At 36.6% G+C, this 288,358-nt stretch overlaps 2 long non-coding RNA genes across 3 annotated transcripts; both read right to left on the bottom strand.

Moving 5' to 3' along the window:
• Positions 1-5,475: 5,475 nt before the first annotated feature.
• On the bottom strand, positions 5,476-62,514 carry LOC140626925 (uncharacterized). The gene is made up of 3 exons (XR_012025888.1): positions 62,392-62,514; positions 60,496-60,566; positions 5,476-5,798 (listed from the first exon to the last, which is right to left on the bottom strand). It is a non-coding gene; the product is annotated as an uncharacterized lncRNA (long non-coding RNA).
• A 76,701-nt stretch (positions 62,515-139,215) lies between these two features.
• Positions 139,216-277,601, bottom strand: LOC140626975 (uncharacterized). Of its 2 annotated transcripts, none has more exons than XR_012025934.1 (7): positions 277,529-277,601; positions 257,818-257,860; positions 256,197-256,293; positions 232,482-232,658; positions 230,969-231,095; positions 167,002-167,122; positions 139,216-139,472 (listed from the first exon to the last, which is right to left on the bottom strand). It is a non-coding gene; the product is annotated as an uncharacterized lncRNA (long non-coding RNA). The 2 variants fall into 2 exon arrangements; XR_012025933.1 differs by having other exon boundaries at positions 277,469-277,560.
• Positions 277,602-288,358: the final 10,757 nt, after the last annotated feature.

Genomic DNA, 288,358 nt, shown 5'->3' with positions numbered 1-288,358 from the left:
TTCACTTGGCCTTGTGGAATTTCCTCCTACACAACACTTGACAGGTCCACTTTGCTGACTTTTCAAGCTCTTTATTTAAATCCAAATTCTCTAATACTCTGCCCCACAAATTCTGCTGACTTTGACCTCCCTGAGCTACTCTCTCTATGCCCTAAATTCAGCAAGATTGCCAGAGTCTGTTTGGCTACACCTCTTCGCCCTGCAGTCCAAACTACCCTTTGGGCAGAAAGCCATAGGAATAGAGCTCACCATGTTTGTTTCCCTTCTCTTAAGAATCAAAATCATGCAGTGGCTGTTCTATATATCAAACAGAAGAGCCATATGTTTTCTTCAATTTTCTGGATGTTAGTGCCATAAAGGTCAGTCTACAACAAATCCTTCAGGAGCAGTTTCTCCCTCAGTATTTGAGAGTTTTTATATAAAGCCCAGTTTTCCCCTTAAGTCTCTTCCACAATCAGTAATCTATATTATCCATATAGAATCAGTATTTCCTAATTCTAATCTTGTATGAACTTTCCCTCCTCCAAATAAATTAAAACAAAACCAATTTCCAACTTTCAGCCTTAACATAAATATTTTTTCTCTTGCTTTATGTTTAAGCTCACAAATTATGGCTTACATTAAATATCCAAGCAGTCTTTTAAATGGGAATAAGTCCTCCATAAAAAAACTAATAATTTGCTGACACATTGTGTTTCGGCGACAGGCAGACAGACAGGCAGACGCAAAAAAAAAAACTAATAATTTGCTCCAGTTCCATGAATAATCCACATTCTATGCTCCACCAATAATTCCTTTATTTTCTTAAACTAAAATGAAGGAATACAAATTTAATTTAATGCTCTGTTCAGTTTAGACACACTCTATTGAATTCCACATTTAATTTTCACAGAAGTAGTGCTAAAGCTTATGCTTTCATTAATTTACCAAACACCTTCTCACAATCCACGACATGGTACTGTCTGTACATTATTAAAGGGATAGTAGAGTGCCTGATTTCATCTGCAGTGAGCAAACAGAATGAGGCATACATTCTTTTTTTTTTTTAAACTAAGAAGAATATGCCTCATTTGACTACAAATATGTAACCTAACAGTCCATGGGAAGCATTCACCAGAAACTTCAATCCTTTTTAGTAGGAGAATGACAGTGAATCTCTATACCATACTACTTCACAAAAAGTGCATTTAAATGGAAATACTTTGTGAGACTCAATCATTATTGAAAGCCACTAGAGATTATCTTGTTGAAAATGATGAGATCATTTTTCATAGCTTGGTCTTTCTTGTTTCAAAATCTAAGTTTAAAACATATCCATTTGAGCCAACATGGTGACAAAAGACTATCACCAATGTCAGCTGACAACTTTAATATTTTCTTCCACACATCTAATGACACCCTTGAGAAAAAGAAGTCATTTGTGTTTCTATCTTAACCTTATAAGCATGTTTTTCTTACAAGCAACTGCATTTTTAAAGAATATAAATGCTACCTGAGATTTTTCAAAATAATTCTATGTGACTATCAATTCAACTTAGTTCTTAAAAGAAAATTGTTGCACAAATAGAAATAATGAAAACAATGCATCCAGTACTTCTTTGCATTGAACAATTTTATTGAGGATGAAAGGACACTCACCCTTTTGCTTCATTACTTGGCAAATCTATACCTAATAATCTGGGGCTACCGCAGATAGCAGCTCCAGGCTTTTCTCTCAGCACCTTCTTATACTCACAACCAATTCCTAGCTCTTCTGTAGTTGAGTTTAATCCATTTTGCTATACAGATGAACCACGTTATGTTCCCTTCTATCCAATGCATATCTACAGAAGGTGCTATACTGAAACTCAGAAGATCGTGTAAATAAACTATAATATAGATAAGGAAAATTTAAAACTGGATCCCAAATATTACTGTTCCCAGAGTCCCTTTACAGACAACTCCTCCCCTGGTAGGCTCACTATATAAAATCTGACGTGATGCCATGGTTTAAACCCCACAAGGTAAAAATTTCCTTCTAGCATGTCACTATTTCTCCCTTTCAGACTTACAGTTATTGTTCTCAGCTGCCTATTGGATTCATGAATGCAGACTCTCTAATCATATAAACTGTAAGTAGAGATATGAAATCAAGTTGGCACTTTACTCAATAACTTTTAGAATATTAATGAGTCATAGAACCAGAAACTAATATCCTCTGCCCAGTACACTGTCAACCTGAGTGTGATTCTGGGAAACCAAAATATAAACTGAAGATCACCTGATATCCACAAATCAGATCAAAAGAACTGAGACTTAAAAATCAAAAATTTTTAAGATTTTATTTATTTATTCACAAGAGACACACAGAAAGAGAGAGAGAGAAAGAGAGAGAGAGAGACAGAGACACAGGTAGAGGGAGAAGCAGGCTCCATGCAGGGAGCCCGACGTGGGACTCGATCCCGGGACTCCAGGATCACACCCTGGGCTAAAGGCGGCACTAAACTGCTGAGCCACCTGGGCTGTCCAAAATCAAATGTTTAAAGGCAACTTAAAGCATCCCTTCTCACAAAAGAATTATACTACACATCAAAATAAGACAATGCATAAAGATCAGAACATTCTTCCAAAAGTTTTGATATGCTGTGTTCCTATTTTCATTTATCTCACAATGTTTTTTTTATTTCTCTTTTGATTTCTTCTTTGACCCATTCATTGTTTTGGAACATGTTATGTAATATCCACATATTTGTGAATCTTCCAGGCTTCTTGTTATAAATTTCTACTTTCACACAATTATGGTCAGAAGGATAATTGATATGATTTCAATTTTAAATTTATTAAGATTTGCTCTGTGGCATAACATATGATCTATCTTGGAGAGCATTCCATATACAGAATGTGTATTCTGCTGCTGTTACATGGAATGTTTTGTATATGTCTGTTAGGTCTATCAGTTTGAATGCGTAGTTTAAATCCAATATTTCCTTATTGATTTTCTGTCTCAATGATCTATCTATTGTTGAAAGTGGACTATTGAAATCTCTTGCTATTGTTGTATTGCTGTCTATTTCTCCCTTTGGATCTGTTAATATTTACTTTATATATTTAGGTGTTCATATATGTTGGGTGCATAAATATTCATAAATGTTATAACCTCTTGATGAGTTAACCCCTTTATCATCACATAATAACCTTCTTGGTCTCTTGTTAAGTCTTTGGCTTAAAGTCTACTTTATCCAAGTATAAATAAAACGTATGGGATGCAGCAAAATAGTTCTAAAATGGAACTAGTAATATAAACACCTACATTAATAAACAAGAAAGATCTCATACCAAAAAAAAAAAAAAAACTAACTTTATACATCAAAGAACTAAAAAAGAAGAGAACTAAGCCCAAAGTTAGTAGAAGGAAAGGTGTAACAAAAGAAAGAAATGAAATAAATATCAGAAAAACAATAGAAAAGATTAATGAAACTAAGAGCTGGACTGGCAAGTGTTTACATATACTAAGAAAAAAAAAGGACTCAAAATCAGAAATGAAAGAAGAGACACTACAGTTGACACTTGCAGAAATACAAAAAAATCATGAGACTATAATGAATAATTAATAACAAATTTAACAACCTAGAATAAATGAGTAACTTCCTAGAATCATAACAAGCTACCAAGATGAATCATAGAGAAGCACAAAATCTGGAGAGACCAATAATGAGTAAGGAGATTGAAAATTAATCAAAAACCTCTCAAAAGAGTCCAGGACCAGACAGCTTCACTGGTTAATTCCACAAATATTTTAAAAAGAATAAATGCCAATCCTTCTCAAATGCTTCCAAAACAGCAGAAGAGGAGAAAACACTTCCAAACTCATTTTATGAAACTAGTATTACCCTAACCAAAGCCAGATGAGGACACCACAACAAAATTACAGGTCAATGTCGCTGATGAACATAGGGGCAAAAATCACCAACAGAATATTAAACCAAACCCAACAATATATTAGAACCATACATCCAATATTGGAATATATATGCCATGATAACATAGGATTTATTTCAGAAACTCAGGAGTAGTTCAACATCTGCAAATCAATTGATGAGATATACCACACATTAACAAAATGAAAAATAAAAATCTATGATCATCTCAACAGAAGGAGAAAAAGTATTTAACAAAATTTAACATCCTTTTACAAAAGAAAAGAAGAAAAAAGAGAACACTCTCCTCTCAGCACCAATGACTAGGTCTTATTTGCATGTGTCTGAATCTCCAACTTTCTTCATGCATCCTTCCACTATTTACCAGCCCCTTCTCCTCAATGCCAAATTCATTCTTTAAACAGATTATTGACTTCAAATTATTTTGGTCTCAAAACTAACTTTGGCTGTGAAAGCCACTGTGTTCCCTAATCTAATGTTGAGTATCTATCTCTACTTTGATATAAGATGTACTGATTACATAATTTAGCTTGCAGAAGGTAGCCTTAATTCCGTGTTCTTGAGCAGGGATCCCTTTTTCAGTAAATGTAACAGTTTATATACAGTCAAAAGATAGAAACAACTGTTCACAACTTCTCACCTTCCTATAACTACTATAGATACTTGATTTCTGCAAAGTAACCCTGCTAAAAATACATAAGAGGGCACCCAGGTGCCTTAGTCGGTTAAGCATCTGACTTCAGCGCACATCACGATCTTGGAGTCCTGCAACTGAGACCCAGGTCGGGCCTCCCTGCTCAGGAGGAGTCTGCTTATCTCTCTTCCCCTCCCCCTGCTTGTGCTCACTCATGCTTGCTCTCACTCTCTCTCTCTCAAATACATAAAATATAGATATATATTTTTAAATAGAGATTGTGCATATATCTCTTACTTGATTTGGGCACTAGACAATCACCCATTATATCAACATACAGTCCTACAAAGTCTTTAAGCATTATTTAGAACCAAACTAATCTTGAGTAGAAGAATTAGATTTAACAATTGGCAATACACTTACTCTCTGGTCATTTCTTTATAAAAGGAGATTAAAAAAAAATAGCCTACCAAAGTTGATTCAATTATTTATTTTAAAGCACCATTTATGGTGTTTGAAACAAAACTTTTAATACAGTGGAAAGAACTGAAAAGCTGCACAAAAAATCCAAATATCTGGACCAAGACTCTACCTTTAATTCCCGGTATGCCTTGAACACTATCTCCCCTCATGGCTGAAATGTTTTCTTAATATGAAAAATGTGAAACTTTTACCAGATGGCATCTAAGCTTATTCTAGTTATTGACACTATGTGAAATGTGCCTTAGAATAAAACCTCTTAAAGCCTTAAAATAAAAAAGGTAGGAATAAATACCAGTAATTTATAAGGAGAGAAAATTTGCCACTCCACTTCCTACATTTATTCATCTATCATTCACTATTTAACAAAATATATATTAGTAATCTATTAAATCTAGACAAATCTTTGAAATTTTTTTTTAATTTTTATTTATTTATGATAGTCACAGAGAGAGAGAGAGAGGCAGAGACACAGGCAGAGGGAGAAGCAGGCTCCATGCACCGGGAGCCCGACGTGGGATTCGATCCCGTGTCTCCAGGATCGCGCCCTGGGCCAAAGGCAGGCGCTAAACCGCTGCGCCACCCAGGGATCCCAAATCTAGACAAATCTTTGATATGGAGAATCCTTATAATGGTCAGTCTTCAATGCATGGACGTTTGTTGCACACCTTCATTTCTTAGTGAGGCTGCCCCACCACCATGGTTCAGTCTTTACAATGTCTTCTTTCCAGTTCTCATTCCCTTAGCTAATTGGTTCCTCAGTATTTCTATATTGTTAAGAGGTAATTGGGATAAAAGCAAAATAAAAATGGTATTTAAGATATTTGTTTTTAAGTGTTCTAATGAAGATATATGATATCAAGATCTATCTATCTATATATCTATCTATATATTCAATTACAACAAAGTGGACAAGGCTATTCATTCAAAAAGAGAGCTTTCAAATAGTGCTTTAACAACCATATGGAGCTAAGAACTATGTGGAACCATATGCATAACTATATGGAAAAAATAAACACATCTTGACCTTTACACCACATAATATACACACACACAAAAAAATCTTAAAATGAATCAAAGACCTAAAAGTAAAAGTTAAAACTAAAAAAAATAAGAAAACATGAGAAAAAAATTTTACAACGTTGGGCATAACCAAAGATATTTTAGATATGGCACAAAAAGTATAAACCGTTAAAAATATTAATAAACCAGATTTAATCAAAATTTAAAACTTCAGCTCTTTTTCATTCATTAAGAAAATTAAAAAAAAAAAGAAAAGAAAAGGTAAGCCACTGACAGGGAGAAAATATTCTATAAGTATCAAAGGATTTGTATCCAGAAAATACTTTAAAACTCTCACAAATCATTTAGGCAAACACCAAGTAAAAAGGAGCAAAACATTTCAATGGTTACTTTGCAAAATAAGATTGACCAAAGAATATTTTTAAAATGTTCTAAACTTTCAATCAGAGAATTTCAAATTAAACCATAGTGAGACATCACTACACACTCACTAGGAAGGCTAAAATTTATAAGACAAATAACAAATGCAAGGACGGAGAGCATCCAGAACTTTCCTACATTGTTAATGGCAATGTAAAACAGTAAAACTACTTTGGAAATATCTTACAAAGTTAAATATGCACTTTCCCTTCGACCAGGACATTCCAATCCTAGATACTTACCTAAAGGAAAGGAAAATCTATCTCCATGCAGAGTTGTACACAAATGTTCATAAAAGCTTTATCAATAGTTAAAATAAATGCCCATCAAAAGGCAAATGGATAAACAACCTGTAGTATATCCATACAATGGATATACTTAGCAATGAAAAGGAATAAACTACTGATATATACAACAGCATGAATGAATCCTTAAAATATTATGCTAAGTGAAAGAATTCATACACAAAGAATAATGACCACATGATTCCATTTAAATGGGCCTCCTAAAAAGGCAATATAATCACTTGTGATAGAGTACAAAATAGTGGTTGCTTAAGGCTAAGGACTGGGGGTGAATATTAACCAGTAAGGGATGTAAGTATAACTTTCAAGGTGATTAAAATGTTCTAGATCTTGGTTGAATTATTACATGATGTATACCTTTATCAAAACTCTTCAAAATCTATACTAAAAGTGAATGATGTTTATTTTATATACATTATACATGCAAAGGTTGGCATTTTATTTTTTGAGAGAGAGTATACAAGTGGGGGAGGGGACAGGGAGAGAGACAATCCTAAGCAGACTCTGCACCTACTGCAGGGCCCACTCCAGGTTCGATCTCACAACCCTGGTATCATGACTTGAACCAAAACCAAAAATCCAACACTTAACTGAGCCACCCAAGTGACATTTTAAAAACTAATTCATTTCAACAAAAGAAGAAACAATCTAATTTAAGTAAAAATTATTATGTGAAGGAGATATGTTAGAAAGAAAGCTAGCTAGCTTTCTTTTTCAAAACATGCTGATCTTTGCCTTGGAACTAAAACTTTTGACAATTTACTCACCATAGATTCAATATATCTTCAGAGAAATTCTGCCTAAAAATCTAAGACCTTGCTGTTTGAAATGACTGAAAAACCTCTGGAGACAAGTTTAAAAGTCATAAATATATCCCAACTATTCAATATAAAATGTATTTCATAATCTTAGAATAATTTTTAATCATAAGACAATTTATTAGATCAATTATTAAATTTTTGACACATTTACATGTAATGCCATGTAGCACCAATCAAAGGACTGGAATGAGAACCCTAATTTGGGATGCTGCTGAATCTTTCATAAAACAATTCTGAATACATTAACAAGTTTTATTTTATGTACTGTCAAAGGGCTTGTTTTCAGCACATTATACCGTATTCTACAATACAGTATATTCTATTATTTAAAAATGGTAATAATAATACATGAGCTATTTGCATATCATGAGGATGTATACCACAGATACAGTAAAATATTAAATACATTAAACTATTATATCAGTTTTCTATTGCTCTAAAACAAAAACCTAAAAATATACAGTATAAAAACAACCACCATTCTACATGTTAACAGTACTATAGGTCAACAATTTTTTTTAAAGATTTTATTTATTTCTTCATGAGCAGCACAGAGAGAGAGAGAGAGAGAGAGAGAGAGGGCCAGAGACACAGGCTCCATTCAGGGAGCCTGGTGTGGGACTCGATCCCAGGTCTCCAGGATCACACCCTGGACTGAAGGCGGCACCAAACCACTGAGCCACCCGGGCTGCCCTATAGGTCAGCAATTTAAATTAGGCTCAACTGTGCAGAGATTCTGCTGGTCACACCTAGGGTCATTCACACAATTGTAATCACATGGTAGTTCCAATGCAACTGAATGTTCTAAAATGGCTTCAAATACTTGTACAGCAGTTAGTGCTCAAGTTCAGTTGAGCCACTCTCCCATGGTTTTGAACACCTTCAAACAGGCTAGCCTATTGTCTGTGCTGACAGAGTTCCTTAAGAGTAAGAGCAGAAGCTAAAAGTTCTTTGCGATCTAAGCTTAGAACTCCTATAATATCCGCGTGCTCTAATCTATTGATTAGAGCAAGTTACAAGGGGTGGAGAACAGACTCCACCTCTTGATGAGAAGACAAAGTACTAGGCAAATGGGTATGTACAAAGAGAGATGGGAGGAATAAGTGGCCATTTTATATAATCTGCAGAAATATTAATAGTGTTAAAGATGAAAATTTTTCAAAGTGACTTTTAACCTAATTATGAGTAATACATCCTACCTTATTATTGTATACTGGTCACATGTTATAATGAAGAGCATTTAGTTTTCTAGCTGTTTCTCTCCTATAAGTATTAAAAGGTCATTCAGATTTCTGACCTAAATGTAATACCATCACAATTCAAAAACTTCCCTTCTTCAGCAAACTGTTTACAGTTACGAGATTTTTTTAGGTTCCACAAACATCAATTGAAATTTCAGACTTCAAAACAGGAAGGAGCAGCATAACACATTTCAGGTAGGGCAGAATCCAGGAGTAAAGAGGTCCAGAAGAGTGTTCACGGAAATCACAGATGGGAGATTTGAAAAGGCAACACAAAATTAAAGAATGGGGCTATGCTCTTTAATGTACCTGGCTCACATGGGAACAAAAGAGGTAGAGCACCACAAACATACACACACAGAGTAGAACCATATAGGCAGGGATTCATTTGTCTCTCTGTCATCTGGGTCGGGTTAGGAGGGAAGTTTGGGTTGTAAAGATTAGAAAACTATGCCCCCATTACCAAAGGAGCTTGTTTCAAAAAGCTATGAAAGGAAAAATATAATAACATGGTACAGATTCAACACAAAGTTACTCTAAGAAAACCGTAGAAAATAATAAAATTATTATAGTGGAAAAATACAAAAAGAAATAATGTGCTAGAGTAGATACAATCTGTGAAAATAAATTCTACCACCAAAAAAAAAAAAAAAAAGCAATTGCTACAAACAGCCTGCAAAATTTGCATGCTGGAACTCAGTATAAAGACCAATGAATAAAACAGAAGAAATTGAACTGACATGAAAAGACTTGAGGAAAACAAATTCACAGTAATAAAGATAATAACTAGAGTTTGCATAAAGAATAAATACTGCAGGAAGCATACAATGGTCATAAGTGAGAAAAATTGAGAAAATAAAAAAAATAATTGAAAGGAGGAGAAAATAGAGATAATATGTAAAATATGTAAAGCAGATTACATATTCATGCTTGGAATACTAAAAAAAAAAAAATCCCAAATGTATGGCACAGAAGTAAATTACAATTTATAATTTAAAAATAGTCCCATTAATTATAGTCAATGATACTGCATTGTATTTTTGAAAGTTGTTACAGTAGATCTTAAAATTTCTTATCACAGGAGAAAAATTTTATAACTATGTGTGGTGCAGGTGTTAACTACATTTTTGCAGTGATCATTTCAGAGTATATACATACATCAAAAGATTATGTTGCATACATGAAACTAATGTAATGTTATATGTCACTTATATGTCAAAAAGAAAAAAAAAATGCCCCATGAAAGAAAGACAACTTGAATCCAGCACTATTAAAAGGGACACATAGCAGAGGCAATTGACCTAAAACTTCCTACTTTAAGGCATAACCTACTTAAGTTTCTAGACATTGATATAGGAATAGAAAGATTCTTAACATTTTGAAACACTGATAGGCTGCCTAAAAGGTAGGTTTATGCTTAATGAGAAAAATCTAGAGGCATTCCCACAGAGGTCGGGAACAAGTCAATACCTACTACCACCACAGTTTTTTACCATAGTACTGAATGAACTAGTCAGTTTGGTTAGCTAAGAAAATAAAGGCATATAAAAAATTGATTAGAAGATGTAAAACTAGGGACCCATGGATGGCTCAATGGCTCAGCATCTGCCATTGGCCCAGGTTGTGATTCTGGGGTCATTGGATTGAGTCTCTCATTGGGCTCCCCATAGGGAGCCTACTTCTCTCTCTGCCTGTGTCCCTGTCTCTCTGTCTGTCTCTCATGAATAAATGAAACCTTAAAAAAAGAAGAAGAAGATGTAAAACTAACACTATTTACTAGGGATGTAATTCTACATCTTGAAAATCAAAACAATAAACTCAAAAATATTATGAGAGAATTTAATGAGAGAATTTAATAATAGAGTAGGGTAAGTGACAAATAAAACATAATAGCTTTAATTAATGAAATCAACCATGAATTTGAATATATACATATAGCTAGAGAGAAATATTTCACTTATAATGCAAAGGCTACAAGACAGTCAAGCTACAAATTTTAAAGAATTATGCAAGTATTATGCAAAGAAAATGTCAAAACTCTCTGAAGGGTATAAATGGTCTTAGATGAACAAAATCCAAGTTGTGAAAAATCTATTTTTTCTAAACAAATATTTTATTAGAAAATATTCTAAATCTATTCTAAAATTTCTTGAAAGTACCAGCTTAGAAAAAGAGTTGATTCTACATTTCCTGTGGGGAAAAAAAAAAAAAAGGAATAGCCAGAAAAAGAAGGCCAGAAAAGGAAAGTGCAATGATGGAAAATGATCCCTACCAAATTTCAAAATATACACAGCTTCTATAATTCACAGTGTAACTGTGATACAAACCAATGAAAATTGGTTCAAACAGACCAATGAAACTAGAGACAATGTGCAGAAATATAGAGGCAAATATGTATACACACTTGTATATAATAAAGATGGCACCTCAAATCATTGGAGCAATACTATTCAAAAAATAGTAGTCAGATAACCAAGATAAACTACATTAACAACAAACACTTAGGTGTAAAAAACAAACTATAAAAGTAATAAAAGGTCGAATTCCAAAAGGGTGTTGCCTGTGTTCTCCCCTGAGATTTTGATTGATTCTTTTCTCACATTTAGATCTTTCATTCATTTTGAGTTTAGCTTTGTATATGGTGTTAGAGAATGGTCTAGTTTCATTATTCTGCATGTGGCTGTCCAATTTTCCCAACACCATTTATTGAACAGACTGTCCTTTTTCCAGTGGATATTCTTTCCTGCTTTGTCAAATATTAGTTGACCATAGAGTTGAGGGCCCAGTAACTTCTTGCAAGATACATCTATGAAGTCAAGGGAAACAAAAGCAAAAATGAACTATTGGGACTTATTCAAAATAAAAAGCTTCTGCACAGCAAAAGAAACAGTCAGCAAAACTCAAAGACAACCTACAGAATGGGAGAAGATATTTGCAAATGACCTATCAGATAAAGGGCTAGTATCCAAAATCTATAAAGAACTTATTAAACTCAACACCAAAGAAACAAACAATCCAATCATGAAATGGGCAAAAGACGTGAACAGAAATCTCACAGAGGAAGACATAGACATGGCCAACAAGCACATGAGAAGATGCTCTGCATCACTTGCCATCAGGGAAATACAAATCAAAACCACAATGAGATACCACCTCACACCAGTGAGAATGGAGAAAATTAACAAGGTAGGAAACCACAAATGTTGGAGAGGATGCGGAGAAAGGGGAACCCTCTTGCACTGTTGGTGGGAATGTGAACTGGTGCAGCCACTCTGGAAAACTGTGTGGAGGTTCCTCAAAGAGTTAAAAATAGACCTGCCCTACGACCCAGCAATTGCACTGTTGGGGATTTACCCCAAAGATACAGATATAGTGAAACGCGGGGACATCTGCACCCCAATGTTTATAGCAGCAATGTCCACAATAGCCAAACTGCGGAAGGAACCTCAGTGTCCATGAAAGATGAATGGATAAAGAAGATGTGGTCTATACATATAATGGAATATTCCTCAGCCATCAGAAAGGACAAATACCCATTGGGGTACACCTGTACCCCAGTGTTCATAGCAGCAATGTCCACAATAGCCACACTGTGGAAGGAGCCTTGGTGTCCACTGAAAGATGAATGGATAAAGAAGATATGGTCTATACATATAATGGAATATTCCTCAGCCATCAGAAAGGACAAATACCCATTTGCTTCAACGTGCATGGAACTGGAGGGTATTATGCTGAGTGAAGTAAGGCAGTCAGAGAAAGACAATCATCATATGGTTTCACTCATACAGGGAATATAAGAAATAGTAAAAGGGATTATAAGGGAAAGGAGGGAAAATGAGTGGGAAAATTAGAAAGGGTGACAAAACATGAGTGACTCCTAATTCTGGGAAATAAACAAAGGGTAGTGGAAGGGGAGGTGGGCGGGGGATGGGGTAACCGGGTAATGGACACTGAGGAGGGCACTTGATGGGATGATAACTGGGTGTTATATGTTGGCAAATCGAATTTCAATAAAAAAGTAATAAAACGTAAAATGAGTGAATTTCTTTGCAAGTGAAAAGTGACTCTAACATAATTCTCTTTGTGTTTAATATGAAATGGACATAACTTATTGTCTCTGTACTAAATAATATTAGGACCAGGCAAAAATATCTTGGCTGCTTTCTTCAGGAAATTGCTACTAAAAGATAAGATTATAAACTTACTTATCAAGATTAACAGATGTTTACAAAGTCTCATTTCAAGGTCCTTTTAGTAGTCCCAACACAAAGCAATTTTATCATGTATTTTGCCCAATGTCAGCTAACTCCTGTCTTGTTAAGACTTGCCTTAAATTCATTCACCCAGACCCTAGAATTCCATAAAGACCCTTCCTTAATTTCTTCATTTTGATATATCACTTTAAGAACTTTTTGTGTTTTCCCTTACTGCATTAATTAATTAGCTTAACTGTACTTAACAGATTTTTTTCCTACTCTCTTGAGTAGTCAACATTCAAAATAATCATGCCTCAAAATCCAGAAGTCACAAAATAAGAGATTGATAAATTCCATAACAGTGAAAGAAAGCTTCCATATGGCAAAACACCATGAGAAAAATCAAAACACTAACCACAAACTAGGAAAGTATTTATGGCAAAAGGTGAAGTTCACTAACATACAAAGTAGGCTGCAAAGTGAGAAAAAGAAAAAAAAAATTCAAGAATAAAAAGAATGCATAAAGTACATAAACAGTTTACAGAGAGGATAATACATATACCTTTTTTAAAGATTTACTTATTTATTTATTCATTTATTTATTTATTTATTTATTTATTTATTTATTTATGAATGATAGACACACACAGAGAAAGAAAGAGAGAGAGAAGCAGAGACACAGGAGAAGGGAGAAGCAGGCTCCATGCCGGTAGCCCAACGTGGGACTGGATCCCGGGTCCCTAAGATCGTGCCCTGGGCCAAAGGCAGGTGCCAAACCACTGAGCCACCCAGGGATCCCCTACATATACCTTTTAATAAGCATGTAATAATACCTAGCTTCACTCATATTAAAAGATAAATAAGCAAAGAATTTCTTAAGAAATAACTTAGATAAAAGAAAACAGAAGCAGTGTGAGAATAAAAGTGGGCAGGAAATTGGACACCCAGATTCTACTCTACAATATTCTAGGTCTGGATAATAGACATTATTCTTGCATATTCATCTATATAGTTATTAATATAATAAAGTTTTTTAGCATTGCTAGAAATTTTTATTATGTATCAAGCACAAGATCTTTATCCTGACTAAGCTGGCAATCAGTTGAAGAACAGATACATTATGATGATTAACACTATGAAGCAGAACCCAAATACTATGCACTAGGTCTCCCAAAAGGAGTAATGCCAACAGTGATGTCATTACTGGACATGCCAGCATCAACTCTCTCAAAATAGCTTGGTCACTTTATGAAGGGGCGTTTTAAAGTTGTTGTTTAGCAGTGACATTTAATATGGTCCAATTGCTTTTATTTTTTTAATGTGACAAAAAAAAAAAAAAAGAATAAGGAACAAACACTATTCCTGCTGAATGCCATAACACTGAGTTGTACAAATTGTGATTGAGGAAATGAAAAGGTTTATACTTAAAAAAAAAAAAAACAAAAAAACCTTCAAATGGAATAAATTATTCATGAAGCCTTCAAAAAAAAAATGAGTAAGAAATCTCACTGGTGGAAATGATCTAAAGCTAACTTAAAGAAAAGAAAATTGACATGAGAAACAGTTGCTCTCCCACCACATCTATATACCCACCCCTGGCTTCTTACACTCTTACCAGCTCAGATGCATACAAGAATTTGGATTCATCCAAAGATTGAAAGCAATGTCAAGCCATATATGAAAGAGGTAAGGGCTAGTGAGGGTACTCTTTGGAATGCACATATATCAAGAGATTAAACTTTCTTTAAAGTTTGTAACCAGTTAGAAGAAATGGAAACATACTACACCTTGGAGAAAGGAAGATATCCAGTGTCCTACAGAATGTTTACCTCATTCTCCTAAGCAGTCTCATTTACAGAAAGACACTGGTCGTTTAGTTCCCTTTCCATACTCTCATGAGCCTGGGTTTCTTCATTCCCTTCCAGTCTCTTATGTCCATATTTCCTCCCTTAAACTTAAAGCTGATTCTTGCTACTTTCTTTTACTCCCACTTTTCTGATTATCTGTGTTTACCCAGTCCTCTGGACCTGGGATTTATTCATTGTCTTCCATTGTTCTTGGGAAAGGTCTACTCATCTTCCTTTGACTTCCTCTTCCATAAAGTCACCCTTTCTCTAATATGCCAAAGTACACTGTGCCTATTATTTACAGAGTATGTATGCTCCAGATTGTTTTATAATTAAATGCAAACACTTCTATTTCTCTCACTTATTGAGACTATGTCTTATTTATGCATCGTATCAGGATGATAGAAAATAATACAGATTTAGTGAGTAAATAAATAAACTATAGAACAATACAGTAGTCCCATACCCTTTACATATAGATACAAATAGGAACATACACACAATTTACATACATACAAATAGCAACATACTTTACATACATACAAATAGGAACATAATAGACAAATATACACTTTTAATAAAAAGCAAAACAAATGTATTTTGGGGGGAGGGGCAGAGAGAGAAAGGAGAGAATCTTAAGGAGGATTCACACCCAGTGTGGACCTCAACATGGGGCTTGATCTTAAAGCACTGAGATCATGAGCTGAGCCAAAATCAAGAGTCAGACACTTAACCAATTGAGCCACCCAGGCTCCCAAAACAGATGTGTTTTTAAAACGCATCAATCCTCTAAGGGACAGGGCTATCTATATAGAACTTGAAAATGGCAAGGGAGAAAAATGGCTAAAGTATTAATACAGAGTGGGCTTTTTTTTTTTTTTTTTTTTTTTTTTTTACAGAGTGGGCTTATATCATTTTATGCATTCATCCACTCATTCATTCAATAAATCTTTATGTGAACATGTATTATGAGTCAGGTAGTTTTAGTCTATTCAAAGGAATTATCTTTATAATTTAGATCAAACTGGTTCCCATTTGACAATGTCCAATAATTTTACCTAGCAGGATCAATCAACCAAACAATACTTCATTAATTTTTATATTAAAGAATCACTTGGAGAGATTTAAAGCCAGAGATGACATCAAGACCTAGTCAAGCAATACAGGCCTAATCTAATATTCAAACTCAAAAAGCAGCAAATTAAAGTGACATGTTTACACTATCTTTGGGATTCAAATAAAATAGCAATTTAAGTTCAGTATGCTCTACAATGAAAAAGAATTGAAAATCCTAGAATGTAGTAAATAAAGTTAATACATATAATAGTTCTATATACCCTCAAATTACTAAGCCTCAACTGCATGGAAAATAAATTTATTTCAAAATATTTCAAAGCATGAAGTTTTCTAAACACTGATGTTTCAGTGAGGAAACTAACCATGAAATCTATATTGGAAGCTTCATATTGGCATTTCATATAGAGCACAAAGAGTGAACCTATACTATAAATGCCACAAAATATTAACATGGCAGGTATTTTATTGCAGACAAAATCTATTTTCTAATCTCTAAATGTTCCAAATATTTGTAGGGGGATTCTTTAAAAATAGTTTTGCAGTGAGGCTATGATGATGGTGGAATAAGAGTACCCTAAGATCACCTCATGCCATGAATACAACCAGGTAACACTCATATCAACATAAATAACCCAGAGAATGACCCCAAAAGTAGCAGAACAAACCCCACAAATAAAAGTAGAGAAGTGGCCACCTCGAAGAGGGTAGGAAGGACAAAGACACCATGGGGAGCAGAGTGGATAATGTCCATGTATGACGAAGCTGTTGGAGGTAGGGTTATGGGGAGCCACTGGTATGGGCAGGGGAGACTGTGTAGAAGACAAATTACCATAACATTTGGCTTTGAAAGTGAGAGGGGCTAGATTTCATGAGCTCTTACAACTAGAGGGACTTAAAGTCTAGAATTCTTAAAATTATCAGGCTCAGTTTTAGCAGAGCCCTGCAGGCAACAGAAAGCTAAATCCATTAGAGATGGTACAACAAACAGTCCTCTAAGATATAGCCTAGATGCAATAGTTAAAACAATGCCTAGGGCATAGCAAATGTAGAGTAGTTTACTCATTTCAGAGCTTCTACCAAGAGGGGCAGGGATCTTGAAAGTCTTCTCCAGGAACAAAGGAGCTGGCAAGTATTATCTTCTCCACCTTCACTCACCAACATCACCAACACCAACACCACCCTCACCATCACCCCCTCATAAACATAAAGCCACCTGTGGGAACCAGCACAACACTGACACTTACTACGTAACTTGCTTACACCAGGTCATGGATCTACCCTTTCCAGTGACCTCTGCCTTAATCCCAGTGCTATGGGTATCCTCCCCCAGAAGACCTGTGCAAATCTGACCCACGCATTTTGTGGGGCCTTGGTCCTGGTACAGTAGCAGGCCCTGCGGAAGCCCCAGGCACACCTTTTTCAAACTGGATGCCTTACCCACATTCCACACTTTTGTAGTTCCACACAGACCTCCCCAGTCCTGGGGTCACAATGGCAGGTCTCAGTTCACAAGTAGATCCATGTGTACTTTGTTAAAACTACCCACCGAGCCCAACTGGAAATCAAACATTACCTACAACAGCCAAAAAGAGTCTCTGCAGATGACTGAAATGAAGGGAAAAGTAGCCAGGACATAATTGGGTGCACACAACACACATAGGACATACTCCTGAAGCACTAGGTTCTGTTGAAAAGAAGACACTGCCCTGCAAGGCACTACAGCACTTCTTCTTCATAAGGCAATTACTTTTAAGAGCAAGGGACATAGCTGACTTTCCTTATACAGAATTAGACAAAATGAAGAGACAGAGTACTTTATTTCAAATGAAAGAATAGGACAAAACCACAGAAAGATACATAAGCAAAATGGATGTAATTAAAATGCCCCATAGAGAATTTAATGTAATGATCATAAAAATTCTCACTGTATTTGAGAAAAGAGTGGAGAACATCAGTGAGACCATTAAGACAGAGATTTAAAAAAAAATCAAAGATGAAGAGCACAATAAATAAAATTAAAAATACACAGGTGCCTGGGTAGCTCAGTTGGTTAAGTGTTCAACTCTTGATTTCAGCTCAGGTCATGATTTCATAGGTCCGGAGATCAAGCCCCACATCCAGCTCCATGCTCAGCAGGGAGTCTGCTTGAGATTATTTCCTTCTGTCCCTCCCCCTACTCACATGTGAGAACATTCTCTCTTTAAAATATATAAATCTTTAAAAGAAAATTTAAAAATACATTTCATGTAATAAATAGCAGGCTAGAAGAAGCAGAGACATGAGTTAATGACCTGGAAGACAGTAATGAAAAGTAATCAAGAAGAGGAAAAGAGAAAAAAATTATGCAAAATGAGAATAAAAATAGGGAACTCAGCAATTCCTTCCAGTGTAATAACATTTGCATTATAGGGCTCTCAGAAGAAGGAAAGAGAAAAGGGGGCAGAATGTTTATTTGAAGAAATAATAGTGGACAATTTCCCCAACCTGGAGAAGGAAACAGATATCCATACCAGGAGGCACAGAGAACCCCAACAAAATCAAACCAAAGAGATCCATACCCAGACACATTGTAATTAAAATGGTAAAAAGCAGTTATAAAGAGAGAATTTTTTTTAAAACACCAGAGAAAATAGTTACATATAAGGGAAACCTCATAAGGCTATTGGCAGATTTTTTAGCAGACACTCTACAGGCCAAAAGGGAGTATAATGATATATTCAAATCGCAGAGGGAAAAATCTGCATTCAAGAATACTCTATCCAGCAAAGCTATCATTCAGAATAGAAGGAATATAAGGAATGTCTTAGTAAAACAAAAGCTAAAGGAGTTCATAATCACTAAATAAGCCCTACAGTAAATGTTAGAGGGGATTCTTTGAGTGGAAAAGATAACCACATGCAAGAGTAAGAAACATAGGAAATACAAAAGTAGTAAAAATAAATATATGTAAAAGCCAGTCAAGGGATTCATAAAATAAAAGGATGTAAAATATAACACCAGACACCTAAAGGGTCAGGGGGAGAGGAGTAATGAATGGATTTAAACTCAAGCAACCATCAAGTGCATGGAGATTGCTATATGCTGATGCTATTCACTAACCTAATGGAACAACGAACAAAAACATTCATATGCAAACAATGAAGAGAAAGAAATCTAACTATATCACTAAAGAAAGCCAGCAAACCATGAAGGAAAGAATCAGAGAAAACCTACAGAAACAACCAAAATATAACAAAAGGGCAATAAATACATATGAAGAGTTACCTTGAACGTAAATACACTAAATGCTCCAATCAAATGACAAAGGGTGACAAAATGGATTAAAAAAAAAAGCAAAACCCATCTATATGCTGCCTTCAAGAGACTCGTTTTAGACTTGAAGACATAAACAGATCAAAAGTGAAAGGATGGAGAAACATTTATCATGAAAATGTATGTGAAAAGACAGCTGAGATACCCATAATTATATTGGAAAAAAAAAACACTTTAAAACAAAAACTGTAACAAGAGACAAAGAAGAACACTGTATAATAATGGATAAATCCAACAAAAAGAGCTAACAATTGTAAATATTTATGCACCCAACATGGGAGCACTCAAATACATACAACAGTTAATTACAAACATAAGGTAACCAATTGATTGTCATACAATAATAGGAGGGGACTTTAACACCCCATTTAAGCAATGGGCAGAGCATCTAAACAGAAAATCAGTAAGAAAACAGTGACTTTGATTGACACACTGGACCAGATAGATTTAACAGACATATTCAGAACATTCCATCCTTAAACAGCATAATACACATTCTTTTCAAGTGCACATGAAACATTCCCTAGAATAGATCACATATTAGGCCACAAAACAAGTCTCAACAAATACAAAAAGATCAAAGTCATACTACACATCTTTTCTGAGAACACTATGAAACTGAAAACTAACCATAAGAAAAAAATCTGGAAAGAGCACAAATACATGAAGGTTAAATAACATGCTACAAAAACAATGAATGGGTCAACCAAGAAATCAAAGAATAAATCAAAAATAACATGAAGAAAAATGAAAATGAAAACACAATAGTCCAAAATCTTCAGGATTCAGCAAAAGCAGTTCTAAGAGGAAAGCTTAGAGCAATACAGGCCCACCTCAAGAAGCAAGAAAAACCTCAAACAACCTAACCTCATATCTGAAGGAGCTAGAAATCAAAACAAAACAAACAAACAAACAAACAAACAAAATAAGAAAGCCAGCAGGAGGAAGGAAATAATAAAGCTTAGACTGGAAATGAATGACATAGAAAAAAAAAAAAAGAACAGATCATTGAAACATGAGCTGGTTGTTCGAAAGATCGAAACTGATAAGCCTCTAGTCAAATTCATTAAAAGAAAAGAAAAAGAGGACTCAAAATCACACATGAAAGAGGAAAAGTAACAACCAACACCACAGAACACAAACAATTGCAACAGTATTTTTAATATCATGGAAAATTATATGCTAACAAGCTGGACACCCTAGAAGAAATGGATACATTTCTAGAAATATATATCCTAGGAAAAATGAACCAAAATGAAATAGATCATTTGAACAGACTGATAGCCAGAAATGAAATTGAATAATAATAATTAAAAAAAGAAACCTAGAAACCAGTCTAGGACTAACACAGCTTCACAGACAAATTCTACCAAATATTTACAGAAGAGTTTATACCAATTATTCTCAAACATTTCCAAAAAATACATAAGGAAATTTTCAAACGCATTCTATGACGCCAGTATTACCCTGATACTAAAATCAAATAAACACACCACAAAAAGTGAGAACTGGAGGTCAATATCTCTGATGAACATAGACATAAAAATCCTCAGCAAAATATGATCATACCAAATGCAATAATACATTTTAAAAAAATCATTCACCATGATCAAATCATATCTATTTTGGAGATCCAAGAGTGGTTCAAATTTTGCAAATCAATCAATGTGATGCATCATATCAATAAGAGAGAGGATCAAAACAGAATGACATATTTCAATAGATGCAGAAAAAGCATTTGACAAAGAACAATATCGATTCATGATAAAAACCCTCAACACAATAGGTTTAGAGGGAACAAACTTCAATATAATAAAAGCCTATGAAAAACCCCATACCTAACATCATCCTCAATAGGGAAAAACTGAGAGATTTTCCTCAAAGTTCAGGAACAAGACAAGGATGCCATCCACGTTCACCAATTTTATTTAACACAGTACTGGAAATTCTAGCTACAGCACTTAGACGACAAAAAGAAATAAAAGATATCCTAAATCTGCAAGGAAGAAGTAAAACTCCTACTCTTTGCAGATGACATGATACTACATATAGAAAACCTAAAAGACTCCCCCAAAAAACCACTAGAACTGATTCAATTCAGTAAAGTCACAGTATGCAAATCAATGTGCAGAAATCCATTGCATTTTTAGAAATCAATAATGAAGCAGCAGAAAGTGAAATTAAGAAAATAAGCCCATTTATAATTGCATCAAAAATAATAAAGTACCTAGGAATAAACTTAACCAAAGAGTTGAAAGACCTATACTCTGAAAACCAAAAAACACTAATGAAAGAAATAAAAGATGACACAAAGAAATGGAAAGACACTTCATGCTTATGGACTGGAAGGGCAAGTATTGTTAAAATGTCTATACTACCTACATGAATAGTTTGTCTTAATACAATGGCAATCAAAATACCAACAGCATTTTCCCCAGACTTATAACTATCCTAAAATTAGTTTGAAAGCATACAAGTTCCCAAATAGCCAAAGAAACCTCAAAAAAGAAAAGCAAAACTGAAAGCATCACAATTCTAGACTTCAAATTATATTACAAAACTGTAGTAATCAAAACAGTTGGCACAAAAACAGATACACAGAAATCCAAAAATAAGCCCATAATTATATTGTCATTAATCCTCAACAAAGGAACAAAAATATGCAATGGGGAAAAGACAACCTCTTCAAAAAATGGTGCTGTGAAAACTGGACAGCTACATGGAAAAGAATGAAATTGGATTACTTTCTTACACCACACACAAAAATAAACTCAAGGATGAAAGACCTAAATGTAAGACAGGAAACCATCAAAATCATAGAAGAGAGCACAGGAAGAAATTTCTTTGACATTGGTTGTAGCTACATCTTCTAGATATGTCTCTTAAGGCAGGGGAAACATGAGTAAAAATAAACTAGTGGGAATATATCAAAATAAAAAGATTCTGCACAGCAAAGGAAACCAACAACACTAAAAGGCAACCTAGTGAATGGGGAAGGATATTTTCAAATGACATAGCCAGCTAGGGGTTAGTATCAAAAATATATAAAGAACGCTTTCAACTCAAGATCCCCCAAAAAAATAATCCAATTAAAAATGGGCAGAAGACATCCAGATAGCAAACAGGCGCATGCAAAGATGCTCAATATCACTCATAATCAGGGAAATACATATCAAAACCACAGTGAGATACCACCTCACATCTGTCAGAATGAATGAAGTCAGCAACACAAGAAACAAGTGCTGGTGAGGATGTCGAGAAAGGGGAATTCTCTCGCACTGTTGGTGGGAAGATACACTGGGACAGCTGCTGTGGAAGACAGTATGGTGGTTCCTTAAAACTTTAAAAAAATAGAACTGCCCTATGTATCCAGTAATTGCACCACTAGGTATTTACCCCAAAAATACAAAAACACATTCAAAGAGATATATGCACCCCTATGTTTACAGTGGCATTATTTACAATAGTCAAACTATGGAAGCAACCCAAGTGTATATCCATAGATGAACGGATAAAGGTGTGTGTGTGTATATATATATATACACACACACACACACAATGGAATATTACTTAACCATGAAAAAGAATGAAATCTTGCCATTTGCAATGACATGGATGGAACTAGAGGATTATGCAAATCTTGCCATTTGTCAATGACATGGATGGAACTAGAGGATTATGCTAAATGAAATAAGTCAGTGAGAGAAAGACAAATACCATGATTTCACTCATATGTGGAATTTAAGAGAAAAAATGAACAGAGGGGGAAAACCAATAAACAGACTCTAATCGAAAACAAACTAATGGATACCAGAGGGAGATGACAGGGGCAGGGTGGTGGGGGGTTGAGGGGAGGGGGTTAAATAGGTGATGGGGATTAAGTTGTACACTTGTGATGAGCACTGGGTGATGTATATTAAACCACTATATTGTATACCTGAAAGTAATTTTACACTGCATGTTAACTAATTGGCATTTAAATTTAAAAAGTGTCCATCACTCATTTGTGTCTGGGGAAGAAGTTTTCATTGGGAAGCAATGGGTAGAAGACAGAGAAATCCTGCTTCAATGATGAAAACCAAAAGCTGCAAGGAAACACTTACAGTATCTTGTGTATTTTTTCTAATGCTACATTCCTTCCATCACATCTCTGCAAGTAGGTATCTGGATTCTCCCAGACATCTACAATGATTTTTTAAAACTGCACCTCCAAAAGTGTTCAAATTTTTGGAAAAGTTCTAATGTTAAAAAAAAAAAAGAAAAAAAAAAGGAAATTTTCCTTATACTTAGGCATTATATGACTGCATCTAGTTATCTCTAAGTTTATTCTCCATAGTTACAGAGAAACAATTTACTTCATCTTTTAAAAAATATACTAAGGAAACTATGATGGTTCTCAAATCTTTAGAACTCATAAAAGCAATTTTGAGTTTTTCACAATTTTCATCAGTCTTTTGGGAGCATGAAAGCTTCATGCAGAGCACCAGAAAAGTGTACAACAGTTTTATTAGAAAGTAGGTTGTACTCTATTCAGTAGAAAGATTTTGGATAATTTTATTATTCATGGAGCTGAGGCTTAGTAATTTAAACTGACAGTAGCTAAAATTATTATATGTACTTAAACCTATTCATCACAAAGTTTTAATTGTTTTTTTCATTTTAGAATAAGTACATTGAACATAAATTGATCCATTTTGAAGTGGATAAATAATAAAAGACTCCTACATGGTTCCTACAGGGGAAGTTGAATGAAGATGTGCAGAAGGTGATATACCGCTCATGTCTTGCCCAATGGGATGTATATTTCAGTTTTGAACTTAAAGCAGATAGGACAGGTAACTTACCCTATCAAAAGTGGTAGAAAAAAAAAAGTGGTAGAAAATAGCCATCTGCATGGCAAAAAACCCAGATGCAGAACACAAAGTAAATAACCTTAGGATCATATAAACCGAAAACAACACATTTTCAGAAAAATAAAAATAAGGGCTGAGAATATAGTGTGATAGAAAAAAGTTTAGGCTCTAGAGCACATGACCTGGTTTGAGTTGAGCATAGCTGTCTGACTTCAGACACATCACTTAACCACCTGAAGCCCATTTCCTCATTTGTAATTATTAAAAACTAATGACATCTATGTGGCAGCACTATTGTATCAAATGAGAAAATCTATGTAAAGCACATTTCACAATTTTTGAAATAATATCCACCAGAATAATTTACACATACTCTCATTTTATCATCATCACAATACTCAGTGTAATTATTTCCCCCAACTAAACTGTGAGCTTCTGAGAAGTAGGAACTGTACCCTATTTGCGAATATTTAAGAGTGCATATTAAGCAACTGCTGAAAAATAACCTGCAGCAGCTACAGATATAGGATATTAGAGTTTTATATAATAAGAAAAAATGATTTTAAAAAATCAAATAAGGAACAGTTCGGCAGTAAAAGTACTGGATCCACAAAACGAAACCACAAATTAATATGAATTGAATCACATTTAACTATGCTTGGTCTAAGGATTTTTTTTTTTTTTTGGTTCCTTAATGAGAAGTAACTAGAAGTTTATTAGAATATACATAAATATATATAAATATGCATATACATAAATATATTATTGTGATTTTGTTAGAATATATTATTGTTCAAAATATTTGCTGCCCATCTCTGTAGGTGTACTCCACCAGGGAAGGCCTCCCTATGGGAGGATTATTCATCTCCACGCTATTGAACTCAGGAAATGTGAGATACTTGCTGAAGAGATCTGTTTACTCCTAAGCCAAACTGTAAACCTTACAGCTCATGGTTTGCCTTTTTTTTTCCCATCTGCCTTCAGACCAGCAATTTCCAGAGAGAATCAGTCAGTTGTCTGGTGCTTGTGTGGAGATAACATGGAGCAGAGAAAAGGCCAACCTGCGTCAGACAGGAAGTCAAGAATTAAATCAACTTGGTATGTCAAGCAACTGAGATTCGAGGCTTGCCTATTTCCAGAGCATAACTTAGCCTAAAATGACTGAAAGACAAAACCTCGCTGAATACAGTTTATATATAGTTGTGTATAATTATATTTAATTCTATGAGAAAATGCCTATAGATTCCATTCCACATTGTAAATTCATGCATTTTATACTAATCCTTCAGTTATTTTCATGAAATATTTAAAAAAAGGATATTGCAAATAAATAAACACATCTGATTTTCACTAACCAGATTTTAGTATGTGCTGTGGGGCTGGGTAAGGGATATATTAATAGTTCTCTCACAGAATGTGCTTAAACAAATTTATTTATTTTTTCTGGATTACTAATCTTCAGTGTCAATGGCACATGATTACATTTATACCTTGGTCCTGAGATGACTAAAGGATGTTTATATAGAGACCCAATTGGACCCAAAAATCACGACGGAAATATAAATTTATATTCCTTTTAATTACATATATAAATACTACTGGAATCATGCAATGTAATAGTTTATAGTGTTTTATACATATTTTTTCAATTTCTTATAAGATCTCTCTTGGTCTTATTAGCCTCTATTCTCTTCAGAAAGGAAAGCTCTATAATGTTTTTTTGCAAGCAATGTGCAAGAGTAATACAATTTTGGACCAACATATAACTAATAATATACAAATATAGTAAATCAAATCAGTATTGTAAATTACATAGCTGAGAAGTGGAGAATTCCAGCTAAATATCTCATTATCTTCAAAATAAAAAATCAACATAATAAAGCATGTGTCACACAATTCTTTTGGTTTTATGTTTCTTTGGTGACACAGAATTTGATTTTTATACTACCTTTGAGATACTATGTAAGTATCATTCATCATTGTACTACAAGAATACAAACGTGCCAGCTACCAGAGTATGCTCTGAAATGACCAAAGCAAAATAAGGGGCACCTGGGTGGCTCAGTTGGTTAAGCCTCTGACTCTTGATTTCTACTCAGGTCATGATCTCAGGGTCATAAGATCCAGCCCTGTGATGGGGTTCCTCACTGGGCATGAAGCCTGCTTAAGATTATCTCTCTGTCTCTCCCTCTGCCCCTCCCCTACTCTCTAACAACAACAATAACAACAACAGCAACAACAACAAAAGGCAAAATAAACTACATAAAAGAAAATTTTCCATATTGTAATTACTAATCAATTAACATGAATACTTAGAGGCTTACATGATGTAGACTTTAAGAACAGTCTCTAAGGTAAGTTGTGTTATTTCCAAAATGTTGGCACTTGTCTATATGGAAAGCTCTAGTTTCAAGATCATCCTGTTTTGCCCAAAGACGTGTCATTTCAGGTCTATAAATACAACAAAGAAATTTGCTCCATTTCCCTTCTCAAAAGTCACTGAAGTAATAACATCAGCCAAGAATTGGCTGAAATACTCTGATGAGGAATCTGATAGTAAGATGAAATCATTCAGGGAATATCTGATATTTCACAATGATTCAATTTTACAACATTGGGTAAATCCAAATGAGCACAGGAAATCTCCTAGTATTACAAACTTTTCCCTGGGGCAGTTCTACAGTGTTGCATATCACCACTTCATTGCAGAACGAGAACTTGCAGAAACTATTGAATTCTAGTTAAATATACTTATGTGATTTTAACTGGCACTTCCCTAATTAAAAAGAGGGGAAAATCCTTATAAAATATGTTAACCACCAAAACAGACAAATATAATTTAAATAACATTTTTTATGTTTCAAAGAATTCAATAGGACCACAGAATAAATCTGGGGAAAAAAATCTTTATCCAAACTTAACAGAATTGTCAGATTTCTTGTAAAATCCACTTGATCCATCTGTCACACAGCAGAAATCACACTGACTTATCCAGTGATCCAAACCTTGATTACTAACAAATGCCAACACACCTTCCACAGTTCATTATCATCATTAAGGATAGTACATTTTTTAGACTACGTATAGCCAGAGCTATTATCTCTTTCCATTTTAGCTATTTTCCCTCCATCTTGGGCTATCACTTATATTTTCACATATTCCTCTCAGCTTTAGTATCAGGCACAACCAAGAATAGGATGATAATGATAACATTTTATTTCTTCCATATTCACCACCTTCTCTACATTGTGTTTCACTGTGGATGAAATTAAGGCAAGATTCATAATGAATTAGAAGGCATGGTGCATCAGAATCCCCTGGACAGGAAGGGACTTTTTCAAACTACCTACTCCTCCCTCAGAGTCTGATTCACTTCCCTGAGGGAGAATGCTTTCTTTCCTTTGCCCTATTTAGAAATCACTGCCACGAAGATTCATTTTTACTGATGGTCTTGTATCCTACTCTTATTTTGTGTTGGAAAAGGAAAAACTGAATGAGGACCACAGCTCAAACGAAAGCTCATGACTTCTGCAACCATTCTATTTCCCATGCAAAATCTGTTCTCCAGGCAACATTCTACCTCCAAAGGGAATTGGGTGCCCAGCCTGTTCAGTCAGAAGAACATGCAACTCTTTTTTTTTTTTAATTTTTATTTATTTATGATAGTCACACAGAGAGAGAGAGAGAGGCAGAGACACAGGCAGAGGGAGAAGCAGGCTCCATGCACCGGGAGCCTGACGTGGGACACGATCCCGGGTCTCCAGGATCACGCCCTGGGCCAAAGGCAGGCACCAAACCACTGCACCACCCAGGGATCCCCAGAACATGCAACTCTTAGTTGATGCATGATCTTAGATGCATGATCTTAGTGTTGTGAGTCTAAGCCCCACGTTGGGTGTAGAGATTACTTAAATAAATAAAATCTTAAAAAAAAATGTAGGAAAAGTATTCCTTTGAACAGGTTTTAAAATAGTTTATGGGTCAAAATAATTATTAGTCATATCACACTTGAATTGGCTCTCTTTTGTTGCTACAGATAAGTGTCTTAGCCCTGGATCCCAGATGCAACTGGTTTGAGAGCCACCTCATAATCATCATCCCTGTTAATAGCTGAATAGTTTCTTCCCCCAAAATTCATATATTGAAACCTAATCCCCAGTGTGATGATAGTGGGAGGTAAGAATCTGAGAAAATAATGAGATTGTAAGAGGGAAGCACTAGTAAATAGGACTGGAGACTTCATAAGAAGAGGTCAAAGAGCAAGCTCACCATGTGAGATAGGAAAAGAAGTTGACAGCCTGCAACCTGGTAGGGGGCTCTTACCAGAGCACAATCATGTTGGCATCCTGATCTCAGACTTTTACGGCTTCCAGAACTGTGAGAAGTAAGTCAGATATTCTTCATCCAAGATTTAGTTGGTTTAAGCCTTCCCCAGCCATCCAATCCTCAGGGGTCAACCGAAACTTTAGAATTTCTGGGGAAAGTATTTTTCCCTTATTTGCATGTAGTACATATTATTTTTTAATTTGCATATATAATCTAGAATTATAATTAGTAATGATAAATGATTGGGCCTAGAATGATGATTCTAGGCCCAACCTAGAATCATTCAAAACCAAGGAGAAGGGATCCCTGGGTGGCTCAGTAATTTGGCGCCTGCCTTCGGCCCAGGGCATGATCCTGGAGACCCAGGATCAAGTCCCATGTCAGGCTCCCTGCATGGAGCCTGCTTCTCCCTCTGCCTGTGTCTCTGCCTCTCTCTCTCTCTGTGTGTGTGTCTCTCATGAATAAATAAATAAAATCTTTAAAAAATAAAAATATAAAACCAAGGAGAACATCTGAACTAATCATTCATTTATACATAAATAGAAATCACAACTAATTTAATGATGGATGTGAAGAAAACAGAAGAAAATAAATGTAAAATTCATCCATTTAAACCATTTATACTGGCTATTATCAAAAAAAGTATTTCTTGTTGGAACTTTTCATGTCTACTTGATTTTGCTATGAACCTGAAACAAGGGTCATATTTCATTTTTGTATCCTAGCAGTATATAACACTTAGCAGGGAAAATGTTGAGTTCTTAATTATTTATTGACTCACTTATGGGTCATCAACCACAAATATAAGGATGTATTGATTTATTCAACAAAAATTAATAACTACATATCTGTGTTAGGCAGTGTTCTGGTTACAAGAATGTTTACACAATTTATAGCATATTTATTAATTTAATGGTATATACTTAATTGATCTGGAATCTTGATATCCATACACAAAAAAAAAGAAGAATCTAGACACAGATCATGTATCTTTCACAGTAATTAAAACAAAATGGATTACAGATCTCAACGTAAAATGTAAAATTATAAAACTCCTAGAATATACAACAAAACCCAGAAGACCTTGAGCATGGCAATGACTTTTAGACAACACCAAAAGCACAATCCACGAAAGAAATAACTGAACAAGCTGGACTTAATTAAAATTTAAAAATTCTGCCCTGTGAAAAACAGTGTTGATAGAGAAGACAAGACACAAACTGGGAGAAAATATTCACAGAACACACATCTGATAAAGGAATGCTATTGAAAATATACAAAGAACACTTATAACAATAAGAAAACAACCCAATTAGAAAATAGGCCAAAGACTTAATAGACACCTCCCAAAATAGACATAGAGATGACAAGCACATGAAATGATACTTCACCTCATATGTCATCAGTAAAATGCAAATTAAAACAAGAAGCTATTACTTCACACCTATCAGAATGACCCACATCCAGAACTCTACTACCACCAAATGCTAGCAAGGATATGGAGCAACAGGAACTCTCAGGCTTTGCTGGCTGGAATGCAAAGACAGTGCTGCCACCTTGGAAAATGGTTTGGCAGTTTCTTACAAAACTAAATATACACTTTTCAAGTGATCCAGCAATTGTGCTCCTTGATATTTACCCAAAAGATTCAAAAACTACGTTCATGCAAAAAAAAAAAAAATGTACACATATGTTTATAGCAGCTATTCATAACTGTCAAAACCTGTAAGTGACCAAGATATAGGTGAAGAGATAAAGGGGATAAATCAACAGTGCTACATCCAAATGATGGAATACTATTCAGCTTAAAACAAACAAACAAAAAAGCTATAAAGCCATGAAAAGACAGAGAAGAATTATAACATACTGAAAAGCCTACATACTGTATGATTCCAACCATGTGATGTTTGAAAATGGCAAAACTTATGGAGATTGTAAAATCTTAGCAGTTGCTAAGATTTGGTGGGAACATAGGTTTTCATTGGGCAGTGAAAATTCTGACACCATAATGATGGATACAAGTCATCATATACTTGTTCAAATCCACAGAATATACAAAACTAACAGTGAACCATAATGTCAACTATGGACTCTGGATGATTATACTGTGCCAAAGCAGGTTCATCCATTGTAACAAAGGTATACTTCAAGGAATGCTGATAATGGGGGAAAGATATGTATTGTGGGGGGGCAAGAGAAATCTCTATACTTTTCCCATAATTTTGGTGTGAACTGTAAATATATATGTAAATATATTTACATATATAATACATATTTATATATTTATATATTTATATTTACATATATATATTCTCCAAAAGTCCATATGAAGCTGACATCTACTTGTAGCAGCAGACCTGACCTTATCCTCAATCTTTGAACCATATGCTTTTTCTCAGCTACTCTCCATTCAAAGTCCATACCATCCAGAGGTCTTATTTCATAGCAGCATTTTACTCCCTTCTCTTTTGTGTAACTGAAAAGATACACTGAGGTGGCACGTTAGATGAAAGAAGGAAATATTAGGAAAAATTAAATGTGAAAGCAGTTAAATAAAGCAACGTAAACGCCCAGTTTGATGAAAATCGGGTGGGTGTCCGAATCCTACAATAAACTACTAGTTCACTTTGTATTCTAAATGTTCTTATAATACCTATAAAGCATTCCTTATAATGTAAAACACTATTTTAGGTAATAAATATGTGTGTGTATCTCATCCCACAGAAAACTGTATCTGTTTACCTATAGTATTAATTAGACATATTATAAAGCACTCCGCTTAAATGTACCACCAAAAAAGATAATATTTTGTGCCCTTCATTTTGGACTCCTGTGTTCTGAGATCATATAACAACTTTAATTATGCAAGTTCATTTCAAATTATTTGATAAAGGTATAGTGTTTCTGAGGTGTTGCAAGTGGCATCCAGATTTTAATGAAGTAGAAGCTGTGTCATGTTGACAAGTGAGTCATGGCTATAAAAAGTTCAGCTCAGATAAGGAAACCATAAATAAAATGGTGAGCAGAAATCATCTTTGCCTGTAATGAAAATCATTGAATTGCATCATGAGAAAAAGCTGAGTATTATAAAATAAAGATTTAAAGTAAAATCCAAAGCTCTCAAGAAGCAATATAAGGAAATTGGGGAATTAAAAGTTCCTATTAAAAGTAACTGCTTGGGAAATAAGTCAATCAGAGAAAGACAATTATCATATAACTTCACTCATATGTGGAATTTAAGAAACAAAACAGAGGAGCCGGGCAGCCCCCTGTTGGCGCAGCGGTTTAGTGCTGCCTGAGCCTGGGGTGTGATCCTGGAGACCCAGGATCAAGTCCCACATCGGGTTCCCTGCATGGAGCCTGCTTCTCCCTCTGCCTGTGTCTCTGCCTCTCTCTCTCTCTCTCTCTGTGTCTCTATGAATAAATAAATAAAAATCTTAAAAAAAAAAATCTTGACACAAAACAGAGGAGCCTAGGAGAAGGGAGGGGAAAAATAAAAGACGAAATCAGACAGTCAGACAAACCATAAGCTCTTAACCATAGGAAACAAACTGAGGGTCACTGGAGGGAAGGGGGTTGGGGAATGGAGTAGGCGGGTAATGGGCATGAAGGAGAGCATATGATCTAAAGAGCACTTGGTGTTATATAATGACTGATGAATCACTAAACTCTACCTCTGAAACTAATAATCCACTATATGTTAATTAATTGAATTTAAATAAAAATAAATTTAATTTAGAAAATAAAAGTACCTGTTTGGAAGCTTCCTACCAGGTTGGTAAATATGTGGAGATATGGGGAAGATGACATATCAGAGACTGTGGAAGCTCCTAGCTCTTTCCCCATACCTCACCCCGTGTGTCTCTTCCACTAGACTCTTTCTGGGGTACATCCTATTATAACAAACTGGTAACCTGGGAGAACATGATGTGAACGTAAAGGCAGAGACTCGGCAATGCCTCTAATATGCCAAGGAACCCCAAAGATTGCCAGAAGACTTCCAGAAGCCAGTGGAGCAGCTTCTCCTTGAACAGCTTCTCCTTGACAGCCTCAGAAGGAACCAACCCTACTCACATCCTCACATGTTGAGATGGCTTCCGGAAGCACAAGACAATGCACATCAGTCTATGGACCAAGCTGTCCAGTCTGTGATGTCTGTAACAGCAACCTGAGCAACGTAGCGCAATCAGTATAAAACAGTAAGTTTTCTATGGACCAGGAAGGAATGTCCAGTAGAAGCTACAACATGAACATTCATTCAGGATCCTCTTTTCATCCCAACATCTAACTGATGACACTACAACTGAATTCAGCCTATGAGCTCTGGGGTTTAGCCCCTTACCAAGGAAAGCAGTTCCAAGTGATGATGTTCCCCAAGCAGGTGCCCCCACTCCTAGAGGGACCCCAAAGTTGGGGCTCAGTGAGCCTTTGCCCTGAGAAGGTTTCTAGGGTCTCTCACTTCTCCTGCCTGAGCAATTTCCCAGAGGCTGCAAACATCCTGATTCCAAGATCTCATCACGAGACACTGACGTCCTGGGTTTGGGGTGTGGCCTGAGCACCTGCAATTGTAAAAGTTCTTCAGAGGACTCTTTGAGTGGCCCAGACTGAAAAAGAACTGTTATGATGCATCTCCACCAGGCAGCTCTGAGAGAGGGCACTGGGAGGGGGGACAGCAAAGGGACTCCCTGAGTATCTGTTGGGGAGAGGGTTGTGTAACTAAGCTGTGACCAGCATCAGAAATAACATGCTGTAAGTGAAGTGATCCCACTCTGAAATGGTTTCTGTGTGTGTGTGAGAGAGGCTTGCATGTGGGAGTGTGTGCAATAGTTTGGCTTGAATGTCTGTGTGTGTGTGTGTGTGTGTGTGTGTGTGTGTGTGTTATTGATGTCTGTTTATAATTTGAGGTAAGTTATCTTACTGAGAACCCACTATGGAGGCCTCTTCTTCACTGAGATAATAACTCAGTGGGGAAGCCAAACACTGAATAAATACTTTCAAGAATGGTTGTATTTTATGAAGAAATACAGGGAGTTATATGAGTGGTTGCCTTTCTTTCTTTCTTTCTTTCTTCCTTTCTTTCTTTCTTTCTTTCTTTCTTTCCTTTTTTGTATTTTTGGACTTCTCATTTTTTTTAAGAATACATTAATTAATGTGGGCTTCCTTGGAATTATTTTTCCAATACATGATAATACTTTCTAATATAAATATATAGGTCTTTCCTATTAAAAAATAATAGCTGCTTGGCAGTTTTGTATTTTTTTTTTTTTTAGGTATTTTGTTATCAACTTAAAAGCCCACATTTAAAAATAGAATATGCAAGGTATATGTATAGGGCAAAAAAAAAAAAAAACATTAGAACTACTCATTTTTCATGGTAACATCAGAGTAAACATATTGACACGACAAAAGATAATCAAATTATGAGGCCATCAGTTTTTTTAATAAGCTATTTTTATTATAAAAATAAAACAAAAACACGGTATAAAGATGACCTAGGACAAGACAGAACAAGTAAAAGAAAAAAATTCACTTATAAGGATTGAGATCCAGCTTTGCTTTTCCACATGAACTGCTATATCCCATACTAGTTACTGAAAGAACCATCTTCTCTCCACTGAATTGGAATGCCACCTTCACATACACGAACACGCAGGCCTATTCCAGGACCTTTTCTGTTTCACCGAGTCACTATCTTTTTTTTTTTTTTTTTAATTATTATTTATTTATGATAGTCACAGAGAGAGAGAGAGAGAGAGAGAGGCAGAGACACAGGCAGAGGGAGAAGCAGGCTCCATGCACCGGGAGCCCGACGTGGGATTCGATCCCGGGTCTCCAGGATCGCGCCCTGGGCCAAAGGCAGGCGCCAAACCGCTGCGCCACCCAGGGATCCCCCAAGTCACTATCTATACCAAAATTCTGTCCCAGAAACCAACATTTTCATAACCAGAATTTCCCAAAGAAAAGTGAACTACTTGACTTCACACACAAAACAATCCTAGCATGAAATTAGAGAGTGGCATTATAAAAGGCCCCATTACATCATATTAAAATATGTAAGGCAAAACAAAAGAGTCCTATTGTACTTTTGTATCACATTTTATAGTGTTAGAAATGCAGGATATGTGTCAATCTATTCCTATAAAGAGAAAAAAAGGCACACACCATAGCAAAATGAGAGAATCAACAACAGATTTAGTTAACGGGTAATAATGTCTGATCACTGCAAGATGCTCCTTATCAAGAATTCCACTATGACATTTAGGTAAAAAACCAGACAGCAAAATGGTAGAACAGCTCTGAATTCAAAATCAGGAAATCTAATTTCATGTTCTAGTTACTCAGCAAGTAATCTCTGTGAACCTCATCAATAAAATAAGAATGATTATGCCTCTCCAAAATTTTTTTTAATTTATTTATTCATGAGAGACAGAGAGGGAAAGAGAGAGAGGCAGAGACATAGGCAGAGGGTGAAGCAGGCTCCTCACCGGGAGCCCGATGTGGGACTCCTGGGATCACGCCCTAAATTGAAGGCAGATGCTCAACCACTGAGCCACCCAGATGTCTCTCCAAAGTTTTTGTAAACATGAGATTATACGTTGAACTTGCTCTCTAAAACCTAAAACAACCAATTCTGGTTTTTATTCAAAAGAAGTAACAACTCTAACTCAAAAGATACACATATCCTACGTTCACTGCTGCACTATTTACAGCAGCCAAGACACAGATACAACCTAAGTGTCCATCATGGATGATTAAGTAAAACATGGCATGCATACACAATGAATTATTCAGCCATAATCAAAGAAATCTTGCCATTTACAACAATATGGATGGACCTTAAGGGTGTTATACTTAGTCAAATAAGTCAGACAGAAAAAGACAAATTATGATCTCACATGTGGAATCTTTAAAAAAGCAAACGGCATGAACTCACAGAACAGAGAACAGACTGGTAGTTTCCAGGGGTAGGGGATGGGCAAATGGGTGAAGAAGGTCAAAAGCTACAAACTTTCAGTTATGAAATAAGTCATGAAGATATATGTACAGCATGATGATGACAGTTAATACCACCATATATGTAGAAGCTACTAAGATTAAATCTTAAAAGTTCTCAATACACACAAAAAATTGTAACCTATGTATGGTGACAGATGTTAGACTCACTGCAGTGATCATTGTCCAATATATCCAAATATTGAATGTTGTATACCTGAAACTAATATTGTATCAGTTATATCTCAATAAAGAAATTTTAAGGTAAGTCATAAAGCATAGTACTAACTATAACATCATCTCTATCCTTAGTTAAAAGAATATGGCTTTGGTCAAAATTATGTGGGTCACTTCTCAAAAATCCTGCTGTTCCCAGTAGATGCTGGCTAACTTCACAAGCTGAGAAGCTAGCTTGTAGATAAGCATCCTGCAATACATGAAGCCTCAAGCTGGCCCTCTTCTCTTCAGTCCTTCATTGTGAACAGCAAGTAAAGGGGGCCTGGGAACTAGCCTTACCCTTTTGTCTTGCTACCCTTTATCATTTTTTGTAACCCAGAAATCTTAATCCAGAAATCTCTGCATTGCCTTTCTCCCCCCACCCCCCGCCCACCCAACCACTTTTTAAAAAAATATCAGCCACCCACATGACTTTCATTAAACCAATTACAAGAAATGTTGAAAAGGAGTAAAAAAATTTGTGGAGTTTATTTTCATTATAACTTTTGAAAGCCTCTTTAGCCAGGCATATCACATCCAATCTTGCTACCTTTGTCATCTGGGTCATTTAAAAACAATTAATTCTCAATTCAATCATGAGCACTTAAACACATTCCTCAACTTCATTGTCTCCTGTACCTTGCTAGCCTGCATGTTGACAATCAACCTCCACAATACATATTATATAGGGTTTGAGACTTTATCAAAAACTAGTGTAATTTCTTTATCAAGAAAGGTTAAACTAGTTCATTTGCCTTATTTTAATCAGAATCAAGTATGTATGACAAGCTGAGGCAAATCATTGCTGCTCAGGGGGTTGATGAAATATATTTCTTCCCACCTCTAATTGTTTGTTTTTCAGTTCATTAGGAAACTCTCAGGAACACTGCATATACACTTGGTGTACTTTACTTGAAGCAGGGAATTAACACTTAACATTTCTTCAAGGTTGAGTAAAACAAATTTATACAGCAATCCCCCCCATCCCTCCCCCGCCACACTCCTTCTGCTCATGTTGCCTGACCAAAATGCATTTCGGTCTGCCAACCCGGGACACTCTGCCTGGAACATTTAACAAGAAAACTGTTTGAGAAGCTGAATTTAAGTCCCCCAGTCCCAACAAGAAGACAAGACTTCCAAGGAAAGTGACACCTAAATCTATTGTGTGATAAAGCACATCAACCTATTTTTATAAAAAACAGGCTATGGAAGAGGAGCGAATTCAATGATTGCTGCCTTGGAAACAGAGTTAGTCAAAGGGGGCAGTATTACCACTAAAAACAGTCAGAAATGGAGGTGTAATTTAGTTTCCTGTGTACTTGTGTTTTTTTGTTTTGGTTTTTTTTTTTTTTTTTTTTTTTTTTTTTTGTACTTTTTTTCTCATCTAGAAGCTAGGAGAAAAATACTCAATACTCACGTGGCTTCAGTTAGAAAACTGGTCATCATGAACTCTAGAAATAAGTATCATTCCAACTCTTACTGTAAGAAATAATCACTTGAGATAACGTAATATGATGTAATTATCTTTTGATATACAATTTGAGTCTGGTGTTAAAATGTATTGACTTATCCTTGTGAATTTTAAGTTTTTGTTGGCTTTGTTTTACCTTTAACACTGCAATGGACCTGGTTAAATTTATTTTAGTAAGCTCATACTTCTAGTACGTGGTAGCAGTTTGCTTATTCCAGAAAAGTAATAGAAACTATTGTCGAATAATACAATAACAATGGTTGATTTGATTGAGATAATCAAGAATTGAAAGAAGACCTGCCAAACGAATAGTATTATAGTCACAGCATTTAATTAAACAAACACGTAATTAAATACAACACAAACAAGACCATATCCAATGTGGTAGTGATCATCGGCATCCGTAGTAACCTGCAGGAAGACAGAAGAGGAGAAAGAAGGAAGAGAAATTTATCTATTTATGCCTTTTATATTTAAAAGATGATTAACATTTCATCCAGCCAGAAACAAAGAGTTGCAGAAGGGGAAGTGGGTGGGGGGATGGGGTACCTGGGTGACTGGTACTAAGTAAGGCACATGATGAGATGAGCACGGGGTGTTATACTGTATGTTGGCAAATTGAACTTATATAAAATATTTTTTAAGAAAGATTTCACCCTGCCAAAAGTAGGGGAGGGCATTCCAAACAGCATGACACTGTGCATGAGCAAGAATTAGATCCGTGTTTCTGAACCTAGGGCAGAGTGAGGCTTGAAAAAAGGTACAAATGGAGATGTCTACAAGGACCAGACATGTAAATCTCATCTGCCACATGATGGAGTTAAGACTCTATCCTGAAAGCTAAAGAAAACCACTGAAGGAAGTTCAAAATATTTTCTATTTAGTGAGGTATCTCTGGAAGATGGAAACAAGAAGTTTAAAGCTGATGACAGGAAAAGACTCAACCCTAAAATCATCAGAAAATGACTAATTTCAGAAAGGAATATAATAAAGTCAGAACTATTAATGTTTAAAACATGGTTGCTTACAGTATAAATGCTCAGCCACCATGAGCCCTTCAGTACTTGACAGAATTCACCTCCAAGTGTTCTCGTTAATTCTGATTATCACAATGTAAAAATTGTTGTAAACATAGAATTTAGTGACTAATTTTTCATCCTTTTTATAAATAACATAACTGAATTTTTTACATTCTGTAATTCATTTTTGTGTAAATACAAGGTGGCCATTACACAGATATTCTTTTTGAGAAAAAATATTTACTAAATGGTAAACCATTCCAGGTAAACCTGGAAACAAAATAGCCATTTTTGTTCCATTAAAACACTATAATGTAAGCCTTTAAACTATTATTCTTTTCTGATTTTATTTTTTAAGCGTAGGCTGAAGAAAATAAATTAATATGCATTTCCCTTTTTAATGAGATTTTAGTCATATATAGTGAAATTAAGAAATCTCAAGATCTTTAAGTATTTTTTCCTTTGGAATATTCCTTTGAAATATATTTGGAATTTTTTCAAAAAATTCCAGAGTCCTCATAAACCCTTTACCCAGCTTTCCCTCTCAAGTGTTTCTAATGAAAAGAAATCAATGAGAGCTTTTGCCACAGCTTTCTAGTAGCAGTATTTAAGATGCCAGTGTTTTCACAGCTGCAGAAATTAAAATGCCCAGAGGAAAGTCAGGTCAGCAAAGGCAAAACAAGACTAGAAATCTCTAATGAGAGAGATAACCTTATTTTCAAAGAAGTATTAGGTGCAGCATCAAATGTCCAGATATTACTACAACTTAGATCAACTATTTCTAGTAATGTGAGATCTGTAGTTTGTGATCCACATTTCTTTAATACATATTTGAGTCCCTATGTTTTTTTATGGCATAAAGTGAAAATTCATGAGTTGACTCCAATTTAGCATTATAGATCTCTAGGAGGTTTCTTACAAGCCTACAGAGATAAAATAGGGAGCTACGTGGGTTATATAAAGGAGAGGTCAAATAATGATGCTCCTGTACCTAGAAACATCACTAACTAGTAGTATACAGAGAGTTTCATTACATAAGATCTCAGACGACTGGGGGTTTTCACGTCCATTTGGTTCATATTCTGAACGGCTAATGAAAAACTGAATAATTACAAAAATTAATATAACTGCTTTGGATTTGCTCTAATCAGTAAAGAAACACTTAAGCATTATGAAAGTTCCTGTCACAGTTCTGATTTGTATTTTTCCTGCATTAATTAAAAGTTGGTTTTAATCCAAGTATCAAAGAGAAAGACAAGAAACAAACACTCTAGAAAATTAATAAGGTCATTTGAGGAATCCTGTGGTAAAACTTTCTTAAGACTTTTTTTTGAAGTTTTATTTCCTAATTATGTTCAAACACAAATAAATATGGCCGCACAACTTTTCATGCTTTTAAAAAGCATACATATGAGAACATCTAGTGTATGTGTTATCTTTTATCCCCAAGTTTCTTTCTTTTTTTTTTTTTTTTTTTTTTTAAAAAAGGCCTTAATGACAATTTTTATGTTAGGAAGTTGCATTCTAAGCAACCAGCAAAATCTGGACTTGGGAAAACAGGAGGAATGGCCTAGCTCCATAAAATGGAAAAAAGAGAAGACAGGACATGATGGGGAAGAACCATCATGGATACTTAAGGATACTTAAAGGATACTTAAAGGATAAAAGATACTTAAGAGAGAGAACTAATCACACTATATTAACTTTGTCTCCCAGTCCAAACAAATGAAGTCTAAAAAATGTATAATACAAATAAGAAAATGTGAACACTGACTAGGCATTAAGGCATTACCAAGGTGTGATAATGTCTCTATCATTTCAAGCTAAATGTTGAAATGTTTACAAATAAAATTATCTGATTTCTGGGATTTGTATAAAAATGATCTGGGAACACAGAGGATAGGAGTAGGTACTGATAAAATATTGGCTATGATTTAAAAATGCTTGAAGAAAAAAAAATGCTTGAAGACGCTAATGAAAACATGAAATTTATTAACCTATCTCCTCTAATTTTACAAATGCTTAAAATTTTCTATATTTCAAAATGTATTCTAATACCACTTCTGCGACTGACTAAACATAAAACCATGAGGAAAATCAGGTTAAGCTCTTTTGTTTTTTCATTGGTAAAATAATAGATGAAATCCAGCTTAATTCACATTCATTCAGTAGATGTAATGTTCATTACTACTCCAAATAATGGGATTTTTGGTTTCTCAAAGTTTATCACAATTGCTATCAAAAACAGAAACATCAAAAAGAAAAAAACAGACACATCATCGAACTAACTCTATAATATCACTTCAGGAAATACTGATTTACTGATTTATTTACTTATCCAATCAGTATTGTCAGTCAATATATCTGAAAGAAAGATACGAAGATAAAAAATAAAGATACCAAATTCCGACCTCACTAACAGTGTATAAAATAAACGTAATTGATGCAGTGAGGCAAAACTTAAAGTTAAAACTCAAACTGGACTTGTTTTTCTAGTACAAAAACAAGATTTTAGACACCCTTCTCCACAAAAGCATCACTCATGCTCATCATAAGCATCTCTTCTCCACTAAAAACAGGGAAGTTCTCATTCATGTTGGCCAAGTAAGACAAGGCTCCCTTTCACGAAGCCAGAAAAATGCCCTTCATCTTAGGGCAAGATGCAGTGGGGATTTTAGGGATAGAGAGATTCAACAATAAGGTCTCTGTTTCTTCATCCTTCCCTCTTCTCATTTAGAAAAAATGAAAACATGTCACCAAGGAAACTGACAGCACATATCACAGAGGAAATGCAGCTGAAGGAACAAGGCACGGTCCTCGCTTGATTCTTGGGTCATCACAACCATTGTCAGGGCTTCATCAACTTCTCTTCTTTTTGGTGATTAGAAATAGGCCAACAGTGGTGAGCATGCCCCAATCTGCACAGGATTAGGTCTGAGTCTCATCTCCCTGGATTGAACAAATCCTTCACTCAGCTCTTTCACAAAGAGCCACAAGCAAACAGGGCCCTGGTGTTTTCTGGTGCCCATTCAATTAAGATATACATGCACTATCATTTTCTAACCCCTAGTGAACACAGATAGAACAGTGTACACACTGTTGTCCCTTTTTTCTTCTCTCCTTCCCTTTCCCTATCCCCTTTTTCCCCTGACCCAATAACAAACCAAATATGAAGACTTTAAAATGTTTGTCTACGTAGTTTATGTCAGATCACTGCCTATATACAGTGATAGTCACTGACTTCTTAAGCCTTGTCGAAATGCAAAACATTCTGTTAGGAAGTCAAGAGACGTTACATCATCTTTCACAAAGCTGGTTTTCTTCTTCTATTTTAAGAAATGTTTCTTTACAATGTCATGCCTTGTGGGTGGAGATAGACAGATACAAGTGGGTGCCTTAGTGAAAGCAGTGTGTGACAAACTCACATTTCAAGAGAGATGTTAAAATGCAGACATCACAGACTTGGATTTACAGGTGCATCAATAGTTGAATCTTCTACAGACTGCTCATCTGCAATTTTTAAAGCATTATTTTCTTTCCTCTGGGTGCACTGAAGGCTCCTAGATTTATGGATATTTTAGTCTTAATCCTATACTCCAATACAGTTTGAAAATTTTGATAGTTTCCTTAAACCTTTCACTTGCCAGGGTAACAATGTCTATCTATTATATAGAAGAGAAATACAAAAGAATAAGCATATTGTGCCTGCTTATTTTGAGTTTAAATATTTTGGATGCATGCCACTGACCTAAATACCTAAATCTCTTCGGATCAACTTTCTTTAACCCCCAGACTCCATCAATTTTCCTTTTTTTTTTTTTTTTTTTTTTAATTCTATGCCTTGTATCCATCCCCATCAGTACCTCTTGTCTGGGCTCCTGATTAGTTAACACCTTGCTGCTTCATTAGTAATGCACATTTAATACTTTCTGAGCAGAACCATTCACTGATATGAGGAGCTGGACTCAGAAAAATGAAATGGGGTCCCTTTTGAGCACAGAGCCAGATATGGTTCACTAAATCTATCATCACAGAACCTTCGAAATACACAGTTTGTTCCTCTTTACTGGGGTGCTCACATATAAGGATAGGGCCACATGGCTGGCTCAGTCAATAGAGTATCCAGCTTTATCTCAGGGGTGTGAGTTTAAGCCCTCACATTGGGTGTAGAGCTTACTTAAAAATATTTGAAAAATTAAAAAAAAACATAGAATATCCTTTTAAAAAAAGAATATCAGAGGGAGAGCTTATTATACAATAGGTGACTGGGCCATAATTCTGGGATGGGGTCTGAGAATTTGCATTTCTTTCAAGTTCCCAGGTGAGGGTTAGGCTGCTTGGCAGAGCCACACTTTGAGAATTGCTCTAGATGAATTGTGTATTGTGTTTCTTTCTGTTGTTTCCATCTATCCTCATACTTATTTCTATTTTTTCCTATATCTGGAATAGTCCAACAAATTCCAGTCTAAAAATGTCCCATCCCACCAAAAATAGTGAATGATAATAATGCTCTATGAGATTTTATTTAATTTCAATGGCTTTTTTATGTATTGTTACTAACATGGTCCATAGTGGTAACACAAGAAGAAAAGAAGAAAGGAAGGAAGGAAGGAAGGAAGGAAGGAAGGAAGGAAGGAAGGAAGGAAGGAAGGCAGGCAAGCAGGCTAGCTGGCTGGCTTTATTTACATTACTTGTTATATATTTACAATTTTCCTATGGGTTCAATTTTAGAACTAAGAATTTTGGAGTTCACAGATGTTGAGCTGCCCAAGGCAAATCATCCAGAATGTGGAACTAGGATTTAACTTTAGGAGTCATGTCGGTGATGTCCCCTGCCATCCTTTCCTATTCCAAGTAGAATCTTCAGACCAACAGCACGGTTCTCCCCTGGGAGCTTGCTAGGACTAGAAATTCATGTCCTCCCTCAGACCTACTAAATCAGAATCTGCATTTTAACAAAATCCCCAGACAAATCATAAATTTCCCAGGTGAGAATTACAGTTTGAGAAACACCACCCCACACTACTATGCCTCCCTATAAACAAATAACTTCAGTGAACTTCTTCCTTCAACCACTTTGAGTACTAGTACTCAAATATCTGTATAATTCACTTTCCCACTCAGGCTGGAGTGTGAATTTGTAATTTAATTTTTTCCCAAGCCTACAAAACAATTGTAGGTCATGTTAGAATTTCATGTACATCTAGCTATTTGGAGATTAGAGATGGATGGATACTAATGTCTTCAAATAATTTTAATAATAAAACAAATTAGAGACAAATGTTATAGTATTTACAAAAGGTAAAATGATTGTTTTTTGCTTTTTTTATTGGAGGTACTTAATTCTTCCAAAGCCCCTCCTGAGGGATCCCGTACAAAGTTGCAACCTAATAACATCTATTTACCTGCATTAAATTGAACAATAGATACAGTATATAACTTTATTTTTGAGCACTTGACAAATTAAGTAAAATTGGATTAATCCTTATTTTTTTTTTTTTTAATTTTTTATTTATTTATGATAGTCACACAGAGAGAGAGAGAGAGAGAGAGGCAGAGACATAGGCAGAGGGAGAAGCAGGCTCCATGCACCGGGAGCCTGATGTGGGATTCGATCCCGGGTCTCCAGGATCGCGCCCTGGGCCAAAGGCAGGCGCCAAACCGCTGCGCCACCCAGGGATCCCGGATTAATCCTTATTTTCAAATAAAATCCTTCACAAAGATCAGCTCAGGCACCTTGTTATTTTAACAAATGTTATTTTTCAAGCTAAAATAAAGACTCAGGCCAAGCAAAACTATATCAATACTATGCCGGAAGCCTACAAACAGGCATGGAGATCTACAAAGTAAATTAAATTTTCTGTTACTATCTCAGACTCATGACCCTCTCCCTCAACCCTTCATCTAGAATTGCCACAAATGTTCTGTAACTGGGTCAGGGCATACTTGCTTGGGGGAAGAAAGACATATTAAAGAACATTCAATTATGTCTCAGACATAAGGAGCAAGTGAAGCAAATGTAATATCCTGTCATAAGATTCGAGCATAATTTTCCTCTGTGTCCCAGCTTTCATCCTCAATTGTCAACATGTGACTATCTTCCCTGACACTCACCATGAATGTTTTGACTAAATTGCTAGAACTTATTTTTATTCAGTATTTGTTTTGTTCCATACATACATCATTTGTCTTGTCTATAAAATTGGTCTTCCCATGAGATCCGATCAGCATTTTTTCTATGTATTAAAGTCTGAAAATCTGTTCCACAGTTCTAATATCTTTTCTATTCCTCAAGATTATAGTTTGATTTTCCTTAAATGCCAAACTAGTGCAGACAAACTGCCAAATTTACCGTATCGCATGAGGTCATAACAAGGTGGGCACTTGGAACTCAGCAGGTAAGCGCTAAATTGCCTATTCAGGACTTTGAACTTACTCAAGGTCAACAGGAAAAGTAAAGCACAGAAACTGGCAAGCTTAGCTTCATCATTCATGACTCTTCTGCTGAATCATTAGCTCCTTGCTGGCACATTCAGCAGCTTCTTATATCAAATGTCCCCAAACCACAGTCTCTTAATGCACACATACACCCTAGGCATTCAGTGAGCCAGTCAGTAGAAGAAAGCAAAAAAAAAAAAATTTTTTTTAATCAGATCAGAACATAATGCCTTAGTATAAAATAGCAAGACTGATTTCATAAGCCTAAGAAATAGGTCTCATAACGATATAGTTAAAAGATTACAGGTACAGATAAAGAAATGGATTTAAGTACAGATATATGTACATAGATTAAATACACTACACTGAATTATTTTGGCAAAAGAGCTTGCCTCTAATCATTTCCATGACATTTTTCTTAATAATTTTGGTCTTTGAGTCAATAACAAAATGTCATGGGTTTCTTTATTGGAACTACTAAAAGCTAATAGCAAGTAAGGCTACAGATAATCTATAAATATTTCCACATTGAGAAGAATAAAGGATAAGACAAGGCAGGTGAGTAGAGAAGCAATGTCTCACTGGAACAACATGGCCAGATTTCCAACTGGCAGTGCCACCCAGAGATAATTCATGATGCCATATAATGGTTATCCACCATGCTGTCAACCTTTCAAAGTTAGAAATAGGCCCAAAATGTAACTGACTTAAGTTCTTACAAATATTTTTAATTTTACTTTAAAATTTTTTTAACTTTTTATATTTTTGGACTATATCTGAGTTTACCTGATGAAGAAACCTCAAATTGCGACCTTTTTTTTTTTAAACACTTGTAAAGTTACCTCCTTCTAACGGACCATCCTTTTCTATGGATTTGATATACCTGTTCCCTGATTTACACTGCAACAAATTTACCCCTGTTCATTATATCTTTTAACATGTTTACTTCCAAATTTAGTTGTGATTCTCTTGGTATGTCCTTATTTGGAGAATCTTCCCTTTCCTTTTCTGGTCGTTTACCTTGAACTTCGGCGCTATTACAGCTTCACTGGGATGTGGTAGCAAATTAAAGGCAGCGTTCCAGAAGCACCACAGGTGGTATCTTGAGTTAAAAGCTCAGAATTGTAAAAACCAGAATATCACTTTTAAGTGATGACACGCCTGTTTGTTCATAGTCAAAACGATCAGAAAATAATTTCCAACATCAACAAAATCATTGATGGTCCAAGTAAAAGACTTCCATGGTTAAAACCACTGGAAACAGATTTTAGAATTAAGAGTACACATGGGAGAAGAAAGAGGTTCTTGTCAATTAAAGTGAATGTGGGGGTAGTTTCCCACTACACTATTAGAGAAAAAGAAGATTTACCTCATTTTTAACATTTCAGGAGGAATATTTTACAGGTCACTGAACACTTACAAAATGGGATCCATTTTTATTCTCAGAAATTTTAAATTAAAGAAGAAATGGCTTTCGGTTCATTCCTATGTTAATACTCATGGTTTACCAAAAGTTGCAATAACAGGTAGGAAGTTAACTGTCAGATTAACCTAGAATACAGTATAAACTATATGTATTTAATCTTCCAACAGCACAATTTTTAAGTCTAAAAAGCATCATTAAGGAAACAATTACTCCCATCATTCCTTACACCTAATTTTCACCACTAATTCTTAAGTGTGTGTGAGAGAACATGTGTGTGTGTGCATGCACACACACACACACACACATACTGTAAGAAGGGGCAAAAAGAAATGAAATACTTATAGGTATGCTTCCCTATAGTGAAATGAAAGTGACAAACTGTGTTCTGTATTAGCTCTGTAGCCATTCCTCATCTATGAAATGTAGATAATGATAATTCACAGATTTTTATGAGTAACAAGAGAAATTGTATACGCCCAGCACTTCCTAAATTAGATTGACTTCCTAGATATGCTCATGAGCATTAGGTTATTACCAGTGTTATGCACCCTTGGTCCTCAAGGCAGGCCAAGCAGAGGTGGATCACATCAAAATGCCATCTTAGGAATATTTCTATTTAGAGAGCCAAAAGGTGAATAAGACTATTTCATAATTCAGACATTATAGAAGCAGGATAAAATACTTTAAGTATGCTTCTCTGCCCAGCTATGTGATCTTGGATACATTATCAAAACATTTCTAAGCTTCTCCATCTGTCCAAAAAAAAAAAAAAAACTGGGGCAGCCCAGGTGGCTCAGCAGTTTAGCGCTGCCTTCAGCCCAGGGCCTGATCCTGGAGTCCCGGGATCGAGTCCCACATCGGGCTCCCTGCATGGGGCCTGCTTCTCCCTCTGCCTGTGCCTCTGCCTCTCTCTCTCTCTGTCTCTCATGAATAAATACATAAAATCTTTAAAAAAATGATTGTATCTTTCCTTACTGATGGATCCAAAATGATCAACTATTAATGAAACATGGCACATAATAAGCACTCAATAAATGGTAGTTATTATTAATAATACATATACATGTATCCACAGATATCTACTAATAGGCCTCTCCACAAAACATAATATTTGATCCTGATGGATAAATAACTTAATGGAAACACAGCAAAGCTGTCAAACTCTAAAACTAGTCAGACTTGCCTCATGTTTCAAGCACTAAATTATATTTGACATTTTGTTTAAAAATATCAGTAACTTAATGGAAGTCAAACCCCCACATTCACTTTAGAAAGATGTGATTTTGAAAGGAAATAAACCCTTCCCCATTATTATTTGGACAGTGGTAAATTTAAAACCATTTTTTGACAATTTTTTCATATAATCCAACATTTCTGCAAATGCATATAATTATAGATTATTTACTGATATCTAAAATGTAAAGAACACAATTCTACACCATTACAGAATTTCTATTAACACTGGAGAATGGATTTTAGAATAGGGATTTAAAAAGCTGGAAATTCAAGTTAGAATATACATGATCCTTAGCAGCTGGGAAGATGGTGGAATAGGAAGACCCTAAGCTCACCTCACCCACTGTTACAACTAGATAACACTCACATCAGCACAAATAACCCAGTAAATGACCCAAACCAGCAGAATAAAGTCTTTAGTCTACGACTAAAGGCAGGGAAGAGGCCACATCAAGCAAAGTAGGAAGAGCAAAGAATCAATCTGGGAGCAAAACATCCGTTGGCCCTCCCTGGCCTGGAAGAAGCCAAGGACAAAGAGAAGGGTGAAAAACAGATTTTCACACTGGGGATCCAGAGAGAGGGCAAATCTCTAATACTTTTTTTAGAAACTGAGAGGGGCCAAATTTCAGGAGTTCTTAATAGGAGCAGGATTTAAAGCAGGGAATTTTAAAAATTAGAGGGCTTAGCATAAGGAGAGCCCAGAAGGCATTAGGAAGCAGAGTCTCTGCTCTTAAAGAGACAGCACGATAAGTAACCACTGCAGACACTGCACAGAACTGATATTTTGAAAAATGCCAAAGCAGACAAGAGGGAGAATGATTTGCTCAACTCAGAGCTGGCTCAGAGAGACAAGGATCATGGGAAGACCACTCCAGGAACAAAGGAGCTATCAGTGACATTTCCCTCCCCAGCACTGTCCCCCTCCCCAGGATAAACAAATGCTACCTGGAGGAAGCAACACAACAGACCCTCCTTACCTAACTTGCTTGCACCCCTCCTAGTCACCTTCCTCCTCCCCCCAAAAGTCAGCACAAACCCTGTTACACCACACCACCTGACAGGCATTTTGCAGGACCTCAGTTCCATAACAGAGGGGGGCAGGTCTCATTTCACAAGCAGACCATCGCACACCTGGCTGCCCACAAAAGGCAAATATAGTCTCTGCAGACAATTGGACTGAAGCGAAAAGAGGCCAAAACTCAGCAGAGCACACACAACACATAGGACATGCTCCCTGAAGTGCCAAGCCCTAGGGAACAGGGGACAATACACTATAAGACCTCTCCTTCATAAAGCTTTGTCTTGTTAAGACGAAGAGAAGTAGCTGACTTTTCTAACACAGAGAAATACACACAAAGTTAGAATGAGAAAAAAGAGAAACATCTCCCAAATGAGATAACAGGACCAAACCACAAGATACCAAACTGAATGGATGTGAGTAATATGCCTAATAGAGAACTTAAAGTAATAATCATAAAGATACTCACTAGAGTTGAAAAAAACAGTGGAGGACATCAGTGAAATTCATAATACCAAGCTAAAATAACTAATCATATCAAGAATACAATAAATGAAATTAAAAATACACTTGATGGAATAAGTAGCTGACTAGATGAAACAGAGCAGTGAATTAATGAGCTGGAAGACAGAGTAATAAAAAGTAACCAAGCTGAATGAAAGAGGAAAGAAAATTATGCATATGGAGAACAGTCTTAGGGAACTCAGTGACTCCATCAAGTATAATAATATCTACAGTATAGGGATTTCAGAAAAAGAGAAATACTTAAAGAAGTAACAGTTGAAAACTTCCCTAATCTGGGGAAAGAAACAGATATCCAGATCCAAGAGGCACAGAGAGCCTGCCAAAAATTCAACCCAATCAAAGACACAGTTATTAAAATGGCAACAAGTAGTGATAAAGGAAAAAAAATTTAAAACAGCAAGAGAAAACAAGACTGTTACATATAAGGAACATCACATAAGGAAAGTTTGTGGGCCAGATGGGAGTGGCATGATATATTCAAAGTGATGAAAGGGAAAAACCTACAGCCAAGAATACTCTATCCAACAAGGGTATTGTTCAGGATAGGAGAGATGGAGTTCTCAAACAACTAAAGGAGTTCATGAACACTATACCAGCCCTTAAACAAATATTAAACAGGATTCTCTGAGTGGAAAAAAAAAAAAAAGACTGTAAGTGACAGAATAAAAGCAGAAAACAAAAAAGCAGGAAAAATAAACTTTTCTGTAATAAACAGTCAAGGGATTCATAAAATAAAAGGATGCAGGGACACCTGGGTGGCTCAGTGGTTGAGCATCTGCCTTTGGCTCAGGGAGTGATCCCAGTCCTGGGATCAAGTCCCACATTAGGCTCCCTGTGAGGAACCTGCTTCTCCCTCTGTCTGTGTCTCTGCCTCTCTCTGTGTGTCTCTCATGAATAAATAAATAAAATCTTTTAAAAAAATAAAATAAAATAGAGGATCCCTGGGTGGCTCAGCAGTTTAGCACCTGCCTTCAGCCCAGGGCATGATCCTGGAGTCCCAGGATCGAGTCCCACGTCAGACTCCCTGCATGGAGCCTGCTTCTCCCTCTGCCTGTGTCTCTGCCTCTCCCTCTGCCTGTGTCTCTGATTCTTTCTCACTCTGTGTCTCATGAATAAATAAATAAAATCTTTAAAAAAAAAAGTATTTAAGAATAAAGTAAAATAAAAATAAAGGGATGCAAGATATAATACCATATATCTAAAATGTGGGGGGAATCCCTGGGTGGCTCAGCAGTTTGGAGCCTGCCTTTGGCCCAGGGTGAGATCCTGGAGTCCCAGGATCGAGTCCCGCCTCGGGCTCCCGGCATGGAGCCTGCTTCTCCCTCTGCCTGTGTCTCTGCCTCTCTCTCTCTCTTTCTCTATGTCTATCATGAATAAATAAAAAAAAATTTAAAATCCTTTAAAAAAATAAAAATAAATAAATAAAATGTGGGAGAGAGAGGAGTAAAGAATGGATTTAAATTTAAGCAACCATAAACTTAATATATGCAGAAGATGTTATATACAAACCTAATAGTAACCATAGATCAAAAGTCACTGAGATATACGGAGAATAAAGAGAAAAGAAACAAGTAGATCACTAAAGAAAGCCAACAAACCATGAAAAACAGCAATAGAAGACATGGTCAGAGAATATCTATGGAAACAATGCCAAAACAAATAACAAAACAGCAATAAATATACACCTATCAGTAACTACTTTGAATATAAATGAACTAAAACTCCAAATGAAATAGAGTGGCAGAATGGATTAAAAAAAAAGAAGCAAAATCCACCTGTATACTCATTTCAGACCTAAAGGCACATGAAGATTGAAAGTGAGGGGGATGTCCAAAGAGAGCTGGTGTAGCAAAATAAAAGACAAAGTAGACTTTAAAACAGAACCTGTAACAGAAGACAATAAAGGATACGATATAATAATAAATGGGACATCCAACAAGAAGATGTAACAATTATAAATATTTTGTACCCAACACAGAGCACCCAAATATATAAAATAGTTAATAACAAACATAAGGAAAATAATTCATAGTAATACAATAACAGTAGGGGACTTTAATACAACAGTTATATCAAAGGACAGGTCATCCAGACAGAAAATCAACAAGGAAATAGTGCCTTTGAATGACACACTGGACCAGATGGCTCTAACAGACATGCTCAGAACATTTCACCCTAAAACAGACTACACATTCTTTTCAAATGCACATGAAACATTCTCCAGAATAGATCACATATTAGTCCACAAAACGTCTCAAGATATTAAAAAAGATGAAGTCATCCCAATGCATCTTTTTTTATCATAATGCTATGAACATAGAAATCAACCATAAGAAAAATCTAGAAAGAGCACAAATACATGGAGGTTAAATAACATGCTACTAAACTATTAGTGGGACAACCAAAAAATCCAAGAAGAAATCAAGAATTAGACAAAAACAAATAAAAATGAGAATGCAATGGCTCAAAATCTTTGGGATGCAGCAAAATCTGTTCAAAGAAGGGAGTTTATAGCAATACAGACTTACCTCAAGAAGAAAAATCTCAAATACCTAACCTAAAGGAGCCAAAAAACAAGGAAAACCTAAACCCAGCAAAGGGAAGGAAACAATAAAGATTCAAGCAAAAAAAAAATGATGTTATAGAAACAAACAGATCATTGGAACTAGAAGCTCGTTCTTTGAAAACATCAACAAAACTTATAAACTTCTAGAAAGACTCATTTTTTAAAAGTCCCAAATAAGCAAAATTATCAAAAAAACAGTAGAAACCCACACCACAGAAATACAATTTTAACAGAATGTTATGAAAACTTATATGCTGACAAATTGGACAACTTGGAAGAAATGGTTCAATCTTCAGAAACATAACACCTACCAAAACTGAACCAGGAAGAAACAGAAAATTGAAACAGACCAATCATCAGCAATGAAAATGATCAGTAATCAAAAAACTCCCAGAAAACAAAAGTCCAGGACCAGACAGCTTCCCAGGGGAATTCTACCAATTATCCAATGAAGTTAATACCTATTCTTCTTAAAATATTCCCCAAAAAAATACAAAAAGGAAAGACAACTTCTAACTGTGTTCTATGAAGCCAGTATCACCCTGCCATCAAAATCAGATAAAGAAAAAAAAAAAAAAAACAGATAAAGACACCACCAAAAAAGGTAACTACAGGCCAATATCTGTAATGAATATAGATGCAAAAATCCTCAAGAAAATATTGGCAAACTGAATGCAAGAATATATTTAAAAAATCATACACCAAGACCAAGTGGGATTTATTTATTTCCGGGGTACAAGGGTAGTTCAAGATTCTCAAAACACATCAATAAGAGAAAGGATAAAAACTGTATGATCATTTTAACAATGGTAGAAAAAGCATTTGACAAAGTACAACATCTATTCATAATAAAAACCCTCTGCAAAGTAGGCCTAGAGGAAATATATCTCCGCCTTATATGAAAAACCCACAGCCAACATCATAGTCAGTAGTGAAAAACTGAGAGCTTCTACCCTAAGCCCTAGAACAAGACAAGGATATTCATTCTTATCACTTTTATTCAACACAATCCTAGAAGTCCTAGTCATAGCAAGTAGACAACAAAGAAATAAAAGGCATACAAATTGATAAGGAAGAAGTAAAACTCCATTTGTAGATGACAGATTCTATATATAGAAAACCCTAAAGACTCTGCCAAAAAACTACTAGGACTGATCATTGAATTCAATAAAGTCACAGGATACAAAATCAATGTGCAGAAATCTGTTGTATTCTCATACACTACAATGAAGTAGCAGAAAGTGAAATTTAAAAAAATAATCTCATTTACAATTGTACCACAAACAATAAAATACCTAGAAATAAACTTAACCAAAGAGGTGAAAGACCTGTACTCTGAAACTATAGAACAATGATGAAAGAAATTTAAGACAATGTAAAGAAATAGAAAGACATTCCATGTACATGGCTTGGAAGAACTAATATGTATACATTACACAAAGCAATCTACAGCTTTAACCCAAACCCTATTAAAATATCAACAGCATTTTTCACAGAGTTATAACAACTGAAAATTTGTATGGAAACACAAAAGACCTTGAGATAGTAAAAGCAAAGTTGAAAAAAAATCTGGAGGTATCACAATTTCAGACTTCAAATTATATTACAAAGCATTAGTAATCAAAACGGTATGATATTGGCTCAAAAAGAGACACATAGATCAATAGAACAGAAAACCCAGAAATAAATACATAATTATATGGCCAATTAATCTTTGACAAAGGAGGAATGAATATCCAATGGAAAACTGATAGATAGAAATGGTGTTGGGAAAACTGGATCATTCTCTTACAGCATACACAAAAATAAGACTTAAAATGGATTAAAGCCCTAAATGTAAAACCTGAAACATAAAAATCCTAGAACAGAGCAGAGGCAGTAATCTCTCTGACATTAACTGTAGCAACAGTTTTCTAGATATGTCTCCTGAGGGGAGAGAAAAAAAAGCAAAAATAAACTACTGGGACTACCTCAAAATAAAAAGCATCTGCACAGTAAAGGAAACAATCAACAAAACTAAAAGATTCCCCAATCTACTGAATGAGAGAAGACATCTGCAAATGGCATAGCTGATGGGTTAGTACCCCCAATATATAATTAACAGCTCAATACTCAAAAAAAATAATCCAACAAAAAAATGGGAAGACATAAATAGACATTTTTCCAAAGAAGATATACAGATAACTAAGACACCTGAAAAAAATGCTCAACATCACCCATCATGAGGGAAATGACAATCCCTGAGATACCACCTCACACCTCAAGAAACAACAAGTGTTGACAAGGATGTGGAGAAAAAGGAACCCTCCTGCACTCTTGGTGGGAATGTAAACTGGTGCAGCCACTCTGAAAAACAGTATGGAGGTTCCACAAAAAATTAAAAACAGAACCACCCAATGACCCAAGAATTGCACTACTGGGTATCTACTCAAAGAAATAAACACACTAATTCGGAAGGAGTATATGCACCCCTATGTTTATAGTAGCGTTATTTACAGTAGCCTAATTATGGAAAACCCAACTGTCCACTAATAGATGAATGGATAAGGACATGGTATTTATATTTAGTGTAATATTACTCAACCATAAAAAGAATGAGATCTTTTCATTTGCAATGATAGCATTATACTGTCTAGCTCTAAGTGAAATAAGTCAGAGAAAGACAAATACCACATAATCCTGGGATGCCTGGGTGGCTCAGCAGTTGAGCATCTGCCTTTGGCTCAGGTCATGATCCCAAGGTCCTAGGATCGAGTCCTGCATCGGGCTCTCCACAGGGAACCTGTTTCTCCCTCTGCCTATGTCTCTGCCTTTCTCTGTGTCTCTCATGAATACATAAATAAAGCCTTTAAAAAAATACCACATAATCTCACTATATGAAGAAATTAAGAAACAAATAAGCAAAAGAAGGAAAAAAAAAGACAGACAAACCAAGAAACAGACTCTCAACTAGACAGCACAAACTGATGGCTACCAAAGAGGAGGAGGTGGATTGCAGGCTGGAGGAAACAGGAAATGGAGATTAAAGAGTTTACTTATCATGATAAAAGTAAAATGATATTTTAAAACCTGCTGTGAGCATTAACGTACAAACAAGCAACTGAAGTTTGCACTAAAAGGAAAAAAAGGAAAAACTTGGTTCAAATCCCTACTCTGATATTCAGATACGCAGAGACATTACCTGTGTGATTCCCAAGTGTCTATCTTCCAAACAAGCTGCAACAGTATCTCCCAACCTCCATGCTCTTCACATAATGCACCTTGACATTTATCCATTACGTGGTAAGGTAGGTATCTTTTCCCTTGAATCTGGGCAGGCCTTTGTGGGCATCTCAACCAACAGAGTATCACAAAGCGACAGCTGAAATTTCTGTGGTTTGATCATAAAATAGCCCACACCTCTATTTTGCTTTTTTCAACTCCTTCTTGGATCTCACCCTTCATGCCTTAAAGACACTGCAACTGGTGCACGTAGGTAGCACAAACCATGCACAGGAGTTCCAGCCAACACAGGAGCTTAGAGCCCAAAACAGCGACATCGACGACCACACACATGAATGAAAACATCTCCAAAAGATTACAGACCAGATATCTGAGTGTTCCCACTCTGGCCCCAGACATCACGTTCTCATACTGCCCTGACCAAATTCCTGACCCATTTAATCTGTGAGACTAATAAAATGGTGGTTGTAAATTGCTAAACTCTGGGGTGATTTGTTATGAGCAATATTAACTGGTATATTACCTGTGGACCAGTTATATATTCTCCCCAACCTTCACTTTCCTGAGTCTCTAAAGGCAGGAAAACAGTACCTCCAATTCAAGGCTAAGGTACAATATGTGACATAGGTAAAAATATTCACAGCTTTCTCCCTCCCCAGGCTGTTCAGGACTCTGTGGTGCTCTGAACCAGGGTATTTGTGGTAATGATTAAGATAGGGCACAAAAAATCGAATATGGAAAAAGACGAGAGAGAATAAAAATACCAAAAGATTCCTCAAAGAAGAAAAATATCCAGATATCTAAAGACAAATTTTAGGAAGTTTTGCTAAGAAACATATTTTAAGATACAATTTAAAGCAGCTTTGCTATGTAGCTTATTGCCATGTATCTTGAAGATATACTTCTCAGTATCTTTAAGGCAGCTTTGCGATATATACACATTATAGTCTTTTGGGGTTTTGGCTTTTTTAAAAAAAGATTTTATTTATTTATTCATGAGAGACACAGAAAGAGAGGCAGAGACACAGGCAGAGGGAGGAGAAGGAGGCTCCACGCAGGGAGCCCCATGTGGGACTCAATCCAGGGAATCCGGGATCACATCCTGAGCCGAAGGCTCAACCACTGAGCCACTCAGGTGTCCCTATAGTCTTTTGCATAAATATCTGTGTTTATACTGAATGACATTGTGCTGAATGGCCTGAAAGCAAGATCTAGAGGACTCAGCTTTACTTGGATTTCACTGAATTAAACACAGTGCTTGTTACATAGAAAATTAAGAATTTCATGGACAGCATCTCAAATAATAACTCAATACAGAATAACATTTAATTATTACTCTTAGGGTCTGATATACAAACCCTTATTATCATTTTCTTAGCCACATAATTTTACTTCATAGTATCCTGCTAGAAAAGAACAGTCTTATTTGAATTTCATTCAACTCTACTTTTTACATCAGAAAAATACATTGTTTAATCCTATGGAAACAAGATTTCTAAATATAGATTGTTTTGACAAATATTTACTAAATGCCTTTTTTTTTCTACTATGAACTTACATGGAACAAGAGTAATACAAAGAAGTATATGAATTTTTCCTCAAAAAGCCAATACTCTAGGTTGGAAATAAAAGGAATAAGCATATAAACTAGTAAATATGTAAATGTCAGATTACAATTTAAGTCTAGAAAAGTCTTCATAGATGTGAGGAAAATACAGATGAAATATATAATGCACTCAAAGAAATAATATCTAAATTCCTTTAGGAATATTTTTTCCTTAAGGTCAAAGTATTAAATGAGGCCTCAAAGGAGAAATAAGATTGAATATGCAGAAAGAAAGAAAAAAGGCATTCTGATCCAGGGCACAAAGCCAAAAAGCCATCTTCTGTGTTGGTTGGTTGTTGGCTGAAGCAGAAAAGTTATTTATGAAAGAACTCAGTAATAACAAATGTTTTAAAAAAAATAAATCTATAGTGAGTTTCTCCTATAGTTGACCCTGGAACAACACAGGTCTGAACTGCATAGTCCACTGATATACAAATGTTTTTCAGTAAATACAGTACAATACTGTAAATTTTTTCCTCTTATGATTTTCTTAACATTTTCTCTAGTTTCTTTTAAGACAGATTACATATAACATACAAAATATATGTTAATTGACAGGTTATATTATCAGTAGGGCCTAGTCAGCAGTAGACTATTAGTAATTAACTTCCTGGGGAGTCAAAAATTTTATGTGAATTTACAACTGCACAAGGGGAAGTAGAGTGGCACCCCAGCCCCTGCGGTGTTCAAGGGTCAACTGTAGTCATCAAGGAATCACCAACAACTTCAGAAGGAAACAGCAAGATGAAATCTTTTGTGATGCCTATTCTAAAAGCAGTGTGCAGGATGAATTGAAGGAAAACTCGAAGCAGGGTTATTCATTACCATCAAGTGTGTAATAATACAGACCAGAACTATCTAAAAATTGCATTTTGATATCACTAAGTATAATGCCTTGATTTGGAAATGATGAAACGTCAGACAAATCCCACAATTGCATGAGCTAAAATGGAGCAGTGAGACTAGAAACAAAATTTTTAGATTTTTATTCCACTCCTTCTTTGACACCATGTAATACTTCTTAATTTTACACTGTTAGTTCAATATCCCAGCAATTGATTATATCGCCTCAATTTTTATCTGAATGACCAATCTCACTGGAAGACAGAAGCCAGGGCTCATGACACTTCAAGAACAGATTTTACTATCTCTGAACTCCCATGTTCCACAGTTTCTCCATATAATAACATCACATCACTGCCATGAGATAATATTAAAAAAAAGTAATATGTTTACATGAACCTCATCACAGTGAAGGTTATACAAATCACAACTGGAAGTTTTGGTTATAATAAATTCAATATTAGGCTAGCGGGTCTATTTACTTACCACCCTTGACAGTTAAGGACAGATGTCAGGCAGATATCAAAGAGCATCTACAGGGGCACCTGGGTGGCTCAGTGATTGAGCATCTGCCTTTGGCTCAGGTCATGATCCCAGACTCTTGGGATCTAGTCCCACATCAGGCTCCCCACAGGGAGCCTGCTTCTCCCTCTACCTATGTCTCTGCCTCTCTCTATGTGTCTCATGATTAAATGAAGTCTTAAAAAAAAAAAAAAAAGAGCATCTACACAAGGCCACCTAATAACATTTTGTACATGTCTTACTCTCAGATATTCATTTCTGATTTGTTTCTGCAGTGGTCTCAAGAGACTAGAATAAGTGAAAAAGAACAGAAATGGACACTCGACTTACACTCTGATTGGAACTGTGGAAACTTACCCCCAGTTAACACTGCAGAGTCTTGAAGTTGCTCCCAATTCCATGATAAGCGCTGGGAGTGCGTTATAGAAAAAGCTTTACTGGAGGCGCCTGGGTGGCTTAGTCAGTTAAGCATTCAACTCTTGACTTTGGCTCAGATCATGATCTCAGGGTCATGAGACAAAGCCCCTCATGGGGCCCCACTCCACAGAGAGTCTGCTTGGGATTCTCTCTCTCCCTCTGTCCCTCTCCTCATGTGCATGCACCCTCTCTTCTCTCTCTAAAATAAAAAAGAAAATCTTTTTTTAAAAAAGAAAAAGAAAAAGCTTTCTGATAAAGTCTGGAGAAATTAATGGTTTTAGCATAAGAATAATTTCATATTATTAGGGTTAATTGTAGCTAAATGTTGTTGCTTTAAATCTTTCTCTATACATCTCATCTGTTAACTTCTTTGCTGCTAATGTTTAAACAATTTATAAAGACTTGAGTTTTTGTTATGCTGATAATATGATTATCTCCTTATGGAAAACATGAGGTTGTTCAATGATCATGACCAAAGCCAAAGTATCACTATCAATTGGCTATAGTATATCAAATGCATATCAATTATTTTGAATATTAACAATTTCTTGAAAATAAGTCTCGTAAGCTAAATTCAGCAAACTCCTTAGTTAACACTGTCTGTGTCACAACTGCTTGCTTTAAAAAATTGTTTAATCAAACTTTTCTCATAGTGGAATAATCAACACCATCTCCTTCAAAAACCATTTCACATTCTTCCTGGCCTATCCCCCAAATAAAGCTATTTTGAAATGCAAACAATTTGTAACCACTGCATTTATTTACACACACTCATTATTACATGCTATATATTATCTAATAATACTTAAAGGCAAATTACATTGTGTGATCTTGCATGCAAATACTATTTTAAAATATTATGGAATTACTTTTTTCTTCTAAGTATACCAGGTGCTGAATGTATCTTTGACTATATTCTCTTATGCTATTTTCTACTAAGTTATTTTACATTTTTACCATTTTGCCAAAGAGCAGCAATCCTCAAATCAGTCCATTGTAATAGATACCCAGATAGTAACATGTAAATATACATGACAAGTCAGAGGAAAGGTCTTTCTGAAGCTTTTTTAAACAACTAGAATAAAGGGGAAATGATTTCAGCAGTGAAAGAATCAGCAGGGACAGGAAAGTGCCAACTCTGATTAGAAGCCTTGAAAGCACTAACTGCAGCATCTCAAGGTAAAATAGGATTTTCAATAACTCACCCTGCATCACAGCACTTGTAAGTGGTGAGAGGTGATTGGAGGGGGAAATAGAATTTGACCTTTTCTTAGTGAAGTAAAAGAAGAAGTTCATCCATTGAACTGGAAGCTTTTAGTGGAGTTACTGGAAGACAAAGCTACATGCTTGAAAGGAACAGAAAGTGCAGAGCTTCGCAGTTTTATCAGAGAAGGTGCTTCAATCAGTTTACATTTGATTGAAACTCAAAGAATTCCTACAGAACCACTGAACAGTCACCTTTAAGATTTAAAATTCCTCATAAGTTTCTCTATTAAATTCAACATACATAGAACATTGCAAAATGCATTAAGACCTTCAGAAACATTACTGCATTCTATAGCATATCAAAGCATATTAAAAAGTATCTGTAAGAGGAAATAGAAAAATAGAGTTTGTAAGATGTTAAAATAACTGTCTTGTAGAGAGCTGTACACAAAATATAGACCCTTCTTCTTTCCATGTAGCATTGCAACTTATTTTCATTTCATTGAATATGTTTGGTGTTAGAAAGTCTCAGGTCTACCCTCCTACTGGATGAAAATGCAGTTTTTTTAAAAAAGGAATTTTAAGGAGTACCTGGTTGGCTCAGTGGTTGAGCATCTGCCTTCAGCTCCGGGAGTGATCCTGGAGTCCTGGGATCGGGTCCCACATGGGACTCCCTGCATGGAGCCTGCTTCTCCCTCTGCCTGTGTCTCTGCCTCTCTCTTTGTGTCTCTGTGAAGCTCTGCACTTTCTGTTGCTTTCAAACATGTATCTTTGTCTTCCAGTAACTCCACTAAATGCTTCCAGTTCAATGGATGAACTTCTTTTTTTACTTCACTAAGAAAAGTCAAATTCTATTTCCCCCTCCAATCACCTCTCACCACTTAAATTAAGGGCTGTAAATAAATAAATAAAATCCTTTAAAAAATCAATTTTAAATTAATGATGGTGTTGAAAAAGCAACATACTGCAGAAGTTAAATGAGGTTTTACTTCACATTTGTAACAAAATGTTTCATTCTTTAAAAATAAGTTTTACTTAAGGTTTTCTCTCCTTTATCATTTTAACCAGGGTAACTTCACAAAATCAAAGGAGAGAGTTGTAATGGTTAGTCAACCTACATTATGTCTCTTGGAAATAATTTTCAATAATTTAAAAGGAAAAAAAAAAACAGGACCAGTCTGCATCTAAAGAATCTTATTGAGTCATTATTGATTCCTTTTTACCCAGCATCTTGTGCCAAAACGCAGCAAATGTTAGTTTCATGAATGAATAATAAAAATGAAGAGGAGGATAACTGACTGAATCATAATAGTACTTACCACCAAAACCAGATATGTTCACCAGAAACCCATTAAGAATCTAAGAAAAATGTCACATTCCAATGAAAGCACTAAGAAATAGAAAGAAAAATTGTGTAAGTGAATAAAAAGGAGCGATTAGGAACTAAGTTAAAGCAACGACAGAGCATAGTAGTCAAAATAATAGCTATCCAAAAATGTCCATATCCTAGTCCCCAAAACCTATGAATAGGTTACCTTAAAGGCAAAAACAAATGATTAGAGATCTTGAGATGGGAAGAGTAGCCTGAATTATCCAGGTGTATCCAACGTAATCACCCTACTGGGATTCCTCTAAGAGCTAGGCGGGAGTTTCAGAATCAGAGGCAGAAATCTGAGCGATGTAATTGTTGGTACTGAAGCTAAAGGAAGGGGCCATGAGTTAAGTAATGTGGGCAGCCTCAAGAAACTAAAAAGGGCAAGGAAACAAATTCTCCCCTTCAGCCTCCAAAAGGAATGCAACCCTGCCAACACCTTGATTTTAGCCCAGTGAATTTCATTTCAGACCTCTAACTTCCAGAATTGTAAGGTTTCTGCATTCTTTCAAGCCACTACATTTGTGGTAGTTTGTTACAGCAGCAACAGAAAACTAATGTACTGGGCTAAACATTATTCCTTAATCTCTAAATCTGCTTTCAATTAAAAGGAGACATTTTCATTTAAAGGTAAGAAGAGTATGAGCCAAAGAACACACACACACAAAATATATGTGAAATTTTCTATTCTGTCCATAAAAAAAAATACTATTCAATGCAATCGGGTATATAATGCAGATTAACTGCATGTGGGAGGTGTGGCTCAGTTAAGGGAGAATCTATTCATCTGTGACTTTTAAGTCAAAGTTAATTAGGCTGAAAATGCCATCTTACCACCTGAAAGTTTCTTATCTCACTGTTCATACTATGGTTAACAAAGAATACTTCAGATTTTTTTTTTTAATTTAGAAATGACTACTTTCTTCCTTGTTAGATCCTAATCAGCAAGGGAATTCATAATTAAAAATAACTCTAAACCTTGCAAGATAAAAAGCCAACAGTCCTACGATTCATATAAATATGCAAATTTTCTTTATGATCCTTTTAAACGAACCTGCTTTCTCCATTGTGCAAGGATGATAAGTTTCCTATTGCACTAATAACCTTTCAATATTATTAACTATGTTTTCTTTTTAGGTCTAAAATAAGTACCTGGTTGCTGGTTAAGAAAAATCTCTTGAGAGGAGTGGCTGCTAAATTGTGTTTGTTTCTATAAACACAAAACACGTCATTAATCCAGTTTTATCCCAGAGAGGATAGTTGTTTTCTATGCATTATGGTGATTTTATTGTCTCTTATTAAGGAATAATGGCAAACTAAAGCAACTGCATTAACACAGTCTTGTAATAAAAAGTAACGTTTTTGCTTTTCTAATTAGTTACACTCATTTTATGAGAGAATGAAGCCGGATATGTTTGGTTATGTTTGAGCTACAAAGTCTGTTTAAAAAAAAGGGGGGGATGCCTTCCACTGGTTTTTAGGACAGGTGTGCTAAGCTGCTGTGCACAACTGTTCCCAAAGCAAGGCCAAATGTTAGCTGAAAAGAGCTTGTCTTACCTCAAGAGGTTTCCCAACAACTACATGCCAAAAAAAGAAAAAAAAAAAAGCCTCCCAACAAAAACTGTATATTGAAATAATTGCTCCCTTGTGTAATTAATTAGGTATGTAGCTGGCCACTTGCCTTGCTGTAGGACCAAATAGAGGCACAATTAGCTGCACTTGAGCAGTTACATACCTGTGGATTTGGAGTCACACGGGTAAAAACGGTGGGTGCTTTGAAAAATTAGCTCTCAGCACTTTGTATCTCACTTCAAACACAGCTACACGTATTTTAATAACTTACCTTTCCTTAATAAATGCAGCAGGTATGTCAATGAGATGCTTTCTCCTCCCCAACACCTGCTACTTTTCATAATCTTCACCATTCTGCATAAGTGACGAGATTTATTCTGCTTGCTGAGGATCTTTTTGCAAACAAAATGCGGGATAGATATTTGCATGGAAAAAGCTACTCTGCTCATTATAAATGTCAGCTTTCTTTTCTATAAGTTATATAACTTATGAAATTGGATTCTTATTTTTAATACAGTGAAGGATTTAATATAAATACTTATATTTAATACAGTGAAGGATTGATTCATTTTTTGCTTTACTCTAAAAGCAGAAAAAAAAAGCCATGCATTGATTTAATGGGAGATTTTTATTATCTTGATTACATTCACAGATATTAAATGCCAATGAACTGTTACACTGGAGCCAAAGTGAGGTTCATTTCAGAATCTGGCAAAAATCTAAGGGTTGCAGTTTTTATCTGACTGCAGCCCACATAAAAGCCAGTAGGTCTCTTCGGAATCACAAATCAATAAGTCTGGGTGTATGTGTGAAGCAAATCCTGGTTGCCTTTTCATAAGTGTATCATAAAGGTGGAGGGACAGAAAGCTCAACAATGGATTAGGAAAAATAGCCTTACAGGACTGACCTCAGAACTGGTTTTAGTCCTTCTTGACATATCACAAGCAGGTCCTATTATGTGTGAGCACAGCCCTATTTACTTACAAGTTCCTACAGAAAACATTCAATAGGTTCTGTTAGGACACAGACACAAGGCCTGCGATTCTCTTGTTGGCCAGGACACTTCCAGACACCAAGAACCAGGCCTAGTCCATGGTAAATACTTGTTAAATAATGAATGTGTACCTAATTCAATGTCCTGGAAATTCCGACTGTCAACTCTTTAAGACCATCAGAAAAACAGCTTTGCACAAAGCTATGATTATTATTAGACCTATTACATTAAGGGAGAGTATCTCTTTGATCAATTTGTGGTAACACCCAAAAGGGAAAGTCAGTTAACCATATTTATAGAATGTTATGGTCCAGCCTGAGTGATTTTAGGGTAAGTCTTGCAAAGCAAGGAACTGGCTAGAATTGGACTGAGTTTATGACAGAAACTCAGTTTGGATTGGTGGAAGCAGTGTAGCAATCATCTTGAAAAAAATCTTGATAAGCAAACTGTTATCTTAACATGCCAATCAAGGTTCTCCAGAGAAACAGAACCAGTATATAAAAAAGAGATTATAAGGAATTACTCAAGTATAGAAGCTGGCAAGTTCCAAGATCTGTAGGGTGAGTCCTAGCAAGTTAGAGATGCAGGGAAACTGATGGTTGAGTTCCAGTCTGAGGCAAAAAGGCTTGAGAATAAGGAAACACAATGGTGTAGCTCCAGTCCAAAGACCAGCAGGCTCAAGATCCAGAGTGGGGGAGTTTTCATTTAAGTCAAAAGGCAGGAAAAAAGCCAATGTCCTGGTTCAAAGGCCATCAGGCAGGAACAAATCTTACTCAGGGACAGGTCAGCTTTTTTGTTCTATTCAGGCCATGAACTGGGTAGATGAGACCCACCCTCATTATAGGAGACAATCTGTTTTATGGAGTTTGCCAAATAAAGTGTTAATTTTATCCAAAACACCATTATAGAAACACCCAGAATAATGTTTTACCAAATGTCAGGATACCCCTTGACCCAATCAGGTTGACACGTAAAATTAATAATCACCCTCAATAGAACATCCTGGGTGGCTCAGCGGTTTAGCACGGACTTCAGTCCAAGGCATGATCCTGGAGACCCAGGATGGGGTCCCACGTTAGGCTCTCTCCCTGGAGCCTGCTTCTCCCTCTTCCTGTGTCTCTGCCTCTCTCTCTCTCTGTGTCTCTCATGAATAAATAAATAAAATCTTTAAAAAAAATAAGAGGAAAGATCCTAAACCAAAGCAGTCTCATTTTCTATCTATAAAATTTCATGGTGATCTTATGGCTAGGAAATCTGACATGTGCCTATAAATGTGAAAATTATATTAAAAGGTTGGGATTAAAAATAAAAGGTTGGGATATTAAGATATCCTACAACAGTCTCATATATTGCATGCAGATATTGAGGAAGTACTTTGGAGTGTAAAATATCTGGATAACTATCTCAGTCCATCCCCAACTGTGAGAGAGTACAGGCTTACTTCCTTGCCGCATCAATCTTTGTAACAAAAATGCAGTGAAATTTTGTAATTCCCCATGTATATGATACAAATAGAACTCCTACTGAAGAAGTTCAGGTCCTGAAAGAGAACTTGTGTTTTGAGAAAATCAGCTGGGGTGATTACCAAATCTCTATTATTATAGATCAAGGCCTGGCAAACCACAGCCCCATGAGCCAAATCTTGACCCATTAACAGTTGATGGGAAAACAGCTACTATGATTCATTCACACACTCTCTCTGGTTACACACCATCTCTGGCATCACAACAGCCGCAAAACTGAATTACTGTAACAGAGACTTTATAGGCTGCAAAGCCTGCACCATTTACTATCTGGCCCTTTAGAGAAAACTTTGTTAATCTCTGATCTACATAGACAAACACATGTTTTGTTTTATTTAATATTTTTAACACATAAGTTTTATAAATGGACTTTCTCTGCAGAACAAAACTAAATATTAATTCTATTAAAAACCTGTCTTGGCTAATTATATCACAAAACTGCTTTTTTTATTTCTCATTTAATTCCCTTTTCAAATTTTATATGTGATTTGTTGTCAAAATTTAAAGCTCACTTGGCCTTCTCAATTTACTCAATAAGAAAACCACCACAACCCTATGTGTGAGGTAATGATTACAAAGAATTTAGTAGATGTAAAATAAATGATACTTGGCTCTAGTTTGTTTAAAAACGTGTGTGTGGCCCAGGCCGGGGGTGGGGGGTGGGGGGTGGGGGGGTGCAAAAATAAAATAATAAAATAAAATAAAATAAAATAAAATAGTGTGTGTGTGTGTGTGTGTGTGTGTGTGTATCTCCCAGTTTTCCTTCATATGCTGTACTTTGGACTCATTATGCTGTATATTCATTGAATTGTTAGAGGTATATATTTGCCCTCCAAACACTCAGTTATTGATGAAGTACTCCTAAATTTTTCTTATAATGGCAAAGCACCCGGGACAATCACTGAATATTTATCTGTGATGAATATTCATTTAATCCATTTCTTCACAAGGAGCTATACAACTGACAGGACAATAAATAAGTTTATTCGTGCCCATTTTAATTCTGGGTTTATTTGCTTTCTCCACTGCCATGACTTTAGACAAGGTAAATTCTGTTTGTAGCTTGACTTGGGAAGCATTAGTTTCATCTGTGTCCTACATTAGCTCCTTTAAATACAAAATACAACTCTGAGAACAGTGATTAATTAGTTCAAAGATTTGCCATCTGCTTCATTCAAGTCCTACAAGGTGAGAAATGACAAATTTGGACTAAGAGAAAATGAATGTTAATGAGGTTGTGTTTCCACCCTTTGAAACAAAAAGAAGAGAGTGGTGAGCCTGGAATGTGAGTCAGTGGTGTGCTGGCAAATGTTTAACAACTGCCTTTTGAAGTTTGAAGGGGACCTGATTTGTAGTGTTGGCCTATTTTTGAAGTGTAAATACTCCCACAGCTGATTTTAAGCTATCACCCTGATGTCACCAAATGCAGAGTTAGGAAGAGCTACACAGTAGAACACTTTATTATAGTTTCTGCTCCATACAGGTATAATACATGTACCTGAACTCAAGAACATTGAGAATGAAATGTAGTAAAACTAGGAGATGATGAAGAGTTAACATTAATTTGGATTTTAATACAATTTATTTAATTGTACACTTATTAGTTTTTAATAATGGTTATGTTTAATAATCACCTCACAAAATTCCTGAAAATTTACATCAATCATCTCCTACCAGCTGGTACAAGTCACCTTTCATGAGCTGGTACAAGCCAGCTCCAGTACACCACTGCTGTGAATCTGTATTTTGCATGAAGTATAACTGCTCTTATTTTTTTATGAAGAAGAACCTTTTTCATTATTAATAAAGCTTTAAAAAACTCCCTCACCTTCACCTACTCCCTGTCATTCACACAGACACCATACACACACACACACACACACACACACACACACAGTCTTATGGAATTTAACATCTCTTGAACAAGGAAGGGAGAAAAAAAGAGGAAAGAAAGAAAGAAGAAAGAAAGAAAGAAAGAAAGAAAGAAAGAAAGAAAGAAAGAAAGAAAGAAAGAAAGAAAGAAAGAAAGAAAGAATGAGAGAGGGAGGGAGGAAGGGAAGAAGAGAGGAAGGAAGGAAGGAAGGAAGGAAGGAAGGAAGGAAGGAAGGAAGGAAGGAAGGAAGGAAGATAGGAAAGAAAAGAAAAGAAAACCATATTTTTTTCCTCTGATTTTTGACTCTCTCCCTGCTTTGAGCTTTACCTGATTTCATCCACACACAATATTGGCCATTAATAATTTTCTTTCCCCATGCCAGCTTAATCTCTGGCAATTCTCTAAATAGGGTCTCAAAAGTTTGATTGATTAAAGGCTCTAAATGCTTTAACAAAAAGTTGCCTGTGTGACATACAGTTCTACAGGAACTTAGCATGGGTACACTACCATAAGCCTGAAATTAATTGAACTGGTAGAATTGGAAAGCTTTCCTACATTCAAAAAGAAGGACCATCTGTTGTCAAAATAATTGCAAATCAGACTAAAGGAAGATTTTTATCACAAAAATCTATTCCTATTGAAGTCCTTTCACAATGCTATTCCATCAAGTTTTTCTGTAAGTGTACTTAATCACATTCATAAAAATTTAAAAATGTTTCCATAAATGTGAAGTTTACTAATTAATAATGTTGGGGCAGAGTTATTTAAAATGTGCTTTATTACCTTTCTATGATATGATAGAATTTTTTTATTACTCTTTTCACAAACCTATTAAGAAATAACTTTTGAGACTTACAAGCAAAGCCAAGCAAAGAAGAGTGTGGGTATGAGAAACATGAGAAACAGAATCATATCTTTCACTACTGTACTTTTGTCAATAAAAAGCTTATTTACATTAATTCATTCAACAAATATTGAGATTCTTAAAATTGAGAATCAATTTTGTGGTAGAGATCATGGTAGGCCACAAAATTATAGCGAACAAAACTAGAACAATTCTCTTCATGATGCCATACCTTCAGTTTTTGCAGGTGTAAATAAAGGAGCTTGCAATAACAGCTAAGATTGCTTCCATTTCCAAAATATTACAGTCTATGAAGTAGAAACAAATCATATCAGGTGAACTCCTTTCACAGGGCTAACACATTAAAGAATAGATAATGACATTGATTATTTGGATTTTATTTATCTTTTTTTTTTAACATTGTATTTATTTATTCATGAGAGACACAGAGAGAAAGGCAGGGACATAGGCAGAGAGAGAAGCAGGCTCCCTGTGGGGAGCCCGATGCAGGACCCAATCCCAGGACCCCAGGATCACACCCTGAGTTGAAGGCAGGCTCACTTAGCCATGCAGGTGTCCCTGATTATTTGGATTTTAATACATTGTTTGATAAGGTATCTTCCAGGACGTGCTAAATTATTCTTTCCAGTCAATTGTCAAGTCTTTGTGGAAACACAAATGAAAATTTCTATTTCAAAGAAATACTAGTAGGGTTGATTAAAAAAAAAGAAGAAGAAGTGATATTCTTGGCTAGCATTTCAAAGTGCTTCTACATACATTGCATTTCATGCATATAATTTCAGTTATGTACTAGCTGATGGCCATGAAAATTGCAGATCACTATCATAGCAAGTAAGTGACAAAATTCAAATCATTTCACTAAAAATCACTACTTGTTTCCACCACACCATTCCACATTAATATGTCTACCCTTCAGCATCTTTATTATATATAAGAAGTGAATGAAGGAAGTCAAAAGGTATAATGCTGTCAGTTACAAAATAAATAAGTCATAGGGAAATAATATACAGCATAGTGACTGAAGTTAATAAAACAGAAAACAACTTGAAACTAATACACTGAAGGGACACTGGGTGGCTCAGCAGATGAGCGCCTGCCTTTGGCTCAGGGCTGATCCCGGAGTTCCAGGATTGAGTCCCATACCGGGCTCCCTGCATGGAGCCTGCTTCTCCCTCTGCCTATGTCTCTGCCTCTCTCTATATATGTCTCTCATGAATAAATAAATAAAATCTTTTTAAAAAAGACTAATACACTAAATAGCTTGTTAAAAATATTGTGGTTTTTGACAAGTTGGGGAAGATAGCAGAGTAGGAGGATCCTAAGCTCACCTCGTCCCACAGACACAATGAGGTAACACACACATGGGTATAAATATCTAGCAGAACAGATGCTCTACAGCTAAATGTAGAGAAAAGGGCACTTTGAAGAACATAGGAAGGGTAGAGACAAAGTTAGAAGCCAAATTGACCTGCAGTACTGTCCAGTGGAAGGAAAGATGAGGTAGGCATGGAAAGAAGGGAGGACCAGACCCTTACACCAAACACCCTAAATTTGGGGGCCCCCTCAGGAAGGCAAGTCCCCATAACACTTGGCTTTGAAGACTAGAGGGGCCAAACAATCAGTGGGGCTTAACACCTGTAAATTTAAAAATTAGCTCTGAGAGAGCTGAGAGAGTAGAGTCCCCATTCTTAAAGAAACACAACAGAGCCCCATTGAGAAACAGGATAGGAGCAGCAGTTTGAAAAACATGCGGTATACAGGGAGACTTACCAGCACCATTCCAAAATAACTCATGCCTCAGAGAGAGTGGAGGATAACAACAGACACCAATCCAACTATGGCCCCAGTAGTGGGTGGGGTTGGGTGAGACATGTGATCTAACTGCAGGCCCTGTCTACCAACAAAAGCTTCTCAGGGAAAAACACTTGAAAACTCCCCCTATGGTTTAGTGCTACTGTATCTGTGGAAAATGCCTGGTCTGACTCAACTCAAGCTCAAGGCAGCCCCAGACTAGCCCACTAATAACACAGGTGCTAAATAAACCCTACCCCAAAGAGGACCATTGCACAAGACTGAATTGGATGGAAACATGGCTCTGCAACAACAGTAGGGCACATGCAACACACACCAGAGACACCATAAAGTACCAGGTCCTGGTAAGCACAGAACATTGCACTAGAGGATCCTTTCATAAGTTCACTGCTTCCAAAAGTAGGCAACATGGCTGACTTTCCTAACAGAGAGAAACAGACAGACAAAAACCAGGAAATGAAGATTATGTCCCAAATCAATAAAAAGAAAATCACAGCAAGAGCTAAATCAAACAGAGATAAGTAATATGCCTGATAGAAAATTTGGTCATAAAGACAGTGGACTTGAAACAAGAGTGGAGGACCTCAGTGAGACTCTCAACAAAGAGACTGAAAACAAAAAAGCAATCAAGGAAAAAAACTCAATGACAAATTAAAACTGGAGTATGTGGAAGGAGTAGCCAAAGGAAGCAGAAGAACAGACCAGTGACCTGGAGGACAGAGCAAGGGAAAGCAATCAAGCCAAATGACAGAGAAAAGGAAATAATAAAAAGTGAAAATAGACTAAGAATTCAGCAACACCATCAAATGTAATGACATATGCAGTATAAAAAATCTCAGAAAAATGAGAGAGCGAGAAAAAGGGACATAAAATTATTTAAAAAAAATAAAAATAAAAACTGAAAACTTTCCAAATCTGGAGGACACAGATATCCAGATCCAGTAAGCATAGAGAATCCCCAAGGAGGTTGAATACCAAGACACCGAGTAATTAAAATGGTAAATGGTTGTGAAAAACATTTTATTTTTATTTTTTAAAGATTTTATTTATTTATTCATGAAAGATACAAACAGAGAGGGAGAGGCAGAGACACAGGCAGAGGGAGAAGCAGGCCCCTTGCAGGGCTCAATGTGGGCCTTGATCCCCAGATCCAGGATCACTCCCTGAACCAAAGGCAGACACACTCAAATGCTGAGTCACCCATGCATCCCATGTGATAAAATTTTTTAAATGCTGCAAGAGAAAACCATTACATACAAGGGAAACCCCATAAAGCTATCTGCAGATTTTTCAGCAGAAATTTCTCAGGCCAGAAAAGAGTGGCATAATATATTCAAAAGGCTGAAAAGAAAAATCCACCAAACAAGAATACTCTATCCAGGAAGGCTATCATTGATAATAGAAGGAGAGAGAAAGAATTCCCCAAGCAAAAGTTAAATAAATTCATCACCAGAAACCCAGCCCTACAAAAAAATATTAAAAGAGACTCTTTGAATGGAAAGGAAAAACTGTAAGTAGAAATAAGAAAAGTAGAAAACATAAAAATCAGTAAAATTAAATAAATGTATAAAATCAGTCAAGAGATGACCAAAATAAAAGGATATAAAGTATACCATATACCTAAAATGTGTGGGGAAAGGAATACAGAAAGGTTCACACCTAAGTAATCATCAACTTAATATAGACTGCTATCCATAAGATGTTTTATATTTAAACCTAATGGTAACCATAAATCAAAACCTAGCAAAAGATAGGCAAAAAAATAAAGGGAAAGGAATCCAAATATGTCACCAAAGAAAACCAGCAAACCATGAGAGAAAGCAAAGGTAAAAAAAAGGAACAGAGAACTACAAAAACAACGATAAATCAGCAACAAAATAGTTAATACTCTAAATGTAAATGGACTAAATGCTCCAATCAAAAGACACAGAGTGACAGAAGAAATAAAAAAGCAAGATTAAGCTATAGGCTGCCGGAAAGAGACTCATTTCAGACCTGAAGACATGTGCAGATTGAAAGTGAAGGGATGGAAGACCATTCATCATACAAACAGATGTCAAATGACAGCCAGAAAAATTAAAAAAAAAAAAAAAAAAAGAAATCCAGGATAGCAATACTTACATTGGGCAAAATAGACTTTAAAACAGACTGAAACAAGAGACAAAGAAGAGCATTATATAATCATAAAAAGAACAATCCAAAAAGATAAAAAATATTGACGACTGTTATATTTTTAATGTAAATTGTAGTTAATATACAATCTAAATTGGTTTCAGGAGTAGAATTCAGTGATTCCTCACTTACATACAACGCCCATTGCTCATCTTTCATATCCATCACTCATCTAGTCCATCCCCCACCCACCTTCCTCCATTAACCTTCAGTTTGTTCTCTATCATTGAGTCTCTTATAGTTTGTTTCCCTCTCTCCATTTTCCTCCTTCCCATATGTTCATCTATTTTCTTTCTTAAATTCCATATATATGAGTGAGATCATATGGTGTTTGTCTTTCTCTGACTTATCTGGTTTAACACAGTACACTCTACTTCCAACCGTGTCATTGCAAATTGCTAGATTTCATTCTTTTTGATGGCTGAGTAATATTCCATTGTGTGTATGCACTTACATATACATATATATCTCCCACATCTTCTTTATCCATTCATCAGTCAACGAATATTTGGGCCCTATCCATAGTTTGGCTATCATTGATAATCTTCCTATAAACATTGTGCACATACCCTTCCCATCTATATATGTTTTTTTATCCTTTGGGTAAATACCTGGTAGTACAACTACTGGAATCACAGCTGGGTACACAGTTGGGTACAAATTTGATACTGTTTTCCGGAGTGAGTGCACCAGTTTGCATTCCCACTGAGTACATGAGTGTTCCTTTTTCTCTGCATCCTCACCAATATATGTTGTTTCTTTTGTTGATTTTAGCCATTCTGACAGGTGTGAGGTGGTATCTCATGGTTTTGATTTATATTTCCCTGATGAGCAGTGTTGAGCATCTTTTCATGTGTCTGCTAGACATCTGGATGTCTTCTCTGGGAAAGTGTCAATTTCATAGGTTCTGCTCATTTCTTAACTGGATTATTTATTTTTGGGGTGTTGAGTTTGATAAGTTATTTACAGATTTCAGACACTAACCCCATCAGCTATGTTATTTGCAAATATCTTCTCCCATTCCATCAGTCGCCTTAAGTTTTGCTGATAGTTTTGCTGATAGTTTCCTTGCTATACAGAAGCTTTTTTATCTTGATGAAGTTGCAATATTTCATTTTTGCTTTTGTTTTCCTTGATTCTTTTTTTTTTTTTTTGTAAGGATGGTGGTGGAGGTTATGCCACATACAACCTTCCTTTTTTTTTTTTTTAAGATTTTATTTATTCATGAGACACACACAGAGAGAGAGGCAGAGACACAGGCAGAGGGAGAAGCAGGCTCCATGCAGGGAGCCCAACGTGGGACTCGATTCCAGGTCTCCAGGATCAGGGCCTGGGCTGAAGGCAGCGCTAAACCGCTGCGCCACCGGGGCTGCCCATTTTCCTTGATTCTGACATGTTTAGTAATAAGTTGCTGCGGCTGTGGTCAAAGAGGATGCCTGCTTTCTCTATGATTTTGATGGCTTCCTGCCTCACATTCAGGTCTTTCATACATTTTGAATTTATTTTTGTGCATGGTGTAATAAAGTGGCTGCTTCATCTGCACGTGGCTGTCCAATTCTCCCAGCACCATTTGTTGAAGATACTGGTTGTTCTTTTTTCCAATGAATAGTCTTTCTTGCTTTGTTGAAGATTAGTTGACCAGAGAGTTGTGGGTCCACTTCTAGGTTCTCTGTTCTGTTCCACTGATCTATGTGTGTTTTATGCCAGTACCATACTGTTCTGATGACAGCTTTGTAATATAGCTTGAAATCCGGAATTGTGTGCCTCTAGTTTTTTTTTTTTTTTTTTCTTTCTTTCTTTTTAAGGATTGATTTGGCTATTCGGGGTCTTTAGGGACTGCATTAAATCTTATTACTTCCAGTAGTATAGACATTTTAACAATGTTTGTTCTTCCAATCCATGAGCATGGACTGCTCTTCCATTTCTTTGTGTCCTCTTCAATTTCTTTCATAAGTATGCTATAGTTTTCAGAGTACTGATCTTTTACCTCTTTAGTTAGGTTTATTATTTCTAGGCATCTTATGGTTTTTGGTACAATTACAAATGGGATCAGTTCCTTGATTTTTCTGCTGCTTTATTGGTGGTGTATAGAAATGCAATAGATTTCTGCACATTGATTTTATATCCTGTAACTTTGCTGAATTCATGTGTTAGTTCTAGCAATTTCTTTTGCGGATTTTTAGGATTTTCTACATAGAATAGCATGTCCTCTGCAAATAGTAACCTTGACTTCTTCCTTACCAATTTGGATGCCTTTTCTTTTTATTATCTAATTGCTGAGGCTATATACTATGTTGAACAGTAATGGCGAGAGTGGACATCTTTTTCATATTCCTAACCGTATGGGAAAGGCTCTCGGTTTTTTCCCCATTGAGGATGGTATTAACTGTGGGTCCTTTCCTATATGGCCTTTTTAATGTTGAGGTATGTTCCATCTATCCCTACCTTTGTTGAGGGCTTTTATCGAAGGTGGATGCTATCTATTGTCAAATGCTTTTTCCGTATCTATTGATAGGATCATATGGTTCTTACCCTTTCTTTTATTAATGTGGTATATTGTTGATTGATTTGTGAATAGTAAACCACCCTTCCAGCCCAGGATAAATCCCATTTGATCATGGTGAATAATTCTTTTAATTTACTGTTGAATTTGATTTGCTAGTATTTTGAAATTTTTTGCATCCATGTTCATCAGGGATACTGGCCAATAATTCTCCTTTTTTGGTGGGGTCTTTATCTAATGTTGGTATCAAGGTAATGCTGGTTTTGTGAAATGAATTTGGAAGTTTTCCTTCCATTTCTATTTTATGGAACAGCTTAAGAAGACTAGGTATTAACTCCTCTTTAAATGTCTGGTATAATTCTCCTAGGAATCCATCTGGCCCAGACTTTTGTTTGTTGGGAGATTTTCAAGTACTGATTCAATTTCTTTGCTGTTTATGGGTCTGTTCAAATTTTCTATTTCTTCCCGTTTCAGTTTTGGTAGTTTTTAAGTTTTTAGGAATTTGTCCATTTTTCCAAATTGCTGAGTTTGTTGGCATATAATTTGTCATAATATTCTCTTATAATTGTTTGTATGCCTGTGGTGTTGGTTGTGATCTATCTGCTTTCATTCATGATTTTATTTACTTGGGTTCATTCTCTTTTCTTTTGGGAAGTCTGTCTATGGGTTTATCAATTTTATTAATTCTAAGAACCAACTCTTAGTTTTATTGATCTGTTATACTGGTTTTTTGTTGTTCTTGTTTCTGTATCATTTATTTCTATTCTAATCTATTATTTCCCTTATGCTGGCTTTAGGCTTTATTTGCTATTTCTTTTCTAACCCTTTTAAGTGTAAGGTTAGATTATATATTTGAGACTTCTGCTTCTTAAGGTAGGCCTGCTTTATAATATACTTCCCTCTTAGAACTACCTTTGCTGCATCCCAAAGGTTTTGGACTATCATATTTTTACTTTTATTTGCTTCCTTGTACTTTTTAAAATTATTTCTTCTTTAATTTCCTAGCTAACCCATTCATTCTTTAGGAGGTTGTTCTTTAACGTTCATGTATTTGTAGTCTTTCCAATTTTTTTTCTAGTGATTGACTTCAAGTCTCATAATGTTGTAGTCTGAAAATATGCATGGTATGATCTCAATCCTTTTGTACTTGTTGAGGGCTGATTTGTGACCCAGTATATGATTTATTCTGGAGAATGCTCAGTGTGTACTTGAAAAGAATATATATTCTGCTTTAAGATAAAATGTTCTGGGATCCCTGGGTGGCGCAGCGGTTTAGCGCCTGCCTTTGGCCCAGGGCGCAATCCTGGAGACCCGGGATCGAATCCCACGTCGGGCTCCCAGTGCATGGAGCCTGCTTCTCCCTCTGCCTGTGTCTCTGCCTCTCTCTCTCTCTCTCTCTCTGTGTGACTATCATAAATTAAAAAAAAAAAAAAAAAGATAAAATGTTCTGAACTGATCTATTAAGTCTACCAGGTTCAGTGTGTCATTCAAAGCCAGTGTTTCCTTGTTGATTATCTGCCTAGATGATCTGTCCATTGCTGTAAGTGGGGTGTTAAAGTCCCCTACTATTATTGTATTATTATCCATGAGTTTAAGTTTGTTATTAATTGATTTATATATATGAGTGCTCCCAAGGTGGAAGCATATTTAATATTGTTAGATCTTCCAGATGGATAGACCCTTTATTATTATATAATGCCCTTCTTCATCTATTATAGTCTTTGTTTTAAAAACTAATTTGTCTGATATGTAAGTATGGCTACTCCAGCTTCCTTTTGATGTCCAATAGCTTAAGAGATGGTTCTACATCCCCTCACTTTCAATCTGCAGGTGTCTTTAGGTCTGAAATGAGTCTCTTATAGGCAGCATATAGATGGATCTTTCTTTAAAGATTTTATTTATTTATTCATGAGAGACACAGAAAGACAGAGAGAGAGAGAGAGAGAGAGAGAGAGAGGGGGGGGGGCAGAGACACAGGCAGAGGGAGAAGCAGGCTCCATGCAGGGAGCCTGACATGAGACTTGATCCCAGGTCTCCAGGATCAGGCCCTGGGCACTAAACTGCTGAGCCACCTGGGCTGCCCCTAGATGGATCTTTTTTTATCCATTCTGATACCCTACATCTTTTGATTGGAACATTTAGTTCACTTATATTCAGAGTGATTATTGATAGATATGAATTTAGTTCCTTCTGCTACCCATAGAATGGTGTTTCTGGAGATGTTCTCTAGTCCTTTCTAGTCTTTGTTGCTTTTGGTCCTTTTTTCCCCTAAAGAGTCCCTCTTAATATTTCTTGCAGGGCTGGTTTAGTAGTCATGAATTCCTATACTTTTTGTTCATCTGGGAAAGTCTTTCTCTCCCCTTCTATTCTGAATGACAGCTTAACTGGATAAAGTATTAATGGATGCATATTTTTCCCATTCAGCACACTGAATATATCTTGCCACTTTCTTCTAGCCTCCCAGGCTTCTGTGGACCAATCTGCTATAGACCTGATCTATCTTCCTTTGTGATTTAAGGAATTTTTTTTTCCCTTGCTGCTTTCAGGATTCTTTCCTTGTCTGTGTATTTTGTGAATTTGTCTGATATGCTGATGATGGCCATGGCCAGCTTTTGTTGAATTTAAAGGAAGTTCTCCAAGTGATTCTTGGATTTTGATATTTATGTCCTTCCTTCACTAAATTGGGTAAGTTTTCAGCCATAATTTGCTCAAATAAATGTTCTTCCTCTTTTTCTTTCATCCTCTGGGACTCCTATGATATGAATGTTATTCAATTTTAATAAGTCTCTGAGTTCCTAAAGTCTGCCTTCATGACCCATTACCTTTGTTTCTCCCCTTTTGGCTTCATTATTTTCCATAATTTTATCTTCTATATCACTGATTCATTTCTCTCTCTTAATGGCATCCATTCAGGTTTCCATCTCCGTTATAGCATTTTTAATTTTGTCCTGACTAGATTTTAGTTCTTTAATCTCTCCAGTAAGGGATCCTCTAGTGTCTCCTATGCTTTTTTTTTTTTTAAGCCCAGCTAGCAGCCTTCTAATTGTTGTTCTAAACTCTAGTTTGGACATCTTACTTATATCTGTACTGATTAAGTCTCTGGCCATCATTTCTTTCTATTCTTTCTTTTGGGGTAAATTCTTCTGTCTTGTCATGGGGGGGCAGAAAGCAAAATAAAATTTGAATTAAATATTTTTTAAAAATCAAGTAAAAACAAGCTGGAACCTAGGTGTGTTTTGGTCTGCTTGTTACAAGAAACTTGGTAAAAAATGGAATAAAGAAAAAAAAAGGAAAAATTAAATATAATGTATACACACATATATGTAATGCTCATATATGTATACACATGTACATAATATATACACATATATATATAATAAAATATAAGAAATAAAAAACTCTTTCTGTATCCAAAAAAAAAAAAAAAAAAAAAGACATAAAAATAAAACAATCCAAAGGAATCTGGTCTTATTTTCTCTACAACTGAAGCTTTACAGCACTCTATGATTAGTAGACTGTATGGATAAGGAGCCTCCTGCTATGATTCTCAGATGGAATTGTCCTAGTGGAGATGCATCTGCAGGGCACAGTGGGGACATGGTTTGGTGTAGAGAGGCACGATTTCCACTTCATGGCACTGTTTAGGTCATTGAGTTTGATGAAGCTGGTGGAAGCAGAGACAAAATGGCTTTTTCCCACTCTCTTGTCTCCTAGCTGGAAATGTGTGCCAGCCCTTGTCAGGAACCCTCACAGTAGTGCAGACAATAACATCTCCTGTGTCCTGGTTTCCATCAGATCCCCACCTTCACCCTAGATGTGTCTGAGGTGTCTGCCTGCCAAATGGCACAGAACTCCTGTGCATTATCTCAGGGGCAGCTGTGTTTCAAAGCCTCACACTTGAGAGGCCTTCATGCTGATCCTCTGGGGGAGTGTCTTGCTGCACTGTGGGTGGTGCTGGCTGTCCAGGAAGATAGGCATGCCATCACATAGCAGTTCAGAGTTTATGATAAATTGCTACACACAACCACAATAGGGCTTGCTGCTCTCAGCCAAGGTCTTTGTTCTTATCCTGGTGAGCAGGAAGCTCAATGGCACCTGTAGGATCCTTTGCCCAGGGAGAGGCTGTATCATCTCCCCCAAATACACACCAAGCAGAGGAAGTTCTTCTTCCCGTGGGCACCAGGGATCCCTAGGCTGCATGCTCCCAGGATTCCACTATGCTTTCCCAACAGAACAGCACTCATCTCCCCAGGTGCAACCCTGGCAATTTCACAGACTTCCAAATCATGCTCTATGCTCCACTGTTTTTTTTTTTTCTTTTAAAAACAACAACAACAACAACAACAACAAAAAACATTCACACACACACAAAAAACCAACCTGGCAGCATTGTAACCTTCTCCTTTTTCTCTGTGAATGGTTTTGGAGAATAGCTTTCTTGTGCAGTCTCCCATTTTTGTTTTCACTCTTTTTTTCCTGCACTACTCTCTCTCTTCTCTCTTGCTACTCCCTCTCTGAATCAGGGCTCCCTCTCCTGAACAGCACCCATGGCTTTTCTCTCCCACCAATCACTTCTCTGCAGTTCCTACCTTCCCAGGGTCATTTTTCTGGTTTGTAGACATGTAGCTTTGTTCTCTAAGACTTCCACCAATTGATTTATTGGGTGCTCAAAATAATATTTATCTAGCTGTGTTCAAGAGAGAAAGCAGGCTTAGGGTTACCCTACTCCTTTGCCATCTTACCTCACTCAACAATTGCAAATATTTATGCATGCAACATGGGAGTACCCAAATACATAAAACAGCAAATAACAAACATAAAGGAAGTAATCAATAGCGCTACAATAATAGCAGGGGACTTTAACACCCCACTTGTATCAATGGATAGAATATTTTAATAGGGAACAGTGGCTTTGAATGACACGTTGGGACCATTTATATCTATCAGATATATTCAGAACATTCTAAAGCAGCAGGATACATATTCTTTTCAAGTACACATAAAGCATTCTCCAGAAGAGATCACCTATTAGGCCACAAGTCTTAACAAACAAACAAAACTGAAGTTATACTATGCATCTCTTCCAACCAAAACACTATGAAACTAGAAATTAAGAAGAAAAAAAAAAAGACACAAATACATGTTCTCTGGAAATAACACAAATACATGGAATTTAAATAAGATGCTACTAAACATGGGTCAACCATGAAATCAAAGAGAAAATCAAAAAATACATGAAGAAAAATGAAAATGAAAACACAAAGGTCCAAAATCTGGGATGCAATAAAAGCTGTTCTAAGAGGGAAGTTTACAGCAGTACAGGCCTACTTGAAGATTAAAAATCTCAAATAAGTAACTCAATCTTAAAAGTAAAGGAGCTACAAAAAAGAACAGAACCCCAAACTAGCAGAAAGAAGGAAATAAAAATTAGAGCAGAAATCAACAAAATAGTAACAAAACAAAACTAAAAATAGAACATACCAATGAAACCAAGAGCTGGTTCTTTGAAAATATCAACAAAACTGATTAATCTTTAGCCAGACTCATAAAAGAGAGAGAGAGAGAATTCAAACTCACAAATGAAAGAAGATAAATAAATGACCCCACAAAAATACAAAGGATTATCAAAGAATGTTATCAAAAAATACATGCCAACAAGATGGACAACCTAGAAAAAGTCAATCAATTCCTAGAAAAATATAACCTTCCAAAACTGAATCAGGAAGAAATAGAAAATTAGAATAGACCAATTGCCAGCAATAAAATTGAATCAGTAATCTAAAAACTCTGATAGGAATTGCATTAAACGTGTATATTGCCCTGGGTAACATTGACATTTTCACAATATTAATTCTGCCAATCCATGAGCATGGAATATTTTTCCATCTCTTTGTGTCTTCCTCAATTTCTTTCAGAAGTGTTCTATAGTTTTGAGGGTATAGATCCTTTACATCTTTGGTTAGGTTTATTCCTAGGTATCTTATGCTTTTGGGTGCAATTGTAAATGGGATTGACTCCTTAATTTCTCTTTCTTCAGTCTCATTGTTAGCGTATAGAAATGCCATTGATTTCTGGGCATTGATTTTGTATCCTGCCACGCTACCGAATTGCTGTATGAGTTCTAGCAATCTTGGGGTGGAGACTTTTGGGTTTTCTATGTAGAGTATCATGTCATCGGCGAAGAGGGAGAGTTTGACTTCTTCTTTGCCAATTTGAATGCCTTTAATGTCTTTTTGTTGTCTGATTGCTGAGGCTAGGACTTCCAGTACTATGTTGAATAGCAGTGGTGAGAGTGGACATCCCTGTCTTGTTCCTGATTTTAGGGGAAAGGCTCCTAGTGCTTCCCCATTGAGAATGATATTTGCTGTGGGCTTTTCATAGATGGCTTTTAAGATGTTGAGGAATGTTCCCTCTATTCCTACACTCTGAAGAGTTTTGATCAGGAATGGATGCTGTATTTTGTCAAATGCTATCAAAATACCATGGACTTTCTTCAGAGAGTTAGAACAAATTATTTTAAGATTTGTGTAGAATCAGAAAAGACCCCGAATAGCCAGGGGAATTTTAAAAAAGAAAACCATAGCTGGGGGCATCACAATGCCAGATTTCAGGTTGTACTACAAAGCTGTGGTCATCAAGACAGTGTGGTACTGGCACAAAAACAGACGCATAGATCAGTGGAACAGAATAGAGAACCCAGAAGTGTACCCTGAACTTTATGGTCAACTAATATTCGATAAAGGAGGAAAGACTATCCACTGGAAGAAAGACAGTCCCTTCAATAAATGGTGCTGGGAAAATTGGACATCCACATGCAGAAGAATAAAACTAGACCACTCTCTTTCACCATACACAAAGATAAACTCAAAATGGATGAAAGATCTAAATGTGAGACAAGATTCCATCAAAATCCTAGAGAAGAACACAGGCAACACCCTTTTTGAACTCGGCCAGAGTAACTTCTTGCAAGATACATCCACGAAGGCAAAAGAAACAAAAGCGAAAATGAACTATTGGGACTTCATCAAGATAAGAAGCTTTTGCACAGCAAAGGATACAGTCAACAAAACTCAAAGACAACCTACAGAATGGGAGAAGATATTTGCAAATGACATATCAGATAAAGGGCTAGTTTCCAAGATCTATAAATAACTTCTTAAACTCAACACCAAAGAAACAAACAATCCAATCATGAAATGGGCAAAAGACATGAACAGAAATCTCACAGAGGAAGACATAGACATGGCCAACATGCATATGAGAAAATGCTCTGCATCACTTGCCATCAGGGAAATACAAATCAAAACCACAATGAGATACCACCTCACACCGGTGAGAATGGGGCAAATTAACAAGGCAGGAAACAACAAATGTTGGAGGGGATGCGGAGAAAAGGGAACCCTCTTACACTGTTGGTGGGAATGTGAACTGGTGCAGCCACTCTGGAAAACTGTGTGGAGGTTCCTCAAAGAGTTAAAAATAGACCTGCCCTACGACCCAGCAATTGCACTATTGGGGATTTACCCCAAAGATACAGATGCAGTGAAACGCCGGGACACCTGCACCCCGATGTTTATAGCAGCAATGGCCACGATAGCCAAACTGTGGAAGGAGCCTCGGTGTCCAACGAAAGATGAATGGATAAAGAAGCTGTGGTTTATGTATACAATGGAATATTACTCAGCTATTAGAAATGACAAATACCCACCATTTGCTTCAACGTGGATGGAACTGGAGGGTATTATGCTGAGTGAAGTAAGTCAGTCGGAGAAGGACAAACATTATATGTTCTCATTCATTTGGGGAATATAAATAATAGTGAAAGGGAATATAAGGGAAGGGAGAAGAAATGTGTGGGAAATATCAGAAAGGGAGACAGAACGTAAAGACTGCTAACTCTGGGAAACGAACTAGGGGTGGTAGAAGGGGAGGAGGGCGGGGGGTGGGAGTGAATGGGTGATGGGCACTGGGGGTTATTCTGTATGTTAGTAAATTGAACACCAATAAAAAATTTTAAAAAAAATAAATTTAGGTGGAAAGAAAAAAAAAAAAAAACTCTTTAGAAACGAAGTCCAGGACTACACAGCTTCACAGGTGAATTCTACCAAAGATTTAAAGAAGAGTTAATACTGATTTTCTCAAACTATTCCAAGAAATAAAAGATGAAAAAAAAAAAAAAGCTTCCAAAATTCATTGTATGAGGCCAGCATTACCTTGACAACAAAACAAAACCAGATAAAGACACCACAAAGATAACTACAGGCCCATATCTCTGATGTACACAGATGTAAAAATCCCCAGCAAAAGTATTAGCAAACCAACCCAACAATACATTTAAAAAAAATCATTCACCACAATCAAGGGCAATTTATTCCTGGGGATGCAAGGATGGTTAAATATTCACAAATCAATGTGATATATCATATCAACAAGGAAAAAATAAAACCAAATAATCATTTCAGTAGATGTAGAAAAAGAACTTGACAAAAAAAAAAATACAACCATTTTGATATAAATCCTCAACAAAGTAGGTTTAGAGAGAACATACCTCAACATAATGAAGGCCATATATGAAAAGCCCACAGCTAACATATTCAATGGGGAAGAACTGAGAGCTTTTCCCTAATACCAGTAACAAGACAAGGACATTCACTCTCACCTCTTTTTTCAACATGATACTGGAAGTCCTAAACACAGTAAGCAGACAACAAAAAGATCAAGTATCCAAATCAGTAAGGAAGAAGAAAAACTGGGATGCCTGGGTGGCTCAGCAGTTAAGTGTCTGCCTTCAACTCAGGGTGTGATCCTGGAGTCCCAGGTCCCAGGATCAAGTCCCACATGGGGGTCCCTGTATGGACCCTGCTTCTCCCTCTGCCTGTGTCTCTGCCTCTTCTCTCTCTGTGTCTCTCATGAATAAATTTTTAAAATCTTTTTTTAAAAAAAGGAAGAAGAAAAACTTTCACTATTTGCAGATAACATGATATTCCATATAGAAAACCCTAAGGACTCCAGCAAAAGAACTACTGGAACTGATAATTCAACTCAGTAAAGTTGAAGGACACAAAATTGATATACAGAAATCCACTGCATTTCTACATACTAATAATAAAGTAGGAGAAAGAAACCAACAATCTCATTTACATTGCACCAAAAATAAAATGCCTAGAAATAAACAAGGAAGTCAAGTTCCTGTACTCTGAAAACTATAAAATATTAATGAAAGACAACACCAACAAATGATATCCATACTCTTGAGTAATAATTAATGTTGTTAAAATGTCCATACCACTCAAAGAAATCTACAGGTTGAATGCAATCCCTATCAAAATACAAACATTTTTGACAGAACTAGAATAATCTTAAAATTTGCATGAAACCAGAGAAAACCTCAATAGCCAAAGCAATCTTGAAAAAGAACAAATATGGAGGGATCACAATACCAGATATCAAGATATACTACAAAGCTGTAGTAACCAGAACAGTATGATACCGACACAAAAATAGACATGGATCAATGGAACAAAATAGGGTCCAGAAATAAACCCACCATTATACGATCAATTAATCTTTGATAAAGAAGGCGAGAATATACAATGAAAAAAAGACAATCTCTTCAACAAGTGGTGTTGGGAAACCTAGACAGCTACATGCAAAAGAATGAAACTGGGCAACTTCCTTTTACAACATACAAAAAATTAACTCAAAATGGATTAAAGACATATTTGTGAGATGTGAAACCATAAAAATCCTAGATAAGAGCATAAGCAGTAATTCCTCTGACACTAGTCATAGCAGTATATTTCTAGATATGTCTCTAGACGTAAGGAAAACAAAAACGAGAATAAACTATTGGGACTATATCAAAATAAAATGGTTCTGCACAATGAAGGAAAACAACCGATGAAACAAAAAGACAACCTATTGAATGAGAGAAGATATTCACAAATGAGGTAACAGAGAGTTAGTATCCAAAATACATAAAGAGGTCACCAAGATGGATCAGTCAGTTAAACATCTGACTTCAGCTCAGATCATGATATCAGGGTCCTGGGATCAAGCTCCACATCTGGCTCTCCATTCAGTAGGGAGTCTGCTTCTCCTTCTTCTCCTTCCCCTGCCCATGCTCTTATATAAATACATAAAATCCTTAAAAATCTAAATATATAAAAACTGTCTATAACTCAAACCAAAAAAAGTAATAATAATAATCTAATTAAAAATGGGCAGAAGACATGAACAGACATTATTTCAAAGACATCTAGGTGGCCAAAAGACACATGAAACGAAGTTCAACATCACTCATCATCAGGGAAATACAAATCAAAACCACAATGAGATATCACCTCACACCTGTCAAATAGCTAAAATCCAAAACATAAGAAACAAGTGTTGGTGAAGATGTGAAGAAAAAAGGAACCCTCTTGCACTGCTGATGGGAATGCACACTGGTGTAGGCACCATGGAAGACAGTTTGGAGGTTTCCCCCAAAATTAAAAATAAAATTACCAAGTAATCTAGGAATTGCACTACTGAGATATACCTAACAAATACAAAAACACTAATTGGAAGAGATATATGCACTCCTATGTTTATTGCAACATTATTTGCTACCACCAAACTGTGGAAACCACCCAAGTGTTCATCAATAGATGAATGGATAAAAAAGTGGCGTGTGTATTAAAAATATATATATGTGCACACGTACACACAATTGGTTATTAGTCATGAAAAAGAATGAAATCTTTCCATTTGCAACTACATGGATAAAGCTGAAAAGTATAATGCTAAGCAAAATAACTCAGAGAAAAACAAATATTATATGATTTCACAGATATGTGGAATTTAAGAAACAAAACAAATGAACTAAGGGGGAAAAAAGGCCAAGAAACAGACCCTTAGCCCTAAGGAACAAACTAATTGCTTGCCAGAGGTGAGGATGGGTGAAATAGGTAAAGGGGACTAAGAGTACACTTATCATGATGAGCACTGAATAATGTATAGAATTGGTCAATCATTATATTGTACATCTGAAATTAACACAATACTGTATCTTAACTTTACTAGAATTAAACTTTTTTAAAGTAAAAAAAAAATCCTGCTTTTTTTTTTTTGCAGATTAGAGTGATGGTTTTCAAGCATCTTTTTTAGAAAATAATTCCTATATTAAGAAATATTTTGTTGAATATGGTTACAGAAAAGTTTATAAGTCGCTCAGGAATTATAAATAAATCTATGTAATAACCATGCAGATCAAGAAAGAATGCCCTCATAAGCCTTCTTTGTGTACTCTCCCAATCATTACCCCTTTCCCTCCTCCCCAAAGGGACCTATATGGTGACTTCTAACACTTAACTACAGTTGGAGTTTTATATAAATTGAAGTATGTGGCATATCTTATTTTGCCAGGCTTCTTTCATTCAAAAGTTTATGTGTGATATTCATCCATATAGTTGCTTGTAGCTTTACTTTGTTCATTTTCACTGTGTGGTGAATCCCATTATATCAACTCATGACAATTTACTGATCTATTTTTGAAGGACACTCGGGTCATGTTCAGTTTAAGGCTGACATGAAAAATGAACTTATGTTTACTCTTACACCAATTTTTTGGATGTATATGTAGATGAATTTTTCTTGGATATACATCAAAGACAACATGCCAGACTTTAAAGTAATATAAAACAAGAAAGTATACTATCTGTGAGGGCTTTTGTTCCTTCTATTTACATACTAAATAGATTCCTTAATTCATGTGTTTCTAATAAACTAAAACCTACAAAATTATGTAATAATTTAAAGACATGATAGTTAGCCCAAGGAATCGGAATCCTTAAGCAATAATTGATGTTGAGATGGAAAAACACAAAAATTAAAAAAAAAATTTTAAAAAGGGAAAACACAAAAATATAACTGAATTTGAATTGGGTTCTAAGGGGTCACTGACATTATCTTAAAAGGTAGTCATTAAGGGTCAGATTTTAAAAAAAGAATAACCTGTAAGTTTCTTAAACCCTAAAATTTAAGTGATTTCAAGTTGTTTCATAATTTTTTCAGAACTGCCTCCTTAATTGTTATAATTCAAGTTAACTTTATTTTGACCATACCCCATTACTTCATATACACTTCAACTTTTGGTTTCTATATATACTAAGTTTTAAAAAGAAAAATTGCACTTTATTCTGTAGGCTTTTTTTTTTTTTTCAATCTAGGATGACCAGAATTATTCTTAATTCTATCTCTATAAGATCACTTTTCAAGTATTCTGATAGTACAATTGATAGTTAGAATAGCAAATTGAAGATTCTGGCAGATAAAACACCAGTATGCCTTAATCATTATAAATACCAACCACAGTTTTTGAAAGGAATTGCTACTTTTAACAAACTTTGCAAGAAATCCTCTCTTCAAGATTATACGAATTTTCAGTGAATCCCAATATTGCATTCACAATCCATAAGAGTAAATTAGTTCTAGTAATCTGGCACTTACATATTAGCCTTTTTCTTAGCTTGTGTCCGATGTGGACTTCCACTGATAAAGTAAATATGCAAGCATATACTTAGAGAAATCAAAAGACTAAGACTTTATTACAAGTATTTATAGTCATTATTCATTATCAGTAAACTAATGATTATTTAGAGATTCTGTAGCTCAGCTTGCAATTCATGTACTACATGGTTCTCATTATGTCACCTACTGTCTAGTTGTAGGAATTTTTTTTAAAAAATTAACACATTCCCTAGAATGTAATACAAGGAGAAAATAGAAGAAAAAGTCACACTTACGCAGGTGACAAAACATCTGATATTTTCAAAATCATGATAAAAGTCAGCAAGGGAGATGCTGAAAGGATAAGACCAGGTTTTTCAAGTGCTACTTGAGAGGAGTACTACCACTTAACTGCAAATACTCTGATTAAATTAAATGATTCATCTTTTAAGGCACGGTTCAAATCTGAATTCCCATATCCACATGATGAGAAAAGGCTTCATGTATCACCAATTACGGTGACCTTGCTCACCAGTGACGGAGAATTGAATATAATGCAGTCTTAGCAATAGCCTGCATTATAATATGGACAGGATTAAACATGACAGCATATTGATCATTTTCCAGATAGTTTAGGCCAGTCACAGAGTAATCAATCAGATTGTTGTACAATTGATGACACAGAGGTCAGACAGTCCATATAACTAGGTTCTTTTTCATCACACTGTAGTTCACCCAGGTAATTCAGTCGTTATGACAGCCAAAATTTGTGATTGATTAGGTGATTTTCAGTTCAGTTCTGAGACAGCCTGTATCAACTCCATTGTTTACCATTCAGTACATTACTTTTCCATTTGAGATGAAACTGTCTCAGAGTAATAATTTCTGAGGTCAAAGAGCTTTAATAGCTACTGAGTAGAGATGCTGGCTAAAGTATCATCAGTCTGACTTAACCCTAGGACTGCTTTAATCTACCTCCACACGTGCTTTAGTTTCAAAATAATTAAATAATAATAGTGGGACAGGAGAGCTCTAAGCGTGCAACTAATTTTTCCAATTAATTGTGCAATGGTCAGAAGGGGAATCAAATCTCTATGTTGACTGATAAAAATCAAAATTAAGTTAAATTCAAGTAATCCAGACCTTCAAAAAAATGTTCGATTGTAACATAGTCTAGAGGTCTCTAAGTTACGACAATTCCCTTAAGAAGATGCCACTTAAAAAGAATTTTAACAGATTCATGTTAGCAGAATAAAACACAGTGGGAGTTTATTCCTAGCAGAGCTAATTTCAAGAGCATAGGTATAAGGGCATGAAAGAGCATACTGTATCCAGGGAACAGCACATAGGTCAGCACGGTTGGAGCAATGCAGGAGACACAGCCAGAGAGCTACACACAGGTTCCAAAACTGAATTAAAAAGCTAAAAATGCATCATTAAGCTATGCTGGTGATGAATTTTAAGCAAGAAAGAAAGGTGCTCAGAAACACTTTTAAAATCACCCTAGGTATCATGCAGAGAGGACTGATTAAAGCAGAACATGTTGGCAAATAGAAGGACTTGCAGAAAAAGCAGCAGTCCGGTAAAGAGACAAGCCCTAAAGCTGGGCAATAACTGGGATGGTCAGGAAGTTCAGACAAGAGTTGTTTAAAAAGCTGAATAATGAGGGGCACCTGGGTGGCTCAGTGGTTGAGCGTCTGCCTTTGGCTCAGGTTGTGATCCTAGGTCCTGTGATTGAGTCCCACATCAGGCTCTGCTCAGGGAACTTTCTTCTCCCTCTGCCTATGTCTCCATCTCTCTCTCTCTCTCTCTAATGAATAAATAAATAAAATCTTTTCTAAAGCTGAATAATGAAACTTAATGACCAACTGAATATGGACAAGGTAAAGAAGGATTCTAGAATGATACTTCAATTCCTGCTTCTGAGGGAAATACATGTTTGGTCTGAGAGACGAGACACTTAAAATACCTGGGGTACTTCCACATGCAAGTTTCCAGTAGGCAGCTGAGATATAAAATCTTGGACATATGAATGAGCCAATTACAAGCATACACAAGTAGTTGAAGGCATACAGATGGATAAAGCCACCCCAGGAAAGTGTACTCAAAAAGAAAAATAACCAGATCCTGGAGAATACAGATAAGACCACAAGAATACCAAAATGGGGAAGTAAAAAGTGATACAGGTTTGTTTTATCAGATAAGCTTTGACACAGCTATAGTGGTAGGAGGTAATGAGTCATTTTGACAGCCCAGCATTTCTGATAATTTAGACAATTACCAGTTCTGCATAGCAGGAACAGCCCCAAGCAGCCAAGGGTGGGGAGAATTTCAAGTTGGTAGGTAATCAGCAGTGGCAATGCCAATCAGGAGGAAGGTATTACTGACACATGAAAATGTTCACTAGGCACTATGGAGGCCTTTGTTGAATTCAGTGGTGGGCAGAGCAAACATCCTGATAATACAAAAGGGGATACTTCTTTTGGATTGAACGGTATCTCCCAAAAAGATATGTTGAAGCTCTGACTTCCAGTATCTCAGAATGAGATCTTATTTGGAAACAGGATTATTGCAGATATAATTAAGATCACCAGATTAGGATTAGCTCTTATGGCCAGTGCCCTTAGCAGGAAATGGCCACCTGAAGACATGCCTGAAGAGAAGACAATGAGAATGACAGAGACCAGAGTGATCCAACTTAACCCAAGAACTGACAACCACCAGCAGAAGTTAGGAAGGAGAGCCAAGGAAGGTTTCTACCCGCAGTCTCAAAGGGAGAATGGCTCTGTGAGGATTGATTTCAAACATCTAGCTTCACAGAACCATGAGAAAATTCATTTGTTGTTTTAAGCCACCATATCTGTGGTACATTGTTACAGCCCTAGAAAGCTGATACAGCTCAAAGCTCAATCCTGAGGTAAGGGGGACAGTTCTGAACCAGGATACACTTGACCAGTCCTCACATAATCTTTTGGTCATTTGATATCTATGGTGTAAATTCAGCAATAGGCCTCAGTTCATAGAAACCTAATTGAGAAATCATTCATCCTTGCGTTTTTCATGACATGTCAATAAACAACTGAATTTATACTTCAAAAACATATATATTCTTCTTGTCATGTGCCTTACTTAAATGTTGTTATACATGCAAGGTTAACTAGATAATTAAAGTCATTTCCTGGAAGATGAAGGTCAGAAAAAATAATTAACCTGAATCATCTAGGTGATAAATTTTTCCAAAGATAAAAAGGAAAGAGTAGTGGTATTTTCTCTTGACCTGTTTATAAAAATGCTTCAACTTTCATGTGACTTCTAATGCACAGGCCCAGTCCCATTTGAAAAAAAAATAAAAGTTTTCACAACAGGAACATGCAAAAAAAGTCCTATTTTTTAAAGATCTCCATTAAGCTCTCAATGTCTTACTTTTAACATGTTGTTTCCATTATCACTATAGATCTCCTAGCAGAAAAGAATAATCCCATCTTTTTTTTAGCTAGTATTTCATATCTCAAAGTTCCTGGAATAACCTGTGTGTTTTATGTTTGCATTCTTTCAGGAAAGGAAAATATATATCGAGAAAGAAAAAAATATATCCAGCACCTGAGGCAAAATGTAAGGAGAGAACACTCCAACAAAATCTAACTTGCACAATAAATCTGTTCTGTTGGATCCTTGACAGGCATGTTTATGTTGACCTCTTTTTGTTTGGAGAGGAAAGGAACTGGTGTTGATCGAAGGTTATAGTAGAATACAAAATAAATTGGAACATAAAACAGCAACATGAAGCCCCCCCCCCCACCACCACCACCACACACACCTCCCCAGGGTAAGGACTCCATTTATTTTTGTTATTTCATTATGCTTAGAAATTCAGAACTGCAGTGATTTTCCCTCTATATTTTCTTACAAATGAGAAATGTTCCTTTCTTTTCAAGTTTCATGGAAGGTGGGGACGTTAATACAATAAATATTTCAATGCTTGATTATGGTTCTGTTTAAGGATGCAAAAATGTTTTATTCTGATTAATAAAAACCCTAAGAAATTGGTACTGTTGACTATAACCAATGGCGCTTTGTATCACACCTGTTTACCCCCATCAAAGTCTAAGTCTTCATTGGAAAGTCACAGGACTTCTAAGTTTATAGATATGTCCATGAGCAGATGCATATGCATCCTCTGTTGAGTGTTTAAGATGTTGGTTGTACTTAATACAAAACTTTCCATTACTGTCTTTTTAAGGAAACATATTGGAGTCCCAGATCTCTTTTAATCCTCTTAAAGTGATAAAAATGTAGCTATAAATAAACAGATCTGGACTTCACAAAGCACGTCTATAAAAATATAGAAAACCTAGCACAGCAGCAAGAAAAAAAGGAAAAGAGAAGAGGGATGGGAAATGAGAAGTAATGATTATTTTGCTTCTATAACAATTCTAATATTCTCTCAGGGAGGGACTCCCCACCATCACATGTTTATTTCAACATAAGGGTGGAACACACCGCATGGAATAAAATTGATTATGAGGAAGGTATCCTAAGCCTAAAATGTGGGTTTCATGAGTAAGTGGATATACTGGGGTGTCAGCCATGCAGAGAGCCAAGCCTGCACCACAGCTTCTCCAGCCTCAAAGCCATGCAGCTGGACGGCCAGGCACATAGACAATGAGTAATGAAATGGCCACTTGAGTGCCCTCTGTGCACCAAGCCCTATGCTGGGTGCTATAGTGATTCAGAACTCAGACAGACACAATAAAATGCAAATTATACATGCCCTATAAGAGACACAGATAAAAGCATTTGGGAGAAAAGAGTACTTCTTTGAGTTGGGGAGGTCAAGAAATGATCTAACTCAGAGTTTATCAGGGTGATCATGTTGCAATATACATATATACATCAAATTGCAATGGTATACATCTTAAATACAATGGTGTATGTCAATTAGATATCATAAAACTGAAGGAAAAAAATGCCCTGGGGAAGAGGTCACCTTTTAGGTGACTTTGATGGATATATAGGATTTTAAAATACATCAATGAGGACAAAGGAGTATTGTGGGCAGAGGCAATATGGAAAAGTGGCAATTATAAGACTAATTTATAATAAATGAGAAGATCAAATAAGATGCTTTCTATGAAATTATTTCCCAAAATTAAATTTTATTGTGATTAACAGCTGAAATGATAAAGTGGACTCCCTGAGTCCAAAGTGTTGATAATTCTAGTACATTCCCAGTACCTCAGAGCCCTGCTTAGTTAGGTGAAGCCCTATTTGAAGAAAACAAACTTTAGTTAAGAGATATAAATTGCTTCCCCGAACTTAAATACTGCTAGTTGCAGTAATTTTCATATTAACTTATAAAATTAATGCAATTCCAATAGGTATTTTTTTAATTGACAAAATGTAAAAAATAAATAAATAAATAATAAATAATAAATAAATAAATAGACGAAATGTTCTAAAATTTATCTGAAAAAGTAAAAGGGCAAGAATTGGGGCCTGAGTGGCTCAGATGGTTAAGCATCTGCCTTGGGCTCAGGTCATGATCTCTGGGTCCTGGGATGGAGCCCCATGTCAGGCTCCCTGCTCAGTAGGGAGTCTGCTTCTCTCTCTCTCTTGCCCTGTGCTTGCTTGCTCTTGCGCACTCATGCTCTCACTCTCACTTTCTGTCTCTCAAGTGAATAAATCTTTTTTTAAAAAGAGGAAGGATTTAAAATTTTTGAAAAAAAAGTTAACTGCTGTCCTACATATTAAAACATGTTATAATTCTCTAACAGTTAAACTTGTGGAGTCAATAATAATAAGGCTCTATAACAGGGACATTAAAAAACACTTAATTGAAGAGAATAAACAAAAATGGACAAATAGAATGAAGTAATCTGTACTTGGTGAATGTAACAAGTCAAATAATTTGGGGAAAAAAATTACTTAAAAGTTTTGTTACATCAATAGAGTTCCCACTAGATGTATCAACTTCAGAAAAGACATTTGTGGTTTGTAACTGATCTAAAGGAAAATCTATTAGAGGCTTAACTGAAACAACCAAATTCTGGCTGGAGAGCAGGAATAGCTCCCAATTCAGCTTCTGATCATAGGTCACCTCCAGACAGCTTGGAGCATCTTGGACGAGAATATGGGCATGTATTCTGCAAGCACAAGCCCAGTAATAACTCAAGATGATAGAGGGGGAAAAAAGTCCCAAATAAAAACAACAGACATAAAATTTTAAAGCAAAATATAGAGCTGCAGATATTGCTGACAACAACTATGGCAAACAAGATGCCAATAATATTTATTTGTCTAGGGATCATATGGCCAACTCTTAGATAAACCTGGCTACCCACAAGGACTATGCTGAGAAATAATGCGAATCACTCAAAAATATTTCACAGTGCTTTTATGTTCCCCAGTTTTTCCTTCACCCCTCCATCCCCAAACTGTGAGTTCCTCAGGGACAGGTACCTTGCTGATTTATTCTTGCATCTCCACCCAAGGAGACAACCTAATGCTTGGTTGGAAATTAATCAATACTTAATGAACATGTGAATTAAACTTTAAGTTTGAGACTCCCTAACTTTTAATATTCTCTCCAAATCTTTTATCGTTTTGTTATTTATTTTTTAAATATGAAAACTTTTTTTGGGGGATCCCTGGGTGGCGCAGCGGTTTAGCGCCTGCCTTTGGCCCAGGGCGCGATCCTGGAGACCCGGGATCGAATCCCACGTCGGGCTCCCGGTGCATGGAGCCTGCTTCTCCCTCTGCCTGTGTCTCTGACTCTCTCTCTCTCATTCTGTGTGACTATCATAAATAAATAAAAAATAAAATAAAATTAAAAAAAAAAAAGAAAACTTTTTTTGGTCTTACAGCTTCACACTTCCCATAGAATACACAGATGATGGCTTAGAGAACTGGTTGATGCAGAGGAATCGCCATGTTTTGTGACTTAAGCCAATAAAAAAGCAATATCCTGAAATAAAGTCTAGATCTTCATGTTACAGGGTTGCCAGGGGAAATATCATAAGCCTTATCAAGACAAATGTTAAACCAAGCTATGTTCTCTCTTATCTAACTACTTAAAAAGAAGAGAGATTATACACACACACACACACACACACGTAAAATTCATACACATTCATCCTCTAGGTTTTAGTGGTTAACAAATCTAAGCTAACTCAAATTACTTATATAAAAATTATACGAATTTTTGAAGTAAAAAAATCAAGCTCTATCTCCAATAAAAACAGAAGTCTTTAAGAACCAAGACACATAAATCAGTATTTTCATATTCTGCTCACATTAATGTTCCCAAAAGAGAAGGTTTTTTTTAACGTGAGTCTTTAGTGAAAAGAATACATTTCAAAAACACTGGTTTTCCTCTGAAGCAGCAGCAGAGAAAACTAGTAATATTTAGTAATTGCCATGGAAAGCTATAGCCTCACAGTGCAACTTGAGCAACCCCTGCTCTCTTTCCCTGTGATTCCAGAACTGTCTCTCCCTTTACTTGATTTATTCACTATCATATCAAAGGCCTATGATAATTCTTACTCCTCCAGAGCTCTGAGAGAACAGTAGAAACATTATACTTCAAAGAGCCCTGCTGCAGAACCACAGAGCCACCACAGAAGCAGTCAGATCTTTATTTTCCTTTTAGGGTGACTGATAAGAGAGCAAGATTATAATAATAGCTAACCATTCTGAAGTGCCTACCAGGAATAAGATACTGCTCTTACTCTCTCTATACACACAGAGTTTTTATATATATATAATATATATACACGCATATAGTTTATTTATACACAAACCTTATAAAATACACAAATACATCCATCTGCGTGTGTGTGTGTGTGTGTGTGTATCACTTAATCCTTAAAACAATCCTACAAGACTGTTGTCATTATTGTCTTCGTTTTATGGATAAAGACATTGAAGTACATGGAATTAAGATCACTGAGTTAAGTATTAGCCAAGACTGGGACATGGTTACTTTGATTCCAGACCTGACATTTTAACACAAAGCTCTAGTGCCTCACTGGGGCAAGCATTCAACCACCCAGCCTTTGAAACCAAAGCAAAAAGATTATTTTCCTCTGTCCTTCTGTATGTACATTCTGATCCAGGAATTGAGGCATTCCTATTCTTACTTGGTTAAATGGCTGAGGATTATCTCTCCCATCAAAATGATATTCCCCATGTGGTTGTACTGAATAAACTTATTAACAATAAATTTTCCTCAGGTAAATTTGAGCTTTCCCAAAATAGCAGATCTCCATGAAAGACCACCTTTAATTGGTTTAAGTCACAACAGGTACAACTAAGATATTTAAAGTGTCCCATTACAGTCCAAGAGATGAAGTCCTTTCGACCATAGCTTTATCTCTTCATCTGCTCTTGTTCAACCCCATTAGTAATTAGAGGATTTCCATATCAAGCTCAGGGCCTGGTCCAAACAGGATCATTCCTATGTTCTTTCCTTTCACAAAATGCAAAGTTGGCTCCTGTTTCAACAGCTAGGCTTATTGCATCTTCACCACAGCTCACCAGCCGATAAACCCTATAGATCTTTTCAAGAAGAGTAAAAAACAACAACACCCATAAAGCCTATAGGGAAAAAATGGTTTTAAGAAAAATACACAAGTACTTTTTAATATGAGATCAAAGTAGCCAACCTGCACTTGCTTCACATTTCATACCTTCTTTATGCTCATTTCCATTTGTTTAATTCCTGCTGTATGCCAGACATGCCAGTCCTGGGGAATATGAAGGAAACAAAATTCCTGAACCTCCTGAAATGTACATTCTATAGAAGCAGACAGAAAACAATCAAGTTTGTAAATATATAACCAAGCACATTTCAGATACTAGTAAATGTTAGGAAGGAGATAAACGGTGTGATGTGAAGGGAAATGAGAAGCAATGACGAACTAAGGTGGGACGGGATGGCAGAGAATAGATGGGGCCAGGCTTACACAGAAGATGTCTCTTAGTTGAGATCTGAAGGGTGAAAATGAGCCAGCCATTAGAGGGGCAGGCAAACAGTATTTCCAGGCATTTCCTCATTTATTTCTCCACGCGATCCAATGAAATAAACATATTTAGAGGAGAGGATACATTTCACAGTTAAGAACAGTTACCTACAAGACACCAAAAATGATTACCCAAAGGCACCCCTCAATCACTGCACCTATCAAAGATGAGGCAGGAACTATGACTCAGAACAACCAGGCCAGTGCTCTTTCTCATCAAGTCTCAATAATAAAACATCTACCTACAATAAGATTCATGTTATTTTTCCATGTGTGGTTTCCCAGGAGGTTTAAGAAAAAAATTGAATAACTCAAAAGCTTCTTTTACACCTTAGATAACTATATTCAAAGGATGAGTCATCTTATAAATGATTTGTGGGGATTTACCTTTGGACAACCAATAAAAAACAGCAAGCTAAAACTACAATTCTTGGTTTTAGAATGTCAATTTCTGCTAGCTTATTAACTTTATTTGCTTTGTATTAATGACTGTTGAACAGACTATGGTACAACAAGAAATAACATGCATTTTAAATACTTAAGTGTAGCTGTTATATATAATTTATGTGAAATGCACTATAAGTGCACTACTTAAATGTATAAATGTTATATTTATAAATATATTGTATTTCATAAATGGTTCAGTTTAAGTGATTTATAAAAAGAAAGTCAAAATAATAAATTCCTAGCATGCTAGGTAGGACCACTTTCAACCCATTGGTGAAATAAGTACCTGTTTTTGAGAACCCTCAAATTATATCTTCAAATACTTGAACAATCAGAACACAGATTTTCAAAATTTGTAAACTGCTATTTATCCTTCACCTACAGCGCCCCTCCTTACACACAAATATACAAAAGACACACATACCTACTAACTTCCTTCTTACAGTCTAAACTATCCTGCTACCCTCAAAAAGGGGTAAAGAAAAGAGAGGATTGGGTGGCCCATGACTCCTGTGTTGTCCCAAAAATGAGAAATGTCGAAAATAGCTAAAAGTGCTCAACACCTAACACAAAACTGATGAAAGTGGGTTTTTTGTGCTAGGTGAGAGGAAAAGGGAATATAGTAAGTACAGAGGCATTCTTGAGAACAAAGGGCCCTTAACATCCACCCAAGGAAGGCACTTGGGCCTGAAGAGAATCTCATTCAGCTTCTGTCTGCTATCTGAATTTAGAGTTTGGTCAGAATACACTAGGGGAGTTCTATTATTCTCTAAGTACTCCTGAGTCATTCTCTTCTCCATCCTCTTGATCCTAAGGATTTTAAAGTTCCACATTTTGGTAACTGCCATTTTAGTTAGTTCAAGTGAGTAAAAGCATACTGAAATAAGGTATGTGGAAGAATTTAAAGTATTTAATGGTAGCCTCTGTTTCAGTACGTTCTATGGTCAAAGAATGGCCTAAGTGGTAAATTTTAGAGGTTTAGCTCCTGCTCCCCCCAAGTTAATTAAAGGTTTTCTGCCAGGACATTCACTGTTCTGGGGAAATCCAACCACCTCTATAGAAGATCAACTTCCCAATACATGGGTAACACATACTTGGGTCTGAGGTTTGAGAAGAATCAGTGTGATACATGGAACATGCTTAAACTTGGGGAAACATTTTCCTTTGACCTTCAATTTCCTCATTTGTAAATGTTAAACTATACCCCAGTGTTGCTGGGTTATTTCTATGATGAAATGCCGTTACGTGTATAAAATGTTTAGCAAAGTTTTTGCAACAACATCAAGATTGGTCTTAAAAATAAATATTTCAGTTGCCAAAAAGTGACTCTCATTTTTTTCTTTTAGTTGGAGAGAAAAGAGTTAATGTGCCTGGTTTAAGATCAATGCAGTGTTTACCATCACAAGTCCCTGGGGAAGAGAGAAGAAAGCAGATGATCTGATCTCTTTATCAAGAGGATAACTGGACCTTGAAGCAAATACAGGAATGCTATTAGCTAGGAGGAAGGATCTTATCTACTGAATGTTCTTAACAGGATGTCCACAGTTATGATCTGCTTACAGAAAATAAACCTAGCATTGACAAATTCATGAGAAAGGACTTCCTGGATTAAGTCACATAAATTAGGATCCCAGATCTTTGTAGGGTTTTTTTTTTTTTTTTTTTCTCAAGACTACTGTCCCATCTTCTATCAGCCCATCCCTGAACTTCTGAAAATATGCTACATCATGGCAGAGTTAGGGTTAGGTAAAACTCAAAAAGACATGTTAATTAACTGGGTTTTAGTCCACATTTGACTCTAGCTTATGAACCGTAATACAGATCCATCCAACTCAGTTTGCAATTTTCAGTATTTACAGATATTTTGAACATTACTTGGTGCAGATGTTGAAAAGAAGATATGAAGTTGCCCAGCAATAATAACTTTGGAGTTTGGGTTGTTGTTTTTTTTTTTTTTTTTTTTAGAAATTTTCCGGGTTTTCCCCCCTTCTGTTTTTAGAGAATTTTCAATAGCTACAATTCAATGATCTAATTTATAAAAATTTTTTGGAAATTGTGTTTCTGGGACAAAAACATCCATGGATTTCCATGCATGAATTATGATTGTTTCCTAAAACCTGTGAAACTATGCAAAATTTACTTAACATTAGTCTCCATTTTCCAACTGAAACCAGAAAACAAAATTTCTGCCCCAATTTTCTAAATTCATGAGGATACTTTAGAGTCTCCTGATGACAGAGTATAATTATTTTTAACATGTCAGTAAGTACTCATACAAAACCAAAAATATGAGCCACAGAATGAATAACTGAAATTACTAAAAGCAGTACAGTGCTTTATACAGTTTTCTTACATATATTATTTAATTCTCCAAATACATCATAAGATAGGTATAATTATTTTTATTTTTCAGAAGAGTAAATCAGTCTCAGTGGGAAGAGCTGGCTAATCCCAAATCCCAAATTAAGGAATATGGAGGAGAAATCGAAAATAATATCAACTGAATAATCTTAGAAGATCCAAGAAGAGAGTTTTTGAATGGTCAAGAACTGTGAACGGTCTGAGATTTTATTGATTTACAAGCTAAAGAGTTAGCCTGCCATAGTTCCATAGTTTCTGGTAGGATATATGACTCCGGGGTCAAAGGACAGCTTATCACTGCAATAGCAGTAGCCAGAATGTCAGCATTTGCACAGTTTCCCCAAGTTCCAATCCCAACAGTGCAATAAAAAGGGGCTTAGGTGACTTTTGCATACATGGTGGGCTGTATTCGCAACACTGAGGTTAGTGAGCCATTCATAACAGGCAATGACAACACTTATCCTTTGCTCCAGGGAGAGACACTGTCTCCATCTCCCAAAGCTGCTGACTATACAAATATATGTTAAAAGATCATCCAGGACAAAGGCCATCAGTGCCTCTTAAAGGATGAAGAAATGTGAGAGACCCATGGAGAACTGTTCCCCAATAATACATTACTTGTTTCCCGGTCGCTTTCTACTTGCTGACAGTAATTAAATATAATGATAAGCAAACAGAGGTGGCAGCAAAAATGGCAGAGATCTTGAACCATTCTGCAGCTCCTTCAGGCCCCACATGCATGATAAAGAAACAACCTTTTTCCACACTGGGATTTATGCGGTATTTAAAATGGGATTAATAATGGTATGATAAAATGAAGAGTAATCTGAGAACTCTACTCTTGTGAGAATGTTCACAGAAATTGATAAGATACAGAGGATACAAGCTAAATTAAAATATCAGGTCTTAGATGCCATGACATTAGCATCTTTTTCATGCCCCCATTTGACATTCCTCTTTTAAACAGAGTATTAAAATAAGTTTTAAATGACAGAATTTTCCTGCTAAAAACAACTATGATTTCTCTTTACTAGGATGACTATTTCTAAAGCATCACACCGAGAGACTGTCTCCACTTGCTGTATTACTTCTCTATCAGAAGAAATTCTCATTCAGTTTGAATGAAACAACCTTGACTTAGCCATAATTAATCTCTATATTTGATATGTTCCTTTTACATTCTATGAGCAAGTAACAAAAGAGCTCTAATTGACTAAAATTATAAATGCAATGCTGATATAAAATATCCATTAACAGATATGTGGCCTATTTATAATTCTGCTAAAGCTGCCAACATTACCCTAATTCTTAGCATCAAATGACCAGATTAGTAGATGACTTTTTACAGCTGACACATTAAATGGCTATGATTAGAAGAACAAAATTTTTTAAACCCATCTCCTGGTTGGATTGTTTTACATACTCTGGCCCTAAGTTTAAATCCTTATAGATATGTTTTTAATAATTCCAGAAAACACACAATTTTAAAGCTCTGCTCACTAATTTAGATGTTTTTAAAATGTGAACAAAATCTAATAGCATAATGGTCTTTGACCTAAAGTGGAAGAGCTTTAGTAGGTGACCAGGAGAGCTTGACACCTGGTGCCTTACTTTTCTTAGCCTCAGATTTTTTCAAGTGCCATGATGTCCATAGTTTCATTAGAGGTTCCTTGAATTAGGATATTTGGTATCTGAAGGTCTTATTTAAGGCACCTTCTCTCTGCATACTTAGTCACCAGTAGGTCCATAAAACAATGAGGCATGTAAATTTTAAAAGTGATAAACTTTAAGGAAAAGGCAAGACAAAGCAGATATATGGCAGAGGCCTTTTTCTTTTAAAAGAAAAGAATTTCTTTCCATCAATTACCTGTGTAGACAAATCCAAGACCTCAGTACTTGGAAACCATGGAGAATAGTTTCCTCTGTGAAAGGAATAAATACACCCTCTAACCTCCCCACAGTATTAGTAGGGATGAATACACATGTAACTACAGTAAAGGAAAAACAGGTAACACAACCAGGGTCAACAGACAATACCATAAATTCTCAGCTGGAAACAACCATAGCTGCACAAATAAAGCAGTCGAGAAATGACCAAGCAGGCAGAGAAGTAGTTTCCGGGAGCCAACAGAGAACATGTGGTAGGATTTTTAATAGTGTGAAAACCGTGAGGCAAAAAAACATAAAAATACATAAAGATTCAGGATCAATGTGCGTATAAAGTCAATGTATCCTCAGCACAGATGTAACCTATGCACTCTCTTTCTCTTTATGTTTCTTCACTTAATGGTTTTTAGCTGAAGGTTATTTATAGACATTAGGAACATGATGTCTTATCTTGTACTTTTAACCGTTTCAAAATAAAAAATATTTTTTAGCATTATCTATGTGTCAGGCCCTCTTATAAACACTTCAAATATATTCCCTCATTCATGCCTCACAACAGTGCTAAGAAATAAGTATCACCATAATCACCCCCAACTTTATGGATAAAGAAATTAAGACAACGATATTCAGTAAATTTCCCCAAATCATACAATTAGTAGGTAGTGTTAAATGGGATTCAAACCCAACCAGGTTGGGTGCAATTCATCATCTAATCGCTGAAAGTGGTCTCCATTTAGAGAATGTTTACAAATAAGAACATATCACAGGACAATGACTCATGAAACTGATTACTGCAGAAAATTTATTTGCATGTGCACAGCCCAACATGCTATAGAGCTATAAATATTCATATGTACACCTGTATGTGAATTTATTTCACCCTTATCTTTCCAAATATAAAGAGGAAGTCAGAGAAAAAAATAAAAATAAAAAAAAAAATAAAGAGGAAGTCAGCTTAAGTGCAACAGATGGAATTCACTTGTGCCTCAAATTCAGGCATTGTAAGTACTTCGTAAAGAAGCAAAAGCTTCAAAAAATTCTTCTTCTAGTATGTAAATATCAAGTATTTTTCTTTACAAACTTTTTAATACACCAAAGACGTATTACTGTTCCCGAGACGCACACATTGGTACATATATATATCCTGCACCTGGCACATTGGAATAATGTCAACTGTGTTTACTTCAATAATTACCTTCAAACAAACACATGTAGTGATTTTATCTGAATGTCAGCTCCCACACGGCGCTTTCCTTGTGTAGCTAAGTCCTTGAGGAAATAAATTAATGGATCAAAACCTGGGAAAATTCTAATCCAGCCCTTGAAACATTAAGGAGATCTGGAATTTCTAAGATTTCCCCAGAGGTGTTACATTCTTCTTTTCAAATAACATTAATAAAAGGTGCTTAAATCATAAATCATGCAAGAAAACAGTCATTAGAAATGACAATGTATTACATACTCCATAAACCAGTAGGAGGTTATTACTAAAGTGGAATAAACCAATTTTTGTGAGCAGATCAAAAATAAAGATTTTTTAATCTGTAACTTTACAAAATGCAGATGTCTGGGCCCTCTCCTAGAGATTCCAATTTAATTACTCTTGGGTGTGGCTTAGGTGTCCTGGATGTTTTATAGCCCTTTAGATACTTCTCAAGTCTAGACCAGGTTGAGCCTTATTGCTCTTAAAAGAATACCTACTTGTGTGAACATTCAACCTTATACCCCATGGAAGTCATTAGCTACTGTACTGGATAGCCAGGGGTAATGCAGAAAGTTGGCTGAATAGTATTTATGGACCTTGGTCATGACTAATAAATGGGTGCTTAAGATTTTAAGGTTCTTTCCCACCTGGTTAGCTTTCAGTAAGAGTTTGGATGATGTAGGTTCCCTTGACTTTATCACAAAGAGAAGCATATGTAATCCAACCAAGTAACCATTAACTGATGATCATACCTCTCAGTTACCCCGACCCTTACCTCAGATGTTACAGGACGGAATCAAAAGCTTCAAGTGTGACAGGATCTGTGGTTACCCCCTGTGACCTCATTAATTACTTCACCTTTCATCACAGTGTATATGCTGTGTGGTCAATCTAGTCAAGGGGCAATTCCTCTAGAACTCAGGACACTTTGTGGCTCTATGCTTTTTGCCTAAACTGTTCCCTATGAACTGGTGATTTAAGTTTGCCAAGTAATTAAGAATGTATGTGTTTTTACTAATTAACATTTACCAGCACTTGTTATTATTGTAAACTTTATTTACATTAGGATAGATCCTAATATCCAAGTGCAGAGTAGAAGGGGTTGTATGACAGGGGACTCTGGCTGACACAGATCCCAGAAAACCATAATTACACCACCTGGATCATACAGCCTCCTCAGACCTGTGCCTAGAGAGAGGACTGGTGCTTTGGATATTACTCTTCTCTAATTTGGTGCCTAGGTGATAGACATGCCATCTACAGTCTAATGTCCAAAATGAGTCAAATAACCCTACCTAATAATAAGTAGGCTGGGAAATGAGAGACTTGGCATGTTAAACAATCTGAGCATCACCTCAGTGATTAGTTACTAATGCTTTTACAAGACTAGAGGAGGGGTTCTGCATGTGTTTCATGGTCTGTAATTAGAACCCTAGAGAGAAGTTAATTTTACTTAGGTCAATTAGTACTATAATTCACCACTAGCTCTCGATGTGCCATAATTCCAAACACAGAAACATATTATTTCAGGGAGGAGGGGCTGTAATAACATTTGGCTGCTTATGAAATTTATGGATTTGAATATTATGTGAAGAGGACCAAAGTTCCAGTTTAATCACTGCATAATCCAGAAGTTTCATATACTGCACCTCTAACCCCAGCTAACCGAGTTTATACCTAGGCATCTGGTAACAATGACACAGCCTGGCTGTATCATTATAACTCTCTTAATATCATTACCCAACCCATAAAGTATATGCGCTACTGTAACTGATTTTTATTTACCAGGACACTTATTCTCATTGATCTAATTATTTTATTGTCAGTCTCTGTTTTTAGGACCCGAAAATACATTCCATAGCTTTTCATTATTCACTCATTATTTTACCTGTTTGGGCTATTTTTTATAGAAGGAAATGTACTCTAAAAATAGTATTTTTCTTTCTGAAATATGTCTATAAAATTGGAAAATCTATGTTCAATGAATGCCTGGATATATAACTTGGTTCTAAACAGTTGAGATCAAATTTTTTCAAAGTAAAGGGTTTTGAAATTAATAGTTTTCAGTATTTTAAAATCACACTAGTTGCTCACAAACAGAAGGGTTATATGAAACAACATATCACAACCTTTCCTATATAGTTATTTAGATTAGCCATTGAGACTACAGATATTAAATATATTTTTTGATTTATTGGTATATATGAAATGCCAATGTAACAATTTGTAAAGTAGATTAGATCATTATTAACTGAAACATTTAATTGATTTTAAAGTAAAGTTATCTGTGGCCACTGGACATTATGAACTCAACACATTTTAAATAACTTGTTGCCATACTTTATGGAAAATTCATGGATTGATTAGCTTCCATACAAAACAGGTTTCTGATGAGGAAATTAAAAAGAAAAAAAATTTCTTTAATGCACAAAAGAAGCGTTAAAACATAGAAAGAAAAAAATCAGTTTTCCCAAATACCAATGTACTACTAAAAATGTCCAGTGTAATCTACTTAGCCTACTTATAGCTAGAATATACTTAAAAAAAAAAATTGGTATGTTTTCCCCCAAGAGTCTTAATACAAAAATATCCCTTTGAAGTTAATTACATCTACCAATAAGGTGGCCTTTCCCACAGTACTGAGGTCATAGACTGATTTTGTATAATCAGATGTGTGTCCTGTACGTAATCCAGTTGAGTGTCTGGATAATAAAAGGGACAGAAATTAAATATGCTCCATAAAGCCCCTAAAGATATCTTCTGCAACCTAAATAGAAGATCATTATTCAGTGAAATGTCATGCTCTGTTTGGACTCAAAAGGAAATAAAGGATCACCTCTGAAGAATTTTAATCCTCTGGCTTACTACATGATCTATATTCAACATGCCAGCATAAACCTTGAATTCTTCCATGATTAAACTCAAATTTAATTAAACTTTTTAATTTGAGCAGAAAAACAGCACCTTCTTTCAGGAGTAGCTCTTGATTTGCATGCTCCATCACATTGACATTATTCGCTATTCCATGGAAGGACACGTGTCCAGTTCCTTTCAACCTGTCCTAGTTGAAATCTGACTTTCCCCTGCATCTCTCCCTCTCCATTTCACTTCCCATATTTCTCAGGATCTCATTGCAATGATGGTACCCTTCTTCTCCTGGCCTCCCCACCCACAAATCTCCTAGGTCATGTAGGGTCTTCTAGCTTCACTATAAAGCGCTCTCTCTCTCTCTCTCTCTCTCTCTGTTTGTGTGTGTGTGTGTGTGTGTGTGTGTGTAAAGATGTTTTGAGTGAATCAGGCAGACACTGGAGACCTGGACAGAGGAATGAAATGATCAGACTTGTTCTAAAAAGATCACTCCAACTACTGTGATGAGAATAGACCAAAGGAAATGGAAGAGTAGCAGCAGGAAAAAGAGACTGTAAGTCTGGTGAGAGATGATGCTACCAGGGTAGTAACAGTAGAGGTGATGAAGAGAGGTCACACTCTAGATCTATTTTGAAATTAAAAAAAAAAAGAAAGAAGAAAGAAAGAAAGAAAGAAAGAAAGAAAGAAAGAAAGAAAGAAACGAAAAGAGAAAAGAAAAGAAAGAAAAGAAAAGAAAAGAAAAGAAAAGAAAAGAAAAGAAAAGAAAAGAAAAGAAAAGAAAAGAAAAGAAAAAAGAAAAGAAAGAAATTTAAGCCACCAGAGTCTTTTTTTTTTTTTTTTTCACCAGAGTCTTTTGACTAATTATATGAAGTGTATGGCCAGGCATATGAAGGATGAGAAGAAGACAAGAGCCAGGGATGACTCAAGCTTTCTGATATAAGCAACTGAAAATAAAAATGGAGTAGATATCACCAAAGTTTGAAAGGCTCAGATGGGAGATTTGTTCAGAGGCAAAATATGGACTTATTACACAAAATTGATAAGTAATTAAATGAAAGAAAATCAAACAATTCTTTTCTGACATGAAAAATAAAAGGGCTATCTTGCCAAACCCCAGAAATACTCCTTGAAGAAGTAGAGATGTGTTCAAAGAACATTCAAAAAAATATCAGAAATTCAGAATGTGCTCTTAAAAGGTCATTCATGTTTTGAGAAAACATTAAAAAAAAACCTGATAAACAACAAAATGGACAACATTCCAAATGGCAAAATTAGATCTAGAGGTCTTGTACTTTTCCCCAGTCACAGGTTCAGAACAGAATGTGAAATGAAAATATTACTATATTAGAAAATTTTTCAATTTGCTAGTGATTCAAAGTAATGAAAAGGCTAAATCTGGCCACCTGTCAGATCTTGCTTTTATTAGAGTATTCTGGTTTGGTAAATTGGAATTTGAGGCCGTTTATCTCCAATGCAATAATACCAGGTTATATGGAAAAATAATAAAAAGCAGTGTTTCTCCTTTACTGTGAGCAATTTACTTTTGGGGGCTGAATAACTTGCTTCACATGAATTATGCAGTTCCCATTGTCTTATTGGTATAATGGAAGAAGACAATCTCCACCACATGATTAAGTGATTCAGGGAACCAAAAGCAAAATCCTTTGGGATTTCAAGAAGGCCAGAGTAGGTTTTAGCCACATTGATTTCACACAGCCTAAAGTGCACGGCCATTTGATTATTGTAAAATATGCCTGAAAAAGAAAAACACGATGGAGTTTCAGGAGATACAATTTCTCACAAACTACAAGCTTGGGTGTGCAAAATTCTGTTGTTGTTTTTTTTCCCCATTATCCAACTTAATTTCTTCGTCAGCCCTCATTTCCCCTTTCTCTAGTCACATCGAGATAAATCTGTTCTATTACTTGAGGTTTAAAGGCAGCCACGCTTGAGATCTTCCTTCTCCTGCCTTTCCTGGGGGTGCTGTGGGGGCCAGCAGGGGTATATGTACTTCCTAGTTGTGTTCTGTCCTGGCATCGCTGAGACATGTGATCACTCCATCATGGTATGTTCAATTGCACTATCATGGCAGTACTCATATCCACATCTAGCATTTACATGTCTGCACTCACCCATGCAAGAATCCACAGAGGCTGGTCTGCCCACCACCTGGGCTCCAGCTTACGCAATCCATGTATCTATCTATGCCTGTGTCCATGGGCCTTACCTGTGAGCCTTCTTCAGACCACCAGCTCTCAGCATCAATTATATCCATGCCTCCCTGGGCACATGAAAACATATGTAAGTGTTCTTTGTCCTCCAATAGGGTGTTCCAGGGCTGGGCCCATCTGCCCACCTATTCCACACAGTCATTTCTACTCTACTCTCTCCACCTACAGGGGTACAAGTCTTTTTCTGCCACACAGCTTCCCAGGTAACCATGGCATGATGCAAGCTAATAATCTCTTTTCTCACTCCCCATGACCCAAAGAGGTCAGTCATCTTCTCCCAGGGATTTGAGGGTGAATGCAGAGCAACCTATACCAACATCTATTTATTTTATCTAATGGCTGAACTTTTCTCACGTTATCATCATTTTAAAGTACCTTCTCTAATCTCATGTTACCAATGTATTCTTCTTCCATTTCCTTTCTTACACATAGTTGTAGGCTTTACAAGTGAACAGCCAATGTCATAACATCAAGTTCTATAGTTTTTCCAAAGAACCATCTCTTCCTCTCAATTGGGACATGGCCTTAACCGAGGTAGCTCAAATGGCATATTATCACTGAACTTAGGAAAAAGAAAAAAAATATATATATATATAATAATTCATATATTCTCCTTCTGCAAAGATGTTTTCTCTTCACTCATTCAACAAACATTTATTCAACATACATGCCCACCAAGTGACAGAAAATATATTTGGTACTAGGAATGATAAAAACAAGTATAGCACCTGGTCTTCATGGATCTTACAAAATAACAAAAAATAACAAAAATATACAGTTATATAATGTGAATAATGCCATTAAAGTAGATGATCCTAATCCCATGTAGGACCTAGAAGATTACTGTAACCAATGTTATGAGAATTGAAGAATGAATAGGAGTTAACCTGGTAAAATGGTGAATCAAGTGATGAGGAGAACATTCTTGGCAGAGGAATCCTCAGTTAAGATAAGGATAGCTGCAATGCAAAGAACAGTAGAAAAGAGAGGCCAGATGGGGCTAGAGAGTCACCAGGGTCAGGCCACACAATGTCCTGCAGGAAGAGGAAGCAATGGAAATACTTTATTCAGGAGAGTGACATGATCTGATTTTCATTTAGGATATATATATAATATGTATATATATATACACACACACACACTGGTAAATAGGAAACACAATTCTTGCCAGACCCGTTTCTCCACCGTCAAAATAAATATAGTAATATGGGGGCTTGTTATAAGAAGTAAATAAAATAATGCATGTAAAAGTAATAATGCATAATGCTTGACAGAGTAAATACTCAGTAAGTGTTGCTATAATGATCAACAAAGAATTTTATAAAATTAAAATCCAGATTATCACAGTGCATTAACAAGGAAGATAATCAGCTTTGTAGCCGAATATGCATATTTATAATTACAGTTTTTGACTTATTGGCCATGAATTTAATTATCCCATCTGAAACATTTCTTCAGACAGAATCAGTAACAATTACACACATAGTATTTCTATAAAATGCATTAATGTATGCAAAAATGTAGAGCACAGGCCTGATATAGTCATTTTGAGCGAAGATTTTCTTTCCCTCTTTCTTTCCAAAACAATTAACTCTTCAGAAGCTATGTGGGTCATAGCTTCACAAAGCTGTATCCTAGATAATCTTTAATAAAATGCTGCTTGTTTACACTTACCAAGAGACTGCCTGAAAATATTAATTCCATTCCCAAAATATCTAACTTACTACAGGTTTAGTTGGAGAACAGGACTCAGTATAAAGAGGAAAAAGAAAAAGGAAAAATGAATGATCTCATTTATAGCCAGAAGACGATCATCCATCCCAAGCAGAATGAAATAAGGAAAAGGATTAGGAAAAGTACACAACTCTTTCCTCTATCCACTCCACGTTTGGTGATGAACAGAAAAGCAGACTCCTTAGAACAGTCTCTGATACATAGCTTTTCAACTTCCATTTCTCTAAAAAAAAAAAAAAAAAAAGTTTAGACTATAATTTATGGATGTCTTCAAAATGTTAACCACTTTCATTTTGCTAGTTTTATGACCAACATATGCCTCTTCCAGCAAAGAGAGTGAATACTCAAAATCTTCAACAACAAATCTACTTTTCTGAAAGAGACACTGTAATTGAACAAATGGGAATAAATTTAGTCATTTCCATGGCCTTTCCGGTCAGCCCTATCCTCTAATGTATAAATTAGAGCAGCAGATGCACTGGAAGTTTTCCACATTGGTTTGTTAAAAGGTGAGCTGCTTGATGCCAGCAATACTGTAAACCTAACAGAGGTGATTTGGCTTTCACAGGTCTGTGGGCCAACATTGAGCATAATTTAGAAGGAAAAGGCCATTCACCCAATCACTCAGCCATTTGCCCCTGAAATCTCAGAGGATGCTTAAATTTCACATTAGTTCTAGGAACGTGGATCAGTGCCAGCATTCACAGCTATAAAAAATTGGGGCCAGAGACAGTAGAGATTATCTAATCCATGTTACTCATTTTAGTAAAAACACAGATTTACCCAAGGACTTATGCCTAGTTTGGGAAAAATTTAAGACTAAAACCAAGATAAACTTCCACTAAAATAACTAACCAAGCTCCAGATAACGATGGATTCTTTTCTTGCCTATCATATACCATATTTTCTAATTTCTAGAACAAATCTCAATGTCAAGCATTAGCGTTAGTACATTCCCAGAGTCAAGGAAATGCAGATTATGTCTTTTTTATAAATAGAAAAACTGAGGTTCAATAGTCATAAAACCTATCAAGTTTACACACTAGTATGTGACATAAATGAGGCCAGAAAGCACATCCATTTGACACAAACGCCTAGAGTTATTCCACTTCTCTCGATCAGCCTGAACATTTTAGTGAGTTAACAGAGTCCACGTCACCATACAGGATCCATCTCCCGTCTCCCCCAGGCCTCTACCTAAGAATGTTGCTGGTTTCTTTTTATTTTTTGTTTAAAGAACATTTTATTTATTTTAGAAGTGGGAGGGGACAGAGGGAGAGGGGCAGAGAATGTCAAGCCGACTTCTCGCTGAGCACAGAGCCTAATGCAGGGCTGACCTCACAACCCTGAGACCATGACCTGAGCCAAAATCAGGAGTCAGACGCCCCATCGACTGAGCCACTCAAGACACCCCATAAGAATGCTTTTTTTTTTTTTTTAAGGAACTACCCGTTCCCCACTCTGTAACAGCTATGTACTTTGGATGATATAAGCCAAGGAATGCAATTTCATTCATTTTATGATAGTAGTTGCTTCAGAAATGAGCAAAAGCCAATTGAAAAAGAAAGGTTTCCTCTGGACAGAGGCAAGCTCAAGTTGGAACAACTGGAGTAAAACTCGAGAATGTCATTACTAAGTATGGAGACCAATCACCTTGCTCCTCCTGAAGGTGCATGGAAAAGCATGCAGCCCTAATTGCTGCTGAGAGTCCTACCGTAAGCATGAAGGAGATCACTCTGAGATTAAAGCAGACACATGACAAACACAGAGCTGAGACAATCACAGAAAACCCTGAGCCCGAGCCTCAAGTTAAGCCATGCCAGAAACCTGACCTGGCTCCAGGGATTGCAGCTATAGGACCAACACATCTCCTTTACTGTTTAAGTCAATTTAAGTTGAATTTTCTTTATTGGCAACCACTAAAAGAATTCTACCTCTTACACCACAGAGTCCAACCTCATGTCAACCCAACATCAAAACTGTATCCCATTCAAAACAAAAGCGTTCTTTCAGATGACCTACTGCTCCACTAAACCTTATGCTCTAAGTCCAAGCCCAAACTTGAAACTACACTATCCATTTTAATAAGCAAATGTTCCAGTAAAACATCAATCTAGCACGTAGCCTATAATTTTAAGTAAATTTAACAACAGTGACGAACCTCATATCTTTATTAATGATTTCATTTATATAACCAAGAGCCGATGAAATTATTGAACTTTCATACAAGTTTTACCGTCGCATATGTTCAAACTATTTTTAAGATCTTCCAAATATAGCGATGGGGTTAGCTACAGATAAAGCACTCCCTGACACTCCACGTAGTCTTTGGACTTACTCACTGTCCTTCACCTACTGTCCTTGTGTTATTCCCAGCCCAGTGGTCCTCTGTTTAGATTCACTAGTCCTACTAATGAATTCACTAGGATTCAGTAAGTCCTACTCTTCATCCTCTGTTGAAATAGGACTATTTTGTGTTTCCATCCATTTTTTTGTATGTGCTATTAAGTTGGTGGAAAATTATCTCTATTCATTCCCTTCTAAAAAACTTCTCACTCTCCCCAATAATGTGCACTTATTTTGAGTGACCATTTGAACATAAGAGCAACATGTTAACTCCTGAGTGATCTTACAGCCAAAAGTTTCGTTTCTGTTAGACATAAAAAAGTGAAGGAAAACAACATGACTCCTTGACTGAATATTTGGAATGTAAGTGGAAGGCCTTATGCATACCCTAAATCGTACAATACAAATTGCTGTCAGGTATGAGAGTCAGCTGTAAGAAGAGCTTCAGTTTGTACATCTCACTCATCAACTCTGTGCCAACTTTATGATCTTCCCTATAATGGAATTAATTACACATATGCCAGATGAAGACTTTTTAGTCAACTTTGCTGACGTAATGACTCCTAAATCTCAATGGCTTTTAATAACAAACACCAATCTTTTGCTCCTGTTACACAACGGAGGCTGTGCATGGGAACTGAGAACGACTCTCATCAGCTGTTTGGCCCTGCTCTACAGGTCTTCTCACCCCAGGACACAGACTGACGGACAGGCTATGTTTGAGACATAGTCGTTCTTATGATACAGAGGAAGAAGAAAGAGTCAAACACACAATAGTTCTTAAAGATTCTGCCAGGAGGTAGTATAATTTACATATCATTGGCCAAAGCAAGTAGCATAGCAAAGTTCAATTTCAATGGAGAGAGAATATGTATTCCTTCTACAGTGGGGGACACTGCACATTTTACAGAATCAGGAATAATGTCTAACGTCTCAGAGAGAAGTGTCAAATAAATCATTAGGGACATAAAAGCAATCTATCAGAAAACTTAAGCAAACCTTTGTTCCCTGCTTATCTAGCTTAGCTTCCCAGGGAAGACTAACTAGTTGTCCCCCAAACCATGTCTCTTTTCCTCCTTGGCACAGCTTTGTTACATTTCCCAGTCTCCCTTAAGTGACACATGACTAGTCCTGGTGAATGAAATATAAGCTGAATGATGGAAACCACTGAGAGGTCCCAGATACAACCCTCCATTCTCTTTTCTCCAAGGACCTAGCAGAGCACAGAGACATAGACAAAAGGAACCGGAGTCTCGGAGTCACTGGAGCACAAGAGCTGCCTGAGAGGCCCAAGCCAGACCACTATGGGAGTGAGAAGTTAATATTGTGTTGTCACTGAAATTTTTGTTGCTGTTTTTCTCAGGGGTGAGCCTATTCTGGCTAATTCAGTGCATAAATCTAAAGACTCCTTCACTTTTGATTTTCCTATCCATTTCAAGGAATTGACATTTTATATGTATGTGAGCTATCTTAAATCATATTATCTTTTTTTCATTTGCATTCTACTTAAGTTAGTAAACCACCCAAAGAAGGAATTGCCAGATCAAGAAAGAATATTAGGCACATATTCAGGCAACAGTTCAGCTCTAACACATCCATGTGTTATGTGTTACCCATCTACCATGATACCATCCAGACTGACACTAATCTCTCCTACCTACCTTGAAATCTTGTTCATTAAAGAAGTAAGCTAGATTCTCAGGCCAGGGTCTATTCCAAAAATGTATTTCTTATCTCATGAGGAGGAAGCAGCAGGCCAGGATAAAAAATCAGCAAACTATCTCAGGAAGCAACAGCTCACACTCGTGGTAAGCCCTCTCACAACTAGCTGCATGCACAGTTTTGGTTAAGCAATCAGTGAAGGCTGCATAGAAACACTTATTTCTTACTCTATCCCCAACGAACGGACCCTCTAAGGTGGTATTATCAACATCAGAGCAGCTAACAATCTCTATTTCACAACTTTGTTAAGACAATCTAATAAGTTAATATTTATAAGCACTTAAAATAGAAGCAGCACATAGTAAGTGCTATAATAAACAGCAATCTTTAAAATTATCACCATTTTGAATTAAGGAATCTGAAGCTTAAAGACACCTTTTCCAAGATCATGTGATTAATGACTGACACAACTAGAAATCAAATTGAGGTCTTTTAACACTTTCAACTCCATCCTGTAAATTTTGTCTTTTCAAGTATATAGATAAGTACCAAAACCCAGACTTAACAAATCAGGTTTGTTGCTGTTGATTTGGAAAAAATACTATTATCTTCCCAGTTACCAGATTCTACCTGGCATGAGATCCATGCCAAACTCAAATCACTATTCTAGGACTGCAAATGTTTTCAATGCTATAGCCCGTCTTATATAGAGATGAAGACTGACTCGCTCTAACTCCAGAAGATATACTGTCCTTAAGGATCTCCCTGAGTGACGCTGAGAAGCCCTAAATGAACCATATAATGAAATGAAACCCCCTTGGAAGGAAAGTATTTAAAACAAAATGTCAACCTTCACTCTATTCCACAGATAGCGTGTTAATGAGGTTACCTGCTGAGAGAGAGAGCCCAGCCTTCATTCCTCCTTGATTCTGTAGTTCTCTTCTGGGGAGTTTCTGCTTTGCCTCTTGAGGCTCATAAGTATGTTTCAAAATGAGAAAGTATATCCATTCTTTTTAATATAATGCTTCTCTTCCCCAAGTGTTTTCCTTAGAGAACAATAAATTTCCTATTGGAAATTGAGTCTTGGCATGAGGCTTCTCAATTTGCTAGGAAAGGAAATATACTATGGAAGTAGGTACTGGAGTAGAGCAAAAGCTCTGTCTCCTGAGCCCAAGGATTAACAGAAATCAAGACCTGCCTAAAGGAAATCAGGTAATTAGTCTAATGAAAAACAAAACAGAAATTCACTCTGGCTTTTTCTGGCCCCTCTTGTCAAACATTCTTAAGTATCTGCATTGGTGGAGTCTGTTTACCACCTTCCTACCAATTCAAAGAGGAGCAATTCTTACTTACCCAGCTCCATCTTTACCCATTTATCTCTTCACTTGCAAACTTCTTCCCAAATTAGGTTTATACTTCTGGGAAAATCTGTGCTTTCTCTTCTCTCTTATACATACAGTTTAACTCACCCAGAGACTCTCTTGTTGCCTGGCAATTTCTACACACCATTTGGGTTTTGTCTTAAACATCAATGTCCCCCATCACCCACATCTATACCCAGCTAATGTCTGTGGCCTGGTCAACCACTTCTCCCTGTAAACTCCAAAAGGACAGAGCAATACCTATCTCGTGTGTCAATGCAAATAGCTCATAATAAATAGTTATACAATGAATTAGAATATAGTTGGTTGGTGAGATATTATAATGAAAAAAAAAATGTTTAAAATGTGTATGTCATGCAAAGCCACCTAAACTGTGGGTTAATGAATTACACAAGACAGTTCCAAATTCAAGTATTATGGAAATTGTTACTATCCTCAACATTCATCTTGGCAATCTGAAGGGTTCACTCTAAAAAAATCTGGGCATCAAATAGCTGGATATAATTTAATGTTTCCTTCTAAAAAACATAAGGAACAAAAGGACGTTCCTGCTTTTCTATTAATGTGTGACTTTTTTTTTATACCGCATAATTTTAAAAATTCTGTATACAATGGCACGTGGCAAGGAGGACTCTGATGCTTTTACAAATCCTTATTTTCTGGTTACTAGTGTTTCAAAATGCTGGAGTCAGACTCATATTTAAATATGTAGCCAGTAATTTTGCCTGGTTTCCTATTGTTGTTTTGTACATCCAAGCCAATCAATCAAAAATACAATAAAAAATCTGATTAGAGGGCAAGAAATAACCTTTCATGACAACATCTAGGCCACATATGATTTGTTTCCTGAAATTGAGGTCCTAAGTGGCAATGCTGTTTTTGACCTTGTATTCATTTGAGGTTTTATGTCTATACTTGTAATGAGTTGCCCAGCCTTGGTCTTTGTCTCTTCTGTTTTGTGGCATGTCATTATCTCTTTCTTGTTTCTTTTCTGTTGTTTCAGTCTATGATTTGTTAGGGCTTATTCTTTTAAACCACTCTGTTGTTATCTGACACTGATAGCTTTTTTCCTAGGTAGTTTCTCTCCACAATTCTACTTTCCCACTACCAGAAAAAATGTCATCTGAAATATATGGGCCTGTTTTCTGCTGTGATATAGGAAATATATATATATTTACAGCCAGATTCACTAAATAAATCCGGGGGGGGGAGAGGAAATCTTTACTTTAAAAAAAAGACAAGTATGAAAATATTCTTTAAGTTACCACTGAATTTTCTACATTAGTAAACAATTGTCCACAGCTATAGGGAAGAAAGAACTTCTGTTTTAATTACCTAGTTAATAATTGTTACTAAGACTAAGTAGGTTAAATTATATATATATACACACACACACACACACATATATATGGACTATTTTCTAAAATTTTAAAAATTTCAAAGCAGAACTGAACAAATTTATCCATCCCTATGAACTAGAAATCATTTACATATCCAGAATTCTCTCAGCTAGTTATTATGAACATTGGTAAGTCCTTGCACAAAATACAAAACTCATCTTAACTGAGGCTTTCTGAGACCTCAGTACTACTTGAATGAAATATAATCCAGACCTTATCACTTCCTACCCAAACTACATTCTAATAGCTTCCTAATCAATTTATATAGTTTGAATTTCTTTTCACTCTGACTTACCTTAATACTTTTTTCATGTCACTTCCCATGTCAAAAACTCCCAATAGCCCCCTCGTTTATAATATATCAAGTCCTATTTACTCTGTCCCGTTTTCAACACCTTCCAAGCTTGAGTCGCCTACTCCCCAATCATATTTTCCAACTCTCCTCAAATCAGCTTAATCTGTTATCATATCATAGTATGATATAATACTTGTATGTTTCCTAATAATACTGTGATCTCTTATAAAGTAGACTCCCAAACTAGCTCCCTCTGCCTACAATAATTCTTAAAAACGAGGGCATGTCACACATTTATTCTCTCCGTGGTACTAAACACATTAATGAGAAGGGAAGAAAGGAGAGAAAACTACTTTCCTTCATCAACTAGATGCCAGACACATATCTAGGCTTTTGCAAGCCTATTAAATTGAAACATGCAAAGCAGTTAGCACAGTTCTGTAAGGGTTCAATAAACATTATTACTATGTTATTTAATCCTCTCAACAAATCTGGAAGGAGATACAGATGGGGAAGCAGAGCTCCACACTGACACACTAAAATACAGTGCTGGAATATTGAACCAGAAGGCTTTCTCTAGCAAGTACCAGAACTACAACTTGAAGTAATTAAAATAAAAAAGGATTTATTTACTCCAACAAGGAATCCAGAAGCAGGTGACTCCATGACTAGTTAATTCAGTGGCTCAATGAGGTCTTCAAACAAGGTATTTATCCTCCCATTCTGCCTTTTTTAGCAGGTTAGTTCTGATCCTCAAGCCACTTTTCCTCATAAACCAAACTATACCATGGCAATACAACCCAAACATCCAGAGACAGTAACATTCAAAAGAAAAATGGGGGGGATCCCTGGGTGGCTCAATGGTTTAGCACCTGCCTTTGGCCCAGGGCGTGATCCTGGAGTTCTGGGATCGAGTCCCATATCGGGCTCCTGCATGGAGCCTGCTTCTCCCTCTGCCTGTCTCTCTCTCTTTCTCTCTAATGAATAAATAAAATATTAAAAAAAAAAAAAGAAAAATGGGTATTTCTCAGAATTCTAGAGTTCTAGGAACTCTAGAACCGGCTTCCTCTCCTGTTTTTCTGGCCAAAGCTTTAAATAATTGCTAGCAAGGAAAATGGGGCCAACAATGATTGGCTTGAGCCCAATAGTCACCACTCTCAAGGATAGAGATTAAAGCAAACTCTCTCTAAAATGTGTTTATAAGGAGAAATGCTGAACATATCAAGGCTCTGTTACAGAAAGGAGGTAGATGGGAAGAAGAAGGGGAAAAAAAAATCATCAGGTCTTGCTGTTGCGATGTTGTCTCAAAGTGGCAAATATTAAGTTATTACTAATTGAACATGTAAATATCTCTGGTCATTACAGAGAGAGTGGAGGAAGGAAGAAGGAAGGGAAGAATGAAGGAGGCAAAAAGAGAGAGAAGGAAGAGAAAGCTCAACTGAAGGTCAGTTTGAGTCCTGTTAACCATTGTGTGTGCCACTCCCACAGGCTATGGAAGCAGTTTCTGCAAATCACAGAGCTCTGCAGGAGGGTCTGTGTACACTTGACAGGCTTTCCGGGATAAAAGTGATTTGAATCCCAATAGGAAGCTGATGGTAACCATGTTCAAGAGAGCAGACCATCAAGAGCTAATGAGGCTGTCAAGTCTGTGAGCCAACGAAGACACAGACACATCAAAATGATTCAGCAGGAGATATAACTAACAAAAACAATGCTTTCTTAATAGTAAGGTTGTAACTAAGAAGGAATTTTAGTTTTTTGGTTTTTGGTTTTTTTTTAAAGAAAAAGTTACTTCTGCAGCTAGAGAAAAAGATCATTTCTTTAAAGGGTAACAAATATGGAGTCCTACTTTATTTTTTCGCAATGTGCTAGGAACCCAGGTGATAAGCCAAAAGGTTAATTTACACAGTAATTCACACTGAATACAGAACAATTTCTTAAAAAAAAAAAAAAAAAAAGAGTTTAGAGGCTTGTGTAAGGATTCAAGAGGTATTTAAAGACAGTCATGGATTCCAGAACCATCTAGGCCTTTTCCACAGAAGGAAACCCCCACATGCTGAACTCCTCTTTCTAAACATTGTTCTATATTATTATAATATGTATAACCTGACCTTCATCATAAAGGTAGAAATGTGTCTGTGGTATCATTCTCTGCACTCTGGCAAATGTGGGGACGAGGAATCAGAGGGCCATGGTACCATCCAAGGCACCACGCATGACACGCCCCATGTGGGGAGACAGATTTCCTGGACAGAAACCCCAGCTCTGCCACTTATTAGCTATACCATACAGCTTGCACCTTAACCCCTCCATTTCAACTCCTCATCTGTAAAAACGAAATCATACTGACATTTAGGATTGAGAGGACAATTATGTGAGATTTAAAACACTGCCTGGTGCATACAGTCAGCGTCCAATCACTGTCAGATATTATTGGCTTCCCACACAGTCAAGTTTTCTTCTGAGAATGGTATCCTCTCTTCAGTGAAAAGCATAATGAAAGAGTAATAGGCTCAGCCCAATCCCTAAATGTTAGTAAGTCAAGATGGTGGATTCTCAACCCTTTTAGTTAAATAACAGGAGGGCGGAGAGTGCTAGAGGTCAGCAGACGAAAATAGGTCTCCAGACACACACTGCATTATCTGCTCCCCAGGAGACACGCTGGTATCACAGCATCCTGGTCAATGCTCAGCAAAAGCAGAGATGATCAGATTTATTTGCTGTCTTAATGCTCCCTTGCAGCTGCAAACAGCTTCAAACCCAATAGGCAATTGAACACCCCAGGCAATTTGCATCTCTGGAGAGCAATTCATGGTTAAGTTTCCGCTGAACATTTTCACAACAGCAACAATACCTAATGCATCTATTAAGGAACAGCTCTTTTAAAGAACTTGTTCACCACTACTAGAGTTTTATTAAAGAAGTAAACTAATCCTTTTCATTACTCGCCAAGCCATTTTCGTCTGATCTGAGGAGGGAACCTTGTACACAAAGTCTCCTAAGGCTCTAGAAAGCACAAATGGCCTCACGGAGACACAATGATAGAGATGGAACTTGGCAATCCTTCCTGGTCCGGTCTGAATCCGGGCACTGAGGGCCCTTAATGATACCCCAACCCGATGAATTCCCCCAGGTACCTCCTTCGCCACACTGGGGATAGCTCAGGACCTAGGCAAACCGAGTTTCCAGGCATAAACCCAGGAATCCCACAGGTCCTGAAGCTGAGTAAGTAAATTATACACCAATAATAATCACAGGATCCTTGTTAAGTAACATTAGTAATTTTGGCTTTCTGGAAACTCGGCAGCACCCAATGAGGGACCCAACTGTCTACAAAGGGGAAGTGAACTGAGTCAGTGTTGTCACTTGCAGTTTTTAAATTTGAGGCACATTTTGCAGTTAACTCTGCTCATTGCCCATAGGAAATTTTGACTCTCATTTTAATCTCCTGTATCTAACCAATTTATCAACTAGTGAGTGCCTCCATTAAATCTTTTACTAAAACATGTCCTAGTCAGCTCAGGCTGCCATAACACAATCCTGCAGACTGGGTGGCTTGAGCAATAGAAATTTCTTTCCCACAGTTCTGGAGGCTGAACATCTGAGATCAAGGTACCAGTAATGGTGGAGTCCTGGTAAAAGCACTCTTCCTGACTTGTGGACTGAAGCCTTCTCACTGTGTCTTCACAGGGCAGAGACCTCTCCCTGCCCTTCCCTGCCCCTCCTGCTTTTGTGCCCAGGTATTTGCATATAAATATTACTAAATATCCCCTACAGCTGTAGAAAGAAAAAACCACATTTATTCATTTTAGTCTGCAATGAATGCATGGATTGAATGGAGGTTTCCTATTACTATTTTTAAGAGGTAATCAGGATATATATTTTTTTTCTATGTGCTGTTTTCTCCACCTGCTACATTTACCTTGTGGGGAATCACACAATTTCCTATTGAAGGAAAACAGAGAAAGTTACCCATAAGTATAGAGATCGATGGATTTTCACAAATCAAACTCAGCTAAATACCCAGAACACAGATCAACATGGTAAAATAGCACCCCAGCAGAACCAGGCCCTGCACCTCAATCCCTCCAGCTCTCATATTCCTCTTCAGTCCTGCTTTCTCTCAAGAGTACCTAGTATCCCTAGTATCCCAGGCCCAACACCATTAACTTGGCCTATTTTTTAGTCTGTTTTCTGTTTGGGGTGCTAGGGGAGACGGGAGAGTGAGAGAGAACCTTAAGCAGGCTCCGTGCCCAGCACACAGAGTCCAATGCAGGGCTCAACCTCACAACTCTGAGATCAGGATCTGAGCCAAAATCAAGAGTCAGACACTTAACTGACTAAGCCACACAGGTGCCCCCTATTTTTGTTTTTAATTAAAGGTACATGATGTTTACTTTTTTTATTTACCCTGGCTTCTTTCCATTCATATTACATTTCTGAGATACATTAATATTGTTGTGTGTTGCAATATTCATTCTCAGTGCTGTCAAAGACGTCACTGCATGAATAGATAAAAAATTATTTATCCATTTCACTCTTAATGGGCATTTGGATCATTTTCAGCTTAAAGAGTGCTATTATAATCCTATATGATGAGTACACACTGCTGGGGTACGTGGGTGGCTCAGCCGGTTAAGTGTCTGCCTTCAGTTCAGGTCATGATCTGAAGGTCCTGGGATGAAGCCCCATGTTGGGCTCCCTGTGTAGTGGGGAGTCTGCTTCTCTCTCTCCCTCTGCCCCTTCCCTGCTTGTGCTCTCTCATTCTCTAATAAAATCTTTTAAAAAAATTAGTATATGGGCGCCACCTGCAGCCCAGGGCGTGATCCTGGGGACCCTGGATCAAGTCCCACGTCAGGCTATCTGTATGATGCCTGCTTCTCCCTCTGCCTGTGTCTCTGCCTCTCTCTCTCTCTGTCTCTATGAATTAATAAATAAAATCTTAAAAAAAAATCAGTATATACTTCTAAGGAAAACTGCTAGGTCATGGGGTACACAAACGCTGAGCTATGAGGGGATGCCCGTTTTCCAATGATTACAGCAATTCACAAGAGCATAGGAGTATTTTTCCACCTCTTTGCTAATGCTTGATACATTTTTTTTTTTTTCGGTTGAATGTGTAGTAGTATAACATTGTAAATTTAATCTGCACTTTTCTAAAGACTAATGAAGTTTCATGCTTTTTCATAGGTTTATTGGCAATTTGGTTATCCTCTTTTGTAAAGTGCTGAAAATTTTTGGTCCCCGCTTCTACTGAGTTTACAACATTTTCTTATTGATTTCTAGGAGAATTTTATATATTCTGGATAAGAGTCCTTTGTCTGTTATATGTATTACAAATATCTCCTCCTACACTGTCTCTTCCCCTCCACTCCCTTAAAACTCTCCTTTGCTGAAATTTTAAAATTTTTTAAAGACTATTTATTCATGAGAGACACAGAGAGAGAGGCAGAGACACAGGCAGAGGGAGAAGCAGCTCCCCACAGGGAGCCCAACGCAGGATTTGATCTGGGATCCTAGGATCACACCCTGAGCCAAAGGCAGACGTTCAACTGCTAACCCACCCAGGCGTCCCTGAAATTTTAAATTTTAATATAGTCTAATTATTTACTTTTTCTTTATAGGTTTTTTTGGAGTGTGTGGGGTTTTTTGCCTTCCATTTAAGAAGTCTTTTCCAATGACAAGGTCATTGAAGATACTCTGAAATCTTCCTTTTATTATTTTACCTATAGATCAACAATCTATCCACAACTGGTTTTCAGTGTTAAAATAATTCCATATGGACAGATGTCAGATGCTGAAAACAGTATCCTTTCCTTCACCACACATCACTGCTACTTTTGTCATGAATCAGGACCACATATCTATTTGCAAACTTTCCACTCTGTTCCATTGGTTTATTTATCTTTGTAAAATTGCATTATCCTAATTACTTCTTTAATAATGACTTGATACTTGCAATGTCAATACTATGGCTTTATTCTTTTAAAGACTACCTTGTCTATTCTTACTTTGAATTTCCATAAAATTATAGAATAAGCTTGCCAGTGTTTACACACACATATCTTACATCTATACATCAATTTGTGGAGGATTGACAAATTCACAGTTTTCTAATCTATAAACACATCATTTCCCTCCATTTGCTTAAGTCTTTAATTTCTCTCATGAACATTTTGCAGCTTTGTTTTCATTAGTTTTATGTTCAGGTATATGAGTTATTAAGTATGATTTTTAAGAACCTTTCCATTTGTAACTTTGGGGCTGATATATGGAAATATAATTTTATGTATGTAACAAACATTTTTCACAATTTTACTAAATCTATTCATTGTACTACTTTATAGATTCTTTCAAATGTTCTATACAGTCATATCACCCATTAATAATGACTTTTATTTCCTCCTCCCTAAACTTTGGAACTTCAAAAGAGCAGAATCATGATCTAATTGGATTCTTTCCCATAGCCAGGAGAGAGGAATCTCATAATGTCTGCCAGGCATCATCATAAAGGAAATGGCTGCTATGTGTCTCTCATTCTTTTCCTTCCAGATGGGAGTTTTCAGTATCTTATCCCATCCCTGCTCCACCACTGGATGAGGAGGAGGGAGGTGATAACTTGGTTGTGAGTTCACACATGGCTAGACTATGAGGAGTAACACCTGGACCTGAAGGAGCAGACCATATCTCCAAAAGACTCTTCACTTCAAACTGGATGCAGGAATGACATAGGCTTTCTTTCATTTGGGGAGGAGGTTCATGTAACACATCATTGTCCCATATTCCTCAATACTCTGTTCTCTACTGGCCACTGACCACACTTTCCTCTTATCTCTAAACACCACTCTTCCCAGTGGCAGCTCTCTGTCTGCCCACCTCCACAAGGCAGCTCCTATCCCAAAGTTCTTGTGATAAGTTTCCTCCACTTGGATCTTTCTATCCTTTCCTGTTGGTCTTATCTGCTAGCCAGCTCCAAGTATCTCATTTATAAGGTTTCTAGCTTGAACATTTCATTGATTTTCAAATTCTACTTGCTGAAAAAGTCTCCCTTGAAGGCCAACCAGAATTTCAAAAGCAATCTACACAATATCAAAATTGTAATTCCTCAGGAAAACTGTTCCTAAGCCTCTCTTCCATGTTTGCTGAAGGGTGACACTTTTATCCTCATTTGCAATGCTCAAAAAAATATCACAGTTATCTTTCAGTTCTTTCTTCCTCTGTCTCTTTCTGCCTCATTTCCTATTTTCAATCAATAGCCAATGACATAACCCAAGCTCAAAACTGAATCCCTGGAATCCTAACATACAAAAGAAGAAACATGACTATCTTGCCAGCCATTAATGTACTTTTCACACTGTTAGCACTTTTGCATTCTTAATTCCACACTTATCCCTCACCAAATTCTCAATAATTAAATTGTTCTATAAGATTTCTTGAACCATCCCACATTCTGGCACATAATGAAAGATCTCTGTAGCTTTATGGTCACAAAATCACAGTCATGGACACTGGAAACTGTCACTAAATTTCTGGCATTTTTCCAACTCTGAGACTTCCTTCCTCCATTACATTTCAGTGGGATATTCTAACTAAAACTCTCTTTCTCCCTCCTATTCTGCCTATATTATACTCTCCACAAGTCCATCTCATTTCCTAAGGAATAAGACTTCCATCAGGTGTTATAATGTTTGTTTAATTGACTTGAAGAGCTATAGTCCCCTTTCCAGGAGAAAATGAAGAAGAAAAAAAAAACCTGAACTACTTAAGTATGACTTTCAGCCTCTTCCCCTTCCTCAAAGTCCTACCATTTCTTAAAATTTGGGAAGGCTTTAGAAGCTGGAGAAAAATCTAATTTCCAGCCTGAAGCTTCATAAATAAGCTTCCTTGGCTTTTGTAGTTAACAAATTAAAATGCTCACAATTGAACTCATGGAAAGCTTGTCCCAGTAGGAATGGTGTCCCAACCATTAAAAACATCAAGAGGCCCCTCTAAACTAACAAAAGGTGAAGGAACTTATCTTTCTTAAAGTGGGAATGATCAGGAAATTATAGAACACAACCCAAATGAGAAAACTCTAAAATCCTTTCTCCAAAGATTTAAACCACATTAGTTGATATATCTCTTTCCCTCCCCAGCTCACTCTCATCTCTCCCTCAACCTTTGACTCTCTCCTTCCCGTTCTCCTCCCTCATCACTAGCATGTTTTGCCTGTCCTTCTAGCTCTTTGTTCTTTAAAACCAACCCTGCTCTATCCCCTAACTCTTCCTTTCTTCCCCACATTGTGCTGCTTGCACCTAACCACCTTCAAAGACTGCCACATCTAATATCCAAACCTCCCCATCTGCCCACCTTCCTAAAAAGTATACTTGACCCTTGAACAACTCAGGGATTAGGAATGCCTAGAATTCTTCCCATGGGCAGTTGAAAATTCACATACAAAATTTGACTCCCCAATATCTTTTCCTAATAGCTCTCTGTTGATTGGAAGCCCTACCACCAAAAATATTAACATATACTTTGTATGATATATGTATTACATGCTGTATTCTTAGAATAAAGTTAGAGAAAAGACAATGTTAAGAAAATCATAAGAGAAAATACATTTATTGTACTGTATTTATAAAAAAAAAAAATCCATGTATAAGTGGACTCATGCAGTTCAAACCTATGTTGTATTTTGTCTGCTACTCTGACTGCCTGGTAAGTACATTTTCTACCTCATTGCATTTTACTTGTTCCATCTTCTCAACCTTGACCACAACCACCTCCACCCTCAGCCATCAGACTAAACTGTCTGAAAGTAGAAAGTGACTGATAGCTTTATAATTTCCACAATACCAAGCATATCGTTTTATGTACAATACGGGCTCTACCAAAAATTTTTTTAATAAAATGTAAATTTTTGAAGTTATAGAAGTATTTTAACTTATATAAAAAGTAACAAACTTGGAATTTAGTGTTAATAAGTAAATATAATTTTATTTGTGAAAATATGTACAACCAAAGACAGTATGTACTGGATCTGTTTTCTTTCAACTGTTTATTCAAGTTCATTCCCCACAAAATAAGTATTATGATATACTTACTGTGACTACTCACAGGGCTGGCAGGAGGTACAGTTAATATTTGCTGAAAACATTAAAATTCTTAAAGGTATTTTATGGTTCCAAATATCTTTATTATATTCTGTAATAGCCAAGTGGTCTAGTTTGTCTGTTTACAATGAAAAATGAAAGAACAAAGAATGGGAGCATATAACAGACATTATAAAAGCTGAACACCTTGGAAACATTTAATCCCGAGATTTTAGAGATACTCTTTAATATGTATTTTGAAAGTCTATTTAAAGCGGAGATGACTTCTAAGTTATGGAACAATTTCCTTGAATTATAGCTCAGATGTTAGCACAAAAGTCAAATATTTTCTCCCATGCAGATCTTTAAAACTGCAGAAAGGAGCAGCTTCTAACTGGGTTCATTTAATGGTTAATTTAATTTTAAATATGCACACCACTGCAGTGCTCTTCATCAAAAAAAAAAAAATATATATATATACATTTATATATATATAGTCTCTAATTAGGTGAATCAGATGTTTCTTTGCTAGTTTAACATTATAAAATCTTTTAATTACCTGGTAAAGTTTATATATATATATACCTAAACATGTATATATGTATACATGACATTATATATATGTACATGAATATATATATAGATATAGATATATATCTATTATATATATAATATATATATATGGTCCACATGTATACTTACTAATGCCTTTATTAAAATCAGACCAATATATAAATAATAGATTGAAGCTTTGACAAAAGAAATACATAAATATAGGGAAAAATCATTTTTATGGAATACGAAGAGTTTTCCCTAGCCAAATTTTAACATAATCATTCACTTTGTAAGTAAATATAGAGAGATGGAGGTATTGCAAATGTAACTATGTAGTTAACTTACAGGTATACGAACCCATGATATCTACATCTGTGGTGCTTCTTGATCAACTATACGATTATGAAGGTGTGTATTTTCATATATTTTATGAAAGATAAGTTGAAGCAGAGTGAATCTTCAGTCCAAACAAAAAGTTTGTTTCACATGGTACACCAATGATCCCATGAATCCATTCTTTTATTTGTATGCTTCTAAGAAACATGATCCCAATATTTTAATAGCAATGGCCTATAAAAATTTAACATTAGATTATTACTAGAGACCTAGGAGTTCAATATATTACATCCGATTTTAAAGGCATAATTGTCTTAGAAACACCACTAACAGAGAATGCTCTGATGGGAACCTCCAATTGTCCTCAATCCTCACCCTGCAACACAGGCTCCATTCTGGTTACTATTTCCTTCAGATGCTCAGCCCAGGACATGGTAAGTCTGTTTCTTCACAGGGATAGAGGTGAAATGCAAAAATGGAAGCACTTCCAACACCTGCCTTCCTCCACTCATTTCATCTCTAGTCACAGCGACACCAACGTGATCACCCTGGTCTCTTCTGTTTCCTGAGTTCTGTTAACAAGGGGATAAAGCAAGGAAGCCCTAGGCCCTTTTCCTCTCAACAGACTTTATTTTTATCTGAACAATATACTCAAAAGCTATTTTGAACCAAATTCTGTTTTCCTCAACAGACTCTTACCAAATCTCTATTTCTTCAAGATGCAATTGAGAGAGTGTTTCCAGCCTTCCTCCAGTTAAGTCTTCGCAAAGTTTCACCAAGTTCCTTCAAGCCTTCAGTGCCTACTGCTGCAAAGAGAGTTCTCTAGTCCCACCACTCTCAATGTGTGTTACATAGTGGCTGGATTCCATGGGATGGCAATGTGTGCCAGAGAGAAAAATCTTTCTTTGTAACTGAATTCTCAGAGTTTTTAATGTGCAGTGTGTTTCTTCATGAAGGGGAAAAGAAAAGTAGCATTTCCCAGGCTGTTTGCAGGAATGAAGCTCTTACTGCAGAAAGAATCTCTTAAGAATAGTGATCCATGAAATATCCTTGGGAAGCAGAGTTTTAAGCAATTATTCTAATACTAAATATACTGATGTGTCTGGCTCCCTGCTGTTCTATTTCTCTTCTACACTCAGCTGGAACATTTAATCCACAAAGGCAGACTCAGCCCTACCCTCAGGCTCTATGTACTAAGAGGTTTCAGATGACTCAATATCAACTCATCTTGCTCTTCTTTCCTGATGTTTCCAAGAGCCCCAACCCTGGTCTTAGGCCTCTGCCAAATTACTGAGCCCAAAACCAGTTTCAGGAATGGCTTCCTGTCATGCTATCTTGTTCCTAATTCCAAAGAATAGCTTTCTTCACAAGTAGACTGTGGGTTGCTTTTATCATTTCTTCCCAACTCTAATGCCCTGGCCAAGAGACAAAATGAATCCTAGCGGAGACTGGAGTCCTACCTACTATCAACCACAAATCTGGATCCTCATATATTAAATATTCTATCTTTGCTGCATGTATCTGGTACTAATATATCTGTACAGTTACATATTCCATATCATCTTCTCTGTATTCTTTAAACACCAGGCTCTAATTGCAAGTCTGGATTCTCAATTCTAGCAACAAGCTCTCTAATTCATATTCTCACCATACTGGCCCAGTCTAGGTCCCTGACCCAAACTTTCCTATACCCTTCTAATGCCCAAGCCATAGGATACTTCTGGCATTAAAGAGAGAGAAATTAGGGATCCCTGGGTGGCGCAGGGGTTTGGCGCCTGCCTTTGGCCCAGGGTGCGATCCTGGAGACCCGGGATCGAATCCCACATCGGGCTCCTGGTGCATGGAGCCTGCTTCTCCCTCTGCCTATGTCTCTGCCTCTCTCTCTCTCTCTCTCTCTGTGTGTGACTATCATAAAAAAAAAAAAGAGCAAACATAAAAATATAATTTCTAACTTTAACAATTCTACTGGAAAAAAATAGTCCAGAAAATTATAACAATATCACCATATTAGAGATGGCCATATGAAAAATTCTGCTCACTGCCTTTTTCTATAGTAAAGACAATATCCAAAGTATTTCCATTTGTTTACAGCTTCATTGAAGTATAACTGATAGATAAGCACATCTTGTTTTATTGTGTTTTACTTTATGTTTCACAGATTTGCATTTTTGTAAATTGAGGGTTTGTGGCAACCCTGCGTTAAGCAAGCCTATAAGCATCATTTTTCAACAGCACTTGCTCACTTTGTCTCTTTGTCACATTTTGGTAATTCTCAACATTTCGTACTTTTAATTATTATTACGTTTGTTATGGTAACCTGTGATCAGTAATCTCTGTGCTACTATTGTAATTGTTTTAGGGGGCCACGCACCACACCCACATAAAATGGCTAACTTAATTGATACATGTTGTTGTATTTTAACTGCTCCACAGACAGGCCATTCCCCTTGTTTCTACCTGTCCCTGGCCATCCGTATTCCCTGAGACACAACAGTATTGAAATTAGGCCAATTAATAACTCTACAATAACCTCCAAGTGTTCAAGTGAAAGGAAGAGTCACACATCTCTCACCTTAAGGCTAGAAATGATTAAACTTAGTGAGGAAGGCATGCCAAGAGCCAAGATAGCCTGAAATCTAGGCCTCTTGTGCCATACAGTTAGTCAAGCTATGAACATAAAGGAAAAGTTCTTGGAGGAAATTAGAAGTGCTACTCCAGTGAACACACAAATAAGAAAGTGAAACACCTACTGCTGATATGGAGGTTTTAGAGGTCTGGAAAGATCAAGCCAGCCACAACATTCCCTTAAGCTAAAGCCTAATCCAGAGCAAACCACTAACTCTCTTTAATTCCATACTCTGGGATGAGGAAGCTGCAGAAAATAAGTTAGAAGCTAGCAAAGGCTGGGTCATGAGACTTAAGTGACCATCTCTATAAAATAAAAGTGCAAGGCAAAGCAGTAAGTGCTAATATAGAAACTGCAGCAAATTATCCAGAAGATTTAGCTAAGATAAATGAATGAAGTTAGTTATACTAAATAACAGATTTTCAATGTAGGCCAAGCAGTCTTTTATTTGAAGATGCTGCCATATAGGACTTTTCTAGCTGGAGAAGAGAAGTCCGTGCCTGAGTTCACAGCTTCAAAAGGACAGGCTGGCTCTCCTATTAGTGGCTAATGCAGCTAGTGACTTTAAATTAAAGCTAATGCCCATTTACCATTTTGAAAATCCCAGGGCCCTTCAGAATTATGCTGAATCTACCCTGCTTTGTTCTTTTTAAATGGAAAAACAAAGCCTAGATGACAGCACATCTATTAACAGCATGGTTTACTGAATATTTTAAGCCCACCGTTGAGACCTAGTACTCGGGGAAAAAGAAAAGAAAAAAAAAAACAATTTATTTCAAATATTATTTCTTGTTGACAATGCACCTGGTCACCCAAGACCTCTGATGGAAATGGACAAGATTAATATTGTTTCTGTGCCTGCTAACACAACATCCATTCTGCAGCTCTTGGATCAAGGAGTAATTACAACTTACAAATCTTATTTAAGAAATTTTGTAAGGTGATACCTATACTACAGGCTATAGATATGGCTATAGATAGTGACTCCCCTGACGGATCTAAGCAAAGTAAATTGAAAACCTTCTGGAAAGCATTCACCATTCTACATGTCATTAAGAACACTCATGATTCATAGGAAGAGGCCAAAATATCAACATTAACAAGAGTTTAGAAGAAGCTGATTCTAACACTCATGAATGACTTTGAGGGGTTCAAGCCTTCAGTGGAGGCAGTCACTGAAGATGTGGTGGAAATAGCAAGAGAACTAGAATTAGAAGTAAAATCTGAAGATGTCCCTGAATTGCTATACTCTCATAATCAAACTTTTACAGATGCGGTTGCCTCTTATGGATAAGCAAAGTGGTTTCTTAAGATGGACTCTACTCCTGGTGAAGGTGCTATGAAACTCCTTGAAATGACAACAAAGGATTTAGAAGATTACACAACTTAGTTGATAAAACACAGCAGGGTGTAAGAGGATTCCAATATTCAAAGAAGTTCTACTGTGGGCAAAGTGCTATCAATCATCATCACATGCCACTGAGAAATTGTTCATGAAACCAAGAATCAATCAATGTGGCCAACCTCATTTTTGTCTTATTTTAAGAAGCTGCCACGGCCACCCCCAACCTTCAGCAACCATCCACCACCCCGATTAGTCAGCACCCATCAAGAGGAAGGAGCAGGACCCTCCCATCAGCAAAAAAGATTATAACTCACTGAAACCCCAGATGATGTTTAACATCTGTTAGCAAAGAAGAATTTTTAAATTAATGTATGTACATTTTCTAGACCTAATGCTATTGCACGCTTAATATATAGTATAAATATAACATATGTACTGGGAAACCAAAAAATTTGACTCAATTTCAATATCCACTTTACTGCAGCAGTCTTAAATCAAACCTGCAAGATCTACAAAGTATGCCTATACAAAAAACTGCACATACTTAATGGATACAATTTGATGGATTTTAATATATGCATATGCTTATACATATCACCACCACGGTGGTCACAGAATTCAATGATCAGTTTGCATATGTTACAGAATAGCTTCTCAAACAACCTCTCATGTGTTCCTCTCAAAGTATGAGAATTTTAAGACAGTTGACATGTTTTCTTCCAATATAATCCCTAACCATTGGTTCTAAGGAAAAATAATACACGACTATTTTCAAAACCCTCAAGAAATCACCTAGAAAACTGCCTCATGTGTAGTGATGAAAGTAGGAGATGGGAGTTTAAAACTTCTCTGAAATATTTTCAAATGTTTACCAGTCTACTTGAAACTCTCCTCAAACTGGGACTGGTTTCTGGAGCAATAGTGCAAAAGCAGCACCATTTAGCACAATTTCCTCCCACAGATACAGACCAATCAGAAATGATTAGAAGCTATCATTTTAGCTAGAATATCTTTCCCAAACTAAAACTAGCCTCCATGGGCACTTAATTTTCGAGCATGAAATATGTAGCTGACGTTCGGGGCCCTTGCACCTATACTCCTCCCCTAGACTTCTCACTATCTATGCCTGCAGGTTTTTTCTCAGAACCTCTGTGACACAGAAGAATTCACTCCTAGGAGCTGCCTGCAGTGACTCAAGAATTGGTGTGTAAATACCCAGCTCCCTCACCTAACAGGGTATTTCTGATACATGTGTAGTACTCCATTTCACAACGTTTTCCTGGGAGATAGAACTCTGGTTACATGATGTGTTGGCTTAATAATGCTTGTATCATTCACTACCCTTGCTTCCTTTTCTCTTGCCCACTTGGTTCTGAAAAATTCCCCAAGACCTTTGGCTTAAGGTGAAAAGGATTCTTAGTTCCTTCGGCATCTACGTGATTTATGGCGTTCATAGGTTCATCTGGAACTGGTTTGCCTCACAATGTCCTAATTTATACCTATAATCTGGATTTACTTATCAAAAGCATCCCCTTCCACTCTCAAAAATGTCCTGGTTTTGGGAGAAAAAAAATCATATTGTCACCCTACGTGGTCCTGTTACTCTTCTAGGCTTCTCAGTTGTGCTAAACTTATAGACAGACATGAAAGTTTATACACCTTTCTCTGCTCATTTTTATGATATTTTCTATTTGTGGCTTATCACAATTTCTCTATTTCCTCAATTCTGGTTCTTCTTTTGGTACCTGACAACTTAGGACGGCTCATATCCTTGTAGAGCGGATGGTACCATTATTATCTTAATTAGGAATCACTATTTGTCTAGTTTTTATGTAATGTGTAGAATTGGTTTCTCATTAATATTTCAAAGATAAAAGAAAAATTTTTGTCAAGTTCCATACCTTTGCCATAACACATGTGATCTGACTAAAGACGATCTGGGATGCCAATGGCAAATAGGGAGGGTAAAGAGAATCATCCAGCACTACGTGAGGTCAGAGTGGAGCTATAAGGGAAGGCTAACATCTGAGTCACAGATCTAAGGGAGGGTGATAAATACAAGTTCTATGTGAAAGGAAAAGGAAAAGTATTTATTTTCACATTTTATAGGATATTACTAGTAAAATCCTCTCGTTTTTATTTTAAAAGTTGACCACTGGCTAATAAGTTTTATTTTTCTGGTACAAAATGTGAGGAAGAACATTCAGAGCCACTAGGATGAGAGGATGTTGGCAACGTGCACTTAGGTAAAAGTCTGTTTAACTGGAGGACAGGTATTACTGAAGAGAGCAGCAAGAAATATTTTATACCAGTGCATCTAATGATGTTTGACTAAGGATGCTTCAGATCTACTTTTCCTGATTGCCTTTTTTAATATAATTGGGAAGATGTGATTTTTTTAAACCTGTCATGTTACCAGTTTTAGCTTTTGATTCAAACAAATACAAAAATTCAATATATGCCTATTGTGTTCCTTATTAAGAGGATTTTTGGGAGACAGCTATCAAAATATGTTCTAATAACAATGATTAAAAAATCAATTATGCAAATAAATCTCAATGTACCTTTTCCATGCATATTATTTGAGAAACATGAAGAACTAGAAATGTACAAGTAGTTTCTATTCCTTGAAAGATGTTGGCCTAAAATATTAATACTTAGTCTTAAATTATTTGTGATTTTTTTTCCTTTTTATTTCTTCTAACACAAATGAAAGTAATATCTTACTGCTCCTTTTTTATTTAAAAATGCAGAGCTTCCAAATTGCAGAAATGGCTGAAGCAGATTTCTGACACTAAGGACATCTTTTAAAAATTGGCTAGATAATGTAGAAGAAATCCAGGGAGAAGGTCTGACAGAGTTAGTTGAAAGAAATAAAAAACTTTGTATAATGTTAAAACTCTAAAATCCAGTTCCTTAATTTAATTGATCATTTTCAGTGAATCTTTCTATACCACACTAACTACTAGCATCTTACCAGCACCATTTAATCAATTTAGTGCACATGTACACACACTCACATAAATGTACATGACATTTCCGGGCCTAGCCATAAACCCTACTCCACAGTCTCACACACACACGTACACAGACACACGCGCGCGCGCATGTGCCCACTTCTATCTTCTAACAGCCAGATTCAGACAATCCAATGAAGGTCTTGAAGACCTGCAAAGAATCTACATGGAGGGAGACCAGATCCTTGAAAGGCTACATGTCACAGAATCTCCAACCAAATCCTGATGCATACAGCATTTAAAAAAAAAAAAAAAAAAAAAAAAGAACCTTTATTTAGTGAAGCCACTATTTATTTACCTATTATTAACCTCTACTTTGTGAAACCACTATCACTTACCAAAATGACTCTGCATTTTAAAGTTTGATAGTTAAAATTAAATTATCCTCCCAAGGAGGTTGAGCTTACACACCCATTGAGAATATGCAGAGAACTTATTTAAGTACTCTAATAATTTGGATAATCTTTTTTATCTCCATCAATTTTATAGGTAAAATGGTATTGTGCTATAATACTGACTTGTATTTCTTATAGTGTGAGGATGACTACCTTTGCATAAACTCTAATATCCTTTTATTTTTCATTTATGTTCTAGGTCTATTTTCTAGCGTTGCTAGTTCTTCTTGATTTGTAAATATTCATAATACAGCAAGACAAGTACCACTACTCTGTACATGTGGCAAGCTTTTTTCCTGGTTTATCTTTAATTCTCATACTTTCTTTACTGTGGAAAAAAATAGTTTTTATTAATGTATTTATCAGTCTTCTCTCGTATAGTTTATATATTTTGTAGCATGCACAAAAAAAGCTTCCCCCATTCATAAATTATTTTAATGTCTTATATCCTCTTCCAGGAGAAGACAGCTACCTGATGCTGCAAAATAAGTCACTCCAGACCACAGTTGCTTAAAGCAACAACTGTGATTATCATCTCTCATGACTCTGGAGATTTACCCCATATGATAGTTCTTACTTGGGACTTCTCATAGGGTTCCAGTCAGACAGTGCCTTGAACTTCCGTCATCTCAAAAGCTTCATTCATGTGTCTGACAGTTGGTTCTACTTTCTGCCTGAGACCTTTCTTGGGGGTTTGAATCTCCCAGGTTGGTGGCTCAGGTTGGTGGCTGCATTCCAAAATGTAAGCATCTCGAAAGAGAAAAAGTGCAAGCTGCCAGGTTTAAGTCATACTCTACTGGTCAAGCAATCAGAGCCTGGATTCAAGGTGAAGAATATAGATTCCACCTTTTGACAGGAAGACTGTAGAATATTGGAGACATGTTTTAAAACTGCCATATCTTGAATAGCTTAATTTGAATATAATCAGCTTGATGGTGGTGTAATTTGCATATAATTCACCCTAAAAGTTTAAGTAACCAATTGGATGAATTTTGACAAATGCTTACAAGCATATAACCACCACACACAATACATAAAATATTTTTATTATCCCCAAAAGTCCCTTTCTGCATTCAGTCTCCCCCCTCCATCACTGGCTCCCAACAACCGGCCTATTTTCAATCACTCTACTTTGCCTTTTCTAGATTTCCCTATAAATGGACTCATATAGAATGTAGTCTTTACAGTGGCTTATTTCATTCAACATAATGATTCTTAGATTTATCTATATTGTTATATGTTCTGGTAATTCATTCCTTTTAGTGCTGAGTAGTATTTCGTTGTATGGAATAGATCATGACTGTTCATCCATCTACCTGTTAGACATTTATGTTGCTTCCTATTTGGGCTATCATGAATAAAGCTATGAACATTTGTGTATAAGTCCTCATGTGGATATTTTTTTACATATCTTTGGTAAATGCATAGAATGTGAATTGCTTAGTCATATGTAAATGTACATTTAACTTTGTAAGAAACTGTAGGTCTTCATTTTTTTATTATTTAAATAACTGACCTATCATAGTTATGTTTTTGTTCTTTAAGGAGAGAGTTTCTACAATCTGTTTCCCAATAACCGGTCAGTTTTTGAACACATTATGTAGGGCTTCCCTTAGTGACACAATATACCCATATTATACAGTGATTCTTCTATGTATTTAAATTTTTTTTTTTAAAGATTTTATTTATTTATTCATGATAGTCACACAGAGAGAGACAGAGAGGCAGAGACACAGGCAGAGGGAGAAGCAGGCTCCATGCTGGGAGCCCGATGTGGGATTCGATCCCGGGTCTCCAGGATCGCGCCCCGGGCCAAAGGCAGGCGCCAAACCGCTGCGCCACCCAGGGATCCCTGATTCTTCTATGTATTTAGATCTAGTTCTGCACTTTCTCTTCTATTAGTGGGCTGCTGGTAAAGGTGGTAATGTTGTTCCTAATTCACACTGTTTTAAACACTTTGCATGTGTTAACACACTTAATCTCCACACCAGTTCTGTGAGATAAACAGTATTTAATAGCTAAATGAAAAAGTAGGACAAAACCCAGAATTATTAAATAATTTCCCCAAGATACCACAGCCAGTAATGGCAATGACAGGACATAGATCCAGGTAATCTATCTCCAGGGCCCACACATCCAACTAAGTACTAGGCTGCTCTGACACATCAGTGCATGTGCAAGTAACTTCACCCTAATATCATATTAATCCTTCTGTGAATAACTCGTCCGTCACATACTTATTTTTCCTTATGAACCATGTAATTAGCTTAGTTACTGCCCTTTGAAAACCTTTTGGTATTTTTATTTGTATAAAATGAGTTAGTTCAGGTTGAATTAACCCCTTTATAGTATTAAGTACAGTAATATTTCTAAGTTCCTTTAAAAATTAGAAATTTTTTTTCTCGGTGTCAATTTCACTTGATATATTTTCCCCATGTCAGACAAATCTTGCTATAAAAAGTGAGTACTCTCATTTTTCTCGAGGAGAATGAATGAATAATAGGTTAGGGGAATTGCAATTCAAAGACTACTGTCAGGAAGGTAGTAGACAAAGCTGTGAAGCAGGCAAAGTTCTCAACATGCACACATATACACCTCTTGATCTCTCTCCATTTTTAGTACACCTTATATGAGCATCTAACCAATGGATCCTGAACTCCCCAGGTACACCCGCTACATTACTCTTCTAGCATTACCCCATGCTATTCTCATTCCATTGATAATCTTTCCAAAGCTCATCCTCTTCTTTCTGTACAAAATATATAGGTAAAAGCAAATTTCCCAAACCCATCCATGTTAATATGCAGAGGAGAAAAGTCTAGAACAGGAACCAATATCCAAAGCAACTTAACCCTTCAACTCTCTGGAAATCTAAGTATGATTAAAAATAGTTTTTCTCATGGCAATGCCCTACTTCTGTAATCTCAAAATTGTATGTGAAAGAGATTCAAATCATCTAAGTGGGAGGCAGGGAGAAAGTATCTGTAGGTGGGAACGGCCATACCATGCTCTCATATTTATCTACATTGGTTGTACTTATAGACAGATTCAGTCCAAACCTCTTTGTACTAAATTTGTACTCTTATTTCTAAGTTGATACAAGAAACACAGCATTATTCTTAGTAAGCCAGACAATTACTAAATTCACCAGAAGGTCTATTCAGTATCCCTTCCACACGGAAATTTACAAATTTCAGTACATATTAAGAGAGTTATTAAGACAGAGAAAGTGGATTTTTAATGACCTGTAATTTACAAAAGACAAACAACAAGCAAACAAAAATCTTCTGATCTACCATCAATGTAAAGTAATTATTCCATTTTTGAATTTGGTTTGTCCTTTTGGAAAACCATCTCTCCAAGAGAATCCTTCCAGATTAACTACTTACACTGAGACTTGGGGATGCGTGCCACAGCACAGTTTTCTCCTGTTCCAAAATCTTATTATGAAATGACAGCGCTGTGCAAATGGAGAGAATATTCGGGGTCATATAACTTGACTGCTTATTAAAACCCAATTATTATCTGAGCCAATGATGAGCAAACTGAAGTTCATAGAGGGGAAGTGACTTGCCAAACAAGACAAAGCAAGTTAACAGCAGAGCTGACATTGACCTGTGAGCCTTGACTCACAATCATTACTTCTGTGCACTGCTCAGGCAGCCTGCAACTGAGTTTTGTCTGGTTCAAAGACAGTATATACAAGTTGATGTGTCTTTCCCAAAAACAGTTTATTTTCCAAATTGGAAATATAATAATATCATTTCATTAAAACAAGACTGAGTGGTTTTTTAAATAAAAGCATTTAGTCTTTTTATGCTTTATGTTAACATGTGTCCAGGGACTTTAAAGTCAAAAATTAATCTTCAATAAAGTTCCAGTTATGTTACATGAGTATGTTCTAGAGATTTACTGAATATATAGCCTATACAGTATTATTCATTTAAAGATTTTCTCAGAGGGTAGATCACATTAAGAGTTCCTACAACCAAGAAAATGACACAAGGAAATTTTGCGAGGTGCTGCTTATGTTTATTACCTTGATCAAATTATATACATTAAATACTGCAATTCTTTGTATATAAAGTTAACCTCAATGAAGCTATTAAAAATAATACAGGGGCACCTGGGTGGTAGAGTCAGTTAAGCATCTAACTCTTGGTTTCAGCTCAGGTCGTGATCTCAGGGTTGTGAGATCAAGCCCTGCTTCAGGCTCTATACTCAGCAAGGAGTCTGCTTAAGACTTTCTCTCCTTCTCATTCCACCCCTCCCCTGCTCTCACTCTAAAATAAATAAATCTTTAAAAAATAATAATACAGTTCTCAGATGACCAGTCTTGATTCCCATCTATAAAAATAACATCTGGGGATGGGGATCATACAACAATTTCTTTGCACTTTTTTGTATGCATTTTATTTGGATCCTTTTAAGCTAAGGGGACCAAAAAGAAAAGAATCTTACTTTCACACAAGGAGAGAGAGGAACTCACTAAGAGTCAAACAACAAGTCTCTCCCAATATTTCCTTCTTGATTGCAGATTCCCTGAGAAAAGAGACTAAAATAAACTTGATCCACCACTGTGCCAATTATCAGTGTTTACAAGGAGCTGAATGTACTCATCAAAAATATAAGTATTATTATATTGAACGGTGTAAGTGTAATTGTGTAAGTATGTACGTTTTACCTGAAATGTTAACACACACAAAAGAAATCCTTTTGCATACAAAGAGTTCCATAATAATGCAGTCTCCTGACAAGCTATGATTTGATAGATGGTAATTAACTGTTCATGTATTTTTTTTAAATATAGTCTTATATTGGCACATTAGAAAGATACTTAATAATCTTCATGCTGGGTCATGATATCCTGACTATATGATTTCTACCTTGCAAATGATAGATAGGATTGTTGAATCCCAGGTGAGTCCCTATCTATCTACTGAACCACCCTACTGACCAAGAAAATGGTTCTGTTTCTTATCACAAATATATGCATCAGAGTAAAAAAACAAAATAAAATATATGTTTGATTCTGCCCTTCACCCTACTCCTCCCACAGTCTCTTCCGACTAAGTAAATAGTACTTCCTTCATCCAGGTATTCAGGCCAAAAACTCTGGCAAGATCCTGGACTCCTCTGTCATATTCCATATCTAATCTATCAGAAATTCTATAGGTTATTTATCTTGAAAATACTTCCAGAAGGTTCATTCACTCCCCACCACCACCACCACCTTTCCACCAAATCGCCATTTGGTAGCACGGAGTAGAAGGTACCAGACTATTGTAATCACCTAACTGGTTTCCCACTTCCATAAAAGCTCCTGTGTCATTTTCCACACAACAGCTTCCTGATAAAACTCAAGTCACATCGGGTCTTCCCTCAACTTAAAACCTTCTCACGTTTCCTTCTCAGAGACAACTCCAGTTTGTAAAAACTGGAGCCAGCAAGAACCTCATTACTGACCACCATCTCTTTTATCCATTCCTTGGATTTTATAGTCTTCCTACCAATCCTCCAACATCCCAAATCTCCTACCACCTCAGGGCGTTTAAACTTGCTATCACCTCTAACTGTAATGCTCTTTACAAAGATGCCTGCTTGGCTTGCTCTCTGCCCTTCCTGTAACACTCTCATCAGCTTACATAAAAGAGTACATACTCATTGTCATTCTTCTATCAGCCTACCATGACTTATACTTCTTTGTAACACTTTTTACCACCCAACACTTAACAGTTATATGTTTAATTTATATGGCTGGTCTCCTTCCACCAGTAATACAGAAGGTCCCACAAGAACAGATACTTTATCTTCAGACAGAGAAAGAATGGCTGGAATCTAACAGACACATGTTTGTCAACTGATGGAATGTATGAGAGTTTATCTGGCATACATATATACTTGGATGTCAACCTATACTTATGTCTTCCATTTCTTATGACGCGTATTATAAAATGTACCACTTCATTTGATGGCAACGACATTCTAATTGCACTGTTTTAGGAGTTGGACTTTGGATTCATTCCAGAATGAATGTTAGTAAATTTGAACCCATTTGCTATCACAGATTCTAGAGTTCAATACAGATAAATGACTTCAGAAATTTTATCCCATGAAGGGATTCACTTCACAGCAGCATGTTGTCCAATTATATGTCCCAGATCTCCTCTTTTCCACAATTTTCTCTTATTAGTGGCAATGTATAATAAGCATTATTATTAGTATGAATCATGATCCAAAACAGGAATATACATTTTTTTTTCTGTAAGGAGCCACATAGTAAATATTTTAGACTTTGCAGGGCATGGAGTCCCTGACACAACCATTCAACTCTACTATGATAGGAAGAAAGCAGCCGCAGATCACATGCACATGAGTAAGGCATGGATAGATTTAAGATGTAATTTGCCAAACCCTGATCTAAATTGTTTTTTAAAAATTGGTAAATGTTGGAGGGACAGGTTCGGTAGGCCATAGCAAATGATTTTTAGGGATTCTCTCATTCATTTTCAATAACTTTTGTATAACCACCTGGAAGGTTTCACATGAACCATCTGACTTTATGGAGTTATCTGTAATAAACAGGACAATAAAATGATATCCCTGAGTGTCACCTCCTACCAATAGTCAGAAACATTAGTCATTCTAAATGGATGTAAGTGGTAATGTTTTTTAATTAATGACTATAGGTTACAAAATAGATACGATGGGTGTTAGATTTCAGTAAAACATTTAATACAGTACCTTCCAAAGCTCTAATTTAAAAATCCACTCAAACTGACTTTGATAGGATGGCTCCTGCAAAGATTACAAACTGTCAAGAGGAATGCAAACAACAGGCATGAATGATAAATAACAGTCTGTCGCATAATAAGGAAGGGATCCACTGTAGTCCCCAGGGATTGGTGTTGAGCCAGTTCTTAACATGTTATTAATCTGAAAAAGAGAACAAACAGAGCTTTTTCATTACACTTACATATGAGGACTTGAGAAAGAATAGTGCAAACCAATGAATAGCAGAATAAATATGGCAAGATTACATTAAGATAGTGTTAGAGACTCAACTGTGAAATAATTCAAGTTAATATTTTCTGAGATTATGTTATTCAATGAGATGAGCACAAAAATAGGAAAGAGAAATTTAAATGGAGTTCATTAAAAGATAATTCCTTTTTAAAGACAGAAGTAATTGTGCCCTGAATAGGAAAAATCTGAAAAAGAGACATCTCACTGTAGCATCTGTGTCACTAACTTGGGAGGCACAGGTAAGTCCAAGGCACAAAACCTCACAATTCCCTCATCAGGGATAAAACAATTTGCTACAATTATAAAAACAGACAAGTAAAAATTTTATCATTGTTTTTTTTAAATTCCAGCCACATATTCTCTGAGTTTAACTCTCACATGACAAATATGCTGCATAAAATTCTTAGTCCTTTGTTTCTTTTGGTTTTATTAATTGCTCATTTTTGTCTGCTATGAAAAATTCCATAGGATGTGGTCCACATTGTTTCCTATGCCTAATCCGTCAAATATAAATTGCTGGGTGAGAATTGCCTGCATTGCTGGATGTAAATTAAAGTCACTCCTATAAATTCATTGCTCAAATTATCTGACAACTACTGTTAGATTAATTTTGCTGCTGAATACATTAAACAATTTCAAATTCGCTTTCTTGATAAAATGATAATTACTTTAGATGTTGCTCAGGTACTGCCACTACACACATAGGGATTCATTTAATATTTAAAGCCTATTTAAAAGCCAAAGATTTATCTCTAGTAAATGACCTATCTAATATGGAATTACTTCACCACACACTGAAATTACAGCTACTGCTCCAAAAACAGACCTCATCCACTGGATCAAAACCAGAGTGGACCTAGGGCAAAGTCTAAGCTTTCAATGTTAAATTTTAGCACTGAAATCTTCATTTTCAAGCAAAACTGTACACAAAACCTTAAATATATATATATATAAATATATATGTGTAAATATATAGATAAATATTTTTGTAAATATATATTTATATATAGATATATAAATAAGACAAATCTTCTAGTTTCTGGCCCAACCTGCAGAGAATTTGGAAGATGTCACTCCCATCCTCACAAGAAAAAAACAGAGAAACAAAGGAAACAACAAACAAACCAGCTTGAAAATGAATAGCTTTTCTTAGATCTATCAGAGAATTGAGGTCACAGGGCACACTGCTGCCCCAGAACTGAAACCACAGGCAGAGATACGGAGAATCACAGCTTACTGGGAACAGAAGCCCAAGGGCAGAAGCCCACAGCTGGAACCAATATCCATAGGGACTCTTTAAATTATATCTGAAAGGTTACTGGAGGCTCAACGTGGATTAGTTTGAGAGTTAAATATTCTGAGGAGATGCAGTTTGGCGAAGTCCCCACACTTTCCTGAGGTTCTCGCTGAGAACTACATAAAAATCTCTTCTTGCTCCTGTTTATTGGGAAGAGAGGAAATTACCATTTTGAAATACATCCAGAGCTCTCTGTTCTCCTTAATAAGGCCTGCCTCCAGGGAAACTATTTTTCCAGAACCTAACTAACTTTGGGGAAGGAAAATCTCCCAACTCCAGCTCCCTCTAGCCTTTCACATAGGAGCAACTAAATATCCATGTTAAGCCCGCAGTAGCATTACACGTGAGAAAAGGCAAATACAGAACTCAAGGTCACTAAAATACTGAGATTTAATCATATAAAATGGTTCCTTTCCACATCAGGAAGGGCTCAGGTACAATCACAGAGATTAAAGCTAAAAGAATGAGCTCCAGACCCCTATTTAAACAGTCTCTAGAAAAATTCAAAGACCAAAGAGAAGACAAAACAAAGATGTTAAATAAAATTCTAGCCTTTGACACCACAGCTACAGCAAATACAGCCTAACTCCTAACCAGATAAACATAAAACCTCATACTGAAATGTTATCTGCATGAGTTGCTTTTACCCAACCCTTCACTGTCTGCTTTCCAACAAGAAATAAGTCATACAAACAGTCTGGGAAAATGAAGCAACTATTAGAACCTGACTCAGATATGGCAGAGAGTATGGAATCCTAAATAATTAAGATGTTCAAAACTCTAACGGAAAAAAAATAGACACATATAACAATAGATGGGTAATGCAAGCAGAGAGATAGAAACTTTAAGAAAATGCTAGAACTCAAAAATACTAACAAAAATGAAGAATGGCTTCCTTGGTCTCATTAACAGACTGGGCATGGCCAAGGAAAAAAATCTCGGTGAGCTTAAAGTTATGTAAGTAGAAATTACCAAAACTGAAATGCAAAGAGAAAAAAGAACAAAACAACAGAATATCCAAGAGCTATTAGGACAATTACAGAAAGTGTCAAATACGTGTACATGAGAATACCAGAAACGAAGGAACAGAGGAAACATTTTAAGTAATAAAACAACTGAAAGGGAGTCTGCCCTGGGTGAAGAGCAAAGAGCATTCACTTGACTTCATCCTTGAAGTCTCCTCGAGGAAGCTCTGTCAGAACCAGTGAGAGAGGAAAGCTCATTTCCTGAAATCTTTAATCTCTTGTTTCTTGTGTGCTTCCTGTACACTAGACCTCCCACAAATTAACTTGGTGACAACCAGACAAGAGGCATCCACATACTCTATTGTATGCATCTATCATCTCTATTATCCTTAAGGAGATTAACTGCACAGCACTTATTTGTGACACAAATGTGCTTATAATAAATTTATATGCTCTCTCCACATGGATTAGAAAAACACAGCATGATACAGTGGCAACCTTTCTTTAACTCGTGGATATTTGGTTAACTGAATATTTGTGATAAAGATGGCTGATGACTTTTAATACAAATAAAGCTTATATTTCCCAAGAACATTTTTTTAAAAATACAGGTGAGGGATCCCTGGGTGGCGCAGCGGTTTGGCGCCTGCCTTTGGCCCAGGGCGCGATCCTGGAGACCCGGGATCGAATCCCACGTTGGGCTCCCGGTGCATGGAGCCTGCTTCTCCCTCTGCCTCTGTCTCTGCCTCTCTCTCTCTGTCTCTCTCTGTGACTATCATAAGTAAATAAAAATTTAAAAAAATAAAAAATAAAAAAAATAAAATCTTAAAAAAAAATACAGGTGATTTTTTTTATTTAACAAACTTTTAAAAAATAGTTTCGGATTTCCCCCCAAATTACAGAAATACAGAGGAGTCATATAACCCCCCACCCAGTTTGCATTAACATATATTAGTGCAGTGTACTTGTCAACATTAACAAACCAATATTGATACATCATTATTAACTAAAGTCCATACTTTATTTGCTTATTTTTACCTTAAACTCCTTTTTCTGTTCCAGGATCCTATCTAAGATACCATATTACACTTAGACATCATGTCTCCTTAGGCTTCTTGTGGCTCTAACAGTGTCTCAGACTTCCCCTATTTTTGAAGACTTTGAAGGGTTAGAGTCAGATATTTTTCAACATGTTCATCTACTGAGGTTTGTCTGTTTTTCACTTAATTAGACTGAAATTATAGTTTTGGGGAAGACGACCACAGAGATAAAGTACCATTCTCATCACAGATCAAGGGTAAATGCTATCAATAGGACTAAACATCATTAACCTTCATCATCTGGATGAAGTAGTGATGCTTGGTTTCTACACTACGAAGTTACTCCTTTTCCCTCCTTTCTCTGTCCTCAGAAACATTATCTTATGCAGCCCACACTTAAGGAGTGGGACATTATAATTCTTCCTCCTTAAAGGTAGAGTATCTACATAAATTATTTGGAATTATGCCAATTATTTACTCATTTATATCAATGTGGACTTACAGATATTTATTTTGCACTTTGGATTATACTCCAATAATACTTTGATAGTCAACTATTCCAGCTTTCATCACTGAGAGCTCTCTTAGCCACCTCCTATGTGCTTGTGTCATAGTCCCATCCTTGTGAGTTTTTCTTAAAAAGTTCCTTACTATCTGGCACTAAAAGATGCTTCTGGCTCATATTCTGTTCTCCTTGTCCCAGTCTTAGAATGAGACATTCCTTCAAGGAGCCTCAGTTCCACGTACTAGAAAATAATATTAGAAACCAAGATCCGAACACTAAGTGTGCTGGTTGCCACTGAAATGTCATTGTTTCCAAACTCTTAGTTGGCAAAACAAAGACATGTGCGTATACTATATGTATGCAGATAAATGCATATATCTGTAAATATATCTACATGTAACCATCTGTACATATGTTAAGCACAAGTGCATACGAATGCTTCCAACTCCTACCCATTAACATGTGGATCATTTCATCCTCATGTCTTTATCTGTAACCTTCCATTACAATAGTGAGAATCTATATCCTATCATCTGCCATACATTTAGTTAATTATTATATATAAATATAGATATATAGTATTGCAATATCAGAATAGTTCACATCCACATCCACAGCTCCAGACAACTTTATCAACTAGAGTACAGTACTTATCTACAGTCCCTTTTGCCTTTGTCTTATAGACTAGAGTCCCATAGATCAACACCTGTTTCCGTCACACACTTCAGTGAAACTGTTTCATACATTTGTAATAGATTTTTTTTTATTACATCCTATATTCTGTCCTGGAATCACTTTGTACAGGTGACTCTCAAACAACACAGGTCTGAACTGTGTAGGCCCACTTACACACAGATTTTTTTCCAATAAATACAGTATAATATTGCAAATGTATTTTCTCTTCCTCATGATTTCTTATTTCTTGATCTTAATTTTTTTCTAGCTTACTTTAAGAATATAGTGTGTAATATACCGAACATCCAAAATCTGTTTTAATTAACCGTTTATGTTTTAAGTAAGGCTTTTGATCAATAGTAGGCTATTCAACTCTAGGGAAATTCAAGGTTACACATGGATTTTTATAAGTAAGCTCTACACCCAACGTGGGGCTTGAACTCATGATCCCAAGATCAAGAGTTGCATGCTATACCGACTGAGCCAGCCAGGCACCCCATACACGGATTTTTAACTATATGGGGGACGAGAAAGTGATTGATACCCTGAATCACCATGTTGTTCAAGATTCAACTGTATATCAATACCTCCCAGATGATCAAATGCTAGAAACACAGAACTCTAAAATTAAATAATATTAAGGAAAATAGAAACTTTATCAGCCTTGTGAGAATGTATCTCTAGTAAGTTTGACACCTCCATCTACTATGGAAAGTTGTATCAAGAAACTGACACCTGAATCCCTCAAGAGGCACTCAGGAAAAAGCCTGGATTATTACAAATACCTTGCAGCTGGTAGGTGACCAGGTACATAGCCAAGATTTCCCAAAAAAATGGGGGGGGGGGGAGCAAGAGGATTTAACATCCCTAAGGAGAGGACACAAAGAGCTGCTCCAAGACCCTGACAGGATCCAGTATCACTGTTTACTCTGGGGAGGACTTGAAAGTAATAAAGCCTGCCCACCAGCTAAAGTGGTGCTACGTCTGTTCATTATAGTTGTACCCTTCACCTACATAAAGAGGACTTGTAACCTTTGGTTGTGTTTTTAAAGCCTTCTATCACTACACAACTGTACTCTGGGTAACAATTTTACAGCACTCTGGGCCACACCAGGGCAAAGATAATCACTGAATCAGGAAAACATCAAGGGAAAAAAAAAAAAAAAACACTACCTCTCTGATTTGACAAACTGTCTGGAAGACACAGTCCCCTCAAATGTCTCCTCGCATCTCTCTGGGAGTTCCCATGGCAAATCTCAGTTATGTCTGAGTGGGTTCCTGGTTAACCTCTGATAACTGTCACTTTATCTGCCATGATGGCTGCTGCAATGGCCATGTCAAAAGTGACCATTCTCACTTGAAGAGTACTTGAATATGCTGATTTCACCATAATGCTGACAGGTCATCAGGAAGGTCATGATGCAGCCAGAACCATAAACATATTCTATCTAGGGTCCCGATGTTGATACTATTCTCCCACCAAAATGCTGAGAGGTGCTTCAAATGAAACAGTCCATTTAGACTTCGCTCATGCTTTTATTTCAAGACCCTGTCCAATTGTCTCTAATTCCATAGACCCAGGATAGCAGACAATCTTGTAAAGATACATTGAAAAATGCCCCTTCCCTTGAAATCAGAGGCCATATTCAGAGAACATGTATATGACTGCCTATTCCTTGGAATAAGGAAGCTCCTCAAAGCCTTAAGGTAAGAGCCCTTTTGGAATAACCCCTTGAGACATGCCCAGACTAGGGAGGAAGAAGTAGGGTCTGACACACAACTGGTATTTCTCATCTGAAATACACACATCTACCATCTTACTCCATCTGAACTAAATTTAGTTACCTACTCCCGCTTCATATCAAATCCTAACATTATGAATAGATTTTATTTTTCCTTGCATTTAAGAGAAGGTAAAATTATGAAGCCTTTGATTATACTTATAAATTATATGATTATACTTATACATTAAACCAAACTATAAACAGAGGAGAAACTAGCTGTTATCACATATTTATTAAAGCCAAGAGAACAGAGGTTTGATCTCACTTGGATTTTTCCTACAGTGGGATATACTGAAGAGTTTGTGTTCTGAATCCAGAGATAAAAAAAAAAAAAAAAAAAAAAAAATCAGCTACAGCTTTCTTTCATTACCGTCTGAAGCACACAGTTCCATAATATCACTGACTGGTAGTACAGTTCAAGCCACTAGGAGGGTTAGAAATCATCTGTCTCATTTGACAGATGAGAAAACTAAGACCCAGAGAGATTAATGACCCATATATATTCAAATATCAGTACTAAGAATTGTGTTAAGTCCATATATAAATTTACTGGGGATGAAATTCATCACTGATTCTCCTTCTTTATAAGAAGGGAGAATACTAGGCCATTATTAGAAATACTAGTATAGATTAATTGCATGTAATCACTATCCCTTCGATATGGAATGATTTCAAAATCGAAAGATGTTTCCTATTTTCTGTAAGATGTTGCAATATCCATGAGATCTCTCAAGAGGTAAAAGCATATTCCATTTTATTCCAGCTTTCATATCAGAACTCATAGAATCTTATAATTCTTTTCCTATAGGAAATACACTTCTACAGCAGTCTTCATCTTATAAATGGAGCTGTTTAATTTAGAGCCACAAAATGATCCCAGTGTGTTCACTGCACATTTATTGAATTTATAACTATAATGCCTTTGGATACGTATTATATTTGCCATGTATTCTATTGATCCATTGAAAATATTTTGTTTCTTATAAGAGGCACAAAGGGGGCATTCATAAAGAAGTGAAATATGCCTGATATTTCAAGTTCTAACATTAAATATAATGGATTGTTAATACAAATAAAAGACTGAGCCAATACTTGATATTATATTACTAGTTGTCTATAATAGAATCTCATTGTCCTTTTTCTTGATACCTTAATGCAACTGCCTTTCAAAAGAGGGTACAAATGCCCTGGGGGCACAGGTGGACTTTTGAAGTTAGTATGTGAAAATGGTCAGTTTTAAGGAAATCAACTTTCAAGCCTGCCTAAACCATATATACTCTTTCCCAAAACTGATTTGCCCACATACCCCCGAAAATAAAAAGTATTCACACTCAACTTTCTTATTTCCTCTTTTACAATCTCTTTTCCTATTTGACAAAAAGAAAGAAATAACATTCTAGTGTGTAAAAGGTTTCTGATGCACCAAACAAGAGGGAATATTAAAATTCTGAAATTGACTATTAAGCAAATGAATCACTTTAATAACAGGTAACGTCATCTTACAAGTCAAGTGTGTCCAACTGTTTTGCTTTTAGTAAAACTAAGAGATCTGACCAGTGCTGTCAGCTTATAAACATTTTGCTGATACATGTTCAAAGTAAAAAAATCACATGGTCATTTAAATTGAAAGAAAGGAAACTATAGTAAGTGACACCACTGTAGGAAAACTCCTATTTCCATGGTTCCTTAGGACTTCTATTCTTAAAAATGAAAACCAGAATTGAAGTTGTTTCTAAGCCCACCCTTCTAGCAGTAACTAACACTCAAGTAAAGATTTATGAGCTAATTAAAAATACTAGATCTGTCCATTTAAGTACTACATGCATTTAAGTTTTTTATATTTAGTAGTTCATCTAAATTTGCATCTATCCTTCTGATAAGTTGTGTACTAATGGCAATTGGCATAACTTAAGCCAGTTTAAATTTTTTTAATCAAGTCAAAGGAATTTTCTAATGAAATTTGGGGTGATAAATAAAAAACTTTAAAACATATGTAGGACATAAAGATAAATATTATAAAATTTATAAACTCAGAGTAGAAAAAGGGGAAAAAAGATGTCTGACTTTTAAAGAAATTCTTGTCTACTTCTATTTCAATGGATCAAGTTGAAAATCAAAGTATTCGTGCATTTAGTAACACTGGGTATACAAGGGAGTTATGCAGTATTTTTATATTTAAATGTCAATATTGACAGTATACTGGAAAATACATCCTTTGCAACTCTTTACATTTATGAGAGAAAAATTGAAATATCAACTTGGAAAGAGGAGCACAAAGGTTTTCAAATACTTTTAAGAGAAGGGTGATTTCAAAAATATTTGAAAACTACTCCCTTCAAATAATAATATCTAAAGAGAAGATCAATAGATTTCTAAGTAATACTTTCAAGCCTCCCAATCACTGGCTTGCAAAGCACTTCCATCATAATATTCATCTCACTTATCATTGTTCATTCACTGTCCATACTCCTGGACCCCAAGAGGTTGAGAACTGTAAGTTCCATGTTCCCCACATATGAGGAGCCCCAGTATTTAGCACAGTGTCTCCATTAAAAGCACTCAATTGTATTTCAGCAAATGGTATTTTATACTCCCTACTTATTTTCACTTAGAAAAGCTATAAAGTGCTCTGAAACAGAAAACCTAGGTATGTGCCATTTGTCAAATATTCCAAATCACTCTGGACTTCTCACATTTAAACATGCACAATCAGTTTTAAAAGCAAGCAAGAGAGGGAATGAGATAGAAAACCTTGATGTCCCTTTCATTCATTATTTATTGAATAATTTCTACATGCCAGATACTATCCCAGGAAAAGGACACCAGCGGCTATGGCATGCATCCCTATTTGTGATGGAGCCTGCCTGCACATACCTTACAGGTGCTAAAGCAGCTGCAGCATCAGATTCCACAAGCATCTGCCATATAATCAATTTAATTCTACTATCTGGTTTGCCTTTGTAGCTTGCTATTTATTAGCACATTTCCCAAAGTATTTCACCTCGCATCTTGGGTTTTCAAGGTAGAAAGACCAAGTTCAATTTCAGAAACTGGTCTAGGACATTGATTCTCTACTTTTTTTCTGAATTTCAAAATTATTCCCTTTTCAATTTTTTGGAAGGCGCTATATCTCCCTGTTCCAATTTCTCAAAGTCCAAAATTTGAAAATACAAATTAAGGATGTGCTACTCCTCGATTTTGCAAGAGAATATGCAAGATTAAAGACCTAAAGCCTTATTTTTTGATTAAATAATTTATCCAAATATTTAGACATTTAATTCTAATTCTTTTATCTTGACAAAATTCTTCAGAAGGAAATCATCACAATAATTGAACTATACTGTTATCTAATTTGCCACAAACTTTTTTTTTTTTTTTTCCATTTTACTACTCTTGCTAAAGTTTTCCAAGCCTTTCCTCTTCCTAGGCTATAGCTGGGGCCAACTGCTGCTCCAAATTCATCTGTTTCAAATGCCTTTTTTGTCTTAATAATCATGTGCAGGTGTTTTCAGAGCTTATCTCTGTTACATTAAAACTCTCACCAAAATATTTTAAAAGGCAGGTCTCCCCATGTTCTCAGAGAACCTCTTTCAGAGTACCAACTTCTGTCCAGAAAGTGGCTGGATTATGCTCTTTCATGTGAAAGGTCTGATCCCAGAAGTTACATAAACACAGATATAAATACACTACCAATGAAACTAGCATCATTAAACACTTTTTATCAATTTGATCTGCTTATTGATTATGGATGCAAAATACAAAAAAGAGAAAGACAATCGAAAGTGGCTTAAAAACTTTAACGGCAATTAGTAGAAAAAAAGGAGAAGGGATTTTTTTAACTCATACAGGGTAGGGAATCTTTTAGTTTATATGGTAGTCTCGAATAAAAAACTAAAAGCATTTAAGATCACAGAACTTCAGTAATAAAAAATAAAATTGGGTAGAACATAAAAACACCAAATATAAATTAAACAATTACCATGCCATTCTGGACATCTCCCCATTGCCTGGGGAGGAATACTAGTCCCATGAATGCAAAAGGTAAAAATTTAATTAGGGATGGAAAATGAAGTAACAGGACTAGGGGAAAAAGGTGGAATTTGCTGTTAGAATTCATAATTTCCTACGAATTATTTTTAATTGGGTAGGATTAAAAACATTTTTAATATCTATCAGTGTACAATATACAGTTAGAATGTAAAGACACTTGACACCTAAAAAGTCAGCACATTTTAAAACTGAAGCTTCTATAACTAACAGGAACATTGGCTTTTTCCTCTACTGTTAATGTTTTTGACTTTCTAATAATAGCTTCAGATTTAGGATTAGCACACACAATGCAGTAATGGACTCATGTATATCCTTGTACAGTACTCTCCAACCCATTTCTAATGTATACAAAACTGAAAAAGAACTTTTTAGAATAGTAAGTTTAGCTGCTCTACCACATATTTTTATTATGCCAAAATTACTAATATTTCTCTTGTGGGAGTGAATATTATCCTTATTTACCATTTTGTATGTTTCTGAGAATAATCTATCTCTCCTCCCGACTCGCCCAACTTTTTTTTTCCTTTACATGCCTTATCAGCTTCCAATTCCCCATGATTTATGCCCCTTCTTCCAGAAAGTCTTCTCTGAAAGTTTTCAAAAAATACTTTTGAGCATTTAATATTTCAAGTTGTAATTGCACGTTTATTATAGTTATTCTAATGACCTGAAAAACCTCCCTGCCTCACCCCCAGGCACCTCTGATACATCCCTATTACCCATCCACAGAAGGAATATTGTTTTTTTGAATAAAAATACAAAAATAAATGTTATAAAAGTCACCCATATTGACAAGTCTTGGTTGTTTTTATGGAAACCATGCATGTGAAAAAAAATTGAGGATGCCAAACAAAATAGTGCTTTTATCTTACAGATTTGAGATAGAAAGGCAGGAAAGGAGACCTGAGACTTAGCGGAAGCAAAACTCTACTTCTTGCTTAAGCACTCCAAATCCTAGGAATTAGAGAAAGAAAAAGTAAGAAGACTAACATTAAAGAGAATACCATCAAGCAAAAAAAGCCAAGAACACTGAAATGAATGCACCATTCCCTGGACCCTGAGGGCATTTCTGAGTATGTGCAAAAATGTTTTTTTTTTTTTTAACTATTTGTTGTATATTTTTGTTTTTGAGGCTTCTGGTAATGGACTAAATGAGCAGATTTTTCCAGCCACTGTAGGGCTTAATGATGGGGTTATACGTGATTAACACTTGTCTCCTCACTGGAGTCTGAGCAGTATGAGGGATGATTCACAATCAGTACTGCTCAGCATTGTACCTTGAAACACAGCACTATGCCTGGCATATAAAAGGCACTTAATAAATGTCAGTTCATTATTACAATTTGGGAAGGAAATAATCACATTAAGCCCTCAAAAAAGCCAAATGGAATAATATGCAAATTAATGCAAACCCCCATTATAATAATAATAATAATAATAATAATAATAATAATGTGTCATCTATTTTGGAAATCAATATATAGCCCTTCATACAAGAAAATACCAAGCTGTGAATATGTCTGATATGTGCTTGAGTGTGGAATTAGTGTTTTTACAATGGAATGATATTAGGATGAAAGAGTCTAGAAATCCTCTATTTGGGCCCTCTTATTTTACAGAAAAAGTCACCAAACCCCAAAGGGTTCAGTTATTTGAAGTCACACAGCTAGCTGGTTGCAGAACTTTACCAAGAACACTGGTCCTTCTCCTTATTACCCAGATATTTAGAGATAGAAGACATACTTGCGAAAATGAAGAAAGTTCATATTACAATCGTTTGAGTATTTTTAAGTATGAGTTTTGTTTTTAATAATAAGAAATGGATATTGAACTCATCGGAAAATGATAAAGAATGAATCACCATACACTAAGTTCTTAGATAAAATTGGCATTTTTTTCTGAAGTCTCCATTCTAACACAAAAATAATAAAAGAAAAAGGGGGAAAGAATCTATTACTCTATTCACCCGACTTAAATAAGCTATCTTTATTCTGTATTCTGAAGGTAATACTGTTTACCTTTTAACAGTGTTTTTCATACATACATGATTTTTTGGGAAGGAACAAATTGGTAATTATCTCCACTAATGAAATGTGCAATCATTTCGGTTAGATTTTAAATGGGGCACGACTCGCATTCATAAGGCCCATTGAATAAATGCCTATTAGATACAGTTTAATGGCTTAATGCTTGATTCATGTTTTTTCTCTCCGTAGTTGATGCTTATTGCACATTCAGGGCAATTAGGATATTCAGTTTTCTTTCCTAGTGTATATGTAATCCCTGTATTCAGAAAGCTCAGCACAACAATATAAAAGTCAAATTTTACGTGGAAAAAAAAAAGATATCGCTGTTGATGATGGTACTCAAGATTTTGGCTAGATTCATTCTGTTAAAGTAAACTCTCATTGACCTTTAGCATGTAACTCACAAATCATAACTATCATGTGCCTCAGAAATAATTCCTGCAATCCCTGAAAAAGCTAGAGCATTTCTTTCCCAGATTTAAGTCCAAACTTGAATTACTAAAGCCTGTGGAAAATTTAGTAGAAAAAAAATCTCCCAATGAAAATTAAAAAACAGACTTGAAAATATCCTATTATATATGGAATTATTCTGTAAGAAACAATATCTATCAATGTATTAGAATATGCCTGTGTAGTATTTTTTTTTCAAATTTATACACATTGTGTTAGGTTGTGGATACTGATAATCAAACAAGTCTGTTTTTATGACATTTAAAAATTCTGAGTATCAGTAACTTCAAAGAGTCAAAAACTGGTATATACATGCATGAAAATATTTTCTTATATGTTGTACAAAGTTAGGCTAACACTCTGCACACATTCAGACTAAGTTTTGCTGCTTCCTTTAGGATGCATAAGTTATTAAGTTGATGAACAGTTAAGATTTGAATATTTGGCAGGTGTAGATTTTATATGCTACCATATTTACTTCCATAATTTCCCCTTTTTCTTCTGATATTCTCTCCCTCAAAGAGAAGGAATTAAGAGGATCATATGAGCATCTTACTCTGGTTCACACTTGAGAGTCTCACTTCCACTTTCAAAAGAAGAGCAACTCCTATCATTTGCAACGTTAATCAGAATGTGGGTTTGCTAATGTTTTTCTCTTCCTTCAGCAATTTTCTATATTCCTAAAAAGTACCTCTAGATTGAAATAACACTTTAAATGAGCATGCCTGTTTATGTGTTAAAGACAGATGGAGAAGGAGAAAGGAGGGGGATAATCAAAAGGAGATGGAAAATATATTGACATTTAAATGTTCTTTCCTTTCAAATGTTCATCCTACATCCCTTTCATTTGTGCTAAAATGAAAGAGGCAGTGAAGGCATTCCTAGTTCCTATCTGGAATGATTTCCTATGGGCTCCCTGAAGGGGTTGATAATCTGCTTCCCCAACATGGGAGTAAGAGAAAACAAAACGATGACCAGGGAAAGAATGGGAAAACTAATGAGACATGGCAGAGGAGTTAGTGCTGATTCTTGCTTCTCATCGTTAAGGGCCAAAGAGTGCTAACTTGGTCATTACCATCCTATGTAGATCTAGCACGTTCCATTACTAGAGCTTCTATCAGCAGTGTGACTGCTGCTGTTCACTCATGGGGGCCTATGTGTGTGCCAGATATAGCGCATTATGAATATATGACAAAAAAGAGAGAAACATAAGGGAAGAGTCTCATGACAGATCTACAGATAAGAGAGAGGGAGTCACAGACTGAAATGAAAGACAGACTTGGGCATCTCAGTGGCTCAGTGGCTGAGCGTCTGCCTCTGACTCACATCATGATCCTGGGGTCCTGGGATGGAGTCCTGCATCGGACTCCCCACAGGGAGCCTGCTTCTCCCTCTGCCTATGTCTCTGCCTCTCTGTGTATCTCATGAACAAATAAATAAAATCTAAAAAAAAAAAAAAAAAAGACAGCTTTAAAGTACCCAAGTATCTGACTAAGAGAAAACCGCATAAAGAAATAGATCCTGTGGTAAGATTCAGAAATAAAAGCAATCATCTGAATGTAACAGCAAGTTTTTAATCTACGTTAGTATACAGTTTCAGTTTATAGCCATACAAGGAAAGAACTGTATGTAGAGATGTATTCGGAGTACTATGAGCAGAAGGAGAAAGAGTGTGCAAGTGTGTGTGTGTGTGAGAGAGAGAGAGAGAGTCAGTGTGTGTGTTTGAGAATGTGTTCTTACAAAGAATTTGTAGTTTAGGTTAGGCCCAGGTCATGGTCTGTTTTTACAAATCATGTTGTTGTCAAAACCTATGCCAAAATGACACATGACTCCATTCTTTCTATTATATAAATTGCTTTTGGGAATTCTAGAAACTGAAAGTCATAGAAGAATTGACTGCTTAGGATCTACTTTTCATCCTATGCCCCTTTTCCCAGGCCATTATCTTTTTGCAAACTATTTTAAGTTACATAGGCAAGAAACCCTGCAGTTTGGATGCCAGTAGCTCAAAAATCAAAAGCTTAACAGGAGACCATCAGATTATAACACTGCAAGAGCATTTTTGTCATAGAGTAATAGGTCATTTCCCCGTTAATGTCTATAGCACATAAGGATAGCACGTATCATCCCCTGATGTTGTTGGGAACAAAATGCAGGCAGCAGACAAAAAACTTCTCCTCACCTTCCCAAATCACTCCCTATAAAACTCTGACCACTTTATCACTCTGCTGGGTCAGGGCCACAGTTTTTAATCCTTCCAGACATCTCTGCCATGATTCCTACTGGTAGTGTCTGCCCATAAACTAATTCAACTGCATGCTTTTTCTCGTGATTTCAGAGATCTACATCAATATCCTACTTCACTGGCATCAATAGTAGGACATGACAACATTCACTGGCCATGAAGTTGAAATGGAGCAGGGTTCAGGACAGGATCAGTTGAAAATCTCTGCTCCTGATCTCTCTTGCTGACAAGCAGGTGTTTTGGAAAATGAGGCACTAAGGTGCCATTTAGTAAACCACTCCTGTCCATCGGGAAGGATGAATGCACCTTGCAAAGTTTTTTACTGGGAATTGTAGAAGGTCACTTTGCCAGAACCACAGGCTAGAACAATCATTTCATAAAAGTCCAAAAAGTGGTGAGAAGACTCTTCTAGGTGAGCAAATTAGAGGAGGCTAGAGCACAAGTAGAAACTATATTCTGCATTAACTCATTTCCTAGCTCACCTTTCTCCCATTCTAGAAGCCAGATTTTGAGGGAAGTCCTTGGCACGATATGCAGAGTCAGAAACCAAGCTCCCCAGCCTTGTCAGGGCTCCCGAGGAGCATCAGGCACATAGTTTAGAGGAGCACACGAGCCCCACGCCCATGGTTGTGTTGCCAGCAATTCACTGTCAAACAATGACGGGCTTACTAGATTCAAGCAAGTCATACTCAGAGAATTAGAATTTCCATGAAATGTTTCATTTCCCTGTGGGCTAAATATATTCACATTTACTTCGGGTATCTGCATTTGGTTTTATCAGTAAATTCCTTCTAAACACTTACTAAATGTCATCAGTAAATAGAAGTTATTAAGAGATTTCCCTAAGTACAAAATGAAGAAAGATTACCCTCTGGAAGGAAACTCCAATTCTACTCGATGTCTCCAGAATGAACACCCTTATACACTCAAACACACACACACACCCTTTCCATCATCTGTGGACAAAAATCACACCGTATATCCTTCTCTAAGATGCACTGTGCTAGATCCTACAGGTATGAAAATGAGAAGAATCGCAGCTCTAACTGGCCATGAAACATGACTTCCCTTCACTGGGCACTTTAAAGTTGGTAGGTTAGGTAACTGGTAAAAGATTAAGTTCTGGAGTCCAGGAACCACAACTCCTGTCTCCTTGCACCGTAGAAACTCGGGTGATAATTTTACATCCTTGAGCCAATTTTGCCTTCTCTGTAAATTGGAGAGCATAGCAGTATCCCCCTCATAAGGCGACCCCTCAGGGCCAAGGGGTACCATGAATACCAACACCTGTCAGGGATTCTCTCATGTAACCAGCTGTGAGTACATTTCTGTGGTTCCAAGAGCAAAAATCTGTGTAACCAAGGAGACCTGAGCTTCAACCCCAGCTCCAGCAATGACCCGTTAAATGAACTTCATCAAGTTACTCAAGACTTCTCTAGATCTGCTTCTGGATCTCTAAACCGGCCACCAGTGGGGATGATACAGGTGAGATATGAAGACATGGGAAGTACCACAGAGCACCAGGTTATTATTCATTAAAGCTCTATAATAAAAATAAATGTATAAAATGATCTAAACAATATTGCAGGCAGAGGTAATACAAACAACAAGATTGCAACACACATCATTTGCTCTCTGCAGGTTTGGGGCCAGTCAGAAACTCTGGAAGAAGTCCCCCTCTTCCCCACCTCCGACTGCACTGAATCTTGTGAATTCTGTCTATAAATACCTCTCTAATCTGTCTGCCTCCTCATTTCCATCACAGCCACAGACCCCTGTTCTTTGCTCTCACAGCCACTGTGACAGCCTCTTAGACTCATTCCAGGCCATTCCTCGTACAGCAGTCAGAATGATTTTCTAAATAAAAATTCAGGCCTGTTGTATCCCTAAGGAAATCCCTTCAGAAGCTCTCCATTGTCCTCAGGATAAATCCAAACCTCTTAATGGGACCTCAGCCAGCTTCTGTTACCCCCCCCCCCCCCACACACACACACACTATTTCCTGAGTGGGCTAAATGCCAAAGATTCTGAATGCACTTGCTCCCTTGCTCCCGAATTGCACATGTGCTCCCTCTGACTGGAACTCTCTTTCACCTCACTAAGAAACCACCCCTCTCCTCTCAGCTGAAACACCACTTACTCAGGGAGGCTTTCTCTGACTCTACCTGAAGTTAAGGACCAGCCACTAAAATGCCTGGCGGCATTCTCCCAACACCTCACCCAACAAAGTTCACCCATATTATGGGGTTAATTCCACATTTGACAGATTCTAAGGTCTTTTGCCATGTGTGCCTATTTATCACAGGCCCTGGGTATCATGCTTTTAACTCGAAATGCAAAGAAATAAAGATTATAGCCCAGTTTTTGACGCATTCTTAATGTTTTCAGTACTTCTGATGGAAAAAAAAAAATTGAAAGCCACTTCTCATTTATTCCCTTTTCTCAAAGAGCAAAAAAGAAAAGGAAAAATTTAATTTTGAGCATCTTCCTCTCTCCTCCCCCCTAACACTTAAGTCCCACTTTCACGGTTTCTTCGCAGAGGTAGCAATTCTGGGCTTTCAGCAAAGATTTTTATATATAGATCTGTAACTTCTTTAAAGCTGGTAATGAGAAACAAATATGAAAAGAAATGTCTCTTGGGCTCAAACTCCCTATCCACTCACATCAGCAGCCCCTGGGTACAGAACATTCCTCTCTCCTCGTGATGCCCCAAGCCAGATGAAGAGCCTTGCCATCAGTCCCTGGGGCACAGCTCTCCCTGGGCAGTGGCAGTAGGAGAGCGCCAAACATTTGAGGCAACCGCCTGTGTCACCCAAGCTAAACTCCACCTCTGGAAAATACACGAAAACATTCCCTTAGAGAAATATTAGATCTGCTTCACCACTCCTTCTGGCATATCTGATCCTACTTTGCCCTCCTCTTTCCCTAAATGCCATGCTCAAAAACCTCTTCTCTCAGCAGGAAAGCATGCAAGTCACATGCTATCATGATCACTTTGTGTTTCCCTGCAGAGGGAAGGGAGGAAACTCTTGCATGTGAAAAACTCATCTGTTCCTAATGGAATGGAGTAACTTTCAAAGATCACAGGAAGCATGCAATTAGAGGTAATGGGGCCCCCAGCAAAACCATGCAAGAGCATGAGCCTGTGCCAGAGCTTTGCTTTGGGCTGGTCCACTTCCACATTTTCAAGGTTATGCAGAGGGCACACCCATGCTCTCTGCTGCTGAGCCTGGCCCCTGGTGTTCTAGAAGCCGGCTATCTCCAAGACCTCCCTTATCCACAAACAACATCATTTCCAATAGTTTGGAGTGTTTTTCTTTCTTTCCTTAAAAACCCAATGATTAAAAAGGTATTTAGTCTGAAGTAAAGCACTGATGAGACCAACAGAAATGTAATTCGTCTATTGAAATATTTGCCTCCAGTCACCAACATCTCTGGCCAACCTTCTGAAATGTGGTCTTCTAAAAGGGGCCATATTGTGGTACTTTTCCTCAACAGCTCCGTTAGGAAAAGAAAATGATATTTTTACAGTCTCAGTGATGAAAACCGAGGTGAAAAACTTCAGAACATTTTGGCAGTTTTTCACATTTACTTCACAGCAGAGAAATAAATCCACACTAGATCTCTATCAGCAAGAAAGAAGTATTATTTGAAAAATTATGTGTTAGTACTGGGAACATGAAATTTCTATTTTCGAACTAATAATGTTTATTAGGCATGTTTCCCACTGCTCTGTATTATTAATTTATACTTCATTATTTCTTGGGTTACTATGCTTATTGTTTTCCTTTATGGATTTTTAAAGAGCTGATTATATAGTTTTTCAGTTAATTAGGTCACTTTGTAATTCTAGAATATAAAAAGCATTTTGAAAACAATAAAAGAAAACATTTCCTATGTGTGATGACAATCACGTAAGTCATATAATAATCTGCTATGTTGGAAAGAATGCAAAGCCTTATCAGTAACTTCTCGTATTTGGACAGGTTGCTAAATATAGAAATAAATGTGTAACATCCATCTATTCATGTGCTGAGAGGAGAAATTAGGATTTCAATTATTCCAATAAGACCATATCATTTAGCTAAAATTTTACTAAACACATTCTGGGATATCTGCTTAAACCATGGTCCCTACTCCAGAATCTGCCCCCCACTGATAGGCTTCACCCAAAGTGGAAACTTGGATATTCAAGTATCACAGGACCCCTGTTCTTGTGGCCACAACAGAGTGAACCAGGTCTGGAACTCTGGCACAAGGAGGTCACAGCCACAAGCTGAACTGAGGCCATTCTCACAAAAATTCAAATAAAGTTAAGACACACAGAGGGGGGATACTTACAGCAGAGACATGCATACTGAAGAATCAAATAGTATTCTGGGTCATGTGGCTTCTGATGAGTAAGCACAGAAAGCCAACAAACAAGGAAATAAGGAAGAATAGTACTGGTATCAATAGAAAAGCAGACACTGGAAAAATCTAACCTTTGAAAAAAGGAGCAAGATTGGAAGAACAGCTTCCCAATTCCAAGGATGTGAGGTATAAATTAAATCTACAAGTGTCATTTATGCCTGCATTCCCATGTCCCACATCACCGTGTGTTCTGGAACATAGATATTCTTGAATTTCTTGGTTTATCCTTTTTTTAAAAAAAAATCTCCCTTCATTAAAGCTAGAAAGAGCAAATTTGTCTTGCATAAAAATGAACAATCCCTGGTTTAAAAAGCACAGAAACACACAAATCCCTGCATATTAGGAAAAAACTTCTGCCTTAATAAAGCTATTTTTTTTAAATCCATGGCATATAAAGAAAAATTCAAGTTACATCCAAATTGGTACTTGTAAGCTACAACACTGCCATAAACATAGTAAAGAATTTGAGTCAATTTTTTTTTGCCTTCTTTTATTGCTTGTAAGAGTTACACATTGATTTATAGAACAATGCAAGGATGGATGCAATAGTATGAATATAAACCAGCCTTATTTTCATAAAGTATTTATACCCGATGTATAGCATTTAATGATTTCTGTAATGTAAATATTCCCGCTGTGTCCAATTTCAAACTACCAGTAAACATCATTAGCTCTCATAAGCCTGTGGAAGCCACTAGATTGATTCAAGTAAAGAATACTGCAAGTCTAAGTAACTAAGCAAAATATTATCAGTTGATTCAATATGCCTTCTTAGAGAATTTGAATAATTAGCCGATGGTCATAGTAAGTGGCAGAGCTGGATTCCCATCCTAGTTGCCTGATTTATATAACTGAATATGAATACCAAATATACCCAACTAATTAGTAAGTCTTCACGGCAATATCTACATGGAAGCCCCACGCCCCAAACTTGCAAACCAGGACGAAATGAAATAAACAAAGCACACGTACTATCCAATTGTCCATAGATCTTTATTTTTGTAGGGTCCTAGATCAAAGTCCAAAAACACTTAAGTCTACTGGTTTCAGGGAAATCAAGAAACTAAACCTAAATATATGGTAACTTATCAATTGCTAGCTAATTTAAAATTTTAATTCATACCCATAGCCCTACTACTCCCATCCATTTCAGTAATCTCATTTCCTTCTATACATCTATCACAAAGAATTATTTGGCATTCCTGAATATATCATGCTCCTTTTAAAAAAAACATACTCTTTTGGAAACGATTCCCACACTACTTCTGACTAAATTTTACTCATTTTTTTTAATTTAACCAAATGTCAACTCGTCCATGAATCTTACTCGAACTCCTCAGACTGAGTCATTCAATATACTACTCAGTTTAAACAGCCCCTTCACAGGTCTATTATGGCTATTAACAACATAGGGCATAGTCATTTCATATTTACCCATGTGACTTACCATTGAAATTTTAAATTTCAGTGTCTAACAGGTGCCTGACAGAATGGATATTGCACAGTTGTTGAAGGAATGAATCTTTTAATTAAATAATATTTGATGCTCTTTCTCCAAGCAAAAAAAGTATTTTTCAAGCATAAATGCAGAGTTGGGAGAGATCATTGTAAATAAAAAAATAAAAAAAAGTTGCTTTCCTATTCCAACTAAGTAAATTTATAAAACAAGCTGGAAGAACATTTAGTACAAGAATTATATTTTCAGAATCGATTGCGCTCACCACAGAGCTTGCATTTACATAGTCACCACCAACAGAGCTTTTCTAATGGGGAGAAAAAGTTGTCTGGTGGTCTTAACATTAAGATTAAATGCACTTGATGCCTTAAAATGACACTCAACCAAAGACATCACCATTTAGTAGCAGCTATTTCACAATTATACCAACTATTCTTCCTAATGATATCTTATAAAGGGTTATGTGTGGGCTCCTGGGTGGCTCAGTCAGTTAAGCGTCTGCCTCCAGCTCAAGTCATGACCTCAGGGTCTTGGGATTGAGTCCTGCATCAGCTCCCTGCTCAGCAGAGAACCTACCTCTCCCTCTTCTCCTGCTTGTGCTTGAACTCTCTGTCAAATAAAATCTTTAAAAAGGGGGCACCTGGGTGGCTCAGTCATTTAAGCATCTGCCTTTGGATCCGGTCATTATCCCAGAGCAGAGAGCTCCACATCCTCGGACTCTGCTCAGTGGGGAGTCTGCTTCTCTCTCTCCCTCTACCTCTCTCCCTACTTGTGCTCTCTCTCTCCAAATAAATACATAAAATCCTTTTTAAAAATCTTAAAAAAAAAAAAGTAAAAAAAACAAAAGCCTATTATGTGTTTATATGTGTATGTACAAGAGGTGTGTTGGGGAAAGGGAGAAGTAAACAAAATGACAAAAAAACTTAACAGGAAATTATTGTATTACCATGTTTTACAGACAGGAAAAAGAAGTGAACTTCAGAGAAACTAAACACTTGCTTAAGCAAGACCCCCTGAAGCTAGACCCTCTCTCAACCTCGTAGTCAACATCTTTACATACAGTAGGACCTGAGTGCCTCCTGGTTACTCCTCTTTCACTGTTACCCTTAAGACAAGCCCAAGTCCTACAAAATGCAGTTATGAGAAAGGAGTAGAAGATGTGATGACAGACATACTGCCATCCTGAAAGGAACTGCTTATTTTATTCTAGTTACTCAAATTCATTCCTGACCTTGAGAAAGTCAATTTACCATGGGTATCAAATGACCTAACTTAAAACAAGAATTGTTATTCAAACACCTTTAGTAAAGGGTTTGATTAAAATAAAGGAGCACAATGTGTCAGAAGTTGTTTTGTCTTTTCAGGCCAAAATGGTTGCCAGGAACTAGAAGTCCTTATTAGACTTTTTAATTAGCGTATAATCTCATCAACTGAATATGTAATCAGGGATCAGTGACTGTCAGATACAAATACATTTTTTATTGCATGCATATAACCAAATGTATGTATCAAAACAAACTGAACTCATTTCTAACGTCCTTAATTTATTGAATGTGGAGCTCTACTAGTTCCTATTTCCATGATCTGAGCAAAAAACAGCCATGTCTCAGAAGTGAGAAACGTGTTCTGTGAAAAAGCAGATATGAAATGTTTTCATTTTTATAAATGACTTGCCAGTACAGTTCTCTATTATATATTAAATGGCTCCTCTGATTTGAAGAACTTCCAAGCTGAACCTACAAGCCTGCAGTATTGCCCAATATAAACAGTCATTTGACAGGATGAAAAAAGTCATTCCATCTTCTCTTTAATCTTTATGCTTCCTTCTCTGCCCCCTTTCCATTTACAACACAGAATGGACTTCAGACTACCAGTCTTAGCTCTTCTACAATACAGCACTTCTTCTAAGAAAATTCTGTGCATTATAAACTGAAAGGAAATGAAAATGTGCACCAACAGCTGATTACGCGCCTATCGATATATTTAAATCAGCTTAATTTTTCTCACAAAACTCAGAAATATTGAAAATGCCCTCAAGTGAGTTGCTAACCTGAATCCCATAAGGGAGGCAGGAGAAACGCCTTCCTATCAATCCTTCCAAATTTGTAAGGCAAAGCCACCCCCCACTTCAAGCTAATAAAAACAGTGCAAGTATGTGGGAAGCAAGGCTAGAAAACTCAGTCAAGCAAATTTGATTTTTAAAGCTGCAGAAAATCTGAAGAATTCAGTGGCCTAATAAAATATCTGCCATCAGGACTGATGTGTTTATGTTCTTAAAAATGTGTTTTGTGAGGACACAGATAGTTTCTGTACTTGAGTATCTATGCTTTCACCTAGTTTTGTTAAGCAATTTTTTTTTTTTTTATTCCCAAACACTGCTTGGATCAATAGCAGCTCAATATCACTCATGATTAGTACTGAAGTGTTCCTTCACCTTTCTGGACTCTAAAGCATATATAGATATAGGTATAAGTAGAGATAGAGATAGAGATAGAAAGAATATATATATATATATATATATATATATATATATTATATATATTCTTATATATATAAGGTTGACTGTAACCCTATTTATACATAAAGGGATTCAAACAAAATTTTACACTGCAAGATCAGTCTGTCCAATTGCAGCCGTACTGTCACTGCTCACATTCCTCCCTCCTTCACTGTTTCTCTACTGAGATTCTATGTTCCAGAATTTGTCCATTTCTCCCTCCTGTTAGCTCATCTTAATGTGGCATCTTAAAGTGTTTCAACAATCCATCTCACATTTCATCTATGTCAAAATAAAAACATTTCTATATATTTGATTTTTTTTCCTTTTACCTTAAAAGAACTTTTCCTTCTTCATGGAATTAAATCTAGTCTGAGCCTTGTCCTTTGCATCTTTTTCAGAATCTCGCTTCATCAAGTTACTCCTCTCAATCTCTGTATTTCTAACCTCACATTTCCTTTTTCTTCTTAACTAGATCTATGCCCAATTCCCAAGCCCTCAAATCCTCTCCATCTCAAATTTATTTAAAGTCACTGATCTCCCTCCGAGTTCTTTTCTCACATCCATTCGCATTTTATTACAAAAGTAGTAACCACTTTGACTTAAACATTGCAAAATTACAAGTTAAAAAAGAAAATTAGATTATCTTACCACTCAGTAATAACTAAGATTATTTAAAGGTATTAACAAACATGTATTTTTAGTAAAAATTGATCATATACTATAAATATTTCACTGACAAATATTCATGACAAATGACATTCCATGCCAATTAAAGGAAACCTATCACCATTAAAAATGCTTGTTTTGGGATCCCTGGGTGGTGCAGCGGTTTAGCGCCTGCCTTTGGCCCAGAGCGCGATCCTGGAGACCTGGGATCGAATCCCACGTCGGGCTCCCATTGCATGGAGCCTGCTTCTCCCTCTGCCTATGTCTCTGCCTCTCTCTCTCTCCCTCTGTGTGACTATCATAAATAAATAAAAATTAAAAAAAAAAAAGCTTGTTTTATTTGACGGTAGAAGTATTTACCCAAGTCACTGGTATTGGTTACTTAAGCTAGGTATCCAGTTGTCCTCTGCTGTAAACAATGCTACAATGAAGATTTTTCTCCCTGTTTCTTTGCACAATTTGCGATTATAACCTTAAAACTTTGAGGAAAAATCCCATGAAACATTTTAATTTTTTTTGAAACATTTTAAAAGCACTGCCAAATACACATGGGTGAATTCTATTTGTCTATCAACTTGGATCTTCAATGTAATAGCAATTTGGTTACCACCACTCTAATGAAGTTACTCTGTGACATTAATTATCAAAAACAGTTTTCATCCTAGCTATTATTCTAGATGTCCACACATGATCTGATCATTCCTTTCCTCTTCAAATGCTCTTCCCCTAATAATTTTTGTGGCAATACTATCTCAACTTTGCCTGTCATTTTTGTTTCTTCCTTCTTCCACGTAAATTTAAGTCTCTACTTTTCTCCTCACATTTTATCACTTTATCCTCCCTAAATTGAGAGTGTTGCCCAATCAGTTATAGCTGTCACTATTTTTCCCAAGATCTGTAAGATCAATATAGCCTCTCCAAGAATTTCCTGCTTCCTCACAGATGTATTTACCCTTATATCCCATGGAGAACAAGAAATTAAGAGGTTTAATTTTCTCCTCTTTCTGGTTTTTTATTATTGCTAAGATCTCAATTTCATAAGTTAGAAACTTGAGCTTGAGTTTAAAATTTCCCCACCTCTCTTCCAAAAAAACAATCACCAAGCATTACTGGCTGTGCCTCTGGGACTCCCCCTTCTCTGTACTCACCCCATCCCTTAATTTTCCCCAACCTGGTGAAAGAGCATGACTGTCGCCCAAAAAGATTATGAGAAATCTGAGACCTCAAGATCCTCTGAGTTCTCAGCTCCCAGATCAGGAAAAGAGGAAGGATGCTAACAAGGCTATGTGAACCCCCAGGGAGCAATTATGTTCTAGTTTGGTTTCCATTTTGATTTTGATTTGTGTCTTTCTGTTGACATTTTTAAAAAATCTTTTTTAAAGGTGAGACATCCCCCTGTCTGAGGAGAGAATGGCATTGGCAACCTCACTACAGAAGGCAGCTGGCATTAGGAAATGCTGTGACAGCAGTGGTAGGAATGGTTGTGCTGGCACAGGTTGGCAATTGTGTTGGCAAAGCAGCAGCATCTATGTGCAGGAGGCTGTGGAGATACTGGCAGAGGCCTTGGCAAAGGCAGAGGTGGTGGTGGAGGGCAGTATAATGAAACTCTATGCAATAACAAGGTCTGTAGTGGACCACATAGTCCCACAACACTGGAATCATAGATTCTTACGTGTAACAGTTCACCCATTTTGAGAGCTCCCCAAGACTCTCTGAGCAGCCAAGAGAGCACACAAGAACAGCAAACAAGATGACAAAAGCCAAATTGAGTTTCAGAACATTAGCACTGGCACAGGATTTCCACAGCATATTGTGAAATTTCTTCAAAAGGAGAAGTCAATTAAGATGTTTAAATGAAAAGCAGCATTTAACATGAGCTTGACATGTCATGCTCTCGCTAAAGGGCAGACACTGGATTTGACTGTTTGAATCTATAAGGCAGGTTTGTGATGGGCCAATGCATATTCCTCCTCCCACTCGACTGACTGGAGGTAAAAATATTCAATAGGCTCCAGTTTTCTGAAAATAGCTTATTCTTTACAAATCCTTCAATAAATATTCAGGAGATGGAGTTCATTGACAATCCCCCCTAGATGTGGAGCTAATTAGCTGCTGATACCTAAGCTTAGCATTTAGCTCTCCAGTACCAAAAAGGATTCTTTTAAAGGTGTTTATTTTGAATGTAAAAGATAAACTGGAAAGAAGTATGGATTAAGACCTCAAAATTGTCCTCTCAAAGGGTTCCCTTCTTTTTTATCAAAATACAAAGGAGATAAATAGGAAAATCAAACTATTTGAGGGGTGATGGAAGGAGTCTTTGAGGAATCAAGTGTTTCTCGCTGTTTTTTTAATGCTGTCAGCATTTTAAGCTGCTAATTTTCCCCCCATAGATTTTAAATAAGCTCATCAAAAACCTAGGAGTCTGAAAACTTTAATAAGTTAAAGATTACTTTTCTGAAAGAAGGATTTCATCCCCTTCACTCAGCTTTATTTCCCTATTGTGTATTATTTCAACACAAAATATGGTCTCTTTGGGCACTAGACTATGGCTTAAGGTTTGCATTGCTGTTGCACTTAATCCCCAAATAAACTTTAGAAATTTTGGTAGAACATCCAGATTGTATTGCAGTGGGGGGAGGGGGGGAACAGCCATTCATGTAAGGCACAATTTGTTTCATAATCATCCTACATTTAAAATAAGATGATTGTGTTCATCAACTGTCACAGGGCCTGTTTCACTCCTCTCTGTCAGGGAACAACTGAGATCTAGAACAGTCAGGCTCCCTCTTATTTGTACACGTGACTTCCTTTTATTGCAGAATTAAATTTGGGATGCAATTAGTCTGTTTCCATCTTAGACTACTCATTTGAGCAGAGTTTTTACTAAAAGCCCTGCACTGAACACCACACAGATTAAAAATCCTCTGGAAGTTTAATTGAGGAGGTCTGTGCTTAAGGTAACAGAGGTACCAGGACCTCTCCAGCAGGCTCGAAGTCAGTAAGAGCGTCTATATGGCCAAAGCCTAGCCTGGGAATTTTCTTTATATAAGGAAACCCATTAGTTCCCACTCTTGTGATGCTATACATTCCATGATACACAATGAGTATTTTGTACAAGAACTTTGGTTAACAACTCTAATCAATGCAACTAGATAAAGGCTCAGGAAAAAACAAATCAGAGCTCTTTGGTCTACAGAAAATAACCAGTTAAATTATTTTCCTTCCCTCCACCAATCACTTAGTGTCATATAACAATAGCCTTGGCAAGCTCATCAGTCCCCATAGAAACAAACAGAAATTCACATACACACACACACCCTCAAACACTCCTTTGTCATCCCAACTCGAAGTGTGTATTTGTCTTACCTCAAGGGAGTAAGGCTTTAATAGGGCAGTTGCTTCAATGTGCATTCAGCTGCAGAATAGCACTGGAAACCCACACATCTTCAGGAAGCAACCAGAATCTTCTCCCACCAGCGAGGACTTTCTAGAAGTCCATGAAAACAGATTTTTAAGAACTTTACTTTGGCCAAATATCTTTTGCTTCCTCTCTTTATATAATTGAGAACCAGGTATCTTACCAGCAAATTTATGTACTCCCATTAAATGTAAAAGAAAACGAAGTATATCTCCTACTATCATTAAAGTCCATCCTCTATAATTCTTTTGTTTAATTTATAGGAGTTTTTGGTCCTGTGTGATTTACTGCAACACAGATCTATCAAAATAAATTTTAGAATTTTCACAGTGCACTTGGTAGGAGGTAAAGATTTTTATTCTCCTACCTCGAACTGGCATCAAGAATTAATGGTGCACAATTTGTTGGATGATTTACATTCTCACTAGTTTTTAGTGTTCGTTTAATAAAGGTGCTGCAGCTGTGTCTGTTCTCTTAAATACAACCCTGTCTTCCTGAATGCTGTAGGGGATGTCACACCTGGAGATAAAGTCACTCACACACACACACACCAGGGGCAAAAAAGGACAGAAGACAAAATGCAGAAGGAAAAGACCTAGGACTGAACAAAAGACAAAACACAGAACGGATGTTAGAATGATGACAACCTCAGGGAAATTCATGGCTTTTATTATGATCATAATTCACAGATTTTTAAATAATTTAAATTACTCTCTTCTCCCTGTTTGGCCTCATTCCATTGGAGCCCTACATTACCAGAGACTCCAAATCACACTTCCTTAGATTTGGATGTTGGTACAACTATATAAAAAAAAAAAAAAAAGATGAATGATAAAACATAAAATTGTTATGTTTCTTTACATACATCCAAATGGTTGTTTACTTCTTTAAATTGGTCATCTGGGGGGAGATACTAGGTTTATTTCAACAATGCAATCCATACACAAAATTCTTGAAAATTGCCCTTTGGCACTACCTTCAAAATATACAGCATATTCTATTTAATATCCTCAGTGGGAGCAAATTTTCATCTTTTGAAGTTATCCTGTGAATAAATTTGAAGATCCTGTTGGATGATATTGGGAGTCTTCTTTAAGATTCACTTTAGATATATGTAAGAAATTACATATTTAGCTATTTTTGGAGCACATACGATGTGGAAGGCTGGATATACAAAAATTAATAATAGAAAGTCCTTGTGTCAGAACAGCAGGTTGTGTGCAGGGAGAGAAAGACATACAAGTTGATCATTTCAACATTATGCATGCAGTGCTGCGTGCTCCTGGAACACACAGGCTACTTAGCTCAGTGTGAAGTCCAGAGCCTCCAGGTGAAGGTTTCATAGGGATGGAGATACTGCAACAGACTAAAGAAATGAATAGAAATTAGATAAAAAAGGGACAGGAAGGACATTCTCAGTAGAAAACACTATATGATTAAAGGCAGCTTGATAGAGGGTGAAAACCACTTTAAGAGCACTACAGCATGAAATGCAAAGGTTGGTGAAGACAGGACAAACAGAAAAGACCAGAGAAATAAGCAGAGATGAGTCGTGATGAGTGTGTGCTTTTTAATATGCCCTCTCAGAAGGTGTTCTAAGGGTAAGCCAGGGAATGAGAAGGGCAGAACTGTATTTTGAAGAGCTTACTCTGAAATGACCATTTCCTGGCATCTGGGTTCTGGAAAGAATAACATTGAGAACAATGATAGGGAGAACAAATAGCAGTGAATAAATTAAAAAGTACTTGAGATGTGAAATTACCAAGACATAGTCACTTATTTGGTGGTGAAGAGGAAAGAGAAGAACTTTTAGGTTTATGTAGTAGCAACTAACTGAGAGCCAAACACACCTGGTAGGTAATTGGCAGAATAAGAAGAGAGTTCAGGGAGGCAGACTGAAGCACTCCAAGCAAAAAGAAACTACTCCATCGCTACCATCAACACCATCACCACCATCCAGAAAGAGGTATAAGCCACCCAGGAAAAACAGAGCCACCATTTAGCAGAGTACCTACTTAGAAAGAAAGAACACTATTGTGTTCCTATTTAGTTTTAGCCATCATAGTGGAGAACTAAGAAATATCTGGTATTAAACAGCCATATTCTGAACTAGAGCAGAAGCTGAAACAGAATGAGGATAAAAGAGAATATGGACCAGCAGAAGCTGATACAGAATGAGGATAAAAGAGAATATGGACCAGAATAACGTGATCTCCCTGAGACATATTTGCCAAAAGTAACACCAATTCTCTAGTGAATAAATATTAAAAATGCCAGAAACATGTTAGACATCATTTTAGGTTTGCCGATTTCACGTGTGCATGTGTGTGGGTGTGTGCCATTCAGTGAAGTATGAAGTATATGATAACATTCTCAAGTCATGTTTTGTTGTCTTTACACAGTTACCAAGTAAGTGATTTTCATACTAGTATATTTAGATATATGAACGCAATGAAACAGAATTACATGATTCTGGTGGTAAAAAAAAAAAAAAAAAAAAATAGGCAGACTAGATAAGTCTCCTCACTGTTAAGAGTATCTGCCTACATTGTAATACAGTCCAGAACACTGGGTCAGCAAGCATCACATCTACTCAAGAGGCCTACAGTTTGCAACAGTATTTCTGTCAAATGTCTGAAGAATAAGGATGAGTACAGAAACAGCAATTTAGCTGTTATAACATCTCAATTACAAGCAGTTATTCCTGTTCATTATTGGTTGTTGTTAGCTTTTATTGATTTTGGTTTAGCCATTATTTAATCATTAACAGGACTTTTGCACAAAAACTCATCCAAAGAACTTTATTTTAAAATCTTAGCTCCTAAGTATTGAAAAACCAAAATAGCTTCTCTCTAAATTTTTTTAAAACCTACATGTTTTGAAATTACTTCCTATTTTCTTACATGCTATGATAGATTATTATACCACTTCAGACATTACCTCAGTGTGGATTTTATCATTTGATTATAAGCAAAATGCTCTCAAGAAATTAAGGAGGGAAAAGTGCAATAGTGACACATTTTAGATTGAGAAATGTTTAATGTGAAGGTTTTTCTAGAAGTCCATGTCAATTTATCTATTATTCATTTAAGGAAATTGCATATAAAAAAAGAGAGAACCTGGCAAGAAGAAAATGCGCATGTGTGCACACACACTAGAAGCTTAGAACCAAATTTTTGGTTTAACAGAGAAAACAAAATATTATCAAGAAACAAGGAGGCTACGAGGGGCAAAAGCAGCATAATTCAGTACACTGCCCTGAAAAATTTCTTTACCAAAAGACTCTCTAAAACATCTGTCACAGGAAGGAGGAGGGCACATAACAAACTTTATACATCGGGTCAGAGGTGGAATAAGGAATGAAGAGAAAGGACACAGTAAATGTGTGGATAAATCTACATGACAAAATTGTCTGAGAAACACAATAGTAGCAATGCCTAATGAGTGGGGTTAAAAGTAAAACAAAATAGAAATAAAATGGACCAAAGCAGTATGTATATATGTATGTATGTGTATATTTATTTATTTATTTACCTATTTAATTACTTTCATTCAGAGATCTGAATGAAAGTGTCATATAGGCCTTTCATTTGGAGATAAACGTAAACATACAGATTTAAGTTTGACTTTAATAATTAAGAGCAGTGATTTCTAAGGTAAATATTTTGAGAACAGGAAAAGAGCAAATAAATACTACTGACTGGGGAGAAATGGAATGAGGAAAAATAATCAAAACATGGTAAAAAAATAAAAAGGAAAGAAAACATTGGAAAGTGAAGGACAAATAGAATAAGCTGCTAGAATGGAAAAAGACTAGAAATGTAAACCAAGTAAGCTGATGTAGCTGAGTAAATACCAAATACACTTAAAATAAACATTACTAGATGCCAAAGATGCATGTATAATGATAATTGCTCAAATAATCAGAAAGCTACAATTCCAAATATATGCATACCTAATAACATAGCATGAGATATAGAAAGCAAAGTTGACAGAATCAGAACAAAAAAATAGATAAATTACCCTATATAATGGGAGATTTAAACACATGCCACTCAACAATGATAAATCAAAGATAGGAAAAACACATGACCAACTTAATTTATAAGCTTGATGAAATTTTAAACCATACGTGTATATATACATGTACATAAGACTATGTATGTATTTTGGAGTTGGAAGCCTTTGGGAAATAAATTTAGATGAAGTCATGAGGGTGGGGCCATTCCTAGAAGGGACCTCAGAGAACTTGCTTGTTCTCTCTCTGCCAGGTGAAAATAGAGTAAGAAAGCAGCCCTCTGCAAATAGGAGGGCAGCCCTCACCAGAAACCAACCATGCTAAACACCTTTATCTCAGACTTCCAGCCTCCAGAACTGTGACAAAATTTCTGTTAAGTCACCAGTCTATAATACTTTTTTATGGCAGCCCAACTTGACTAAGACAGATATTTAGAAAACAATGTAAAGCAGAATGACAAAATTCTACATATCAAAATGTTTGGGATGCAAATAAGGCAGTATTCAAGGAAATTAAAAATCTTAACTGTTTATATCCTATAAAAGGCCGATTTAATGAGCTAATCACTCAAATCAAGAATAAGGTTCATAGAATCTTTTAGAAAAAAAGTACAAATAAACAATATCAGAAATAAAAGGGGGACATTAGAAAGATTAGAAAGATGCTAAAAGATTACAGAAAAAATGATACTATAAATATTTGCCAAAAATTTGGAAATACAGGAAAAAAAAGGTATATTCCTAGAAACAATAACTTACTATCAGGAGACAAGAGGGGAAGAGAGATATCTGTGTATTTGTTTCCCCCACCACCATCACCCTCTCTCCTCCTTGCCAGGTACTGGTCACTGTGGCCACCCTTCTCTCCTATGACCACAGCTGCTGTCTGGTGGTCATCTCCTATAACTTTTACCAAGGGATTTTAGAATCCCACCTAGAGATACTAGCTAAAATATTACATTCAAATAGCTTATCTTGAAAGAAAAGTATGGAAATTATCAGGTAGAAAAACAAAAGCTGAGAATAGAAAGATAGATGGTCCAAAGTTCTACAGTGGGTTGAACCAAAAAATAGACCTTATGGACTGGGAAGCCGGGACTTTTTTTTAAGATTTTATTTATTCATTTGAGAGAGAGAAGGGGAAAGGGCAGAGGCAGAGAGAGAAGCAGACTCCCCACTGAGCAGAGAACTTTTTTTTTTTTTAAGATTTTATTTATTTATTCATGAGAGACACAGGGGGAGGGAGGGAGGGAGGGAGAGAGAAGGAGGCAGAGACACAGGCAGAGGGAGAAGCAGGCTCCCCATGGGGAGCCTGACACAGGACTCAATCCCAGAACCCCGGGATCATGATCTGAGCCAAAGGCAGATGCTCAATCACTGAGCGACCCAGGTGCCCCTCGTTTTATGTTTTTATCAAACTCTCTCCAAGTGTTTATAAAGAAAAATCTCAACTATTTGGCTTCCATCATCTTAAAAATGTCATCTGGCATGAACTAAGACAACATTTAGGAATCACTTAAAACACTGCACAACAAACACTGCTGTTCTTCTCGATCCTCACTTCCCATCAAAGGGATTCACTTAATAGAGGCTAATTAGAAACCATGTAATTTATCAAGTCTTCTAAAGTCATTCAACACTGATGCTGAGTCCTCCATCACTAACAAAACAATGAAAATGATTATTAACATGTATTGTTTGTTACTATAGATCCACCATTTAGGGATTAAACAGATATCAGTTTGAATTTTGATAAGACAATACACATAGCCAACACTCAAATCATAAGGTAAAAGGAGGCTCTAAAACCCACCAAAGGAATGGAATGGTACCAGAGGGGATACATCAAGATTTATACATCAAAGCATTTGCTGTATCATTTTTTAATCAGAAAATTATAATTGAGAACCTCTGAAAATTGGTGAAAAATGTCCGTGGCTGGTACCTAAGAAGAAAAATAACCTGGACACTATGAAAAGGTATAAAAAGCATGAAATTTCTAAAAAGGAAAAAATGATGAATAGAGTCTCTTCAGAGGCTGAGTGAAGGGAGTATAAAGGAAAAAACATGAAAAGTTTCATACACTATAAAATGTGGAGAGCACTTTGTCAGTGCTATAGGGATGGAAGTATGCAACACATGAGTATCAGGTCATCTTCCTGGACCTGGAGGATAACCTTTTATAAAATTTCCACTACAGTGTTTCTACATATATGAAATCAGGGAAAGATTTTTTTTTTTTTTAGGGAAAGAATATGTCTAATGCTATTACTTATTCAAATTCTCACATAAAAAGTCAAGTTTCAAATTTAATAACTCAACTCCTTTCTTCCATGTCTAATTAAGATAAGATCTTGGAGGGTCCATGAGCTTTACTAGATGAAAATTCCAAAAGAGATTTACAAGTTCTTATGCTACAGTGATGCTAATTTAGGGCAAGAGGAAAAATGGAACAAAAAGAAAATGGAAGAATTCTAAAAAATCCATCCTAGGAAGCAGAAAGTTTACCAAACAGTAGCTAATAAAGTATAAAAGGGAGAATTCATTTTAACATTTTGGTGAAAGTCTGTCAAAGAGCAAAAAAACATGCCCTTGAAGAGTATATGGATAAGCTGCACCTTCACTTCCATTTTACACAGAGTACACAGAAGTGCAAAAGGGGTAAATGGCTAGTAAAACCACGTGACTCTTAATGTTAAGAGAACAAACTGAGGGTTGATGGAGGGAGGTGGGTGGAGGATGGGCTAGCTGGGTCATGGTATTAAAGAGGGCACTTGTGAAGTGATAAATTATTGAATTATTCTCCAAAAACCAATATTGCACTGTATGTTAGCTAACAAAATTTAAATTAAAAAAAGAAAAAAAACACATGGCAATTAATTGTCACAATTGGTCAAACTTTTCAAATGTCCCAATTTCAACCTACCAAGTTACTTGTAAAATGATACCAGGCAGTTAGAGGATAGACAGGTAATAGAGACATTAGATGAAAATAGGAGTCAACAAGGGATAACTCAAGATACAGAAAAGCAAGAATCACTCAAGAACAGAGAATTATAGAACAGCAAAGTTGAAAATAGTCTGTGTGCAACAGAGAAACTAGGAACAACCCCAGGGAGTAGGTTCTGCTAAGACTGGCCTAGAAGACTAAAAAGTTTTTTTTTTTTTTTTTTTTTTTTACAGTTGGTAATAGGAGAAAGAGAAAGGAATTGCACTCCAGGTAGAGAGAACAATGAGAGAAGACACAGTAGTAGATAACCAGAATGTTCAGAACACAGAAAGGAGGACAGACGGATACAACAGAAAAGCATCACATGGAAAAGGCTGAAATCAAATGATGGCAGCCTTCCATGCCATACTGGGGTGGATGCATTGAATTAAAGCCATGGGAAACTTTAAGAACATTAACTTGGCAGCTGTACACAAGGCAGACTGGACTGGGAAGAGAAGGAAATATGGAGAGACTGATCTTCTAGTCATACAGGAATAGCAATGAAGTGAGAAAGGCCAAGTACCAGTTTTCAACTAAGCTTGGTTAGGAATTGAGTAAAATGGTAATGCATAAAGTAAATGCATTAGTAAAATGCATTTAAAAATTCAAAAAGAAGATTCAGTATTTCAATAATCCTTTTAGAAAAGAATGAAAGCACACCTGTTGTTGCAATACCCCAAGACTACCTACTAATTATAAAACCTTGGAAGCTAGAAGGAGAATTGCAGTTGTAAGCTGACTCTAATGCATGCTCTACGGTATAACGACATGACTCCAAATACACACTCGAACCTCACACCTAGGTTTGGTATTATATCTTTTACCCACACATACTGATTTTTCAGACAACCAGAGAATTTTACTCCATTATACTTCACTTAAAATTCATAGCTATACCCTTGAGAAATCAGTAAATCAGAAAGTATTAGGTACTAACCATGGTCTGATGCATTCTAGGTTGAACTGTTTCTAATATACAAAGACCCCACACAGGAAGAAAATATATATTGCAAACTGTAGCTTTCAGCGCACTGAATTGGTAACTATCAGAAAAAGACAATAAGAAGCAAAGATCTCTACATCCAACAAAGATGCAATCATTGGATACCTGTGACACTGGCATAGGACTTAGGACTCAACATATTAAACTACTCTTGAGGTAGATATGGGATGTCAAAGGTCCACCTTTTTTTTAAGATTTTATTTACTTATTACTGAAAGACACAGAGAGAGAGAGGGAGAAGCAGGATCCCCGCAGGGAGCCCAATGCCGGACTCAATCCCTGGACCAGGAATCACGCCCTGAGCCAAAGGTGGACGCTCAACCGCTGAGCCATTCAGGCATCCCAAAGGTCCAACTTTTTAACTAAAAGGTTCATAAATGAGGTTTCTGACCAGGACAAACTTATACAATGTATATGGGAGTGTTCGTATTATCTAGGACCTTATATTATGCTACTGTGCTGACTTGTAGTCTTACTGGCTAGTAACAAAAAGGCCAAAAAAGTGCCAGAAATTATTTTAAGAACATAACACAGGAAAGAAATAAGTATACACACACAAGAATTAGACCCTTTAAAAAAATGATTATGAAAAAGCAATGTCACTCAAGTAGCAATTTAAGACAAAAATACACAGAAAATTAAAAGTCAAAGTCAAAGCTATATCAGGTGGAGCAATAAAGAGTATGTCAATATCTATATCAGAAAGAGTCAAATCCAAGGCAAAGATAGCATATGTCATAAAGAGGGTTGTTTTATATTAATAAAAATGAAATCTTTAGAAATGATATATCCTGAGTGGCTATTTATCAGATACCACAATAGTAAAATACTTTAAAAAGCAAATGCTTTTAAAAAGCTGACAAAGAACAATAATAGAAGACATACCATCTTCAAGCAAAGACCAAGTGGTCAGAAAAAATCAGGATACAGAGAATTAGCAAACTACAACTAATAAGGATGATTTAACAGACACTAAACTTTAAGATTTTGAACCTACAAATGCTGAATGCACTTCTTTTTAAGGGTCTATAAACATTTTCAAAATACTATTTATGAGTGTGATAAAAATACTAGCCTAAGAGATAAACCAATAAAATAAAGAGCCAAATAAGATCCCAGTAAATAACAAATTATCACAGGACATTTTGGTATGAAACTAGCATAGTAAATTAATAAATTCACAATTATTTAATCATGTGAAATGAAAAAGCAATCTTCATTTAAGACTATATATAACAAAAACAGTTGAGTAATGATTAAAAAAATAAAACACTAGTAATAAAAATTGGCAACTATTTACATCACAGTGGATAAGTGTCTTCTTCTATATAAGATTACCAAGAGGGAGCACCTGAGTGATACAGTCAGTTAAGATGACTCTTGGTTTTGGCTTGGGGCATGATCTCAGGGTTGTGGGATTGAGCCCCACATTGTGCTTCATGCTCTGCACAGAATCTGCTTGAGATTCTCTGCCTTTGCTCCCCACCACCACACACTCAGTCTCTCTCTAAATAAAATCTTGGGGAGGTGAGTAGGGGGATGGGGTAATTTGATGATGGGCATTAAGGAGGGCATATGAGCACTGGGTGTTATATGCAACTGATAAATTACTGAACATTACATCTGCAGCTGAGTATATACTATATGTCAGCTAATTGAATTTAAATTTAAAAAAAAAATCTTAAAAAAAAGAACTACCAAGGAAGAATCTTTAAAAACAAGACTGACATGTTTGCCTACATAAGATTACAAAGCTTCACTTTCAAAAAAAAATAATAATTATAAAATTGAAAGGTAAAACACAAACATAAAATAATGTTAATATACTTAGTATGTAAAGGACTATAATAAATCAATAAGCTGCCAACTATCCCAACATAAAATGGACAGTTCACAAAAAAAAAAAAAAATGGAAAGGTCAAACCTTACTAATATTTATAGAAAGTTCAGAAGATGGCCAAGTAGGAGGACCCTAACTTCATTCTGTCCCACATGTCTAACACTCATGTCAGTATAAATAGCCAAGAAAACTACTGGAAGACTGGCAGAAAAAATTCCGCAATTAAATGTAGAGAGAGCACAAGAAGAAGGTGAGAAGGGCAGAGACATGGTGAGGAGTTAAACAGGTCTATCTATCCACAGGAATGCTAGGAGGGGAAAGAAACAGACTCATACCAGTGAGCCCACACAGAAAAGATGAATTCCCATAACACTTGGCTTTGAAAACTTTAAAAATTAACAGGTTTAGCTCTGGGAGAGCCAGGAGGGTGAGAGGAAACTGAGTCCAGACCCTTAACGAAAGTAACAGCTCATTAAGATACATCATTGACATGGCAGTCTGAAAAACGACCTGGGCCACAGAGGGAAGGAGTAGTTTACTCATCTCGGAATCCATCTGGAGAGATAAAAATCAATATAAGACTCCTCCAAGAACAAAAGAGCTCGCAAGTGCCATCTCTCTCCCCTATCTGACCACATAAACACAAGGTCACCTGTTCAGACCAGCACAGGGCTGACACTCACTATCTGACTTGCTTACACCAAGCCACATCCTCCTAGGCTTCCGTGCATCTGCCCTTTCTACCGGCACTTTCTTCAGTCCTAGCACTGAAGATTCCTCCCCCATAAGACCAAACAAACCTTTCCAACACTGTGTCTTTAAACAAATACACTTTGCAGGGCCTCAGTCCTGGTGGTGGCAGGCCCCCTGTTATGGAAGACCTGCCCACACTTTGTTAAAACTGCATGCCTGGGATGGCTCAGTGCCATGGCCTCTCGGACATGCAAACTTTGTGAGCAACACATGCCCCACCCCCTCCAATACACTCCTGGCCAGAGACCATTCAAAACCAGCACCCACAGGGGCTAGCACAACTCCAAAGTGACTCCTGCCCTGGTGAGAGGGGAAGATAAACACACACCATTCAGACTGCAGCCCCAGCAGGAGGCTGGAGGCAGACAGATGATCTAATTGCAGGCTCATCTCACCAACAAAGTTTTTCAGGGAACAACACGGAAAAAATGCCTTGCAGTTTAGTGCTGCTGAATCTTTGGCAAATACCTGTTCTGACTAAACCTAAGCCCAAGGTGGCCTTATACTGGTCCACTAATGCCACAGGGACAAAATACTGCCTGTAACTGGCAAAAAGAGTCACTGCAGATGACTGGATTGAGGAAAGAGTGGCCAAAACACAACAGCAGGGCTCAGAGAACATCCCTGAAGTGCCAAGTTCTGATGAACAGGAGATACAGCACTGTAAGGCACTATAGGACCTCTTCTGCATAAAGTTATTACTTTCACAAGGAGAGACATAACTGTTTTTCCTAACACAGAGAAATAAACATGAGGAGTTAAATAAAATGAGGAGACAGAGGAACATGTCCCAAATTAAAGAACAGGACAAAACCACAGCAAGAGATGTAGGCAAAATTGAAGTACGTAAAATGCTTGATACAGAATTTAAAGTAATGATCATAAAGATAGTCATCGGACTTGAGAAAAAAGTGGAGGACATCAGTGAGACCCTGAAGATAGAGATAAAAAGGATCCAATCAGAGATAAAGAACACAGTAAATGAAACAAAATACACTAGATAAAATAAATAGGTGAGAAAAAAACAGAGAAAGAAATTAGCAATCTGGAGACAGAGTAATTGAAAGTAATTAAGCTGAGAAGGGGAGAGGAAAAGAAATTATGAAAAGTGAGAATAGACCAGGGCAACTCAGTTACTCCATCAAACATAGTAACATTCACATTATAGGGAACCCAGAAGAAGAGAGAGAAAAAAGGGGAAATTTTATTTGAATAAGTAGCTGGAAACTTTTCTAATCCAGGTGAAGAAACAGCCAGATCCAGAAGGCACAGAGAGCCCCCAAACAAAATCAACCAAAGGAGGTCCACACCAAGACACATGGAAATTAAAATGGCAAAAAGTAGTTACAAAGGCGATTTTAAAATCAGCAAGGGAAAAGACAGTTATATACAAGAGGAAAACCATATGATGATCATTTGATTTTTCAGCAGAAATTCTTCAAGCCAGAGGGAGTGGAATGATACAGTCTAAGTGCTAAAAAGGAAAAATCTACAGACAAGAACACTCTCCAGGCAAGGTTACCATTAAGAATAGAAAGGAAGATAGAGCTTCTCAAATAAAAGTTAAAGAACTTTATGACCACTAAAGTAGCCCTATAAGAAATGTTAAAGGGGACTTTGAATGGAAGGGAAAGACTATGAAATCAGATTAAGAAAAGTAGGAAAGGGACGCCTGGGTGGCTCAGCAGTTTAGTGCCTGCCTTCGGCAGAGGGTGTGATCCTGGAGTCCTGGGATTGAGTCCCATGTCGGGCTCCCTGAATGGAGCCTGCTTCTCCCTCTGCCTGTGTCTCTGACTCTCTCTCTCTCTCTCTGCCTTTCATGAATAAATAAATACAATCTTAAAAAAATTAAAAAAAAGAAAAGTAGGAAATACAAAAGCAGTAAAAATAAATATATTTGTAAAAACCAGGCAAGAGACTCCCCCCAAAATAAAAAGATTTAGTATGACACCATATACCTAAAACACGGGGAGAGAGGAGTAAAGAATAGGCTTAAACGTAAGCAACCATCAACCTAATATAGACTGCTATATGCCGAAGATGTTATATACAAACCTAATAGTAACCACAAACCAAAACCAGTAACAGATATGCAAAAAATAGAAAGGAACCCAAGTATATCACTAATGAAAGCCAGCAAACCATAAAAGAGGAAGAGAAGATCAAAGAACTACAAAAACCTTGATAAAGAAAAAAACTTCAGGCATCACAATTCCAGACTTCAAGTTAGATTATGAAGCTTTAATAATAAAAACAGTATGCTACTGGCACAAGAGACATATAGATCAGTAGAACAGAAAGCCAGAAACAAACCCATAATTACATGATCAAGTAATCTCCGACCAAAGAAAAGACTATGTGATGGAAAAAAGATAATCTCTTCCACAAATGGTATTGGGAAAACTGGACAGCAACATGCAAAAGAATAAAAGTAGACTATAGTCTTTGTACAAAATATACAAAATAAACTTATGAATGAAAAAACCTAGATGTGAGACCTAAAACCATAAAATCCTAGAAGACAGCAAAGGCAGCGATTTCTCTGACCATGATCATAGCGATATCCTTCTGGATAGGACTCTTGAGACACAGAAAATAAAAGCAAAAATAAACTACTGGGACTACATAAAAATAAACAGCTTCTGCACAGCAAAGGAAACAATCAACAAAACTAAAAGGCAACCCACTAAATGGAAAATATTAGCAAATGACATATGTGGTAAAGGGTTAGTATCTAAAATATATAAAGAACTTCTACAACTCAATACCAAAACCCCCCCCCCAAATAATCCAATTAAAAAATGTGCCAAAGTCATGAACAAAATATTTCTCCAAAGGCGACACTCATATGGCCAATGGACATATGTAATGATGCTCATCTCATCAACGGGAAAATGAAAACTAAAACCACAATGAGATATCATCTGACACTTGTCAGAATGACTAAAATAAAAAATTCAGGAGACAAGTAGTGGTGAGAATGTGGAGAAAAATGAACCCTTGGACACTCTTGGTGGGAATGCAAACTGGTGCAGCCTCTGTGGAAGACAGTATAAAGGTTCCTCAAAAAGAAAAATAGAACTACCCTAAAATCCAGTAATTGCACTAGTGGGTATTTATCCAAGGAATACAAAATCACTAATTTGAGGAGATACATGCACTCCTGTGTTTACTACAGCATTATTTAAAATAGCCAAACTAAAAGCAGCCCAAGTGTCCATGGACAGATGAAGACATAAAGAAGTAGTATTCAGGGACACCTGGGTGGCTCATTTGTTTAAATGTCCAACTCTTGGTTTCAGCTCAGGTCATGATCTCAGGGTCATGAGATCAAGCCCCATATCAGCTCCAAATTAAGTGGGGAGTCTGCTTTGAGATTCTCTTCCTCTCTCTCTCTGCTCCTCCTCCACCCTTGCTCATATACACTGTAGACAAATCCTTAAAACATTTTTTAAAGTGGTATGTGTATACACACAATGGGATATTATTCAGCCATAAAATGGAATGAAATCTTGCCATTTGCAACAACAGAGAAAGATCTAGAGGGTATAATGCTCAGCGAAATAATCCAGTGAGAAAAAGACAAATACCAGAAGATTTCACCATATGTGATCTTTAAGGAACAAAGGAAGAAATCCAAAACAGTCTCTTAAATAGAAAACTGGTGGTCACAGAAGTGAGGTAGTTGGGGGGATGGGTGAAATAGGTGAAGGGAATTCAGAGCACACTGATGATCATGAGCACTGAATAATGTATAGAATTCTTGAATCACTATACTGTACACTTAAAACTAATATAACCATTATACCAGAAATAAAGTCAATATTTGTTAAAAGATAGGAAAAAAGTTTATTACAGAGAATGTTTAATAATATGGAAAATACTTATGAAGTGTTTAATACCAGGTGAAACCATACATATACTATAAAAACAATTTATAAAAAAATATATGCATAAACATTTCAAAAAACCAGATAGGTATACATAAATACATTAACAGCGAGTATATCTGGATAAAAAGGTTTTACAATTGCAGGGTATCTTCTTTTGTTTGGTAATATATTCAACAATGAAGATTAATCTGGTAGTTAATCTTCTCAAGAGAAAAGGATTTTATGAAAGTTATTTTAAAAATACCCTAATTGTTTAGTAAGGCTAAGAGAAAATAATCTTAAAATCTTCAAAAGCTAGTTCTATTGAGCCTTGTTCAGATAAAAATTATACTTTTAACCTTAAAAAGAAAACCCTTTATTAAATGACATTTAATGTGAAACAAATTTAAAAATGAGTGACATTTTACTAGTATAAGTGCTTTTTAGGTTCTATCTTAAAATATTATAACAATGAAAATAATGGTAAATTTACTGTTTTGATCACATATTACTTTCCCATTGCTGCTATAACAATTACTATAAACCTAGTGGCTGGTTTGTTATATTATAATTCTGAAGATCAGCAGTCCAAAATGGATCTTGGCTAAAATGAAGGTCTCAGCAGAACCACAAATCTTTCTGGAGGCTCCATATTCTTGCCTTTTCCAGCTTCTAGAGGCTGCCTGCATTCCATTGCTTGTGGCCTGTTTCCATTTTCAAAATCAGCAATAACTCTCTTCTTACTTTCTCACATCCCACTAAGACTGACTCTTCCACTTCCCTAGTTCACATTTAAGGAAACTTCTGATTATATGGGAACCATCTGGGTAATCCAGCAACATTTTCCTATTTTAAGGTCAACTGATTAGCATGCAAGCTTAATTCCATCTGCCACTTAAATTTCTTTTTGCCAGGTTAAGGTAACATTCTCAGGTTCCAGGATTTAGGAGGTAGATGTTGTTAGGGGACCATTATTCTATCTACCACAGATAACTACAAATATTTGCAGTTAATGGTTATTTGTTTCACTAATCCAACAAACATGTATGGAAGGAAACCTTGGTTAGGGATGGAACCTATTCTATGTACCAGGGATAACTAACAAAGCTAACAAAATAGAAATACTTCTTCATGGAGCTATTACAGACCTCATTCTCCATTTATTTCAAATGTCTGCTTCGTACACATGATACAGAGATAAATCCTGATTCTTAAACATTAGTTACAAACGACCTCAAAATTTAGTCACTCACTCAAAAAGTATTGAATACCACGAAATATGCTAGGCAGTGGAAATTGAAAAACAAACCGGAAAGACATGGTGTCTATTCATATGCAGTAATTTAAAATGTAAACAGTCATGAATGAGATGATGAAAGATTTGTTTTATTTCTACCAGAATTTCTATAAAATACTAATCAAGAAATGCATTACACTGGAAAAACACTAGCAAATGGCACAAGGTAGTTTTAAGGAACATATTTTTTGAGGATGTATGCTGAATTTAAATAAAAACTTATTTATATATAAATACATATGTGTACATGTACATGCAAATATCTACACATGTGTATGCACATATTGCTTACTAAAAGCCAAACTGAACCTGGGAAAGGGCTCTGGTAAAACTTTGCTATCACACAAATACACTTTGAAATCCAGTATTTCGGTTAGTTTGTGGATAGGCTTATTCTAATCTTAAAAGATTTTTTTTACATAATGTTGTTACTAGTTTTCATGCTTCTCTCCTTCATTTTTTCTAAATGTGTGATCTTCACTATAGTTGGCTTCAGATAGCCTTCTTCTGGGATGGGAACGGCGAGTTCTACAAGAGTGAGACTATGTATTGAACTTTTATAAATAGGATTTTGAAGCAAATCTTGAAAAAGATTTGTTAGATTCCTTTAGCTCCCTCATCAGAATATCATTAACAAGGCAGGAGGAATTTAGATCATAGAGTTCTATCTGTGCAGAATATATCCCTACTTACTATTAAGAATGACTCAATAGATTGGTGTTGAGAAGGAAGGTGACCAATTCATCCCAATCCACCTGAGGCTTTCCAGGTTTTAATACTGAAAATCCTGTGTCCAGGGAAACCCCTCAGTCCTGAGCAAAATCAGGATAGTCAGTCACTCTAAGTCTCTCCCTGAGAGTTATGAGGCAGAGAGCAAAGAAACAGAAGGGAGGAAGGTAAAGTAAGTAGTCACAGCTCCCAATAATCAAAGGAGGATAACAAGGCCGGCAGAGCTGTCACTTCCTAATCTTGAGTAAGACACATCATAGCAAATGTGCCATGGGGGAGGGAGAGGTGCTGTGTACTCATGCAGCTAGAATCACCAAGGAACTTCTATGTACGGGATTCTGAATTGAAGAGTAGCCAAGCAAAAGGGCCCCGTGCACAGTCTGGGTTGGATAGAAAAAGGAAGGCCAGTGGCTTCAGGACATATCAGACATTCAGAGACCTGCACCTAACAGAAACTAATCTGAAAGAGACCATATAATAGCAACATCAGTCTCAGACTTTGGTTACAAGTGCCTGCAAGGAAAAGAACCCAAGTTGGTAAGAGGTTTTGCCCTGGATACCAGAGGAGAGGAAAGACTTTCTAGCCAGGGGCTCCAATGCTTCTGGCTCATCGTGATATTGCACAGCCATGTCCCTTCCCTCATATCTCTGCTGAAACAGAATAAGCATTCTTATCCGAGGAAGACTGGGAATTACCCAAAAGGAATTCTTACCGGACTACACTAACATTTAAATCAGATTGTTTATAGATAAAAGAAAGAACTACGCTTTTTTGTGTATCTGAGTTATAGCATGAGCTTCATGTGTGGTTCTGCTAAACTTATACAGCTATATGAGGCTAAACAGCTGATACTGTAAGACTCCCCCGTCCAAAGATGCCAGCCACCCAATGTGAACAACTATGTATGGTTTCACTCTATTTCCTAGCAATAGCAAAGTTCTCTGGTATTTTTAATCAGTCATCAAACACTGAAGTGCCTTATGGGTAGTTACCTAACGCTGTACTTCATTCCTGCTTTATATATCAGAGAAAAAAGTTAACAGCTCTTGTCCTTGATTAGGTTTGTTTTGTTTTACTAAAATAGGGTTCATATCCAATTTCCTACTCCCCCTGGATTCATGTAAGCAAGGCTTTTTTTTTTTTCCCCTCACAGCTCTGTAACTAAAAGAAAAAACATCTTGCTGATTTACATTACCCACTCAGAGGCTTCAGCATTCCAGCTGCCCAAGAGACCTTTAATAGCTCAGACCCACCCCCTCCTTTGAAACAACCATGAATCCCTTTAAATCTAGAGGATTATGTTTTTGAAAGAATGAAATAGAAAAAAAAAAAATCCTTTAAAAAAAATCCTCCTAAGACATCATAAATCCAACAGCCAGTACTTTTGCTTGACTTACTAGAGTCAAGCTAGTTTATACTACTCAAGATATGTTTACTTATTTTTATAAAACATATTCTCCTAAAAACACAGGCGTTTAGTTTCTTCTGATAAAATTGCAAACTAATTTTTTAAAAACCTTTCAAAAATACACTGACTTCAGAGCCAGAACCATTCCCCTAATACCACCATGCTTTTGCACCCTGTCATCCCTCCTGCCCAGCTTGAATAAATTGACAATTTAGGCAGTCAGATCACTTTTGTCACAAGAAAGAAAAATGATTACTTTCATAAGAGAAAGGAAAAAAATAAAAAGAAATCCATAACCAGTCATTCCATCAGGAGAAATCAAACTTTTCCTCACACTCACTAAAAAGTCAATGCTGACACAATCAGGAGGCTGAGAAAAAAATCAAGGAGCAATGGAGAAGGAGGGATACCTGCTAAGCATACCGACAAAAGTAAAGAACTTGAAGGTCTGACATTGAAAATGGATTGTCACCACGAGAGGAAACTTGCTGATCACAGTATCAAGGCCAGAATAAGACTGTTAAACATGTTTGCATGTTGGGATTTGGGGGAATGAAATATGGCTAATGACTTTAGTGGCTGATCAGAATTACAAAAGCTATGGCTAAACTGTTTCCATAAGGTTATGAAAAAGAGTCATCTCTTTAAGGTCTTTGCTTTCTTATTGAACAGGCCGTTTGTATTATAACCAACAGGAAATTGGAATGTAAGCTGAAGTTATTCAATGAGTCATTTCCACAGTGAGCAGGAAAAAATATTCTTAAAAAATGAAGAATTTGTAGGTACATATGAAGTATACTAAGATGCATTGGAAAAAATGGCTACTTCGTTTGTAATACATATAGATGGGAAATATAACAAATTCACTTTAAAAAATCAGTTTCTCTTAAGACAAAATATTTTTTTAAAATACTGTGCTAAGCCCTTTTGTAAAAATGAACATCCTACATTGAAGAAAGTAGCATATATTTCACCTCTGTAAATTATTACCATCAAATATAGGCTGTCTTGCTGTAGGATATATAATTACCCAAGCAGGTAGATGAAGAAAGTGGCCAAATCTTATCTGCTTCGAGATAGGGTAATACTTAAAGCCTTCCAGAAATACTATTTTCTGTTCTACTCTTAATAGCCTCCAAAAAGCTTAGGAAGTAGTTATTTTCCCTAGTTCTGTATGTATATATATATATATATATATAATGTTATTTAGGGACTCTGAAACACCAAATAGAAAGTATGTGGATTGGCAAGGATAAGGCTATCCATACTCTGAAACACTGAATTTTATATATATTTATTTTATATATATATTTTTTACATATATACACACACACACACACATCTGCTATACTTCCAATTTTTCACTTAGAGAAGTTTATATATATTCGGGGTTTAAACTTTCAAGTAAATTTTCTAAGGCTCTTTGATCCTATGTCCTTCATTTATTCCTTCATTTGTTTATTTTAGGTAAGTAGCCTCTTAGGGATTGACTTAGAAAAGCAGTGTTGGACATCTCTTTGCAGCTTGAATTAACACACAGAGATCTGGGTTTTGCTACTTAAACCTGGAATCTCCTACCTACAGTCTCATGGGTCTAGTCTGAGGCACCGCAGCTGGGATGGGATTGACTGTGGCTGACCTGCAGCTGTAGAAGAGAAGGAGCAGGGATTTAACACAGTACTGTAGGTAATGGCAAATGGCAAACACCAAGTGCCAAGGGCAGAGAGCCAAAAACAGGTCCTGAAACAAAGGCCCTTGAACACAGATTAGCCACAAGGAGCCAGTTGGTAACGGTGGGGTTTGGGTCCATGAACCAGAAGCAGAGCCAGGGAAGGTTTCCTATGGCATCAGTTCAAACAGGGAAGATCCTGGAAAAGAAAAGCTGGCCTTGCCCTCCAGCAGGATGAGCTGCTAAGGGAGCTAGGCTGTTCACATTAAGTATAAGCTGGGCTTCCTTTTGGTGGCAAGCTATCACCGGTTCCAATCAGCTCAGCTTGCTTAAAGGTAAGGCCTCTTCAGCCCTTTTCTCTCCATGACAGAGTAGAGTTTATTACCTTCCTGAATTCACAGCACCCTGTCACCATGGATCCAAAACAACACCTTTGATTCCCATTTCCCACTCTCTTGCTCCGTACGAAGCATTCCAATATGTTCAGACCTGTACTTTTGTGTTCCAGAAATTTCATTATTTTCATGATATGTAAATAGATTTTAATTTACACAAATGCAGTTTTGCTTTGTATTTCCTTCTGTTTTTACCTTTCAGTAGAAATGCATTTTAACTCTATCCATATAGCTACCTGTTCATTTACTCTGTGGTACAGAGCTTCTACAGGAGTCTCCATATAGTCTATAGACCATATTTTGGCCACCTGCTCCCCCTATAAGTGACTGCCTCCAGTTCTCACCAGTCTCAGGCATGTCCCACATGGATTTTTGAAAGAATGTCTGGAATATTTACCCAGAAGCAAAAAGACTAGGTTGTAGGCTACTTAGTGAGACAGAATATTTAATATGACAAGGTAAGACCTGGTTGCCACCTCAATCTGTACTCCCGCCGATACTGTGTGACTGTTTCATTATGTCTGCATCCCTGAAAAACTTGGCATGGTCTACCTTTCTAATGGTTGGCAGTGAAAAGGACTGCCAACTATGGCCTGTGGGCAACCCACTTGTTTTTGTAAAGTTTTATTGGAGTATAGCCATTCCTGTTCATTTATGTATTCTCTGTAGTTGCTTTCATGCTTAAATGACAGAGCTAAGTAACTTCAACAAGCTACAAAGATCTGCCAAACCTAAATTATTACCTGATCCTTTAAGAAAAAGTTTGATGAGCCCAAGAAGTGATATTTCATTATTGCCCAAATATTCATTTCTCTGGTTACTTGAAATTAAGCATTCTTACATGTCCACTAGCCCTTTGGTTTTCTTCTTCTGTCACTTATCTATTTGTACCCTTTTAGATTTTCTTCTCTTATGGACATGCAAGAGTTAGTTATGTTCCAGGTAGTAACTCCTTATTAATATCAGGCTTTGCAAATACTTTCTTATTTCTATCACTTGCCTATTAATTGTGTACATGGTAACTTTCAAAGAGAAAAAAAAAATTTTTTTAGATTTTATTTATTTATTCATGAAAGACAGAGAGAGAGAGAGAGAGAGAGGCAGAGACACAGGCAGAGGGAGAAGCAGGCTCCATGCAGGGAGCCCAACGTGAGACTCGATCCCGGGTCTCCAGGATCAGGTCCTAGGCTGAAGGCAGCGCTAAACCACTGAGCCACCCAGGCTGCCCTCAAAGAGAAAATCTTAATTCGGGTATCAAATTAATTACCGTGTTCCTTATGGTTGGTGACTTTGAGGTTTAAGAAGTCCTTCATTGCATGGTATTAATCTTTATCAAGTGTTTTGTTTTGACCGAGATAATATTTCTCCTTTGGTCTATTAATGCAGTGGATCGCATCAATCAATTTCCTGGATTTATGAACTCCTATAACTCTCTATTATCTGAATTAATATGGTTTGTATTTGTCTTCTATTACACATATATATGCTCCCACCCTGTTCATATGCAGAGAAAAACATGCATTCTATATTGTAGGGATCCAGTAATACTTGTTAAAATCACAAAATTAGATAAAAGATTGCCATGGCCAGAATCAAAGGGAATGCAGTGTATTCTCTTAGACCAACTCTATAAATCCATTTTTAGTATGTGGAATACCAACTCTGTACAAAACTCAGATGCACAGAGAAAGATAGCTAAACACCACTTAGTGGTGTTAGAGAATACTGAGCTCTAGTAAGCCAAAACTTTAAATTTGAATAACCAAATAAAATTTTCCTTTTGATGTATTCTTAGCATTTCAAAATCCCTACTTTTATTATGTTTCCCTCACTAATTTTATCATTCTATTTAACCAACAGGAAAAATTATTCCATTTAAATGCTTTTGTCCAAAAGAACCCTTGACCAGTCATATTCCTACATCCAGATTTCCAAATATTTTTACCTTAATTTTTATATCACTCAGTTGCTTTGTCCTTTTGAAGAATGTGAGAGATTTTCATTACCTTTCTTGTGTCTTTATACCCTATTATAATAACTGAAAAAGTTAATACCCTATTATAATAACTGAATAAAAAATATGAACAACTTTCCCTCATTTTTAGTCTAGTAAACCAGGCTGAATGCCTACTGAGTGATGGCAATGAAGATAGATAGAAATACCAAGAAAATCCAGTTTACTAGCTCCACACCAGTGTCTGCACTCCTTAGGTTTAAATGTATTCCATCAAAATCCTGTAATAATTTGCCAGTGTTACAGACTTCCTTTTACTTCAGTGCCAGAGTTTTATGAAAGTTTCAAATTGACAACATTCCAACAAAATGAAAGAACCCAATGTTTTAATAAGAAACTTTGGGGATCCCTGGGTGGCACAGCGGTTTAGCGCCTGCCTTTGGCCCAGGGCGCAATCCTGGAGACCCGGGATCGAATCCCACGTCGGGCTCCCGGTGCATGGAGCCTGCTTCTCCCTCAGCCTGTGTCTCTGCCGCTCTCTCTCTCTCTCTCTCTCTCTCTCTCTGTGACTATCATAAATAAATAAAAAAAATTTTAAAAAAAATTAAAAAAAAGAAACTTTGATACAAGTTTCAAGATTGAGAGACTAAGCCATGGTATTAAGAATTGTAGAAAACCTTAACTAAGAAACTTCAAATATTCACTTTCTAGAGCAATATTTATTTAGTCAGAAGTCATCTATTTTTAATTAGCTATGTGTGTTTTAAACTTTGGTGTCTAAGAGGAAAGAGGTAATGAGATGGAATATGCCATTATTCATTCTCTAGTAGAGATCATATCTAAGAAATAAGCACTTGGGGTTCACTGGAGCCCATAGGAGCCCCTAAGATTCTGCTTCTCTTTATTTCTTATCTAGAAATTGACCCAGTAGCTTGTGCTGCTTCAAATCAGACTCATGGAATTTCTGGTTTCCACTAAGTCTCCTATTGTTAGGTAAAATACCCCTGGAGTTCTCCTATGTGTCATGCTGGGTGTGGCAAGAATGCAAAGCCCTGATCCATCTTTTTCAGTCCCATTTTCAGAGTTGTATCCACTATGAATAACCTTAACAAATGAAATTACCTCCCACCCCTGGCCAAAGCAGGTTTTGCTTACTGCTTGCTTTATAGAGGCAGTGGATTCCCCAACCTCAGTGCTCCTCAGTCACAAGGAAACCCACCATATGCTTAGCACACATCTCATCTGTACTGTGTCCCTTCCACAGGACCTGGGGTTAAGTAACCCACTACAAATATGCTGCTGATCCTGCTGCTTGCTGTATCACAAGCAATAAAGGCCTCTGACCAGTAGCTTTCTATTTTCTGCCAGCATCTATGAAACAGTAACAGACTAACTTCTAGGTAGGGGAAAAATCATCAGACCCAGTATCAATGATAACTCAATTTTAAGCTTCTGGTCAATTAAAATCTATGAAGAACCCAAAAATCAGGAATCAAAAGCAGTATGGAAAATCCTTGGATTTCTAGATCTGCTTTCATTCTTTTTTTTTTTTTTTTTTTTTTAAGATTTTATTTGAGAGAAAGAAAGAGTGTGCATGCAAGGGAGCATGAGTGGGGGGTGTGCAGAGGAAGGTGGAGATAATTTTTTAAATGTAAAAGTTAGATTCCTAAAGGGCCTCTCAGTTTTAAACTGCCTTTCATTCCTTTTTCTTCCCACTTCCCCAACGAAGAAGTACAACTTTAACAACCCTTTTAAGAGCAAAATAAGGTCTAAATAAGAACCCTGAAGAACTTCTTTCTCTGAATTTATTTGAATCACGAGGGTATATACAATAGTTTCCGAGTTCAAAATTCTACACTCAAGAAATCACGTAAGCCAGAAACATGATTCTTGGGGCAATAGTACAAGCTTAGAAGGTGGAAATGTCATGAAAAAAATCAATAAGAGACTGTTTATAAAAAGACAGGCTTTAAGATAGGACAGAAAAACAAGAGAAAGGACACTTATTGAAGGCAAATAAGAAGCTGATCCAACCTTAGCAGGTGTCCACAAAGCCAAACATTACATAAATGAAGTCTTGTAGAAAATAATGTGTCAAGGAAGAATAGGTCTTCCAGAATAGAAGCTTTAGCCTAGAAGGGTATAAAGATAATAGAGAAGCATTAGAATTCTTGAAATGTTTATCGTATGAATGGTTACTGTTTTATTAGTTTAAATAGTAAAGAGATATTGAGCTTCTACCATAGGGCGGAACCTGCTCTGGGATCAAAGGTTAGCTAACGATGACCTGATAGCCAATTCCAGCCTACCCCCTACCTGTGTAAATAGTTTTATTGGAATACAGCCACACGTAAATTCTTAAGCATTCACTTATCTGCTCTCATACTATAACATCAGAGCTAAGTAAGTTGTAGCAGAGACCATGTGACCCATTGAGACTGAAGTATTATCTGGCCCTTTACCAAAAAAAAGTTTCCTGTGCTCCTGATGACATACCATATGAGCAAAACAAGTCACCATCGCCACAGAACTCTCACTCTAGTGGGGAGCAGACAATAAACAAGTATAGAAGTAAGAATGTAACACATTTTCAGGTACTGAGGTGTTATGAAAAAAAATGAAAGCAGGACAGGGCAAAGAGCTTCTCCTTAACATAGAGCTATAGAGCTTCTCCTTAACATAAGGCATCTGCTATGTTGTACTCATATTATAAGGTAATGTGTGTTAAAATTTCAATTCTAAAAGGATAAATTTCAAAAATAAACTAATGCACTTTCTATTTATGGTTTGTAACTTACCTTCGCTAAACTAATTTTTTTTTTTAAGATTTTACTTATTCATTAGAGACCCAGAGAGAGAGGCAGAGATATAGGCAGAAAAAGAAGCAAGGCTCCCTGCTGGGAGCCTGATGTGGGACTGGATTCTAGGATGCCAGGATCACTACATGAAACAAAGGTAGATGCTCAACCACTGAGTCACCCAGGCCTTCCTAAACTCTAATACTGCGTATCAGGGGTGCCTGGGTAGCTCAATTGGTGAAGAGTCTACGTTCAGCTCAGGTCTTGATCTCAGGGTCCTGTAATTGAGGCCCCTCCCCCACTGCCAAGCATGCTTTCTGCTCAGTGGGGAGCCTGATGCTCCCCCTGCTTGTGCTCACTCTTGCATTCTCTCACAACTAAATAAAATACTTTTAAATTTTTAAAAAATACTGTGCATCAGAAGAAAAAAAAAAAAACTTTGTAGTCCAATTTTCTACCCTACATGGTTTGACTCCATTTAGCAATAAAACTACCCCCCAGGAGAACACTTTCATGTCCTTTTTTACATAAATGGCTGACTCATGACAGGTAAGAACTTAAGAGGTCCTTAAAAAAAAAATAGAAAAACTAAATCTGTCATAGAATTTTAGAAGTGAAAAAGCTTAAAGATACATGTATGGCAAAGGGTTTATGAGAAATTTCTCTATCTTCTTTTCAATTTTGCTATGAACCTAAAAATGCTCTGAAAAATTTAAATCCTAAAAATCAAAACAAAAAGAGGAGGGGACTAAATGATCATTTTGTTTGAAGAAGAAGGAATGAAATCCCAGAGAAGCTAAGCCAACGTAGCTCACCAAACTGAGCAGTGGCAGAGGCAGTTATTAGGTAGCAAGGGCTTTCACCCCCAGGCTTTACTTCGACACCACCATGCAAGAGGCACAGCAGAAAGCTGCATCCCCAGCCTGTCCCACCCATACACTAGGCACTAGGACACCTGTTTTGCCACAAACTGTAATTATTTAGGTTATATATATTTTTTTTTTAATTGTGGGTTCACATACCAGTTTCCAGATTTACATTGGGTTTCTTATGCCTCTCCCAAACCTAGAACCTTGGAATGGTAACACTGAAGAGAGCATAAGGTTAATAATGAGGACTCTTAAGTCCAACTGCCAGGTTTCAAATTCTGCCAAGTTCGTTACTCTCCCTCAAATACATCTGAAACCAAATCATGGACATGGATAAAATCTTGCCCCATGGAGCTCTACTAATGGTGCTCTGTGTAAAGCAGTGTATAGAAAAAACACAACAACCCTCTTTTTTAAAGGAGATTAATTCTAGTACCTACCCTCCTAGGGATGTTGTCAGATTTAGATTAGTTTATACAGGCGCACCTGGGTGGCTCAGTGGTTGAATGTCTGCCTTTGGCTCAGGCCGTGATCCCAGGGTCCTGGGATCGAGTCCCTCAACAGGCTCCCCACAGGGAGCCTGCTTCTCCCTCTGCCTATGACTCTGTGTCTTTTATGAATGAAAAAAAATATATTGACAAAAGAAAATAAAAATAACTTAGTTTATACATATGAAGTCCTAAGCAGAGCCTGGCATATAGAAATGTTAGAAAGTAAGGTCAATTACTTAAAATCCTACTTTTGAAATAGTATGAGTAGGAAAACACCTGAGACCTCTAAGTCCCAAAAAGGCCTAAATATTCTACAAACTGCCACTATGCCACTTATTTCACCACACCTCTAGCTTTCTAATTGTAGCTCCTGACAGAGTATAGGAACTCAATAGGTGCTTCTGTTAGACTCCTCCAAGCCAACATTTAGGTTGCTACAACTCCTGTTAATTATAAATGAGGTCCAAACTATTCAGAGGAAAATTTGGTAATTAATACACAAATACTTTATTTAAATGTCCATTTTATGTGCTATGCTCCTGATCGTCATTTTCAGGGTAAATGTGGTTGGGGTATGGCAAAGGCTATTTAAATAGTAAATATAACCATGCTGAATACAGCTAAGTAATTGAATAAAATCTTTCACCATCACAGTACAATCCCACATGAAAAAGTAAATTTTTAAATCTACAATGAAAACGTTGATTACCAAAATGGCAGCTTTGAAAAGATCAAGTCAAATGTGTAAAAGCCAAAGACAGCCCAAGGAGTCGAGTAATTGTGTCTCAGAAAATACAACATATATTTGAAGCTGTACTTTTTTTTTTTATAGCTAAGTCGCTTTTTCCTTACCAGGTGCTCATAAAATCAACAGACTTCAAACTCAGCCACTGATGGGCTCTATTTATCCACTGACCTCTGGACCTGGTTGTCTTCAATAAAGTCAGAGGAGCTCATCTAAATGAAGTCTTTAATGCCACAAAGTTCTTTTGTGAAAAAGAAATTCTATATTATAATATCTTATCTGGAGATACCATGCTTGCTGGTCCAACTCCTACGTGATCCTAGGTAATGGGCAAAGGAGCTATCACTCAAAGTTCGTGCCTACCACAAGTACATACACGTTCCACTCTATGCTCTCAGAACCGCTTCAAGCTTTAGATCCCTGACTTTTCACACTGGCTATTTTGCAGGAAAACATTAGCAACATTTGTTATCAATAGCAATTCCAAGCCCTGTGTGTGGGAAAAACTCTTCAATAATGCATAGCTTCCTAATGATTTTACCAACAAGACAGACATTGATGAATTTCTATTCAGGCCTGGAACAACACAGTCCACAAGTCAGTATTGAACACTGCACTGGAAAATGGCCGGATTCATTAAGACTCCAGGAAAGTCTCTCATTAGGTGAAGAATGATGTCTTTGGCATCAATTTTCAAGGCAGGTTGGAAATATCACTTCCAAAAGCAAACCTTTCAACCAAAATGGTAAATGGTAACTAGTTTGCTTTATTATTGATTCCACTCAAAATTAACTATCTAATGCACTGAATTCATGGTCACGGAAACTTCCAATTGCCATTTCAACAGTGAACAGTAGCTATAGAATAGCATAACCACTTACAGAAACATGATAGTCCAATGTTATAATGTGACACCAATTGTGAATTGCATCAGCACCAAAGGCTATTACGAAATGGATCAATACTTTCATTATTAAACGTTAAAAAGGAAAAGTACTACCTTCATGCATATCAGTTTCCACTTCAAAGACCCTTTAAAAACAAAGCTGAAAATTTTTCAAGGATTCTGATATTTTTCAGAGCGAGTTACTAATCTTATACTTTTTCTTTACAGGGTCGCTCACAAGGGAAAGGTCGTGATATAACTAACCACTAAACCTGCTTTCTTTTTAACAGATCTAGTAATGATGAAAATTGTGAGAGTTACATTCTTGGCCTCCAGATAATAATCATTCTGAGTCCATTTGCTTTTCTGAAAGTGTTAATATTGTTTCCTGGAGGAAAAAAAAAATTCCCTGTGTTTTTAGATATTGTATATCCATGTATCCACACATCTGAATAAAAATAATTGCACCATAAAAATCTATTATTGTATACGATTTATTTATGTACCACTTAAGGAGGACTGTTGGGCTAAACATGCATTTTATTCACATTATTCATTCTGTCTGGAACTGGGGAGCTTAGCAAGCATCTCTTTCCTTCCTTCCAACTCTCTCCCTGTCCTAAGGGATGGTGAAAGATGGAAGAGCACAATAGAATATAACAGGAATACAAATGTATATGTTTTTCAGCCCAAAGGAAGGGCTGGCAACCAAATAGATTATAAATAATTTCTCCTGTTCCATATTCCATGGAGTTCAATTTGAACTTGCTAAGAGTGAACCTGAGCAGCTGCCTTTCCTGAGACTCTAATATATTTTGTAATTTGGGTCAAAATACCTTCAGGCACAGATTAAATCCAAGAGTGAGGGTATATATCAGTAAAGTTTGTTTTTAATCTTCCTTACTCCTCACACTTTGCCTTATTGCAGATAAGAAATGCAAAGTGTGTCTCGTGGCACCTGTGAAAGACCTTGAGGAAGCCACAGCCACGTCAAGCTTCTGTATACCAATAAAATGTTAAATGGAGTGAGGGGAAATGAATGGAAGAGAGGAAATGAGAATAGGGAGTGTAAGGGAGAAAACACAAAAGCCTACTCAAAATAAGGTACCCAAATGAGAAAGACTATAGCTTAAATCTGTTTTCATAATTAACACAGCTGTGCTATAATTTGATTTTTATTCTAATGATGCCATTTAGCTATGCCTTGAATATTAAAAATGAGCAAAGTATAAGCTTACTGATCACTTATAAATCATTTCTATTCGGGGTTTATTTCCTGACTCATTTTTGAAAATAGGTTTTCATTAACTAATGTATAGTTCTAAGGATGGAAAAGACTATAAAAGGTGACATGGAGAGAGAAATGAAATCATTTTATACCCTAATCCAGTAGCACTCAACATATTAATATTCCCTGCAGTATGGGATGCCTGGGTGGCTCAGTGGTTTAGTGCCTGCCTTCAGCCCAGGGCCTGATCCTGGAGACCTGGGATCGAGTCCCACATCAGGCTCCTGTCTCTGCCTCTTTCTCTCTCTCTCTCTCTCTCTGTCTCTCTCTCTCTCTCTCTCTGTGTGTGTCTCTCATGAATGAATAAATAAAATCTTAAAAAAAAAAAATTCCCTGCAGTGTTTGTAAAAATGTATGATATGAGGGCTCTATCCAAAATCAAAAACTTAGTGATTGGGCTCAGGCAGTTTTTGTTGTTGTTGTTGTTGTTGTTGTTGTTTTTGTTTTTAAATTCTTCAGGTGACTAAAATATTTAGCCAGGGCTGAGATATACTCCTGTCAACCAGTTTTATCATACCAATGTCTTTCTTGGATAAGATCATGAAGTCAAAGAGCTTCCATACAAAATCTTTCAAATGCATTTACATGTTTTTTCTAGAAATAGGATGCCTAAGGCACTAAGGTTCAGCACTGGAATAAACTTTAGTACATTCGAACCTTGACTCAGATATTGATCTGATTTGCAGCAATTGCAATAATGATCTGTTTCATAAACATCTGAGAAATATTGACTTCAGATTCAGAGAATTTAAAACTAAGTATTTTAAAGTATTTGAAACAAGTCTGAACGTTGAACTTTTAATCTGCCACGTGTCACTATTATTTGTAGAAAAACTGAGAAGCAGATAATAAAGCAAGGATTACATGAAGTACTGTAGTTCTGCATAAAGCAACCTCCAAAGCAAACTTCTATTCCTTTACTATTAAGGAGTCGCTGGTGATGTAGCTGATCTTTGCCTGACTTCTGCCCCACCTCTAAAAATAGACTTTGAAAAAGTGTGTCAAATATAAGACAGGCACTCATACAAGTGAGTTCAAGTTTACATTTGGAGGACAGCATTTTGCTTATCTTGGCATCACAGTGCCTGACCTGAGAGATAGCAAGGAAAGAGAAGTAAGCAGCCCGGGAGCCAGCTGGTCTATCTAGCCTTAGATACCTGCTTACGAACTGTGGAACCCTGGGAATCTTGAAAAATGTTCCCACCTGTTAACTTATCTAGTTCCTGTCTCAGTTGTTGTGAAAGTTAAGTGAGCTTACAATACATGTGAAGTGCCTAGAACAGTTCCTGGGATGTGCTAAGTATGAACTCATTATTACTGCCTGGCCAGTCCTATCTAAGGACTTGAATGAATAAATGGATGGATGGATGGATGGATGGATGGATGGATGGATGGATGCATGGATGGATGGATGCATGGATGCATGGATGGATGAAAGAATGATGTTTCTTCGGGAAAGCCTTTCAGTCTTACAGGTTCTCCTATCCAAAACCTTTAACCTACAGGGTCAGATTCACTCATCCCTGATGGGCACTAAAGACAACTTACAAATGGAAAGATAATTCTTGATAGTTGAGTCACAGCAAGAAACCAGGGACACGAGACAGAAAAGTGCCAAAGAGAAATTGCCTGTATTTCTCTGTTTTGCATAAGCCAGCCCTGCAGGTGCCTGGACTGATGCCCAGACATTCCCAAAGAACTGCTCAAGTAGCATAATTTTCAGTACCTAAGAAATATAGAGCCCAGGGGCCTTGAGAAACCAGAAAAGTACTTTAACAGAATTGTAATAGTCATATTCCCAACTTCAGTCCATCCATGCCTCTTAAATACTTGAACAGGCTACAGGATCATAGAAGTATACTAAGCTATTGAAAAATATGCCCCCAAAAATCATCCCCTATGCTCTACTCACTGTCCAACAAATAACTACAAAAGCCAATCCACTTAACCTCATTTACCTAGGTTTATGGCCAGGAGAATCATAAGGGGGGGGGGGGGATTTTCAAATTATCATTGGACATCCAGAGTACTTGTGTTTTAAAGATGAATTTTTACAAAAGTGATGACATTGCTCTCAAAGATCCTCAATACTGGAGTCCATCATAGGGATTATTATTTAATTCTAACCTAAACATAGCAGGAGTTCCATGGGGCTCAACAGCCACTCTGCTTCAAGGAATAGCCAAAAGTATATGAAAAAAAAAATAGATTCCGATACTTACTGACACACCTCAAAGTACTTCGGAGAGATTCCAATTTTAAACTGACAGTTACACTTGCAAAATTCTCTTTTCCTCTCCTTTTTATTTTTGTCATATTCTAAGACTATTCTCTGTCTTCACAACTTTCTGGCCCTAGAGGGTTCTGGTTCCCTGCTCCCACATCATAGGTGTCAATGGACCCAGCCTCCTCTGCTCTTTGTACTTTCCTAGCTCATTGATCATCATCCCAGTTCTTCAGAATGGAAGAGACCCTAGAGACTGAGCAGCGAGCAGTAGTCCTTCCCTATAAGTGATATGGAAAGGGAAGAAAAAGATTCTTTCAAGATTTAGATAAGTGGCTGCTAACAGTGCAATCATACATTGCCCCCCACCCCCACCATCACCAAATACTGATGCAGTTTAAAAGGTTCAAAGATTTCACTTCCAATTGATCAAACTTTGATTTATATTCTTCTAAACTATTTAACACTGTCATCAGGTATGTGAGTTTTGTTTTCTTCTTTGGTTTAGCATTTTAAAATTTTCTCCTATAACAACAGTTTGTAAGTCTTCAAATGGGACCTCAAACAGTTTTAAGCTTCAGATATTGGGACATTTATATAAATCACGTTCGCTTATCTTCCTGGAACTAGTCCATATTTTAACCTATTTTTTTTTATTTCATCAACAGCCCCCTGTCATCAAAATAATTTATTCAAACCTACACTTAATTTTTCAAGTAATCCCTCATTTTTCTCTCAACATTTTGGAAATGAAGAGCATGGGGAAGTGTGAATCTCGTACTTCTCTCCTCCTCCCCCAGGGTTTATTTTAGGTGTTTTTCTACATTGCATCTTCAAGAATAGATGGTCTATTTGTGCTCATTAGCTAACTTCTGATTGCTTAGCAATTCCCTTAGGCTGAGTAAAGATTAGCCTTTTTTCTCCTGCAAATTCAGTTCTGTGCTTGCCTATCTGCCATCTTTGTAGTATTATGAAAGAAGAGAGGAGAGATGACAGGAAAAGAGGTGGTTCCAAAAATAAAACCAAGTAATCACGGAGACAAGCTCTTTTCCTTCAGACATGTCCTGGAATACAAAAGCTCCAGGTGGCATTCCTAAAATTCTCAACATGCTTCTGACCTTACAAAAGCCCAGGAGGGGCTCGAGTTTATAAACTGATCCAGGAGACTCTTCAGCACGAAGTACAGCAACCCGAACAGGATATAATCTTTGAATCCTAAATGATCTGGGTTTTGTTTTCCTAAGTTAAGGTTTGTTTCCACGTGGGGCCCAATTTTTCCTCTTATCTAAAACAGTTCCACTTTTACATCAAAGCCATGCTTCCAGGCAAGTTATCACAGCTGCTGGTCTGTCTGTTCCACATGCTGTATGCCTGTTTTTGGTCTCAATACAAAAAGATAATATTCTATGGAGAGGGAAAAATTAACTGCTTTGATAGAGTTTTTCTTCCCTCCCCGCCCCCCTTCCAGGCACCATTCTCATTTTCCTTCTTTCCCTGCACTATCTATATTCCTGTGGGACATTTTGGCTTAAAAGAAATAATTTCAATAAATACCTGGTATTACCACCATAAAATACAGTGAAACACTGAATAAATATTCCATTATTCTATCTGGATAAAAGCCAGGACTGAGGTATTCTGACATAGGAAACTAGGTAATATTTCTTCCCCAAAGGGACTGTGTGTTTTGCTCTGGTTTTGTCTCACTGCTTTGCATGGAGTGGAAGTGAGGCACCTTGGAGGGGTGAGATTTTAAGCATGCTCCACTAGTAGGTGTCAGGTATATTTGAAGTATTGTGGCAAGGGTTGGGAGCTGTAAAAGCTGCTCCATGGGAAAGAGGATCTTGAGGAATAAGGATGATGGAATCACAAACCAAACATGGCAAATGGCCAGAGGCAGAGGGGAATGGAACTGCCAGGCACGGAGTGGTGGCTGGAACTGAACTCATCCTGACTCAGCCATACTCACAGGAGGCGTGCAGTCCAGGAAAGAAAAGATTTGAAACAGAAAGAGTTACCCCACCAAAAACAAACACTCCAGGTATGCAAGCCACCCTGCCGAGGGACCTCACAGCACAGAGGAAATCAATGTTTAACTTACTTCAGAAGAAGCGTTGACTATTCCTAGCACCAAGAGCTTGGAGAGCAAAACTGACTGGGGTCAAACAGCAGGGAATTTTTTTTTTTTTTTTTTTTTTAAGTAAAAGGAAAGGAGGGGTTATAGAAAACTCTGAGAAATAGGTGGGGTCAGGTAAGACACAGGATGACTGACAGACTAATTCACGAGATTCATTTAAGGCCTCCCACATCTAAAGAACTCTCAGAAACACGAACATATCTTCTACTGCACAAGGCTGCCACACCACAGGAAGCCAAGTGGATTCGAAACTCTCAGCTGGATGCATAATAAACAGATGTCAAGTTTTCTTCTTTGGGCAAGGGGTAAATGTGTGTTCTGCATAGGGGAAGAAGTGTGCATATAGCTATATACTCGGGGGCCAGAGAAGAGGACTGTAGTAGGGACAGAGTACCCACCAAAGATCCAGGCTCCTATTTCAGCAATCACAACTAGTCAAGGACTCCATTTGCAGCCCTGCTGGGATGGGCCTTGTAACTGAGCTCTAGGCAACAGGATACGGGCAAGGGTAATGCACAGAGCTTCTGTACCTGGCCAGGAAAAAACTTCTAGTGTAGTCCTCTCCCCTCTGCCACCTGAAACTCATGAATTAAAGCTGGCAACAATTCCATCAGCCTGTGTCCCTGAATTCTCCATAAAAGAATTGCCACCTTCTTTCCACCACCACACAAGGGAATTTATTTGAGCAAGAAATAAATTTCACCTACATTAAGACCCTGAGCTTTTAAGGTTCATCTATTACAGCAGCTAATATGAATATAACAAAACATTCCATAAAAGATTTTTAAAGTTCCCCATTTAATCAAAAAGTGAAATGGGGGATACAATCTATTCTATTTGAATAAATTGATCACATTAAATTATAAATGATTCTAATTATAATAGAAACCTAAACCTGTGTAAATTTCAAATATATAAACTAAGTAGAAATTCTCTATCCAGCATTACAACAGGCTAAATCTCCTCTAACTAAAAACCTTTCATATGATAGTTAAGTATCTTTTTAAATTCATCTGAGCTGGTAAAAAAAAAAAAAAAAAAAAAAAAAAAAAAAGGAAAAATCTTCGGAGGCCAAAACTGAGAAGAATAAAGCCAAAGAGGAAGCCAAGTACAGAAACCAATGGCTCTCCAAAAAGCATCTACGAGTTGCTTGATTTTAACTTACTAAACATAAAATTGGAGGAAAAAAAAAAACCTGAAGGCTTCCCAAAAATAAGATCACAATTCTCCAAAAGGCTAATAATCCCTACCCTAAAAAGGAATTAATAGAAGAGTGACCTATACAAATAAAAGCCCCCACAAAGGATGACAGTAAAGAAAATCACCTGACCAGGCATAGGCCATGGGTGGAGAGAAAGTTTTACCAGAAAATTCCTAATAAGGCTAACTTCCTAACAGACATAGGAGCAGAATTTGCATCACTTTTATGGTCTGAAAAACCTCAAGTAAAAAATTAGGTTAAACTAGTCCAAATTGTGTCCCTAGGTACTTGGAAGAGGCAAACATAAATCCTCTCCGGGGAAATTACATCAACCCCAGGTTTCAAACAATTCCCATAGATAAAAGACTCAGTCACCATAATCTCACAATCAAAACAAAGTCACAACAGGAAATAATCCTGTGTGAGTGAGACACCTCCAACAAACAACTAATCAGATGCCCAAAAAACTGCAGGTGTTTAAATTATCAGACAGACTATAAAATATGAACAACCAGTTTTTTTTAGTTAAAAAAAAAAAAAAAAAAACCACCACTGGAGCACCTGGTGTTTCAGTCGTCTAACCATCCCATCTTGATTTCGGCTCAGGTCACCATCTCAGGGGCTTAAGATCAAGCCGCCTCTGGCTAGGCGGTGGGAGTGCAGCCTGCTTAAGATCTCTCTCCTGTCCCTCCCCTCTCTAAGATAAACCTTTAAAAAAAATTAATAATGTGGGATCCCTGGGTGGCTCAGCAGTTTGGCGCCTACCTTCGGCTCAGGGTATCATCCTGGAGTCCTGGGATTGAGTCCCACATCAGGCTCCCTGCATGGAGCCTGCTTCTCCCTCTGCCTGTGCTTCTGCCTCTCTGTGTCTCTCATGAATAAATAAATAAAATCTTTTTTAAAAATGTAAAAAAAAATTTAATAATGTAAAAATTTAGTTAAGAAATATGATAAAGAAATAGAACTATCAAAAACATGGTTCAGCAGATCAGTAAAGCTGTAAACAAATGAAAAATGTGATATTATCAGAAATTCAATAGATGGGTTAAAATAACTTATTTGACACAGAAGAAAGTCAATGAACTGGAAAAGCTGAAGACTAAATGCAGAACATAACAGCCAGAGACAAAAAGATGAGAAATAGAGTTTAAGAAGCTAGGAAACAGCAAGTTCAGAAGAATACAGATCTGTTCAGATTTTCAGAAAAAGACTCTAAAAAGAAATGGAGCATAACTGAAGAAATACTGATAGGGAAGTAGTGAAAAATGCCCATCCTCATACGTAGGTATCCTCAAAAATCTCAAGCCAGATGAACAAAGAAATCCACACCTAGATTTGCTATGGTGAACTAAAAAGTCTTAAAAACAACTAGAAAAAAAAAGAAAAAGAAAAAGAATAATGGGATTGAAAGCAGACTCCTCAAAAACTAAAATGGAAACTCAAAAATAGCTCCACAAAATCTTCAAGGTACTGACAAAATGTAATTCTTAACCTCCAAATGGTTTTTGACTCGGGTGATATGACCATTCAATAGAGAAAGGATGGTTTCTTCAACAAAAGGTCCTGGGAAAACTGGATCTTTACATGAAAAAGAAAGGATTCAGATAGACCCTTACCTTGCAGTATAGACACAAAGTCAAAATAGACCAAATACCTGAATGTAAGACTTCAAACTCTAAACCTCTTCAAACAAACAGACAGGGAAAAGGCTTCAGGACTTTGGATTTGGCAAGAATTTCCTGGATGTGATACTAAAAGCACAGGCAACCAAAAAAAAAAAAAAAAAAAAAAAGAGGAGGGACTACATCTGGGCATCACATGACAAAAATTTAAAAACCAATCAAGGACTTGAATAGACATTTCTCCAAAGAGGATATACAAACAGCCAACAAGTACATGGCAAGATACTTGACATCACTAATCATTAGGGAAATGTAAATCCAAATCACAAGGAGATACCACCTCACTCTCATTAAGATGACTACTATAAAAAAAAAAAAAATGTTGGCAAGGATGGAGAGTAATTGGAACCCTTGTGCACTGCTGGCAAGAATATAAAGTAGGGCAACTACCATGAAAAACAATATGGCAGGCTTGCAAAAAATTAAAAGTAGAATTACCCTATGATGTAGCAATTCCACTTTTGGGTATATATCCAAAAACACTGAAAGCAGGATCTCAAAGAGATATATTCATAATAGCCAGGAGGTGGAAGCAACCCAAGTGTCCACCAATAGATGAACAAAAATATTGTATGTATATACAAGGGGATATTATTCCTTAAAAATGAAAAATTCTGACAAATGCTACAACATGGATAAACCTTGAAGCTGACAGCCACAAAAAGACCAGTACTGTCTGATTCCACTTATGTAGGTACCTGGGGTAGTCACATTCAGGGAAGCAGAAAAAATGGTGGCTGCCAGAGGTGAGGTAGAGGAAAGGGGTATTGATATTTAATAGATATAGTTTTCACTGAAAAAATTCTGAAGACTGCTTGGTACCACAATTAGGTAAGCAAAGTTTACCTACTTATTTTTAAGTGTGTCTCACAATAAAAATTTCTAATAATATTAAATACATACATGTACCCCTAATTCTTACTGTGGAATTAAACACCCAACTATCATTCAAAATGGACGTCAAAAAAATCAGACATTACTCAAATATTCTTTATCAATTGTTTCAGTTTTTATACTTAATATTCTACGCAAAATCTACATAAAAGGTAAAAATACTTTTATTTTTTTAAGTTTTTTTTTTTTTCATTGTGTCACCAACTGGCAGTTAGCAGGCTCTATCCATACCATGACATCTCTCCGTAGGGCAGGGGTCTTTATTATGTTGTTTCTCTATTCCTCTACCCTAATGGAATATCTATCAATAAGTGTGCACTCCTTCGTTTTCTACAGAACCAACTACTCCCAAGTGCTAAAAACCTCATCCAAACATTCATGTTGCCTTCTTAGACTTGAAATATTTCAATAATTTTAACCCCTTTTCTAACAGCGAATATGTATATGTTTAATTCCAGCATAGTCAACCTACAATGTTGTATTAGCTCCAGGGGTACAACACTCCTATTCAACAATTCCATAGATTACTCAGTGTTCATCAAGATAAGTATACCTTTTTTTTTTTTTTCTTAAGAAAGGGAGGGTGGGGGAGGAGAAGGAAAGAGAGAGAATCTCAAGCAGGCACCATGCCTAGCAGGGAGCAGAAACAGGGCTCAATCTCACAACTCTTGAGATCATGATCTGACCCAAAATCAAGTCAGACACTTAACCAACTGAGCCACCCAGGTATCCCAAAGGAAGTGTACTCTTAATGCCTTCACCTGTTTCACCCATTTCCTCCCCTTCTCCCCAACTCTGCTCTGCCCCCCACTTCCCATATGGTAACCCTCTGTTCTCTATAATTTAGTTTTTCTTAGTCTTTTCCTTTGTTGATTTATGTTCCACGTATGAGTGAAATCATATGGTATGGGTCTTTCTCCAACTGGATTATTTCACTTAGTATTCTATTCTCTAGAACCATCCAGGCTGTTGGCAAACAGCAAAATTTCATTCTTTATGGCCATATAAAACTCTACTATGTGTGTGTATATATATACATCTTTATCCATCTTTCAATAGACACTTGAGCTGCTACCATAATTTAGTTATTGTAAATAATGCTGCTGTAAATATAAGGGCGCAATGACCCCTCAAATTAGTGACTCCATATTCTTTGGATAAATACTCATTAGTGTAGTAACTGGGTCAACTTTTAAGGAATCTCCATATTGTCTTCCACAGCAGCTGCACCAGTGTGCATTCTCACCAACAGTGCAAGACGGATCTTTTTCCTCCATATCATTGCCAATACTTGTTTCTTCTATTTCTGATTTAAGCCATTCTGACAAGTATAAGGTGATATCTCATTGTGCTTTTGATTTGCATTTCCCCAATGAATGGTGTTGAGCATCATTTGTCTATTGGCCATATGAATGTCCTCTTTGGAGAAATGTCTGTGTCTTCTGTTCATTTTTTAAATGGATTATTTGGGGATTTTTTGGTATTGAGTTATAGAAGTTCTTTATATATTTTGGATACTAACCCTTTATCAGTATGTCATTTGCGAATATTTTCTCCCATTCTGTAGGTTGTATCTTAGTTTTGTTGACTGTTTCCTTTACTGTGCAGAAGCTTTTTATTTTAATGCAGTCCTGATATTTTTACTTTTGGTTCCCTTGTCTCAGGAGACATATCTAGAAGGTTGTTGCTACGACCAATGTTGGAGAAAAATTACTGCCTGTACTCTCTTCCAAGATCTTTATGGTTTCAGGTCTCCCATTTAGGTCTTCAACCCATTTTGATTTTATTTTTGTGTATGGTTTAAGAAAGTGGTCCAGTTTTCCCAACATCATCTGTTGAAGAGACTTTTTCCCATTGCATATTCTTGTTTCTTTTTGCCGAAGATTAATTGACCATATAATTATGGATTTCTGGGCTTTCTATTCTATTGATTTGTGTCTGTTTCTGTGCCAGTATCATAGTGTTTCCACTACTATAGCTTTGTAATATAAATTGAAGTCTGAAATTGTGAGTTTTGTCTTTCTTATATGGTTCCATATAAATTTTAGGATTGCTTGTTCTAGTTCTATGAAAAACACTATTGGGATTTTGATAGGGATTATATTAAATGTGGTGGACTGCTCTGGGTACTATAGACACTTAAACAGTATTTGTTGTAACCCATGAGTATGGAACATCTTTCCATTTCTTTTTGTCGTCTTCAAGTGTTTTAGTTTTCAGAATTCAGGTCTTTCACATCTTTAGTTAAGTTTATTCCTAGGTATTTTATTATTTTTGGTGCGATTGTAAATAGGATTGTGTATTTCTCTTTCTGCTTTATTACTGTACAGAAATGCAATGGATTCCTGCGCATTGATTTTGTATTCTGTAGCCTTACTGAATTCATTTGTCAGTTCTAGTAGTTTGATAGACTCTTTAAGGTTTCCTACATTTAACATGGCATCTGCAAATAGTCAAAGTTTTTTCTTACCAATCTAGATGCTTTTTATTCCTTTCTTTTGTCTGATTGTTGTGGCTAGGACTTCCAGCACTACGTTGAATAAAAGTGTTAAGTGTAGACATCCTCATTTTGCTCCTGACAGAAGAGTGCTGTTTTTCCCCCATTGAATATGTTAGCTGTGGGTTTTTCAAATAAGGCCTTCATTGCATTGAGGTATGTTCCCTCTGAATCTACTCTGTTGAGAGTTTTTATCCTGAATGGATGTTACTGTCAAATGCTTTTTCTGCATCGGTTGAAATGATCATAAGGTTATCTATCCTCTTATTGATGTGACATATCACATTGACTGATTTGTGAATATCTAACCATACTGGAAATAAATCCTTCAACTGCGGTGGATGACTTTTTTAATGTATTCCTGGGTTTGGTTTGCTAGTATTTTGTTAAGGATTTTTGCATCTATTTTCAGAGATAATATTGGCCTTTTGTGGGGTATTTTAGGGTTTTTTTTTTTGGGGGGGGGTGAAATCAGGGTAATGCTGGCCTCAAAGAATGAATTTGGAAATTTTCCTTCTATTTTTGGGGATAGTTTGAGAAGAACAGGTATTAACTCTTCTTTCAATGTCTGGTAGAATTTACATGTAAAGCCATGTGGCCCCATACTTTTGTTTGTTGGGAGTTTGGTGATTACTAGGATTGAAATGGAATCAGTAATCAGTCTGCTCAAATCTTCTATTTCTTCCTGCTTCAGTTTTGATAGGTTATATGTTTCTAGGAATTAACCATTTCTTCTAGGTTGTTCAGTTTGAAGCATATAATTTTTCATAATATTATTATCCTTTGTATTTCTGTGGTATCTATTACTTCTCTTTCATTTGTGATATTGAGTGTTTTTTGTTTGTTTGTTTGTTTGTTTTATGAATCTGGCTAGTGGTTTATCAATTTTGTTGATCTTTTCAAAGAACCAGCTCCTGCTTTCTTTGATCTGTTCTATTGGATATCATAGTTTCTGTATCATTTATTTCTGCCATGATCTTTATTATTCCCTTCCTTCTGTTGGTTTGGGGTTTTGTTCGCTCTTTTCTAGCTCCTTTAAGTATAAGGTTAAGGTTGAAATTTTTCTTGCTTCTTGATGTAGGGCCATATTATCATAAACTTCCCTCTCAGAATCACTTTTGCTGCATCCTGAAAATTTGGACCATTTTATTTTCATGTTTCTCCATGTAATTTTTTATCTCTTTGATTTCTTGGTTGACCCATTAATTGTTTAGCAGCATGTTATTTAACTTCCATTTGTGCTCTTTTCAGATTTTTTTCTTATAGTTTCACAGCATCATTATCAGAAAAGATGCATATTATTAATTTGATCTTTATATATTTGTTGAGACTTATTTTGTGGCCTAATATGTGATCTACTCTGGAGAATGACCCATGTGCACTTGGCAAGCATGTGTATTATGCTGTTTTAGGGTATAATGTTCTGAATATTTCTGTTAAATCCATCAGTCCAGTGTGTCCCTCAAAGCCACTGTTTCCTTTTCTGTTTGGATTATCTATCCATTGATGTAAGTGGGGTGTTAAAGTCCCCTACTATTATTTTATTACTATCAATTAGTTCCTTTATATTTGTTATAAACTGTTTTCTGTATATAGTAAACATCCTTATCCTTTGAGATACTAATATTTGTGACAAATCATTTAGCATGTGTCTTAGAGCTGACAAAATGTTTTCATGTGCATTGTCCTCTTTGTCATCCCAGGGATCATTTTGACTATGGAATATTTAAGGCATCTATTTCCCAAATATTAGCAAAACAATCAAGATGTCTCCTTTTGTAATCCACCAACACAATCTCATACAGGCAGTAACTGTGGTGCCTCTTTACAGAGAGGGCCAAACTCAAGTTGCCAGCTTCCCACTGGTGACTGGGGCAATAAGCCAGAATACAGAGAAATGAAGTGGGATCAGGTGCTCTTCAGCAAGTGCCTAGCTCTGCCCAGAATCAGTCTGGAAGCCTCCTCCAGACAACGCAAAGAAGCCAAGCTGAACATATGCTCACAGAAGGGGAGTCAGGAAACAACTAGGACGTCAACATCCACATCTTGGCATAAGCTACTAACCCTTAAACAACACTTCCAACTTATCCCCATAGGGAAGAGGAAAGAAAGGCCACATTTCAGTGAATTTAGTGACATATCCCAAAATATACCTTTCCCAAATTCACAACCCCTGAGTGGAGTCCACGTAGGACATTTAAAAGTTGGCACAATCTCAAAGCATTGCTTGTCTTGTGTTAATGTGTTTATTTGGTTTCAAAGGATTGTCTTGCTCACCCACAGGCAGTCAAAAGAACACACAGTACTGTCAGCCAGATTGGATGTAACCATTATCGTAACCTTTACTATATCTGCTGACATTCTGTTTTTGTTCCCAGTCCAGATGTCATGTATAATGGAGTATATTCTCTCATTATGTGCATTAGTGTCCAGGAATGCCAACATAATTCAATGAACTGCTTGATATTTGAAGAACATTTTTGTAAACTATTCAAATTTTCCAGCAGCCACCTACAAACCAGGCATTTACTGCCTACTTAATCTCTCCTGAACTTTCCCTAGATATAATGCTCAATTATGCAAAGAAGAACATGGATTTCTATTAATCAAGTTAGTTGAAACATACCATAAAGTAGTAGGAGGTTTTCACTACTCTTCTGGACAATAGATTTGCTGGTAAAAATTCTAACCCCCCCACTATTTATTTCAAGATCCAAGAAGATTATGCAGGAGTAGCCTCAAACCATGCATACATAGCCTTGGAATCAAAAGCTAGAGCCACCAGTTTTCTGACCTCATTAATGAACCCCTGCTTGTATTTCTCCATACATGTTGGGGTGGAGAAATATCAATATGTTACAGAAGGAAATACTCATCTCCCACTGTCTTTATAACTTATTCCAAACGAGCTTCTGTCATCACATTGTTTGAAACTCACTCTTTTTAAGGTAACTAATGCGCTATTTTCCTTTTGCTAATTCTAGTGGTCAATGTTCCTCTTATTAGATGTCCTGAAGCATTTGACATAACTAGTTGATTCTGTTATCCCTGAATTCTCTAGTATCTGCCACTAAATATTCTCACATTTCCTCCTACTCAGTTGGTTTCCATTTCCCAGTTTCCTTTGCTAACTCCTCCCCTGCCAAATGTGTTCAATTATCTATTCACTTCTCGGCCCTCTTGCTTTTCTCTTACTAGTCTCCCTAGAAAATCTTATGCCATCTCATAGCTTCAAATAGCGTCCATATTTTGATCATCTCCAGGTCCAAATATTTAATCTTTCCCCTAAACTCCAGACTCAAATATGCAACTACTCCCCATCTCTACTTGAATGTGTAACAACACATCTCACAATTAAGGTATCTAAAAAAATTCTTGATTTTCCACCCTCAAGTCACTCTTTCCCATCTCAGTAAATGACGCCCTGTGGCTCAGGTTAAAACCACCATTAAGTCCTCTAATTGCTCTTTTATTCCTCACATTCCCAAACCCATCCACCAGGGCAAATTAGTTCCACCAAAACCCCAGAGTCTGACCAATTCTTATATCTCCACTGCTACCATTTTAATTCAAGACACAATTTCTCACTTAAACTCATGGCCTCCTGATGAGTTTGATTTTCATGCTTGCATTCCAAAGGCTCACCCTCCACACAATACCCAAATGATTCTTATAAAGCAAAAATGGGGTTTATTATTCCCCCTAATTATAATACGGCTTCCCATGCAAGTATAGTCAAATTTGAATGTATTACTTACAAGGCCCTATATGATCAAAACCTAACTCACTAACTTCAATCTGTACCATTCCCCTGTTACTACCCATCTCTCTACAGTCAATTACTTTTTTGCCTTCAAATACACCATGGTCCTCCCCACTTCTGGCCTTTGAACTTTTTCTCCCCCTGCTTTTATCAATCTTTCCCATTTCTCTCATCATTCCAATCTCCATTCAAGCATCATTTCACTTCCCAGAGAAACCTTCCAGCACCAGCCTAAAATAACCATTACTTTCAATCCCAACTTTTTTTTTCTCTTAGTTTTCAAACCTTTAAAGTATGCTGTTCATTCCTTTATTTACATATTTCCTATCTTCCTTATAGAATGGGGCTATCATTAGAACCTTGCATTTTTCCATTAAATGCACTACCAGCCTATATAATAGTATCTAAGACATAGTATGCACTCGAATGAATGAAAAAAATCTGAAGACATGTTTAAGAACCTATGTTCAATTTTTTTCATAAGTATAATATTAAATGATAATCTCTTCTGCAATCCTAGAAGGTAGAATTATGTTAGAATTTTGGGAAAATCCAGAAGATGCATTTGTTTCATATGAAGAAATGTATTAGAACACCCAGTAGTGAGGTGTCATTTTTCAGACTTTACCAGCCACACCTTCAGTAGCCAGCCTTTGCTCATTTGGGATGCCATTAATAGGATTTAATTGACCACAGACACTAGACATGTATGTCATTTACGTCCTTTTTAATGTGTTCACTCCTCCTTTGCCTGCCCAGAACCATCTTATTCAGCAGTATGGTTTGTGGATATCTTATTTGAAGAAATCATGAATGTCAACATTTTCACTAAAAACATTTCTAGCTTTCAAGTCATCCAGTGTGCTGTGCACAGCTGAACTGGATGGAGGTCATTTTTGTCCTTAGAGAACATGAAGGTACAACTCTAAACCATAAAACATGCAGCACAGTAGACAAGCCCAGGATCTAGAGTCAGATCATCTAGTTTTTACCATTTTAGTTTGGACAAGTTACCGAACTCCTTTAGGCCTGTTTTCTTCTCAAAATGGAGGATAGGAATACTAACACAGCTCATAGGGTTAGAGGCAGGATTAAGGAGAGAATATATCTCGGAGAGAATTCGTTCTAAAAAACATAAGTTGGGGGCCTCTGTGAAGAGAACAACATACTTAGGCAGCTAGAGCTAGATAGAGCTGTTCAGCACCCACCACCCATTCCTGCCTTCTACAGTATTCCTATACAGCAGGGGCCAAAAAAGTAAAGGCTACATTCCCCAGACACTTCTGTAGCCAGGGTTCTGGATGCAATTTCAATCCCACCAATGTCATGTGCTCACATCCTCCAGCTACTGCTTCTGCTGAAAGCAAGGTCACAGAGTCACCCAAACTCAACATTCTGTGGGCAAAGGTAGCCTCAGGAGTGATAGCAGCCTCCTGGTCTCTGAATTGCAGCTATGACAGTATGTCTTGAACCACTGTGCCAGTCCTGACTCCCATTCAAACCCTTTCCCCACTTCATGAGCCCCTAATCTTCCGTATTAAATGCCTGTCTGAAACACCTAGTGTGGCTCCTGGATCCAGTACTGAAAGTTGATTTACATTCTATAATCACAACAGTAATATGCATAGAATATGACTATGGACCAGGCATTATTCTACATCTTCATATAAATTGACTTATTTAATCCTCTCACAAACCTGGGAGGTAGTTCCCATTACTGTATTCTGGTTTTGCAAGTAAAAAGTACTGACAAATAGAGCTTGCTCTCAGATAAATAGCTACTAAGTGGCAGAGGCAGGATTCAAACTGAGGCAGTCTGGTTCTAGCAGCCCACACTTAACCATTCCTCACAAATACAACAGATGAATTATCACCTGCCTTAACAAAAGCCCAAGTTTCCAGTGAACTAGTATTAGTGACCAAAAAGTAAAATCACAGAGGTAACCCTGGAAAAAAGCCTGGATACTACTTAGTCCAATCCCTTCATTTTACATGTGGGGAAACTGAGCCTCTGAGCAATTAAACATAACTAGTCTCACACAACTGATAATATTGAGGGATGGAATAGAATACAAGTTTAACACCAGCTGCAGGATCTCCTGATGGTAACTTTTTCCTGATTTATAACATTTACATTTATCCAAAATATTTGATAACTGCTGGTATGCATACACATGGAATCAGCAAGATTCTAGGAAACTTCTATTAAACTTTTTTTTAATTAATGCAAGAGGGACTGACTACAGAACAAAAATGTAAGATTCTAATTTTGAAACTCTATGTTTACCACTGAACTTCTGTGTTTTAAACTGCATGAAGAAAATCTAACCTACAGCTATTATAAGCAGCACATAACTTTCATAATTAGATCATTTCCACTTCAATTTTCTGCCATTCCATATGGCAAAAATTGTGAAAAATCTATAAGGGTTAATGAAGTGCTGTATTTTTAAAGAAACACAGTACATGGTCTATTCAACAAATGTGGTATGCCTTTTTTTACTTCTGATAATTACCAAGATATGAAAAACTTGAATACTCATGGCCCATGGGTAAAAGTGCTACTGGGCATTCACGTCCCCAAATTTTTCTGGTTTCAATGATAATTGGAATCTAAAAACAGATTAACATTTTCATCTTAATAACCTTAGAACAAAAAAAGGGGGGGAAATTAGATCAAGCCCATAGATTTTTCCATGTTATAATCAAAGATTATCATTGTTGCATTACAGAAATGACCTTGAAGTGATCTGGATTTTGAAAACTCTTAGAAGTAAAACTAGGAACTGACTTTTAGAGGTTTTATTTGTGTTGTGCATTTTTTTTAATTTATTTGCACAACTTTAATCTCTTGGATTGGAATTCCAAATCCCTGATAATTAAAAAGAGAATCTGCAATGAGATAACATTTTCTCTCTGCCAGATTGCCCAAGTAGCAACCCGGCTGGGCAACAGCAATCATGGAAAATGATGCATACAAGTCCCAGAACAGTAATAAAAATGCCAGCATGTGTTTATTTCTCAGCAGTAAATAAAACCCCAATTATTCACACTGTCTAAAGTGCATCTCCCTAAGGAAACCTTTTCTCCCCTAGCAGCTTCAGCACAAGTTCACACAGCAAGGCTGCAGGTAAAAGTGGGAGGGGCAGCTTTCCCAAAACGCTCTGGAAGAGGCTGGCTCCTCAAGCCCCATCCTGTGTATAAAAGAGATAACCAGGCAATTTAAACAATTCCACACATCAGGCTGTTTGGTTTATTGTAAAGTCAATTAACTAGATTTTTACAAAAGTATTTAAGAAAAAAAAAATCACTGATTTCCAGCATAGATAGGAAGCTATGACATTAGAGAAACTCTGGCAATAGCTTCCAACTTTTTCACTAAGTATATTTTTTGTTAACTTCTTATCTCATGTTGTAAAACATTTCATTATAAATCTGTTAAGTGAACATTCATTTATTTATGTTTTAACAAATAGCAAGTTTAATCACCAGAGCCCTGATTAACAGAGATTAACAACAAAATCCCAGACAAAAGCAAAACAAAACAGTGTTTTACTGAGATGTGCAGGATTGATCAAGAGAAATGCTTGATTTCAATATCCATCAGCCTGATGGAAAAGACTTTGAGGAACCCCCGGGTATGCCTTAGAATTCCCTAAATATCTGAAAAACCTAGAATGTTGGGATTGTTTTTTTTTAAAGCAACAATTATGGAAGAAAACACTCAACTCTTCCTCAGAAACTTTATCAAAACAAAACAACCCTCAACCTGAAGAATCACATGGCCTTTGTCTTTTATTGCCATTCCCTTAATAGTAAGATGTGCTCTTGGGATGCCCACAGCCATATTTTTGAGTTATAAAAATTCAGCACAGCATAGTTGAGAAGAATCTTTCACCTCTTACTGGATAAATAGTAGATAATGCCACCACTTAGCATTCTAAAGTTGCTTTCTGACCTTTTTTTTTCAATATTTAAGAGATTTATTAAAGCATCTTATCACAAAGATGGAAACACATACAAATTAGAAACATGCAACCATCATCTTCCACAGTCAAGTTAAAATGTTATATATTTTTCCTGTTTTCACAGCTGAAAAGTTCAGATCTTCTACCTAACTCACTCACCCTGAATATTTAATTCATTCTTCCTGAAAGTATCCAGGTAGCAAATAGCCAAAATGTAAACTATTATATAAAGAAAGTACAAAGTTAAAAAAGAAAATGTGTAGAGAATACCCCGTCCCCCCCTTAAAGGCAAACAATGGCACTTTGCTCTTGCTTAACCTAGATTGTCTCCAGAAACTATTAAAATGTAATAGACTTAATGCCCCCCCCCAAAAAAAACCCAAACCTGACTTTGAATAGATGTCCAAAAAGTTTGTTAGTGTTTAAAAATAAATGCTAAACAAAGGAAAATGTATTTTATATCAAACAAGTCTGAAGAGCCTGTATCGCAGCATTCTGTAAAATAAACAAGATAAAAAGCTCGTATAGGGTTTATTGACAAAGACAATATGTTTGGCTCGATGGCAGTCTTTCCTTCATAATGGTAATACCAGCCATTAGGAAAAGCTGTGACCTAACGGTGAGTTCACATCAACCTTTCAATGGATCCAACTGCTCCTTCCAGAATCTCATTCTGCACTGTTAGACTCTCATGCACAAACCCACTTGTTATATTTAGTAACCTGTTCTGTGTATTGTTTACTCACTGAAGATGCAGGGAGCAACCCCTCTGATGCTACAAAACAAGTAGCAATTTCTAAGAAATTAGTCATCAGCAATAGTTAATGACTTGTTCAATGGTTGCATCCAAAGGCAAAGGCCAATGAGCTCCATTTACCTCAAACAGGCTACTCATTAACTATATTAACAACCATTTTTGCCAATGAAAACTATAATTAACAATGTGTTGGCAAATAAACTGCCAGCAAACATAGTTAAGTAATTGCAGAGAGTTAAAATGTTTGGTTTTGCTCTTCAAAATTTAGAGTAAACGATCATTAAATTCAAATCGACTACACACTAAAATATATCTTCATTTGGGCTTTTTTCTACTATTGGTCTATTTCATTCTTTTTCTTGGTTAAACTACTTTCAGCCTTGGACCTACCTTTGCTGTATCCACCTACTCATAGCTTTTAGCCCCAACATCTAAAGCTTTTACCATCACCTCCCACAAGGAGGCTCTTTCACATTACTCACCCCTTTTTAAACCAAATGCAATTGCCAGCTCTGTTTCATGAATTATTTCTTATGCTGGCATAGGGTACCCTTCTCAAACACTGACCTTTAATTTATGTAACACTATATATTCTTCTAATCATCCTATTATTTCTCTGAATCTTCGCTGATAACTCTCCCTCACCCCCACAGATTTACTAAAGCCAGCTCCTAAAACTCAATCCTAGGTCCAATGTCCTTTTACTGTATCTCTGGGGATCATGGCTACACTACTCTTTGAACTACTTGATTTTCTTTAATTCCCATCCCCCTTCTCTGGACCTTAAAATAGATGTTGTTCATATACCTCTGCCCTTCAACTATGAAATCCTGAAGGACAGGAGTTTTGTCAGCCTAAAAAGTAGGAACTTAAATATTTACTCAACTGACTCAGAATCACATAAGCTCTGGTAATCAGAAGGCATCTTCGAACACAAGGATGTCTCTCATTAGCTAATCTTACACGTACCTGCCCAAAATGACCCATGCTTACCTCAAGCCTTTCTCCTAGTTCTTAACTTCAGTTATCAAGGAATGGGAGATCAATGGATGATGTTACCAAGGTAAGAAGCTAATAATGGAATCAGATGGCATTAACAAGGGACAAGTCTATGTGCTACTCTGAATCAGAGGGCAAAGCTCTTGAGCCCAGAACTTAAATTTTTCAGTCCACTCTTTTTGTGGAAGTGAGAGATATGAAAATAGCATTGGAAATGTCTGGATAGTATTTAAAAAGAAATTTTTGAATAAAGACTGTGATACATGCCATAAAAAGTGATCAAGTTTTAAATACACTTTATTTTAGGTTAACACGACACACACCAGTAATACTTGACCTTCCTTACCTCTTGACAACAGGGAATTTTTCAGATAAGACCCCTTCCCCCTCTTTGCCCTTGTAGTGCTTCCACTCTCGTGGGGAATTTATATTCACTTTCTCATTAAACTAATGGAGGAGGAGACCACTTTTTAGGACAAATGCTTGCTATACTAAATAAACCCAAGGTTAAGGGAGAATTCTGACCTGAGTGCAAATGTTCATGCTCACACAGTACGGACTGAAAACTTCTAGAGAAAAATTGGGTGCCTTGGCCCTTTCTGAAGGCCAAGTCTCATTTTGAGGCAAATACTGAATCTTAACCAAGCTTCCCAGGCAAAAACCTAGGGACTGCAATCAGACCTACTGAACCCTCTAGGCATTCAGAATAGACACGCTGAAACTTCAGGAAGCCTCAAACCTGAGGCTGGGGGAGGGGTGGAAAATATCACATGTACCCAAGAAAAAGATAAGGCAGGATATGATAATGCTAAAGGGGCACAATGTGCTCTCCAATTCTAAAACTAAAATGCTTCCATATGCTGTTGCATATTTGGAACCTTTTTAAGATGAAAAGAATTCTTGCCTACATTACTGTTATTTTACATTTACATCACACAATAGCCATAATATAGCAACAACTCTCATATATTGAATATTTTACCAAGAATCCAACACTGTGCTAACCCTTCATATGCTTTTTTTATGTAATCCTAGCAACAAGCTTCTGAGAAAACTATTCATTAATGAGTCATTCAACAAATCTATTGATCATCCTAGGTCTATATGATAGAGATCTAGGCCATGGACATAATGCAATAGAGCCTCTCCCTCCAGTGCTGCAGGGTTTACAAAGTGAATTAATATATTGTACCTTTTATCTTCATAATACAGTGAAGTAGATAAGACGGGCGTTTTAGTTCATTTTACTAATGAAAAAAAATGGACAAAGATTAAATGACATTCAAACTCTGGCTTTTTGAGTACAAGTATTCTCATTTCATTTTTACAACCATATAAGGTAGGTAGGTACTCTCTCCCCTTAACAGATCAAGGAAAAGCTAAGAAACATTAATACCATGTCTAACGTCACACATGCGGAAGAGAACTGGAACTGCAACATTTATCCATTTCCCTCCAAAAGCCCATGCTTTTAATTACTGCCACTGCTACTGAGTTACAACTAATCCTTGTCTGAAACCTGTGTGTTCAATACAGAATGCTGAAAGTATGTGTGGGTAAACAAGCAAAATCTATCTTAATTCCTAACAATAAGACAAACATAAATTGCCGTTTCCTAGTAGTAAGAAAATCAAGAGTTAAGAAAGCCCAATACTCAAGGTATCTAAAGAGTTACAAATCTACTGGTAAGAATCAAGCATATTTTAAACTTTTTTTTTTTTAATTAATATTTTTTATTTATTTATGGTAGTCACAGAGAGAGAGAGAGAGAGAGAGAGGCAGAGACACAGGCAGAGGGAGAAGCAGGCTCCATGCACCAGGAGCCCGACGTGGGATTCGATCCCGGGTCTCCAGGATCGCGCCCTGGGCCAAAGGCAGGCGCTAAACCGCTGCGCCACCCAGGGATCCCGAATCAAGCATATTTTAAAGGATTCTAATAAAATTAGAAATGTTAAGTGTTGAAATTTGTATCAGAAAAAAACGGTTCTGATGTAGTATTTCTAGTACAGCTATATATGACATTTTTCTTGGGATTCTATAAAAATATATTTGCTACCAAACTTTGGACTGTGTAAGTCATTCTAGATTTTCCTAAATTCTCATGGACAGTTCATTCTGTTGTTATCCTTACAGAAAGGCAGGATTTTGATGATCTCCAAGTTCTGGGTAGTAAGCATGAGATTTTTGGTCAAAATCTAATAAAAAAGGAGAGAAAATCAAATTCTTCAAATTGAATTACTGGTTTATCACTCATGTCCACCTTAAATCTGTCTTTATACCCTCTTTCATGTTAATTTTAGTTTTAGCAATTCAGTCAAATTTGGTCAAACAGAAGCAACAACATGTGGTATGATAGTAAGCATTTTGAAATCTTCTAGAAAACAAATAAGATGATAAAGAAAGGAGTATTTCAATTGTTTCAGTTTTTAAATTCCCCTTTTAAATAATGCATTAATACTCATGTTCCTACAAGTGATGTTAATTGACATCCACTTAGGTCTTCCATTTTGGGAAGAACTGCATTGACTTTGCCATTACAGATTTATTCTAATGTTCAAAGTTAATGTCCTAACTGCTTCTGGTTTTTCAGCATTAAAATGGGCAAAGACAATGTAATTATGTGCAATTTGAAATTCTCCAGAACCTTTTTAAAAACTAAGAGAATGGGTATATGCACACTAGCTATTAGCATATAAGTCAAAGATTTTTTTCTCTATTATTCTTGGACACAAGCATTTTGTAAATGACAGGATGGTTTCATTTCAGCAGCAGAAAAACTAGGAAATTTAAGATTGCAAAGATGGCCTTTTTTTAAATAAAGAAAGGGGTAAAAAAGTAACAAGGCACAAAAATTTTAAGGGCAAATGACACTACTGATATTTATTAAGTTTTTATTAAACATCACAACCTTGCACTTGTGTCATTTCTGAGTAGCTTTACAAACCTTATTTCCTTTGGGTCTTACCACCACCCACAAAACAAGATCAAACAGAAAGTAAACTCATGCTTACAACAGTTATTTTTGCTTCCATTCCCTTAAAAAAAAAAGAAGAAGAAAAAGAAAAGAAATCATTACTTTGCACCCTTTTCAAGGTCTCCCATTCCTGAGAAATTTTTTCTCTGCTGAACTACTTGGCAAGTTCCTATTCATCCTTAAAGGGTCCTTAACAAGCTTCTTTCTCTGAAGCATTCCTTGACTTCTCTTCCACCCACAGAGTAAATCACCACGTTCTTAGTGCCACCTTTACTCCTTGAGCACGGTGCTTATCACACGATATCACAATTGGTTGTCCACGTATAGGTCTTGTCCAGCCTGCAGTCTAACAGGGAGTTCCTTGAGGGCAAGAACTAATTCTAACTTCCTTAGCACTTAGCAAGTGCTAAATAAAAATCTATTAGTAGATGCAAATATACTAGATAGTATGAAGATAGAAGAGATGAAAAAGACATTTTCTACCATCAAGAAATTATCCATCTAGAACAAAAACAAATCTCAATCTGCAATCTCAGGTGAGCAATGACTCACTTATTCTACACTGAGCCCCCTTCATTTAACCTCAGTTCACTGGGGAAAATGCTATAGTCATGGGAAAACACAGGTACATCTAAGTCCAAGTCTTTGTTGAGGGGCATCAGAGATTTGTCTTTGACAGTCATCTGGTTCATGCTAGCATCTTCTGGAATGTTCCTATTCTGGTCTTGTCTTTGGTCTTGATCTCCTAGATCCCTCCAGGTCTGGGGATTCTTACTGCTTTTTTCCAGACACATCTCAGTCAAGGGTGATCCTTCTTCTGCTCCCCAATTCATGCTGGGCAATATGGAACTTGGTTCTTTATAACCTCCCTGAGCTCTCCTGGGGGCACAGAAGCTGAAGTCCCTATTGCTCTGGGAACTCCAGAACCTCTCTAGGTTTCCATCATTTCCTCTCACTACATTATAGAGTCTAACCTCATTTTTCAAAGACCCACTTAGGGGTTAAGGTCTCCTCACTTCATGTCTTATTCTCTTCACCATACCCCAGGTAGGAAAATATTTACTTCATCTCAGCACCCTGAAGCCCTTCCTCACAATCATTTGCTTTTTCTCTGCTATACATCCCCCACCCCCTCACTGAGTCCAGATTTGAGGCTATGGAGGCTTTTCTCTGTTTTCAAAAGTAGAGGTTTTCCTCTGAAGCCATCCAGAGCTTATAATTAAGCTGTGCTAATGGAAGAGGAGCCATGGGATAACTAGATATAACCATGGGGAAAATAATATCCTGCCACGCCTCTTGTGCAAAAGAAAAGATGTGCACAGCTAAGTACTTCCCTCGTAGCAGCCTACTTGGACGATCTAAGGTCCTGGCACCCAAAGGTCTTGAGTCAATGCTCTGACTGGGAGAATACAATACTTATTTACTCTCTGTGTCAATTCAGTTCTCTCCACTCAAAATCTTCACTGTTAGAAAGTTTTCCACTTCCTATATGAATCTGCCTCCACTGATGGTGCCAAATAGCACAGGGAATCTCATTTAGAGGCTTCCTTATCACTCTTTCAAAAGTGACCTCCAAATTGGACTTGACTAGGCCATTGAACACGGGTATGTGGTCAATACATCACCAAGTCGTTGCTGCATCCAATAGACATCATTTAATTGGGCTCTTTGAACTGTTAGCACTTCCTTCTCTCATCCTTATTACTTGCAGTTTTCAACCAGGTATCTAAATAATTCTTAAGCCCCACTAATATTTTTTAGGAGATTAAAAATACCAAATATACACTAAATCTGAGTGCAAAGTTATGTTACCTTTATCAAAAGTGAAAAGTTTCTGACGCAACAGAAAAACAAAATTCAAACTATTTTGGGAACAAACATGAATTTGAACTGCTTCCCCCATACTTTCAAACTGATGTTACTTTTGTGATGAGTAGCATGTGGCACCTAGGCCAGCAGTCACAAGTAAACTATACAGCAAGTCTCTGCTTTCATTAGTATGATACAGTTATCTAGTTTATGTCATCTTCATAAGCTGTGCCATCAGACCACCTTCTGGGGAAAAGTGACATGCAACAAAAAATGGTTTTGATTTTCCAAAAAAGTAACTGCAATGAGAAGTAGTTCTAAGGTGGATCATTCCATAGTTATATTGCATATTAAATAATGGCACCATACATTTCCAATTTACATTTTACTAGAAGTAAAATGGTTTCTATTTTAGTCTAATCTTCACTGACAAAAAAAATCACTTATTTTCAGTCTTTATCAATAGAATATCCTCAGTTAAAGCTTTTCAATTTTACTGAATCATTGATATTTTAAGTATCTAGGTTTGCTATCATCATGTGATTACCATAAAAGATGTTATTAAGTCTTTTCTAAGGAATAAACTCATAAGAAACTATGAAAATTATTGTGTTTAAGGAAAGTTTTTTAGTGAGCTCTAAAAAAAGAATCGTTGATATTCTGAAATATACACTTAAAAGATTAGAAATGTTAGCTATATACACATTTAACATATTCTATTACTATTTCTTTCACGGTGTCCATACATCCTTCCCTTAATCACACTCAAGTGCTCGAAGCAAATTTTAAAATAGCCCAAAATATATATCACTTCCTCCAGGGAACTAGATTTCTTCTAGGTAATACACTAAACATTTATTCCTTATTTTATTCTGAGACCTCTGATGTTTTGAGACACCTTACCTATTTATCAGGAATGCTCAGATGCTGCTTGATACAAAATAAATACTCAGTAAATATTTGTTACATGGAAGAAAGGAAAGAAATGCATTTCAAAGTAGAAAAAGGAGTAGGCAGCCAGTAAGTCAGTAACTTTAAAATGTCCCAAATGTAATTGCACTTTTAATTTTTACCACCAATGAGGCCCAGGAATTTACAGTTTTAATAAGCACAGTAGGTGATTCTTAAACAAACTAGGGTTTGAGAACCACTAGCTTAGGAAAAGATCTTTTACATTCCTCCAGGGACTAAGTGTGCTGTACTCTCCAGAAGAAAGCAGTTTTCTTTAAACTGCTTCAAGCTAAACATATTCCAAGGGAGGGAAAAATTACTTTAGGGAAATGTTTTAGGCAAATTAATTTATAGAAAACTAAATACCCTAGGAGATAACATACAGAAATGAAGCCCAAAAGTACACTTTTATAAAAATAAAACCTCTGTTAGGCTCCAGATTCTAAAAGTCCATCTTTCCCACGTGACCTTATACTAAGGATGTCTATACATCCCAGTCATCCACAATAGCCACAATTTACACCTGCTGTCCTCCATGTGGGAAGCTGTTTATTTTGGATTTTTAAGTGAAATACTAGTAGTAGTTGCATTAAAACAAATTTTCTTAAAAGGGTCTGGTCAATTCTTTATACATGCAGCTCCTGCCATGATCTCACCTGATAGTCTGGGAGATGCACATAGGATGAACAGTGTTCACACTAACATAGTTTTATAAAAATCTGCAAGATAAATACAGGTAACCCATCTTTCTTATCGGCTCTTTTTAAATGCATCATAGCTAACTTTTCCATTTCAAGGACTGTGTGCAGGGTCCTTGCTAATACTAACAAGCAAAATGAGCAACCGGGAGAGACTAGGAACAGCCATTTTCCCCTGGTCATAGTGGCAGGAGAGAAAAGTATTTGATGCTGCTGCTCCTGCCAGTCAACTGTACTATTCAGGTTAGATATAGCTCATACCACAGTCCAAATTTTTTTTTGCAAGAAATCAGGCAGCTATCAATTGATGAGATCACTGGAAAGATACTACAGGCCAGAAATGCATAACAACCTTGTGAGAAATAGAGGCCAAGCAATCTTATTACAGAGTATTAAAAAATGTGATCTGAAGAGAAATTAAGAAAATGATCCCATTTACAATAGCACCAAAAATAAGATGCCTGGGAACAAACCTAAACAAAGAGGTAAAAGCCCACACTCAGAAAACTATAAAACACTGATGAATGAAATTGAAGACATTCCATGCTCATGGATTAGAAGAATACTGTGAAAATGTCTACACTACCCAAAGCAATCTATGCATTTAATGCAATCTTTATCAAAATACAGAACTGAAACAATCCTAAAATTTACATGTAACAGAAAAAGATGCTACTAGCCAAAGCAATCTTGAAAAAGAAAAGCAAAGCTGGAGGTATCACAATTCCAGACTTCAAGTTAAATTACAAAGCTATAGTAAAGCAGTGTGGTATTGGCACAAAACCTACAATTATATAGTCCATTAATCTTCAACAAACAAAGAATATGCAATAGGAAAAAGTCTCGGTGAATGATGTTGGGAAAACTGGACAGCTACATGGAAAAAAATGAAAATGAGCCACTTTCTTACCCCATGCACAAAAATAGATTCAAAAATAGATTTAAGACCTAAATATGAGATCTTGAAGCCATAAAAATCCTAGAAGAAAGCATAGGCAGTAATTTCTGACACTGTTCACCGCAACATTCTTCTAGATATGCCTTCTGAGGCAAAGGGGGGGAAAAAGCAAACAAACTTTTAAGACTCCATCAAAATGAAAAGTTTCTGCACAGGAAAGGAAACAATCTACAAAACTAAAAGGCTACCTATGGAATAGGAGAAGATATTTGCAAATGACATAGCCAATAAAGGGTTAGCATTCAAAATATAATCAAGAACTTACACAACTCAACACCCAAAACCCAAAAAAGCCAATTAAAAAATGGGCAGAAGACACACACATTTCTCCAAAGACATACAGATGACCAACAGACAATGAAAAGATGCTCAATATCCTCAAGGAAATAGAAATCAACACTACAATGAGATATCATCTCACACCTATCAGGATGGCTAGTCAAATCACAAGAAACAAGTGTTGTCACGGATGTGGAGAAATAGGAAACCTCATGTACTGTTGGTGGGAATGCAAACTGGTACAGCCACTATGGAAAACAGTATGGAAGCCCCTCAAAAAGTTAAAAACTATCCAACAATTCAGCAATCGCACTACTATTCACCAAAAAAAATACAAAAACACCAATTCAAAGGGATACATGTGCATCACTATATTTATACATGCACCTCATTATTTACAATAGCCAAAATTATGAAAGTACCAAGTGTCCATCAGTTGATGAATGAAGAAGTGTGTACACACACACACACACACACACACACACAGAGGAATATTATTCAGCCATAATAAGCAATGAAATTTTGCCACTTGCCACATGGATGGATCTAGATCTAAGTGAAGTAAGTCAGAGAAAGACAAATATCATTGATTTTACTCACATGTGGAATTTAAGAAACAAACAAGCAAAGAAAAGAAACCAAGAAACAGATTCTCAACTATGGTTACTAGAAGGGAGGTAGATGAGAGTGAAATAGGGGATTAAGGAGTGCACTTGTGATGAGCACCGGGTGATGTATGGAATTATTGAATCACACTACTGTACACCTGAAACTAATGGAATATCAAATGTTGACTACACTGGAATTAAAATGAAATAGAATTTAAAAATGCAACCTGAATATGCTCTTGCTGTGTGGTCTTATTTACTGTGTAGTATAAATTCCAGAACTTTTTTGGTTTCATAACTTTTCTTCAATTAATCTTTTCAGCATTTTTAAAGATACATGGTTAATGAAAATTTAGTTAAATTCCATTGTCAAGGCTAATTATCAAGTATAAATTACATAAAATATCAGCATTTACTATCCCCCACAAGAGCTATTGTGTTAAACCAACCTTGGGGAAAAAAAATCAGAAGACAAAACTATAGAAGAACCAATGTCAACTTCAAAAGTTCTAACTATTTCAGTAAAGCTATACCAGGAGGTAATGACTTAACACATTTAGCTACACAAGAGGAGTTTACATATCACTCTGAGAAGCAGGACTTTTTTATTTTACTTAAATTCAATTAATAACATCTAATGTATCATTAGTTTCAGAGGTCGAGTTCGGTGATTCATACAACACCCAGTGCTCATTACAGCACATACCTTCCTTAATGCCCATCACCCTGTTATCCCATCCCCTCAGATGAAATGTTATTCTTCTAAGATATTTTTGCTTATTTTCAATTCCAAGTTTTCTTGTGCAAAAAGAAAATTGAAGCAATAGCTATTATTGCTTTTGTTCCATTAGGATAACAACAATTCAATGATGCCAGTCTTACACCAGTATTATCAGATGGGTTTTAAAAATCAGTTAACAAGGAAGGAAAAGACTAAGATTTTTAAGATGGTGAAACTCTCCTGCATCAAACAGCAATAGTGGAAGCATATCATTATACATGTGTCAAAGCCCACAGAACCATACAATCCATAAAGTGAACTTTAATGTAAACTATGAACTACAGTTCATGACAATTATCAATACTGGTACATCAATTTTAACAGATGAATGACATAATATATATTAAAAATCAGTTAACTCTAATCATGGTTCAAAGTCTTCAACCATTTCAAGGAATGTAAGAAAGGCTTTTGGAGATTTCATAAAATAAGAACATTTGAAATTCTGAATGCTATTGAAATTCATTTAAAAAGTTAATGAACACATGTAAAAGTATGTGTTTGTCATAATAATATGAACACAAATTTTAGTGGATATAGCATTATAGTAAAAAACATTCTTACCAAATTGAGAAACTTATGAGTAGGAATGTACTTGAAATAGGCTGCATGACTATATCGTTTATAACTGCGTGTAATAAGGTGAAATAGTCTACCAATCAAGGTAAAAATCTGTACATGTGAAAATGTACAAGTATTTTACTGCATTTAAAGTTCCGTTAGGGCAGGGAAAACTAGGAGCCATAGGCAAAAACTATCTTTCCATCTAATTTTGTAAATAAAATTTTACTGGAACACAGTGTAGTTGATAGAATTGTATCCCTCAAAAAGATATGTTCTAGTCTTAATCCCAAGTACTTATGAATGTGGCCTTCCTTGGAAAGGAGACCTTTATAGTAATCAAGATGAGCTTATAATGAACAAGGAGGAGCGCTAATAACTGGTATGTTTATAAGAAGGAAATTTGCACATAGTCCCAGAGATGCAGAGATGGACACACAGGGAGAAAACCATATGACAGAGACAGAGATTGGGTACTTATGCCGCCATAAATCAAGGAATGCCAAATATTGCCAACCACCACCCACCAGAAGCTAGGAGACACATATGGAACATATTCTCCCCTCAAAATCTATAGAAGGAACCAACTTTGCCAACATCTTGACTTTGGATTCGTAGCCTCCAAAATGTGAGGGAGTAAATTTGTTATTTTAAGCCAACCAATTGGTAGTACTTTGTTACAGGAGTCCCAGGAAACCAGTATGTGCAACCACAACCACGCCCTTTGGGTTACTGTTGTCTATGGCCGCTCTCCTGCTACAGTGACAAAGGTGAGTACTTACACCAGAGATCATCTGGCCCACTTGGTCTTAAATACTCTATCTGTCTCTTTACATAAAAAGTTGACTGACTCCTAAGGTAGACAGAGACAGATGTTTTTAATAATTCCTGTGTTAAATACAAAAATATATTCAGGGCAGCACATGCTTCCTCTTTTGTTGGCCATCAACTACGTTTTAGTAGTAATTATAACATTTGACATACAAATTAGTTTAAAGAACCAATTTGTTTAAGTTATATGTCCAACAGTGACTTTCTTTTTTTCTAATCAGCCCTCTAAATGTCATTTACATTTTCTTTACATCACCTGGAAATATTTAATCGAAGTACTAGTAAATGGAGCATCAAGATATTTTGGCTTTTTAAGTTTTTAGTTAATTGTAATTATTGAAAACAAATCTTACATTAAGAATTTAATTGGCCCAATGCAACTGAGGTAGGACTGAAAAAATGATGAGAACTGAATAGGGGACAGGACTTAATTTAGGAATTTATGAATTGTGCTTTATATTATTTTACACTGTGGGAGGAATCTTTCAATGGAAATCCCAATTTTAATTTTAAATTTCTGATTTCTGAACCTACAGAAAAATTAGACTCAAAATTCTGCAACAATCTATGAAGCCTATTATCCTTAATATGCAACTCAATTTTATAAGAAAACTAAGAATAAAGCAGTTTGGGGAGGAAATTTTTTTAGAAGTCACACCACTGATCTATTAGATACAGATTCATTTAAGATACCAAGATTATCCTCCTTATATTAGTTTTAATATTTAGATTATGAACATGAAGTCTTTTTTGTTTTAATGTACATAGATTTAGAATTTTAAGGACCTTATTCTTGATAAATTTTTGGATAGAGCTATAGTATAGTCCTACCAACTTAATTTTTCATCAAAAAATTAAGATGTTCCTCTCACGGGATTTTTGTTATTTTAGGGCCTCATCTCACTCTCAAAATATCTCAGTTTGGTTATTAATTATGTAGTCACCCTCTGTACAGTGGGTGTCTCTTTCTTCACCTGTAAAATGAAGTTAAATTATATGGCTCCTCAGCTTCCTTCCAGGTCTTCCAATTTCTTTGATGCTAAACCAACCCTCTTCACTTGACAGATGAAAAAAAACTAAAGCCCAGAGTAGGGGATAGAGAGGATTTTCCTTAAGCCAAAGAATATGGAGAAGAGACTAAAGCCTAAGCACCTGGACTTTCAAGACTTGGACCATTTTTGCCACACCAGATTGTATGCACAAAACCTCTAAGGAGCTTTCCATCTAAGGCCACCTATAATTACAAACCAGACTTGATTCTAGGAATTTTGAGTATTTCCACCTGATTATTTTAAGTCTCAGCATTATCATAGAAAGTCATTTTTCGTGTTTCAGCTATTCTGAAGATTTTAAAGAATTAAACAAACGTTGTTCATCACACCAAGCTTCAAAACCTATCATGCGTTACTTCTTGACTTGGATGCTCCATATTTTAAGGGAAATGTTTGAACAATGTATTCAGCTAAATCATCTGACAGAGAGGTCAACACTTCCTGTCTAGGATACTAAACACATAATTAGAGACACATTTATCTCAACAAGCCTAGCCTTAGTGGATCCTACAGATGAACTAATTTAAATCATTTCTAACATGAAAAATTATCAGGCTTATGTCTTCTTTCTGCTCGATCTAACCTTGCATTTCAAGAAATGAACAATGAGTGAGTTTAATCAAAGAACACTTATTAAACTCTAGGTGAAGCCTTTTTCAGGGAAAATTAATATTTAAATAGAAACACACTGTCATTCTGGAAGAATTATTTTAAGTCTGCCACGCTGGTACAATAAAATTAGTCCAGCTGAGTAAACTTGAATTCTAAAAAAATATATATATACAGGAATTCACAAAGAACTAAGAGAAACGGCATAATAAAATTTAAAGAGAAAGTATCCACATCTCTATTTAGAAGCTACATTTTTTGCACTTACTCCTATGTTACCCCTATATGCTGGTTATCTTTTGTTGTAAAATGAACTGTTACAGAAATTAGTGACTTCGTCTTTTAATTAGAGCTGATTGTCCTGTGGGTCAAGAATTCAAGCAGAGCTCAGATCAGGTATTCTGTTCCATGTGACACCTACAGAGGTTACTCAACAGCATTCAGCTAGGTGATGGGCTGATCAAAGAGTGCAAGATGGCCTCACTCCCATGTCTGGCACCTTGACACAGCCTGGCTCAGTTTGGACTGTTCACCTGAACACCTCTGTGTTCTCTCCAGTACTGAAGGTCTCAGAGTCCTCAACTTAGGACTTATGCTGTGGCTCAGGGTTTCTAGAGACAGTTTTCCAAGAAGCCCAAGTAAAACTTGCAAGGTTTTTTTATGATTTAGCCTCAGAAGTCCCAGTGCATCACTTGTGCCATATTCTGGTCAAACAAGTCACTAAGGCCAGCCCAGATCCATGGGGGAGAGGAATTGGGAGTCTTGAGATTAGTAAAAACAAATAATTTGTATGCATCTTTAATTTCCTCTACCTACCTTATTCCCCTAAAGGAGTTTTGATAATTTACACACAAAAAAAAAATTAAGTGATAAATATATTTAAAGACTTTTTTAAAAAACTAGGTACTTAGACAATATATTCTGGCCCCTGCCTATCTTTCTGACTTTTCTGGTTTAGGTCATAGATTAGGACCTCCCATATAACAATGCATACAAGTGGTGACAGCAAGCATTCTAGTCTCATTCTTCATTTCAGAGAAAATGTATTTGACACTGTACCTCCAGCTATCATTCCTGCTACAGGATTTTCTTATTCAAACATGATTAACAGATAGTATCATATTCTTAATTCCCTTCACCTATTTCACTCATCTACCCAACCACTTCCTCTCTGGCAAACACCAGTTTGTTCTCTATATTTAAAAAGGGAATTTGTTTCTCAAATTCCATGCATGAGTGAAATTATATGGTATTTGTCTCTGACTTATTTCATTTAATGTTACACCCTCTAGCTCTCCCCATGTTGCAAATAGCAAGATATTGTTCTTTACTGCTGAGTAATATTCCATTATTGATGTGCCACATCTTCTTTACTTACTCATCTATTAATGGACACTTGGGTTGCTTTCTGCTCTTGGCTATTGTAAATAGGCTGCAATAAATATTGGGATGCATGTATATTTTAATGTTTTTGTCTTTTTTGGATAAATACCTTGTAGTGAAATTACTGGATGATATGGTAATTCTAATTTGAGGAACTTCTATTTTGATTTCTACAGTGGCTGTACCAGCTTGCCTTCTCATCAACAATGTACAAGAATTTTTTCTCCATATCTGATATTTCTTGTGGTTTTGATTTTAGCCATCCTGACAGGTGGGAGGTGATCACAGGGTGATTTCTATTTGCATCTCCCTGATTATTAGAGATATTGAGCATCTTCTCATGCATTTGATCCACTGTAGAATTTTTGTAGGTAGTCATCAGATTAAGGAAGTTTACTTCTATTCCTGGTTTGTTAAACTTTTTACTCTGGATGAATACTGAAGTATGACAAATTCTTTTCCTATTTCTATTGGGATTATAGGATTTTTGTCATTTATTCTTTGAACACGATGCTTTACACTGACTCTGTTTCTAATACCAAGTGAATACTGAATTCCTAAAATAAATCCAACTTGGTCATGATCTCTTTTCGTGTCCTCTTAAAAAAGTATTTTGATTCAAGTTCTAAATTTAAGTTAGGTATTTTGCATCTGTGTTCATGAAGGCCTGCAGTTTTCTATTTTATGACCTCTATGTCAGATTTTAGTTAGAGATTATTTGGCTCTGGGGAGTGGGGGGAATGAAGGAACGACAGTTGGGTTTATTACTCTTCCTTTTCCCATTCCTTCTTTTCCCTTCCCTTCCAGTTGTGAACAATCCAGTGCTAAAGCCATCAGGTGGAGAACAAGGAAAATATTCAAGGCAGTTGGGGGAAAAAAAAAAAAAAGATGCCAGAGTCCTAGCAAAGTGAAAAGGGCATCCACACAGTGAGATATCCAGCACAAGGGGTCAGACTAAGCAAAGTGAGGCGGTGATCTGAGGAGGATAGTTTATTAAATTTCAACCTTTCTTTTCTATTGGACAGGCACTTAAGACTATAAATACTATAAAGACTATAAAGACTCTTTTAGTGGCATCCCACACACACACAGGAAGGTATATACCTATTTTCTTCCTGACTTTAGTTCTAAGTATAGTCTAGTTTCCATTACAATTTCTTCAATTTATGAATTGTTTAGAAAGGTGTTTTTTTTTTAGTTTCCATATATGTGGGAACTTGATTAATTATGACATAAACTAAGCTGCTATAACATAACCTAAAAATAAGCTTTAAAAAAAAAATGAAGCATACTTCTTTCAGAGGCAGGTGAGCAAGCCAGATTGAACGGAATGTGATGTTCAACGAGTCTGTCCATTTTGTTGCTCTCCTAGGATGCTGCTCTCCTTAGCAGAGCAAAGTCGCCTCACCAACACTCCATCTACATTCCATCCCATGGACAAGACAAAGAAAAAAAAAAAGTTAAAAGCCATTTTCTTTCTAAAACAAGTCACCAGGAAGTTACACCAAGTGCCTCCACCTGAAAAAGATCTCCAGACCTAGTTGCAAAGCAGGTAGAACTACCATGTTTCTAGCTAAATACTGAGTTCTACTCCTAAAGTAAGAAGAGGGAATGGATACTGGGAAATAATTAGCATTCTCTACCATGGGAGTTTTTAGTTACCTTTATGTTAGCCATTTTTAATTAATTGAACTGTGGTAAGAGTGTGGTCTCTATAAGCTCAATCATTTGAAATATAGTGATGGCACAAGGCCTCCTAAAGGGTCATTTTACATAAGTGTTTCCTACATGCTTGACAAGTACACATATTCGATTGTTTTGTGCAGTGTTCCTCCATATGTCTACTAGGATCAATACTGCTAATTGCATCGTTCAAGTCTCTTATATCCTGATGTCTTGTCTGCTTAACAATTACAGAAACAGTTGTATTGAGTCTCCCATCGTCCTCAAAGTCATTTGCTTTGTGCTTGTCAGTTTTTGCTTTTCATATTTTTAAAGCTATTACTATATACATTGTTTGATCTATGAATGTTAATCATTCATCAATATGGAATATGATCCACTATCTCTAACAATATTTGTTTGAAAGACTGTTATATTTGAATAACTACACCAGCTTTTTTTTTTTTTTTAAGTTACTTTCTCCATTCCTTTCACTTCAAACCCTTTTGGTACACCAATGTTTTAGTTTCATCCACAAGAGCTCTACTGGGGTTATTTTTAGTCTAATTTTTGTCCTTTACATTAGGAATTATACATATGGCTATTACTAATGTATGGATTCATTTCTAACACTCTGCTTTTTATTTGCTCTGCCTTTCTGTTCTATTTTCTTCATTTCCTATTATCATTTGAGTTCTGCCCTTCATTTCATTTTTCTATTAATTTTTATTGTTTCTGTTCTCTCAGACCTGCCCTAAAATAATTCGGTAAACACAGGTAAGTTTTACAAATTTAGAATTAGTATTTTTATTCCTTCTGCTACGTGGTCTGCCAACCTTTAAATGTTTTAACTGTTAGCTCTGGTCTACCACTTTATCCAATAGCTTATTTCTGTCCATATTCTATCTTGTTTTTAAAACTCACAAAAATCAGACACTTTTCTTTAACAGCATTTGTTTCTATTTACCATTCACAGATTTCTTTCCTAGCCATTCCTTTTTGCCTTCCTGGTGCTTGCTTCTGTAATAATTATTATGTTGCTTTCTAAGCTACAGGTTTTATATATGTGAAAAACTGGTATAGACACCCAATTTTATTTCTTTAAAATAGTTTGCCCTTGTTCCTGAAAGGTGGTTTACTTACTGGCATATCTTCTTTTTCTCTTCTATTAGGCCTTTGAAGGTATTTTTGTACTCTGGAACAGCAATGCAAATCAAAACCAAGTCTGCAATCTATCGTCCCTTAATCCTCCCTTTGCCTGCTCTGAAGTTTTTCTACTGTTCTCCTTTGTTCCTCTTGGATTTCTATTAATAAAACTTTCTAAAAAAAAAAAAAAGAGATTAAGAGAAGTTAGTTTATTTCCCATTGCTTTGTCTCTCTCTGCTGTTAATTCTGTTTGTGGTCATTCTTTCTTCAACTGTGTCTGAACAGTTTAAACTATCCAATAAAATTTCACTTCCATTACTGAAGTTCCTCTATAAACTCTATATGGCTATTTTACCATCTCATTGGTTATTTTTTGATAGTTTATTTTTCTTTGATCTTAAATATATCTTTTTTGTTTCTTTAAACATTAGACATTCACAGTTTTTATTGTACATATACAAATTGTTTTACCTGCAAACTTTGATATTGCATAGTTTCCTGTTTGGGCTAATTTTGTGATACTTTCTATCTCCTTTTGTCTCTTAATTGATAAGCTCATCTTATTTGCAAAATTATCACTGAATATTCTTGAGGTTTGGGTTTAAAGTGCATTCTTCAAGAAACGTCTTTGTTTTTCCCCATGCATTTTAAGGTATAACCAACCTGGTTTTTTTTTGGGGGGGGGGGTTGTTTTGTTTTGTTTGAAAGATTTGAGAGAGAGAGAGAGAGCACGTGCACAAGAGTGAGGGCAAATGAGCAGGGGGAGGGGCAGAGGGAGAAACAGACTCCATGCTAAGCAGGGAGCCCAGTGTGGGGCTTGATTCCTAGATCCTGGGATCAAGATCTGAGCAAAAGGCAGACACTTAACCAACTGAGCCACCCAGGTGCCCCAACAGGCCTGTTTCAAGACCATTTTTCATGAATAATCCCACATGTCTGCAGAGTTCAGACTTTCTGAAATAAGAACACTGGTGAACTTTATCAAAAGAGAACAGAGTATCAAACATATCTTGGAAGCTTCAGACACTGTATTGCTCCAGAAAGATCTAGAGATTTATCTTCTAAATGCTTATATTTCACAATAAGGGTCTCCCTTTCCCTCTACCCCCTCCTCTTTCCCCACCTCAGAAAAGAAGGGATAATGTGCCAGCCATCCTATAGAGCTTCAAGTCTCCAGATTTTGAGGTTCCTCTCCAGTATCACAGGGCAATACCACAATACTATCATGTTGCCCTGTGAAGACTGTAGCTTAGAAAATCAGTGCTAAGATGCTTTGTTAATAATCTGTTTTCTGATCCAGAGTCCTTATGTTTCCTTTCAGAGTATCTATATATAAAATTCTAGTCTTACATATAATTCATAAATGATCAAGAATCAGCAGATACCCTTGGTGCAATCATCTTTCACAGCTTCCTCCCCTCTCTGGTTTTTGCTTTCTCACCATACATGGCCTTTAAGAATTTGCCTTACGTTTCTTCTAGTGTTGCATGTGGGTATGTGTGTGTATAAATAGAAGCTTTGTTCCTTATTTTGCCTTTTATCATTCGATCATGTCATTATTTAATGCTTTTAACCATAAATTTGACATTTATTATTTGCATTATCAATTCTGACATCTTTTGGTTTGAAAATGCCCAGCATTCTTTCCCTACTTACTGTTAAACTAAACTACCAATTTTCTTGGGGAAGGGGGATGTGAACAGCACAGACTTGAGCTATGTTTTACAACTGAAACTCATGGGAAAATTTGATCCATTCACATGTACTGTCATATGAAAGATACTTATTTTATGGTTCTGCTTTTAGGCTTAATTTAATAGTTCATCTTTTTCCTCCTTTTTTTTTCTGGTTTGATCAAACTGTTCATCATTCTAGCCTCTCCCCTTTCTATGGAAATTCTGACTTCATTTTGGTGACTACTGACTGTCCACATGCATCATATACATCTAACTCCATAATTTCCATAATTACTTGAGAAAAGACACCATCTCCTTCCCCATGATGCAATGTATCCTACACTGTAACCACACCAGGTCTACTCTTGCTCTCCTTCCTTCCCTACTTTAAATGATTCCTTTCTTTCCTTCACTTTCTCTTCTCTCAAGTACTTTGCAATTCTTTTATTTCCTGCCCTCACTGCCACACACTAGATTTTAGAGGTGGTTTATATGTATTGAAAATTTCCCTTAGAGTGTCTAATCCAGTAATATTTTTAAGCATTCTCCTCATCCATTTATGTTTACAAACAAAACTACACACACATGTACACACATAAGTAGATACATAAGCACTGCTCACTATTCTTTCATCTTTCTTCAGTTTGAGGCCTATGGATACATTTATTGTTTGATCAAACTCTTCATTATTTTCCTCAGACACAATATATAGGTGATAAATTAATGATAGCCATTAATGCTTTTTCATAAATATTCAGATTCTCTTCCTCCCAGACACATCATAGAATTACACTTCCCTGCTCCCGTTGAAGTAGGTCATGTGGAACATGACACACTTTAGTCAAGGAAATGTAATAGGGAGTGATAGGAAAGGAATGATCCCATAAAAAACATTACTACAGTAATCATGAATATATTCATTAAAACAGATCAGAGTCCCTTTGCAGACCGTCATGTTAACCTATGCAGAATGTATAGCAAGAATATGAAATAAGCTTTTGTGTTAACTCAGATTTGGAGACTGGTAGCACAGCATAGATAAGACTGTCCTGACTGATACATACACTCTGACATCTTTCAAAGGCTTCCTTTTTCCTTAACATGTGCCTGATTCCTTGGCTGAATAAATTTGTTGATACAGTTCTTTACTCTGTCATTTGTAAACGTTGTTCTGTGTTTTTCTGACTTTTGATGTTATAAGAAGTATAGCTCAGTCTGGTTCTTTGTAAGATAGCTATTCTGTCTGGGGGAGTTTTATTCTCATTTTAATTAATGCCTGTTTTATTTCTATCTTCTGGTATTCCTGATCCAGGTTACAACTTCTGTAGCTGTTTTTCACTTCTTTTATCTTTTCCCTTATGGTCCTCATCATTTCATTTTTGCTGTGCTTTAATGTGTTTCTTGAAATTTTCCCAGGTCATTCAAGCTATAACAATAGTCTACTAATAATGCTGATGGAAAAATCATGGCTTTAGATCCAAATAGTGTTTGTCCCCACTGTATTTGAATCTTAAGTGCTTAATTCAAATTTTAATCATGTCCTTCAGGAAGTGGTAACATTGGCCATCTGACTGTTCAGCTTATTTCTCTGGCTTCTGAGCCTCCCTTAGATGACTTTTTTAAAGATTTATTTTTTTTATTCGAGAGAGTGAGTGAACATGCACACGTGTGCCTGAACATGTGCAAACCCAAGAGGGGTAGGGGCAGAGGGAGAGGGAGGGACAATCTCAAGTAGACTCTCTGCTGAACATGGAACCCAACATGGGGCTCAATCTCACAACCCTGAGATCATGACCTGAGCTGAAATCAAGTCAGATGCTTAATTGACTAAGCCACTCAGGAGCCCTAGATGACTCTATCTTCAATGGCTCATTGACACCTTTTTTTTTTTTTTTTTTTTGAAGTATATTAAAAAGCAGAAAGCCTGCTGGCAGAAGGTAAAAGACTCTACTCCCTTGGACTTGAGGCATAAAACTATGCTGTTTTCCACTCAAGAGTCTTTCATGTTCTCTGTGGTCTCCTACACTCAGGTCTCAGAGGCAGGAAAGATAGCCCATTCCTTAATCTTCCCTCACCTCTTAAAGGTCAGAAAAACCATGAAATTCCAAGTTCTCCATATGCAATGCTTTATAACTCCAAGAATAAGCTTAGTCCACTGGAAAGGAAATTCTGCACAAGTATTCCAAGAATCCAAGTTGTAACTAAACCCAGTTACCCAGAGGTCACAGCAGCCATCAGGATCAAAATATGTATGAAGTTTACAGTTGGAAGATACAAGGATCAGAACCAATTGATCATCCTTTTCCCAGTGTATTTGATTTCTTCTTTCTCATTCAAGTCTCAGATCGAAAGTCAATGCCTTCAAAGAGGTACTCTCTAAACTATTCAGTCTACAGCAGCTACCCCCACTTTTCAACTGCTATATGATCAGCCCTAATTTAACTGCTTCAGAATACTTAATACTCAAATTATCTCACTGACCTGTGATTGTGTGTTTACTAGAATGTATATACTATAAAAGGTGCATTTGTCTGTTCAATGCCTGAAACCCTATAATGCTCTAAAAATATTTACTAAGAAGGGGAATCTGGGTAATTCAGTCAGTAAGCGTCACTCTTGATTTTGACTCAGGTCATGATTTCAGGCCTGTGAGATTGAGCCCTGCATTAGGCTCTGCACTCTGGGGGAATCTGCTTGAGACGCTCTCCTTCTCCCTCTCCCCCTGCTTGCTCACTCTCTAAAATAAGTAAGTTTTTTTAAAAAAATATTTATGGAGAAGACTGAGTTTTCCTCCTTCATACTTTCCACCCACCTGGCCCTAAAAACCTAGATTAGTAAAATGCTATTAACTAGAAGCTTACATAGTAATTAAGCTTTCCCTTAGAGTATAAGCTTAGATATTTCAAGAATTCTCATGTAACACCTCTTTTTCAAATGCCCAATTTAGATTTAATCATGTATATTTAGCCAGAGTCCTTGTTATGCTTTCTTCTCTTCCTCATTTCCTCTATCTTGAAAAGCTCTTCTAAGTTGTCATTTGACTAAATTACAACTCCATGTATTTTCTTTAGATAGGATTCATGATCCATCTAAATCTTCATGTGTCAAAAAGTTCCCTCATTTACACTTTTAGAGGAATGCTAGCTAGCTTAGGTGTATAAAGTTTCTTGAATTCCAGGCCTCTCAACAGTCTGTAGGTGTTTTTTCCTCATCATTGATAAAGCAAAGCCCAATGCTAGAATTATCATATTTTCTCTGTAAGTAATAGTTTTTTCTTTAGAAGACTGTAACTGTTTCTCTTTAGCCTTGGAATTCAGAAATGTCACTTATAATTGACTCATTATAAATATGAAAGCACTGCTATGAGAAGTAAATATACTAACTTTATGGGGTTAGCATCTAAGGGCATCAAACAAGTGCCCTGTGGAAGAGAGATGCTGGGTAAGCCAGGAAGCTAAGTAAGGAGAGTTTGCTGAAGGTGGTCCCATTCTAACAGTGATTCTGATTCACTGAGGTGAGAGGGGGAATCAGCACTATCTCCTGAAAGTTCTTAGTCTCTGAAATTCACCAAGTAGTAGTACAGCTCAGAAGGAACAGTTTACCTATATTGCTGAATTAGCCACAGCAGCTCCAAAGATACTTGGTTAGGGTGCAAAACTAGTTCAAGGATAAAAAACATTTAAACTGTAGTAAGAAGGGAATACAAAAAAAATCCAGTAAAAACAATATCTAAAGCCATTTCCTAGCTACTGCTTTCAGTTTAATTACCTTAAATCATAAAGAACATGACAAATGAAACATTTTTCCTAACCAGCAATAAAAACTATGAGAGTATTGTGTTGAGCATTATAAACACATACTAGAAATACAGCTACTTGAAAAATAAATATAAAAAGACAAAGTAGATAAATAAAAAAATAGAAAAATATAGAAAACTAATTTCTTCCAGTTAATAATGGTCCTCTCGGTGAGTTTAAATCAACTTATGCCTTTGAGAACCGAAATTTTTATATAAATGATTGCTTGTACTCAACATAGAACAAGATTAAAAGTAAGTAATTAGAGTGTTTTAAAGAGCTATATGCTACAGCAACAATTTTTATCAAAATGCTTCAATATATAGTAAGGTCAGAACATAGTCATTTTCCTGAGCATCATGATGAAACAAACTATAACCTCAAAACTCATTGACATATACACATTTTAATTACAGCATATTTTCTCATTACCTTGATTCCCAGAGAAATTCCCTAAGAGTTCACCAAAATCATCTAAGTATGCTCATTTCCATTGTCTCCATGTTCCCAGTATAGGTCACTAAACTCTCTGCAATCTAACACTTTTGGCTTTTGCCACTTGTATTAAAAAAGGAGAACATTCCAACTCTATGCAAGTATTAATAGGTTTCATCCTCCATTTCTCAAGCATTTTAGTGGCCTGTTTTGACATTCTTATAATAAATGCACTTTTTAAAAAATGTATTAGCTGTGACTCAACCACAGTGACTTTATTAAAACCATTACCAAACCAATATTATTATGAGGGAAAAGAAAAAAAAATGTTTGAAATCAAACTCTCAGCAGTGTTATGCCTGGCTTTAAGGTATGCTAAAAGTGAAAAGAAACCAAGTTCTCCTTATTAACGGGGAGGATCCAAGGTGGGATTAGAAAAACAACTAGCTGATTTATTTGCTACTCCCATCCCTGCCTCACATCTCCTTCAAAGATTTCCAAGTTCTTTTGCCCCTGACAGATTTAGACACAGACAAGTCCCAAATAAATTAGCAGAGAACCCACACAATAAAAGAGCTGAGAGGTACAACAGCAGGTGCAATTCATGCCCCTATTCCAGACTCTTTTGCATTTAGAAGATAAAAGCAAACTACTAGAAGCTTTTAAGAACTACCTGCCAGGTAACCATGATACACATGTATAAACAGGGTCAATCTCAATAATCATTTACTCAAGTGCAATGTGGCTGCCAAATTCTTCCCTCCCAGGAAATACTTTGTGAGTACCAGATAATGAATTGTTTAGAAAAATAGTCTCTAACGAGCCTACGATATAAGTCATTAGTTTTTAGGTTCTCCTCTTCCTAGATAAGAGACTCACTGAGAAATTTTGACGTTAAAAATTCCATGCTCCAGAAGGCCAGGGAGGAAGATCTCAAATGATGAACCCTGGTTATCTTACCATAAAGGAGGACCTGAGGTGGGGGATGGGGAAGGCTTCTGTAAAGTAATATAAAAGGCTTCTTAGATTTCTGTTTCCAACATTAGGACAAACTATATACCCTGAAAAACCCACCTAACTGAAATAGCTAAAAGGCTGAATAAAATATTTAAAACACGTTTTGTAAAAAGCATTGCTGAGCTGGCAAAAAAGGGTGAAAATCTTCGGGTGCCAAAAATAAAATATAACTGAGAGATGAATATCAAAGCTACTTTCCACAACAAAGGCTCTGCTAAGCTCTGGACCCTACAGCTTCCTGCTGATAGCTACATAGGGCACCACAAGGAAAATTTCAAGCTCATCCAAAGTGGCTAACTTCACAGAACTGTCTGGACAAATTAAATCCCAAAGGTCACTCATCCCTCATCCTAAGGTCACAAAAATTAATGAAAGTGGGTATAAACTGTTCTCTATTGCTGGCTATAACAAGTTACCATAAATCTAGTTGCTTACAAGACTGAATCTATAAATATTACCTTATATGGCAGAGGCGATTTTGCAGATAGAAATATATTAAGTTGATTAAGATGGAAAGATTCTCCTAGATTATGAAGGTGGACCCAATGTAAATATGAAGGTGGGTCCAATGTAAATACACGCTGTCTATAAGAGGGACACAAATTTAATATTTTGTAAGTATGGCAGTCTCAAAATGTAAAGTTCAGGGGGTTTCTGAGGGTTCAAAAGAGAAGAACAGATTTCCTTGCCTTTTCCAACTTCTGGAGACCTACTGTAATTCCTGGCTCATTATTTCTTCATATCACCCCAACCTTCCGTTTTCATCATCTTATCTTCTGTCTTCTAGCTCTGACTCCTCCTGTGTCCCTCTTATAGATAGCCTGTATTTACATTGGGTCCACCTTCATAATCTAGGAGAATCTTTCCATCAGTCAACTTAATATATTTCTATCTGCAAAGTCACCTCTGCCATACAAGGTAATATTTATAAATCTCAGGGATGAAGACATGGACATTTTGAGGGATGGGTTATTCAGTCTACTACAAAGTACCTGAGATAAATTTGCAATTTCATTGAATAAAAATCTCCTCTGTGGTTTACTGGTGTTCACATCAGTCTGCAGCTTAATTTCACTATTTGTGTAGCCCAAAACATCAGTTCAGTTGGTCCTAAGTATATAGTGGCTACAGTGGACTAGCAGTTTCAAATGCATATCCTCTCTGGAGTCCTGAACTCACTCCCTGGCTCAGACCATTACTCTAGGAAGCATCTGAAAAAATAAGCAGCTCACAGACAAAAGTCACAATATCAGAAATCAAGTACCAGAAATCAAAGTCTACAGAAACAACTTTCAGCAGTCAGTTGAGGAAAAAAAAAAAAAAAACAAAAAAACCCCTCAGATTATTTAATCATATTGAATGTTAAATGCATTAAAATTTAGAATTTTAGAACTATGGGAAAGGAATAAGACCATAAAGCATATCCAAGCAAATTTTTAAAGAGCCAAAATAGAACTCTAGAAATAAATATAATTTAGGGGCACCTGGGTGGCTCAGTCAATTAAGCATCTAAATATTTTGGCTCAGGTCATAATCTCAGCATGATGGGATCAACCCCTGAGTGATCTCTCCATTTTAGAACTCAATGTATAGATTATTTTAGCAAATTAAACAAGAAAAATAATAAACCATAAAAATAATATAAAAATAAATATAATAAACTAAAAAAATCTGAAGAGATTACACAGAAAAATAACTCAAAGAAAATACAAAGGGGTTAAGAGACATAATGAATAAGCTAATAAGTTCATTTAAATGGAGTTTAAGAAAGAGTAAATAGATTTGAAAAGAGTTAACATATAAACAGGTTGCCTAAGGGTTTTCTACAACTCAATATGAATGCTCTAGTTAAAAAAAAAAAAAATGAATGCTCTAGTTAATAATAAATGCCAAGACAATTAAAAGGAAATCTTTAGATATACAACAGTAAAACTGAAGAGCACTAGAAAATAAAGGGTCTTAAAAGTGGGGAAAAAAAATGATCTTCCAAGTAGTGGCTGTTAGAGTGATAGCAGACTTCTTCAAAGTAAGTGATAAAGCAGTAAAATTATATCTTAATGTGCTAAGAAAGTACTAACCTGGAATTCTATGACCAATGAAATTAAACTTCAGTAAGAACCAAAATAAACATTCCAGTAAAAACAGTTTATCACCATTAGACTCTTACAGAAGAGTAAGAAATCAAAACCACATAAGATGGTATTAAATCATAATTAACCACAATAAATATAAGTGGATTTGGCTCTCTACTTGAAGGACAAAGATTGTTATTGCATTAAAAATGAAATCCAGCTACAGATGATATTGAAACTATTTAACAATTGGTATAATACAGGAACTAACCAGTCCAAACAGATTTGCCAACAAATCAGAGCTTTGGTCCTAATGATTATGCCCATATGGGATCATACTGACCAAATATCAGCCCTGAGTTCAGCCATACACTTTTTTTCATAAGTCACCTCTAAAACATACAGACACATAAATGTTGAAGATTTAAGAATGAAGATATACTAAGTACCAAAAGGAAGTTGATAAGGGATGTTAACAGGATAGATTAAGACAAAAAAAAAAAAGAAAGAAAAGCATTGCCAGAGCTAGATAATCACTATATAATCACACCGAAATTAAGAATGTGTTGGCACTGCTGCTTTTTCATTTCTTGTTCTTCACTGCAGCAACTTATCTTGTGCAGGCTTCACAGCTATTCGTAGTTGAGCCACACACATGCTGAGGTTTGGGAAGAATTCACTGAGGTATCCACAGGTTTTTCATTTATTATCCTTTTTAATTACTTTGGTTTATGAGCAGAGTTTGGGAAAAGTTTTAAAACTAAATTGTCATATTCATGTTACACTCACTTTGAAATTGCTTCCTACTTCACTGTCACATCTTTCCCAAGGGTTGGTAAGAGGCAAATAAAATGCTACAAGTGTCCGTCTTTCCAGGGCAGCATGCCAATCTACATGAGCTCTACCTCTGATTAAAATGTGGTCCCTGTGCTAATGGAGGTATACTGCCCAAAAGCCATTGGTCCTACTGAACTCCGTATCTTTACTCTCCACAGTTCAAGTGCTTGCCAAATAAAGAACAAAGAAGACACATTATACTCTGCTTTTCATGAGATAGTTAAGAATGAATTGAAATCTGAGAACTGAAAGGGAAAGAACAATTTACTCTGCTTACAGTTTCAATAAAGAGGAAAAATGCTTTGTGTGGATGCCAGCAATTATCCTGTATATTTTATTGTAATGCAAGCAGCCAGGCCCGGGTAGTTAACGCAATAAAGGCAAATGAATAAATCCCTGTCCTGTTATTATCTTTCAGATCCTGTGGATCTGTAAAAGTTGCATGAGAGAAAAGAAATGTTACTCAAATACCTTGAGGAAATGTTAATGCTGAAGAAGTGTTGGGAAGCTTATGCAACCACTTAATTCCTCCTCCTGTCAACCACACATTATCCAGTTAACAGAAAGCTCAATGTGTTTTTCATGTGGGAGATTAACTTTTAGAATTGTTATGCTGATTACAAATAACAATCTTAAAAGTTTTTTTGTCAAACAACTATTCGTTCATTTCATGAGGATGGGCATTAGAAAAAAAATAATAAAAGGTAAAAATTAACCTATAGTGACAGAACATAGATCAGTGGTTGTCTGGGAATGAGGGCAGGCCAGAGAGGGGCAGAGGGAAAAATTATAGAGGGGCACAAGGTGACAAATATGTTCACTTTCTTGGTTGTGGTGATGGTTTTGCAGATGTATCTAGATCAAACTTTTCAAATTGTACACTTTAGATGTGTGTAATTTATTATATGCCAATTATATCTCAAAGCTATTTTTTAAATGATAGAAATATATCACTTTATAATCCTTAATATCAGATAATCACCATCAATGGAAGGCTGTCAGCACCTGAAATTACTCAATTTAGTGATTAGCATTACTAACAGTAGGACAACCAAGACATCGTGGCCTCTTTGTGAAACACCTTGAAATACCCTTGGCCAAAAAAATGACCTTGACTAAATATAATCAAGTTTCCAGTCTAGAGCTAACTTCCACATGTAAGAAATGGAGCAAAAAGTCAAATGAAGCAAGGAACCAGAGAGACAAATCCTGACTGTGGAACATTCTCCAAGACAACTGACCAATCTTCTGTGTAAACCAATGGCATGAAAAGGGATCTAAAAGGAGTAAAGGGTCTATTTTAGATTAACAAAAAGATTTATGGGATTTAACCAAATGCAACCTATGAAATTTATGTCCCTCATCCTTGGGACCCTATAATAATAATTGGATTATAGACTGGGTATTCAATATTACCAAGGAGTTGTTGCTAGCTCTGTAAGGTATACTACAATGTCATCATGGTGTATAATGCAATGTCCTTAGGTTCATTTTTAAAGACCTAGAAGTGAATAACACATCTGGGATCTTCCTTAATATACTTCAAATATTTTTTAAAAGACAAAAAAAAAGTTAGATAAAAATCTCATTAAAAAATCTAGCTAGTGGGGGATCCTCGGGTGGCTCAGCGGTTTGGTGCCTGCCTTTGGCCTGGGGTGTGATCCTGGAGACTGGGGATCGAGTCCCACATCAGGCTCCCTGCATGGAGCCTGCTTCTCCCTCTGCCTGTGTCTCTGCCTCTCTCTCTCTCTCTCTCTCTCTGTCTCTCATGAATAAATGGGTAAAATCTTAAAAAAAAAAAAAAATCTAGCTGATGGGTAAGTGTTGCTCTTTAAACTAATGTGACTTTTGTGCCTATCTGAAATGTTCCAAAAAATTTAACGAAATTTCTTCATGAAATTAAACAGAGTTCAACTATTATAAAATTATCTGAATTCATACTAAATATAAGTATATATAGGCCCTAATTTATTTTATTAAATTTTTGACTGACCTAAAGACATAGAATACTTTGTTAGCATACCCAACTAATTTGCTGGAGAATATTTACAGTGTGATCACAGGGATCAATGTCGACTATTAAGCTCAAGTATCATTGCACATAATGAGTAACAAAGTATTCAACAAATGGATTCTCAATATATACCAACAATATCTCCCCCATATTTTTTAAACTCTTACTGCATTTTAATTCCAGTACAATTCCACTGTACTAGGCATTTTACATATATGATTTCTAATCTATCCATAGTTTTAAAAAGTTGCTATTATTATCACCATTTTATAGAAAACAGATGCGTTATGTAACCTAACACCATAGTTCCCAAGTCTTCCAGAACACTAAGACCAGAATCTTTCCACTATCCAGAGTAAGAATCCTGCTAAACTTTATTTCCTACAATTTTACATATACTGATCCAATGGGTTCTAATATAATTCTTGCCAAAGAAATAAACAAAGATGACCAATATGCAGAAAGTTGCAAAAAGTTCACTGCATTTCGATAGATTTTTAAATATGTCCAAAGGGATAATGTGATATCTTGTGAGGCATCCCTGTGTCCAGTCCTGCCTGGATTCCAAATTCGGCTCTGCCACTTACAATCTAAGTGGCCCTTGGCAACTTAACTAGTCTGTTTTGATGACAGAAATGTGAATAGTAACACCAAATGGTCGTTTAAACAATGGTAAATGATGAAATATGAAAAGTTCCTAACTTCAGTGCCTGAGACATTGCTGCATTGTAAATGTGAGTGCATTCTTTTACTCACCTTTTATGATTTATGCATAAGGGAACAATTCCAGTAATAACTATTTTTTTTGAATGTTAACCCTGATTGCCATTAGCAAAGGAATCATCTACTGCCCAATATGTTGCTTTTTTTTGGCCCAAGGCATGGCTACCCAGAATCTTTCCATATAAAATTCTTGGTTTTAACTTAAACATGATATATAAGTCAGGGTTGTACTGCTATTCTCAGGAGTGGCTGGCGATGGGCAGCAGCATTTACCTTCAACACAATGTCACTTAAAAAGATGCTTTAGGGGAAATTGCTCCATCTTCAGTGTTTGGATCCTGTCTTGTACCCTGCCCCATTACCAAACACTTTAGCTAAGTCAGAAACTCAGCAGCACACTGACTATATTCACAAAGAGCCAAGATAGTGAACCTTGACAGGCAAAAAGAAATAAAAATCTGACAATAATTCAGAAGAGGAATTTATTAAAGGCTTTTTATTATGCTATAGTCTGGGTAGCAATGAGTTCTGGTATCTAAAATTCTAACTTAATACATACCCTTACCAAGACCTCTAGACAGTTTTTGAGTTAATATTCAGATCAATATTCATCCATGGGAAAAAACACCCTGAGGAGAAAGACACACTACTTATCAGATCCAGAAAGAAAATTAAAATATATCTTTATAGAAAAGCACGTTCCTGAACATTATTTACCAGTAACCCACTATGATGCCCAATCTGGCCAAAGAATTAAGTTACTTTAAAATACATGTAGAGCATCTATCTAATCTTTGAAGAATTACTCATGTTCAAAGAAAGCAAATTTTCTTTTAATTAGATGACATTTTATTGTCAACCTCTACACAGCATGAAAAGGATCAAATCACAGGAAACTTACAAAAATCAAGGCATTGGAAACCTAAAATGTCACTTTCTTTACTTTTGCAATTCCCAGTTCTTAGGGTCATATTTGGAATGGTGGACAGAAGGAGGCAAAATGCAATTTAAAGACTTCCATTCATTCTCAAAGGCTTCTCCATTTCCATAGCCCTAGTGTGCTGGCCACCCAAGGTTTAGCTCAGGAGAATTAAGACCTGCTATGTGTAGCAAGTAAGTCCTACAAGCTCTTTAAGGGGTGCTCGAGAGACCTGAATATATATTACATAGCTCTAAAAGCTGCCAGTATTTATATCTGAAATCATCACTAACCTGGGATTGAGATAGTCAAGAAAACAGGAAAACTTTCTTAATTACAGATAATGGGCAAGATAAAAGTTTGCATGTTTACATAAACTGATACTCCCAGTGAACTAGAGTCTTTCAGATTTTTGTGGACTTGGAAAATAATCACATGAACCCTTATTATATACAGTAGAGAGCTATAGATGGACAAGATGAAAAAAGTGGAGAAATTACACTATGAAATGTATTATAGCTTGCAAAAATTTATAACTTATTAGATGGAGTAAACTCTTTAAAATTGTAATCCTTTATTCAAGTCAATAGTTGTCAATTTCCATATATATATGTTACAATAGGTAGTTATTAAAGATTCTGATTCTAGGACACTAGCCTCAGAGTCTCTGATTTAGCAGGCCTTGGAAAGGACACTGGGAATCTGAATTTTTCATAAGCACTCCAAGTAATTGTAACACACATGGGCTGAGACCTGTACTTTGAGAAACACTTCAGTAAAGGAGGAAACAAACCCCATGAACTTGACACTCAGTAAAACTGCAGTAGAGATAAAACCCCAAATTTAAAATACATGTATATATTGAACAACAGCCATAAACAATGGTGATCAGGTAAAGCAATATGTCTGAGGAAGTGAAATGGAAAGCAGAGGCAGAACTCAAGCCAGCTTTACAGTCTACCTCTTGAAGCTAAGGGATATAATTGAGGTGCAAAATCTAAATCTAAGGAGGGTTTTTTGTTGTTGGTTTGGTTTGGTTTTTTTGCAAAGAAGAGAAAGGAATATGAATAACCACCAGCAGCTTCATTGGACTGGATATGGCTGTCAGCAAATAAAGCCCCTTAGATTGACTAAATCTGCAAAAAGCAGTGGCTGCCAGAGGGAAAAGGAAAATTTTGAAAAGGGAAAGTTCACTAACTTCCTATTTACTTCAATTAGGAAAAGTTAAAAGAAATTCACAATAAATGCTAGATACAAAATTTCATCTTGACTCTTCCAATTAATCATCCTGCAACACCTGGCCTAGGAAATAACCTCTTTCAAAGATAAATAAAGCAAAACAAGATCTATTGACAGGGAAAGGGATAAAAGGGAGAAAGAAAAGAAGAAAAGAAAGAAAGGAAAGGAAAGGAAAGGAAAGGAAAGGAAAGGAAAGGAAAGGAAAGGAAAGGAAAGGAAAGGAAAGGAAAGGAAAGGAAAGGAAAGGAAAAGAAAAAAAAGAAAGAAAAGAAAAGAAAAGAAAAGAAAAGAAAAGAAAAGAAAAGAAAAGAAAAGAAAAGAAAAGAAAAGAAAAGAAAAGAAAAAAAGAGGGTAAAACGCTCACTGGAAACTTTTCACCATGAAGCAAATAAAAGTTGTTACTAAACCTTGTAACATGAATTCCTAAAACTTGGAAAAGTAACAGTATGAAACAAGAACACAATGCAGAGATGAAAGAGCTCAGGATAGAGATGGAGAAAAAGTAGGAAGATAGGAAACCTAACTAGCAGAAATAGAAGATGTTGGGGGAGAGAGGGAGAGCATGAGTAATAAAACTATGGCTGAAAAACAAAATTAAAAGAATCAGAATGGATATAGTTAAAGATACAGAAGAATATAAAGCAGAAGTGAGAGTAAAATAAAATGCAAGTTAAGTTTTTTTAAAAAATTAAAAATAAAATGCCAGTTATTGAGGGATAGCCTGTGTATAACTTGCTACCCAAAGCGGGGGAAACAAGCAATAGAGCAGGAAACTTACAGCCATAATTTGAGGTGGGGAGGGGGGTACTCGAAGTAAAACACACACACACACACACACACACACACACACACACACAGTTATGCTGAAAGGGTACTTCATGTTCCAAAGAAAACTAACCCCAAATAGCAAATACCAGAAATAGTCATGTGTGTTTACTTCAAAGCCAAGACTCATCTGGATAGTCAAGCAAAAACTTACCAAGTAACCTATAAGGATAATAAGATAGGCTGGCCTCAGTCTTTTCCACAGAAATATTCAAATTTAGAAGACAGTGTCTTCTGAGGAAGTGACATGGAAAGCAGAGGCAGAGCTCAAGCCAGCCATCACAGTCTACCTCTTGAAGCTAAGGGATATAATTGAGGACAAATCATACATACATACTCCAAAAGAGTAAGACAAATCATACATACTCCTAAAACATGTAAGTATGAATCAAGAACTTCATACCTAGCCATATAAAGGTGTTGTGATTTCTTTTGTCTATTTTAAATAAGATTTCTACTTTTTAAGTAACTTTTAATTGATACTTTTCTGTTCTTCTTAAAAGATCCCTAAAATTGTATAAGCTTCACAAAACCTGGATCTAACACCAAGACAGCCTAGAAGAAGAAATCTTAAATGTAATCATGTCAACTACGACTGCCAGCATGATAGATTCTTCCTCTTACAAATCTCTTGATCATGCTTTTCATTGGCAGAACCAAAACAGAACCCTGCTTACAAGGAAACTTGAGCAAGAGTTTCCCTCAAATACAGGGGCTAGCATAGAAAGGACAAAAAATGGTAAGGAAATGCTTAAGGAGAACCAATTACCTCAGCTACTCAGGAAAAAAAAAAAAAAAAACACTTGAAGTCTAAAAGGGTTTTCTTCCTCTGTCTCTTAAAAATCCACCAGAGCTATCAATTGATGAATATCTTCAATATCTTTCAAATTAGGTGCTACTTAATCATCCAACTCATAAATGCACATTTAAGACTCATTACAAGTATCAGCAATAATAAAAGCATCACTGATGTTTTAACCATTCTTAAAAACTAGGGGCTTATAACCATTACGGTGAACAAGTGGAAGGGGCCATCATATAGCAACTAGTGTATCCTTGCCCACAACTACTCTTGTCTCCCCAACACTGAATGAAATCTCAGGTAAAACTCAAAAGTATTCCCATTACTCCTGAGCAACAAAAACATCTGATCCTAGGGACACTCTCAGGTCAATACTTACATTTCCCTGCCTCATGAATTAATCAAAACTACACACTTCATTTAAAGATAAGCCTCTTCCCAAACCTGCCTGGCTCTGTCCACTTTGAGCTGGAAGCCCACAATGGCAAAGGCAGGGGCAAGGTAGTGCCTCCATTTCCAAGGCTTGGGCTTCTTCACAATTCAAAACCAACTGTGCTTTACTGTAAGGTTAGCATGGAGGTAGGAGGAGATGGAAAACTGAGGGGCACATGATAGTTCTTTTCTGGTACCACGATGATCTGGAAATAGCTTCTGGGCTCAAATGGTATTTAAAGTTGACATTCTCTCGTGGAGCACACTGAGTGTGCTTTTTAGAGACCTTCTCCTAAGAACTCTCTCATGTGCTTTCCTATTAAAGTAATGCCCCCTCTGACCACAGGTTATGATGTTACCTTGCCCCACCAGCATCCTTTTAAAAATGAAGCTAGGCCAACATCTTCACCATGCAAGAGTGGCATTGTATGGTCTGAATACTTCCAGTTAAAGTGAGTCCTTCATAGTCCAAAACAGAAGACTCAGACTTTTGAGACAGGTTTTCTAAAGGCTGTATTTTTAAGATTCCAAACACCAAGACTTTCAGTTGGTGAGAATGAGGCAGAAAAGATGCTTGAGAAGAATGCCCATTGAACCCTTGTTCATTGTTCGGGGACTGTAAACTGGTGCAGCCACCGTGCAAAACATGGAGTTTCCTCAAAAACTTCAAAATAGAAATACCATACAATCCATAATTCTACTTCTGTATATTTATCTGAAGAAACAAAAGACACTAACTTGCAAAGATACACGCACCCCTGTGTTTACTGCAGCAATATTTGCAATAGTCAAGATATGGAAACAGCCTAAGTGTCCATCAATAGATGAATGGACAGAAATGTGGTATATACACACAATGGGATATTACTCAGCCATAAAGAAGAATGAAATCCTGCCATTCACAACATGGATGGACTCAAAGGACATTGTGCTAGGTGAAATCACTAAAAGACAAATACCAAATAATTTCACTTATACATGTAATCTAAAAATAAAATAAAGACAATACCGCAAACAAACTGGTGGTTGCCACAGGGGCGGGGTATAAGGGAGATAAGGGAAATAGCTAAAGGAGCTTAGGAGAACAAACTCCCATATATAAAACAAGGATGAAAAGTGCAGCATAGGGAACATTGTCAATACTATAACAACTCTGGCAACTTTTACCCTTAACATGGTGAGCATTTTGTAATTATCAAATCACTATGTTGTATATCTGAAACTATTATTATAGGTCAACTATACTTCAATTAAAAGCTTAACAAAGGGGATGATGTCCACACGTCACCAGTAGCAGGACAACGTGGGATATTTGGTGAAGAACCTGGGGAGATGGAAGGGGTCTCCTAGTCTAAGCAGCATGCAGTTGGGAGGTCCACAGGACCTCCACAGTTGGTCAGAAACTTCACAAATGCCCTCAATGGCAAGCTATCCACAAAAGCAGTGCTAAGTAACAGTTACACAAGATGGTTTCTATCTTCCAAATTCCCCCTCCCTACACCTACTCCACATATCTCCTCTCACCACCACCCCACCACGCACAGCATGACAACTAGAAGTGAGGGGGGCTAACACATGTTCCTAACCAGACAATACCCACCCCCCTACCCCTGCTTCAACTGCAGATTCACAAGTTGCAGAAATGAAACAGATCACATTGGCTCCCCACCCCAGATCTCCCAGTCAGTGAGGGCAACAGAGTCAGGGAGATCTGAATCAGTTAACAGTAATACTAATAATCCCAAGCACACACAGAACAGTGCCTGGCATACACATGCTAAGTGCCTTACAGGTCTTAATTTCATCCTCACAAGAACTGCTATGAGGTAGACACTAGTGTCCTTAAGCAAAGAACAGGAAATTTAGGCTAAAGACTTAGTTTATACACAGCTGCAGGCAAAAAAAAAAAAAAAAAAAAAAAGAAGAAGAAGAAAACAAAGAAAAAAAAAAAGCTCTGATTCAGGAGTCCGTGTTCTTAAGCACTATTCTCTACTAAAGAGAAAGTCAAGCTCTAAACAGGCAGAACTAGACTTATTACCTAAAAACAACTGGGAAGCAGACCTGCCCAAGATGGCCTCATGAGACAAGAGGGAGACTGAATAGAAACAGAGTCTGTGGATAAAAACAAAACTATTTCATACTGAATAGAGACTCCTGAAATAAAGTCACAGCTCAGCCTACACAGAAAATTATCAAAATGGGCTTTACCAGTCCTTACCTGGATCTTGTCATCCCAAGAATCATTGGGCCTCAGGTCACTTCTTGCTGACACTTTTATCCTAGCTAGGTCTCCCAAATCCTACTACTTAGATACCACCTGTCAGTCACCTTTCTCTGGAGCCCCATTCTCTCCACTGTGTCTAATCAAGACCTCTACTCCACTAAAACTGCTCTAACCCTATCACCTTAAGCTCTTAACCTTATTACTTCAAATCTCCAATTTCCTTTTTCTTTCCTTTCAACCTTAAGAACTCCAAGTTTACTATCCATCACTCTCTACTACAAAACAACATAGAACCAGAAATTAATACAGATTTGGAGGTCAGAAGAAAAGACTTGACCTAGAGTCTATCTCTGGAACTCAGCAGGACTCATGAGCAATAAATAAGAGCCCCTCCCCACAAAAGAGCCCACTTAAGACCCAAGACCTCAGGCAGACACTGCAATTCTCTTAATTTTTATGGTTGTACCAAAAGCAAACTTCCCCCTGAATAGTAGGTGTGACTTGGAGCACGTCTCTAATACATAAAAGACCAGGCTCTTCAGACCTCAAGTTGTAATTTAAACAAAGAATATTAAAAAAAAAAATTTAATCTCCCCAAATTCAGACATGCACAAACACACAATGTTTATTTTTAGTTGTAATATGTACACATTCTGGGAAATTTTTATAGGAATTACAGCTCATTTACTACTATTTGAAACAGAAAAGCTGGTCATGTCTTCCTTAAAAGAGAACTTATTTGAGATACTATAGATATTGGCTTTTGCTTCAAAAACCATTCTTCTGAGATGCTCAGTACCCATAGTCCCCTCGAATAACTTTCGTTACAGCTCAGGACTGTACATGGTTCCTAACTCAGGACATGCTTGGGGAGTTTGAAGTTGCATGATCACATCAGGAAATCTTTTCTGTAAGGACATGTACTGACCTCATGGCATATTTTCATTAATGCAACACTAAAAAGGTCTTCCTGCAGTGCTAACTCAGCTCTGTCCATTAGAAAGCAGGTCACTTGGCTGCCCCACTGAGCTCCTCCACAGTCAAGGAGAAGCCAGAAATGACTCAGCATTCAGCATGAACTAAAATGGTCCAGAAACCTCTTTTCCAAGGAGAATGCAAGCAGCTATGCCTAGACTTTTTAAACAGTTCCTACAGATAAGCGCATTCTAACATTATGGAACTATCAACTAGATCCAAGAACTTAAATTTTTTTATCCATCAGGCACATGGTATTTCACTTTCCAAACACTAAGTTATATAAGCTTCGTCATAAATAAGGCAGACATTAAAATAAATCAGCAATATTATCTTAATTGTACCACACAGAGTAAATATTGAGCATTGCGTCCCACATCTAACAAATGGTGTTGCCGATTTAGCAGAAAACTTTAGCTTTCCAATTTTGCTATGTAACTCTGGTTTTTTAGGCTCTAAGTAGAAAAAAAAAAAAAAGTAGGCCCTACTATGCCTATAAGGAGTCTGCACAGCAGGTCTGAACTGCTGAAACTCTAAGAAAAAATCAAATACAGTGAATACATTGCACATCTCTATGTGGTTTTCTAAGCCATGCAATGCATCGTTCCCTCTATAAGCGATCCAATCCACTGCTCTGATCTGGTAATATTCTTGCCATTAGGACACAACTTAGCAAATGACATGCAAGGTATGCAAAGAATCCAAATATCCAGCAGTTACAAGCAGATTTTAAGTCACTTTCACAAACTTTGATTCAAATCCTATAACATCCCTGAAGACTGCTATTTTCTGAAAATGACAATTTATGCCAGTCGAGAAGAATTATTTCATTAGCAGACATTAAGAAAAAATGTGTGAGCTAAAATTCTTGTTTATGATATTTATTGTTATTTTACTGGCATGCAGTAAATATGTACTATACATGAAGGAAGATTAACTTATTTGATAATGACTACAATTCCACTAACATTACAAAGTAAGCAATGGAGTGATTTACCATCAAAAGTTGTTGGTTTAGGGGATCCCTGGGTGGCTCAGCGGATTAGTGCCTGCCTTCGGCCCAGGGTGTGATCCTGGAGTGCCAGGATCAAGTCTCACGTGGGGCTCCCTGCATGAAGCCTGCTTCTCCCTCTGCTTTTGTCTCTGCCTCTCTGTCTCCCATGAATAAATAAAAAATCTTAAAAAAAAAAAAAAAGTTGTTGGTTTAGAAAAAAATGAGCATAGCTTTGCATGCATGTCTGCATCCATGGCAAAAATGTTTAGACAGCATCTCTCCCTAGAAGATGTCCCATCCAAAGACTGAAACCAAGCTGCTCCAGCTCCTAGCAGCTCTTAGAAGTCAACTGTGAAAACAGGAATCTAGAGGCTCCCAATTCTTCACCACCCTATAAAAACACAGGGGCTTCCAAGTAAGCTTGCATGCTTGAATAAAGCTTCCAAAGCCAAAACGGGTTCCTAAACACTTGGGGTGGTGTAGTCGAATGCTTGGTTAGCTTTGCTGCTTCCGCCTCATTCACTTGGTCTTCGCTGGCCCCAACTCCAATTTACCACCACAGGCTACATCAAGGTAATTACAGGTAAATCAAATACCTGACCCTAAAAACCTCTGTCCCCTACCTCCCTTACCAGGATAAGGTATTAGAACCATTTTGCTACTTAACCAGGATGGCTTGAGTCACATTTCTAAGCCAGAACTGTCATTTGAGAAAATTCAAAGATAAATTGATAGTACAATCAGACCTAAAACATTTAGTCCCCAAACCTATGTTAAATGCTCAAAGAATGAGGATATTTTAAAGTCATTCTATTTTCCTTTGTATTACTGAAAAATATGTTCACTTGTTCACACCTATTGTCAAATAAGATGGTTGCCCCTTATTTTTGACATTAAGACCTCTCCCAAAAAATGTTCCCTTTCAAGCAAGTTTAGATCATTTCAATATCCTTTCAAAGGATCAACATGTTTATGTTCATTTCAGTATTATATGTGTGTGTGTGTGTGTTTATGTGTGTGTATAATAATACTAGGGTACTTAAATAATACTAGAGTGCCTATGCTAAGCTTGAAAATACATTCTTTGTTCACAATAGTTTATAGTGAGGTTGGTGAGAAAAGATTTAAGACATGTAACTAGAAACTATAAGCTTATTAGAATTAGAACTGAATTACAGCATGTGATGAGTTTTGAACAAAACTGCCACTTCTGAGTAGGAAGCACAAAACCCATCAATTCACAATTACTCCATATATAAATATTTGAAAAAATTCAAATAGTCTTGAATTTATCTAAAATTCCACACAACTCACATGAGTTCAAGATTTAAGATTATATCTGTCTCCTGTAGGACATCAAGATAAAAATTCACAGAATAAGAGTTTAATTTCCACCTTATACCTTTAAGGAAAGGGCTATAAAATGGAGAAACTGCACGGGACAGAAACCGTATAGCTTAAACACCAGATTATTTTAAAAGAAAATGTGTTTACTCTTTATTTAGAAATGCAGGAGTGGGTCAGTCTAGCATCCACACGCCAGGAGCCTTGGTACCTCTCATCTCGCCACTGCATTCACCATCCTTAAGGAGACCTTCCCGACAAGGGGAGAATAAGAGGAACGACAACTTCAAGCTCACAGATTACCAGTTCAGCAAGCCCAGGGGAAAGAGGGCACCTTTTCCTGATACCACCAGGGATTCAGGGAGAACTTGGATTTAGACAAGGCAGGAGTTGTAGGCAGACCTGTCCCACCCAGGCCACATGGACCGATGGCAAACAAAGTGTAATCTTACAAAGACAAATCAGGCCATGCTACCAAGAAACAGGAAAAGAAAAACCCAACCAGCTAATCTCCCCTCCATGGAGCCCTTCAAGAATATGGACTATTCACACATCACTGAGGGCCTCCTGAAGCTGGAAATCCCTGACCACCTCATCTTGACTCTTCCACTGGTTCCTGAGGGCCAAGGCCTAGTTCCATCTGGCAACAGGGATTTCCACCCTCAAGAGTGGTGGAACTCTGGGCCTGACACCTGCCCCTGGCAGCACTGGGCTGCCCCCGAGCAGCAGCCGCACATCAGATTCTCCCAAGCCTGGGCTCCAACAAGGCAGCTGCGAGTGGGTGGCAGGATGGGGGTGCTCCAGGCCTCAGCTGACTTCCTCCAGTACCTGGTAAGCATCCCATCACACACATTGCATTTCTGGGCCTTCATGGGCACGCTGGCTCAGATCGCACCTCTCCTGGAGCCTCTTCTGGCCCGAGGTGGGGCCGCTTCCCCCCAGAGCAACTAACACGTGGCAGTGACCCCATGCCCCTCACTGTCCTCACCATGTGCTCAACTAAGAAGCCCTGCCTCCCCTCTGCCCCAGGCCAACCTCTCTTCCTGCGCCCTGGGGAGGGGTCTGGATGCCCACTGCCCACCTCCCAGGGGCCTGGAAGGCCTCCTCAGCCCCTGTGGGGCATCAGTGATAGCAGAAGGCCCCAGCACTCTGGGAAACCATGCTGATGCTGCCCAAGGGGCTAAAGGTGTCAATAAAATGCTGGGGACAGGGTGAGCAGGGGTGGCCTAGGAATTCCTACAATACCTGGATATCAAATAAATAACATGAAAAGTCCTAAAGGATTAAAACCAACCTCCTGCATCTATCAAAACAACAGAAGCTTCATTCAGCCACTGAGCAGCAGGATATGGAGAAACCTGCTTTTACAGAAAAACACAAACCTTACCTTCTAGTATCCCACATAATGCAAGGATTTAAAGGTTCTCACATTGGGGAATTCACATCTGAAAGGCCCAGCCACAAGAATTCTGGTAAGAAATTATCTGTTAAAAAAAAGAAAAGAAAAGAAGAAGAAAAGAAAAGAAAAGAAGAAGAAAAAAAAGAAAAGAAAAGAAAAGAAAAGAAAAGAAAAGAAAAGAAAAGAAAAGAAAAGAAAAGAAAAGAAAAGAAGAAAAAGAAAAAAATTATCTGTAGATTTCAGTTGACTGCTCATCACAAATTACAACTGCCCAAAGGCATTTCTTCTGTTGCCTTTAGCTGTTAAGTTATATTATTTAACTTGTATAGTTACTTACTTTTGTATATATTTTAAGACCAGCACTATGTTTGACCTACCATTTTCCCCTCATGGAATACTGTCTAGTATGATATCATTTAGATATTATTTAATACTTTTTATCTGCCTTGGCATTTAAGATTCTAAGAAAAATATCTGGTTCTCTTTTTTCAGTTTTTCTTCATTAGGGCCCAGGAAGAAAAGAAACTGCATGAGGAAAGGATCGAGGTGTGTAAGTGGTGACGTATCTGCATTTTTGAGAATTTGTTATTTAGATTTTCTCCAGAAAAATAAAATGATTTCTTTCCCTTCAATTTGTACATTTGTTGCTTGAAAGTTTGTGGGCTGCTTACAACATAAATACAAAAACTGAGTTTTTAAGAGAAATAATGCATTCTTACTTCTTGGTAAGTCACTTTACAGCATTGGGACCAAAATGCAAATTGTAGTCATTTGCTGTAAGTGGTTTCCATTAAGATAACAGAACTATAAAACATTCTCTCTCATTTTTTGGTCAAATCTTTTTATAATATATACCTAGCACCATTAAGATACAGTGTTATTATTTAGCCCGTTATTTGTACTCCTAAGTGTTTTGCAGATGCTTCATTACGCTTTTCTAAAACTCATTATTACCATCTTCTCATTTAAATCAATTAAGGTATTTCTCTATTTAGGAGACTAAGTTTAGATCAACGAGGGTATGTCTAATTATTCTAATTCAACTATGATCATGGAGGCTGTGTTGAATGATAATATAATATACAAATTCTTTATCAAAAAACCTTATTATCAGTCAAAATGTTTGTGAATCTATAGTTTTAATATAGATTGGACTTTTCATACTAGTCTAAACATAAGACCACATTCCTACCTGGTCTTGTTGATGAGCAACATTAACATCAATTCAAGTGACCACATTACCTTTTTGCTCCTATGCCACCTTGAAACCTTACTATTAGAGAATTAGTTCTTCAATTCAAGACCTTGGAAAATGGGAGGAGGTGGAGGAGGAAAACACTCCATGAACAGTTGAGAGGAAAAAACTCAAAGGGGAGTTGAGACCACACCAAGTACTTCATAACTTCCCTTAAGTCAACCCTCACTGCACCTTCATTTTTATCCATGAAAAGCAAGCAAAATAGCCAGCGCTCAAGAACCAAAGGTTGTGGTGTAACAAACATCACTGTAGCACCAACCAGCCCTAATTCCCAGTCCTCAGCCCAGGATGGAAGAGGGAGTAGTAGCTAGCTTGGGGCTTGAGGGTAAGAAGTGGTTTTATTGTACCTACATTTGGATGATTTGGAGACTCATGATAAAGCAGTAGACTTTCCCTGTGGGGTTGGGGGGAAAATAACACGTAAAAAATGGAATTACCACCATGCTAAACTTTATTTCACATTTTAACTTTATTTTAATTAAAATATTACATGGAGTAAAAAAAAAATATATTACATGGAGTAATAACTTAGGTAAGTAGACACAGATATAATCTTTAAAAACAATACCTTTTCAAGTATGTCCTAGGAAACTAAGCTTCTATTTCCTTCCCCTTACCAAATAGCACCACTTATTACAGTCCTGTGCATTGTTCTGCACCAGAAAGTTGAGCAGCTGACAAGTTCAATTAGAAATCTTATTTTCCCTTGATTAGGTTAATCTCTAATCAATGGCTTTACATAGGGTATTTAAATAAATTTGATTAGAACTCTAAGGGTCATAATCTGTGAATCACATTCTTAGGTTGTTTCCAAAATTTTTAAGTGCAAGTGAGTTAAACACTGAAGTGTACCTTTTAAACATCACCAGAAAAAGCCCCCCATGAACTGGACACCATAAAAAACCACAATATTTTGTATAAAAATGAAACAGTACAATCTCCTGATTTGTCCTTCAGTGTTAAAGTAACATAGATTACAGAGGATCATTCTGATGGGTAGGAGAAAAAGGAATCCACTCATTTATTCAAAAAGTTATCTGAAGCATACAGAAGAGCCATATGGCCCTTCTAAGGAAATCCTAAATCTAAAGAGAGCAGCCCATTCATTTAGGTGGCTTTCAACACATTTAAAAGTTGATGTATGAAAACTCCCTAAGGTGGCTTTTAGTTTTTAAACCAAGCAGTTTGCCTTTATGAGCTGCCACCAGAATACTAATGATAAAATCTGAAATTTACTACGCTCTAAGAACCCTACTAATGTACATGTTGTATAAGTCGTTACAACAGAAACCATGTGATCTGCAAAGCCTTAAATATTTACTATATGGCTTACTCTGCTGGAAAAAAGTTTGCCAGCTCCTGACCCACACTAGAGCTAACAATTCTTTTAAGCTCTTCCCTGCTTCGTTGGTTTGGTTAAACGTTGACTTATCCTATTATTATTGAATAGTAAAAAATCTCAATATTTAAATTCTGCAGCTTAAATCTACTTATTAAGAATCCTGTCAGCTGTCATAAATTTACACATTGCTAAGAAAAATATATTTATACACAGCTCCTTCTCTTCTATATTGTAAATCTGCTTTCTAGATACTCTTAAGATGCACATCTAACTTTTATAAGGAAGGTATATGACCATCTTGGAGCTATACCGTCTGTCTCCATTACCTAACAGAGCAAGTAATTAGGCAATCAGACACTTTAAAGTCTATTTTTTATCTATGTAGCTAGTAAATAAAACTCTAAATTTTAGTCCTTAATCTCACTTAAAGGAGATAAACCACATTTGTTCCGTGAGAAGGTGGTAGTTTCTGGGCCAACAAGCCCTTCGAAGAGTCCAGCACTAAAACATAGAAATCTTTTAAGGTAGGAGATTGGAAAGGAAAATGTGCAATAACTGTTTATAATCTATTTATCCTCTTCATCTGAGCAATTGAAAAACTCCTACAGCTGCCTTCTATTTAGTTTTTTTTCCTTTTCCTTGTTTTTCTCTTGTCTCCTGGAGGAAAAAAAAAAAAAAAAAGAACAGAACCAGATTATCAGGCAGAAAAGAAAAAGCAGTAGAGAATAATTATTTCAGTTCATTCTCTGCTCACACCCTGCACCACCACCAACCTGCGTCATGCGCACTGTGGCCTGGCCCTGCCCTAAAAGCTAACACGGTCATGTATTTTACTGTAAGATAAGCACAAACTCAACATAAAATATCACAAACAGCAGCAAAATGTCCTGAAGACTTTAGTCACGAGCATTATATAGTCTCACTAAGCAATACAAAACCTAAAGACTAACGTATAGCAGCAATTAGGGCCAAACCAAAAGGAAATCATACTGTTTTCAAACAGGAATGTTAATAAATATGGAAATCCTGACTTCTAGCTGAAGGGCGTTGTCAGTATTCAAATTACAGTTTGGGTCAAGGCAAGAAGAAACAAGGTAAAAAGGAGGATAGCACATAGATTAAGAGGATACTGGAAGAGCTATTGAAAATGTGGCATGATCTTCAGGAGGAATGACCTTTACCTCTGGCAATAAAGAAGTCTTTGGGGACTTTAGCTAAGATTCTTTCCACAGAGCAAAGGGAGTAGAAGGTGGATATCCACACCCCTGGGAAATCTAAGTAGAAGCAGACTCTTCAGATCCAAAGGACAAAGATAAATAAAAGAACAAAGCTTTGAAGCGTAAAAACCCGAGGCTCCTTCATGTCCATATTTCATACTATCCTATCCCCCCGCAATACAGTAGCCCTAATTAAAAGCAGTAATTAAAAGAGGAACAGAGAGGGAAGGTGGACAGAAGAAAGAAAAATAAAAGTGGGAGGGTGGGGAGGCAGCCAGGGGCAGGTGAAGAATATGAACAAGGAGGAACTGGATACTCCGAGTAGAAGACAGGAAGCAGGCGGCAAAATAAATCTAGTAGAAAAGATAGTATATACAGAGAGAGAACCCGCAGTTGGGAGGCAGGAGAAGGACAAGAATCAGAACAAAGGGAGGGATCTGAAGATATTAAGACCTGAGAACCATCTATGAAGAATTAATCCCCAAAAGAAAGCCAGGAGGAGGAAGTAGATGCAAAAAATAAGAGAGACTAACCCCAAAGCAGGTCAGGTTTGTTTACCAACTAGTATTATAAAATACTAGTCTAAGACACCCAGAGAAACTTAAAACCACAGCGAAACTTATTTTAAATTGTATTTCATTCAAGAAGGAAGTGATACTAACTTTAAGATTTTCGGCTCTGGAGGAGAGGAGAGGATTAGGGTAAGGCTAAGATTTGCAGCACAGACTGTGTAAATTCCAGAGAGTCAGGAAAAGAAACTTCTTTCAACTTAACTGTCTATTCAAGGACGGTTACAGGAAAAAGAATCATCAAATGTCGAGAATGGTGTTCTTTTCATAAGCTCTAGGGTAGAAAGCATATTTACTAGTCCGTCCACCTGCAGCAAGAGAAGGAGAATGAAAAATTGCACTGTCTATGTTACTGTGTGCCCAGCACAAAGTAAGGGCTCATTAAATATTTATTGATAGAATGAACTCATCTTTTTTATTATTGCTGTAAAATAAATATCATGGGTTAAAGGATATTCAAAATCCCAATTCAGAGTTATAAGAGGCAACTAAATCTTTTTGAAGCTTAAGAAGGTATGATCTAAGATATTGCTTTAAAAGGACTATGACTTGTTGAACCACATGTAGGACAAGATTCTAAGAGCTTTATATCTCATTTAATCTTCCCAGCATACCTGCAAGAGGGCAATTATGCTCTCCAGTCAACAACTTAAGAAACTAAAGCTCCAAGAATTTTAGTGTATCACCCACTAACCATTGAGGGCCTCTGAGTAATGGATCTTGTCTACCAGAAAATAAATTCCACAAGGCCAGGGGTTTTGGCCTATTTTGGTCTCGGCTGTTTCCTCCTAGATAAATGTCTGACACAAAGAAGAAACTAGACAAGTATTTATTGAATGAATAAGTAAATGAATGTCTATGTATGATCAAACAACTGAATATGGCTGGGGGAAAAAAAAATACACAACCTTGCCAACGGATCTCATTTTAAATTCATGACGGTTAACCTCCGAAGTGGGCTCCTAGCCTTGACATAGCAATCCGAGTTCTTTCAGTCCCTCTTATATATATATATATATATATATATATATATATATAGTACTTAAAACCATGAGTCAGGATGAGATCACTTCAAATAAGCATAGGGAAAAGAAAGGATCTAATGTTTACAAGCCAGAGAGATCAGGGGAAAAAAACAAAAATAACTCTAAGAGAAGCTAGTGAGGCAGGGCAAGACTTAAGAGAACATGATGTCCCAGAAGCAAAAACAACACAGTATTTCAAAAAGGGGTTAATTAGTTGGTTTCTCCAAGAAACAGATGTACATGCGGAAGGTTTAGTGGGGAGTGCTCTCCGTGTTGGTACCTGTAAGGAGCTGGGAAACAGGATAGTGCAGAGGGCTTAACTAACCTTACAGGCGGGTCAGAGGCTGGGAGAGTGATTCTGTTATCTCCCCACCCCCTTGAAGCAACATGCCTGCATCCACCTGTCATTGGATTCAGCTGGTCTCAACTCTATACCTGGTACTCCTCCTCCTTCTCTGTTTGTTATGTAGATTCACCTTATCCTGGGAGTTAATCCCAAATTCCCCTCTAGTCACCAGACTAATAATTTTTTTTAAGATTTTATTTATTTATTTATTTATTTGACAGCACAAGCAGGGGGAGAAGCAGAGAGAGAAGCAACTTCCCCCATCCCCATCCATTCACATGTTCATACCCTAGAGCTTGTCAATTCGAAAAACAAACGGGACCCCTTCTGCATCGATCAGAAGCAGAACCACTGAAAATCTGATAAGTAAAACAGAATTGGGAGCTTGTTACTCGCCTTCTATAAGGCTATTATCTTCATGTCCAGTGTTGGAACTTGAACTCCACGGGGCAGGCAGTTAAAAGGGAAGCTGAATATAAAATGGGGAAAAACCAAATTAAAACCCACAAGGACAGATTGGAGCCTTGTCAGGCTTTCACCACATCCAACCTCAAATTGGGCATTCTGCTGGAGACAAACACCCTCCATGAGGGAGTGAAACACATACCTGATTCAGGGGTTGGAGTTGCTGAAGGAGGAAGCCAGAGGTGCTGTGTTGGCAGTTTCTGGATGCAGCCCCACAGCAATGAGATAAACCAACACCAGGCAACAATGTACATGAGTTACAAAAGCACCCACCCCATTCTTAAGCATAAAAACAAAACGGCTGCTGGTTCGTTTCCACCTTCCCTAAATACAAATGCACCAGAAGGCAACCTAGGTAAGGTGGTTCAGTTGGAACAAATAGGATCGTTGCAAGACTACCATCCCCCACCCTCTACAGTTAATTTCAATTCTAGCATGCCCTGACAACCAGCTGCTATCTTTCCAGCTCATTCCCTCTTTGACTCTTCTCACAGTTCTTTGCTCCCTCTCCTAAGGGTCCAGCAGTTCATCGATCCTCAAGGAAGCTCACAGTCAGCTTCCCCTATGCCAATTTATTATTGGAATCACTCCCTTGCATACACTCATATCTCACTTTCCTCTCTCTCTTTTCATGATGCTCACCTGCTAAAATACCCACACACACCTCCACCATTCAGTCCAATTCTCTACTTACTCATTGCCCGCACCTGCACAGCTGGACTATTACTGCAAAACACATGTAACCATTCTGATAGACCTCACTTTAAACTGTTTTGAGTGCATTCACCTCAAATGAATTCCTCAAATGAGTCTCCAGTGGCCCTACTATATTTCCCTACAACACAGAGATATACCATCTCATGCCTTCTCCATTTCATACTTCTCAAACTTTAAACACATCCTCCCCTTTCACACTCAGCTTATTACCTTGCTCTTCCTTGTATATGTTACCTGCTGCTTCATAATAAAACATACAAAAACCATGATCCAACTCAGTATTCTATGACTTGGTAATTTGGACTGGGCTTGCCTGTTCTAAGCTGGGTTCACTCACTGGTGTGAGCCTCAACTGAGGCAGCTGGGATGTCAAGGGCAGCTGGTGCTCCCTCTCCACATGGATTTTCATTCTGCATCTTAGTTCCTAGAACAAGAATGGAAGCTTCAAGATTTCCCAAGGCCTCGGGTTAGAACTGGAACATCACCTCTGCTGCATTCTTTAGGACAGAGCAAATCACAGGTCCAATTGAAAGTGTTGTGGAAGCAGACTTGACCTGTTGGTGACAGGGCAATTTGTGGCTATGGTTAGAAGCCACCACACTGTTTTATTACTTGTAAAAAGGCCAATGGATCGCAAATAAGAACAGAAAGTAAAAGAAACACCACATCCATATTTTTTTTACTTAACTTATCAATATTCTCATATAAATACAAATTATCAAAATGTATTGAATACTTGTGCTATTGGTTTTTTACTTTAAATATTGATTGAATTATACATTAAATGTTCTCTGACAGGGATCAAGTCAAATATAAATGGAACGCAGCCATGTTCACCCACTTATGAAATCCATGGCTGTGTTCACACTACAACAGAGGAGTTGAATAGTTGCAACAGAGATAGTATGACCCATAAAGCCTAAAATATTTATCTGGCCTTTTACAAAATAAGTTTGCCAATTCCTGCTCGATGGCATCATTTTTCCATCTCTGAGGTAAGCCTATTGATTGTAGAATTCTAGCAGACATCATGTCCATTATTCAAATCCCAGTGGTTTATGCGAAAGAACTACCTCAACAGTGCCACACTTTATAGACTCAACCGTTGTGTTCCAAGAAATTTCTGTGGTAGGCTTTTCAGATGTTCCCACATAAAGTGAAATATTTATTCTGTATAACAATACAAAGATCTCAAAGAACACTTAGTACAGCCACCTCTTCAAATACCACTAAACCTAAGTAATGCATAAGACCATCTATCTTTTAGTTTATCAAACCATTAATCAAATATAAAAGAGTAACACTTAGATATGGTTCTTTAGCATTACTGTACTTTAGAATCATCTGGGGAAGTTACTAACAGGCTGATTCTCAAGCTCCATCTCTCAGAGACTATAATCCATTAAGTTTGACAGCCTGGGAACCTGCATTTTGAACAAGCACTACACTGATTTTGACACTGGTGGTCTAGACACTTCACTGTGAGAAGCTCTCAACTAAATAGGGTGAGGAACCAAAAATAAATGAGGCTTAATTACCCATTGTTTTTACTGCTTTATTTTCTATAAAAAAAAAAATCTATATCCCATAGGTTACCAGGTAATTAATTAGTAACAGATCACTTCCTTAGAAGTTTTACCAGAGTTCAATAGAACTTATTGTTAGGTACTTCGGATACTATTCCAAAGTTACTTTGCTCAACCTCTTATATGGTCTTCCTGATAATATCGATTATATTTTACCAGCATTTTTAAATCATCAAAAATGAAAACCATAATATAAAATAAATAGTCAAAACCATTGGACCTTTTTGAGCATTTTGGAAGGCACCTCTATTACCCCTGTCTCTCCTTAGAACCCTACTCCAAAACGAGTTGCTGAGGTTTTTCTTAGAAACAAAACAAAACCATGTAATGGAAAGAGAATTGAAATTAAAAGACCTAGATGTGACTCATCTGTGTATGCAGTCTCAAAACAAATTTCTTACTTGTAACAGGAGGGGATCGTGCTAACTACTTTTTGCTATACCTCACATACTTGACAATGTGTGACTTTCTACTCTTTATATTTACATCAGGACTTTATAGATCAATTTAAAGTGTTCACATCGATCCTTATTTGGGGCATACAAGTGGATTAAGAAAGTTCTCCCATTGCCACAGATACTGTACTATCTTTAGTAGTATCTAAATAAAAAAAATAAGAAACCATACTTCAAATTGACACCCGTTGGAAGAAATAGTATTCTTTCTTTCCTTTTAAATTCATGAATACATGGAAAGTTACATTTCATTACAATTTCAATTTTACATGACTGTATCACTGGAATGTTGCTAGTGAAATGTAATGATGGTTTAGGCCATCGGTTCACCTATGAATAACTGAGATGTCTTAGCTGGATGAATTCTCATTCCATGTTGACTGTTTTGCTACTACCATAAATAATGTTCAGGCAGAGCTATGTGAGGGAAAATGAAGAATTTTTTGCAGTCCTTTTGATAGCATAGATATGGAAATGCCCAAAATTGTTCTCCTTTTTTATTATTTTGCATTTATATAGCACCTTCAATGTAACTTAAAACCCGTAAAAATTGGAGGCAATGAATTGATGCCTGAGAGAACCTTAATGGAACAGGATCCAGAATGGAGCATAGAAGAAAAACAATGCTCCTGTGATTATGACTTTATAAACAAATCCAATTGCTTTTTGTAGTGTTTTTTTCCTCTATTTGTATACCATATGCACATATGCAACAATAAGCCAAGTAGTTTCTAGCAAAGGCATCAGATAGCCTACATGTCAAAGAGACAAAGGCTCTTGAAAATGACAACGAATATCATTCACTTAGAGGCCACAGCTCTCCGAGCAGTGTGTCCCTGAGCAAATAGAATAACAGCAACAGAAGTAGCAGCTTCTGTTTATATACTGTCTTTTAGGTAGTAGGCACTACCCTAAGTATTTTACACACATTTCATCTAATTTTCACGAAACACAAAATCTGATGAGGAAAGTATCATATCCCAGTTTTAATGATGAGAAAATTGTGTTGGAAGTTAAAACTTTAGGTCGCAGTTATGTTGCCAGAAAGATGCAGAGCCTAGGAGCAAACCTATGTTTGACCACAGGTAAGCAATGACTTTGCTCCTCCAAAGGATTCACTCTTCATCTTTCCCACTCTCCAACCCAATATCATACCCTCTCCAGAGGCTCAGTGCCTTATTCCTGAACTATTTCTATTAAGAGCCCATCAAACTCCTTAGCACATAGTAGGTTCTTAACAAATGGTTGTTCTTTTCCTTTTCACTTCACTATGAATAATTACTCTTCTGTCTGGCTTGGCTCTCTGCTATCTAAAGTGGAAGCCACATGGCTTATAAACATACACCCAGTAAAAAATAATGAAAACCAATATTAATGTGTGTATCTTGATATGTTTACATTTTAACTTGGGACACCTGAAAACACAGTACTCACTCTAAAGGATCCATTTCAGGCTCTGTGATAGGCTAGTGGTAGAGATGTTTGAGGGTAAGAAGATTAGAGTGACCAACCGTCCCAGTCTGCCCAGATTGAGGAGCCTCCCAGGACATGGGACTTTCAGTGCCAAAATTAGACTATCCCAGGCAAACCAGGGTCATCCTACCATAAATCCTTTAAAATAACTCCGGTGATACTCCTTTAGGGTTAATCCACTAGTGTAGAAAAACTATACATTGCTTTCTTTACCCAAACACATGTACATAAACATTAGCTGAGGAGAAACTTTGAAAAGAATGGATGATGATGGTAAGTATGTTAAGCAAAAACAAAAATATATGATCCCAAAACATGATTTTAATATCACTAATCAAATTTCATCTTGAAATACTAATGGGGACCATAAGATCATGGGAATTCTCTGTATAATTCCCATGTATATCTGTATATACCATTATATGGTAGTTTGCATTTTTTTCCTCCCCTTGCTTGGGTTTATTTCTATGTAACTTATTCAAATATTGAAAATTTGTTTAATAGATAAACCTACTCAAAACCGAGGTTACTAGCATCACATGTTTCCACATGCATACTTACTATCTCATGACATAAGAAGGAGCTCATGAGACGAGGGCGGTTATTTATTTACTTTGACCAAAATGTTCAGTGATTTGTATTTCAAGATACACTGTAATATTGAAACATTGTTTATAATTTCAGATATTAGAAACTGGTCAAGATTTTCTCCAAAGATAGTTACCCTTGAGATTTATAATATCTCTGTCCTATGTCTTCTAAAAATTCTGGTGTCATACATTATATATCAATGAAATGGTAAATACAAAGAATTTTTTAGATTAAGGCAATAGGCAGTAACGGTGTAATTTTTGTCTGAACTTTCTTGAAATACTTTCTCAGGAAAACACAATACCTGATGGCATTTAGAGCATAGTTTTTTATAGACTCAAGCTGCTAAGAATAACAAAACACAAGCAATATACTGAGGAGATTTAATGTCCAATTTAAATAATAAAATATCTAGTCCCATTCTAAAGCCTTTGTTATAAAAAGCATCACTACAGTTTCCATAAACACTTTTCGAGTCCGTGAAACTCTCTTTCCCGAGTCTGATGCTAGTTGGGGAAATACCAAGAGAGAGGAAAAAGGAGGAGAAATAAATAATTTAGTATTTATTAATGTGTTTTTTTACACTAAATGATATTGCACCATTGTTCTCAGCTCATCCTGGATCTGAGCAAAATGAAATGTGAATGGAAGGTGAGGGGAAGGTAAGTAGGGTGAAAAGGGAAGGGAAGAATGAAAAATTTTCCATCACTTCCAGTCATTCAGATTGTGGTACCACCTCTTCCCCACCTCTACCCTCCCATAAAATACTTCAAATATAAATACTGTAAAGGCAGTACTATGTTATCAATACTAACTATAAAGAATGGGTCAAGGAATTAAAGCATAAATTATGAAGTTTCTTATCGCTAATACTTCTCTGTATCATTTTATGAGAAACTAAGTTTCTGTAGCAAACTAAATTTTCATTACTATATACTAAACCTTATTATTTATTAGATTCCCAGTGAGTAATTAGGGTTTTTAATTAAACAGTAAACCATTGAAAATTAAATGTAAGTAATTAAGTCTAAAATTAATGGAGTGGGAGCAAAGGGCAAATGATATCAAGAACTTCTTTTATTTCTGTCAAAGGCACTTCTTTCCTACTTTTGGTCAGTTAGAGATTGAAGCAATACAGAAGAAGGCAAATGAAGTGTGAATTGGAGAATTAGCAATAGCTGACACCTACATACCATTTGCCATGCACTCTGATAAATAACTTTTCATTTATTAATTCAAGTTACTATCTACCTCATTAAAGACTCACCCCATAAGGAAGACAGTATCATTAGCCCCATTTTACAGATAAGAATATTAAGGCAATGAAAGCTTGAGTAACTTAACCGAGGTGATTCGTCTAACAAACAGAACTGAATTTTCAGCACAGATGTCCTAGTTTCAGATTCCGTGTTCTTAATTAACCACACTCGATACACACTCTAAGAAAATGGCTATTCACAGGTATAATACTAAATTAAGATAATTTAAAGGTAACAGATAAATGAGCCATCTAAAGCTACGTGGAACAACATAGATGAATCTCACAGACACAATACTGAGTAAAAGAAACCAAACTAAAGAGTACATAGGTATTATTCCATTCATATTAAACAACAAAAAGCAAGCAAAGCAAATGCTGCGTTGCTAGAAGGTAGGATGGTAGTGTCACCCTTGGGAGTGAGGGGTAGTAACAGGAAGGGTATATGAGGAGGGCTTCTGGTGCTGTTAAGTCTGTTTTTTGTACTGGATGTTTACACCCATTACATGGTAGGATAATTTGTGAAAATGCATCCAGCTAGGTCCTTATGATATGTGCCTTTTTCTATGTGTAATTAAAAAAATTTTTTTTTAATTTTTATTTATTTATGATAGTTACAGAGAGAGAGAAAGGCAGAGACACAGGCAGAAGGAGAAGCAGGCTCCATGCACCGGGAGCCCGATGTGGGATTCGATCCCGGGTCTCCAGGATCGTGCCCTGGGCCAAAGGCAGGCGCCAAACCGCTGCGCCACCCAGGGATCCCCCTCTATGTGTAATTATATTCAATAAAAGGTTTGAAAGAAGGAGAATGGGAACTTTTAAAGTCAGCTTAACTAAAGCCATGAAAAGCCCTCTCCTTGCTTCTATTAACTCTCTGGCTGTCCCATTCAAACAAAGGGAATCCTGAAGTATCATATCCCCATTATACCCTGACACTTTTCTTTCTCTTTTTTCTCTTTAATTCTCTCTTACAAAAAAAACTAAAAGGAGGAAAAGCTATTTGTAGTTTCCTCCACTAAATAATAATTTGAATGTCCTGCTTCAATTTATTTGGGGAAAAGGGTTACAAATAAGAATGACAGAATTTCTGACCCATCAATAATTTAAAATGTTGTCAGGGACTAAACAGCTTTTCTCCAAACATCAAGACTGATGGGAAATTTGCCTCAGCATCATGACAAGACTCTACCCTCGCTAATGCTGTTCCATCCAGTACCAGAAAGGGAAAAGAGGGAGGTGGTGTTGGAGATAGGGCTTTTGTCAGAATTAGGAAGAAAAAGAGAAACCCAGAATCCACATTCTAAAAGGTAAAAAAAAAAAAAAAAGTAAAAACTATGATATCTGATTTTCATGGCTTGAAAACCCTCAGAACATTGGTTTCAAACGGGATATATATTTCTCCAAACTGCCATATAAGCCTTTTGAGCCTGAGACACCTAATAATGAGAAAAATAAGGAAGAAAACACACCATCTTCTCAGAAATTGTTTCTAATGGAAACCTAGTTTTGACAACCCCACCACCTGCTTTATATCATTAAACTGAAGGAGACTATGAATAGGAAGGGGGTGGAGGAGAGACATTGCTAATAAAATATTTAAGAACATCAGGAAGAGCCATGTCAGGCTTTTAGTTTACCCAGAAAAAGCATCTTCCTAAAGTATCAGTCAACCAAGATTTACTGTATTAATAAAATCACCTTCAGATTATAAAGGTAGAAAAAATGCACAAAATGCAGACAGATAACCTATTTTTAAAGTCTGGAATAAAAGGACAAAATGCCCTAGAAGAAAGGCAATGTCAAGTATCTTGCTCTTAGTGGCTGCAGTATTTACTTTGACCTCCTCATTAGCAGGTGATTGGTACTGAATACCAAATTTTTGAAAATCATCTAGGAGCTGTGTTCTAATGGAGCAGGAATATCCACATAATGTTAAAGATTTAGTATCTCTTGAAACAAACAAACAAACAAAGAAGCAGGGATGGCTACATAGTTCAATTCAAAACTACTACCTCCTCCACAATTATTTTTGCTATAGATGAACGATTGATTGCATACGATGGAATTTACCATCTTTCAAATGTGCATTTTCCTCTTGAACACGGAAATAATGATGGTCCCAGAGAGCCATGCAGATTGCCCAATCTATCAGCATTTTTCTCTATGTTTGACTTTCATTCCTCTGCATTTGATTGCTTCTGAAATAATGGTAGCAGAATTGAAAATACTTTCTATTCCCCAGGTGATTTTCATTTGTGATAGATAAGCAAATGCAATTTTCCCTATTACAGTAACCAGGGAAAGACACCCCCAGACATTAGCAAGCTCAATAAATACAGGGGTGGGGAACCCCCTGGGTACACTAGCCCACTCAAATGAGAGGGAAATAGGGACTGCGAGCAGCTAAACAAGCAAAGTCGGTGTTCATCCGCACATTCTTGGTGACTGGACATTCCATCTAAGCATTCAGATTATATGACTTTCTCATTCTGGGGCCTATTTTCTGCACAGGAAAAATGAGACTAAGCAGAAATCCTGTGCTATGACTTTGTACTAATTTAAAATGATATGAAAAGCTTGAATTATCTATCATTGCAGTACCTGAGTTGTTTTCTCTGACTTTATCTTCCTTACAATGAAACTTCCCTCTACCCTGTCCTTCCCCTCACCCACACACCAAACCAGTCAGTTTTGAACAATGGGAAATTGTTTTCTTTATGGCATTTACTATTTATCACTCACTGCGGAGGGGTCTGCGGAGGAAGATTCTTAAGGGTTTTGCAAGAAAATGTGAGCTGTCAGCCTCACTGATCTGCATAAAATTCCTCCTCAGTCTCAACTATTTTGCTTTTGTTTCGGGTTATTTTAAATGGGGAAGTAACATAAAGAGAAAATGTTTTAAAAGCCCAACCTTAGGCTTCTTTCACTCCATATTTTGTTACTTTTTTTTTTTTGGCAAGAAAAACTTAATTATGTAAAGTAGTGACAGCTCACCCAGATCTTTCACTGATCCACAGCACAGATAAGCAATTTTGAGGAAGTTAAATATTCAGTGAAGATACTGCTAATCACTACCCCAGGAACAGCCCAACAGAAAGATTATTCTTTGCATTGTGGATGTGCTTGTCATTTGCAGAGCTTTGCAAATACTCCAAAAAAGAGAGGCTTGGGGGAAAAATAACTCTCAAAGGTGAAAATGCAAAATTTACAGTCTTTCGTAAATTATTTCATGATAGGTGTTATAATGTTCATAGAAATTAAGGGACAGTCTATTCTTAAAATTTCAGAAGGAAATGGACAATCTTGCATGAGACAAAATCTCTCCAAATCAAACCATTTTGCTAAAAAATACCTGAGTATATGCACCATTCTTTAGAAATAATCATTAATACATTCTAAGCAGACTTCCAACTAAAGCTAGAAAAGTTTTTCCCAATTTTTGATCCAACATTTGGCAAACATAGTCTCAGGGTGATACCTACATGCACAATACCTTACTTCATCACATAATACCTGGACCATAAATTATTATTAGAAAAACTTCCTAACCTTGAAATTCAATCTGTTCTGTTTGGGTAATTTTGTAGTTTTTAGAAGATGCATCCACACCTAAACTTAAAATAAAATTTAAAAGCCCAATGAAAGTATAATGGAAAGCATAATAATGCAAATAATATATGAATGAATAAATAAGAAGATACTGAAAATTTAAGCAATACCACTATAAATGTCATCATTTTCTATGTCCTTTGGTATGTCTAAGAACAATTAATCATATATTTGCAGCATTCACGTTAGGCCTTTCCTACACACATGTCTGATACCGTTAATCTCATGAAATTTCATAGGTTGAGCCTTTACCACATTTTCAGGGGCTAAGGTTTCAGTGATGAATTCCAGCTCAGAGATCCTGCTTCCATGTGTTCGTTGCTTTCGTGCCTTGCTCATATACCCTAGGCATCCTCTTGTCTCTGCTCCAAACTGAGCCAGACACAGAACTCACTTTCTCTTCACTGATTTTCACCAACAAAACCACAATTTTACCGAAAGTTCAGGAAGACAGAGAAGCTTTATGTCCAGAAACACAAACAACTGACAAATGAACAGTAGCTATCACTGCCTAAAAGATGCTTTGGTAAACTGCTGCCCTTTTTAACTTAGTTCCCTCTCTCCTCTGTGGGTGTTGGCTTCTTCCAAGCTCCCAGGTATTTCTCTTTCAGAGCAGTTTTACTTTCCTTTTTCTTCTTTCAGACCTTGGACCGCCACCCCCAAGTAAACTGTCAAGATATTTTCCTTTCAAAAGATGGTTCTTATCCAAAGGGGAAAGGAGATATCCACTTTTAAGATAATTGTGTCACCCCATATTCATCTCAATTGATTTCAACAGTGCCTTGTTTTACACAGGACCGGTATTAGCATATTCCCATTTTACCAACAGGAAAATAAGGTTCAGAGAGATGAAGTTACTTGCAAGGGTCATGCAGCTGAACAGAGGCAATGCCAGAACTCGGAGCCCTCACTTCCTTACAAGTCAGGTTTCCTGCTCCTCCATTGATTACCCTTCTCTCCATCAATTACCCTTCTCTCCTCTCTCTCAAGTAAAGATTAGAAATCCTCAAGAAATATAGTCCATATGTTATGTGTTAAGAACACACACCAGCTGAGTGGTCTCCAAAGCATTGTCCCTGAATCAACAGCATCAGCATCTCCTGGGAATTTATTAGAAATGCACATTTTTGGGCCCATTCCAGACCAACTGAACCAGAAACTCTGAGACATCAACCAGTCTTGGGTTTAATACTTCTTTCAGGTGCTTCTGATGCCTTCTAAAGGCAAAGCTTGAAACAAAAAAAAGCTTGAAACAAAGCTACCAGTTGGTCAAGAATACCCAATTTGTATAAAGTAACTTGAGGCTTGACATTCATCCATTACAGATGCTAGCATTAACCTGATTTATGTATGAAAGTGTTATTTGAAGTGGGCATAATTTCTAGGATTCTAAGAGAGAAATTAAGATGTGTAGAAGGTAAAGCTAACCACAGTAGCCCTATCTGCCTAAAGAGATAACTCAGTGAAAATTTTCTTAAGTTCTAAAATACACACAAAGTTGTCATATGGGTTCTGACTTGCTATCAGCAGGGAGGGGGGCGGACTGTGAGAGAGGGCAAGTAACAAGAAGAGGTATTTATGTGCCATAAAAAGGAAGGCTAGAGATCATAATAACAATAGCCATATGCCGTTTCTCATTTGGATCACATAAATTCTATATATTCCTATCCCCCTAGGATTGAAATGAATTTGTGAGAATAAAACTCATTTAAAGTAAAAAAAATTAGTATTGGGAGCATTATGAACACTAAAAAGTTATCAGATCAACTATCATTTTGCAGGGATTTCATTAACTGCACAGTATTCTTAGTGGCCGAACCAAGTCAAAAACCAAACTCGCCAACTTCAAGTCAGGGATTCTTTTCTACCAACTAACATTTTTTAACTTATTTTTAAACTTCAAGGCACTTTCCTATAAATATCATTTCCCTCTCTTATATTTTACACCCAGAACTTACTACAGAGGTTAAGCACACTGAACTTGGCTCTACTGTCAATATTTTTTAAATTCTGACAGCTTTATTGACTAGATTTCTACAATAATAGGGGATGCATTTGTCCATGAGAAGCTACAGGTAGAGAAAATAATCCCCAAACTCTCTTTTTTCATGAAAGAGTGTGCAAAACCTAGACAGGACTGAGAAATGGAAAGGCTCCTGGGCCTAATGGAATGCTTACTGAGATCTATTGATTCTGATGCAGCACATTGATTGGCCATCTAACTCCACACTCTATAATGTCTAGCCAAAAGAAAAAGTATGGAAACAGATAAAAGATGTCAGCAATGTCGCCAGCTGTGATCACAAGTTTCCAAAAGGGATTGTGACAGTTAGTGAAGCATCTCTCTAATGTTAGTTCCCAGGAATACACTGTCAAGTATTCATCTCAGTAGGATCCAGAACGGCATCTCATATATATCTGCTTTAGAGTCATATGCACTTTTAATATCTAGGTCTGCCTGGGTTTTTTTTACACATTCCCTTACTTATTATTATATATTGCCAACTGAAGAGAAGTTAAAGAAATAGGAAGTCCTTTACTATGTTAAGATTCCATTTCATCAATCATCTAGGTTTCCATTGCTCTCAGGGTCTGAGTAGATAAAATTAAACAGATCATCCATTAGAAAAGCAGCATGGCACTCAGACCTGAGACAGATTGCCTGGGTTCAAATTTTCATGTTAGACTTGTCGTTGGGAAGATTATACAATTTATTTGTGTCTCTGTTTCCTCAAATACAGGATGAGGATAATTAATAGCACCTAATTCCTAGGATTAATTGACTTTGCATTTTTAAAGTGATTAGAACTGGCACCTAATAAGGGATATGAGAAGATGTGTTTAAAAACAAAACAAAACAAGCAAACCAAGATAACTAACACCTAGGCAGCTAGGTCAACCTAGAGGCACATCAGACTTCATTACTATTTCAATGCTTCTGGGCAGACAGTATCACAGAGTAAAGTGACTCATTCTGCCACTAGGTAAAAAGGCAAGAATAGGCCATTTGGTTTGTCAAAACTGGTGTTAGAATATTATGAGAAAAGCCTTATATCCTACTAACCCCCTCAAGTAAACTTGTGAAAACCAAAAAATAATTCCTTTTTCGTATGTCTAAAAACAGAAAATGCAAGAACAATCCATCTCCTTTATTAGCAGAGATATTTAACCTCAGGTTAGCTAGTCTATGCCACTCAGCAGGCTCCCCAACCACCAATTATTGTGTATTCAGGGAGTGCAAACCAATTAACCTGAGCAAACATGAATTAAAAGGTAATTCTCCTAAAGGTGAAAAACCACACAATGTTCTCCAAAATGATTACTCCCTATATGAATTGTAATCTTCATTGATTCTCTCACTCCCTTCTCCTTTAGTCAGGGTGGCCAATCAAACGTTGACCAAATACTATTTTTATATAATGCTAAATGTTCCTGACGGATGTGAGAAAGAAACAGAGCTAAATATGGCTATATTAAAATAGCAGTCAAAATGATGTACCACAGGAAGGCAATAAATAAAAAAAACATGATGAGAAATGAAAAAGAGATGAACTAAAACAAAACCACTTACCCAACTAGAAAGGGAAAAAAATAGCTACAATCAGCAACAGCTATGTAATTTGTGGGGCCTATTGCAAATAAAACAGGCAGAGGTCCTTGTTTAAAGCTTATTACAAATTTCAAGATGGCAACAGCAGAGCAGTAAACCAAGCATGAGATGAGGTCTTCTCAGTGTGGGGTCCATGTAACTGCACAGGTCTCATGCCCGTGAAGCCTGCCATGGTTATGAAAGAGTGAGCTTGTAAGTCAAATGAGAATAAAGGCAAGCACATAAATTCACATGACAGTCTAGGAATATTTAAGGGAATGGGGAGGGAAATATTGGAAGACCTGATAAAAGGTGTTAGATTAAGGAAATAGCAGGGAAGAGAGAACAGGAAATAAAGATGAAAGAGTGAACAGATAAGAAGGACCAACGTAAGAAGACAAATCTGAATCAACGTCACCTGCCAAAGGCACAACAGCAATATGGACCAAAAGAAGCAAGTTCATATTTTGGTCTCCATACCAAGCAACCAACAAGTTGGTATTCACTCCAAGGAAAGGACAATTCCAGTTACCCAAGGAGCCTAATTAGAAGCTAGGGGAGGAGGGATTGTGAAAGGGCAATGACTAAGTGCTATGGAAAAATTCTCTCGAAGTCCTTTGAGCAAGAAAACATCTAAACTTGAGTCAGTCTATATTTTAGAATAATGAGGACATCTGACTAGCAAACCATACTATCATAGCTAGCTTTGAAAATAATGAAGAGGCAGGGCACTTAGACAACACTGTTCATTATGAAACCTTGTTTTACATTACACAAAACCAGGAGTTAGATAGCTAGTATATAAATGATATTTAAAATGGATTGCCTGGGGCAGCCTGGGTGGGTGGCTCAGTGGTTTAATGCCACCTTCAGCCCAGGGTGTGGTCCTGGACACCCGGGATGAAGTCCCACGTCAGGCTCCCTGCATGGAATGGAGTCTGCTTCTCCCTCTGCCTGTATATGTGCCTCTCTCTCTCTCTCTCTCTCTCGCTCTCTCTCTCATGAATAAATAAATTTTAAAAATAAATAAATATAAAATAAAATGGATTGCCAGTCACTACACACAACCAACCAGAACAAAGAATAAATTTGCAAAGCAGAGTTAGTTCGTATTTCCATTGTGAACAATAATCAAAATAATCAACTGCTGGTTGAAATACATGCTTTGATGTTTTAAAAAATTCCAGTGTAAACATGTGTATCAAATGAGTTGAACCATTCAAGTCTATTACCTTGAAAAAAATCATCCTTGCAGCCCAATAAAGCATCTATCGCTCAAAAAAATGTTTAGATTCATCGTTACTCGTGAAATTATTTTTAACCTCCAAGAGTTTGGAATTGTTCTTTTTTAATCAAAATCAGGAGAGAAAAAAAATCAGGAGAGAAGGTTGCCAGTTCTGAAGGTAAGATGAAAAAAGAGTTCACAGAATATTTACATGACTATAGAGTGAGTAGATACATTGTCTTACTCTACATGCTCATAATATATAAATCTATGGCATGAGAGAAATTTAAAACTGTAAACTTTAAAGACTAAATAATCCAGCCTACAGTTTCCTATTAAATGGATGAAGAAACTGAGGCCCCAGTAGATTTGCCTGAGGTTCCACGTTTGGCTCATGGAGAGGCATGACTAGAACTTAACTCACATTTTTTCTTATGAGTGGTCTTTCCACTGAGAACCACTGCCAAAACTGTATGACCTTCTAGAAAGTCATTGAGAACCACAGGTATCATCTACAACCATGCTGAATTGTTACCATTTCTGAAAGATAAGTCAGTCAGTCCTGGTTGTCATGGCAATAACTCTTCATACTCACAGCCTAGTGATTGCATATGTAAAATGCAGCCGACCCAGACAGGAATAAGCCTTATTAAAACAACATTCTAAAATTGGCACGGCTTACCTGGTTTGCCCATTCTGAGTTCCAGAATCTTGACTGCAATTGTCATATAAGTTCAATTCAGTCCAGATAGCTATATTTAACAGTACCGGAAGATATTCTTTGACCTGGGAATCTAGGGGGAAGAAAAGCAAAAAGTGGTTGAGAATAACTGAACCCAACATTATGAAATTGAAACTTAAAAGGTTTTTGTATATGTGTTAGCATAATTATATAAAAACTATAAATAATGAGATTCTAATATTAAATTCCCTCACAAGAATTAATGAAGCCCCTAGCCTCTTACCTCTCTTTACTTCTTTCTCTTATTTTCCTTTTCTTTTTTTTTTCTTGACCCCATGCTGTCCTTTCCCCATCCAAGCATGTGTTGGGCCAATTTCTTATATGAGAGAGCTAATACAGGATACATGTCTACAATCATTCAGAATTCAGACAAAATAACAGAGTTATATCCCACTGTTTCTAGGTAGATATTTTGCCCTCTGCAATAGAATCTTTAAAAATGTCTATAACCAGCTACTAGAAATGTGCTTTCTATTCTAACTTGAAAATTTCATTCTCAGAGTTTTAGCCCAACTTCTCTTGGTGGGAAGAGAAATTTCCAAATTGAGCCCAATCTAAAAACTGATACCCCATGGGAAAGAAGGAGTGTTGTGAGACTAAGATTTTATCATCAAGCATTTCATGATACACACAAGTACAAATAATACTGCAAACATTTTGAGCCATACACAAGTCTTCCATGTCACAGCATGGTTTTTACATAAATTTTCTTTGTAGGTATGTCAGAGTCTAACAGTCGGGCCAATGACACATTTGTGTTTTTCATCACAGTAGGTCTCAGAAGAGAATAGATAATCACTACCGAAAACCCACATTTCCCAAGACATTCAGTGTCCACAATATTGATAGTTATGTTACATGTCCCAACTAACCCCTTCCTCTCCCTTTCTCACCCACTCACTGTGCCTTCTGAAACTCCAGATCTATGAAAAACTCACTCACACTCTTCTCTGAATGCCCCTTTTCCCCTGTGTTAATCTGAAATTGTTCTCTGCAGCTGTCTCAGGGACAGGAAAGAAGCCTAAACACCTGAAAGGTGTCCTTTTTGATCCATACTGCTGTTTCTAAACCATTTATTACTCCAAAAGCTTTGAAAACTCACAATTCCTTTGAAGCTATGCCACCCACCTTCTTGTTTCTCTCCTCTATGATCCTACTTATAAGGACCTCTCATTTATTGAAGTTTTTTTTTAAGATTGTATTTATTTATTCATGAGAGACAGAGAGGCAGAGACACAGGCAGAGGGAGAGGCAGGCTCCATGCAGAGGGTCTGATGCGGGACTCGATCCCAGGTCTCCAGGACCACACCCTGGGCTGAAGGCGGCACTAAACCGCTGAGCCACCCAGGCTGCCCTACTGAAGGTATTTTTACTTGACTACCTACTTTCCTTCCATCATATACCATTCATCATTCCTTGGAATTTCAGCAGCCATGTGGATAACTCATCAAAAATCTGGTTTACTTACGCTTTAATTTCACTTTCATATGCTTCTCTTCCATCTTTGCCATCCACTCCTACTATTACAACAGAGACCTTGCATTTGCTAGTAAACTAAATGCATCACCATCAAAGTCTCCATTTGAGACATCACACTCAGATCCTTCTCTTCTCTCACTCTCTCTAGAGCATCCACTTCATTAATTCTTCTACATCACTGTGATCTCCATCCATTGTCTCATTATTTTTAACCTCTTTTCTGTCTTCACTTTTCCTCTCATTCAGGCTAGAATTCCAGGGTCCATGACTATATTCATGCTCTTGGAAACTCCCTCAACTTCCTCATGATGGCTTCATTATATTTAACAGAAACAATTCTTTTTTGCTCTCCTCCTTTTGTCTGCCTGCCATATGGCAGCTACATATTACTAGCAAATATCACACATTGGCTTATTGGTTTCATCTCAACTTCGTGATAACAAATCTAAAATGACTGGTCACCAGGACCCAGAAACTTTACATCCCTTCCCAATTAACTTCATTTTCCCACTTTCTAAAATGACCTAACTTTCTAAGCAAACTTCTTCTCTAACCCTCTCAGATAAGGATCTTTCCTCAAAGTCATTGAAAAAAAAAACAGAAACTACTAGATCAGGATTCCATCACAGTGCCACCATCAACTCTACAAATGCTTCCTCTATTTTTGGTTTCAAAAGTGTCTTTATGCCTATCAAAAACAGTTTGTTTCCATATGTGCTTTTGCTCCAACCCTCTCACCTTCTCAAGGATTTTTGCACCTCAGTTCATGCACTGTTATCCATCTACTACTTCTGCTAGATCATCCCCATGCAAATATTTTTCTCACATCTTAAAAAAACAAAAACTCCCCTGACCACATTCCCCCATCCAGCAAACACTTTCATTTTCTCCTTCTTTCCACAGCAAAACTCCTTGAATGAGTCATCTGTATCTGCTTCCTTATTTTTAATTCAATCTTCAAACTTTCCAATCCATTAAGTCACCAAAAACTTTTATTGCCAAGTCCTTGCTCAGTTTTTCTGTTTCTTATTACTATTATTTCTTCAGCACCATCATTTGATGGTCACATTTAGTCCCACACTTTTAAATACTATCTAGGGTAATAACTTCCAACTCTATACTTAGATCTAAATCCAGACCTCACCATTGCCTACTTGAAAACTCCTTGAATGCATAATAGGCATCTCACAAGACAAAAACAGAGCTCTTCCCCCAACTCTCCCATTTCAGGAGACAGAACCACAATTACTGAGACATTCAAGCCAGAATCAATTCACTTTTTCTTTCTCCGTTCCCTCTAATCTGTCATCAGGTCTTATTGATTCCAGCTCCAAAATAGATCTCAAGTCAGTTCACTGCTCTCCATTTTTATGACCACCGTATTCCAGAACACCACCATCTCTCCCTGGGACTACTTCCCAAGTCACTGAGTTGCTTTTCTTCTCATATCACTTCCAACAACACCAATTACCCATGCTCCATAAAATAGTCAGAAATTCAAAACATAAGTTAGATTATATTACCCCTTACTTAAAACCCTTCAATGGCATCCCATTTCTCTCTAAATAAAGCCAAATTCTAACCATGGGTTTGTCCCCCTCTTCAACTTCCCTCCATATAATTTTCACCTTTAGTCATCATAGCCCAAGTACACGGTCTTCCTATTGCTTGAACAAACCAAACCTTTTCTTACTTCTAAGCCATTGTATTTGCTGGTCTTTCTATTTGAAATGCTTCCTATCCCTCCTGTCTCCCCCCATCATTTCACTTGACTGGTGCATTCTTATCCTTAAAGTTTGGCACAAATGTCACCTCCACAGAGAAGTCATCATTGACCTCTGTCTAGAAAGGCCTCCCACAGCTACTGTCTCTCTCATCACTCTGTTTTACTTAAATCCTTATTATGGTCCATAATTATCTTGTTTATATGTTTACTTACTTCATCATTGTCTTGTTTTTCTCAGTTTAGGTCACTAAGGTCAGAGACTCTGTCTTAATCACTGATGAATCTTCTACACCTGGTACATTGGCACATTGTAGGAACTGACTAAAGATCTGCTGAATAAATGAAGGAATTTGCATCTGAAACTTTTCATTTGAAAAATATACATTGAGAATATTGAGGGATTATTGAGGATATTTCCTAGAATTTTCATATTATTAGTTTTTTTTTTTTTTTGAAGATCATTTATTTACTTGTTTGAGAAAGAGCACAAGCAGGAGGAGAGTTTGAGGGAGAGGAAGAAGCAGACTTCCTGCTGAGCACAGAGCTCAACATAGGGCTCTATCCCAGGACCCTGAGATCATGACCTCAGCTGAAAGCAAATGCTTAACCTATTGAGCCACTCAGGTGCCCCTGTTTTTTTAATCATACATTATCCCTGATTTTAAAGTTTGGGGTTTAAAGATATTGTGTTGTTAATGACACCTTTATTTAGCTTGTTATCTGCTTGGAATGTTTGGGTGTTTTTACTACCTAGTTTTAGATAGGTATACAATAGCCCGGTTGTAGTACACAAACATAAGATTAATAACTAACATTTGCTGAGAGTTTTCTGAGTACTGCCAGGTACTGCTCTAATCTCATTATGTATATTACACTGAAGACACAATTATTATACCTATTTTACATAAGAGGAAGTCCTATGCACATTCTAATTTGAAGCAGTCTCATTAGGGGAATATTTTCTAATTCTCTTCATTAGAACCCAATAGTAATAATTATGAGGAATTACTAAAAAACAGTACTAGTATCTTTTTTCCAAATCATGCAAGTCGAAAGGCTTTCTAGAATCTTGACTTAAAAAGATTTCTGTGCTTGACATAATGAAACACATCATGTCTTTAAACCAACAAAACCAAATGCTTAAATGTTTACTTATGTGCATTTTATGTCTTTCTAGAATGAAAAAAAAAAAAAAGGCAGTCTTTGATCAATGGCTCTCCTTCCATTTCTTCTGAGTCCAATATTATGCCTGCCCATTTCACAGACTACTGAATTGGACAGCAGCAGCTGATGTGGTATTGATTGCTTTATGACACCACACATTAAAAATACTTGCTCTAAAAAAAAAAAAAAAAAAGAAAGAAAAAAAAATACTTGCTCTAATAAATGGTTCTCCCAGTTCCCTCTGAGTCTGAGTGGAGGGAGCCATAGCTGCCAGCAGAGCTGGAGTTAGATCATCTATCTCTTCATCATCTCTCCTGTGGATACTGGAAAAGCAGAATGCCACTACCAACAAACAGTGAAAGATGTGGGTCATGATGAGAACAGAGTCAAACTGAACACTATTTATAAATAATCACATTTTTTGTTCTATTTTATGTAGCATATTCATATATGTTTTCATAATATTAATTAGTTTTTATATTTTGAAAGAAATGATTTTTATATTTTGAGTCTTTATTAACAGATCTCAAATGTCATAATTATTATAACACTAATAAATCACTTTGAGGTACTAACAAATTAAATTTATGTAACAATATAAAATTAATAAGTGTTTGTGAGATGAAATAAAGAATGCATTTTGAATCACTTTTTTTTTTTTTTTTTTGGACAGAATTGGCACAGTGTGAAAGCATCTGAATTAGCCAAAGAGTCCTGGGTCTTGGCAAAGGGATAGTGTATCAAAAACCCCATGCGACACTGTAGGGCATGCCCTGTAACACACCCCCAACTCCTAGACCCATATTCCTGAAGCATCACTGTATTGGTACTTCATGTGCACCATTACACATCTTCTTAGTCACCTCCAACATACACACACTCACAACCTCACTTCAGTCACAACTACTGCAAACAGTTCTCTTCAGGCCTCCGCCAACTTCCCCAAATGTAACTGACAGCACCCCACTTTAGCCTGTATTTGCCCCTTGCTCCTGCCCTAGGGCTTTTCTGCACCTGATCATGGCTCACACATGCACCACCTTGTGGAGAACATAGTTAATGCCTATGGGGCTACCACTGACCATGGAGGAACAGAATATAATGGATAAAGCCTTCCATCTCTCAGTTTTGAATGGTATTTCATAGGTTCCTCAGGAAATCCCAGCAAGGTCAATCACTAGTCAATTCACACCAATAGCCAACTTGATAACTTATCTTTATTTTAGCTTTCCTTCCTTATTTACATTCCTCTGCCTCCTGCAATTAAATAAACTACTTACATGCAAGACTTGTCTTAGTCTCTACTTTCAAGGGAAACCAGGCTAAGATATTCTTTTAAATAATTTTTATGTTGGAAGAAAAGGTTAAGTTATTCAACTGATAAGTAAATTTCAATGTAGTTTTATTTTTATAATTAATTCTAAACATATTATAAAGCAAGAAGTTCATTTTACATCTACTTGTAGCTTAAAAAACAAAAATTTAAGTTTCACACCTTGAGTGGGTAACATAGGAATGCCATCCCAGAAACAAGTGACTATGGTAGGTGCAGAGTAAGTCCCTCAAGGCTAACAACTTATAATGGAGCCTTCAGTCTATTTTGGCTACTTTCTCCTACTTGTCTGAATCTCATTGTCTGAGGGCTTTTCTCTGAAGCTTATGAGAGCCTAATCTGCCTGAAAGAATCGTAAGACAGAAGTTCCTGGAATTAAGCTCTGGAGTAGCCCTCCTCCATTGACTGATGGGAGTGGAGAATTTAATACATAGCTCCCTAAAGAAAGAAGGAGAAAGAGGGAGGAGGAGAGACTATAGATAGGGAGAGGTGATAAAGATAGAGAAAGAGATAGATAGAGATAGAATTAGGGATATTATTATGTCTGAATTGTACACACACACACACACACACACCAAATTCATATGCTGAATCCTTAAACACCAGTGTGATATTTGGAGATGGAGCCTTTGGAAAGTAATTAGGGATTAGCGATCTTCTAAGAGACATTGGAGAGATAGTAAAAGCTTACTATCTCTATCTCATCCCCCCTCCCTCTCTCCCTCTCTGTCTCTCAGCCCTCATGCTCTGTCCTCTCACTGTGTCCTCACACTGTCCTCACACAGTGAGAAGGTAGCAATCTGCAAAGCAGGAAGCAGGCCCTTACTGGGGAACTGAGTCATCCTACACTTTAATCTTGGACTTCTCAGCCTTCAGAACTGTAAGAAATTAATTCCCATTGTTTAAACCACCCAATCTATGGTATTTTGTTATGTCAGCCCAAGCTGACCAACACAGATATAAACATTCCTCATTCCTGAAGTGAGAGATCTCTAGGGTATATATCCTACACCATTTCCCAGATTTCCTTCTGGGATTAAGGGTCAGCAGACATTAATAGTAAGTGACTTGATAATATATCTTATATTGACTGTCTTTCCTTCCCTGTCTCACTCCTCTACTTCCTTACTGGTGCTTCATACCTTTCTCGAATAAATTATTTTGCATTAAGAAACTGTCTCAGAATCTGTTTCTATGGGCACCCAAAAGGAAACAGTTTTGTTGGTATAAAAAATGTGGTATAAAGCACTGCCCTAGGTAATACACAATGAGAATACTCATACAAAGCTAGGTCAGCACTTTTACTTACTAGTGTTAAACCAGCTTAAATGAAATCTAAAAGTGAGATATCAGACCTTAATTTACAGGAAGATCTGTGAGGGAAAAATCAAGTATGCATATTTATTCTTAAAATAGTTGCACCTCAGTGCCTACATGGCTTGGAGTTAAATTGGGGTGACTTTTCTTGAGTTGGTTTTTTTTGTTTTTTAGATTTTTTTTAATGACTTAGTGCTAAGTGTCATTCACACTCCTAACAAACTGCTTATTCTAAAATATTTTTACCAGAGTACCGTGAACTGTATTTTCTTCACTGCAGAACAGAGAATGGCTAAGTTGATTTCAACCACTTTTTCAATCTCTTCATCATAGTCTCTTCAAATTTCAAACCGCTGTCTGAAGTGTATAGTTTTAACATCCCAACATCAGAGTGTCGCTTAAGACCTCAACCCTCACCTTTCTCCATAGACATACTGTATCTTTGAAAGATAAAATTGAATCAAGGAATTTGCCTAAGGCAATGAGATGGAGATGGAAATGCTTAGACCAGGTTTGTGCCTACCCAAAGTGAAAAGAAATATAAAGTGTCCTCTTGGAATTTGTCACATTCAATTTGGTTTTGATGAGTTCCTCCTCATTGCCAATGTGTAGACAAGGTTATTCTTTAGAAGTTTTATGGTCCTAGCTATATCCACAGATTTCCTCAGATTCTACTCTAAGAATAAAGAACCCACATGAGGCAGCCTGAACAAAAGAAAGATGTCAAAAGTGTGAATCTTCCAAATGATCTTATGCAAAAATGCAGTGTTTTAAGATGGCCTTAGATGATGAGATGAGGAAGTCAGAAGAAAAAATTACCATTATTCATTGGGGGAAAGGAAATACCATATGGCTTCTCTGGGTAAATCTCAAAGAAAAATATTTACAAATATTTATGGGATACTTTTTATGTGCTAATTATTGTACTAGTTCCCAAGAAGTCAATATTTAAAAATTTCTATACAGTTAATAATTCTTGGAAGTAAACAGTGTGGGACACCTGGGTGGCTCAGCCAGTTGAACATCAGACTCTTGGTTTCAGCTCAGGTCATGATCTAGCAGTTGTGAAATTTAAGCCCTGTGTTGGGCTCTGCACTCAACACAGTCTGCTTCAGATTCTCTCTCCCTCTCCCTCCTTCTCACACTGTCTCTCTCAAATAAACAAATAAATAAATTCTTTTTTTAAAAAAGCAAATAGTATATTGTAAAAGCAGAAAAAGTAAGTCTCAGATTTCATTACAATGTTCTAAATGTGGCCAACAAGCGGTGCTAAAAGAGCTCAGGAAACAGCCTTTCAAGGAGCCTGAATATTTAAGTATATGGGATATACTTCTGCCCTACCATGATTTAATGGAAAAAATTCACTCCCCTACCCCTAATTCCTTGAAAACTGACAGAAATCTACAGGGAAATTTTTTTTGAATTCTGTATTAACATAATTGATCATTAGAATGTATGTAATGGAGTTGAAATAGAACATTTGATGTAAGAAAACAGTATCAGATAATATAATCCCATTGCCCCTCTAGAATATTCTTACCTTGAAGAATGAAATTTCATTCATCCTAGCAACTAACATCTTTTCCCCCACAGACTTTGCTACACAAATATTTAGGCAGTATTAGATTCTACTGCTCTTTTACCCCTATTTCACTGAAAAACTGTTTAGCTTCCTTCTTTCCTTCCAGTCCAGCTCTGGCATTGCCTCATTGTACTCTCTGAAAGCACAAAGTCTAAGCCTTGACTTTTAAGAAACTCCTCAGCTGGTACAATGGGATTACCTTCACACCACTGAATCACATCACTGACTATACCAGACATGTCATCCAGCACCAGCGATAAAAAAATGAAGGAAAATTCTCTGTCAAGATCTAGAGAGACAATTAAGATGTGTTTTCCCACAGTGAAAGGACTGTGCTATGATGGAGGCAGGTGAAATATGCCATTGGAGGGACAGAGCCCAGCAGAAGAGGGAACAGATGATGATAAAAGATTTCCTAGAGGAGATGAGATAAAAGGAGCTGAAGTTAGCTGGGCTTAAAAGGGATGAAGGAATTACCTCTCCAATGGACTGCATTCTTTCTCACCTTTCAAGGCTTCTCAAGAACTTTGAAGGAAAGATGACAGTGGAAAGCAATTAAAGTTGTGAAAGCAAGGACTCATAGGCAATCCCATTCACCAAAGAGCTCATGGACACATCATAAAGGGCAGAGGTCTAAAAGAAGTCCTGGAACAGCTGGAATCGATATTCCCAGTTCAAATAAACCTCCCTACTTGGTTCCATTTGGTTTTACCACCTACAGAAAAAATATGGCTTCTGAGAGGTTTCTGAACTGTATTGAAAATGTAAAGTTCCAGCTATCAACATAATTAATTCTATGGAGGCCAGCAAGACAGCCTTTATAAACATATTCAGAATTATACCTTACTAAAAAACAGAAAAGTAGAGAGTTTTACATACACAGTAGTCCCCCTAATCTGTGGCAGATGGCAGATACTTTCTGAGACTCCCAGTGGATGCCTGAAACCATGGGTAATATTGACTCCTATATATTCAATGTTTTTTTCTTACACATGCATACCTATGGTAAAGTTTAATTTATAAATTAGGCACAGTAAGAGATAAACAGCAATAAAATAAAACAAAACAATCTACTGTAATAGAAGTTATGTGAATGTGGTCTGAAAATATCTTGCTGTACTATACTCACTTTCTTCTTGTGATGATGTGAGATAATAAAATGTCTACGTGATGAGATAAAGAAATGGAAGAGGCACTGTGATGTAGTATTTGATTACTGCTGGTCTTCTGACACTACATCCAAGGCAAAGTGGATGATCTGCTTCCAGACTATGGCTGACTAGGGTAACTGGAACTTCAGGAAGCAATACTGTGGACAAGAGTGGGGGTGGGGGGAATAATGTATTTGCTCATCCCACAGTTAAGGGAGGAAACTGATTCACATATATACATGCATGAGAGGATGCTGAACATTTGCAATGTTTTTAAAGGTAAACAACACTCTAAATATGTCTTGTGTTTTATGTACTTTGCAAGTTAGTTATAAAGCCAGTCTCCTTTTGTCATTGTCAAGCCTCAAGAATACATAAAAATGACAGATTCTTGCCTCCTGAGTAACAACCAATCAAGTCATAGAAATGGTAGCATGGTTTCATCTCCTCATGAGCAATAATTATATTTTAGTCAACACATATAATATTTTATTGAAAACTGTTTATATCCTTAATTTCTTTGCAATTGGAGAATGGAAAAATGAAAACTGGTCATATGTTTCTCCCTACAGGGGGAATTTACTAATGTGTGGGCTTCAGCCCTTATCTACTTTATACTTAGTCATGACATATGTACCATTTAAATAAAAACAAATAAAATCAAAATGATCTAGTCCATTGTAGAAAAATGTTCATCCTCAATAGCCTTTAACAATGTTAATGAGCATGCAGGAGTCTCCTTTCTGTAAAAAAAAGACAGAATCTGTAGGAGAGAAATATCACCTATGCTGAATGGTTTGCTATGGAAAGCAACCATAGACGAGCAAAGTTACATTTTTAAGATGCTGCCAAAATAAAATTAGAACTTGGGCAGCCCGGGTGGCTCAGTGTTTTAACACCGCCTTCAGCCCAGGGAGTGATCCTGGAGACC

This window comes from Canis lupus, chromosome 38 (assembly GCF_048164855.1).
Source record: "Canis lupus baileyi chromosome 38, mCanLup2.hap1, whole genome shotgun sequence".
NCBI classification, from domain to species: Eukaryota; Metazoa; Chordata; class Mammalia; order Carnivora; family Canidae; genus Canis; species Canis lupus.
Note: the sequence above shows the minus strand (reverse complement) of the source record. Positions and strands in the feature narration are given on the sequence as shown.